Genomic DNA, 285139 nt, shown 5'->3' with positions numbered 1-285139 from the left:
GATGCTCCTAACATCCAAATTCAGAACGAAAATGAAGTGCCTGATTTAGCAGTAATAAATGATATAAAGGAGTGGGTCAAAAGTCCATGAACACAAGATGATTAAGTTTTGTATTTTTAATTAGCATAATTAAGTAAATACCTGTTATTTTTTGACTAGTCATTCGTTGTGTCTGTACTTTAATATTTAACTAAATGTTGATTTTATTAAAGATTATTCAATAAATATAAGAATAAATAGAATAACCTGGTTTATTTTTTTATTTTTTGATAAATCCATAAAATTGAAAAATGTGTGACGTCACGAAAGGGGGGGGCTAGTTCAAAATGTGACAACTTGTGACAAGGACGGGGGGAGGGGTTAAAAAGTCCTTAAATTCGTGTGACGTAATTTGTGGATGGCCCCTTACACTATTAAGAAAAATTCAAGAAGACTGGCCTATGTTCGCAGCTGCTTTCGTATAGTCAATTGGAACATACAACTACTCAAATTTCGAAAGCACTCAACGTCTACAAAGATGCTTAAAGGGTGGGGCTAGAGAGACAGTGCACTCACGGTTAATCCATCCGAATAATGTTTCTACCGTTATGCACACTTTGCGATTTAAATTCGGGTATCCTGAATTTCTCATCAAATGTCAGTTGTGCCAAGTACGGGAGATGACATTTATATCAGGATCTGCCGTCGACAAATTGATTAACTTCTCCGTCAAGGTAGAAGACTTTATAAGATATATCTCACAATTAAAGATTTCAGTACACAGCTTAGTAGAGCCTCTTAGTGGATATAACACGTACAGTACAAGACAGCGGGCGGACTCATTCAAAGAAAATTCTATTTTCACTATGCCATGTTGGATACTACATCTTCGATTGCACAATAAGCGGATGCTGTGAAAAGTACTAAACTGTTACACGAGCCACCGAGAAGAATGTCAAAATGTCAAAGTTGCACCTGGACCAACCAAAGCCGATGCAGTACTCAGTTGTACAGCCAGTGCAAAAAATGTTACTTAAAATAGTTCCAGTTATAGTGCATAGTCACAAAGCTCGTGTTAGGACTTTCGCTCTACTAAATGAAAGATCATGGGTAACTATGACCGATTCTTCTTTGATTGAGCAGCTTGGAGCAAAGAGACACCTTAATGGTGCGCAAATCGTGGGTTACGAGCCCCTGCCCTATACATATGTCAAGTGTGGTACAAGTGACGCTGTCAGTTGAAAAATATCTTGAATTTTCGCGTAGCTTATCACTATTTCGCCCATAGACCACCTGCAACCTCACATCTTCGTAGATACTAGTGGTTTATTTGCAATCGTAGTCTACTTGGTAGCAAAATATACAGATAACGAAATTTGCGTCGTACTCATAAGTATGTGGCAAAACAAGGTGCGCTCCACTAAAACAAATGTCAATTCTAAGCCTTAAATTGCTGGTAGCCGTCTTGGGAACACAACTACTACAAACTATCAAAAATCATTCAGTTGCAGCCAAAAAACGATTGATGTGGAGCGATCCCAAAATTGTTCTGAGTTGAATTAGATCAGGAACGCGTCTCTAGAAACCATTTCTATCACATCGCGTCATAGAAATTCTCACAGCTAAAGACTGTTGTTGGATAATGTCAGAGGATATCGTTGCTAATGAGGCAACAAGACCAAATACAGCATTCAATAATCAGCTGACTTCGCGAAGGCTAAATGGACTGTAATTTTGTATGGAAGAAGAAGAAGCCTGTCCTGCAACTGAAGGAATCCCTAAACTGTTAGAAGAGTCTGAAGAGCTTCGCCCGAAATTTGTAATGTTAGCCATCTGCTACAGACAAGATCCTCAAATTTAACTAAACTAAAGCGATCAGCCGCTTGGGTCATCCGATTTATAGATAAGTGTCGTTAAAAACAAGTAGAAGAGTGTATCACCGCCGAAGAATTAAATATATCTATGATCTGATCAATATATACAACCATAAAGTTGAACTCTAAATGGTGGCGAGGAGAAGATCTGGACTAATTGCATTTATATTTGGTATCAAACTAAATTACGTTAGAGAACATGTTCCACGCAATTTTATTAAAATAACTCTAATATTAACAGAAAATGTCGGCATACAGTCCATAAGATTGTCGGAGCCATATGTTCACTTAAATTTGCTAAGTCATCTTACATATTTACCATATACATATGTACGAGTATATGATATAAAGTCAATGGTCGTTCTCCACCTGATCTTTCCAACGGAGTGGAGATCTTCCTTTTCCTCTGCTTCCGCCGGCTTGTACTGCGTCGAATACTTTCAGAGCTGGAATGTTTTGGTCCATTCGGATGACATGACCTAGCCAGCGTAGTCGTCGTTCTTTAATTCGCTGAATTACTTATATCAATGTCGTGTACATCTCATACAGCTCTTTTGCAGAACCTTTCTCAAGAAAACTCGTAACGTCGACTCATCAGCTGTTGTCATCGTCCATGCCTCTGCACCATATAGCAACGGAATTAATGAGTGACTTACAGAGTTTGCTTTTTGTCGAGAGAGGACTTTCCTTCTCAATTGCCTACACACTCCGAGGTAGCACCTACTGGCAAGAGGTATTTTGTGTTATATTTTGAGGCTGACATTGTTTTTATACTCTCGCAACAAAGTTGCTAAGGAGAGTATTATAGTTTAGTTCACATAACGGTTGTTTGTAAGTCCTAAAACTAAAAGAGTCAGATATAGGGTTATATATACCAATGTGATCAGGGTAACGAGTAGAGTTGAAATCCGGATGTCTGTCTGTCCGTCCGTCCGTCTGTCCGTCCGTCCGTGCAAGCTGTAACTTGAGTAAAAATTGAGATATCATGATGAAACTTGGTACACGTATTTCTTGGCTCCATAAGAAGGTTAAGTTCGAAGATGGGCAAAATCGGCCAACTGCCACGCCCACAAAATGGCGGAAACCGAAAACCTATAAAGTGTCATAACTAAGCCATAAATAAAGATATTAAAGTGAAATTTGACACAAAGGATCACATTAGGGAGGGGCATATTTGGACGTAATTTTTTGGAAAAGTGGGCGTGGCCCCGCCCCCTACTAAGTTTGTTGAACATATCTCGGACACTACTATAGCTATGTCAACCAAACTCTACAGAGTCGTTTCCTTTAGGCACTTCCATATACAGTTCAAAAATGGAAGAAATTGGATAATAACCACGCCCACCTCCTATACAAAGTTATGTTATGTTGAAAATCACTAAAAGTGCGTTAGCGGACTAACAAAAAACGTCAGAAACACTAAATTTTACGGATGAAATGGCAGAAGGAAACTGCACCCAGGCTTTTATTAAAAATTGAAAATGGGCGTGGCGTCGCCCACTTATGGACCTAAAACCATATCTCAGGAACTACTCTACCGATTTCAATGAAATTCGGTACATAATATTTTCTTAACACCCTGATGGCATGTACGAAATATGGGCGAAATCGGTTCACAACCACGCCTTCTTCCAATATAACGCTATTTTGAATTCCATCTGATGCCTTCTCTGTATAATATATACATTAGGAACCAATGATGATAGCGGAATAGAGCTGTACACAAATACGGTATTTGAGCTGAGGTATCCCTTGTGGAAAAATTGTTGTGATCGGACTATAACTTTTCAAGGTCCCTGATATCGAACACGAAGAACTCAGTGCCTAACCTAACCTAACCTAATTTTTCAACGAAAATATCGGTAAATCTCTCAGAATTTAATTCTAATTAATTTTACAGCAAAATACAAAAATATGTAAATGACGGATTATGAAATCTCGATTATCACTTTATCATGCGAGAGTATAAAATGTTCGGTGACACCCGAACTTAGCTCTTCCTTACTTGTTGCTGTTAATATAGGTTCCAAGATAAACGAAATTATTTAGAACTTCGAAGTTATGACTGTCAACAGTGACGTGGGAGTCTAGTCGTGAAAGCGACGACTGTTTGCCTGATGACAGGAATCCGTATATATGTTAAATGGGATCTTAAAACGTTATGGTCCGATTTTATCCATTTTCAAACTATAACCTAAAAATATCAAGATTATAATAGTACATAACCATCTAGTAATTGGTGCGGTTCGGGATTTCACATGATAGAACGTTGTATTTTCAAAATAACTGATCGTAAAGGCACGTTCACATACAACTTTCTTCGCTTTGCGTGAGAGTTCAAATCAAGGATAAGATTATCCCTGCTTCAAAACAAATTCGTCATAAAATGTTGTCTTTGCAATTTGATTTCTTTTAGCTTTGAGCTGCTTACAAAAAATAAATAATATAAAAAATAAAACAACAATCGATTAATATCTATGGTAATGTCTATAAATGAAGTGTCAGTATATTCAAAATGGCAACCAAGAACTTTTTTCACAAATCTGAAACAACATTTTGTGACTAAGGACTACAAACTGTGTTATGAATAGTAGCTAGTCTCATATTGAGACTTTAACTCAAAATGTCTCAAAGAATGACGAGAGACTGCTTACTGAAATGCGGCGAATTCGAAGGCATCCATTAGTTTATTTTTCCAAAAATACTAAATGAGAACATCTTATAATATACAAATATATGTTATTTACGATTTGGCAACGATGTTATTCATTTCGCCGCGGTATTTTGTTTGTCGCTTTGTATTTAGTATAGCTTGAATTTATTTTTATTAACACTTGAAATTTGTCCTAAATATGGATGAATTTAGTGAACAGTTAATTTGTAAAGTTCAGACGCATCCTTACCTTTATGATGATCAACATAAGGAGTACAAAAACCTAAACGCCAAGGAGCAAACATGGAGGAAAATTGGAGAGGAATTAAAAATGTCGCGTAAGTAAGAGCTCTAGTCCAAAATGTTGCCAGAAACTTACGCGGGAAGTTGTTGGCCTCATATGAAAGAAAAGTTAAAATCTATTAATGAAATTTGTACATATCAACTTTTTATTTACTTTTAGCTATTAAAGTTAAGGCAAGATGGAAGAATTTACGTGACTCCTACGTTAAGTACAAAAATCAACTGAATAAAGTTAGGGACACCGCCGAACAGGAAGCTCTGAATAATCGCTATTTGAAAGTTCGTTACTTAACATTCTTAGATGAAACTTTAGCTCGACGCTCACTGTCCCATGTACATGTAAAACCCGAAAGCAGCGCCCCTTCGCCACCCTCGAAACGTGCGACTAGTTATGATAATGACGAACGGAACAATAAAAAGGCCAAAATGGAGAAGGTGAAAAAGAAAAGTTCAAATAAAATTCGTTCAACTTTGAATGCTTTAACTACAAAACGGCGTCATGAAAAGCCGTACAAGAAAGAAGCGCAACCGATTGAAGAAAGTACGTCATTGCTACACAATGCAAAAGTAGAAAGCTTTAATATATCACCAGAAAACTGTCTTGAAATTTCCACCACAAACGGCATGGCAACGAAAGACGGTACAGATTCTGGCACTAAATCAAGTTACGCTGACTTGATGTCGAATCACTTAGAAGACAAGCGGCAATGTCAAGCTCAAATTGTGAGCGGGGGAAGCGATGCAGTAGACCATTTGTTTAGCAGCTATGCGCATACATTCCGAACTCTACCATTGCGCCAACAAGTGAACATAAAAGTTGAAATGGCAAAACTTTTCGCCATTGCTGAAATAGAAAGTTTACCGTAGGAAATACAAAATACTTTGTTGTGCAAATCAACATTTATCTTTATTGTTTTGTATGTAAATGAAGTATTACTTTTAAAATAGTAAGTGTACACGTAATATGTATTGAATGTAGAATTATTTTTTTTTATGACTGCACAGTTATTTCTTCGTTCTTATCCTCACACTCGAATTCATACAATTTAAATAATTTGCATAATAAAAATTAGAATTTTTATAGCAATATTTTATTGATTTAAATTTAAATTGTCTGCTAAAGGATTTACAGTTTTGGTAAGTTTTTTTTTTATACACTGAACATGGCATATTAGTTTTGCCACAAAGCTTGTAACACTCGGAACGTTGCAGACCCAATAAAACATTTATATAATTTACCAGCATAACAGGTGAGTCAAGCCATGCCTGTCCGTCTATCTCAATATATGCGAACTAGTTTCATCAGTTTTTAAGATATCGGTCGGAAAATTAAATACAGTTAAAATTTTTTACAGAACTTTTTTATTACTGACAAAAAGAACATTTACATTTTTGATTGACATTAAGTAAAACACACAATCATAATATACATAAAACGATCAAATATTGTCAGAAAATAATTAAGACTCAATTTAGAGCGCGCTTATTAAAGAAATTTGAATTTTTAGATGAACTTGGTTTCAAGAATTCTTTGAAAACATTATATTAAACGTGAGAAACATTACTAATCTATGCAGTAATTTAACAATGTTGCGTTTTATATTTATATAACTACATTTTAGAAATGTATTAATGAGTACTCTCAGAATGAAATACAAATATATAAAAAAGGAAACTCAAAGAGTTTAATGTAATTAGTAAAAATGAATGTGAAAGGATTAAATTAATTTTTTTGCACTTGTTTAGAAAACTTTTTATGGCAACATGAGGCAGAATAGTATATATTTCTATTACATATTTAGATATGCATATATGACTTTCCCCCACTACAAAATTAATGGGCTTCTTCTTGACCTTTCTTCGCCGACCACTGCAAGTAATTTGATTGAGTGGCGGCTTCATATTCCTGTACCAAACAATCAACAACATCGCGTGAGTCATCTAATTCAGATAAATCATCCTTGAATATATCTTCACGTCTAAATTGATCAAGAAAGGCACCACGCTTTTTAAGTTTATCATATTGTCCAAGCGCACGTTCAAAAAGCGAACAAATACTGGTATGGTTAGCCAGCATCAGGCCTGAAACCCGATGACTACTCTGCACGTAAGGTGATGAACGTGACAGCGCTACTTGTATGCTCGCAGGTCCCCAAGGAATGAACTGTGCTAATTTGCGCTCTCGTATACGTTGTAGTGACTTATGCACCTGAGTAGGGTCTACTTCTCCCTAAACACGAATACAAATTATAATTAACCAATGCGACTAAAATAGTTCTACCTTCTAAATTTAAATTAGTAACTTACTTGTATTATATTCAAAATTGAAATATAACAATGATGGTTTGTTTTGTCAGGTCCCGTAGATACCATCATATTTTTTGGTTGTAATAGGCGACGCATAACGTCCAATACTGTCGTTTTGCGCACATTAACCGTTTGCTGAAAAACATTTTCATTATTTTATGTTTTCATTACATTTATATTATAGCCTTACATCATTATCTGTCGTCAATGGCGTATATCCCGTCATTAAGAAATGCAATTGGGGTGTTGGTATCAAAGGTGCTGTCAAACCAATTAGATTATTATTCATATAAGAAGGATAACGCAGTGTTGTCGTGCTGACAGACATTATAGTCGAAACTAAAGTGTTAATTTGTGTGAAGCTAGGATTTTGTATATGGAGGCGATCAGTAGCAATGCGATTTAGTGCCGTATTATCGAGTACTACAACACAATCCGCACAGCTAGTTAGCCGACGCAGTGTCAACAGCGAGTTATATGGCTGTACGACAACATCACTGATCTCGTCCTGATTTGGAAAAACGCTGTATGTTTGTATCAGCTTTTTTGGAAAACGATCTGATAAACGTTCCATAATGTAAGAACCCATACCGGAACCTGTGCCACCAGCTATTGAATGACAGAGCACAAAACCCTCCAAAGAATCGCTACCATCTGCTTCCCGATCGATGATATCAAAAACCTCCTCTTGCAGCTTTTCACCTTGACTATAACCGGAAGCCCAGTTATTGCCGGCGCCACCGCCATGCTTCGATAAATAAACATTCTCCGGATTATAAAGCTGGAATTAATGTAATACATTGTAAACAATTGTGCGAGCTTTTAGGTAAATATATAGTGAAACCTTTGCGTATGGTGAACTCATTATAGAATGAATGACGCGTGGTTCCAAATCCAATAACACAGCCCGGGGTATATAGTGATCATCATCCGCCTGGTAGAAGAAAACATCTTTGCGATCTACACCGTCGGTAGCAAAATCTTCTAAAACACCACTTGGTGATATGCCGTGTTCGAGGCATAGACGCTTCCAAAACTCAAAACCAACTACAGGAAAACAATATAAAAATTATGACACATGCAGAAATATGCATTTGTGTATAATAATATAAGCATAATTGCGCCAGAACCAGGAGCGTCTTAACATATACATAACCGATACACACTTTGATTGCCGCATTGGCCCAATTGTAACGTAATTATCTCACTCGGCATTGCTTCGATGATTAAACTCTCGACTTTTACATAAAATTTACATTTATATATCAAACACACAAACTTTTTTCGCCTTAATTCACTTTGGGAACGAATAAAATTTTTAAATTTAATTGACAGAAGCTTTTTAATGTTTTGATAGCATTTGCATACTTTGTTGTTTTCGGATTTTGCGGCGAATTTATTATTGACAATTTGACAGAAGTAGCAGAGAACGTACGTTCTCTGGTAGTAGGCCATGAAAAATTAATACAAAAAAAAGATTACTAAAAAATTTATTTATTTTATAATAAAAAAACCTTATTTACAACTTTAACAATATTATTTATATTTGTAACATGAACGACAAATTAGCAATGAATACTTTACTCCTCTATTATGGCCCAGCACTGTTGATGTTGGCAACGCTGCATGATCTCATACCAGAGAACGTATAGAATTTACGTTCTCTGCTCAAACAAATCAAGACAGGTTCTCGGGTAGATGTTTTTCCCAGTGTAAAATTTGTTTATTTGTATTGTTGCTAGTTATGGAGAAACTCGTTTTATTAAATGAAGTATTTGATTTACTTTTTACTGATAGTGAGGAGGAAGAAAGTGATAATGATATTAGAGTGATTAAAACACACTTTAAAAAATGTAGAAACTATGTTTGTAATGCAGTTGATAATTTGCCTAACCACAGTACCGAGCATGTTCCTAGCAATAATCATGAGGATTCTGTAACTTTCAATGGTCAAGTGAAAACAAATGAAAATTTTGTGGAGCATATGGTACCGAAAATGTCCGATAAAAGCTTTAGGCAGCAATTTTGTGTAGAGCCCGAAGTGTTTGAAATAATATGCAAGGATATTTATCCGTTTTTGTATAAAAAATATGGGCCGGGACGAAATGCCATTAAGCTAGATAAACAGGTATTAATGACTCTGTGTTATTTAGGGAATATCGAGGCATTACGGTATATCGAATGAATTGAACAAAATTGCAAGTTTTATATATAAATATTAACATTTTTCAGATCAATATCAGACAAATTTGATGTTTGTACATCAACGTCATGGAGAATTGTTTCCAACGTTTGCAATGCAATACTTAAATTGAATGAAAATACACATATAATTAAGTGGCCAAATCGAAAAGAAGCTGAAAATACTTCCAAGCATTACTGTGATATTTACAATTTACAAGGTAGATTATAAAATCATTTAAATATATAGGTACTATATAATAGATTTAAATTAAACGAGTTGTTTTTTTTTTAGGCGTTATAGGATGCATAGGCAGTTGTCATATAAAAACTAGAGCACCAGTTACTTCTAAGAATTCATATAAAAATAAAGATCGAACTTACTCTTTTCCGCTACAAGCAGTCTCAAATGAAAAAATGGAATTTATATTTTACTATGTGGGCGAGTGTGGTTCTGTGGATAATGTTTCATTAATGGAAAAATCTGGATTGGAGTGCCAAATAAACTCAGGTTTTATTATTATCCAAATATCAAATAAAACTTAATTATGTACATTTTAATTATATTGTAGGTACATATAAAATAACTAAGGATCAGCATTTATTAGGTGAATGCGCTTATCCGTCAAGGACTTGGTTAATAACCCCGTATCAAGAAGATGAGGGTGGCGGATTGTCCGATGGGCAAACATTTTTTAACACAATGCACTCCGAATGCCTCGGAGACATTAAACGTTCATTCGTTCTACTCAAAGAACGATTTCAACGGCTTCACTACATAGATAGCCTACAGTCTTCTACAATAAGAAAATTTATTGCCGTTTGTTGCATTTTGCATAATATCTGCCTGAAAAACAGCGATATTTCAGAAGAAAACATAGAATATCAAGTTGAAGAGTATGAAAATGTATCGCAGAGAGACAAGTATGAAACGGAAGAAGTAACTTGTAAAAGAGACTTACTAATGAATTTATTATACGAATAAAAATTAACTTAAAATTAGTATATAATTATTCTATAATTAAAAAGTGTATATGGTTACTTTGATAGATATATATTACATTCTATCTACCATTTTTTCGAAAATTGCTAGAAACTTTCTCGCCATTTTCATCTTTTCTTGATGCCGTCTTTCCCTTGCATCCTCTAAGCTTTCGCAGCAACTATGAGATCTTTGACATCCTCTGCATTTGTAATAAGTTCGATCATCATCACTTATTCGTCGATTTTCGTATTCTTTACTATACCGATCATGATCAGCAATTTTAGGTCTCGATCTAGCATTGCTGTCTTCTTTATCGTATTTATTTCGAATTACCTTACCTTTTCGGCTTTCAATACTAATTCGACTAAGATTACGCATTCGAGCTTTAACATCCTCCGCACTACTATACTCGTCATCACTATCACTTCGATGTCTTTTACGGATTTGTTGAAAAGTTGAACTCTCCGGCTCTATCGTATATTCAACGAAATCAAACTCTGTTTCACAGCCTGTTGTAAAGACATCATCAGAATTTGCAGTAACTGAAGGGTTTATCTCCATATCATCTTTAAGAATTTCGTGTATTTGGTCATAAAACTCCCAACTTAGCTTTGCTTCTGAATCTTTCATCTTTATGTATGTTCTTTTCAGCCCTTTCCATTTTGATTCAACTTGGTCATAAGCCAAACATGTCCCAAGTCGATTGTTAATCTCCTGTGCAATTTGTTGGAAAGTAAATTTCTTTACGCCACTTTGTAATTGCAGGTAATTTTTGTTTATCAAAGAAATAAGCAACAACGTTGGGTTTTTGGTCCACTTGAAACCTTGAAAAGTATAAAAGTATAAATCTCTTTTTTAAATTAAGATCTAGCTTTCAAATTGTAAATATGTATAATCACTTTGAGATTTAGTTTCGTTGTGTGCCATTATGGGAGTTTCTTTTTTAACTCCGTGTATGATTTGGTCTAATAAAAATTCTGAAGTTGTTCTTTAAAGTGTTCTGAAAAAGACAAAGTAATGAGAGTATTCGCAAGTGGATTAAATTACAGTTTTAGCGCAAATATTGAACTAAATTAATATTTCAATAAATACCAGAGTAAATAAAAACACAGACAAATCCTATCAAACGTTCTGATAATAATAAGAAAATACCACAAATATGTGAAAAGCTCTCACACATCCGATAACAAACACATCTTTATCGATTAAAGGCGCTTGTCACTTTTGATATTTCAATTTGAAACAATATTTATGTGATACCTTCTTCTCATACTAAATATGTAATTTCACAAGCAAAATTTTTAATTCAGATTAATACAAATTTAATTTATCTAAAATAAGCCTTATTCACCGATTAGATACGTAAAAATATTAGAATCGATGTTGAAATAATCGAGCATATTGGCTATTTAAACCGCATAAACAAACACATCAGCATAACCGCATAATAGGGTGCATTGGAACTACAAAACACTGGCCGTGGCCCCCAGTCAAACCATATAATTTTAATATTTTAACAGATCAAATTAATTACATACATATGTCATCAACACAACAAGAACTTACTGATGGCCGTCGAATAGCATCTTTTGTGGTGCTTGATTTGGAAACAAATGATTTGCCGTATCATTTTTCGAAAATCGCTATTACAGAATTATGCATGTATGGTTTTTCAACTAGTGAATTAGAAACGGCGCCACTAAAATTAAAAGAGATTGACAATGTAATATTAGAACTCGAACGACCGCGACATTTGCATAAGCTTACAATGCTATTCAACCCAAGACGACTTATACACCCAAAGGCTGAGGAAATTACTGGTATGGAGAATGTTTAAGATATCCTTAATATAAATATATACATATTCATTATATTTCGGAATACTACTTACAGGATTGAGTAATTATAGTCTTGAAAAGGAATCACATTTCGATGAAAATGCTGCTGGTATTATAACAAACTTCCTTAAGCACATGCCACAACCAGTATGTTTGGTCGCGCACAATGGGGATACGTTTGATTTTCCGATAGTCAAACAGACGTTCCAAAAGTTAAATTTAGTATGGAACATTTTAATTTTTCTTATTTTTTTTCTATATTTAAAAGTTTTTTTTATTCCTCTATAGAGCCTGCCATGCGAGACCCTCTGTGTAGACTCTTTGCTTGCATTTCGCGTTTTGGATCAACAATTGCAGTTCGCATCTTCACCTACCGAGATAACTGAAACCAGTATTTGTTGTAATGACAAAGAGCAATCCGCAATAAAATCTAATTGTGATGAACTAAAAGAGACTGTTCTAGATTCAAGGGCAACACTTTTAGAGCAACTCGATGCTGAAACAAAAATAGACTGGCGAGCACGTAACGAAACAACACCTAGACGACCCATCATTACAGGTGTAAAACGCTCGCATTCCGCTATCTCAAGGAGTTTGAATAGTTCTTTTAAATCAAAACGATCCCTCTTTGCAAATGTTAAGCTAGAGAAATATCCACCCAAAGGAGTTTATAAATTGGAAAATATGTATAAACGATTTTTTAAGAAAACACCAAAAAATGTGCATTGCGCTGAAGCTGATGTGGAGACATTAATGCATTTAATGCGAGTGTATGGTAGTAGTTTTTTTACTTATGCAGAAGAGAAAGCTGTTCGTTTCGAAGATATACCACTGAAACGATGACAAAAAATTTGATATGAAATTAATTCGACATTCTTGTTTGCCCAACTAACCAACTAATATAATACATTAAGCATGTCATTATTTTATTATGAAGCTACAAATTATGTAATTATTATGGACCAGTGATGCAATTATAAATAACCATATTTTTGATACCTTGGACATTAAGAAGAAGTAGTAATAAAACGTACAAATGTGTTTGCGAAGAAAAACCTGGAGGTAGTGTATCATTCATCCAATACCATATTCAAACACAACACTTTTAACTCTAGCGAACATTTTATACTGTTTAAAGTTGCAAGAATCAAAGACGGGGAAATACCTGCAGCTGTTGGTTAAAGTTCATATTAAAAAATATTGCGAAAAATTCAACATTTATTAGTTTATTAATTTATATGGAAGGTCTTATACTGAGTAAGTTTTATGAAAATATTTAAATCGTGTCAACGAAAATTACATTAAAATAAATCTTAAACAAGAACTGTGTGATATAAACTCAACCTAAGTGGCTAAATTTAATATTTATATAGAGTTGACATGAAAAATCGAAATTCTTTATATTAGTGGTAAATCATAGTTTTCAAGGAAACGTGTAAATTTAATTGAATTGAAAATTCGTTTAAGTCAGGTGGAAAGTTGGAAACCTTTATATATGCTATTTTACGGACAGAAAAAGTGACAGCCTGATAAATACGGCCCGGTATAAAGCTAACAGGAAGTGTAAATTATATTATTATATTAGGTATATGAGAGATAGTATTTAACCGGTTTTATCTATTTTTACTATTAAAGGTTGTTGTTAGAAGAAAAAGTTGATCTCTGAGTTTCTTTAAGAGGGTAGTATGGTAAAAGCAATCTTTTTTAAATTTTTTTCCACACAAATTTTTATTTGAGAGTTCAGGTTTTATCTATGTTATTCTGCACGTAACATAGTACCGAAAAACTTGTTTTTATCAAATTTTCTTGGTATCCGGTTGAGATTTAAAAAGCTATCTAATGACCTTCGACTGAAACAATTCATTGATAAATAAACAAATAGTTCAACTTATAATTTTTTTGTTTTTTTTACAATGATGATTATAGGACATTACATAGCCAAATATTTTCTGAAAATTAAAAAAAAAAAATTAAACAAATTGGCCAAGGAGATTGGCTGGAGTCGTAGGTACCAGTTCAAAAAACACTGTTTCAAGAAAAACGCGTTTAAAGATCACCAGCTGTGCGATTCGAGCGTCACGTCCGTTACCATCTGAGTCAAAGGAAGGTTTCTACATTATAATTAAGGGTTTAAAGTAATCAAAACAGCAAATCAATTTTTTTCGATGTTTTGAAAATTTTTTACCTTAGTACCCCTTTAGGGTACCTCACATACCAATACCACTATACCCAAGATAATGTCAATCGGATGTTTTAAGAAGGATTATAAGTTTCAATAATATTTCTCACAGATTGACCTATATATTCCATAAAAAGTTCGCAGTAGGGGGCTTGAACAGTTTTGGACCTGTATGAATATTTTTTGATTGTATGCTGGCACAGTTTAAGGGCAAAATTCGTGCGTAGCTTTCCTCTAATACATTCATTAGTGGAATTTAAATGTTTTGTTATATGATAAGTAGGTGTGACTGTAGTCCGATTTCAACCATCACAATTCCTTTAAGCAACACTTAGGGCCATTTTCTGGTCAGTAGCCATCTGCCAGTTAAGCTTTTTCTCCTTTCGTCAAAGAATCTTTTTGTTTAACCAGAACTTAACGAAAGGATGGCTAACCAGACATTGAGAAAACTGCCATTGGAAAAAGACTCATATATTTTCTTGCATTATTTTGGGAGATATGTGATATATGTAGTTGTCCGATCTGATATCTCAAAACCGGACGAAGAATTTTTTATAATCCCGAAAAATTAAAACTCACTTAAAATATCGCTGGCATGAAATCGGGTTCAAACGCATATATAAAAATCGACCCGCTCTAATGTACATGTACACTCGTGGCTACGCTAAGATTACCACTATACTTTCTTACATTTTTTTTAAGTATTTTTGGTTCGTTCGGGATTTTCTTCAATTTTGTTTTTAGTAAGCAGAAGTAAACTAAATTATATTATCTAATTATAATCATAGTTTTTAATGCATTAAGTTTAATGAGTAAAACACAAACTAGCTTTTCCGTGTTTATACAAAAGCGGCCGATTTTATTGTTTTTAATTTTAATACCGCGACTAAACTACGTGTTCCAATTAAGAAAATAAAATAAAACACTAATTTCAATTATAGTGTAAATGAAATTAAATTAAAAAAAGTTAAATATATAATTTTTTCATTGCATCTCGGTCTCTTACATTTGGATCCCATTTTGTAAAGCTCATTAACTTTCAAATGATTTTGTCTGTAGCTGAATGTGTTTTGTTTTTAATTTTTAATATTTTTGATAAATAACATATTAGCTATTTCTAAATAAATAATTTCTGCACCGCAAAAAATACCGCTATAAAGTGTTGTCAAATATGCACAACACTTGAAAATTTTGAGTGGTAAGTTCTACGTGGCCACGAGTGTATACAGAATTAATTCATTCACCGGTTTTCCGACATCCGCGATTGGGCGAATATTAATGTTAAGTAGAAATGCTCTACACAGCTACAGCTATGAACAACTACAAAATGCAGCTATTTAAAGATAAGATATTGAACTTAACAAAAATACATAAATAAAAGGTAACAATCGTACGGGTTAAGAACCCATTTATGGTCGCCGTACTCGATTAAGAACAGACTTATTTTTATTTTCCATCTTACATGTCTGACTTTAAATATATATTTGTTCGTGATTATTGTAACTGAAAACAAGTAATACTATAAACAAGAATGAAAGGACTGTATGCGACAATTTTTTCAAAAGTTAGTGATCTTTGAAGTTACATACGTGACGGAGGACTGGGTGAGGTCTTTCGAATTATATCTCGCTGTACTCGGTTGGGTAAATTAAAATTATATTATATTGCTGATTCATAAAAATTAATAGAAAATATTTTAACAATATTAATAGAATTAAAAAGCTTGAGGAGGCTATAGACACTATAGGCCAAGATAGTAACGATGACGCCAATTGATAATGAGCCATTACATAATCGCAAAACGTTCCCGTAATAAATAGCGTGCAATAGCTTCCGTTTGGCGTAAGTGCTGCCCATTATGTTCTTCAAGTTGGTCGAGTAATTCGGAAGGGATTCATAACCAAAATCTTGTAAAAAAATATCTAAGGGTCCGTCTCGCAAAGTGGATCTCTGGCTCTATGACACCGTAGTTAAGCCCATTACCTTCTATGCAGTCTTTATGGACATTCGGATATCCTCATACACTTTGACTTCATATCGGATCACCTACATAGTTGATAGAGTTGCCAAATAGTAAAGCCTTTTGGCTCAAGATTGATCGCAGGAGATCTAGTGATCTCTTTGCCCTCAGTAAAGCCAGACTCTCCCTAGTTGTGGGAGGTTTAACAAGCCATTGACCTATTGGCGTTCATGCTGTATGGTTGGGAATCTTACCAGTCGCCATACACATACACCAGTCCACGTGCGATCGTCGATTAGCCATCAACCTAACCTTGAGAACTCAATCCAGTATAAATAGATGTTTGACAAAATATGTATTTGAAGAAGAAGTCAAAGATTTTATTATACATACTTAATGGAACAGTATATCATACTATATGCAAGACGCTTTAGATATGAAAAAGTTCATAGCCATATTGATATCTTCCTCATATCATAAACTTACACATGTAGGTACTCCAATAGTTTCTAACGCTGTATCGAGAAAGAGATTTCGCGAAAATAAAAGCAATGGGGTTTGTGTTTTGATAAAAGGTCTATTGATGAATCATTGGTGAAAAATTTTAGACACATCGCGCAAAAAATTTTATTCGTGGCAAGCCAGTACGATATACTGTCTACTTTCATAGTGGAAAACTAATAGACGGTACAACGGAAACATTGGGATCGCGTGTTGTGAAATTTTTGCTTGATAAACTTGAAAAAAATCCCGTCAATATTCAAGTGTTTTTCGATGATTTGTTTTACCAGTTACGACCTTTTAACGGATTTACGAAAGCGGGGGTTTCCCGCAACTGAAACACCATCATTATCTACGGTTGATGGTTTGGCTCATGATCATATGAGTCACTTTCGTAGGAAGCTCGAAAAAATTGCGCGGTGTTGTATGTCATGCCAGAGTTCGCTGAGAATGCACTCACTTCAGTACACCTTCATAATTTCCATGACTTTTGTGAAAAAACTTTGTTATTTTTTATATCCTAAATTTGAATTATAAGCATTCGCCATTTTTGTTTGGGCACTAATTGGTTCCATATACAGTTGAACTTCCCTAACTCGAATCACCATAATCCACAAAAACACTTCGAGTTAGTGAGACTTATATACTTACATAAGTATATATATTGGATAGCCGAAAAAATCTTTTCGTATTTCTAATCAAACTTCAACTTATTTTTTATAATTATAATAATAAATAAATAAACAAATATGTACCATTTTGGTCGACCACTTTTTGCTATTTTTCTGTTCGAGACATTATTCCATCAGTGTACTTGTAAAACTTTCATCAGTGTAAATCAAAACTTCGACATTTCCAGAACGGAAATCTGATCTTTCCAAAACTATGTAATATGAGACAATGTGATTGGTAACACTGGAGATATACGACTACAGCGACAACTATAAACAAAATACGAAAAGATTTTTTCGTCTATGTGTTTACAAAGTGGTATTGCTCCGAACAATGCGACTTAGAGAATCACGTGCCAATTTCAAAGTTCATTTTATGAAAGGAAATATACATATATGAAATTTGACTTCTAAACGCTATTGCCAATTCAAGAGTTCGATTTATAATCCAATTATAGAAGTTTGAGTTATAGAAGCTCAACTGTATTTAAATTCTCAGAATTTAATATATATTACACATATCGCTCATTTGCTGCAAGACCGGCATAAGTCAAAAAAATCGATTCGCCAGAAAACGCGTTTAAAGTTTTCAACTTACTACAGTATACTCTCGAAAAGTAAATTCTCAGAAAGTAAATAATCGCGGAAAAGTAAATCACCTTTAAGATTACACATGCACCTCGAAAAAGTAAATTTTTCAATTTACTTTTCAGAGAGTGTGATAAAAAATTCGAAACGAAGCAAGCAGCGTTTTTTACGATGTTGCAAAAACACTTACTCTCTTGTTTATCGCGTCTGTTTAGTAAATAAACTTTGAGATATGTACATATGTAAATGGTCAGAAAATATATTGCAAAAGAAAAAAAAACAAAAGAATATTCAAAATTTTTTCTCTTCATAATAAATACATATGTTTTTCATGTAAATCCATATGTTTTATTGAAGCAAATAGATAAATGAATTTTTTAAGTTTAAAAATGCATTTAATATTATAAAAACAGATAATTTATGTATATATTTGGAAAAGTAAATTATTCGAAAAAGTAAATTACTCAAAATACAAATCGATTTACTTTTCGAGAGTATACTGTACAACCTTACACGGTGGCTCCAACCTTACACCTCTTCTCAAGCGGAGCATATAAGAGGTATTCATATGAATTTTTCACTCAACATGAAGTATGATATAACGAACAATTCTGCAGCATTAACTCCAAAATCACGTTTTTTGAATTATGCCGGTCTTGCAGCAAATGAGCGATATAAACAAAACTCATTCACCGATATCGATCGCGTTTGGTATACACTTTCACTCTAGAAATTAAATAACTCATTCGCGCTGATGTTCGCAACGATTGCAGTTTAGTTGCTCGGTATTATGGAAGAGAGCTTTCAGTGCAATTACGAGCAACGCGCGATCGCTTCTTTCGTGTTGCTCAAATTAACAACAAAAGAGTTTGAAACAAATGAAGAGTTACGTTTTTATAAAATTGGTGCGATTGATGAATTTTGTATGTACGGAATTTCCAGTAACCAACTCGAGACGAAACCGATATATAACAAACATTGCTGTGGAAAAAAATTAATGATTCCCGAAAAACCGCGTGTTCTGAATAAGCTATTATTGACAATGAATTCCGAGCAAAATACTGGTGAGTGCACATATTTACATACTATATGAGCATACATATGTATGTATATAATCAAACATATAAATATATAATTTAATCTTCAAAACAGAACGGAGTGACTACCTTACTTTCATACATTTCATCAAGCACCTGCAACAACCTGTGTGCTTGGTTTCACATCGTGGAAAGGATTTATGCTTTCCGATTATCAAACACAAACTGGATAAGTTTAAATTGGTGCGTAAAATATTATTATATTACTTTAAGGGGTTAGGTGTAGTCAGAGAGAAAGATGAAAAGATTATTTTTATTTTAGAAAAGTCAAAACTTAGCAGCATTCGTAACCGAACATTTTATACTTTTGAAACTTGCAAGAATCAAAGTCAGGGAAATATTTAAGGTGTAAAACGTCAACCAGAGGATCGAAATCCAAGCAATTTGATATATATATATACTAAATATAACTCATACACTGACCGACATATTCGGCATAAGGTTTGTTAGAAAAAAGAAAATCATTACATGGTACATACAATATATAATATATTGGAGTTGTAGCGACCCAATTTTATCTATTTTTCTCAATACCACATACCAAAAAACCAATCATAGTATATATAGTAAAGTCAGTCCGGATGTTGGAAAATCACACTGTTATGAGTAAAATGCGCTCTCTGATTTTCGTTAAGATAGCTCAACTGGCTGATATATGTAAGTATGTGGTGCAAATCACCCGGAAGTCAAAAAAGTCTTTTCGTATTTTGTCAAAAGATGTCGTTGCAGTCGTATATCTCCAGTGCTACCAATCACATAGGTATGACACATTATATAGTTTTGGAAAGGTGAGATTTAAGCTTCATTTAACCAAAAAAAACTAAATTTGCGGAAGTTGTAAAAAAGTTACAGCCGTTCAAAAATAAGTGAAAATAATAAAGAAATTCGCTATATTTTGAAATTTTTGTATAAAAATGGGAAGAATGCCACGCAAGCCACCAATGAAATTTACGGAGACGATGCATTTTAGTTCGTGTAGCACAGCAATGGTTCGCTTGCTTCCGTTCTGGAAATGTCGAAGTTTTGATGAAAGCTTTAAATTGATGGAATAATGTCTCTAGCGGAAAAATGGCCAAAAGTTTTCGACCAAAATGGTACATAAACATAAAAGTGTCAAAAAATTTCATTGAAATATACAAAAAGCATAGTTTTGAGAAAAACGCATTTAAAGTATTACACAAACGTTGGGCGCCTGAGAACGCTTTGCTAATTACCGAATAGCTCGAAAAGTATATGTATATAGGATTTGCTTCAAGTATATTAGTAAGATATTTAGGGGTTTCATATAGTCTCATAAAGTTAAAAGTTATAACGAATAGTTCTTTAATCCAACAACAATGTTTTTAAACAAGTGTAAAAATTTGTGATTTTATTATTTTACGATGAGTTGTGACAAGTTGTGAGTCCCCTTATTATACTTTAAGAATATATATAAGAAAAAAGGATTAATTGAAAACTCTGACTACCTCTAACGCCTTAATCGAGCCGCGTGTAACTGTAAAACATTGGATCTCAAAAGCTTTACTTTAAAATCGTTGTTAAATAATATAAAATTTTTCATTTCATCGCTTAAAATTACATCGTAACGCAAATTTCGTCATACAAAACTTTAAATATAATTTAAATAGTGTCCTAGTAACTAAAAGGAAAGGACAGCATGCCAGAGACCCTATAAAGTATATATGTGACCTGACCTACGAAAAGGGAGCTAACGTGCGAAAACTAGTTTTCTGGGAAAAACTGTTAAAAATAAACAACTCGTTTCGTCAGTTATCTCATTAATTGTTTTTTTTTCACACCTAAGCCCCCTTTTCGTAGACCAGGTCACATATATAAATGATCAGTGTGACGTGCTGAGTCGATTAGTCATGTCCGTCTGACTGTACATACTCTAACTAGGCCCTCAGTTTTTGAGATATGTGTAGGAAATTTTGCGAACGCCCTTTTCTCTCCATGCAGCTGCTCATTTACCAAATTCGCCGATATCAGAGCACTATGGCATATACCTAGCTGTCATACAAACCGATCGATGAAAATGTAGTTTTTGTTAGGAAACCGTTTTTATTTGACAAGATATCTTCACGAAATTTGGCACAAATTATTGACCCAAGCAACGCTACAATCTCTGAATAAATTGTTCAGATCGGACTACTAGAACATACAGCTGCCATACAACCTGACCAATCCAAATGAATTTCTTGCATGGAAAAAATTTTATTTGACTTGATCATATTGTTCAGAATATCTATCCTTATATATTATAACAAATGAACCTGTGTAGGATATTAAAGCTACGGATCAGCCAAAGTTAGCTATTTTCTTGTTTTTATTTTATTTGTAATTAATACAATATTTATAAAGTTTTATTAAATTTTATTTAATTTTTGTACAATATATATAGGAAATGCCACCCAATACTCTATGCTTGGACTCTACTTTTGCTTTTCGTGGTTTAGATGAACAGATGAGGGTCGAGCCTGCAAAAGTGGAAAACGAGATTAATGCTGATACTCGTAGCAACAACAACAACATCACCAACGCTGATAACCGACAAGATACTCAACTATTGATGACAGTACCAACACTCGCAGAACAACTTGATGCTGAAACAAAAACCGACTGGAGCGCACATAACGAAACCACACCTCAGCGACCAATAGTTACGGGCGTCAAACGTCGTATTTCGAACGATTCAACGCCCACAACATCTGAAACCGCTTTGCAAAAAGTTCGTCGAAGACTATTTACGAACGAATTAGAGGCCAACAAGTATGATGTAACAAATATGTATGAAAGGTTGTTTTACACTTCATATAGAAGAAAGCCTTATACTGAATCACATGTGAAAGCTCTAATGCATTTAATCCAATTATATGGGGAAAGTTTTATTGAATATGCAAAAAATTATGCTACTCCTTTTGCTGAAATACAGGAACCGTAACTATAGGTGATTAATTATAGGATCCCGCAGGACCTGAGTTCGATTCCAGTTTAAAACAATTAGTTTTAGGAAATGACGAAGCTCTGAAAGTATTATATTTCGGCTACTCACAAATCTTCTAAATACAACGGTTGATGGACCAAATGTGTAAAAAAATTAAACGGTTAGTCAGAGCTTCTAGATGCCTAATACACTTGTAGTATAAATTTATGACCCAATAATTTTTATATTTGAAACAAAAATAAAGTTACCGAACAAGGTTGTACTGATAAGAGCTATATAAATGTGTCACCGCTAAATGATTTTGAACGAGTTTCAATTGTAAAATCATAAATTTTTACTCTTGTAAAAAAAATTGTTGTTGGATTACATACAAAAATGTGTTTACGCATTACAACTCTCACCGCTATGTTATCGATTCGTTATTACTTATAACTTTATGAGACTGATTTTCCGATATATGTATGTTTGTATGTATGCGCGTTAAATTATCTAATAAATACTTCTGAACAGTTTGGCGAAACAAAAATTGTAGGAAAAGAGTTGTAATATTAATTTTGTCGTTCTTTTTATACTCTTGCAACATGTTGCTACAGAGTATAATAGCCTTGTCCACTTAACGGTTGTACGTATCACCTAAATTAAGAAAGATATATATGGGGCTATATATGTATTATATACAAGTCCTGTCGCAAAAGAAACAGGGCTGTTAAAAAAAAAAAAAACAAAAAAAAATTTATATTTTTCAAAAGTTATATTTTATTATTCAAAGTAGTTTCCTTGTGCTTCGATGCAGCGTTTGGCCCGGTCAATTAGCATTTCAAATGAGTGTTTAAGGTGATTTTTCGGAATGCTCTCTTGAGAATATCGGTCGGCGCCTTTTGGATAGCTGAAATGGCCTGAAACCAGTGTCCTTTCATGGGCAAGTGAAGTTTTACAAATAGGTAAAAATCACAGGGTGCCAGATTAGGCTTGGTGAGTTCAAAAGTAGGGTGAGTGATTAATGGTTAATATGGAGTTTTTGGTCAAAAAATCAGTGACAAGCGTCGACCGATGACACGGCGCAATTTCGTGCAACAGGCGCCAGGACCCTGCCTCACGGTATTGTGGTCGAGCACGACGAATGCGTGACAAAAGACCCTTCGTAACACCAAAGTAAAACACAGCATTAATCGTTTGGCCAGGTGGGACGAACTGTCGGTGTACAATACCCTCGGAATCTTAAAACCAAATCAGCATTGTCTTTATATGCATTTTACGACCGATGACCAAAAGCTGCTGTCACTTTTTGATCGATTACATCGATTGTAGTTATCCAATTATCTTAAAATTTTTACGAAATGCCAACAAGAGATCAAACTTTTTATTTCATATACCCACCAATAGGTGGCGCCATCAGAAACAGTTATATTTAAAAAGTTATGTTTCTTTAGCGACATACCTTGTATATATCAGGTTTACGAGACGAGTTGAAATCCTGCCATGCCCACAAAACGCCATTAACCAAAAACCTATAAAGTGCCATAACTAAGCACTGAATTAAGATATAAAACTCTAATTTGGCATAGGGGATCGCAATAGTAAGGGACACCAGTGTGCAAAAAGTTTTGAAAAAGTGTGCGTGGTCCCGCCCTCTAATATGTTTAATGTATATATCTCCTAAATCACTAAGGCTACAATCGAATTTCTCTTCTTCTTCTTAATTGGCGTAGACACCGCTTACGCGATTATAGCCGAGTTAACAACCGCGAGCCAGTCGTTTCTTCTTTTCGCTACGTGGCGCCAATTGGATATTCCAAGCGAAGCCAGGTCCTTCTCCACTTGGTCCTTCCAATGGAGTGGAGGTCTCCCCCTTCCTCTGCTTCCCCCGGCGGGTATTGCGTCGAATATTTTCAGAGCAGGAGTGTTTTCGTCCATCCGGACAGCATGACCTAGCCAGCGTAGCCGCTGTCTTTTAATTCGCTGAACTATGTCAATGTCGTCGTATATCTCGTACAGCTCACTGTTCCATCGAATGCGATATTCGCCGTGGCTAACGCGCAAAAGACCATAAATCTTTCGCAGAACTTTTCTCTCGAAAACTCGCAACGTCGACTCATCCGTTGTTGACATCGTCCAAGCCTCTGCACCATATAGCAGGTCGGGAATTATGAGCGACTTATAGAGTTTGGTTTTTGTTTGTAGAGAGAGGACTTTGCTTCTCAATTGCCCTCTCAGTCCGAAGTAGCACCTGTCGGCAAGAGTTATCCTGCTTTGGATCTCTAGGCTGGCATTATTGGTGGTGTTCCAAGATAGACGAAATTATCTACAACTTCAAAGTTATGACTGTTAACAGTGACGTGAGTGCCAAATCGCGAGTGCGACGACTGTTTGTTTGATGACAGGAGATATTTCGTCTTGCCCTCGTTCACTGTCAGACTCATTTGTTTTTCTTCCTTGCCCTTGTCCAGCAGAACTAACAGCGCGAACATCGGCATTCGCCAGCAGTTGTACACTCTTATAGAAGATGATACCTTCTCTATTTAGTTCTGCTGCTCGAACTATTTTCTCCAGAAGCAGGTTGAAAAAGTCGCATGATAGGGAATCGCCTTGTCTGAAACCTCGTTTGGTATCGAACGGCTCGGAGAGGTCCTTCCCGATTCTGACGGAGCTTTTAGTATTGCTCAACGTCAGCTTACACAGCCGTATTAGTTTTGCGGGGATACCAAATTCAGACATCGCGGCATGAAGGCAGCTCCTTTTCGTGCTGTCGAAAGCAACTTTGAAATCGACGAATAGGTGGTGAGTGTCGATTCTCCTTTTCCAAGATTTGGCGCATGGTGAATATCAGGTCGGTTGTTGATTTGCCAGGTCTAAAGCCACACTGATAATGTCCAATCAGTTTGTTGACGGTGGGCTTTAATCTTTCACACAATACGCTCGATAGAACCTTATATGCGATGTTGAGGAGGCGGGCAATTGATATTCAAGCTTCTTCATGGTCGGGTAATGGAACGTCTGCTTCATCGTCATCGATTGGAGAATCGGGCTCGGCTTCTCCTGGCGTTGTGCGTCCACTGCCATTCAGCAGGCTGGCGAAATGCTCCCTCCATAATTTAAGTATGCTCTGGGTGACTAGATCACCTTTGGGGTTCTACAAGAGTTTGCTCCGGTCTTGAAACCTTCTGTAAGCCGCCGCATTTTTTCGTTGAATTTTCGAGCGTTACCCCTGTAGGCCAGCTTATCAAGCTCTTCGTTCTCACGCATTTCATCATCTTTCTTTTTCTGTCTGCAAATGCGTCTCGCTTCCCTCTTCAACTCTCGGTATCTATCCCATCCCGCACGTGTTGTGGTAGGCAGCCCGTTTTCTCTCCGCTGCAACACGACACTCCTCGCCGTACCAGCTGTTCTTTTGCACTTTCCGAAAACCAATGGTTTCGGTTGCAGCTGTACGTAAGGAGTTTGAAATGCCGTCCCACAGTTCCCTTATACCGAGTTGTCGACGAGTGCTCTCAGAGAGCAGGAGTGCAAGCCGAGTAGAAAATCGTTCGGCTGTCTGTTGTGATTGCAGCTTCTCGACGTCGAATCTTCCTTGTGTTTGTTGGCGTGCGTTTTTTGATGCACAGAGGCGGGTGCGAATCTTGGGTGCGACATGATAGTGGTCCGAGTCGATGTTAGGACCTCGGAGCGCACGCACATCTAAAACACTGGAGACGTGTCTTCCGTCTATCACAACATGATCGATCTGGTTGGTAGTTTTTCGATCCGGAGACAGCCAGGTAGCTTGATGAATCTTCTTATGCTGGAATCTAGTACTACAGATAACCATATTTCGGGCCCCGGCGAAGTCGATCAGCCTCAACCCATTTGGGGATGTTTCCTCGTGGAGGTAGAATTTACCGACCGTGGTGCCAAAGATACTTTCTTTGCCCACCCTGGCGTTAAAGTCGCCAAGCACGATTTTGACATCGTGGCGGGGGCAGCTCTCGTAAGTGCGCTCCAAGCACCCATAAAAAAAAGCATCTTCGGTCACATCGTCCTTCTCTTCCGTCGGGGCGTGGGCGCAAATCAGCGATATGTTGAAGAACCTCGCTTTGTTGCGGATTGTGGCTAGACGTTCATTCATCGCAGTAGTACTCGGCGACGGAGTCTCTCTCCCACCATGAATCCCATACCAAATTTACGCTCCTTTATATGGCCGCTGTAGTAAATGTCACAAGGATCTACTCGTCTCTGTCCTTGTCCCGTCCATCGCATTTCTTGGACGGCAGTGATGTCAGCCAGCTGGGCAGCGGCACCTTCCCAATTAAGGGACCGGACATTCCAGGTTCATGCCCTCTATTCGTAGTCCTTATTTCGTTTGCCATGGTCGTCATCAAAAGGGGGTCTCTCATCCGAGGCTGTTGTTGATTTTCATTGCGGGTATTTTTTTACGTGGCGGGTCCCAAACCCAGCCCACAACCCTAAGTAGGGGATATTTCCCCTTCTCACTTTAGCTCGTCTTCAAACGTATGTTCTTTGGCTACCCAGAGGATACTTGTTCTAAGACCGGCAGTCCTGAGCTGCTTTCTGGCCACTCTCAAGTGAATGGCGATCCGAGAACTTTCCTCACTTGCGTGAACTTCTACACATGACTCCATCCTCAAATCGAATTTGCCTAGCACAAATATTATAAGAACTCCTACCGGCAGTGTGAAAATGGGTGAAATCAGAAGATAACCCCATATAAGGGTACTGTTAAAAACTACTAAAAGCGCATTAAATCTGTACTACTAAAATGTAGTAATCAATAACTAAATACGCCAGAGGCATTAAATTGAACCTCCGAGATGATATGAGAGGGCTTTATAGGAGCCGATGTGAAAATTGCACGATGGGCATGGCACCGCCCACTTTTTAGTACTAAATCTACTAACTTCGGTCATACAATTTTACAATTGAAATTCAGAGAGAATCCTTCCCTGACTACTGTAATTCTGAGTATCAAAAGTGGGTTGAATCCGGTCAATACTTCCCTGAGTCCCTATATACCTAATATAAAGATTTTCGAACTTCCATGCAACTTTATACTATATATATCGGCCAATATTTGTGTTATCCTAAAATAGATACATTAGGGCGAAAACTTGACCCCCAATATAATTTATTATCAGGATGTTCGAACATTCAGCTGACTTTGCTCAACATGATTGCATGTGAGGTACATTAGTAAAACCCAGGGAAGATTTTTTAGTATGTGGCATGATAATAGTTAGTCGGTAAAATCGTACTCCTCCAACAGCCAGATACTAGGTGCAATAGTATTCGTTGTTTAACAACTTATGCCGAATATGTCGGTCAGTGTATGAGTTATATATGTATGGTATGTGTACATAAGTATATATAAAATTGCTTGGATTCCGATACTCTGGTTGACGTTTTACATCTTAAGGTATTTCTCTGCCTTCGATTCTTGCATATTGCTAGAGTATAACATGTTCGGTTGCAAACGAGCTTAGTGCTTCCTTACTTGTTTAAATATTAAATTGACCAACTATAATCTAAAAACCGCTCGATCTGAAATAATATTAATTTTGATACATTCATTTGCAATTGCACATATTTACTCTGGCTCTCTAAATTCGCTGATTTCCTTTGTTATGTGCTAAACACATAAAGAGCGACAGCGCATGACTGCACGACAGTGAACTGCAAATGGCGTCGTCTGCTACATGAACATTTGTAAGAAGGCAACGACATAACAATGGCCGGCATGTACACAAAACAACACAGCTGTCCATTTTGTATGTACACAATTTCGTGTACTTTCACTTCAATAAAATTTTAATATTATGTTCAAAGTGAAATATTTTATGCAAAAAATAAATAAATAAGTAAATTGATTTGTTCTAAGTTATCAATTGTTATTAGAAATCGAAATAACGTTTGTTAGAGCTTTGTATAATTTTACATTTTACATAATAATGGCATCAATACTCCTCTCTACTGTCATAGGTAAAATTAGAAAGCTTTTTAATTTAGCGAGAGCGACAAGAAACTGCTGTCGTGTAGTCGCGCAGCTGTCTAAATAACTGTGTCCGTAAGAACGTGTGTATTTTTATAAATGAGAGAGGTCGCTTGCAGTCTGTCGCGCTCTACATATGTGTTGAGCACATCACACTGCAAACGCACTAATACAATCTCATTTTGAGAGAGTTGTTTGGTTGCGATCGTGCCGTGATTGTATTGATTGTGTCATGATTGTATTGCAATTAATATTTTGACTTTATTCTTGGGAATCACTTTATGAGTAGCATTTGGTGATAAGCCGTTCATAAACTTGCACGCATTGGTTATGCTGCTCTAAACTACAAAATAATTATTTGCTAAGTGTAATATTAAACAATGTCAAAAACAGAGAATCGACGCATCGGGTCATTTGTTGTACTCGATTTAGAAACAAGCACTTATGACGGAAATTTAAGAAATCTATCTATTATGGAGTTGACCATGTATGGTTTTCCAGCCAAAGATTTGCAAACAGATCCAATAAGAGTGACAAGAACAAGTGAAATGTGTGTGCCGCCACCCTCACCGAATTTGAATAAACTTACATTGATAATCAATCCCAGAAGGGTTATTTATCCAAAAAGCACTGATTCAACGGGTATGTATTTACAAACGCTGGCCAACAAATTTTGAATTAACGATTGATAATTTGGTATAGTAATTATAATAGAACAACGCGCATAGTGTATTAGCAACTCGGCAATATAAGATTGTCAAAAGCATATCCAACATACACACATAAATACAAAAGCATGTACACATGTAAATGTAAATGTTTGACCACAACGTAAACAATGAAATTTGAATTGGCAATTGTTTTATGAATCATCGGAATTTACGTCAATTGAAATTCAGAAAGATTAAAGCAAAAAGATTGAAATGCAAACAGGATATAATATTTTTATATTCTCGAGAGAAGTTGTACACATGCTCGTTGCAGCTAAAACAAATCGAAATAGTTAAGTTAGGAAGTTTTTCGAAATCGTCAGGATTACGAGTTGACGAGTTGAAATCCGTATGTATGTATGATCGTCCGCCCGTCTCTACGTCCGTCCGTGCACGCAAAAACTGAAATTTCACCATTTACAGTTCACTATCGTGCAGTCATGTCGTGTCGCTCTCTATGTGTTCAGCACATAACTGTATGAAACTAAGTCCACGTGTTTCTTGACACACTCAGGCAGTTAGTCACGCCTGGAAAAAGCCGTTATTCGAAAGGGACTATAAAGGGGTTTAACCAAGCCACAAATGAAGTTAAAAAAGCATAACTCGGTATGATGGATTAGAGTGTGAAGGGGCATTGTTGGTTCATTGTACCATTGCTTCGATTAATAATTCATACCATGTTTTGCACATTTCTTATCAAATAAAAAAGTTTCCATATCCGAACTTTATTTTGATTGAACAGTTTGTATAGCAGCTATATACTATAGTGGTCTGGCAGCTTTTTGGTGAGAAAAAGCAGTAGACAATTTCATATCGATATCTCAAAAACTAGAGGATGAGTGCGGGTATACATTTCTTTCTGGGTGTTACAAACTTACAATACTACTTAAATTTGGCAGTAAAGATACACCGATTTGCTTTCATATGAATCAGTTTGAGAATGGGCCCTCGCTCCGACTGCATTTAGGTGAAATTACATAACTCTGGCAACAACTAAAGCTAAATTAGGAACTAAATAAGATACATGTGTCTTCAAGTTGGCGCATCTCTCTACTAAAAATGGTCGAAATTAGGACATAACTTTGCGGGCCCCAAAAAACCGAATGTGAGGTTCCAACAAGACGGTGCCACAAGCCACAAAGCGAACGTCACATTCGATTTATTGAAAACCAAGTTTGGTGAACGTTTTATCTCACGAAATGACCCAGCCAATTGGACGCTTTGGTCGCGCGATTTCCTGTGAGGCTACGTAAAGTCTATGGTCTATGCCAACAAGCCAGCGACGATTGATGAACTTCGTGCGAATAACGAACGTGAAATTGCAGCAGTATGGGCCGATTTATGTTTGAAAACCACCATTCACCAGAAATCGAATCTAATTTAAAGTCAAAAGAAAATGCGGCTCAGACCTTCATATTGGTCAATACGTTCGATAAATTAGTGAAATTAAGTGAGCATGGTTTCTTGACTTCTATATGGATAAGCATTATAAGTGATAACGGTCATGGCCTTAATCTAGACCCTTATTTTCAATATATTATGATTTCCATTCCTCTTGTTAACCTTTCCCTCATATTTCCTCGCTTTTGATCCTTGCAAATTATAAGTCCACACTTAATTAATTGTCTTTATTTGTTTATTTACAGGACTGGACAACAATATGTTAGAAAATGAGTCACACTTCGATGAGAACTGTGCTTGTCTTATTGTAAACTTCCTTAATCGCCTGCCACAACCAGTATGTCTGGTTGCACACAATGGCGATAGGCATGATTTTCTGATAGTCAAGAATATGTTCAATAAGTTAAGTATGGTGGGTAAAATATATTTCCATTGCTCTTAATTGTTGTTAATCAGAACTAATTAGTGTTATTTCATTGCAGAAACTTCCTAATAACATTCATTTTGTAGATTCTTTACATGCATTTCGGAGAATAGATTTCGACCCTACATTTCAAACCAGACCTAATGGCAAATATACCCCCAAAGGAGTATATAAATTGGACAATATTTATAAACGAAATTTTAAGAAGGACCCCGACCTGAGGCATCAAGCTGAAGCAGACGTGGAGACTTTGACTCACTTAATAAGAGTGTATGGAAAAAGTTTTATTGCCTATGCAGAAGATCGTGCCAGTGAATTTATATGTTCGGACGAACGCAAATGAAGTTGCTTAGAATTGAATAGTCAAATAAACATTAAAGAATCTAATTTCTAAGTCCACATACTTACGTACCTCATCAGCTTACTCATTCTTTAAGTTTTGATGAAATCTGCATCTTTCCAGTATTAAACCTATCCAAAACTGTAAATGAACTAATATATCATTACACCGAAAATAATATATTGAGAATATATGTGACCCCACACATAGAAACGCGGCTAGTGTGTCAAAATGTCGATCATCGGCGAACAACAACAACAGAAAGCGACAGCCAAAACAATGAGCGTTTGATTACCATGACAACACTCAAACGGCTTCATTGTGCTAAACTGCTAACATAGTAACGAACAAGGAGGAAGAGGGAGAGAGAACACGTGCTTCACATCTTTCAACGCCTCTCGTGAAAAATCGTGTTTTGACACACTAGCCGGGTTTCTATGTGCGAGGTCACATATATTAATATATTCAGGCGCTTTTCGAAACTTGAACGTTTATTTAAGAAATGTATTCAAGTATTGTCAATCGTTAACATTGTCAACGACACAAATGGAAGTCAGATTGGCCATGGTCTAAGCTATAAAGCGGAGGAGGCAAAACTTCCCAGCCATTGTCTTGTAACGTGAGACCGAGCGTTCTCATGATTGAAAATTATTGTCTCGTGTTTAGTCGCAAATTAATGGCTTCATCCCCTATTAGAAGTAAGGAGCATCACCTTGGACCTGGGTCATGGATATTCGCTTTTATTGTTGATATGGCTGGTTGGTCAGGTTTCACATTTGATTTTTTCGTTTAAGGTTGTGTCGTAATGTAACAATTTTCTACTCGTTGTAAAATCGATTAATTTTTTTAAACTCAAGCTGCATTCCTGACATACAAAATCGTCTATTGGCTACAATTCATATGACACCAATTTCCGTCTTTTTGATTGTTCCAACTTCTTTTAACCGTTTTGAAAAGGCGGCTTGAGTGAATCCCGAAAATTGTGCGAGCTCTTCTTTTGTTGGCAACAATCTTCATCGAGAGATGTTTCCAATTCCTAATCTTCAAACTTTATTGACGGTCTAGGACGTATTTGTCTTCCCCCGCCGATGAACTTGGCTTCGCTTGGAATCTTCAATTGGCGCCAACTTGCGAAAAGAAAAAACGACTGGCGCGCTGTTGTTAACCCGGCTATAACCGCGTAAACGGTTTCTACGCCAGTAAAGAAGAAGAAGAGGACAAAAAATTCACCACTTTCAAATAGTGGACAATAAATTATAGTAATGAAGACACCCTCCTTACACTTTTTCAAGCACAGAAAGTGTATAGTAAGTGACATTGATATGTATGCTGAAAAAGACGCACAAGGAGCGCATTTTCCAACGCATGTACGGAATATTGGAACGATAAAATGGTAATCAAATTATGTCATCTATTGGTAAACCAGACGAATATGATATTAAACCCAATACATATACTATAATATAAGTATATATATATATACACAAAGCTATCCAAGTCCGAATTTCTTAACTTACAAAAGAAAAATGGTAATCTGGAGTTCATTTTAATGGTTTTGAGATTGGTAACAATTTACTAGATAACTGACGAACTCTTTCAGCATGGAGATCCATTTAGCGAAAACCAATGACAATTTTTTCTCAAAAATCTTAAAACCTCGTTTTTTTATTTTGTTTTAGATAGCAAATTTCTTTTCTTTCTTAGTCCCAGAATAAATTGCTAAAGTTAAGTATCTTTTGAAAACTCTAGACAGTTTTCAGCTCTGTATCTGTGCGATTGAGTAGGGCATCAATATCTAATAAGCAGTTGTGGTTAAACGTTAATGAATTTATTTAAGAACAACTAGGGAAGGGCTAAGTTCGGATGCAATCGAACAATTTACAAGAATTAAAGCTAGGGAAATACTTTATGGTGTAAAACGTCAACCTGAGGATCGAAACCCAAGCAATTTTATATATATGGTACATATACTATACATAACTCCTATACTGACAAAACACATAAGGTTTGTTAGAAAAAAGAAAACAAATATATGTAGGACTATATGGAAGTTGGGGTAGTCTATTTTTCCCAATACCGCATACTATTAGTATGTCACTTTTTAAAAACACTAATCATATAGAGTAAAGTCAGGCGAATATTCATAAATCCTTATATTAGTTATATCGTAAGTCAAGTTTTCGCTCAAATTTTGAAACTTTGTAAAACATCACCCCGGTGGATGAACGTCTAGCCACAGTCCGCATTAAAGCGAAGTTCTTCAACACACCGCTGATTTGCGCCCACGCTCCGGCGGAAGAGAAGGACGATGTGACCAATATCGTCAAAAAAAGGTTTCTTTGGCATTACCGATGGGAAATTCAGCCTCCGCGACGAAACATCCCCAAATGGATCGAGGCTAACCTGAGTTCAGAAGGTTTCAAGACCAGAGCATAATCTTGTAGAATCCTCAAAGGTAATCTAGTGATCGATGCCCAAAGCATACTAAAATTATGGAGGAAACACTTCTCCAGCCTTCTAAATGGCCTGATGATATTGATATCATCGGCCTCAATACCCGCCCGGAAGCAAAGCAAATGGGTCTGGCAGTGAACGAGGGCAAGACGAAATATCTCCTGTTATCAAACAAACAGTCGTCGCACTCGCGACTTGGCTCTCACATCACTGTTGACAGTCATAACTTTGAATTTGTAGATAGTTTCGTATATTTGGGAACCAGCATAAACACCACCAACAATGTCAGCCTGGAAATCCAATGCAGGATAACTCTTGCCAACAGATGCAACTTCGGACTGAGTAGGCAATTGAGAAGTAAAGTCCTCTCTCGACGAACAAAATCCAAACTCTAAGTCGAAGCTTATAAAAAATTTTGGAGAATAATTTTGTGGAAAAATTAAATTGAAAATCTATAATTTTGTGAAGAAATTGTTTTTTTTTTCAAACGTCGATTTTACAAGTACATATCTTATAGTGTTCTCTCGCTCGCAGTTATGGCCGAAGGGCCGCCTCCTGGAGGAGGCTATTATGGGATTCTTGATATGGATCCCCCAGCCAAAAAAAAGAAAAGCTCAATGAAAAAGGACTTAAACTTAAACAACCCGAAGATTTTTCCTACTCTAACTTCAATTACGGAAAACCTCTATAATAATAAAAACATTGACTCTCAAAAATTTGTAACCATTAAAAGTACAAATAATGAAAAGCCGCTAAATTCATATAATATTTTTCTCTTAACAAAAGCGCTAAACGGTATTGTTAGTGAGAATAATAGAAAACTAACGAAATTTACACGTGATGGAAATTTACTCGTTTTAGTTAATAACAAAAAACCGCAGACTTTTTAATAAAAACAAAAAGTCTCTCAAATATATGCCAGATTACTTGTGAATATCACACAAAACTTAATACGGTGAAAGGTGTGATTTTTTCTCCAGCATTAACAAACCTTTCAGAAAAAGAAATAGCAACTGGCCTTGCGGATCAAAATGTAATCGAAGTTAATAAAATTAAAAAAATAACAAATAACGGATATGTAAATACTCCTTTACATATTCTATCATTTGATTTATACCAGCTTCCTAAAGACCTAAAAGTTGGTTTCGAAACTATTCAAATCAAACCTTATATTCCTAAACCCATGCAATGCAAAATATGTTACGTTATCGGTCATACAAAAAACAGGTGTACCAACACTCCTGTTTGTGTCACATGTGCCTTACCAGAGCATTCAGAGGTAATAAAGTGCACTCAAATTAAATGTATTAACTGTAATTCTCAGCATAAATCAACAAACAAAAAATGCCCAACTTATCTTAAAAAGCAGGAAATCCTTAAATATTCTACAATAAACCGAACATCAATTAAAGAAGCAGTAACTTATGTGAATAACAATTTTTCACCAGACTACTTCACAAAAGAAAACCCAATAGAATCACTGGACTTAACAAAAGCAAAACCAACAACGACCAAAAACAACGAAAATTTACAAAACAAAACCAATAATTATACAAAGCTTATTGCTGACAACACAACTTCAAAACAAAAATCTTATATAAATCAATTAGAATACTCAGATTTTACACTACCAACAACTCATCTCAACAATCAAAATAAAGAAAATCCACCTGATAATAACTTAAGTGTAGCTCCTATTGGCTCAATAAGCATACCCACATCATCAAATTGTCAGGAAGAAACCGAATCAACTATAATGCAGGTAAACAAATTTAAATATAATTGCTTTCCCAACACCAGCAATTTTACTGAAAACAATTATGACTCACAGAATAATATGGATACAGACATCAATGAGATTCTTTCTCAACTTCATTACAATAATCAGGAAAGTAAAATAACAGATTCTAATTCTGAATAAATGTACTCATATCTCCGTGCATATTTTATAATGAAAGTTCTTCAGTGGAATATCAAAGGCTATTGGAACAATTACAATAATTTGGAGATATTAATAGCGGAATTCCAACCTCATATTATAGCATTACAAGAAACGCATATCAATGCGGCTTTGAAAACAACCAAATGCCCAAAAGGGTATAATATTTATCTTCGCAATACGAACATGTCAAATAAACAAGGTATTGCATTTCTCATCCGCAAAAATATTCAACACGTCTACGGTGCAAATGGCACTAGTTCGAATTTTCAAATTGCTTCAATCCAAGTGAAAACTAGTATAGGAATTAAAATACAAAATATTTACCTACCACCAAACATAAACATTTCTTTCAATGAGTTGACCAATTCAATTGATACTAATTTTGCGAACAATATGATATTGGGTGATATAAATGGGTGGCATCCACTATGGGGCTCTCACAATACCAACTCCAGAGGAATAATGTTTGAAAGTTTTATACTACAAAATAATCTGTGTATTCTTAACAACGGCAAATATACCCACTATTCCACTCATCATACTTTCACTGCGATTGACATCTCAGCATGTAGCCCAAATTTATCGAACGAGATAAATTGGGACACGGTGGACGATATGTCTGGTAGTGATCATAGTCCAATAATACTCAGTTATAGGGAAAGTTTTGCGAGTTCTGTCCATAACCCTAGATACACAACGGCAAACGCAAACTGGCCTCTTTTTTCTAAGAGATTAGAAAAGGAAGTAGACCGATACCCGTATACTGATAACATAAATAAAGAGGCGGCTATCATAACGAAAGCTATTAGGCGAGCAGCCAATGTAAGTATTCCGCAATCTAAACCATACAGGAAGAGACGTAGTACCTGTTGGTGGACAAAAGAGCTGCAAGAACTTAGAAACGAGAAAAAACAACTTAACCTTACAGAATTTGCTTAATTATAAGAAATGTAATGCTCGTTTTCGCAAAAAAGTAAAAGAGACAAAAACTAGCTCTTTTGAGCAATTTACGGCGCATATCAGCCCAAACACTCCAACACAAAAGGTTTGGCGAACAGTAAGAGCTTTTAAAGACAATCCCACCTCTTGTTATATTCACTCACTTAAATCTTCTACTGGAATTATAACAGATGTACTCCAAATTGCAGAAATATTTGCCACTTATTTTGCATCGGCTTCTGCAGATGAACAATTTTCAAGTGAATACATTTCTGAAAAAAATCGTGTCCTCAAATCGGTATACAAGGTGAATAAAATTTCAAAGTCTGCTAGAAGTCTTGAAGAAGAAATTACACTGTTTGAACTGGAAAATAATCTTAAAAATACTAAAGAGAATTGTCCTGGCCCGGACAGAATCACTTATGCAATGATTAAAAATGCTCCTCTGGTACTAAAAATTCGTTTAATTAATTTATATAATTTAATCGTAATGACTGGTGGGTTTCCCCACTCTTGGAAAAATTCAAACGTCATTTGTATTCCAAAGAATATGAATAAGAAAGATGACTACAAAAATTACCGTCCTATCTCGCTTTTATCATGTTTAAGCAAACTGTTGGAAAAATAATATCGAAACGTATACAATTTTTTTTTTTCAAAATAATTTGATAAGTAAAAAACAAACTGCTTTTAAACCTAGGTCAGGTACGATAGAGGCAATAATCTACTTAGACCACTTCCCAGCGAGTAATTTGTCAACTCGAAATCACTGTTCTGTTATAAGTGTTGATTTTGCAAAAGCCTTTGATCGTATAGGTGTTCACTCTATACTCAATCAACTTGATCAGTGGAAAGTTGGTCCAAAAATCTACAACTATACAAAAGCTTTTTTATCAAAAGAACATTTATGGTCAACGTAAACGGTTATAAATCAAATTTAAAAAAATTAGAAAATGGAGTACCACAGGGTTCTCCCCTATCGGTGACGTTATTTCTAATTGCATTTGAAAAAATAAATGCTTTAATGGGAAAAGTTAATAACATATCCCACTATTTATACACAGATGACCTCTATTTTGTTTCGAAGATTAATGATGTAAACACTTACATTAATGATTTGGAAAATTTGTCTACTTTATTTACAAATTGGTCTTTAACATCGGGTGCATCTGTTAATTTTGAAAAGTGTAAGCACCTACATGTATGCAGGAAGCGGAACTGCAATCTTCCAGATCCAGTTTTTCAAAATCATATAATAGAAAGTGTGCGCTATCTTAAAATCCTTGGAATAACCTTTGATCAAAAACTGACTTGGAAATACCAAATTGAAGACCTATGTCAAGACCTTTCAAAACGAATAAATCTATTCAAAATCATATGCAGCAAGAAAAGTGGTGCACATACGAAGCCTCTATTAAATATTATGAAAGCTTTGATATTGGGGAAAATCTACTATGGCCTTATTATATATGGCAAAACATCCAAACGCTGTCTGCAGAAAATCAAAAAATATTACCACATGGCAGCGCGCATAATTAGTCTCGCGTTTCGAACAACTCCAATTGCAAACATACTCTTTGAACTGAAACTCCCTACTATTGAAGACTGCATTTTTAAATTACAGGAAATAAAATGAAGTGAGAAGGCGAAAAATCCCCTGCATAGGGTTGTGCGCTGGGTTTGGGACCCGCCACGTAAAAACCTCCCCCAATGAAAAACAACACACAGCCTCGGATGAGAGACCCCCCTTTTGATCGATACCAAACGAGGTTTCAGACAAGGCGACTCCCTATCGTGCGACTTTTTCAATCTGCTGCTGGAGAAAATTATTAGAGCTGCAGAACTGAACCGAGCAGGTACAATCTTTTATAAGAGTGTTCAGCTGCTGGCGTATGCCGATGATATTGATATCATCGGTCTCAACACCCGCGCCGTTAGTTCTGCTTTCTCCAGACTGAACAAGGAAGCAACGCAAATGGGTCTGGCAGTGAACGAGGGCAAGACGAAATATCTCCTGTCATCAAACAAACAGTCGTCGCACTCGCGACTAGGCCCCCACGTCACTGTTGACAGTCATAACTTTGAAGTTGTAGATAATTTCGTCTATTTAGGAACCAGCGTTAACACCACCAACAATGTCAGCCTTGAAATCCAACGCAGGATTACTCTTGCCAACAGGTGCTACTTCGGACTGAGTAGGCAATTGAAAAGTAAAGTCCTCTCTCGACGAACAAAAACCAAACTCTATAAGACGCTCATAATTCCCGTCCTGCTATATGGTGCAGAGGCTTGGACGATGACAACAACCGATGAGTCGACGTTGCGAGTTTTCGAGAGAAAAGTTCTGCGAAAGATTTATGGTCCTTTGCGCGTTGGCCACGGCGAATATCGCATTCGATGGAACGATGAGCTGTACGAGATATACGACGACATTGACATAGTTCAGCGAATTAAAAGACAGCGGCTACGCTGGCTAGGTCATGTTGTCCGGATGGATGAAAACACTCCAGCTCTGAAAGTATTCGACGCAGTACCCGCCGCGGGAAGCAGAGGAAGAGGAAGACCTCCACTCCGGTGGAAGGACCAAGTGGAGAAGGACCTGGCCTCGCTTGGAATATCCAATTGGCGCCACGTAGCGAAGAGAAGAAACGACTGGCGCGCTGTTGTTGACTCGGCTATAATCGCGTAAGCGGTGTCTACGCCAGTAAAGAAGAAGAAGAATAAAATATACAACTGTATACAAAACTCAAATAACATCCTGTACTCAGACTTTAAGGCTCTAGCTCACTCGAAAAGATACCCAAAAATTAATTCGACAATCACGGAAATCTTCAAAGTGGCTAAGAAGATGGATATAGATTTTTCGAAACTAAAATCTTACAAGGTATTCAGTCCTCCCTGGAATTCTGCAGAATATCTTTTCATCTCCAGTGGTTTTACCAAAAATAGCACGAACGCACTTACTTTAAGGCAGGGATGGGCACATTAGCCCTCAGTGGCATTTTGCCCGTGCGGGCACGAGTGCACATTTTGAGGGCTAGGTGAGGGGATCATCGCGGGCAAACATGAAGAGGGAAGTGAGAGCAACGTTTTACCACTCCATATTTACAAATGAGAGCAACGTATTTTCCCACAGCATGTTTACAAATGTTTGTATTCTATTTGTGTGCTTAGCCACTCTCAATCAATAATGCCATACCGCGCAAATATATTTTTATTTGATGATTCTTATATTTTTGAAAATATGTGTTCCCTTTCTATAGCGCGTATTATTATTTTAATACATTTCCAGAAGCAACTTAGATTTTTAAAATTTAACAGAACAATTATAAAAAAAAACTAAATTCTTTGAATATTTTGCTGAAACAACCAAACTGAAAATATCACAGATATTAATATATATATATATACATATATTTATATAAGCATTTTCATTAAATTATATATATATATATATGTATATATATTATGGTCACAAGTATCGTTTTTTTATATATGCATATATATAAAACTGCCTTGCATATGTACGTATAAAAGCCCACAACTTGATAAAAGTTTTCCCAATTGTAACTAAAATGAATTTTTACAACTGGCATCACCACCATTGACTGATCTATCACATGTACAGTGGTGTGAACAAAATAGAAATAACCATAAGGTGTTGTGAAGTTTTAAAATATGCTGTTTTCTTATTAAATAAAATTGTTTTTAGATACATAACATAACATATATATATTTTTTCCTAACAGTGATTAAAATTTCCCACCATGCAAAGGTAAATAAAAACAAATTTTAATGCGAAACTCTAAACTCTGCAAATTATGTTTACCCCTTTTTGTTCACACAACTGTACAATTCCGATATGAAGTAAACTTCCACCCTTAAATTTGTGTACAATGTCAGTATTGCCGCAACCACTCTGCGATGAACATTAAGTTACGGAGGAATGTAATTCATTTTTTTTCGCAATTTTTCTCAACTTGTTATGCCCTTCTCTCCGTAAACTGATATTCCCCTCATCTAGCCCCCGTGCGCACTTTGCTAACTTTTCGGGCTAAAAATGTGCCCATCCCTGCTTTAAGGCAACTACATGCTGAGGAAGTGCAAAAATGGAAGCAAAAGAACTGGCTAATTTGGTACTGTGATGGTTCAAAAAAAGTTGAAAATACTTTTGCTATTACAACAGAATCTAAGGAATTAATCAAAAATGGACTTTTGCCTAGCTACACCGCTATATTCACATCGGAAATTACAGCAATTGAAGAAGCTGCAAAATTAAAACCCAAAGGCTGTAAGCTAATAATATGTACCGATAGTCTCTCATCAATAAACGCTTTAAAATCGGCAAAAATTAGCGATATTCTCACGCGTAGGGTTAAAGAGACTCTCATACGTGGCAAAAATATAAAACTTTTATATACGCCAGCGCATGTAAATATTACGGGTAATGAAAATGCCGATCAATTAGCAAAAGACGCACATACTCATCCTACTTTTTTAATAAACAACTACACTGAAAAAGATATTAAAAGGTGCCTCGCAAACTTCATTAAAAATCAACGTGTCTCTAATTATGAAAACAAAATTAATGCTCATTATAAAACTATGCATCAGTTATCGCAACAACATGGCAGCAAATCGAATTTTAAGACAAATCACCAGCAACTTGTTTCGATGAGACTTAAACTCGGCCATACAAAACTAACGCATGGATATTAGTGATGAGCGATATTTCACTACCGGTGATTTTTTCACTTTTTATAAATAGCAGTTCGCTTCTATGAACTGCGATTGCGATCGCAGTTCGAAACTGTGATCGCAGTTCGAACCAGTGATTGCGATCGCAGTTCGAAACTGTGATCGCAGTTCGTTTACTTATATGACATATATACAATTCTTGTTTTCAACACAAAAAGCTTTCAAATTTGGCTTTTACAATAAGTAAAACTAAAAATTTTATTAAAACAAATTAACAGTTTCGAACTGTGATCGCAATCACTGGTTCGAACTGCGATCACAGTTTCGAACTGCGATCGCAATTCACTGGTTCGAACTGCGATCACAGTTTCGAACTGCGATCGCAATCGCAGTTCATAAAAGCGAACTGCTATTTATAAAAAGTGATCGCAGTTGCGATTTGCGATTTTTCAATCACAGTGAAAAAATCACTGGTAGTGAAATATCGCTCATCACTACCTGCTATACTGTTAAAATTAATTTAGAATTGTAATGTTCATATACATAAGTAAATTTATATATATCTATACAAAATGGGACGAAGGCCTAGGCAACCAGTTTCCTTTTTTTTCAGTATGTTTGTAAATTTATTTGCAAGTCATATTAAAATAAATAAATAAATACAAACTCTAAGTCACTCACTATTCCCGTTCTGTTATATGGTGCAGAGGCTTTCGATAGAAAGGTTCTGCGAAAGATTTATGGTCCTTTGCGCGTTGACCACGGCGAAAATCCCATTCGATGGAACGATGAGCTGTATGAGATATACGACGAAATTGACATAGTTCAACGAATTAAAAGACAGCGGCTACGAAAACACTCCAGCTTTGTAAGTATTCGACGCACTACCCGCCGGAAGACCTCCACTCCGTTGGAAGGACCAAGTGGAGAAGGACTGGCTTCGCTTGGAATATCCAATTGTCTGGTGTCTACGCCAGTAGAGAAGAAGAAGAATTGAACTAATCCAGTTGAAAATGTCGTTAGACTGAAAATAATATTATATACATATACTCATTCGTGCGCTTTTCGAACTTTGAACGTTTATTTAAGAAAAACATGTGCAATAGGCTTGGCGTTCAAAGAATGAAACAACCCAGTTTTTGTTTTCCCGTTCTGATTTAAACCATATTCCAGTGACGGCGTTCTGCATTGAACGACACATATGGAAGGCAAATTGGCTACGGTCTAACCCAAATGCTTTTTAGTTGGAGTTTTGAAATTCGGAATTATAGTTTTCGACCAGTCAAAAAAAAAACAAAAAGGATGGACAGCAGGATAGCGGACAAATTCGTTTTCAATACATTCGTCAATACATTTGACGATAACTCAGCGGTCCGCTTTCCAAATTTCTTCCACCCTGCACCGTAAACGTGCACTCGTTTTTCAAATATAACATTATATTTTCTAAAAATTTAAAATAAACGTTAAAATTATTGTACATTTTCAACACGAGTGCATTTTTACTTAACAATCGTGGAGGTGGTTAGTATCTTTGTTTGGAAATTTGGGCAGCAAATTCTCCATAGTCCTTCGAGCCTTACAGAAAGGCACTATTAAAGAAATAAAAAACCAAGTGCAGTAGCCCAAACAAAAACAAGTAAGAAAGGGGTAAGATCGGATGCAGCTGAATATTTTATACTCTTGCAACAAGCAAGAATCAAAGTCAAGAACCGATTCTTAATCGACTTCGACTACTCGAGGTCGATTCTGAAAAATCGATTGTTTTACGAGAAAACTCGATTTTCGAGTAGAATCGGGATCGAGTTTACCACCCCTACTGGCAGCTATCGGGGCACATATAAAACCTCCGCACCATAACCACCACAAAAAAAAAATGATTTTTTTCCATGTAATTTATATGGAAAGCAGAAAATTTGAAATAGGCACCTCTTAATATTAATATTAAGAGCTCATCTTTTGAGTGACTTTTTTTTACACATTTTCGAGCCTGTTTTTCAGTTGAAAAAAAAGGTTGCCTCAGAATGACACACCCTAATATACATATACTATATATAACTCCTACACTAAACAACATATTGGTCATAAGGTTGAACATTATTAAAGAGCGGGGCCTCACCCACCTTTTCACACTTTTTTCCCGCAGGTGCCCCTTGCTACTGCGATCCCCTATGCCAAATTACAGTTTCATACCTTAATTCAGTTATGCTCAGTTATGGCACTTTATATGTTTTCGGTTAATTGCAATTTGTGAGCCTGGCAGTTGTCCAATTACGCCCATCTACCAATTTGTAATTTTTGTTGTACTAATAAATCCGCATACCAAGTTTCATCAAGATATCTCAATTTTTACTCGAATTACAGCTTGCACGGACGGACAGACGGTCACCCGGATTTCAACTTTTCACGTCATCATTTATATATATATATATGTATAACCCTATATCTATCTCGATTAGTTTTAGGTAATACGTATAACCCTTGGATTAACAAAACTATAATACTCCGTAGCAACAGGTTGCAAGAGTATAAAAACACAGTAAAGTCGAATTACTCAACATCCCCGCTGAACTCTGCAATGATTCCACACTTCTCTGCGGATAAGATCTGAAAAATGTTTCTGCTAAAAGATATTTTCCGTAAAATGACTTACAGTAAAAAAAAAATCAAAATGGCAACGTTTCTTTAAAGAAAATTTTAATTTTCAAAAAGTTTTGGTCATTTTTGACCTGCCAAATTTCGATTTCCGGTGAAGAATTACAATACACGCAGAAAAAATGTACAAAATGCAGTTTTAAAGATAAAGTGATGGAGCTGATTGAAATAAGCAGCTACGAGGTATGACAATTAAGTAATGAGACTGATTCCATAAAAACCGTATATTTGAAAATTATTCTACAACTCTGCCATCCCCTTCAAAGTTAAAAAGATAAAATGTTGGAGGCTGTAACTCAAAAAATATTTGGGAGATCGTTTAAAAATCAAAGTGCTTTATTTCAAATAACACATCGAAAAAACCAAATTAGTTGAGTTAACCTAACTCAAAACGCACATCGGAAGTCTGATACCTAGAGCAGTCTTAATATTGGTGTTCAGACATTTGTACTATGGTTTTCATTATTATCTACGGAGTTTTGAGATAATCATATACATAGTACATATGTATGTATATATATATGGTATTATCGAACTAATTTTTCTAACCAACTCTTCAGTCACAATCTAATTATATCATATTTGGAAAGTTAAAATTGAAACCCTTCATTTCGGCTGTTTGATTTAGATATTTATAACCAATTTTATTTGGAAACTCATTTCTTTGGTGTTATGTGGATGGTAAAAAAAAATTAATGCCGCCTTGAAACTAAAAGTTTACTAAAGAAATTTATAAAATAAACTAGAGGACTTGTCCACGCTTCACTGTGGCTGATACATATATAATACTACTACTGCCATCTATATGATTTCTAGTAGTTGGATTATAACTATTAGTTAATTAGATATAGCACTTCTATGAAGGAACTTGTGTTAGCTTACGTCAGCTTACAAAAAAATGTATCATAAAGCATTTCGTGTGTTAAAAAAGCATTGCTTTTTGGGGGAAAATACTGTTGAATTTGAGCTCAGGGATTATTTTTGACGAAGAATCTGTTTAAAATTGTACGCCTATATTCAAATGATTCCTACAAACATGAATTTTGAAATTATTATTTTTTCAGCCAAATCGGCTGACCGTTCTTGAGTTATAAATGGTGTAACTAACACAGTTTCTTTTATATATATAGATTATATATTATATTATATTATAGATTTATATCCTAATAACCGCCCTGATTTACAAATTCAGAACCCTTATTACAGATTTAATCACTCAAAGTGGAAACACAGACGCATGTATGTATACACCCCAAGCAATTTTATTATTTTTAAATTTTAATGAGGCTCGAGAAAGCTTACATTAAGGTTGCTATGTCATAAGTTTATTAATTCAAACAGATCCGATAAATAAAATGTTGCAAAATAGGCATTGAAATACAAGGTTTTAAGAGAAATAATTGTTGACAATATATTCCTGATGGGTTGCCATCTTCCCTACTACTTTGCATAATATAATTTCATCTATTTTCGATTCCATCACTCTAACGCTCCTATTTATTGAGTTTTATTGAGAAGTAAGTCTTCACATCAGCTTTCCAATCATTGTAGGCGCCCACCATTAACTTAAACATATAATCTCCCTCTGGCAACGGCATTCGTCCGAACATATCGTCCCGCAAAACTAGATTTTTAACGATTATGTCATGCTGCAAGGCAAACATATACACATATATTTTACCATTTCCATTAATCTCGTTATCATACGTACGTTGAAAGGGCAAGTGTGATTAATGTTCGAGTTCTTCAGAATAACACTATGGCATATATTTAGAAAAGGATAACGTTTCCTGTTCGCCATAAAATCACAAAAATCAACGGTAACATTGTACAGAAAGGGGCGATAACCACTGGCTTTCTTGAAAAATGATAGGTTTACCTGTAAAGAGAGAAGAAGACAAATATGGGATGATTGATTTAGTGAATACTGAAATGTAGCTAAAGTTGATTTTTTATCAAAACGAGTGAAAAAACACGGCACTTTAATACGCAACTCTCAAAAACACTCCATCACTTACACTGACATTATTAACTGGTATCTGGAGGAGCTGTACATGCAAGGATAATGCGATCTCTCCCCTTTTCGGCACATGCAAGCGACAGCTATTGAAATCGGCGAAAGATTTGTCGAACGCTTTGCAGTCGATGTTGGTAAATTTTGTAAAAGTGTTCACTAAACGGCTTGAAATCACCAGTGTTATTAACCCGAGCCAACAATACTTCCATGAGATCTCCATTTCGACAAGTTATAATGAATATTTTTCTACTCAATTACATATATGTCGCTTGTCAGTAAAATTCAAAAATTAGAAAAATTAAACGTCAATGAAAATTAAATTTTAATTACATCAAATTGGCCTATTATGTATTATTAGTTTTATTGCATATTGATTTGCGTTTTCAATAATGAAAAATTTAAAATAAACAAATAAGGTACAGTCAAAGTTTTGGTACCCTATAATTTTTGAAAGAATCTCACACGGTCTTATATCGTATACGGCCCTTGCCGATTTCTGTTCAGTAGAAGGGTCCTTTGTTTGACTGGGCGATTCATTCTCCCTCATGTGTCTGAAGTAAAGTTTGCACTAGTCTCCCATTGTAGCGTTCGATGGCGTTAAAGCGCTTGACTCCTGTGTTCTACTGTTTCCTTGTCCGTTGGCAATTATTTCTGTAGTTTTCGTATTCCCTTTTTTGTTTGTATTTGTATTTATATTGTTCTTATGACTGGTAGCTCGATGAAACAAGCATGGTTGGTTTAAAAAGAAACCGATAATCCGCTTCTTCCCAAAACGGCCCAGTATTAAGATGGCGCCGTTCAAATACAACCGCATTTACCTTATAGCTTTATAAAATTAGTCCACATTTTTCCACAGCCTTAACGGGGTAAATTTTAAGTTTCGGATTCAAATTTAGATTTCAAGTTCAATGTGTGCTTTAATACACATACATAATATGAATATTATGTACTCGTATAACTAATTTCGATCGTATAAATGTTTCGACTACCAAACTATATAATCCTCAGAATTGCTTCGACTGCACCCGAATTTGGTACTTCCTTTTCTGTTATATTTATGCTTCATTAACTATTTAATCGTATAGCAATTTATCTATTTTATCATATCGGAATTAAGTAGTAAACCTCCACATCAGCTTCCCACTCATTGTAGACACTCACCATTAAATCAATCACATAGTCTCCCATTTGCACCGGTAATCGTCACACAAAACTAGACTTTTGACGATTATATCATGCTGTAAGGCCAAAAATTGCATATTTTACCAATTCATCATCATTGCGTTATCGTACGTATGTATATACGTGTGATTAATGTTCGAGTCATTCAAAAGTATTTAAAAGAATATATTTAGAAAAGGAAACGCTCCTTGTTCGCCATAACATCACAAAAATTGGCCGAAATATTATACAACAAGTGAGGCAAGGCTAAGTTCGGGTGCAACCGAACATTTTATACTCTTGCAACTTGGAAGAATGAAAGCCTCTGTCATATAGAGTAAAGTCAGTCGCTTGTTCGAAAATCCTGTTATTAGTTATATGGGGGCTAGGTCAAATTTTCGCTCAAATTTTGGGCACAAAGATATACTGTTATGAGTGAATCACATTCTGTAAATTTCTTTGAGATAACTTACATATGGGCCGATATATGCGGTACAAAGTAACCCGGAAGATCGAAATTCTTTATTTAGGTATATGCGGCTGAGGGAAGTATTAGCTTGATTCAATCTATTTTTGACATGCAGTCAAATCATTGTCAGAGAAGGATTATCCCTGAATTTCAAATATATACATATCTTACACATTGACTGATATTTTCGATCAAAAGTCAAGGGGTTGAAGTAATCGGTACCTAAGAGCTTGAACGGTTTTTATTGGATTTGAACAATTCTTGGTCATTGGGTGACCATATCGCACAACTTTGTTTATCGCTTCAAAATAGATTAAATATTAATAATATATAACTAGAAAGCAATACTCTTACACTCGTTCATATTGTAAAATCAATTATTTTGTTAAAATATTATTATGGTTTCCCAATATTAAAAAAAAACTTCAAACGATACTACACTTGCCCGACTGGCCATTGTAGGTTTCCGGACTACTCCAATAGTAGACATATTAGTCGAAGCAGGATTACATACCTTAGAAAAGAGGTTACTCTTCATCACAAAAAGCATGACTACTAAACTAATAACAGAAAGCGAAAGTCAAAAAAAGTTCCAGCCTTACAAAAGCTAATCGATACGGCAAATGAAATGGATGTTCGAGTTACCATCCCAGTAATGCCCGCCCTTACGTTCTTTCCTGAGATCCAAACCAATTTTGCGTTATTTTAGGCTTGAACAAATAAAAACAGAAAACGCACTACCTAACTTTTATTTAAAACACATTTTGGAAATTTTAAGCAAACACACTAATTGGAAAACTCTCTACACTGTTGGTTCAAAGCTTAATAATATCGTCGCCTTCAGCGTGGTTAATATCTATGCTATATGCTACCATGTTTCGCAGTTTTTACAGCAGAAGCAACAGCCATCCTTCACGCTTGCCAAATAGCACAAAAGAGTAGAGACAAGCATATAATTTTCAATAACTCGTTATCATCGCTCAATAGCATCCTTAATCGTATACAATGGAATTCTCTAGCAGACTCAGACTCTCTAGCAACTACATCTCCCTTAAAAAAGTCCTACAAAACAACAAGCCCCTACCGATGTCCTCTAATCTTTCCTACAACTATTTATTGGCAACAGTCTTATGGATCTGCAATGAACATTAGTTAAAAGCAATACAACTTTCGTTTACTTGGTGTTAGGAAGTTCAAATGGTTTTTTGATCAAGAAGGCTTTTTCTTAAGCGCATCACATGAGTTTTGTTCCCAACATTTAGATTCATAATTCCGATACCTGGTTTGAAAGACTAGAAGTCTATTGCCACCATCATGAGTGACATCGAGTCAGGACCTGCATTAGACGAATAATTATAATTAGTCAAATTATATTTATTTTTATTATTATTGTAAACAATAACTAAATTAAAACTTAACTCCATTTTAATATTTATTTAAATTTTTTCGTTTACAAATTTTCAGAAGTTTAATTATCTTTCAAATCTTAATTTTTTATATTGGCAATACCAATCAAACTTCAACTAAAAAAAGTTGAAAATCTAATACCAAAAAAGAGTTGGGTTGATCTGAAGCTGAATTACTCTAACTTCAATTCATTCCGAGTGGAGTTGAAATTCTTATGGTTTTAGCATTTTAACGGCGACACTAATTTTGGATTTAGCATTTATAATACATATTTGCGAAGTGGAAAATAAGTATAAGAATAAAAAAATATCAAGTGGAGTTGTAGTCATACACTTTGGAGTGGCCAGAAACGATTCTTTCATATTGTATGTCTCAAGCAGCTCACGACTTCCGGTCTTAGACCAAGTAACCTCTAGCCGGAAAACATCCGTTTGAAGGCGAGCTATAGTGAGAAGGCGAAACATCCCCTCCACAGGGTTGTGCGCTGGGTTTGGAACCCGCCACGTAAAAAAACGCCCCCAATGAAAAGTAAACAACTGCCTCGGAAGAGAAACACACCTTTTGATGACGACCACGACAAACGTAATAAGGATTATGATTTAAGGGCATGCACCTGGAATCTCCGGTCCCTTAATTGGGAAAGTGCCGCTGTACAGCTGGTTGATGCCCTCGAAAATATAAAGGCTGGCATCACCGCCGTCAAAGAAATGCGATGGACGGGACAAAGACTGAGGCGAGTAGATCTTTCTGGCATTTACTATAGTGGCAATATAAAAAAGCAATTCGGTGAGGGATTCGTGGTGGGAGGGAGATTTCGTCTCCGAATACTGTCATTCACTCCGGTGGATGAACGTCTAGCCACTATCTGCATCAGAGTGAAGAGAAAGACGATGGGACCAAAGCTCACCTATGAGTGCTGTCCCCGCCACGGTGTCAAAATCGTGCTTGGCGACTTTAACGTTGGGATGGGCAATGAGGGTATCTTTGACACAACGGCCGGTAAATTCAGTCTCCATGATGAAACGTCCCCAAATCGGTTAAGGTGAATCGACTTCGCCGGGCCCAAAATTTGGTTATCTGTAGTACTAGATTCCAGCACAAGAAAATTCATCTAGCTACCTGGGTGTCTCCGGATGGAAAAGCCACCAACCAGATCGATAATGTTGTGATAGACGAAAGACACATGTCCAGTGTTTTAGATGTGCGTTCGCTCCGAGGTCCTAACATTGACTCGGGTCACGATCTTGCTGCAATCACAGCAGACAGCCTAACGATTTTCTATTCAACTTGCACTCTTGCTCTCTGAGAGCACTCATAAGCAACTCGGTATAGGGGAACTGTGAGACAGCATTTCAAGTTCCTTACGTACAGCTTCAAACAAAACCACAAAACCATTGGTTTTTGGAAAAAGCAAAAGATCAGCTGGTACTGCAGTGCTGCGTAGCAGTGGAGAGAAAATAGACTGCTTACCTCGCAACTTTACCATCGACCACAACACCTGCGGAATGGGATAGATACCGAGATCTGAAGAGGGAGGCGAGACGCATTTGCAGACAAAAAAAGAGAGAGGTCGAAATGGGTACAAGAGTAATGGTTGAAAATTCTATCAGCAACAACAATGTCAGCCTCGAAATCTAACACAGAATTTCTCTTGCCAACATGTGTTACTTCAGACTGTGTAGGCAATTGAGAAGTAATGTCCTCTCTCGACCAACAAAAACCAAACTCTATAAGTCACTCATTATTCCCGTCCTATATGATGTAGAGGCATGAACAATGACAACATCCTACAACTACTACCTCTCCGACCTTTCTCGTTCTCTCACTGCACGGAACCTCACACTTTCCCCCACCAAATCCACAGCGATCATTTTTACGAACTGGACGAAGGAGTATAGTATCCGACTGTCAATAATCCTATGATTTTATGTGTAACTTTTAATAGTCTATGCTCCTTCACTCCCCATACGACCACGACTATCGCCAAGGTACAGAGCCGCAACAAAATCCTCAAATCGCTAGCCGGCAGCACATGGGGAAAAGACAAAGAAAACTTGTTGGCAACATACATGGCAATCGGAGGGCCGGTCGTCAATTACGCCGCACCAATATGGTCGCCTGGATACAGTGGAACGCAGATGAGGAAACTCCAGACCTGCTAGAACACTGCACTCCGGACCACGACAGGATGCTTCTTGATGACTCCCATCGAACACCTACATAGTGAGACGCTTATAATCCCAGTTAAGGAGCATAATGAACTCCTCTCCAAGCAGTTCCTACTAGGATGTTTTCATAAAAATCACCCTTGCAACTGACTACCGCCATTCACAGTGGAGCCATCAACACCTTCACCGACTCCCTTCCAGTGAATGTCGTTCTTGGAGTCAAACAGTAGACAAAGAGCTCGAGTTGTCGGGAGCAGGTTAAACTCCTACTTATCCAGAATAGACCCCGACATATACAATATATATCCTGCATGCAACTCTACTCATCCCTTTGGTCCGACCCCGTCGAAACAGCACGTTTCCTGGGCCTCCCGCTGATGTTGACGACAACATGATGTTGACAACAATGGATAACCTTTATCATCCTAACGGGGATTGATAACCGTTAAAAGAACATCCGATGAGTCGACAATACGAGCTATCGAGAGAAGGGTTCTGTGTCATTGACATGTTGTCCGAATAGATGAAAACACTCCAGCAATGAAAGTATTCAACGCAGTAACCGCGGGGGGAAGCAGAGGAAGTTTGCTTCGTTGGAAAGACCAGTGGAGAAGAACCTGGCTCCGCTTGAAATCTCCAATTGGCGCCACATTGCGAAAAGGAGAAATCTGTTGCGCTGTCGTTAACTCGGCTGTAACCGCGTAAGCAGTGTCTATGCCAGTAAAGAAGATTTGTAATATTTGCGAAGGGAAAATAAGTATAGGAATAAAAAAAAATATGAAGTGTAGTTGTAGTCTTTACATCTAGAGTTGTTGCAAGATATTCTTTGTATCCATATAAACAATTTTTGTAATTTTAACGACGTTTATATTTTATTTGAATATACAGTTCTATAAATAAATAATAATTTAACTCATAATTTAAACTTAAGTCACTGCAGCAATGCTTATTTAAAATATTTCAATTAATTTTTTTCAATTGCTTTTCATTTTTTTCTTTTCGCTTATGGCCAGAATGGCGTGTATAACTAATGATGTTCATTATATATACATATATATATATATATATATATATATATGTAAGTATATATATGTACATATATTTCTTTATAATTTTCAATTATTATCTATGTGCACCACGGTACTCTTACTAACCTTGCCTCATTATAGGAAAATAAAGTCTTTCATATTTGAACGCTGGCCTTAATAAGTTCAATAACTGTGAAAATTATGCACACACAACTATTATTTTTTCGCCGGATATTACTAATATTATTATTTTAATGTCTCTTCTCTTTTCACTAAGCAAAAGCAATGCAATTACAGAAATGATCAAATTTTATCACAAGTGATAGATAGTTATTTTTTAAGTGTGCAACACATATGCATATATAGCACACACTTTCGAACTTACATATATAGATATGCAATGTATGCATGTATGTACTTTTATGCATGTGGCACACATACTAACATAGGCTAGCACCATTTTAATGCCATTCTTTACCATTTTGCAGCAATTTTTTTTATATTTTTTTTTATCTGCTTCACTTAAATTTAATATATCTAATTGTTTGTTATTTTATTTGAAATAGGCGCACATGCACATTCGTCAACCAAACTAGACAATGTATAGTTTAGCGAGAATGCAAAAACAAAAAAAAAAAAATAATAATAAAATTAAATAAAAACAATATTTTATTTACATCACAATGTTTGATTTAACTACAAACTAAAGTTTTTAAGTGCCGTATTGGTTTCGCTATGCGGCAACGAATAGCGAGAACAACTATTTTTAAGGAAGTGGAGCGAGACTAGAATCAACTTGAAATTAGTAGTATATGTGCATGTCGTTGTTTAGCCAGTAGTGACTGTTGTAACCATGTTAAGGAAAGAGTTGGTGGAAATTTTAATTTACAGATTATTAAGTGAAAAAACACTGCTCAAGGCGTTTTTCATGTTGGTATGTATAGCAAAATCATATGTACCTACTTTAAACCTAAACAAGCTCGTTTGATCTGCACTAAATAAAAAAAAATTCCAAAAAAAAAAAATTGTTATGGTATGTGAAAAATATAAAATTTCAACATATAAAGTATTTTTTAGGAATTGAATCGAAAAGTGTTTGCTTAGACTTTACTAAACACAAATTATAAGTTATTTTTTAATAATACACGTTCACGTCACTTCCACATTGAATGTTAAATATTTCAATTGTTGACGTAGTTTAATTATTTTTAAGAAGCGTTATATTTATATAACAAATATTTAACGTTATAATGGAATTGTTTATTTGCATTTTGCAGTAATAAAAATGCAAGAGCACTTATTTGTAAAGGCAGCATAAGGCTATATTATTGGCCATGCATGTACATAGCTACTAAAGAATTCTTGAATGTTACTGTTGAAAACGCACACAATAAAGAACGTTTATGTTATGTGCGTGTGTGTGTGTATAATTATACATATTCATTGCCATTATTAAATAAATTTTTTGCAAAGTATAACAAATTATTAATACATTAGCAGGCATTAAACAAATTGTTGTAATATGTACATATCCTTGTGTTTACACTAGTTTCAAAACTGTTCCCACGAAATGCGTATTTCATAGTAAGCGTATATATGTAGTTCGTGGATATAAAGTGAACTCATCGTGGCAGTATTAAATATTTATTTGTGAATTTATTTATCCGCCATGTGAAAGTAAGTGTACATATGTATATGCTTGAAAACTTAATATTCGATTTCAATAAATTAATATATAAACAATAATAAATCAATATAACATAAAAACAAATTTCTTAGGTTATGTGATAAAAATAAAGTAAATGATGAATATTTATGCGTGCGGTACAAATCACAAACAGCAAATGCTAGAAATTATTTAAATAGGACATGTACAAGATGTTTCCAGTCCTCATTTGATTACACAGTTGTGTTAGCTACGCCTTGTGAAGGGATAAACAACGTCTAGCATACAAATTAGACATATTGTTTTTTGGAATACCTAATAGAATTCTTATGCTCTTGCATGATTACATGCAATCCTACACCAAATATCCAAGCGCACGCAGCTCATTGGTGAAACAGACATATCAGCGAAACATTTCTGTGAATATGTAACATTATAGCTGGCACAGCTACGCCTAATTGCACGTAAATTAAGATGGGTAGTATATTTATTTCGCATGTTTCGTTGATATTGCAGGGTTATAAGAGTTTTGCAAGAGAATTTCCTAATTCCTATAAAATGTGCTACATAACTAAGTGCACAAAAAAAACAAAAAAAAAAAAAGAAATGTTATTAGCCTGCTCATAGATATATTCACAGCTGCACTATCGTTGCACTCAATTCTTATTTATATCTTATTTACATCTTTGCAGCCTGCTTACAATACTACAAGCAATTTGGCTTAGGTGTTTGGGTATTAATGCCATTTAAGTTTGCTAATAAAAAATAGCACTGCCTTCATTGCAAATTTGTTCGTTAGTTGTTCAACTTTTTTCAACTATGCTCCGTCATCGTTTAGAACTCACTATTCGTTATCCGTTTATAACAATTGATCTTCGCTTCAAACACTATCAAACTAAATTATGTAGTAAATATTATTATATATTATTATCATACTTAAATAAGCACATTTAGTAAAATAAGTAGTATAAGTGCTCTACAGCCAGCCACCTTTACGTCCGAAGAGTAATGAACTCACAGTTCCGACAACTGTTTGTAGAACACCTTCTTGTTGTTCTCGCGGTCCGCGTTCTTTATTGTGCGCACTCTTCTTCGTCTGTGGCACATCTGTAGGGGCATTTGTCATATTGCTCTTGGCTGCCGCAGACGTTGAGGGTCCAGAAGACACTTTTCCTAGATCGGGACGTACACGTCCACTACCACCACCAGTAGCACTGCCATTGATCGTACCTAAATCTGGTCGTTGACCAGCAATACCATTCTTCAGATTGCGACGCGACTTTTGTCGTTGTAATTGCTTTATACGGGACTCGGTTGTGCTTGTACCATTTGTGGGTGTCGCTGTGACCGTTGCCGCAATCACATTTTGTGTGCTATTTATTACTATATGCTGTTGTCCATTTTTAACAGTTCTTTCGGTACTTATTACACTTGATATCGATTCTGTTTCCACGCTTTCATCATCGCTTCTTATGCATGAGCTGGTTGTGGTGGGCGTAGTCAACCCCTTATGTAACACGGTTTTTATTTGATCACGATCGAAGTGTATATCGTCCACTACGTTATTGGCGCATGTGTGCAGATTCTTAAGACTAATTAATTGTGCCATTGGACTAGAGCTGCGACTCGCTATACCGCTGGCCAACTGGGACATAGTATTCGGTTGTGCAACTATGATATTCTCTAAACCAATACTCTCCACCTTCTCGACCAGTTTTAGCGAACGTAATGCACGTCTTTCCAAGCGCGATAGCATGATTTTTTGTTGTTTTTGAGCTTGATTACGATTCGGCCTCTCAATATCGCCAATTAGTTTGCGTCGAATCAAATCGGCACCAGTCGACAGAATGCCGAACAATGGTTCGGGAGATGCTGAGCGTGGTGGTGAACCCTCTGAAAGATGGAAATGAAATAATAACATAAAGCTACGGTGTAAAATACATTCATACATCATACAATATGTCACGTGAATAATTCTTTTTTGTACTATATTTTGTAGCGCAGACTGCTGCAAAAAATATGTTGTATTCTAACTTACCGGGACTATTGCAGGGCGTAACAGTTGGTGTGAAGTTCGGTCCAGCGGGTGTATTCAGCGCACTTGGCGTCACAGCCTTGATACCACGTTCGTTTAACATTGAAGCCAATCCAAGATTTACCGAAAACGTAGAGCAGGAATTTTTGCGCGAGAGTCCACCGTGTGGTGTGGGCGGGCAACTTGGTTGACGCGATGTCGATGCGGAGGCCATACGTGATGACAATTGTGATTGAGACAAGAATGACAAATCATTTAAACCGTCATCAGGATGCATTACCATACTCGTTGTATACGTAAATGTACAGCCGGATGCTTCGAATTGCTTACCCGGTAAGTCATCGCTTACGTCTTCCTCCACATCGGACAATGTATACACTTGCATGCCCAAATCGTCAAGGCCACGTCCACCACGTATGGTAACACCGGGTCGTTCCTCAAGCAAGCCACTTAATGTTGGCGTTGCTAATCTGGACCAATGATGCAATGTTTGTGAACCTTCTATAGGTTTCACAATTTGCAATTTTTCCGGTAGCCGCCATTGTTGCATTGATGCCGACATATTCGAGGATGAAATACCTGACGAACCTGTCGACATAATACTATCTGGCGTGCGTACACCTAGTGGAAGTGTATTTGTGGTGGTTGGCTGCTCATCATATGAATACGTACCAACTGGAGCATAAGAGAGCATAGCACGTCGTGCCAATACTTCAGCTGGTGTGAGGCGTTTTAAAGCGGCTTCTAAGTCTTTAGCGCCTGGTGCACCAGGAACACCACTTGGTGCCGCTGGATAGCCGTCGTCCGATTGTGATGCCAGACTTTCGCATGACAAAGTCTTCAGACCCATTGTATTGTCATCGAAGGCGGCACCACGATACGGCATCGCCGACATCCGCGGTCCCACGCTACTGCTCATTGCCATTGCGCCCAGTTGGGTCATCGACGAATTACCACTATCCATATAATTGCCAGTTTTGCTGGCACATCGTACCGTTTCGAACACCCGTTTATATGGTGGTATAGCACCAACGCCTCCAAATCCATATGCGGACCCTGCGGCACCAGCACCACCACCATATATACCGGGCATTTGCGACATTAAACGGCCCATACGATCTGCCCGTAGCGTATCACCCGAAATACCGGAATCAAGACTATTTTCAGAGTACATTGATGACTCCATTAATTCGCTTTGCAACGATTCGGGCTGCAGTAAACCAGAATTCGATATAAAAGAGCTACGCGCTTGCGGCATTGTTTTCTTTCTCTGATTACGCAATTGCTCCTGAGCCTCCTGCAGTAGAGCCAGTACTTCCTGATATCGTTGCTTGAATTCAAGTAGTTCCACTGCTAATGAATTTTGGTTCTCCTTGGTTATATTTAAAAGTGTAATGTGTTCGTCATTATCGTGCGTTAATTGATGCAGCCTCATTTCAGCTTCCGATAATCTCGCTGTTAAACTGATTATCTGTTCATGCTGCAAACGATTCTCCTCTCGGAGACGTTCCAACTCCAGATTCATGCTGTCGTAGCGACCGTTCGCTTCGTTCAATTGCGACGTTATGTCTTCCATAAGTTGACGTTCCTGCGCCTCAACATCATCGGTTTCTGAGGCAAGCTGTAAGGCTTCAAGTTTTAAACTTTTATTTTCATCCTGCAAAGTAGCAATTTTCTTTTGTAGCAAATCCAAAGTAATGGATTTGGAGAAGGTGGGAGTATCTAAAAGATAGAAGCGAGTATTATAACATTTTGAAAATTAATGAACACAAATACACGTGAGTGTATACATAGCTGGATAATACCAGGCACATCCGTTCCCACGAAAGTCGGGTATACGTAAACGGACCCAGATTTTTTCTCCAGCGAATGACTATCAAATCGGCAGAATTCTGCCGCTTCAACATCAACAACCACATACATACGTATATTAAATATTACAGTTGCTTACCATTTTCACTCCCTTCATCAGAGTCATTCGTCAAAACAGCGATAAGTTCATTTTTCTTGTGTAGTTCATGCACTAGTTGAGCGCGATCCTCATTTGAGGATTTTAAATCTGCTTCGAGCTCAGTAATCCTGCTTTCAAGTGCATTGTTTTGCGTTAAAAGTTCTTTGCCAATTTGTACTGTTAATTCTAAGTCCTTTTCTTTCTCTTCCAGCAGGCGGGTCACAGCTTCTATATCATCATATGCACGCGTCATTTGGCTTACACGGTTTCCACATAGAACTGAAACAAAAATAAATAATGATATTAGTAAATTTTTATGATAATTTTAGTACTATGAAGTGTATTAAAAAAAAATATTAGAGTTGTACAAAATTGAGTATCTCAAATCCGTACAGATTAATAAATGGGTTTCATAATTCGGAAACAAGTTTTCAATGCTATTAGATATTCCTTTTTACTTTGTTAATGATTTTCAAAATGCTTTCTATCGAGATTTCTATCGGCATTTTCTATACTAATTTATTTTCCGCAATCAAAAAAAGTTGGTAGAAGTCATACCAATATATTTACAGCGTTTTTTGTGCGCCGACTAATTCATTTTTCTATTAAAACCAAATACTAAATGTCACATATATGTATATAGTGACACATACATATATGTACATACATACAAACATTCATTAAGCTTATTGCAAAACCGGTATAGTTTTCACAATAAGTATTTATGTTTTTTTTTTTTTTTGTATTCAACCTTCACGAAATACAAATCTAATCATTATGAAAATTTCACATATTTGAAACCAAAGGCTTATTTGTATATAAAGTATACATTTTACTACCTTCGTAAAGCAATTGTTCGTTCTCAAGTAAAGATTGGTTATTAGATTGTATTTGAGAAAAGTTAAGATCAGCTAAAGTAGCATTTTCGACTGTATTAAATACTGCATTTGTAAAAGAGGATGAAGTACACAATATTTCATCCTCATACTCCAATTGCGCAGCATCCACGAAATCTTCATTACAATTTTCAAACCATTGCAAATTCGTTTCACTGTCAATACTCGGGTTTGCGGCAACAGCATCAACATTTCTATTCACTATCACTACATTTTCTACTTCGCTCTCCAAAGTATCATATCGATTTTCCGGAGACCACGACACGTTCCGTCGATGCAGACGGTCAATACGTTCAACGTAACCACTGGAAGCGGCATTCTCCATTGTTTTGCATGCCAAAGCAATTGGAAATAAACTTAAATTTGCACGTATTCAAAAGAATTATATATATTTCAAAGAGGCGTATATACACATTAATTTTAATTAATTTTACGTTTTTATTCGAGGGCAAGAAATTGCTAATTATATAATAGCTCAGTTATTGCTAATTTTCTTATGTAGGCATATAGTACGTATGGAAAATTTTAAATCAAGTAAATAATATTGAAAATCAAAAGCAAACAGTTGAAATGTCTGTTTTGCTTCAATACATTAACTTCAATCACAGAAATTTATCGCGACGTAATTTTCTTATTTCACATAACTTTTGAAAACGAATTTAAACATTTCACATTCTGACGCATCATATTTTCCTAAACACAACACTTGACTAGATATTGGATTCAGTTAAGGGGTGCGTAAAATTACTGGAAAATACAGAATTTTTGACAAAGTGGAGAGAATTTTAATTGTTTTCCACGCCTGCGCTATCTTGCAAAACGAAGGGATGTCAATTTTTTACTTAATATACAACATTTAAAATCCATTAGTATACAAGTAAACACATCATAAAACAAAAAAACCCGTTTACCGAAAGTTATATCATATTAAACTTTTGTGATACTCACTTTATAACAAAACGAACTTCAAATATTTCTATACATATATGTGCATGTATTCTGATATTTCTTAAATGCTAATCGCCTTTCTTAACTATGCAAATGTAAGTCGACAGAAAAAAGATCTCAAATGGCATCGGTCTCGTGACGCACTTTTCTTAAAGATACAGCTTCAGCAAATACAATCCGTTTACTCCGTTTAAAAAATATATTTTTCTATCGCATACGAAATTTCCGCTTTTCTTTAGACAAAATTACTATACAGACGAGTTAATAAATTTACAATTCTAAGCTGAAATTGAGCTCACTATTATTTTACGAAACACAACTTCCTATTCGCAAATATTCATTGCTTTATTAATAGAGAATGAATATTGGAACAAATGACAAAAATCAATTGGCAACAGTGTTGTAGAACGCCAAGTACATGAAAATTAAACTCGTAAACATTGAATACAATACACACACCAAATATTGACACAATTCATTTGCAGTACAACCCAACAAGTCACGATTACCGAACAACAATACATTAAAAGAATTTGCGTGGAACCCTTACCCCTTTGCGTAAGAAAGGGATGAACAATTACAGCTACACAAGAGATTCGATTAGATTTATCAGTTTAGCCTTAACAAACTGAACTAAAATGTCTGGTCCGCTCATAAAGAGTACATTAGTATGTGGTGTACTATACATTCAACTTTAGTATTTATTTACCAAAGTTATTATTATACTATATTGTATACGCTAATCGAATATTAATTATTTTATTGTCAAAAGAACACAAAAAATAGCTTCAGAATAACAATTTATGTAAGTATATTACAATAATATGTTTACAATATTTTAGACATGCCTGGTTTTCTCAAGCCAATCAAACTTTTCGTTATCAATTTTTAACATTAATATATGAGAAAATTTATCGGTATAATTTCAATATTTTCACTTTTCAACACTACAGAACGCTCCAGGAAATACGTTCCAAATGGAATGGTTGCCAGATATACATAGTGAAAAATAAAATACTTATAAATATTTCCATACCAAAGCTAAGTTGGGTGAATTGATATTTAAATTAAAAAAACAAAAACAAAAAAAAAAATTAAAAAAAAAAAACAAAAAAAAAAAAATTAAAAAAACAAAAAAAAAAATTAAAAAAAACAAAAAACAAAAAACAAAAAAATTAAAAAAACAAAAAAAAAAATTAAAATATCACTCATATTACCAATTTTATTGCAATGCGTGTTTCGCGTTCTTAAAACTTGCACATTTAAAGCTGCATACAATTTATAGCATAATAAGCTGAGTCGATTAACCCATGACCGTCTGACAGTATATCAGTTTTTGAAATATCGATTTCAAATTTGTCGGAATCGCAGATATCGGGCTGCTACAACATTTAACTGCCATGCAAAACTTAACGACCAAATACATGTTTCTGTATGAAACTTTTTTATTTTACGAGATATTTTTACGAGCTGCAAACTGATACATCAAAACTCAGTCTTTGCATGGACAACTTTTTATATTTGACGATATATATTTCCGAGTAATCCGGTATAGATTATTGTCAAATGTAAAAGTACAATCGTATAAATTGTTTACATAGGGATACTATAGCATACTATACGTATGCGAGTTAATGCATACTGACCAATAAAAATTAAAAATCAAGAAAAAGATATTTTGGCTGGGATTTATAAAAGCAACCCCCTGTTTTCGGAATAAAACTTCGGAAAACCTATGCCCATACGATATATGTATATCGTCATTATTTTTATTATCAGTGGAATGATCAGCTCTAAAGCTTACTTCTTAAAGCTTTATATCCCCTTTCAACGCGTAAGGTAATATGAAAACGCATACAACTGCAATTCCTACTATATTACTTTCAATTGACACTTATAAATATCTATTTGAAGAAAAAATATATATGTATTTAAAAATAAATGGCTACGTGTGCATTTGCACGACCACTCGATAAAGTGTGCCTTTTATTGAAAAATACTTATCTCTGATTTTACCTATAAAGATTAGTTGCAGTAGAGTTTACAAATAACCATCGACAAATTTAGAACGGAAACCGCTTTAATATTTTAAATCTCAAATACGCAGTAAACTTGACTGCACTTAAATAAATAAAACTTATATCTTTTGCAACATGATTCGGGATTCTACAAATTGTAAATTTGTTAAGATGCATACCTTTTTCTGAGCATAACGTCCTTATAACTTTTAGACAGTTCTTTCCGTCACAATTCTTAGCAGCATGATATCTTAAATCCTGTTCACCATCTTTTGAACAAATTTCCCGATAATCTTTCTCATCTTCTTTATGTTGACCTTTAGATATAAAATCGCATAAAAGTGCTACAAATCGGGGGGAAATATTGTAACTTGTCTTGTTTGTAACTAGCGCACGTACACGTCGCATTGCTTCTAATTCAAGCTCTAAATGTGTAGGTGGTTCTTCGGATTCACTGATTGAAGGTAATGAACAGATACTGCTATTTAAAAAGGACGTATCCACATTAAAGGACTGCATAACGCTAACAGCCTTTTTTGCATTACACTCTAATTGGGCTTGTAGCAATTTAAAAGTGTTTTCAAAACATTTACTTGTTTGTGATGGCTTTGCTGTTATCAATAGCGATTTTTCCGATTTTTGTTCAGTTATTGATGAAATGGGTGATGACTGTGCTGATGATGTCGATGTAGTGGAATTAAGAAGACCTCCTTTAAAATCTGAGCTCACATCAACAGAGGAAAAATCCAAAGGAGAAATATTTGTTGGTGTACATTCAGTAAATGCAATACTCCCATTGTCCTCGGTATCATCAGCATTGCACTTTCGGCGTTTCGAACAAATATCAGAGTCACCATATTTGAAGTCGGTCGGAGCAATTATATTGCTTTGTGGCACACTTATATTTTCATTAGACATTTTTTTTTTTAATATATGCGTTCATAATAGTTGGAAGTACGATTTTAACACTACCGGGCGTTCTTATTACCACAGATTTAATTTCTTCTTTTTTTTGGCACAATTAGATTTTTTTTAATTTCATCGTGAATATCTAATCTTATCTTATTACGATGCCCATATAACTTTAACCACACTTATCGACGCAAAAAATTAAGTTAAAAAATTATTCATACATCAACGATACCTGTTAAATATATCAGAAGCAATTATACATATAGTATATATATTTTTGAGTAGAGTAAAATCTCTATATAACTGACATCTCCATTAACTGCGTACATTGGTCGGTCCAAATATTTTTGATGCTTATTAAAGACAATCTAATTACGGACAACTCTATTAACCAGACAAATAAACTAGTCCGGGGGTGTCCACTTAAGGGAGATTTCACTGTATTATAGGAAGTTGGGCATATGCCATAATTGACAAATTCAAAAATAAATACGGCATGATTTGAAATACAAACACAATATTAAATCCGCTAACTAGTCCGTCATTTGCAGATTACCACTATATTTTGTATTTAATATTTATATTTTTCATCCCTAGCGTAGCATTTTATGACTAACGCATAGGGTGTTTGTTATACGGTAACTTTTTCTTTGCATCCGTACATCTGACAGTCATATGGTATAGTTTATTTACTTGTCATGACGTAATGATTATCTTTGCGCTGACTTTTTCTTGGCATATGACAGCAACGGAGATTTGCTTTACAGTTATATGGCTAAATAGAACAATATACGAAAGCACTTATGTATTATATTTGTACATAGTTCTACAAGTTCAATGAAAATGTGCGAAGAAATTCTTCAACTGTGCGAAACGGCCAAATTAATTGGAATACAAAAAAACTTCTTATCAAAACAATTAGTTTAAAAACTCTACAATTATCTATCCAATTTAGATTAGAAAAAAATATAAATTGCTATATATCAGGTTTAGTTTCTTATCATACGCAAAAAGAAAAAAAAAACGAGTACATCAATGTCACTCACATACCACATACAAATACAATTATGAATAATGCTATGTTGGAATGGTTTTATGTAACTTAAAAGAATACATATAAAAATGCGTGCTTTAATAATTATGTTCCAATTTCTTTTTAAACACGAAAATTTAGAAAATATGCATATTAATCACTGGTGAACTAAGTAAATTTCATTGACCAATAACCAAACTGTATTGCATTTATTGGTTAAGTTTTACATAGCGAAAATGTTTGCTTTTTCTGGAGTTCCACCTTGTCTTTGAACTAGCCCTGCCAATAAGCACCATATATAACAATTAGTAATTGGTCAGTGTTAGGTTTTGTCATATGTTGAAGGTTATTTTCACGTGCTACACATCAATATTGCTATTTAACACATTTATAACAATTTTTACTGGAATCTTTTACACTTAAGCCAGTTGGCATTTATTTTTCAATATTTCGTTTACTTTAAGAACAACCGCAAGACATTCCAATGCACTAAAAACACGGTGATAGTAATTGTCTACGCTCACAGATGAACACTGAGTGGACAGTGGAATGAAACAAATTGCCGCAACGAAATTTCTTCAACACATTCCAATTTCAAACAAAACTAAACCAACTCAGCAGAAAACACGACGAGCAAGTAGCGTACAGGGCTGTATTTGAATTGTTATTAACCGGCGATCATTGTATAATTTAAAAAAAAAAACGTATGGTATTAAAATTTCATTTGCAAAAGCCAATAACAAATGGTGATAAAAAATGTAGCTAATAACTATAGTTGACACCTATCTTGTCGAACATACAATCCACTAGACTGTCGTATATATGCACTGCTATATCAACATTTACAGTGAAGGTAACAAATAAAAAGAAGGTATATTTTATCAGAATGCAACCAATATAGGGAGTGCCGGTTAAACCCATTATATGCAACTTCACTTGCTAGCGCCGGTTGTATTGAAGAAAATCATATCCATTTTAGTTACTATTAAAAATTTACTTTTTATTTACCTAAATAATGCCAATATTTTTTTTAACTCTTATAATCTCTTGTAATATTACTATGTTAAAAAAAAACGGTTAAATTAATGCAACATTTTAAAATCATAGAGTTGCACGAACATGTTTGAAATATTCAATTTTTAAATTGCAACTCTTCTCGTAAAAAATATTAATGGAAGGTTAAAACAGCGATGCTTGATTTTACACATTGGAATTGGTGGCATCATAAACCTCCCAGTTTCAGAATTGATTTTATTTAGAATATCACAACATCATCTTATATCGGTATTCTGCTTATCACAATTGTCTCATGTCTCTAATTGTCACAATCGTAATTTACTGATTCTGTTGGTCAGGAGTCTCAATGAGAACAATCATGACAAGCAGAATACCGATATTAGTTTATATTCTGAAAACCCAACCCCAGGCAACCACTACTGTACTGTTACGTTACCTCATGCACGTTCTATGAAAATTTTTGGTATTTTCTTTTTTAGTTAAACACATATAGTTACATAAACAAATAGGCATAAATGAATTAGAAAAGCTTCGAAAATTTAAGTATCAGTCATTCATATTTAAAAATAAGTATCACGTACACCTACATTTAAATATACGATGTATGAGTTTATATGTATTTAGATAAATAAATTAGGATGTGAAAATTTATTTGGCAAGCAGTATTATGCCAACTAACTATTACGATTGAAATATGAATTTCGAACAAGTAAAGACTTTTTAGAAAAGAAATAACCTGAAATTGATTTTTTTTTTTGGAAATGAATAATATTCAAGTTACTTGTTTTATCCTAAATCTTATATAATAATATATAAGTATATGATTGAACTCCTGAACACCGACCCGATCTACTACTTTTGCAATACTTTATATTAATGGTATTTTTATTGCTTATTCACTGTTATTGCATATTGAGCCACTAATGGAAAATCGCCAAGACGTTAATACAAGTTTTTACAAAAATAATTATAGAAGACGTAAATCATTTACTATTTCTACAATAAAAGTCGACTTGGAATAAAATATTCTATGCAAGTTACGAATAATACGTTCGCTGTGTAACACATAAATCGGACTCTACGGAATATTAACTAAAAATCGTTGAAAATTCTCGGAATTATTTATAGTTATTGTTTAAATAAAAAATATATATATTCAAATTATTTGCAGGTGTAATCAGAAAACTAAAGACATGTAACGTTTTGCAGATTGCTCTCAAATGAACTGCGAAACGAAAAGCGCGTTATATTTGTAATTTTTTATTTAATTATTTTTCTTCTTTACTTCCATATATGCAATGCTCCAAAAGAGCAAAAATTCGGGTCAACGGCCAGTTGAGTAAAATATTGCTAAAAAAAACGTGTTTGATTCTTACGGAAGTTGTACCGTAGCCTAAATGAAGTACATGTATTTATTAATACGATAAAAAAGGGAAACTGAAAAATATCTGAAGTTGTGCAAAATGTTTTTTTTTTTATACAAATTTAAATAATTTAGGCAGCAGGAAATACGGGTTTATAAATTTGATCTGCTTTCGAGTCTATGCAAAATACATAACGGTAGATGCTTATTTTTATGTTTTTATATTAGAGGATATAAAAAAATATATTGCTAACGCGCCGTCAACTTCAGTATGTAAGTATGTTATTAAAAATGGTAAAAAAGGTGTGCCTTAATTTATCTTATAAATAAAAATGAAACGCAATTTGTGTGTCGGCACAAATTTAAAAATCTTTCAAAACAAACATGTGTCAAATGCGTTAATCAGACCAAGTAGGGTTACCATCACAATCACCACCACGAGGATGATCATCGCTTTGATATCTATTCAAGGGATTCAATTAAAATAGTTTTCTTTTGTTTATATTTTCAATTTTAAATAATTATGTGGAAATTTTTTAGTATCTGAAGGAAAGGAAAGGAAAAGAAATTATTAATTGGGCATATTTACTATATATTATATGTACATATTATATACATATTTTGAAATCATAGCAAAATGGTCAATATTGAATCGACTGTTACAAAATGCACAAACATTATTTGAGGGGTCAGTAAGTTACTTAGGGAAAATTTGTTATTAAGAATACATTTAAAAAATATAACATGAAAGAGAGTGTAATAACTTTATAACGTATCTATCTATCAGTAAACAAAGCTATAGCAATGTCATATAATGACCGAGCCTGTTGCATTAAAATCGATAATGCAGTTTATTAATATTTCAATATGCATTTAATATTTGGTTATTTTTTATTGTATATAAACGAATCTAATGAATAAGTTAACTGCGAACATGAGAATAGATAAGATAAGATGGGAAATAAGACGATAGCACAATATACATATAAGCTATTGTACGAACTAATACGTAAAAAAAATACATGATATCAATTCTATTTGGGCACTACTAAAAAGAAATGAGAAATATAAGGGCGTAGCCTGCGGACAATGGAAAATATTTTAAACTATTCTCTGAATAATCTCACAGTTCAAAAATAAATAATATATATAAATTTAAATATAATTTCAACAGGAAAATTTTGCAAATATTTATAGATTGGATCAGTGAAAAATATTAAATATTACTTGACATTTCGAGAACTTCTAGCAGAATATTAGATATTAATACATTTTAGTACCTAACATTCTATAATTTAATTTCATTTGAAATATCGATATATTTTGTCCATTTTGAAATTGCACACTTACAAAGTGTTTGAGAAATTTTCAAACGATTTGATAATAATTCAATTCAAATTATCAGCAAGTGATCTAACTTGAAGAAATAATTACAATTATAGAGAAAAAGGGGGGCCACCCCACCTTGCGTGAACGACAACTGGGTTGTTGTTGTTTTAACGGTTATCTAATCCCCGTTAGGATAGTAAGGGTCATTTGCGTTGTCGTCGAGGTCATCTAACGGGAGGTCCAAGAAACGTGCCGTTTCGACGGGGTCGGACCAAAGGGAGGAGGATGTTAGATGAGTGGGGTTTGTAGGGCATGCAAAGAGGTGGCCAGTATCATGCGGAGACTCGTTGCATGCAGGACATACGTTGGGTATGTCAGGGTCAATTCTGGATAAGTAGTTTAACCTACTACAATATCCAGAACGAAATTGCGCTAGGGTCACGCGCGTTTCTCGCGGCAACTGGAGCTCTTTGTCTGTGATAGGTGGTGATTTGACTCCAAGAACGCCATTCACGGGAAGGGAGTCGGTGAAGGTGTTGATGGCTTCACTGTGAATGGCGGTCAGTACCTGTCGAAAGTCAGTTGCGTCCGAAGTCCGGTCGGTGTATTGTACGACGTCGTCGACGTAGTCCAGGAAAGACCTTTTGATACTCCTAGGAGGCGGTTCCGCTCGAAGCAGATGGCTGCAAGCGTGATTCCTACGGAAACATCCTAGCAGGAACAGCTTGAAGAGGAGTTCATTATGTTCCTTTACAGGAAGCATAAGCGTCTCACCGTGGAGGTGTTCTATGGGAGACATCAAAAGGCATCCCGTCGTGCAGTATTCTGGCAGGTCTGAAGTTTCCTCATCTGCGTACCATTGTATCGAGGCGACAACCTGGTCGAATGCTACGTACAGCCGTAAATGCAAAAAATTACAATTAAAGAAGCTCTTCAAGAAACCAATTAATATTAGTATTTTTATACGTTTCTAGTAGATATGAAGAAATTAATTTGGCCGATAATAATTTTAGTTATTATACAAATCTGAGCGATGATGCATGAAAAACATAGATGGCGACAAGTGAAAGGCAGCATTTGTCAAAAATTAACAGTCAAACGTTCTTATAGGAACAGTTATTTAGACGACAGAACGACTTCACGGGAGGCGGTTTGCAGTTGACACTGTCGCTAAATTAAAACCATTTCTAATTTTGACGACGACAATGGGCAGCGGTAGTGTTGCTACAAATATGTGAAGTATAAGTCAAAAATTGCAGTGAACAGTTTTAGTACGGCAACAACGAAGTTGCGTACATAAGCTGTTTGAAATATCGCTGCTGTCTTCAAAATGTTCAAAAAGCTAGTTTTAAGACGACGTTTGCATAAACACATTGCAAGAAAATTTCGCTGTCATGCAGTTGTTTTTGGGGTCAAAGCATGAATTTTGACTTAAAAATGTGGTAAACATTTATTGATCAGCCTAAAAATATGCAATATTATAAATTTGCAATTTATAAAAAACAAATGCACATAACAAGTAACGTGTATGTTTAGCATCTTTTAGGCATGTTTCAATTTCAAGGTATTGTTTACTTCTGTTTTCAGTGGTGACGCGGGCTAAATAAATGCAAAGAATGGATGAAGAAGAGAGAATCATCAGGTAATTCCAATAAAATATAAATAATATATTAAACAAGTTTACAGTTTCAGTAAAGCTAGATTCGATAAGCCATATCTACATTTTTTGCCAAAAGAAGGAAAATACTTCTGTTAAAGAATCTTATGAAACCCGGAGCCAGCATTGGACAAATCTTTTCAAATGTTTTTGTTAGAGTTTGATATTTAAACGATATTCAATTTTATATACATATTTTGACTGAAAAAGGTAACCGTAAAAAAAATATTAAAATTAAAACATATGAATATATATGTATATACCGACACATACATACTTATATACATAAATACATATTTAATTATAAAATCTACTTACGAAAATAGTTTAGCGTCTCACGTGTCTGCTCTTTGGTTAAGCCTAAACCTTCGGTAGGTATTTCTAATGCTGGTGCAGGGACAAACCAATCCTGATTGGAATACCCAGAAAAGTCGGTTAAGAAATCCGACCGCACTTTATATTTAGGAATTTGTTCCTCCAAGAGGGAAAATATCTCGACTTCAGGTATATTTTCGCTACTACATAGATCTGAAATAAATAATGTTATTTTTATTTTTTGATATAGTAACATTCATATGTATGTACATATATAATGTATGCAAGCATGCATTTAAAAAGTTTTAAAGGACCAAAATGGTAATTAGCTATTGGTATCTTGTGGAAGCAGGTCAAATATTTTACTTCCTTTATAAAATATTGCTGCATACATACATTGTGAATATGCATACATATGTACATACACGCGAAATTTTGTGTTTTATACCTGTACAGCAGCCAGCATCGACCATTTGCACTGCAGCTTTGACATTCTGTTGTTGTTGTGTAAGGCGCTTCGTTGCTAGTTTGGGTAAATGTTTATTAAGAGTAGCTTGTGCGGATGGACTTAGCGGAGCGGAGGACCTCATAGGCGTTGAAAGCATAAAAATGCTTGATTCCTAGAAAAGTAAACACATTTTTAAAAATTAATTAATTCACCAATAATAAGGACTGTTTTCTCAATGTCTGGTTAACTGCCATCTCTCAGTTAAGTTCAGTTTAGAAAATAAAGGTTTTTTAACGAATGAAATAATCTTGGTTAACCAAAAGTTAACTAACAGATGGTTGCTAACCAGACATTTATAAAACGGCATTTAAAATTTTAAATACATTTATTTCAAAAAACAAAAAACAATATGATTATTTGTGTGAAACAAATAAATAAAATTTTGTTTTTGGTCAACCCATTCTACTTTATAGTTTTTCCTTATTTACATATATCAATCAACATAAACAAAATAGTATGTCTCGCAATAAAGTACTTATTACACATTCACATGTATATCTCTACCCTAGTATTGTTTATATTTGCTAAAGTTTATAGGATGCTATGTTATCATATCTTGTAGCTGAGTCATCCGCCTATACTCCTTAAATGTCATTATGCATAAAAAAATTAATTCTTGAATTAAATGCTTATATTGATTGTCTGCACCTCTCAATAAACAAATTGATTAGATTAATAAAGTCTATAGATTGAATGATATAAAAGTATAAAAGTTGTCGTCTATACTTAAGTAAGTACATATATACATACATACGTATGTATGTATATGCACCAACACATTTGCATAAACATGTTTATATAAAAAACCGCCAAACGGTAAAATTATATATGTACACATGTACCTGAAGTTAAGGCAGTGGAAAAATGTGCTAATCACAAAATACATTTTTCATTAACTCCTTACTCGTCTTGTCACTCTGAGAAGTGTGTTTTCGGTGGCACAACAGAAGACATATGACAAATTTTATTAGCTTAGCTACCAATATATTTGCCATTATTAAGTTCAAAATCACACTTTGCTGCTAGGTAATTCTTAGTTAAAAAAGAGAGATAAGTAAGTTGCCTACGTGCAAATTTGGTGATACCCCAGCTGCTCCATCAAACAATGACGTTTGCGCGTACCTATTGATCATGAACTGACTACGTATGTTTGTAGCTGTACTCATACCTATACATTCATAACTTAATGTTTTTACTGCAACAAACTCGCACAAAATAACCAAAAATTGTGAAAATGAAGTTTACCTTACTAAGTACAGATATGTATATTAAAATAGCAGCGTAAGTATGGACCTTTGTAATATTTCATACAAATTATGTATATTCGAAATTTTTTAGGGTTACAAATTGTGCCGCGCAATATTTGTACATAAGGCAGGGCAGGATGGATAATTTTTATCGATCTGTAATTATAGAAGCATTTCACAAAATAATCTGGGAAAAATTTGTTCTGCTCCAAACCCCTCAATATTTATATCTTGCAGAAATATTTAGTTTAGTATGAAAAACAATAATTTCACCTATGTCATTTAGAATTACTATTTTTGATAAGTAACAACGCAGAGCTTAAGTAAATAAGATAGAAAGGCTATATAATATATTACTCATATGTTATCATGGTTTCGATACGTTTATCATTTCATTTCATTGTAATATATGTATTTAAGTGATTGCTGGCTTGTGACTTCAAAGCCAGACCATTGAGGATCTAAATTGCATAATAGGACTTAGCATTTGTTTAAATATAATAACTAGTGTCTACGTTTATACCTACAGAATGCACGTGTGAATACAAACGTTTGATTAAAATCATAACATTTCGAAACAATGCAAATACTTTTTTTAAATTTATTTCTACGATCATGCAGTCACGTATAAACTGTCGCTTGCAAGTTTTTTCAACAAATTAAAACTTTTAAAAGTTTTTAACCAATTATTTGTGCCAAACTACTGTTTGTGGCATTCTAAAATATTTAATGAAAACACCAATATAGAATTCCAAGCATAGCAAAAAAAGGATCCACAGTTCTTATATAAGATAATACGTATGAAAACAACCATCACTATATTATTTAAAACTTTGGACAAGCACAAAACAATATTTGCGTGAAAATCACACTTGTGTGTAGGCGTTTGTGTCACCGAACGATTACAAAATCATTTCCTCACACCCAAAAATACGACAAAATAATTTTCTTACTCAATTTAAATGCTAATTTATTACCATTGTTTTTTTGTAATCCAAAGCAAAATGTCTAGTGAAACTTCTTATCCTTGTTTAGATTGCCAAATTGTAAAAACTATTTATTGGAGTATTAAGTTAGAGGTTCATTAGAAAAATCGAATTTTCCGCTTTTCATTACGAATGGCCGTCTTTTATTATTGTTGCAATTGCTTTATTCGTTTCTACTTGTACGAGGTTCGCGTTTTTCACTAAGCACACTGGATTCGATTACGCACACATTATTTTCATTTCTATTTCTCCATTTTCACTTCGTCTTGCCGACACAAAACTTATTGCATAAATTGTAAACTTTTTAAAATAAAAATATGTTTCCTTAATTGTAATCTGCTTGCACCAAGAAAAACTATGTCAAATATTTTCTTTTAAAGATTGATGATTTAATTGTGCGAAACTAAAAAAAAGAATGCCCGCAAATGACACTGGACAACGAAAAATTATTGAGCTATGTTTAATTGCCGCTGAATTAAGTTCTGTTCAGTGAGCTCTACTTCTAAGATGTGTTCGGACGGAATATAAATTATGTTTGACAGTGACAATAGTAGTTTGACGAAAATTTGTTTTCTTTTGGAGAAAATGCATTTGAAGAAGGGTTACCAACTCTATTATAAAACAATATGTGAGATAAATGAGCAGCTTTCTTTAATAAAAATATATTAAAGCCAAATTTTATATAAGATTTTTTTATGTACATTAAAATTGCAAACTTGTATTGAAAGTAAATTTTGAAAAGATGTCTAGGACACCCATTTGGAAATATTAGAACTTAGCGAACTGATTTCCAAGACTTCATATCGGTTGTGTTCCTTCCAAAGTAAAAAGAATGAATGGCGGTTCATTTGAATTTAATATTAAAAGAATCATTCATTTGCTAAAAGATGTGGATCTAAGGCTTCATGTAAACGAGTTTTGTCAGATGAGTTAATGATGTAGTTGTTGTTGCAGCGCCAGAAGTTATTCATGAAATAATTTCGAAGAGTGTTATCGGTGTTAGGCCCGACTGTCGTGGGAACGGAGTTAATTTGATCATTGTTAGTAGTAGGTATAAATTTACAGTGTTTATAATGACCATCAGCGCTAATGGCAAAGCCGATGAAAAATATTGATAATTAAAAGTTTTATATCTTGTTTAGGAAAATATTTGTTTTAGGAATTTATATAAGCATATTTTAACACCGGTCGGTTGAATTGAAATTGAAGCAATTCAACTTCAGTTCAACCCAACCCTTTTTTCAACTATTTTGAGTCGAAGTTTGATTGGTGTTGCCAACATAAAAATGAAGATTTGGCAACTGAAAATTTTTAAACAAAAAATCGAAACAACTTAATTTAGTTATTGTTCACAAAAAGGTGAATAATTATTAATGACTGAAAAACAGCAAAACGCTTCAAAAATTTAAGTTTACTCAAAAAGTATATTACTAGGAATAGTAGATTCTATCGCCTCTTTAATTATCTTAATTTTATTTTAATGTGTCAAAATTCTAGCTTCGCTCGCCTAGTTTTTATTTTTATATATTTATATGTATTTGTATATAATAAATGATGAAAATAGTTTGAAATTATAAATAAAATAGTTATTTTTACCTATTTTCCATTTTCTATTAATATTTTTCATAAATAAATCCATTAATGTTTAACTTCAACTACTTGTTAGCAGTTATATTTTTTGATACTTTAACCAACCGCATAGAGTTGAAAAACGTAATACCAAAAAAAGTTGAAGTTTGGCAAAATTTCAACAAAAAAATTTTTTGAACGATTTGTGTTGAAAATGAAGTTGAGCTGAAACCCGTAATAGGGTTATAATTTCTTTGAGTCTTAATTATTAAAATTCTACGAGATTACTGTATGTAGAAATCTATAAATTTTGTACATACTTTTTAAAGTTTTATAAAAAATAAGTGATAAACTCTTCATTCATTTAAAATAAATTTAAACATCTTGTTTATTTATTGTAGTGTTCAAATATATGGTTATGTATATTTTACAGTATATTAAATTTCAAAGTTCTACTAAAATACAAATTAGAAGAAAAAATCAGAACGGTTAGATTATTACTAGGCAGATGTTTAATAAAACCCCATGCAATTAATCTGCAAAGAACGTTGTTTCTATAAAAACGATGCAATCTGATAGTGGACCGAATATCTCTTCTAGCGCTAGGAGAGCAGGAATGCATGGTATACATAATGTGAACATGCTCAAACGTCCGACCGATATATAAAATTTGAAAGCCAAACAGCGTGTTACATGTACTTATGACTAAACATTTTTCGTTTTAACTTTATTCACCGGACTTTCGTTTCGAGGCTAACAAATTAACTGCTGTTATCGCATCTGGAAATAGAGAGTGGTAATTCAGTAATGGTACATAGGCTGCGGTAATGACGCGACCAGCGAACCAACGTCCATGTAAAGCATTTACTGCCAGAACAGCGGTGGTTATGCTTGGACATTTTACATAGACATTTCCCGTTGGTGATGCTTTGTCAACAAAAATATGTAGTACACCGCCATGCTTGGAACATTCATCAATGACATCGTCACGTATTTCACTATCCCATGCCGGATTCGTTTCTGTGCGGGGATCAAACATGTTGGATAGCATGAAGCATTGTGTAGCTATGGCCGGAGTTTGAGTCTGAGTCTGAATTGGTGCTGGTTGTGGCGCAGTGGCTAATAATGCGTTGGCTGCTGCTTGAGGCACTGCTAAACCAGCACCCTCTGCTAATTTAAACATCAATTGCAATCTACCAGTGGCACCCAGGTCTATGCCGCTTCGATCCATTTCATCAGTATCCAAAGAAGACGTGTTCATATCTAAACGTTCAGTCACATTTCCCACCTTCATTGGTCGCCCTGCCAATTCGAAGCCGTTTAGCTGTTCTAGAGCTTTTTTGGCATCATCCGCATTATGATACTGCAATAGTTGAAACAAACGGTAAGTTATATTATTAAAACGTTTTTTTACAAAAAAAATTAAATTTTAGTATAATATATAAATTACCGTAATAAATCCGTATCCTTTAGAACGACCAGTCTCAGTATCCATAATTAATTGTATGGAGTCAATTTTCCCAAAAGGTTCAAAGATACCTTTAAGCATATCTTCAGTAATGTTGAAATGCAACGATCCTACATATAATCGCATAGGTCCAGTGTGATTTTTAGGTGTGAACGTGGGTACAGCATTTGCAATACGATTTTTTTCAGCCTGTGTATGTTGTACAGAAATTGGAATGCCCAGTAGTCTTTGACCCGACAGCCCCAGTGCTAATGCAACTGATTCTGGGTCTTTGAATTCAATATATGCTATACCTTTGAATCGTTTAGTTTTGTTGCATGTTATTAAGCGAACATCACGCACTTTTCCGACACTTGAGAAAAACTCTTCTAAGTCGCGGGCACGTATGCGTTGTGAAAGTTGCATACAAAATACAGTGCGCGCATCACGTTCCTCAGGACTGAGATCGGCACGCGGAGATCGATCACCCAGACCGTTGGGTGGCGTTCTGCCTCGACGGAACGGTCGTGGAGAGTTACTTCGCCGTTTGGTACTGAAAATGTCAGAATTATTATTACAATTGTTACAGTTGTACAGAACATATTAAATTTTATGTGTATGTATATAAAGAGTTGTACCTTCTTTCTCTCGAGTTTGAACCAAATCCTGGACGACCACCTTTATATTCACGAATCGGGCTTAGCTTTTTTTCCCTTGAGCGACGATCTCGTGTTGGGGAACGACTACGTCGTCGTTCGGAGCGTGGTCTACTACCACGTCTTTCTCTTGAACGACGATCACGTTCTCGTGAACGGCTACTTCGACGTCTGTCCTTGGAACGACTACGTCGTTTCTCAGCATCACGGTCACGGTCACGGTCACGTTCCCGGTCTCGATCACGATCTTGTGATCCATAACGGCGCTCACGTTCTCCATTTCTTTCACGATCACGTACGCGATCTTTGTCACGAGTGCGATCCCTATCCTTGGAATAATTACTTTCGTCTCTATCGCGTTGACGATCGCGATCCTTTGATTTGCGCGCTTTTCGATCATCTGTAGTACGTGGTGAACCCGAACGACTTCTAAAAATTTTAATTAAACATATAAGAATATTGAAATACAATTTATTCCTAGTAAGTACTAACCTTGAATAATGTTTGCGTCCATTCAAATGTGATGACGATTTGCTTCCACCCTTGCTACTGCTACTCTCCTGATGCTCTCTGTATGGTGACTTTCTGCTGCTGGCTTCGTGATCTCCCCCCCGACTGGGTACATTCTATTTTACATATATTTATAGGAGAAGGAAGTGTGGTAGGACGCAATTGACGTGCAAGTTGCGGTTTGCCGTCAATCGAATTTGGTACGTTAAAAATTTGATGTTGAGCGAATGAGAGAAAGCAAATCAAAGGAATTAGTTAGATCTTTTTTTCTGTGAAAACATACAATTATTTTTTGTTTAATTTGCAGCAATGGGCTTAATTTGATGGCTAATTTCCCACCACTGAATCGTCCATTGCTTCAGTCATTTACATTTTGGTTTTTATGTATTATGATTTTTTAATTTCATTTATTATAAATATGTTTTTTTTATTATTTAATCATTTGATGTAGCATCTTTCTATTGCAATATACACTCTTGTTTATTGGCTTGCTTCAGAATATTCAGTGGAACCTTCGCTCGGCAGCGAAATATCTCACAAACATATTCTCATGCAATTTGCTCAAGCATTCGATTTCGATTCGAAAAGTTGAAGTGGTATTTTATTGTCATATTTTTGGGGTGAAGTAGGTAGGTGGTAGATAATGTGAATTGGTTTTGCCCTTCAAAATCCTGTTTGTTTAAGACAAGTGCTGCCACACAGACGCAAATATGTACGAGATTATCTGAAATTTAGTTCACGTTCAGTTCATTTTATATTTTAAAACGTTTCAAATGTTTTGTTTTTAAGATATAATTATGTATGTATTTTAAGATTTAGCACAAAAAGAAAACTTAGTTTTTGCTTGACATACAAAATGCATCGATACAAAGTTTCTTAGTACAATATTATACTTTTTTAAAGACGAAATATTTTTTTCTGGCGCATTCAAACTTACCAAATGGTCTCCGGCTTTAATCGTTAGAATGACCAAAACAATCACTAGCAACAAATTGAGCTTTTACGATTTCTGTAAAGACATTTCACCCTTGAGAATTATTTCATATTTTTTCGAGTTATGAATGTGTCTTTTTTATTTTTGTATCTTTTCAAATAGGATTATCCTGAGTGGTTGATGAGGAAACATATAGATGCGAGCAACCACATCATTTATTAATGTGCCAGCAAGAAAATTAAAAATTCCAAAAAAAAAAATACATACATACATATAGGTAGCACATATAACCCGCCCAAAAATTTGTATGACTATCTGTGTAAATCTTCCTTTGATCAATATATGAATCCAAATTTACATTTAAAAAATTATGAAAATTATAATTAAATTAATATTTGATTCTGAAATCATCAAATATATTCCCATTAAATGTTGTACACCACATAACGTGATTTTAAAACCTCAACATGTATAATTCATATACATAACAATTCAATAAAATGTTACCTATACAAAGGCTAAGTTGTTTAATAAAAACGAATTTCAGCAGGAATTAAGTATGAGAATAAACGATTAAATATTAAAATACATAAACTATAATGATATGATATGGTAAAATTTCTTAACAAGAATATCTATGGGTCTACCAGGACACTTCTTTAAGACCCTGCTGAGAATGTCAAGATTTGTAACAAATGAGACCTAATTAAATTAGAAAAACTGAACGTAATGTATGTGTGTTTGGCAATAAAATTTTAGTGTTTTTGCGAAACGGAAATAAAATACGGATTCTGTAAAAACAAATAAAAAAAAAAATATTATATGTTATTTAAACGCAAATCTACGACTATGGGGAAAGAATAGTCGCATTCTATCTAAGTATATGAAATGTCCTCATACCTAAGATTTATTGACTTGTTTTAAAGAAAAATTTATTGGAAATTGCGCAAGTCACTATAGGATATACGTTGTCAAGCCCCTTGATGCTTTTACACCAATTAATAATTTATTTGTTTAATTTGTCTAAAAATGGTAATTATGTTTGAACAGACTATTTACTTCTAGAAATACCACTAATTTTTATACTATCAATTTTGTAATGAACCCAATTAATTCGCGATATCCAACTGCGAAAACCAAAATTAAACAAAAATTCAATTTGGTCAATGACTTCAAAATCCACTGTCTGCATTAAATGCTATACCCTCCCACCACTTTTAATTGTTTAATGCAATATAATTTATTTCATGCAAGGTCTTTGCATTCTTGTTCCTATAAACACGTTAAATATTTTTAATTAATCCTAATGGATATTTCTGTATATATTTACAAATCGAATAGCTTTAAGAACTAGTTTATCACAAGTTCTTGTAGTTGTGGCTTTTCACTTAAATTTCTTACAAGAAATTGATACACAACACGAAGACTTCTTAAGTTTCTATGACCCAATGAGCAAAATATAAGCGATAGGATAAAATTATATGCATGTTTTAAGCTTTTTTAGAACGCAATTTCTTGGTTATTTGTAGGGTGTAAAGTCAGAATGCTGCTTCTCACTTTTTTCATCGTTCAAAATATAGAATAATTTTTACGAGAAAGTATTTTATACAAGCATTGATAATTAGTCGGCATGCGGTGAAAAATGTAGCCGTGATATATTCGGATATTTAACATCAAATGTTGTGTTGTGATCAGAAATAAGTTTCACAAACATTTCTCATAGTTTATATTTTTAGTCAAATCATATTCGTATGACTATGGAAAAATACCTAAATCGGTATTCAAGCGTAACAAGTTTTTATATACAAGTGCTTGTTTTATTTTGATTTCGTTTCAAGGCTCGTCGAGTGTTAATTCATGTGTACGCTTATATACTTCGAGAACACACAATGTTTTCTATAAATGCACAGCAAGGCAGTTACCTTCATAGGATGTTAGATAAAATGTTAGTGAACCTTTTTAATATTTTAGTAACCACTTTTTACCTTTCCGTTACTAACCATATTTTGTCAGTTAAACATGATAAAGTATGGACAAATAACGTCTTTTAAACTTACATTTTTAATGTATGGTGCTTCCAGCATAGCTTCGACATCAAAATCTTCGGCCATGTTGTCTGGTTAGATGTTTGACCCTTTCCTTGTATTGAAACCACGGATATTTATTTATCTCAATTCCTATTTAGTAAGAAAGGGATTTTATACTTTTTGATGGTTTGTGCCTTTTTAAATAACACAGTATACTTGTTTGATGTTTTAAAACGTAAATAATTTTATACTTCACGCGAAGAAATGAAAAAGCATGGAAACTTCTATTTTTCTTATCGAAGTACGAAGGTATACGAAGAATACACGACGCGAAACGATTCGAGACTCGATTACTATCGAGTAATTCATAAAATGCGTTAGCAAATATTGTAATGAAATGAATCTGAACATCAGAGGTACACGACAATTTTGTTAAAGACATATATAATTATAATTATAATAAATTATAATAACTTATAATTATAATAAATTATAATTATTACAATTTATTACAATATTGTATACGAATATGATTACAACACGCAAGTGAATCTACTTACATACATTTTTTTTTATTATGTACAAGAGTTTTTAAAATTTTTGTTTTAAGATACACAAATGTGTTCAAGCATATAAATATATTGATTTATTATAACAAAAATATAAATCATCGATAGATAGGTGACATACTAATTTTGATTTTTTAATTTATTGACGTAAAATATCTGAAAACATAAAAAGATCTCTTTTAGCGAGACTTCAACATTGTCTACTAGGCAATGAACACCACCCTTACAGTAAATTCACGAGGGTTGGCCAGCAATCGAGACTTCATACATGAAAGTAAATACTTATATAGGAAATAACATCACACATAGGAGTGTTCAGCATAACATTTATTAAAATTGAAGGTGGGCCACGAAAACTTCTAAAGTCAAAATAGGAATAAGATTTTCCGTATTTTTTTAGCTAAAACAGTATCTATAAAATCATACATTTAATTGGAACCATAAATTGAGAAAAAGTTCAATCGTTGAAACCTAATATATAAATAGCGATCAACATCGTTGTGTTTGTTTACATCCCAAAATTTGCAAAATTTTGATAATAATATCGAATAGCTTGTAATGAAATAAAACCAATATTATGCACTAGAGTTTATGTTTATTCCTTATGAATATATTATTTATAAAGGAAAAACATAAAACAGTGGTTAATTGCCCAACCAAAAGTTTCAACATAAAAATTTGGCAGTGAAGAAATAAAAAAATAAAATAGTTGAGTCACCACTTTTAACGCTTACGCAGGGACACGTGAGTATTGCAAAAACAATATTGCCTAAATTTTTGTAATTGAGAGATATTTAAACATCATTATACGGGTGGTACGCAATATTGACCATCCAATTGTAAATGTTGTTAGTGTGCGTTAAGGAAAAATCTATGAAAGTCATGATGTCATTAGAAAGTGCTACGTATTTTGGAGGACGAAAATTAAATACACCTTTAAAGCTATGCATTTATTGTAAAGCACTATAAGAACAGTTTCAAAGAATTTAAATATATAGAAGAACCCATATTACTGATAATGAATGAATTACACTTGAAAATTAATGTAAAGCGTTTAATGCAAACCTTTAGATATAACACTCTGATCAGCAAAAGAAAGTTGTTAGCAAAGTCAAGTATTTCTAAAAAAAACAATGTTATTACAGTTCATGACCGTATAAATAATACGTAAACTAAAGTTTTAACATTTCAGTATGTAAAGCGCATTTTGTTATTTTATAAAACTGTGACTTGTGCTAGATTCAAGGAGTCAGGAGGATAATCTGGTCTGATTTTTTGAAATTTTTTTTCATAGAAATTTTTATTCCACATTAAAACTTTTTTCACAAATCATGAGGTATAACGTGGAGTGTATAAACAATTTTTTTTCGGAATTTTTTGATGACATCTGTCGGAGAAATGGCTAGGTGAATAAGATGCGTTTTTTTTTTACTGACGGACACGATTTTAAATGTTTGGATCATCTCAAATACAAAATCCCAATTTATTCTTAAAATGTATGTGAATGGTTATCGTCCCTACTAGAAACATGAAACAATTTTGATGAATAAAAAAGTAATTAACGTTTTTTCCCCCCTTTTTTTACATAAATTTTGTCATAACATTGTTAATAAACTATAAAAAATTATGAATAATAGGGACGATAGCCAGGCGTTTTGTGAACATTAAAAAAAATTAAGCAAATCGGTTGAGTAATAGATAAATAATGAGTAGTTCGACCGGAATCATGTCCGCCAGTTTCAAAAAGTATGTTTTGAGAAAAACGCGTTAAAAGTGCCAGGTGTGCACTCCGAGCGCTCCGAACGTCGAGCGGTAATATTATTTTTGGGCCTTTTTCGAAACCTTCCAATGGTAAAGTGGGTTTCTACATTAATTCTAAGGGCATAATGGAACAGAAAATGAAAAAAAAAAATTGTTGGGAAAAAAGATTACCCTACTGACCCCTTAAGTGACAATATTGAATATTGCAAATATTATACTAATACTAAATGCTAACCCTGAAATTACAATTCCGCGTTTTCATGTTGCAATTTTTTCATTCAATTTCATGTTTTCGGTTTCAATGAGTTATATCACACATTCGACAAAATAATGGCCGCTTCCAATTAGAATTTAATGCATATGCTACATAATGTATTACATCAAACTATTGGATTGATTTATGTAAATATTCTTATACATGTTAGTGTTGTTGTATTCGAAATAGTTATTTGAAACTATTTTTTATTTTTAAATGTAAGATCCGTAGAGAGAAAATTGTATCGCTAGAAAGATTGTAATGAATTGTTGGATACAAAATATGCCATATCCCTTCTCTTGTTGTTGTAGTGCCAGAATTCTGCCGAATTGTCAGTTCTTTCACGACTACCGTGGGATCGGATCTCCTTCACTGTATACTATAATGATTACACTATAACTTTTTTCTTTTATTTACAGTTAAAAAATAGGTAATAATGGAGGACTACAAATTTCTTTTCAAAATTGTACTTGTTGGCAATGCGGGTGTGGGAAAAACTTGTTTAGTGCGCAGGTTCACACAAGGTTTATTTCCACCTGGCCAAGGAGCCACCATCGGCGTTGATTTTATGATCAAAACTGTGGAAGTTGAAGGCGAAAAAATAAAGGTACGAAAATAAAACATTTAAAATAATATAAAAACTAATTATTTCATATTTACTCTCAACGTATAGCTACAAATATGGGATACTGCAGGTCAGGAACGTTTTCGATCAATAACACAAAGTTATTATCGGTCAGCACATGCACTGATTCTTGTTTATGACATAAGCTGTCAACCGACATTCGACTGTTTACCTGACTGGTTGCGTGAAATACAGGAATATGCGAATTCGAAAGTTTTAAAAATACTCGTTGGCAATAAAACAGATCGCGATGATCGAGAAATACCAACACAAATTGGTGAAGAATTTGCTAAACAACATGATATGTATTTTCTTGAAACATCAGCCAAAGAAGCCGAAAATGTTGAACGCCTATTTTATGAGATTGCAGCTGAGCTAATTGATCAGGCGCGCAGTAAAGACGGCACAAATGTGAATAAAACTACCGCAGATGCAATTGGACTTGGTAATTTTGGCACAAAAGCAACTCAAAATAGTTGTTGTAGCGGTTTTAGCAGCAATACTAGTCAAACAAATTGTGAAAACGGTAACAGTAGAAGCAACACTTAGGTAAAAGTAATTACCGACATTTATAAATATTTGACGAACATAGCTTTTAGATATATATAAAATTAAGGTTTAAAATGTACATGGATACGTAGTCACACAAGTATATCGGACAGTTGTATATTCGTTTTAAGAAATATAATTTTAAGTTCATACACGAAAAAGGCATACGGTATTATCGTTTATACTGCCTCTACCCTTAGTTATTGAAATTAATCTATAGTTTTTAAGTTTATTATTTACTTTATGTGATCAATTATAAAACATTTATAAACTATATTTTATGTTTTCGACCGAATCCATTTATACTAAGACAAGAATATTAAAATTTTTATTTTGACCAAATCCCTTAAGTTTTCAACAAATAATTGGAACTTAAAGCTCTACATAACATAAAAATAGCGTTTGAGCTGTTTTGGTTTCTAATACATTACAATTAAGGTGAACTAAAAAAATGAGCCAAATGGAAGCGAACGTAGAAATAAAAAAAAAATTTAAGTATACATGCTATGTATTTATGTGATTGCAAAACACATGAAAATACATGTTTCTGTTCAAAACTTTTGAATTAGGTACCTTTGCAGAGTTAGACAATTTAATTTAGCAATAAGTTATAACTCGACACATATTTTAATCTCACACTTTGATGATAAGTTTCAATTGACACTTTAAGTGTTTTACTTTCATCCGTCCTGGTAATACTATTTTCAGTTATTAGTTAGAGTATTTTAGTATATATGGTATTATTTTTTGCCAAGAAATTATTAGAACTTAAAAACTCTAAGGCAGCATTTTCATAAAAATTTTTTTTAAACAGATACAGTCCAATAGTGTAAACTTATGGAATCGTTATGTGACAGAGATACTATCCATAAAAAATGCTATAATTTTTATGAAACAAAGCATCTTAACAGTGCCTGTTGACTACGAGAAAAAAAACCAAAGATTACTTTGGCTATATTTCCGTTTGGGTTTCATATCCGATTTTCTTCAAAATACAAAAAAATTTTTAAGTCATTAGGAAAAATGTCGCTTGTGCCGGAAATTAAAAAAGTCGGAAAAAATTAATTTTTTCATTAAAATTTTGCTTTTTTTAAACTATGTAAAAAAAAAAAATAATTTAATTTGACACAAAATTCTTTATACTGTTAAAAAGAAGATTATATTTGTCTTGTTTGGCCTAAATTAAAAAAAAATTGGATATATACATCTTGAGGATGTTGGGTCGGCCAGGTTTGACAAATAAAAATGATATATTTATAAATATATTAATATTTGTGGAAAACAAAGTTTTGAAAAAAAAATTCCATCAAAAAAGACACATGGGAAATTTTTCTATTTACACAGGAATATTTGTATACATTTTGAAGTAAATCGAGGTGCGACCTAATCGGAGGCATAGAAGAAATTTTCTTTTTTAATTAATGCTGTTTAAATTTATAACAATTTAAAATTTTTATTTTTATAATTATAATTTTTTGTATGGAGTACTCATTGTGTTCACAAGTCTTAAAATTATTAAACTCAATTACCACATTACAATAAATGCAGATCAAAATAACTTGCAGGACTGCAGTATGGTATAGGATTGACTACTGCTTTCAAGTTCCTGAAAATTATAAGTCCAACTTGTCCAACTTTTTACGAACAGTTAAAACTATATTTACTATGGTGACCAAAGCCGTCTATTTTAAAAAGGTGCAAAGAATACTAAATAATATTCGATATACATAATAAAGAATTATTAAAATAAAAAATTACACATTTTATATATTTTAGCCAGTTTCAAAAACACATATAGGAATACAATATTCAGGGATTCCTTTCAAAAGTTTTGTTTTGTGCATATTTAGATTGAATAATTTGATATGTTTCCAATCAAGTTCAATAATTTTATTTATAATTGCCAAGGTGCTAGTAACTTTTAAGTATATACATATTTAGTATTTTCTTAAATTAATATTATGACACAAAAAAATTATAAAATAATGTCGCGCAAAAAAAAAAATAATTATAAATAATTTTTAGTCAGAAGAAGATGAAATGAAAAAGTATTTTTTTGTATATTACAATAAATTTCACAAATCTATGAATATACAGTAAAATTTTAACAAACTTAGGTTAAAAGTTTTACACAAAAATTTTTCAATGCAAACCAAAATGGCAGTTTATGAATTTTGTAAGTATACCATTTGAGTACGAAAAACTTCGGAATAACAGAACATTAAGAGATGGTAATTACTGTTCTTTTTGGAACTAAATTGTTTGATTTTGACGTGTCAAAAGGCAAAAAAGAATTATTTTTTATGATAAACTGCCTGTTTTTTATTAAAAATATAATATTTTTTTTATCTTAAAATGTGTTACTACAGCATACATTACAGTATCATCAACAATTTATTTTAAGTAAATTAACGGCAATCTTTAACAACTAATCAAACTTGCAAATGTTATTTTGAAGTATTAAAAGAACATTAAAATTCTGTGGATATATAAATTCGATTTAAATCTATTTTGCCTTACCAATAAAATTTAAAGCTTCTGTGAAAACCTAATAATGTTAAGCAAAATACAAAAAAGTATATGTTACAGCCAAAAAATATGAGTTAATTAACTATTTTTATTTTAGTATATAAATTTAGATTATAATAATTAAATTTTACTTGTGAATTTGTGAATTGCACATTAATGCACGAAAACTAGTAAATATAATTTTATACACATCAACACTTTATACACTACTATTTTTTTTTGTAGTAAAGGAAAAAATAACACGAAAATATGTTTATAACGCGTAAATGTTTTAGTACATATAACAGAAATATAAATTTTGTGCAATTATTAAAGAATCATTCATGTATTCACTAATGGATCTCTTTTGCAAAACTGTAAACTCAAAAAAAAAATTATTATAAATAAAGAAAACAACAATGACAACTTATGAAAAGAATAATAATGTGTATTAAAAAGAATAATTAATTCGAAACTCATTTGTGGTTTGGTGATGTATTATTTCTATATCAGTTCATATTAGTTTCATGAATTCCAATACCATCGTCTTAGTGTTATTGTTGCTGCTGTAAAGGGTCTTCAACTGCTATTAATTCACGTCGTTGTGCTGTTATAAAATTGTTGTAGCAGGATAAATTACTCCTACTTTGGTTGGAGTACTTGCTCTATAATACTTGTTAAACATCTTGTCGGCTAAAAATGTTTTTATTAATGAACTTGATTTTCATCGTTTAGTGTGTATAGTAGCTACATGCTATTGTGGTTTTTTTTCGTGAAGTTATCTTGTCAGATAAAAAACCTACTCAGCTCGTTATGCTGATCATTTTTATAATTTGTTATCCTCTCTGACGTTGTCTATTGGGTGATCCAAACTTTTTGGAAATTTAATATACTTCTGGGTATAAATATCAGTTTGGAATTGAGTTAATTGAAAATCAGATGATTCTGATGAAAATTGATAAAATTACTGAATCTTTATCCGGCAAAGGATTATCAACTCGACACCATTTCTCGAAATTGTTTCAGGAATGTTTTCTACCGCTACAACAACAATAAGAAGGTTCAAACAAACCGTTCCCATCACATTTGGGCCTACGTAACCGGAACGTAGCCGGTTTTTTATCTGGCAAATTACTTTCAATTCTGCAGCATTCCGACAAATTGCTTCAAGGATGTTTCTTACCGCTGCAACAACGACAAAAACAATAAAAGAATCTTAGATATCATGTAAATGCTTGTTCGTTATCTTAATTACGATTGTGTAAATGTATGTGAATCATTTTGCCACAAATATGTCAATATTCCCAAACAATTACAAATTATATGCATACCTACTTTTGAGACACTGTAAATAAATAATTACGGTACTATTTTTTTTAATCTTCTTGATCTCATCTCTTCTCACATAATAAAAGATGCACACATACATTTCGATGCCTTAGTTTTATATATATTTTATATTTAAATATTAAAGGGACAATTTATTTGATCGATTTATAAAGCGATAAAATACATGGATCACAATAAACCTTGGTTGAATAGTTAATTTGTTAAAGAGGCGTGGATAATATTACTTTTCTGTTGTATGAATATTTATATAAAAATATATGTTTTATATGCGTAAATGTTAGTAGAAAATTTATAAAATCTGTTACGTCAAAACTATTATATATTTATATGTATACCATATATAACTTTGTGTATGTATGTTTATATAAATTGCGATAGTTAGTTCGCATTTATTGCTTATGCTTTATACTGATATTTTGTGCTATTCTTCAATAATATCGTCCACTTCAATGTTAACAAATATGATATTCTTTATACATTATGCAAAAATATAATTAGATTATAAATATAGTATATAAATACAGTATATTTATAAATTTTATGAATACATTGGAAACTTATATACGGTAAGTATAAACGTATAAATATTCAAAACAATTTTTATATATGTACATTAAATATTTTTACACTGATATATGCATGTGTATTAGCCCTTTTTAGTGGCACTTTTTGAAAAATGCACTTTAAATGGATTTTGGAGTTATTTTTATTTTTTTTTTTTTTCATTTACACCAATGTAACAAATAAATATATATATGCAAATTATAAGCATACATGCATTTCGAGTTTGTTGTATTTCCCTGGCATATGTTATTTAAATCTTCCTCGACTGTGGTGATGTAAATATGCCGACAACATGTGGGTTATTAGGACACTCAACTAGCTGCTCAATTTTCATTGTAACATCAAAGCATTTAAGTTTCGCTGTAATATTGTATCTTTGACTGAATTAAATACAACTTTCATATTTCTTGTGTCTATGGCAGTGGTGAAGTGGTGATAGATGCGGCTTTGCGGACTTTTGTGCACACTCATAAACATTTGTAATGTAAAATTTTGCACATCGAGCAGTGAATGTGGGTTCCCGCTGAATTGGGGATAATACCAGCGGATATCAGTCTCTGGATTGCGTACTTTTTGCTCAAGCAAATCAGTTTTGTTTAGAAATAATATTATTGATATTCCCTTAAACGTATTATTGTTCACGATCGTGTCGAATATGTTTTTCGATTCCTCCAATCGGTTAGTTTTTCTGTTAATTAAAAAAAGTTAAAAAAATAACTATACATTTTTTTTGGATTTATACATTACCTATCTTCAGCGAGGACTTGATCAAACTCTGAACTGGAGACTAAGAAAATGATCGATGTTACAGATGAATCAAAACATTTTGTCCACTTTTGTCGTTGAGTACGCTGGCCACCAACATCAACAAACACAAATGGAATGTTCTGAAAGAAAATATATGATATGTTAATAATTAATACATTAAAATTAAGTTTTTGGATTAAAAAAAAAGATTGTTGCGAGACAAAAAATGTAAAGTTAATAATTAATAAAATTTTAATATTAAATCATTTCGCGCTAGCGTACTTCGTGTTCTATTACTTATTTTTAATTAAATATTAATATAGTTTAGAAATATGTAAATATTTTCTTTTTATTTTTATAAAAATATTTTTAGTTTAAAAGTTTTAGTTATAATTTTGGATTTAATATTAAAAAAACTGTTTAGTTGCATATCCAAAATGCAATCCTGTCTGAATATACATATAGTATAAATTCATGAAACGGAGCATTGAAAATAATTATATAATACTTTTTCGATAAATTGACGAATTAATTGTATATATAAAATTTTGAACCTAGTAAAAAGTATTTAACGACTAATAAAAGCAAATATATATGCAATATAAAAAACAATTAGTGTATATTTTTATTTCAGCGATATTGAGATTTTAAATGTGTAAGATCTAGCATTCAGCGCTGAACTTGTCATTGATACAACATACACATAATAAATATACATACATATATGTACAAATAAATTAAGTAATGAAACTGAGCTGTGGGCGCAATTATGTATTGTTATGTGCTTATTACGATACAATTGATGCAAAGGCATTGTGAATGTGATTTGGGCAATAACATTTTGCAAAGGAAGTCAAATTCAATTAAAGCGTTGATCATATAAATGATGCTAAATACATATAGGCTATAATGGCCGATCGACATTTTTTTTTAGAGTGTACCGCTGTATTGGACAATAATTTAATATATCAAAAGCTGAGTGACTAGGTCGCGTATATATACACCGACGGACATAGCTAAAGCGACTTAGATAGTGATTCCGATCATTTAAATAAATATTTTATTCTCTCTCGGTATTAAAAACTTCGTGAAAACCTTAATATACCCCACATTGTAGTGGTAGATAGTGAAGTTCCGTATTACAATAGTTCAAAACAAAATAAATGGTGACTTACTTGTATTTTTACACAAAATTCATAAACCCCTTTGGTTGCTTTCCGACAATGCAAAATATCTTTGTGTGTTGGCACATAATCATATGTAGCAAGGCGGTCAATATCATTTAGAAAGTAACTGACAGAATCACTCTGAAATGCATATTAAAAGTATAAGTATAAGTATATTACAATATAGATCCAAACTTACAATTTGAAATTCTCTTCTCCTCTCATAAGCACGCCTTATACCACGATCTTGCCATAGTCTCCGAATGTACGGAGACCACTGTATAAAATTGTCGATTTCTACGTTGCTACATTCAATTAGTTTGGCGTAATTTGCGTCGTTTTCTCTATCGTTGTTTTCCCAAGGGATTTCCAATTTTTGACGTGCGTCAATCAATACCTGCATTCCTGTAAAAGTATGAACATATATATCATAATTTCATACAGTAAATTAATAAAAATATTACGGTACGCATACCTCGAAGTACGTTTTGATATATCACATATTGGTATTCGCGGATTAGTTCGGGTTCAAAATTAATACCGTGTATTATACGCATTTGTTTGAGGAAAGTCGATTTTCCTGATTCACCTGCCCCCAAAAGCAGAAGCTTCACCTAAAATATATGTAACATTTATATGTGTGTTTTATACAATATTTATGTTAATGTCTATACAATTGTTCAATTAACATGCATACATGTATCTGTAGAGGTTTAGATACATATACATATGTAAATACCGTGTATAGATGCATTATTTACCTGACGGCGAAATGTGTGCTTTTCTTTTTCCAAAAATTTGTCGATCTCTCGAGATTTATACCGTTGTTCTAATTCTTCAGGTGTGTTGCGTAAACGTACAAGATACGAAATGAATTTTCCACAGCAACGAAGGCAAGCAAACCTTGACGCCGCAAGTCCGTTACCCTGCCTACTTGTACTGTATGGCTCAGAGTCACGTTGTCCTTCCATCAAGTGTGCCATTGTACCCATTTCATTGTGCGTTGATGTTAACGTAGCGCTGCGACGAATCGCTGCGTCACCACCCATCTTGTGTATATAGGGCGGGGCAAGGCCGTTCCCGAATCGCCTCTTGCTAATTAAACAACCTTATATTTGTTCTCCAAAGTTTTGGGGTCAAACCCTTACACTTAATTATTTTGCTTATTAATTGCCAACATTTCAACTCAATGATATCGCCTTGCATCCAAACAGCCTCCTTTAGCATTAACTAATCACAATCCCGCTAAGCTGCTGCTGCGTTTTGCTGCAGCAGCCCTTATTCCGGAGCAATGGAGTATTGGTAAATGTTTACGATTTTGTAAACTGATTCGAAACGAATTGCACTTTCCTAAAAATCATACACAAGTGAATAAATAAAATTTGATGAGGGCAGTTTATTGTTTTTTCGTACATCAAAACAATTTTCGTAGTTGCACTAAATTTCACTTTTATCCCTGTCTTGACCCTACTAACGAAAACAGAGACATCTGACGATGTGTCATCTTAGGCGACATCTTGTGGTGAAATTAAGTAAAAGAAATACGGTTAAATATGCAAAAAATTTAGTTGATGAGATATAAAATGGAATTCGTTAATAAAACACAATTTTTTATATGATATAAAATTTTTAAATTATAAGAAAATTTCAAAACTGTGTAGGAATTTCTAATTACTTTTGTCGTATTATTGTATTGTAGGTTAATGCCCTAGATGAAATGTTATGAATTATATTATTTGAAATTTGAAACTCTGAGATAAATTAACCAATAATTTAATGGCACACTAAATTCGCGAAAATAGAAAAATTAATTTATGAAATAGATGTGGAGTTACGATTTTTTCTTTTATAAAAAATAGTTTGTAAATATGGCAATATACGCATTAGAATGCATTTATGTCAAAATGTCAAATATTTTCATTGGTTTAAGTAATTTGTACTCAGTTTAATAATAAATTCTCATCTTTAATAATATAAGGGAGGAAAGTTAACAATGTTTAATAATACAAAGAACGTTCTTATTTCTGCAAGTCGGATTGGCACAATTAATCCTTTATGCTATAGAAAAGATATTAATGACGTTTTAAGTAAGTAAAATAAACAATTAGCCGGTCTAATTGGTTTATATATTTCAAGGACATTTTAATCAAATGTAAATACTTTATCCTGTCCGCTCGGCTATATGAGAATTTGAATATTTTGGAGTGAATTTCTGAACATTTAAATGTACTGAGAAAATATGCTCGAAATGTAAAAGTGTTTAGCTTCTAACTAATGTTTTAAGTTTGTATACAGTTTATAATATGAACATACATATTTTACAACAAAATACCTCCTAAAGGTTTTATCTAGTCAATTGAAAACTTAATATTTTCATATATCAATATAAATTGATTCTCACTTCATTTTCCGGAACATGTTAGAAAGACAAGTTATGAATTTTTACCGACAAGACTCCACCAACAAATATAATTGGGAACATCTTTAATTAAATTATTGAAAAAATAATATGTATATTATATATATAAAGAATAAAGCATAAAAATAAAAATAATACTCGCAGCCAATGAACTAATGGAATTTACGCGTATGCAACTGGGAAATTACGTCTTAAATAATATATGTATATGTACATATAATTTGTATGTATTTAGCTAAACTATTTTCCTGCAGACGAAATCTACTGTAAAAGTAGATGTATGAAGACAACTAGCTTAATATTTTTCATAATTTCAAGGGCATTACAATCTTCATATATACATAATACTATATAATATCTTTTAAATACATGCGTACGTGTACATACATATGTACATATATAAATACAAAAGAATGAACAAAACACAATACAATGGATAGCATTTGAAAACAAAAAAGTCTTTATTTCTTAAGAAACTGTGTAGTTGTGCGTTCTAATATAATGTATTCTCTTAATATCTTATTTTATTAAATTTTACCGCTTTACAATAATTCAAGTAATATTACATTTATTTTTGAAAATAAATAAAACTTACAAAACAAATCAAATTTCAGGTCTTTCTGCGATAAAGCCGTTGCATACAACCACTGCACGTCCGAATAAGACTCTAGTTGCTGTGTTACCCTTGCCTAATAACATCGATCCAGCTGAGACTACGCGCTTCTCACCAAATCGTACAAGAGATATAACTGGTCCTGTGATACTATCACAACAACGCCAATCTGTTTTGTCCAATATAGACATAACCGCTGATAACACAAATACAGCAACAACCCCTCCGAATACTGGCTATGGCGTACAAGATCCTCATGTTCAATCGTATGATTGCTTTGGGGCAGTTAGTCTTAATGCAGTGATGCAAAGCAACGTGCCAAATCCCTATGGTGGAATGCATAAATTCTCACATTTAAATATGCCTGGCGGTCAGTGGTCGCAAGAGGGAAAATTCATGTCGAACAACTTACATAATTCCCATTACACTAACTTGCGTAAGGATGTGCGTTCAGACTGGATGACTTATGATCAGGATTTTGACATCAATAAAAAAGGTATGACATTTCGATTAAATGCATAAATTTATTGCATGTGTGTGAATGTATATATGTGTATAAGATTATATAGTACGTATATTTGAAATAATTGAGCATGCTTCGCGCTGAACTCATTCCGTCAATTTAATATAGTCTAATAGCAAATGCATCATTGCACGTTAATTCCAACAGCAACAGCAACAGCTAACTTGCCAACGAACACACTTTCAATTCTTAAATTTACGCCAAGCCAGACAGACAAACGTTATTATAGTACAACAACTGATGGAGATAAACCACCGGCAGTGCTGAGTAAAAAGGAGCAACTTAAAAAGGCATTTAAAGACTATGGATCCACAGTTATAGTATTTCATGTAGCTATATCATTGGCATCGCTTGGCTGCTGTTATTTACTAGTCTCTGGGTAAGCAAAAAAAAAAAAAAATCTTTAAATGCTTGTTGCGGCTAGTTTCTTAACACGCACACGTTAACTATCATCTATCATTTGCTTATGGTTATGATTTGTGTTTGTTTTCATTTGTGACTGCAAATGCATGTCATTATAGTTTTGTAATATTAACACGGTTACATTATTGGTCAGTAATATTATTTCCTAAATCCAATTGGATTATGTTAATGTTTTTCTTTGCAGCAGCTGAAAATTGCCTCGCATATTAATTTTGAGTATTGTTGATGAGTTAACAATCTCTGGTCGGATAAAAATCCAAGTTCATGCCGATTACCTAGACCCTATAACAATAAAACCTACCTATAAAAATAAATTGCCTTGTATGTGATATAATAGTATGAAACTCCATTCATATATCCCAGCCTGAAATCTAAAAATCCTCTAATCACTCAACCAAATTTGAAAAATATAGTTTTGAGAAAAGCGACCGATAAGCTGATGGAGCTAATTCTACTTGAAATAAGGCTTCAACTCAAAAACCTAAGCCCTGAAAATAGTCGCTTCAATAATTAGTAGGGCTTAAAAACTTGATAATTATAATACTGGCGATAAGCTGATGAAATTCGGTCGCCTTCTTTAGTTGCTCTCGTTTATAAGATGGCTTTTTTAAATATAGTATAGTTAACTTGTTTTTTTTTTTTTATACTCTTGTAGCCTATTGCTACAGAGTATAATGGTTTTGTTCACCTTACGGTTGTACGTATCGCCTAAAACTAATCGAGATAGATATAGGGTTATATATACATATGTACATATATACAAGATTAGGATGACGAGGAAAGTTGATAATTGACTGTTTGTCCCTCCGTCCGTCCGTCCAAGCTGTAACTTAAGTAAAAATTGATAAATCTTCATGAAACTTGGTATGCGGGTTCCCTGGTACAAAAAAATACGAGTTCGTAGATGGGCGTAATCGGGCCACTGCCACGACTGTAAAACTGTAATTTGACACAGGCGATCCCAGTAGCAAGGAATACCTGTGGCCAAATAAAAAATATTTGAATAAGTGGGTGTGGGCCCGCCCTCTAATAAGTTTAATGTACATATCTTCTAAATCAATAAAGCCGCAACAACTAAATTTGCTCAGCGCAAATCAGTGTCAAATTGGACGATGGGCATGGTATTGCCCCCTTTTTGGTGAAATCGCATATCTCTGAACCAGACCGACCGATTCCCACTAAATTTAGTACGTAGCATTTTTTTCGTATTCCTATGTCACATTATGAAAATGAGCGAAATCGGACTATAACCACGCCTACTTCTCATATAACACAATTTTAAATTCCACTTCATTCTTTCAATTTCCAATACGCAAATCAAGAAGTACTAAATATAGCGGGGTACAATTTCACAATAATAATTTGTTTAGTGACTAAAAATTGTCCAAATTCAACCAAAACTGTTGAAGGCCCTGTGTACCGAATATGTGGACCCCAGTACCTATAGTTGACTTTTGACCGAAAATATCGGCCAAAGTGTGAGATATACAATTGAAATTCAGACAGAATCCTTTCCTTACAATAGTAATTCTGTGTATCAAAAATGAATTTAATTGGGTCAACGCTTCCCTAGGCCCCCATATAGCTAATATAAAGATCTTCGAATTTCCATTGACTTTATCTTAATGAGTTATTTCAATGAAAGTTGCAGAAAGGGTATTTTCTTCATAACAATTTATCTTTTTGTCCAAAATAGGTAAAATTGGGCGAAAACTTGACTTAGACTACATATAATGTATAATTATTATCAGGTTTTTTGAATATCCGGCTGACCTTATTCCATATGATTGGAGATTATAAGAGGGAACATTTTTTAGTATGTGGCATGATAATAGTTATTATACCATGTGTCGAATATGTCAGACAGTGTATAAGTTATATTTGGTATATGTACATATACATATGTATGTATGTATAAAATTGCTTACTAAGCCCTTCCTTACTTGGTTTTTAGTAATTTTGTTTATAAACACTTTACGTTAACAATTAACATTGTTTGATATAAAGAATATTGAAGTCCAATTAAGGTTACTTATTAAGGACAAAATATATTTTGTGAAAATCTTTATCAAATATTGATTGGTCAATTTGTTTATATATGTTATAATAATCCGATATGTTCCGATATTGTAAAGTCCTTGGGCAATAATCTATACCAAATTTGAGATATCTTATAAATTCAAAAAAGTTTTCAATACAAGAACTTGATTTTTATTGTTCAGTATGAACTGCTAACGATGATTCCGAGAAATAAGCAGCTTAAGATAAAGAAATGTGTGTAAAATTTCTGTTCGATTTCTAGGTTCGTCTGGGAAACATAATATACCTCGTCCAGGGTATAAATACATATATTACGATTGCATGCTTTATGTGTGTGTATGTATATGTAACAGACGTAAGATTGCTTAATTTCTTTTGAGCGAAACACGTAGTTTCCACAATTAAGAATATTCTTTAATTTACGTTTACAACTTATAAAATTTAAGAGCCTATATATATGTGTATGTATGTACATTATATACTATATTGTAAACAGTCAATTAATGTTGCGGTGGGAAATTTAATCTTATGACAATGTGTGCACATACATACATATACATATGTACATGTAACAAATTAATTTTGTTGTTTTCTGTTTTCTTGCAGAGGAATAGATGTTGTGCCAATACTGGAGCGGGTGGGTTTTGCATCGTCAGCGCTAACGAATAAAATAACAACAGGTGCAAGCACTTTTGTTATTGCATATGCTATACACAAAGTATTCGCTCCCGTGCGCATAAGCATTACATTGGGTGCCACTCCATTTATTGTACGATTCATGCGTTCAAAGGGTTACATGAAGCCACCAAAAATTTAAAATACAAACGAAAATATTTTGATTTTATTACTAACACACTAACATCCATACATATGATAACTAGTATAATATTATGCTCAAAGCAAAAAATTTATTAGATATATGTACATATTCAATACATTTATACATTTTATTCGTTTTGTTAACATTAAACGCAAATGTATCATTTTAAATAGATCAAATTGACGAAATAAAAAAAAAATTGCCTTATTTTTATAAATTATTAAACGCATAATAAATTGTGTTGTTTTTTAAAGTTAAATGAAAACGGAAAGAAATATCTGCAAGTATGTTAATAAAAAATCTTGAGCTAATATCCTCAATTAGTATACACTTTTTAAGTACGTGGAAGTTTTTCATCTCAGCCTAATATGTATAGTTTTTTTTTTTTTAGTTAAGTCATGAAAAAACGCTAGTTCATTCTAGACACGTTGTTCGATATAAACAACCCTTAAGTCGAATTAAGATTATATAATATGGAAAAGAGCTTTTATGAAGGTATTTATCTTAATTTTGATCGGTGAGACGGGTCGGAGATTAAGACGTTGCTTTGAACCGTAATCTACGCTAAATAAAAAAAAGTTTACCGAATGTGTATTTGCTTTTGATCAATTCGTTTATATGATAGCAAAAACTTTTGGAGAAAAAAGAACGTGTAGGAAATTTGAGTACGATATTTCAAAAGCATATTTCTCAGAATTGCTCACTCTACAAAAGTGCCCAGGGCAACCACGTCGTAACTCACACCGGCGAGGTAGTATGGGGCTCTAAACCTGACTTTTCCACGAAATTCGCTTTTTATACATACATATTATTATACATATGTATATGTATATATATCTCGTAAATGACAAAGGCTATAGAAAAAATGTACACGACAAACTTGAAGAAAATTTTATTTGCTACAAAAAAGGTCCGAGGTCAAAATCGCTATTATTAATACCTCTTGAGATATTCGGCTTTGTAGAATAGATGGCATGTAATAAAAAATCGAGGCGAGGTAGTAGCCGGTGTGAGTTACGACTTTGTTGCACTGGGTACTTTTGTAGAGTGAACAATTGAAAGAAATATGCGTCTAAAGTCAAAGCGATACCTCTGATCTGTTGGAATTTAAAGATAAAAAAATCACGATTGTAGTGTATTTTCTATGGAAAATTTTTACATGCCTTGGTCCAGTTCTTAATGTTAATATTAAGGGCTAAAATTTTCAGGGAATTTTTTTTAGAGTATTTACAAGGAAATTTCGTGACGGGATTGAAAAAAATTAATTAAAAAAAAAATCAAAAAACAAAACACCCTAATGTATATACATATATAAAAATGAAACGCTATTTCCTTTTGTATTCACAGATCATCCGAACCAGAGCACGGAAAGACGTGAACTAACAAAACAAAAATGCGTCAAAACCGTTAGTCAGACAAAATTTGATCTAACACCATGATTCAATTATAGAAGGTTGTGTCGATATGAAGCGTGCCTCTTCTTACGAAAGAAGCGTTTGTGTTATTTACAATCTATTTGTATTCAGTTATGACTCAAAAATACCTTTGAAAAAAAAAAAATAGCTGATTCTGACATTACGGACACAATTACTTTTGTAAAGTTACTGTTTTTGGGCTATCAATAACACCTTATATAACTGAATCATGGTTAACACCAACACTACGAAAAGGATCATCGCATTTCAATGCACGCTAAACTGCAGGAAAGCTAGTATATAAGCCATATTAAAGAGTCGTATCTAAAATAAGATAACTAATGCAATTTCGAAGTGAAGAATTCAGTTGAGTACATGGTAATCACTCGGAGAGTTGTGGACTCGAATCTGCACTTTAATGCTACTTCATTTGTTGTCTGCCATTAGTGGGTGGTGACCACATTAGTTTTGAACTTACTGTTTATATCAAAAGGATATACAAATCTAATATACAAACTATGCCAGCCACACTATTAAAAAAAATCTAAGAATTTCTTGTATACAAAATATTTACTTTATTAACTATTCGCGAATATTACTTTTAAATTTAAGTAAATAAGAATGCATTTAGTAGAAAAAACGCAGTTCTGTATATGAAAAATACATTTAATGCGCCTCGTTGTCGCATTGTGCTTGTCTCAATTTTTCTTCTTTGGCTTTTTGTCTATTAATAAATGGCATGAAACTCCAAAGGCTGGCGCCACACAATAACGTTAGTCCCAATGTATGAAATAGTGGACTATAGTCCATCACCGCTTCATACCAAATGCCACATAGTGGTGGTCCAATCAATTGCAATATTCCATTTACAAATAAGCTAATGCCATAGGATGATGTTAAACGCTCTTCACCCAACATATCAGCCATTATAACAGCAGTGATGCCGACATATATGCCAGATGCGAGACCAAAAACGGCACACCAAAAACTCAGCATACCATAAGTGGTGGCGAATGGTAAAAGCGCCAGCGATAAGCCGGATATTGCAAGGCCTCCAATGAAGTACCATGTCTTTGGTATTAGACCGAGATCCGAAAGGGCCGATCCACCAATACGTCCAATAAGATCCGTCGCCGAAACAATTGAAATCAGGTATGCTGATAGCGATTTACTAAAACCTAATGCTACACCGTAAGCTGGCAGCAATATAATAAAATTTGTGTAACCAATGGCATTTGTTGAATTCGATATTAATATAACCAAGTAAGTAGGATCCTTTAATAAGCCAAGGTCGAAGAATTTTGAGTGTGAAGACGTTTTCGGCTCGCCCTTATCGCCCGCAACGTCACCCATTAAACTTTCATTAGCTGCTGCGCCAGTGCTACTACCCATCGAACGCAACGATAGGTGTGATGAAAACTCTTTCGGTTGAAAGGACAATGTGCTGCCATGGTATGGTGTACTTATATACTGAAAACTACTCGTGGAAGGCGAACGCCGCGAAAGACGATTTTTAGAATTGTTGCGTAAAGCGTGGAGACGATCGAGTTTATGGCTGGAGCGACCGCCCTCTGGCACAGCATATAATGATGATTGTGAATTCAATTGACCGGGCGTAAATGTTTGATTGCGTTGTGGTAAGCGAACGGGTGTGCTAATTTTTCGTGTGCGTGAGGTTGGTGCATATTCATCTTGATGCTTACTGCAATTTTGTACTACTGCAGCTGATGCGCTGCGTACGAATTGATTGTCCTCCAAGAGTGCTGGTGGACTATATGGAGGAAATGGTTTTGTGCCCACATCGCTACAACCATCATGTGATTGTACGTCATTATTTATAGAGCCCGCTTCGTCTACGGTTTCAAATTTCAGTACGATGCCAATATCTTCCTCTTCGATATCTTCAAGGGCATTCTTGTTTTTAGGTACTCGAATCATATGTTGTTCCACGGGCTCATAAAATATGGCGGCAACAAATACATTTAACGTTATACCACCCATTATAAGAACTGCACCTCTGCAATAGTATGAGAAAATAAATAAAAAGTAATATATTTTTATTTGACATAGGTAAATGAAATAAGAACAAGAAAAAAGTTAGGTTCTGCTGCTATATGTACATATATACATATGTATGTATATATATATATATATTTTATAGGCTCTCCAACTTTTATTTTTTTAATATTAAATATCATAATTTACCTGTATCCATAATTTTCGAGTAGCCAACGCAATACTGGTGGTAATATAATCGATCCAAGCGCACTGCCCGATATGCATAGTCCATTGGCTAGTCCACGTAGTCTAACAAAGTATGATGTCACTATATACACGGTTGGCGGAAACGATAGACCGGCACCAATCCCCACGAGAACTCCATAACTATGGGGTGTTTGTTTTAACTCTAATTAACGCATCCATGAAAATCTCGTTCATTTACCTTAAGTACAAATATGCTACAGATGAGGCCCAAAATGACGCGATCATACCAAATGCCGCTGAAGCACCGCCCATTATCGTTACTGTTCGATATGAATACTTAACAGATAATATACTGGAGACGGGACCTGCAATAATTAGCTCAAAATGAAATATCAAACTTTTAGATATTCAAAATATGCATATCTATGAAAATAAAATTAAACACTGTTCTAACCTAACGAACTATATAGGAAATAACAAAGAGCGGGTATCCATGCTCCTGTCGCCGGGGATGCTTCGAATGCTTCCAAAAATTCAACAAATAATACACCAAAACTTTTAATGGTACCCGGTATAAGTATATTAACCATCATCGATCCAAGTAGTACCAGCCAACCCCAACCTCCATCCGGTGGCACCAAGTCATATTCACTACTGTCTACATTTGGTTTGGTATCCAATAAACTAACTGCAAATAAAATTAAATAAATGTGAATTAAACATTAACGGTAGGTGCTTTTCTGTAATATAAAAACAAAACATTTCATTTTAATATGTATGTACGTATATACAAACATATTATATGAACTTGTGCAGCTTATAAAAAATAATAATTCAAGTTGTTTTGAAATTCATTTATTTGTTGGTTATAAAAATTGATATTCAACAAACATTAATTAAATCGCTCTAAACTTGCTGTTTTTTTTTATACAAATATACCTGTGTATGTACAAATAAATTTGAAGTAAAATTACCTGCTTTATCACATGATTCGGTAGCTCCGTTAACTTTCAATTTATTGCAATCTGCGTTAGAATTCTGCTTTTTAGTCACAGATACGTCTTCTCTTGCCATTATCTAAAAAATTGTAATAAAGTACATTTAAATTAAAAACAAATATGATTAATAAATAAGCCTTTTTAAATAGCTTGATTTCCGAGTACTTTGTCATATAAATTCATGTAAACTCACATTTTTATTTCTCAACGCGATATTTAACTTCTTGATAAAAAATGAAAACAATATATTTAATTTTTATTTCAATTGAATGTATTGGTAGTTGAAAATAAAAATATGTCAATAATAGTCAGAAATTAAATTGATCAAGGTTAATGAGAAATGGACTTCTATAAGTGCTTGAGACTTTGTAAATATTCCTTAATTACTAGTTACGACTTATGTTTATACATATGTATGTATGCCGCACTGCAATTTGTTTGTTGTAAAAAGTAACGAGTTTCCTCTCTGTGTGGACATACATATGTACATAAATACATACAAATATATGGATATGCGGATAAATGCATTAGAGGGGAGCGACAGTTCCGATTTCATCGATCCCGTTGTTTTTTGGAAGTATATACAAACATAAATTCTGATCACCCTTCGAAATGTAAATACACTCATATATGTATCTATTTATGTATATACACATAGCCCATAAAGTCTGCGTTCACCGGCCACATTTTTTTAAGAGAAGTAAAAACACAATATTTATAAATAATTCTGTTTAAATTTTTTACATGTATTTCTTCTTTATATTCTTCAGTTCAAAATACAAAAACAAAAATCCTATTCGATTGCGTGAGGTTTTAAAACAACGTGGTTATCCAACAAAATATTGAACTTAATTTTTTTTTATCATTCTTAATGCTTTTGTAACTAGTTTTAATGCTGAACGCAGACTTTGTGGTGCCTATGTTTACTTGTTGTTACACTAAAATCCCGTTATCACAAATATGAAAATAGGAATATATATTTTTGTTTTTGCATTTGGAACTTAAGAATATAAGGATGAAATACATGTAAACAATTTAAACTGAATTGCCTATTAACATAGTGTTTTTACTTCTCTTAAAAAAATGTGTCAGGTGAACGCAGACTTTATTGGCTATGTGTATGTATATAGGATTAGGTCGAAATCTCCCGACTTTCTCTAATAGAAACTTATTGTATCTAAACAAACATTTCGATGAATGGCCCATTATCGGTATGATATAATTAAGGCTCGATAGTAAAACTGATTTGCAATCAACGTCAAAGAAACCAAGATAAGTATAGTCAAATATTGAACTACAAGGTTAAGTTTTTAAAAAATAAGTGTTCGAAATAATATTAATCGGCTTTATATGTCATGTTTGTTAAGTCCCACAGTTTTTGAGATGTCGATCTGAAACTTTGAATACGTTCGGACGCACCGCCGAACAAACAGAAATATCAAATTCATGTCTGTATTTACGAAATTTGGAATGGCTTTTTGTCCAAGGCATGGGTATAGCCTCCGAACACGTTATTTAGATAAAAACACTATAGCATACATATAGTTGCCAAACTAACTGAATTAGTCGCTGTGTATGTATTCTTATCTGAAACACCCACTAACAAACAGCGGTTAAATAATACATACATGAAGGTAGAGAATATCATTTTCAAATTAAATACAATTTTACTAATACTTTGACACTTTAGAATAGTTATATGTATGTATGTACATTATAGGAAACATTGATTTGTGTTTTATCTTTTTACTATCATCCGGCTATACGCCTTCTTATATACGAATCAAAAAACATATGTACATGAATGTCTGTATGTACATAAGTATATAAAATTGCAATGATTGAGTGTTTGTTGTTGGGATCAATTTGAATGCTGATAACGTCAACGCGCTAGTCTTATCATTTGAAAACTATGTACAATTACATCATTGAGTCCACTAAAAAATTAATTGATAAACTATTTTGCAAGGCATCAATTATGAAAAATAATTGATTTGCTTTTGCTGAAAAAAAGAAAAATAAATAAATGTGTACATATCATTCACATTCAATGATATAACACACATATGTATGTATATGACAAATACTTCTTTAAGATCAGCCACTACTCCAACGTAGACAAAACTTTAAAAATTATTTTTCTAATTGATAGTGTCAATGTGACCCTGTGTTATAACTTAAGGGTACGAAATCATAACGCTATAAAAAATTAAGCAAAGTATACTGCCTGTATTACTATTTTTTTTTCCTTGCAATCAATTTCTCTAAATTGATAATCGAAACATTTTACTATTTTTATGTGGTTAGTTTTTGTATTCCACTTGTTTAAGTCATACACGCACATTTATCTACAACACAAACAAGACATCACTTATTAACATTGCGGTTTAAAGCGGTTGGCACCAGATTTATCACCCCCTTCGGCATAGAAACTCATCTGCTTCTGCGCTCAAAGAAAATGCTACTGACCCCATTACGTCGATAGCGCATGTCCCAACTGTTTGCGGTGAAGATACGAAAGGGAAAAATCCAAACAAACACTCAAGTCGCAAAAGAAAGAAAAGCCAATTTCTGTCATTTGATTCAGCTGTTTCTGCACCAATCAGTTTATATAGCCGTTAACATTAATATTATATGAGTTTTGAAAATGATTCATTATGAAAAGAAAACGCATATACATATGCTTATGCGTTATTTTTATACGCATATACATATTCATAAATAAGATTTATTAAGTAAACAAGCAATGAACAATACAAGGCGTATGTACGTACACCTTATGTATTCCAGGGTCATCAAAACACAAAACGCGGTGTGCACTCCCCTTCTCCATTTCCGTTTTACGAGCAAACAACAAAAATACCATATTCAAGTACCCGTACTTGTTACAATGTCATTTCGTATTTGTGTGTTTTGTTTTATTTTTTGTCTGTTCTTGATTTAATGCAAAACTGGATTATTAAGGTATGACCAATTCGACCCTGACCCCGTCTGCTCACATGCTCATATTTACTGAACAAATTACACGTTCTCGAAATCCTTTTGATAGCACGTACATGCAACTTAACTCTTATGATTACATTACAAATCACTGAAAATGTTCAACGCACCCTATTACTTCATAACAACTTACCTCATTTACGAAATTTAAATTCGTCGTGTTACAGTTATTATTTTGTATTTAAATATTATTTTTCTGCATTAATTGCATGAAAAAATTGTCCGTCACTTCACCAAAAACATCACTACACTATGCGAAAATAAAGTATTACAAAAATAATAAAGTAACAATGTAATAATGAAAGAAAAATCACAATCACTGTGCTCCTCGGCTTCCACGCATCTTCGCTGCTGCTGTTTGTCCAATATTGCCATACTCAAATATTATCCCCCAAAAATATCGAAAACCGATATATGTTGCGGTGCGCAGTCAGCTTATGATAACATAAAAGATTTGTTTAAATATTAAATATGCAGTGATATTTTGTATTTAAATGTGTATATAATAATTCAGATAAATGCCTGAGTATAAACTAAATTATATAAAATCGAAACAACAACAGAAAACTCGACAACACTGCCATATTGATTCACAATAGACAATGTAAAAGGTGCTTAAAAGTTTAGTAAATGACTTATATAATGGTAACATAATTCAGAGAAATATGCTTTAATAATGCTACATATGTTAATTGGTAATCAAACGCAAAAGTAAACAATATATTTATAATATGTATTAAGAAATTATAACTCAAGTAAATATGCTTCTTATAACTGCAATGTTTTAAGTGAATTTAATCACATTATTCACAATAGCGTTTTCTGGTTTGGGCTTGCAACACTATGCATCAGCTGGATAAAGCTATCTCAAATTGTTAAATTCGTTAATTTACATATTTAAATGCTTTCAATGCAGATAATCTTTAGATTCGGTCAAATAGTTTTGTGTAAGTTGGGAAATGCGGAATGACAATGTGGAAATTATTTACTTCTATTAGACATATGTTAGTTGTTTTTATTACTATGAAAATCATATATTTGCAAATTTATTTGTAAATTCAAATAATAATTTATGAACTAGTTTTTGAATTCTCGTTACTAATTTGCTGTTTGAATCAAAGAAACATTGAACTTATAAATATGAATAACTTTGATTAAAGAATTGTACTATGTAAGTTAGTTTGAAAGGCCGAAATTTGATTCTATTTCAATGAATTTTGTCTAACTAACTACATAATTGGTTTTTATTCACTCCAGATCCGCTTCCGGAAGTTGACCTTCTGAGTTGCGATTGATGAAAATGAAGTAATCATCACACAGTTAAAATATATTCTTAAACACCAATGGTATATTAAAATATAACATTTTAAGAAAATTCTGTTCGATTTTCATAGAGAAATATTTAAAACGCCAATGTCAACAATTACTTTGGGTTTCTTGGAAAAAATTCGAATTACGTCCCATTAACTCGGTGCTGAAATATCTGAATATCCATATAGTTTTGAAATCTGTGTAAAACGTTAATTTACGACGAAAAAAAATTAAAACCCTTCTCCCACTAAGCAAGCTTGAGACATTATTTAGTTTAAAAACTGTTTCACTAATCGTTAAGTGTATGTGGCCATTAATTACAAAAAACTTATGTGATATCACGAGTATGCGATAAAACAAGGATGATAATGGCTATCAATGCGTTTATTAAAGTACTGAACTATTAATAATTGTTTTTGAGTACTAATTAAATTAGAATTATCGCCAACCGCAATACCGGAATAAAAACGAAATTATTAGTTTATTTTAATTAATTTACTTTTAATTATAATATATTATTACTTTTATTAAAAGCGCTATGCGTTTACAATCCAATCGACATATTTTTAATTTCCATTCGGAAGGAATCGAAAAATTGTATGTTATCTATAGAGATATAGTAATTTCAGTTTTTCACATTCACGTTAACCCATTATATTCTGATGTTTGTTCACTTGATCAGCAGTGACACATGTTGGTATAGCGTTCGACCACTTTCCATTTTTTAAACATTTAAGCACCTTAGCACCACGTAATTCAAGACCAGCGTCGCAGGTAAATGTAATACTCTCACCAATTGCATAATAAAATTTGACAGATGACATACGACCGCTGATAGCCGTGCCTGTTAAAGAAATTAAATTCGATTTACTGATATTTAAAAATTGCAAGTGTGAAAAGTATAAAATACCAGGATATGAACAAGCTTGTACACATTTCGGCAATCCGCTCGACCAGCGTCCATTATCCTGACATGCTATTATCGGTTGCCCTTGCATCATGTACTCTGGATTACAATTGAATTGAACAACATCCCCTGCACGGTATGGCGTTGAACCTTGTGCATAACCATTAAGTGGTGCGCCGGGATTGTCGCATTGTACTTCAACGCATGTTGGAAAGGGTGTAGCCCATTCGCCGGTCGGCAAGCATATAGCCTCGGCGGGACCACGCAAACCATAGCCAGAACCACAAGAAAATGCTGCTCTACCGCCGACTTCACGTGATAAAACCGCAACACGCGGCGAACTGATATTATTTGGCAAAGGAATATCCCCGCATTCGACACTCTCGCAAACTGGTAGGGGCGCACTCCAATTGCCGCTGGGCAAACAAAATAGTTCTGAAGCGCCAATCAATGAATTTCCATTTGCACACGAAAGCAAAGCGCGTGTACTTAATTTGGTGTCATTCGTATTGACAATAAGACCACGCCGTTGTGGTATTTCTGGACAATTTATGGCTTTAACCACCACTTCCACAGAATGCTCGTGTCTAGCCGGTGTTTGACAGGAATAAACACCAGTATCTTCATCAATTGCATTAAATATGGTTAAGCGGTATTCTAGTGTTGCATCGCGTCCGGCATCAGCCTCGGTGACCCATCCCTCAGAGTAATTTCTGTAAAAAATCAGTATTTACGTATGCATGTATCTACATACAAAAAAAGGTATGTTGAATCTTAGTTGCCTAACATTTACCTAAATTCATGGCTCACATTCCACTTGGGATTGCCAAATCGTCTCATCCATAAACATTCCATGTGCAACGTTGTACCCGGATAGACAATTAGCTTTCCATCATTACTCTGCGCTATCGGCCCATTTTGATGTCTAAACAATATTGTCGGCGCTTTTTCCACTTTTATGGGCGAAGTTTACAAAAAAATAAAACAAAAAACAACAAATATTTTTATACTCTTGCAACATGCTGCTACAGAGTATAATATACGTAGTTTTGTTCATCTAACGGTTGTACGAATCACCTAAAACTAATCGAGATAGATATAGGGTTATATACATATATATAAATGATCAGGTTGACGGGACGAGTTGAACTCGAATGACTTTGTCTGTCCGTTCGTTCGAGCAAGCGATAACTTGAGTAAAAATTGAGATATTTTGATAAAAATTTGTATACGCCCTTGACAAAAAAGTATCTGTAGGCAAAAACTCTTAAAAAGGGTGGCGGCACCGCCTTTTCCCCGGCTTTAATCCTTGCTTGTTGCAAGAGTGTGAAATATTCGGCTATACCCGAACTTAGTTCTTCCTTATTTGTTTTAGTGTTCTTACTTGCGTAGTCGTTTTCCTGATTTAATCCATGGCAAGCTGGTTTATTGCCTGTCCATTCGGAATGTATACAAGTTCGTTCATTGCTACCAACCATTGAAAACTTTCCAATATCCACACATCTATACGGAAGTGGAAACATTTTTGATAAAACTGTTTGTGAGCTCGTTAAAATAATTTAGGCGCAATAAGTGAGCAACCTTTAGATCTCTTTGGATATATGTAAATGTATGCAAGTCTTATGTTTCAAAGCACCGTTTATTCTTACCGTGATATTATTGTGGCACCAGGTGGAAATTCTACAACATCTTCCCGAATTTCGAGATCATTGTAAAAACTAACCACATTTGGTTCATTGTTTTTGAACAAGCATGTTCCATTCGCTGTAAAGAGTGAAAAGAAAAACTTATGTATTTCATATGACTACAATTTTCTAAACATTTTATTACGAAATTTTTACCAAAGTCGTAACTTTCAGCACATTCGAATATTCAAATGGATTGTCCCTTAACATCCGGATATCTGGGTGATATTTGCACTTTAGAATAACATACCATCTAATCAAATTTGACTCGGACTTCGCGCATACCGAACCGTTAGAAAAAAAAACTAAAATTCGCTGAAGGCACAGAAGGCCATCCCAATTGAGGCTTATAATAAATATATGAAAAATTGAATTAAGCAATAACAGTTTCTATAGGCTCAGAAGCCTATTTTGAAATGGGTAATAAAGATTTATATTAAAATGCAGGAAAATGTTAGTCCGGGTCAAATTTGAGCACATGGCTGTTTTTTTCAAACTTTGAATTATATTTAAATTATAGAAATATTCGGACTTTTCAGTTTTCCCTTAAGTTTTTCGAATTTGGAAAATTCCTTTTTATACTAATTTGCAGCTATTGGACAACGATGTTGAAAATATTATGGTGTTAAAATTATATTATGTCGCCAAAAATATAATCCCCAAATAATACCATATTTGAATGGTGTAGTGAATTGTTTCTGACTTTAAATGGCGAATCATACTTACCGCAATTGTATGAGCGTCCAATCCATTGGCCATTCTCGCAAATAATTTTCCACGTATTCCTCTCGCCGACAGCACTCGGTATGCAATTAAAGAAAATTTCGGTGCCGCTTTCGTATACACCTTCGATATCAGACAAATCAGTATTTCTAAAATAGAAATATATATATATAATATATATACATATATATACATAGAATAAATAACACAAAGTGCAGAGAAAATAAAATTTTATAGTGAAAAGATTAACGAACGAATTATAAAATACGGGTTTGCGATTGTACCATTGTGCCCGAAATTATGGGATAAAGAACCATTTTAATATCAGATCATTGGAATATTTATAAAGCGCAATTTGTCGAAGTTGGGCGACAGGTCCGGAGTGCGGTTTACCACTACGCAGGGCCTGAGTACGACCGTAATTTTTTATCAATGGCATACTAATAGTGTAATTGCAATGTTTTCGAAAAAAAGGTTTTTGGAAGTGACATAAAATGATTTTCTCAAAACTGCATTTTTAAATCGGTCGATAATAATATCGATATTTGCAAAAAATTTATATTAAGCAGTAAAAGCGTATTCGGTTAAGTTTTTGATTTATTTCAGATAGCACGAATCCCTACCATCACCTTCGCCTGTTGAGACCTTTTCGAAAAAAGGGATTACGAAGATACTGCCATTAGGTACAGAAAAAATTAAAAACACCCAAACTTGAATTTATTAATTCAATGATAAAAAATTCGATTTCTTTTTCCTTACTACCTAAATTTCCACAATCAGGTCGTTTTTAAGGCGTTTATAGTGTGATTACTAAAAAATAAGTCAAATAATTACTTGTATACCAAAGCACCATCGGATATGCTCGGCGGTCCACACATTTTCAATTCTTCAGTGACATTTTCTTCCGTTGCATTTGTCGCATCCTCCGATTCGGAATTATCAATTTTTAACGCTATAATATGATTCGATTTTCCATTGCTATGCGCTTCAGATGGTAGTTCTTCGCGTGATTTGCGTTGGCCTGTTTCGCAGTGTATAGTTTGTGGACTCAAAATACCTTTGTTACAGCTCATTTCAATGGGCATAGCATTTGTGGAGTGATCGCAATGAGCGTTCACCGTACTGCCATGACCAATTGTGAGTCCGGGTCGGTAGCCACCCTATATGTATCAAGAGATGCTTTAATCACAACAAATAAAAATGATTTTAAGCGCTTACCTCGTAAATTATGCCTGGTAGCGCTGGTAGTGTACAAGGTATGGATACACATTCGGAAAATGCATTCACCGACCAACTGCCATGAGCGCAACGCAACTGTGCTGAACCCTAGAAAAAACATAAAATACTTATGTATGCTAAAAGAATTTTTTGTTAAATATTTTAGTTTAGAGACCTTTCTTACCTGTATATTAAAGCCATCATCACATTCCAGCGTTATAAATTCATTTGATTCAATTTCTTCATAAGTCGTTAGTGCTGTCAGTGTAGGCTTATCGGTTAGCGTTTTCGTATTCGCTTCTACTTTGAAGTATCTACCATTCTCGACAGCCGGTACTAGGCAAGGTGCTGCAATACATTTAGTTATTATAAAACAATTTGTATTGTATTAGTGTAAATGACTTTCCTGGACATTACCTGAGAGGCATTTAGGCGTATCAGGCTTCCAAATGCCACGTATGCAGCGCGCGGTTGCATTTTCACCTTTTATATTTAGCTTAAAACCAGCGTTGCATTCTAAATAAAGCATAATACCGACACTGTTGCGACCAGGTGCTTTACCAGGTCGAACCACCGTTATATTCGAGAATTGATCCCAATTGATATCCTCACATGGTCCACGTAAACGCTTTCTACCCTCTTTCGACTCCAACGGATCATTTGTGTCATCATCTGGTGCAAGTGGTGACAACGTCGTTGGACTATTAATACTGCGCTTACGTCGTCGACGCACAATTTGTGACTTAAGCTGCTCTATTAAATCGGTTTCATTTTGAGTTTTAGGCAAATTGCGGAAGTTATTAAAGAAATAACTTGCCGAATTGCTATCGTATAGTATATTCTCATTGGCATTCGGTTTGTTGGCAAGTACGCTATAACGGGAATTTTGATTGATATTAGGTAGTGGTATCTTGGCAGAAGAGCGATGTGTTAGCAAATCGTGTTCGTCGTTTTCCAGACTTAAGAAGTCATTATTCGATGTACGCGACTTGTGTGTTGCTTTGTAACGTGTGACCAGGTCGGGATTACTATAAGTATTGTACCAACGTCCATCTTGTACTTGTATAAATTTGGTCGGATTTCGGAAATCTGTCGGGTTATGCAATCTACTGTAGCCAAGTAAATTTTTCACATAATTTTGATATTTCTGTTTGATTTTCTGATAATATTTGGAGTATGCTTGGTCAATCTCAGAAGGAGTTCGTTTGATACGTGTTTTGGGGGCGTTAATTATGTCTGAAAAAAAAAATAGAATTGTACATAAAATTAGATGACTCGTCAAATTAATATAGTTATGCTATTTCCGTTTTCATTTACTAAATTTATGAATATAAGTCAGGTTGAGCCAGACAGACAATTCGTTGTGGAGTCGAATTTTGGAAAAAAATATTTGCATATCCTAGTGCAATGTTTTAGTTAACGGTAGCTTGTTTTTTTCGGAGGTTTGAAATCGTCTGCTGACTTTGGCACAGTCCATACATAAATTGTCCTTAAGATAAAACATGAAAATAGTGTTTTACAGATCATAGATATGCTAAAGTACAGAAAATGGGAAACTTAAGCAGTGCTTAAGTAACAAAAGAAGAATAAGAAATAAGAATTTATTTTTTTGTGAAAAAATATGGAATCGGATTGGGATTTCCACCAGTTCCAATAGGTGCTCCGACTTGCTAGCGGTGAAATTCGGGGTTCTTTTGTTGTTTTCATCCATTTTCGATATAACTTTCCTAGCAAATTTTTGTATAATTATATATAATAATGTTATAATTTAAATAGTTCAAACATATTTTTATGGATGACATTTGTAAAACATACTTATTTTGCTCATAACGTTGACATATGTATATCATAATAAAATTGTATATAAATTAAGCATTGACTGTGAAACGCAAACAACTACTCAGTCTGCAACAATGCTTAGCTAAGATTTTATTTGAGCACAAATTAAGTATGGATTGTGAAACCGGGAATAAGTGTATATTCTAAGGTGGCTGAGACTTTATAGGCTCGACAGATTTTCTTGTAATCGCCAATGAGAGGCGTAAGAAGAATGGAAATATAAGTACGTAGTCAGAGATCTATAATGACCCCTAATTTACTACTATACAGGTGAAAATGAAATTGCGGCCATTATAGAAGGAGGAGTTCTAGTTCTAGTGCAAGCATTCTCACCAGAATCTCTCTTAAGTGCTTTTAACGATTGTTGAAAGTTGCCGTTTATTATCTCATCTAGTTTTCGTTGCAAATCTCGTTTATTACGTAATAAATATTGGGAGCGAAGATAACGCATTTGTATAGAACGTCGTTTACGATTCCAACGTAATCTGGGATGTTGCCCAAGTAAGCATTGTGGTAGTTCTAGAGGTCGCCATTTGCCACCGACACATGTAGCACCCGGTGGTCCTATCTCCAGTACGTAACCTTTATCACAGTCATACATTATTTGTTTGTTATTAACGATCTGCAAATAAAGTATGTTTATGAATTTATATGACAGAAAAATAATTATACTCTTTGTGATTTGCACACCTTTTTTACATACGGTCTATAATCGTAGAGTCCCATATTTCCGACAAGCAATACCTTGCCGTTCGGTATATAACCGGGAAACGAACAAAATACTTCTTGACATTGTGGTGTTTCACCGGTCCAATTACCGAATGAACATGTTAGAACATATTCATTAGGATCTGTGACATCCTTGCCTTCAGGACTAATCAGCTTGAAACCGTCTTTACACTTAAATCTAGCCTTCATGCCGTGTTCCGTTTTCGGTGCGAGTACCATGCCATGCTTGGGTGGTCTTGGCATATTTTTACAACGTGCTGGTACACACCGCGGTATAATGCTCCAAGTACCGTTATTACATGTTGGTGGACTTAGAAGTGAAACGGGAAATTCGTAGTTTTCATCGCACTTCACCTCCAAAGCAGTGCCATGTTTAACTTTCTCAACACCGCTACTTGAAGTGGAGGGTGATTGTGTAGTTGTGGGCGTTATAATAGTGGTGCCATTTTCATCGGTAATGATTTCAACAGGTGTTACATAACCTTGCGAAATGGATGGTACAACGCATGGTGCCAAGCATTCGGGTAAGGGATTACGCCAACGTCCATCGATTTGGCAAACGCTTGACGAATGCCCTTGTATTAACATTTCCGGTTGACAACGGAAAATTATGCTCGCCCCAAGTCCCGTCCCAGCTTCGATGTTCTCAATCCAACCATTATAAAGTACACCAGGATGCCCACAATTGATTTCTAAATCGCGTATAATAAATATAAATAATTTTAGTTTAAGTGCGTGACTATAAATACAAAATATATAATATATAGTGTATTAATAAAGATATAAGTATCCGTTCTGACAAATCGAATTATAAAGTATACTTGTATATGGATTTACTTTGGTGATAAAAGAGATTTTACACACATTTACGTCGTAACATCTCATCAAAACTGTATTTACGTATTCACGTATTTTAATATACATCTTCATTACCGCTTTCAAAATAGGACATTGAGCCCATACAAGTATGCAGCCCATTGATCACATTTTCCTAACCCTTTTTATAAGCCTGGCTGGGATGGCCATTTTCGGCTCAGTTTCGGAACGCCATATTCATAAACCCTTCTCGTCACATGTAATGATGGGTTTGATAAGTTTATGATCCTCAGCGACGTTGTCAAGAATCTTTTTTGCGACCTCTACTCAACAAAGTTTTTGCAAAAGATTCAGTTCTTTTGGTATTGACAATAACCAGTCGACCCATTAGAGCTCCTCAAGTATTGTTATTGGAAACAAAAAATTTCGATTTCGATTTCGAACGATTTTCAACATTTTTTTCATGGTAAAAATCGCTAAACAAACGTATCGCCTCCTCAACAAACAACTGCCAAACACATAATAATAGATATATAGAGACAAAACTTCACATGAACATAAAAAAAGTTTAGCCCATATAACCAATATAGCCATAATAGAACCAGTCCGGATCATGCTTTACTCACTAATCTAGTTTATCATAAGGCAGAGCGGATACTTTTGGGAAAGCCCTCATGTCTAATATACATATGTCTGTATGATTAAAATTTTTATAAAACATTCATACCTTTACAAGTTGGCAGGGTTCCACTCCATTTCCGATCGGCACCACATCTACTACTACTTTCGCCTACTAATGTATAACCGTAACGGCATTCATAACTTACCACTGAGTTGTAGGCCATGGTGGTGTATGTAGCCTTGCCATTTCGTGGATTTTCCGGTGTCGGACAGACAACAGATGTGACCACTTAAAAATGAGATACGAGGTATTTAAATTATTGTAAAAAAACTATGAAGAAGGGTTAAAGGAAGGATTACAATCAATTGCTACAGTATTTATTATTAGAAAACTATAACTTATATTATCGATTATTTCATATTTTTCTATATTAATTGCACTCACTAACGGTACAAAATATTTAAGGTCTAAAATTATATGAACTCATCTCTAATTTACATCGCCCTATATCAAGTCGGCAAAACTATGTATTTTAATCAAGAGTTGCGGATCTGTAAACCACGGCAAAAATTAGTGAAATGTTCTCTATTACACTCCTTTAAACGACGTCTGCTATATAAATAGAGTGGCCCCTATCATAGGAGTATATGACCTGACCTGATTGGTGCAAGTAGAGACATGACTAATGTGCAACATTATCTGATTCCGTTACCGGGTGTTTATATACTCTTACGTTGGAAATAAGTGACTTAAAAAGCTGACATAGTTTTGCGTGGTGGAGAGGGAACTAAATGTGATTTTCGCTTCAAGTTGATCACTGGTTATAACGCTTTAAAAAATTTGATGCGGCGTTACCGCGGTAGTGGAGTATACATAACTGGAATGATCCACAAAAATTTATTTATAGCAGTTGTATGGTATATGTATGGTATGTATATGCCTTTAACTAAATCTGAGATCGTAATCACTATTGAAGCAGTGAAGAAAATAAACATGTCGTAGTTGAAAGTGTACACGAAGACGGTGGAGAGTCAATTCGGCGACGTTCGCAGCAACTCGGACAGACGTATGGAACGACTTGGGGAATTTTACGTCGAAATCTTAAATTGAAAGCGTACAAATACAACTTGTGTAAGAAAAGAAGCCGCTCGACATTTCCAAACGACATCGTTTCGCTTTATGGGCTCTTGAAAACTTCCAAAAAGATCCGACGTTTTCGAGCCGAATTTTGTTCACCGATGAGACCAATTTCTGGCTCAATGGGTCTGTAAACAAGCAAAAATTGCCGTATTTGGGACGAAGAGCAACCTGTAGAGACTCAAGAAAAAACAACGGTTTGGTGTGGTTTGTGAACCGGTGACATTATCGGTTCATATTTCTTCAAAAATAACGCCCGTGAGAACGTAACCTTCAATGGCGGCCGTTATTGCGCCATGATAACCGATTATTTGATGCCTGAAATCGAAGCTCGTTATCTCGGCAACATTTGGTTTCAACAAGACAAAATAATTTATTGAGAGAAGATTTTGGTGAGCAGATAATTTCACGTTTAGTGCCGGTCGATTGGTCATCAAGATCGTGTGAAATGACATCGTAAAACTTTTATCTGTGGGGATATCTAAAGTCTAAGAGGACAGTTCCGCTTTGATTCAGACCTTTGAGCAAAACTTAATGCATGTCATTCGCCAGTTACCAATCAAAATGCTCGAATGAGTCATCAAAAAGTGGACTCAACGGATGGACTATCTGAGACGTAGCCGCGACCAACATTTCAAAGTCATATCTTCAAACCATAAATGCCAAATACTGTTCTTTCGAATGATAATAAACATTTCCCATTATATTTGAAGCTTTTGTGTTTTTTAAAAAGTATGGAATCTTGTAATGGATCACGGTTTACTTATACTACCATTTACTTATAGGGGCTTCGACGTTTCATTCTGGGGGTTACAAACTTCGTGGCAAACGTAACATAATATATAACAAATCTAAAATATTTGGCCCTGAGGCAGATATTGTTTTAATTTCTTGCAGATGTTGCAGATGTTGCATATGGGTACTAACAACAACAAGTTACCGCAAATTGAAAATGTATTCAGATGGAAGGTAAGTGGAACTTTTGAATGAAATTATCTTCTAGCCAAATGTAACTATGAATAAAACAACATTTTTGTTTCTTTTAATTATATATGCGTATATATTTGCGGTAACTTTATTTGTAACATTGTTAATTGAACATTTAAACCTGACAACAATTAGAGTTTGAAGATTTTCTGCAAGCAACAATTATTGCAATTTATTTTATTGAAAGAACGCACAAATTATGGTATTTCTTTTTGTTTTCATTTTTAACTGCCATTTTATAGGTATGTATTATTGGCGTGTCTTTATTGACATTTTCGGAAATTCTGTAACTGCTTTTTTTATAGCGACTTGTTTGCTACGATGGTATTATTATCATTTTTAGCTGATATCAAAAAATACAAATTAAAATAATAAAGTTGTATATTAAAGAAATTAAATAAACATTTTTGTTTGTTTTACTTACAGACACATGTGGGCAGTTCCTTGGGCACCCAGGAGCCATCCGATTGGCAGTAGCGTTCATGTTTACCCACCAACTCATAGGTATTACCACAGTTGTAACTAATTTTACAACCGAACGTGTAGCATTCACCAGCATGCCAGCCATAAGCTGGATCTGGCGGCTGTCCACATGATCTTGCTGCAAAATGAATAAGTTTTCTTATAATTACACACAATACTACAATTTTATTCGAAAGTAGACATTACGTTCGCATTGTATATCCGGTCCATACCAGCTGGCCTGACCATCAATGGCTAGACATTTGGCACGTGGAAATCCATTTGTTACATAACCAGTATGACAGTGGTATTGAACGGTAGAGTCTAGATCAAAGGTTTCCTGTTCGGGTAGCGCGGAATGACGTGCATGCTCTATTTGTGGTGGCTTGAGACAGTAAACTAGAAGGTAATGGTAATAAACATAACAAATTCGTAAGAACACTGAAGTTTTGAAATAATTAATAATTACAAAAATTATATCTAGTAATATCCATCAGAGAATAACAGAGCTGGTTTAGCAACTAAAAGCTTTAGATTATTCACTTAAAGATATATATTTAAGCTAAGCTTTCAATTTATGTCTGTACCAAACTTTATTTTGAAAGATTAAATTTGTAACTGTATATTTTTGGGCGTTCGATTTATTAAAGTAACTATGAAAAGGAATTAAGTAGAATTAAAAAGTTCTATCAAGTTTTAAATAAGCTTAAAATAGCTATTGGCGAAAAAACTCGTTAAAAACCGGCTAAATTGTAAATTACCATATTTTATCACTGGTTAGGTGTATATTTTCAAAAATACTCGTACCTTTAGTTTTTGTAATATTCAAATATAGTGAAATTATTGTATAAAGGTTTCAATAAATAATTTTAGAGAAGATATAATTAACTCAAAATAAAATCAAAAACTTTTTCATTTTTTGAATGACAGTTACCAATTGTCTACAGCAGTCATTAAGCATATGAATAACGGTTTATATAAAAATTGTCAATTGGGTAACTCAACATCGGAGCAGTGATGGCATTCGTTTTTCGGCATTACTTCAAGCATTTCAAGCTTAGGTATAATTGTAAATTTAAAATACTTCAACTGTTATTTCATAGTTTCACAATATAACTTTCATTTTATCGTAATGAAAAATTTAGAAACAGTGTGTCCGTCGAGCAAAATGATTTTAATATAAAAACCACAAATTTTCAATTGAATTTAAGTGTTATTAAGATTTTTGGTAAGAGAGAAGAATATAAGATAGTTTAACATAATTTATAATAAGCAAACTTAGAGCTTCTGGTTTCAGAATTTTAAGGGAAAGTATGTCAGATTTTAGATATTGCTTTAACAAAAAAAATTAGATATTATTAGAGCAAATGTATATAACAAAATACATGGCATTATATTCATTGTTCGTAAAGTTATAGTTTTAACTTACTATTCTTTTTACAGGCCGGTTCAGCGCCGGCCCAATTGCCATCAGCTTGACATAGCCGACTCTGTAGCCCAACAACATGATAGCCATGGGGACAAGAATATGTAGCACGTGCTCCAAAATGCCTGCCTGCGACCGTAACTTGGCCCAGTGATGGTTGCGCGAGCTCAGGACATTCTCTATCTGTAATTATTCAAATTTCAAAAGTTTCTGTTTATACTGTATGTAAAAAATAATATAAAATATAACCACATTGTTAATAATCTAAAGACTATTTTTTCGCTTCAATTTTAGGTGATAAATCTGCTGCATCACTAAGGAACAATTATTTCAAAAATTTAGGCTTTGAAAGCGCTTACCTGGCTTAATACAGGACATACCACAGACACCATCACATAGGCACTTCTTCTTTTTACTTTTACAGTCCTCATCCGAGGAGCATTTTCTTAGACATTTCTGTCCGAGTAGCGTTGCTTGCTCCTCATCCCTTGGACATTCAGTGGATGGTGAATTTCTAGGATTCTTATAGACACGTCCATCATCGTCTACTTCAGACGAATCATCGTCTTCGTCCCAATCTTCATCTTCGTCATCTTGAGGAACCTCTGTTTGCGTTTGTGTTGGTACGGAAATAACTAGAACATGCAAAAAATAAGCGATGATGTTTTTTTATGAAAAATCATATCTTAGAAGACATTTTTCGAATATTTTAATTTAATTAATTTAGATTTCATTAACACACGCATAATTTGAATATTTATTATAACTTGAGTAAAATATAATTTTTCAGTAGTGAGGAATTTTGTGTTGTTGTCAAACAGGAACAATAATTTTTTGTTTTGCAATATTGCAGTTGTAAACTTTGACCTACATACACACGCACAGATTGTCTGCGCAATAGTTGAGATATTAGTGGTGAAGGGCGACCCTTTGTACACAGTATTTACTGACCTGCGCACAACCATATTATGCTTATATAATGAAAATATAATAATAATAAAACTGATTAACAATTTTAAAACAATTTTTGATATTCGCTCATGAAAATGTTATAAATTAATTATAATATTTAGTAAATATATACCTTTATATATGAGAACTGTCACCAGCAAGAAATAAATCAGCAGTTTATTCATAATTACGTTTTAAATTTTTGTTATGGACTTCTCAATGTACATTAAATGCAAATAAATAAAAAAAAATCTTCTTTTCCAATTTACTCGAAACGTTAAATATTATTTTATAAATTAATTATATGCTTTTAGCTCTTTGAAGTTAATTTTAGTTAATGCCATCGATTAAATTGACTTGTTTTTCTGCTGATGCTGAGGCTTAAACTACACACGATGGTTATAATCAGTACACATTGAGGTGGGAAGAGAATTCCTGTCTGATGACAGTCTGCTCAGATGAGCTTAACTGTCAGACAGAAGCTGTAAGATGTTTTTTGGTATCGGTAAGGATGTATCTCCTTGTTTGTTTCACAGGTGAAATAGAAATGACACTTGAACTGTACAAGGTTCACAAATATGAGAGATTTTTCCGATGAAACGAAATATATAGAAATTTATAAAATGTAATTATGCTTGAGTTATTATAAAAAAAAAATAAAAAATCACTTTGTATATACAATCAGTCGCTATTACTATTTTCAAACCTGCCATATATGTAGGTGTAAAAGCTTTCGAGTTACTAACGATTAATTAAAATCTACCAAGATTAGAATTCTTATGTGCAACCCTTAATCGTTATGGAATCACTGTTAGCTGATTTTGAGGAAAACATTCAAATAGTTATCTCAATTAATGGCTTTTATAAGGTCTAGAAAAAGATCGATTATTTTAACAATAGATGGCCTTAGTAATCTGTGTTTTGCGTTATATGCGTAAGTACGAGCGGGTTATACATATTTATCACTCGAAGGATAAAATTTCGTACCTAAAAAACTTCTCATACAATTTTGCTGTTATGTAGCTAAGTATTGCTTGAGCACGCGTTAAAAATGGACAACAGCAAAGAGAAAATATGTTATAGTTTACAGTGCTTCCTGGATACAGGCTAAAACGCAAGCCAGAGAGCTGAAAATGAGAACAGAGTATTTGGTCCTAATATTTTACCAGACAATCACACGTTATTTTGGTTTCATCCTTCCGGTACTTTTAATGTCAAAGAGGCAGAACGCTCTAGAAGCCCAACTGTCGATTCGAAATATCGAGAAAACAAAGAAAATCCACAACGCACAAACGTTGACCAAGTCAGGAAGGTTCAGCTACTTTGAGGGCATCGATAGTGACTCGCTGAAAGCTCCGGAAGGTATACCTTATATTCTAGACTCGACGCCAAGTGATTACTATCTGTTCCTATCTACGGTGAATGATTTTGCTGGAATGATTAATGGATTTATTTTTGCTACATATTATTTAACCGCTAAAAGATCAATATCTGTATAGCTTTATGGAAGCTACTCCATCACATTCGGTTTAAGTGGTATACATTATTATGTGGTCTTACAACTGAAATCAAAAAATACAATAAATATGTATATATTCGATTCTATGCTTTGAAGATACTAATATTGGTTTGAAAATATACACTAATTTAGCTACAAATCCGAATCGATTAAAAACAATTATAAAAAAAACTTGGTCAGAACAAAAATTCATCTAAAATGTCCGCTTTGCGTCCGCTGTGTTCTATCCCAGTTCACTCTGACATCTCAAAGTTTCTTTTAAAAAGCATTCGCCGCTCAGAAATTTATTGCAAACCTCCTCACTTTCTGGAGTGAAGAAAAATACTTTTTATAAAATCCATTAAGCCTTCGGAATTGGCTTAAAATTTGTAAGCCCCTCCAATTTGCCTGCCAAGATCTAGTAAAGGTATTAAGACCAATTATGTTCAAGGAGTACAAAATAAAATAATAATATAAAGAAAGGCTGGAGAAGGCGAAGAACGAGGATGAAAATCGTTGTTATAAATTCAAGCTTCACTTTAAAGCTTTGAACGCCGTCAAATTGGAAGTGGTAATACACGTTGTCCATTATTTATATATTTAACAGTCTTCAGCAAGATATAATATTAAAGATAAACTCGCTGGATCTGATTTAATGGTTACGTAAACGATAGACAAAATTCCAAATTATTGTCATATGCTGGAATAGCATTCCATATAAATTTATTGGACGTTTTTTAAGGCAATTGAGTTTACTATATGTTATATTCGTCTAAAGACTGTGCACCTGATGACATTTCATAAAAATTATTTGAACGTAATTTAAGACTCTACCGTCAAAACCCACAAACTTATATATTTAAAAAAAAGTTAGGGGGATCGAAAAATCTTACACTCGATTGTCGGAAAAAAAGACATTCAATATCTATCCCTAGCAAAGTCATCTGCATTATCACGGGCAAAGGACTAGCTGTGAAGCGCTCCTAATCTCATCTTTCATGGTCAAACCATCCGTAAACAATTATGCATGTGTCAAATCTTGCCGATTATAGTTGGAAATATGAATTATGAATCAATAACATAATTTAATAATGGAGTGATATACCATCTGATCAAATTTAACTCGGATTAACAAAAAACTTTATTTTTATGTAACAAATTTGATTACACAAATTTATTTTTGTCTTTAAAATATGCTCCTGTGCAAATAAAATCATATCAACGCTTTATAGAATTTTCGATACACTTGTTATAATCCTCGTCTGGGATGGCTTACTGTGCTTTTCGCGAATTTAGGATTTTTTGGTTTTGACCCTTTTATGGAGCGACATTCGCTAGATTGCTGAACAGTTTTGAAGTCATATTACTCCTATGCTCACATCTCGCTACCAGTAATGATGCGTTTGGATCTCAACTCGTCGGGATTTTTGCAAAAGATTCGGGTATTTTAGTACGAGTCTAGTATTAGCAAGCATCATATGCAGAATATTAAACAAAATGTGTTGAGTCGATCCATAAGAGATATTGTTTCATTCCAATATCTCTTTCATGTTAACACGTCAATTTCGAAGCACTGTTTCTTTAACTTTTACGATGTAATTGCCTTAACAGAAGTGGATAAACGACTGGCATTAGATAGCTGTCAAACACACATTATAAAAACATAAAAACATAAAAAAGGTCATAATTATCTTGGATTAATAGTTTATCGATACAGTTTTCGCGCTAATTTTAAATGGCCCAGTCCGAGCTAAAACAGACAAAGTTAAGGTCTCGAAAGTATTAAAATAAATTGTTTAAATTTTAATTACTTTTATTTTTTGTAACAATTTATCGTCTATTAACTTTTTTGCCGTTATATATAAATATCTACACTAACAGTTTACTGCATTCAACACCTCTTGACGACGTTGTATCACTGTGCCACTGTGCGCCCGTAACAGTCACTGCTAATTTTTGAAAACTGTCGCAGCTATTATCAGTGACTTTTGATTAGCAGTAAGAATGTCATAGGCACACAAATATTTGCCAGCTCCATGACATTCACTTATACACTTATGTTTATCCACATTTTTATATGTAGGATGTACTTATATACATATTATATATATTGTACATACGTTAAGTATATATGTAGGTTGTTTGTGCATGCCACTTATAAATAAATGGGTTTAATATCAAGAAATTAAGAAATATGAATTTTTCGAAGCGCCAACCGATTCGCCTACAGACACTTTTGCATACTCACATAAACATACACACACACACACATCCATTGTTACATGTGCAGTTGTTTTCATTATTTTCAATCTTCGCTCACCGTCGTATGGCATACCTTGCTCTCTCATGTAATAAATAGCTCCTTTTCGTTACTCTTTGGAAAGCTTCAAGCACACATATTAAGCTCTAAAGCTTCGTATACAACATCTAAAAGTATAAGTAGTTTTTATTTTATTTTCCACAATCAGTATGCAGTGCATAAAAATGTGAAAGACGTGAAATTAAAAAACATGTTATAATTAAATACGAAATATTCAAAAGTAATAAATTTATATTCAATATTAAAAACGTTGTAAAAATTATTATGAAAGTTGTAAAATAAATATATAATGTTCAATAAAAAAAAGGACGAAGTGAAAAATTAAAATTTCAATCAGAGAAAATGTCAACGTTTGAGGCTCTTTTATTAAATGTACCACACAGCGATATGTATGTAGTAGCGCGATGATTGTCGTATGGTTCCCATCGCTCCCCTAGTGCCAAATCTTGTTGATGCTATTAATTGATTTATTAATACGTCGATAAAATTTAATTTAATAAAAAATATTAATTTTAGAAAAAGTGAAAATTTACTGTGCTTATGTGCATATACATACATACATACATAGATGCAGACAGACATATGCAAATGTATTTATGTATCGGAAGAAATTTTAGTGTGTATTTCTAAATGCTTATACTTACCTATCTAAATATGTACGTATGTATATATATAAATGTACAAGCATAGATATGTATCAAAAAATCTTCTATTGTGTTATTAATAGAATTATTTGTGTTTTAATTTGTGATAGTGCTTAACCTGAACGAATTCAAGCGCATAAATTCAATAAATTTAATTGAAAGTGTAATAGATACATATACATATAATGTGTAGTATATAACTTTATCTGAAATGAAAGTTGCAATCAAAAAAATTCAAAGTAGAAAATATCATAATGTGTATACAAAATTGGATATTGTTTGAAAAAGCAGAAAAAACAACAACAATATACATATATATGCGGGGTTGAAGGTAGAGCGGAAACGCCTCTCCTTCCACAACCCACTTACATCTTTGTGTACATGTGTATATACTGAGCTTTATTCACTAACTCTGATATGTAATATGTATGTAAGGGGGTGCGGTGCGGGCGCTCAAACACGTGTGTGTGTGTCATATTAGAGCATGCGTTTCGCCAGCGGTCTTCCCTGAACATTTGTTGACCTGTTGTACGTGTATTATTATTTTATTTTACTTGTTTTCATCCTTCTGTTGCTAATAGGGGTGGCGATACTAAGTAATTGCTATATATAAGATAGCACGGCAAGGTGAAAAGCAACAAAACCAGCAAATCTATTATGAAGCTACATGTGTACAGACATACATACATATGTGTATATATCTATCTTATATTATGTCAATAAATATTGGATCTGTGAGATTGCGGCTAGACCACAACAATGCGTCTTGCTTGTGAAGTGCAACGACATTAACCTCTTGCAATTGCAATTGCAATAACAATCCAATACTGCTTCCTATTTATTTGCAGTTTAACTAATAGTCGCTAAAATAGCATAAACGACATAATTGAATAAGAAAAAATTATATATAGAAATTGAGAAAAAATGGGTAACGTTTGCAGTTCTGGGGATAAGAGAAAAAACGACAGCATATCAGAGAAATCAGATGAGTAAGTAAATATATCTAGCATATACATACACATCTGTATATAAATGTTTGTTTATATTTTAAGAAAAAATTTATTTTGCCTGTCGCTGGCCGGTTGGAAGTTAGAGTCAGCTTGATTATGCCATATGGTTCTTGAAGTGTCTCAAATTCTTGTAGACGAGATAAATAAATTTAGTCGAAAGTATATACTACTTGTAGACATACATATGTAAATATACATGAATGTATATATTTTTGTGCAAATTTATCTGTATGTATAGGTAACTAAATATCAAATAAGTACGTCACTATCATCGAGCTTGTCGAAGAAACTTATCTCCTAATTAGCTAATATTCGCTTTGCCGAGTTTATCATTTTCGGAGATGCTATAAAAATATATATGTATATAGTTGATCGGCTTGATCAGCTGACACGATTTAGCCATGTATGTGTCTCTGTATATACACAATTTAGTTTTTGACATATCGATCTCAAATTTTGCACACGTCCTTTTCTCTCCAAGATGATGCTACGTAGGTTGCCTTCTATATTTCGGAATGAGAGATTAAAAATAAATTTTTATCATCGAAAATAGCTTTATTGTTTTTCAAAATATTCTCAATTAAAACAGTGGCGGATTCAGAGAGGGGAAATAGGGGAAAAAAGTAATTTGCCAAGCTGCAATATTATAAGATTTTAATGAAGGAAGGACCCTCCGAGTCGTTCGATACCAAACGAGGTTTCAGACAAGGCTACTCCCTATCGTGCTACTTCTTCAATCTGCTGCTGGAGAAAATAATTTGAGCTGTAGAACTTAATCGAGCAGGTACAATTTTTTATAAAAGTGTACAGCTGCTGGCGTATGCCGATGATATTGATATCATCGACCTCAACACCCGCACCGTTGGTTCTGCTTTCTCCAGACTACACAAGGAAGCAAAGCAAATTGGTCTGGCAGTGAACGAGAGCAAGACGAAATATCTCCTGCTATCAAACAGTCATATCTTTGAAGTTGTAAATATTTCGTATATTTGGTGCAAACACCACCTACAATGTTAGCCTGGAAATCCAACGTAGGATAACTCTTACCAACAGGTGCTACTACGGACTGAGTAGGCAATTGGGAAAGAAAAGTCCTCTCTTGACGAACAAAAACTAAAATCTATAAGTCACTCATAATTCCCGTCCTGCTATATGGTGCAGAGGCTTGGACGATGACATCAACTGATGACGTTACGAGTTTTCGAGAGAAAGGTTTTACGGAAGATTTATTTTTCTTTGCGCATTGGCAACGGCGAATATCGCATTCGATGGAACGATGAGCTGTATGAGATATATGACGTCATTTACATAATTCAGCGAATTAAAAGGCAGCGGCTACGCTGGCTAGGTCATGTTGTCCGAATGGACAAAAACACTCCAGCTCTGAAAGTATTCGACGCTGTACCTGCCCGGACAGCAGAGGAATAGGAAGACCTCCACTCCATTGGAAGCACCAGGTTGAGAAGGAATATCCAATTGGCGTCACATAGCGAAAAGAAGAAACGACTGGCGCGCTGTTGTTAACTTGGAAGCACCTGTTGGCAAGAGTTATTCTGCGTTGGATTCTGAGCCTAATGCCGTTGTTGGTGTTAATGCTGGTCCCAAGATAGACGAAATTTTCTACGACTTCGAAGTTATTACTGTCAACAGTGACGTGGGAGCTAAGTCGCGAATGTGATGATCGTTTTGATGACAGGAGATATTTCGTCTTACCCTCGTTCACTACCAGACCCATAAGCTTCACTTCTTTATCCAGTCTAGAAAAAGCAGAATTAACGACGCGGTTATTGAGGGCAAAGATATCAATATCATCGGCGTACGCCAGCAGTTATACACTTTTGTACCTCCTCTATTGTGATTGAAGAAGTCACACGGGTCTTGCCATTTTTGTATTGGGCAGAGCTTAAATTTCAATCGTCGGGCGTGCATCTTCGACGCCGTATTAGAATATCTCAGCCGACAAAGCATCGGCTCCCGCCGCTTTGTTGTTCTGCAGTTGTGAACTTCTTGTTGGGAATCGGGTATACCATTTCCAGGTGTAATGCTTTCACTGCCATTCAGTTCGTTTGTAAAAACCTTCTGAGTATGTATAACATCAAAAATGACAAACTTAACGATAAAGTTGTGATTTGCGAGATTGCAACACTAGAATTGTCAAACTCCAAAATTTAAAAGACAACCTACGTAGTTAGTCGAGTCGGTTGATATCGAATCTGAATCTGAATGTTAAATATCGTGTCCATCACCGAAAACTTTTTTATTTCACAATTTAGCTTTACAAAATTCGTCATGGATTATTGAGATCAAATCAAAGTGAAGATCTTTACTGAATACTTTGTACCACTCAAATACTTGTGTTCGTATTAGAGTAGACTCTCCAAAACACTTCTGTAATATTTTTAATACATAGACCTGATTCCATTAAGCGCACTCATAGGACACTCGCGTCCTATAAAAAAGCTGTCATATGATACTAATATGTGAGATAAAATCGGGTGAAAACCCATATAACTAATATCACTATATTGAAGCATCCGGCAGACTTCACACAATATACTATATTACTGTGGTATAGCCAAAAATAGGTAAAATCAGCTAGAATTAGACGATAAAAATATACCTAATATACAACTTGAAACATCCAAGTGGGGGTACCGCTCTCAGATTCTACATATGTATAATGATTTTCGTTTTTTTAACAAGTCTTACGACGAATGTGTTGTTAAGTGTGTGAGTTATACTTACAAACGCTAATTTACAAAATCGCCGGCCTTGCAACAGTCCTTACAAGTTGAAACAGTATAAAATATTCGGAAGCAATTCAAGCACTTTTATGGCATTTGATCCAGTGTGTCCGACATCGTAAGAAATGCCTGTTCACACCATTATAATTATCCGAACATGTTTAACAGTTTTTAAGCAATATTCTGTATTAAATTTGGTTTTAGGCAGAGTTTTTACATACTGACGAGAACTTCTTTCAAAAAAATATGTAAATACATATATAGATTCATCATGCTGCGCCATTTTTCTGATAATTACAACATTTATCGGTTTGCGTTATGTATCATAATGAATTTTCTCGGCCATGTATTCTCATACTTCTTCAACGATCTACCAATTTTTTGATCTGGTCAAAAATATAATTGTGGCAGGGTAAAAACAACGAAATTTTTTAATAAAATTTAAGATTTTTTTGAAAGGTCATTTTTTCAATTTTTGTTTTTCGACCATAGGTCATTGGACGAACACATTTTTGAGTAGAGATTATTTAGGTTTTCTCTACGAAGAAGGGCTTTCTTTGTAACGCCGTCGGCGATATAGTTTTATTACATTAGGATGCAACGAAGCTCTTAACATCCAGTCGGAAACATCAGAGACCCTACAAAATATATGTATAATTAAACGATCTACATGTCGAGCCGAGTCAATTTAGCAATATCTGTCTGTTTGTATACATGTCTATGAAATCTAATATTTAGTCTATAGAGACCTAACGATCAAAATCAAGTCCTTATAAAGATTTTTTTTTTACTTGTGAATACTATTATACAGAGTTTGTCCGCAAAGTGATAGGACTGAGTCGATTTAAAAAATTTATTGAACCAATCGTTATAAACTTTCAAATAGGCTCCTTCTGGACCGATGAAGCGCTGCCAGATAATTTTCAAGCATTGAAGGCGTCACGGAAGGCATTCTCCAGAATAGCCTTCAGAGCCGAAGGCATGCTGCTTGGATCCCCTTTGTTGTCTCAAAATGCTTGCCTTTCATCGGCCTTTTCAGGCAAGGCAACAAAAAAAGTCCGGGGTCCACATCTGGAATGTAGGGCGACTGCGGAAGCGTTAGGATAACGGCCTTGGTTAGGTACACAAGAAAGACGGCGTGTGCCTGGGCGTTGTAGTGGTGCAACTTCCAATCGGCTGCGATGTCTTGTCGGATCCGATTAACCCTTTTTGATAAATTTAACACCTGGGCAATTAAACGAAAACTTTGTCGACGGTCCGAGCTCAAAACTTTGCACACACGAGTCACATTGGCGGTGTTTTTCGAAGTCGCAGATCTCCCAGCATGGTCTTCATCAGCGACATTTTCCTGGTTCTCCAAAAACTCACTGTGCTACCGAAACACACCACTTCTTGCTAAATCAACATATGGGTAAGCCTGCTTCATCATATCAAATGTTTCTGTAGCAGATTTACCGAGTTTCACACAGAATTTAATCGCGTACCTCTGCTCTAACGAACCCTGCACCACTCATGGAAACACGTCGCGCGAAAATGTTTGTCCTGACCCTCCAGGTGCTCAGAGACGTTGTATAGTTTGCGTGCAACCGAAGTTTATATTTTTATACTTCTGGAACCAGTTGCTACGGAGTAATATAGTTTTGTTCACCTTGTACGGCACCTAAAACTAGTTGAAATAGATATAGGGTAATATATATAAATTATTAGGATGGCGAGAAAAGTTGAAATCCGGGTGAGTGTCTGTCTCTCCCTCCGTCCTTCTAAGCTGTAAATTGAGTAAAATTGAGATATCTTGATGAAACTTGATATGAGGGTTCCCTAGTATAAAAAAAGTTCGAGTTCGTCACGTCCATAAATCGCCATTAACCGAAAACCTATAAAGTGCAATAACCAAGCACTAAATAAAGATGTAACTTGGCACAGGGGATCGCAGTAGCCAAGGGCAAAAAATTAAAAAAAAAATGGACATGGCCTCGCCCTCTAATAAGTGTAAAGTATATTTCTCCTAAACCGCTAAAGTTACCTTAACCAAATTTTTTGAGCTCGAATATTACAAGAACTTCTACCGATAGTGTGCAAATGGATGAAATTGAATGAAAACCCCTTTCACTCCCCATATAACGGTACTGTTCAAAACTACTAAAAGCGCGATAAATCAATAACTAAATGCACCAGAAACGTTAAAATTTGGATTTTCGAACATTTGGCTGACTTTACTTTATATGATTAGAAATATAAGTAGGTAAAAACGGATCGATACTAACCCAACTCCCATATTTTATATAAATTGATTTTCGTTTTTTTATAAAACCTTATGTGCCTGTTCGTATATGAGTGTGTGTATGTACAAAATTGCTTTGATTTCGATCCTCAGGTTGACGTTTTACACCATAAACTATTTCACTGGCTTTGATTCTTGTAAGTTGCAAGAGTATAAAATGTTCGGTTGCACCCGAACTTAGCAATTCCTTACTTGTTTCTTATTTTTTTTTTATAAAATGTTATTTCAGGACATCCTTAATATATAATTTTACATTCCAAAGACACACACTTCATTGCACTCGCATAACATGCATGAGTGAATAAAGTGAATTTATGAAGAAGAAAAAATAACATTACTTTCAATTCCAAATCATTTTGCAGTTCCTCACCGTACCAAGAAACCAATAAAAAGGAAATTCAATTAGCATCGGTTGGGAATAATAGTGAAAAACTTGCGCCTTTGGCCGATCCAGAGCCAGTGCCACCAGATGTGTCCTTTGCAGCAGCCGCACAAAATGAAGCACAACAAACGCCCAACGAAGCCAATAAAGATGTTATCAAAGGCAATCAATGCTTGGAAAAGGGTATGTTATTAATTATTATGATGCATACGTACACATAGTATACGAACATATGGTATGACATGCATAAACCGTGATTTAAAATAGTTCAAACTTTGGGAAACAAAGCTTCGTAAACTCTGAAAACAAATATACTCGCATTAATTTTTGTTGTTTTATATTTCACTATATCAATTGTGAAGAGATCTCGTTATATACTATATACTTAATACATTTTATATACCATGAACTTCTAGTCTTAATACCAATAAATTATCATAAAAAAATTTCCTTGGGCCCGAAATATGCATCTAAATTTGCTTTCTCTAAGTTTTTCAAACATACTTTTTTCGACGAGGTGATTTTATTGAGTAACTAATTAGGATCTTGAGGTAAAAATTCTTTCGAATGTCCCTACTGTTTTATAAGAGTATGCGAACGTCCACAAACCTAGAAATGAACATATCTACAGACATAGGATCTGTAGGGCGGCTGCGGAATCGTTGGGATGCCGGCCTTGGTTAGGTAGATGTTCATAAGAAATGCGGTGGGAGCCTGGGCGTTGTCGTGGTGCAACTTCCAATCGGCTGGGAAGGCTTGAGAGACCCGATTGACCCCGAGTTTGAGTTTCTTGAGGACTTCCATGTAAAACTTGGCGTGGACGGTTTGTCGAAGAGGAACAAATTCATGGTGGATGATACCTGTGATGTCAAAAAAGACAATGAGCATCGTTTTCACTTTCGATTTGTTCATTCATCAGCGACCTCTTCCCGGCCCGCCTGCTGCCACCACTTCAAGGAAACACACACCACTTCTTGCTAAAGAAACATCTGAGTAAGCCTGCTAGATCATATCAAACGTCTCTGTTGCAGATTTACCTAGACTCACACAGGTTACCTCTGCCGAAATCTGCATATTCGGCTTGCGCCATTCACAGAAACACGTCGCGTGGAAATGGTTGTCCTGACTCTCCAGGTGCTCGGAGACAACTTACTTCCAGAAAAACACTTAATTGTCATAATTAAGATTATATCATAATAATCATTGTTATAATTAGATAGATAAGACAATTATGACTATACTCTTATTTTAATTATTAATCGACACCACTTTTGGATACTTTAATTAGTCAATAAACAAATAAATATGTGAATATATTTATTTCTTTCATAGACTCTGAAACTACTACACCACAAGCTTTGAATGCACCTTGCGATATTTCAAATCAGAAAACCGCACCCAACAATTTAGCTATACTTCAAGGAAAACCTCCGCCCGGACGAAAAATCGAAAGGGATAAAAAAATTGTGATTTATATTTTAGCGAATAATAGTTCCGAGTACAAAAAACACAAACGTGTTATACATAGCCTCTTCAAACAGTTTGTCACAAAATGCCAAAGCAAAGGTTTTGATTTCTTAATCTCGGATGTGCATGAGAACGATGTCGGGGCTAAGAAAGACTTCGGTAAATTACTTGAAGTTAAGCGCTGGACGCAAAGCCCACAAGAAGCACAAGGAGGACATGAAGAGGCTGCAAATTGCTTATCGGAAATTTCCCGACACAATTCCACCGCATATATTATACCAGTACTATTTTTGGGCTCATCACTCGGCACACCTATGTTGCCTTTGACTATTGAAAGTCAAGATTTTACTTCGGTGTTAAGTGTGGCCAGTGAGGAGGAGAAAATACTTTTGGAAAAATGGTACACAATAGACAATTCATATCAGCCCATGTGTCATCGCTTGTATACTCAACAAATTGATACATATTCCACCGAAGTTAACGATGAATTGAATCATTTGTTGGAAGTACTACTGCGCCTATTTTCCGATGATTTAAAAGACTCATATTTAACAACCGTAGTTGAACAAGAGATTAATAATACGGTACTTATAAGTCAAGAGCACGCCAAGCGTTGCATATGGATACAGACTGGTGCACAATATACAAAACTACCCGAAAATGCCTCGCAATTAGATGCAGAAGTTTTAAGACGAATCACCAAAGTATATACTGAATTGAAAATGCATCTCTCTGAGAAAAATCTCATTCGAATTTTACCCACTATGAATATTTTGGATGAAGAACTGACAGCCGTTATTGAAAACTTACTGGATAAATCGATAACGTCAATTTTTGAAGAGCATCAAAACAAAAACAGTATACCTTATAACACTAATGGCGTGGATAAGGTCCTCTTAGAGGAAGTACACCTCATTGCACACTACTCCAAGATATTGGCTCAAAATTCAGCCAATTTTGATATTATGAATGATGTGAAAAGGTAAAGTGGGGTTTTTTACTTGATATATTAAATATTGTAAAATATTTCTTTTCCACAGATACCTTAAAGACAACACACAATGGCCCTTAATAATATCAGGAGCCAGTGGCTGTGGGAAGAGTGTGTTAGCTTCTAAGATAATGGAAAACGTTCAAAGATGGAAACCAGATGCTCAATTGATATTGAGGTGAGACTCCTATAATATACGTACCTGTATATATATATGTATGTAGTTTTACCGAAATGAACCGAAAGTAAAATAAGGTTGTAAATGTAATTTGACTTCAGACCGAAATTGAGGTGTTAAGAAAATGGTATTAAAACATAAAATAAGTTGTTCAAAGACTAAAACTCATTAAAAAATAATTCACTTGAACCGAAAGTCTTCTCTTTAAGTTTCCAGACCTACGACTATGAACTCTAAACTATTTTATATATGTATTTCTTTCATAACACTATATGTTTTTTCATACGAATGCCTCTGTTCTCTTGAGTTAATATGTATTTACATACATATGTACTTATTGGACAAATCCATGATGATACTTAAATATGTCAGTGAATTAAAACCCAGCGGCAGCGCTTTAAGTCGCAACGTTTTGAATGTGGTATATTAGGATCCGTTGAAGAGTATCTCTTCAACCTTGAGCCTTTAGAACACCGATGAGACTCTTTTTAGACATGCTTGATATTTTTTTGAGTATATACTATAGTACATAAGTATGATTGAACGGATTAATTACAGCAATAACTTAGGCAGTCTTCGAGGAAGAGTTCAGAAAAACTTGGGTCATATTCTACCTTGCAATATGTATTTTTTTTATTAAGCACCCATAATTAAATTCCGAAAATGACAGTTCTAACCTTAATATGTATCATTAACATGGTAAACATTCATTATCACATGGATTAGGGGCTCAAAAAGTTTATTTGTATATTTTTTCTCGTGCGAATGTAAAAGCTATCTCTCCCTTTACTTTTTAATAATTGTCTACTTTTTCAAAAAGCTTTACGAATATACTTTTTCAGATTTGCGAACTTAACGGTCCGATCATCCGATCTAACATCCTTATTGGGCTCCATAGCAGATCAACTGTCCGTTTTGGTTAACGGCACACAATGTAATTGTGATCACGTAAGTTTTTGACAAACCTTTAAGGAAGACAAGACGTATAATATTTTACATATTTCTATTTCAGTCCATAGAAGGTTATTCAACTGTACTGAAAGAGCTGCTGGAAAGCAAGGACTTTTTCGCAATCATTATAATCGATTCGTTAGATGATATAACGCAAGATGAAACTTTAAATTGGTTGCCATTACATTTGAACAGCACTTCGAAAGTGATACTGACCATAACCGAAGCAGATAATAAAGAGGAAATGCCAATGTTGACAAACTTGTGTGAGCTCGGCATACCCAACAAGTGTTTCATAAAAATGAAGCAATTTACCGAACGACAATGGAATGATATTCTCAGTTCCGGCGGTAGTGAATTTTACGCGTCCAATGGTGCACTCAAATTACCCGATGAATGGAAACTATTGCGTGGCAAAACACCGTTACACGCCAAATCACTATGGTGGTTAGCTTGGCTGTCACACATGTCCATTAGTATAACTGATATATCGGATGTGTTGGATAAAATGTTGCAGATTTTGGAGAGCAAATTTCAAACGGAACACGTCGAGTTAATGCTGTTGATTGTGGCCGTATCCGAGTGGGGCATACGTGAAAGCGATTGTTTGGGTATTTTTCAAAAGCAAACACAAATAGAAGCGCAGGTCGCTTTTAAGATATGGTCGAAATTTTGCTGGTTAATGGGTCCAATGCTGTTATTTTTAAAAAATATTCGTATAGCTGATAAAATGTTTAGAAATGCTGTTTTCAAGAGGTATACACACAAAAGGTGGCTGGTACACAAAACAATACGTGACTACTTCGATCGTCAACAGAGCATACTGCCAAATTCAACCGGAAATGGCCATTTAACAAAGTGAGCAAAGATTTTACGCTCTTTAAATATTTTTTTCCTAATTCTAATGCTACCTTTTTAATTTACATTTACAGTTACAATTATCAAAAGTACTTAAAACTGCCTTATCATCATTTTTGTGCCATAGTTGAAGATAATGCAACAACCGAAAAAATAGAAATGCTATTCAACTGTTTCTACTTTACCGATCTTCAGTGGATTGCCGACAAAGTTCACTCTAACGGTCCAGCGTATTTAATGCATGATATATTAGTTTCGGAGAAACTCGCTAAATCTACCGAACAATCGTGGATTCATATAACATTTTTAAAAGATTTTTTAAAAACTTACATGCGCGAACTAAATTATGATGGCCATCAATTTTTCACCTTAATTAAATATTATCTGAAAGTGCGTGTACGCGATGATGTAACGTTGAAGGATGATGAGAAGATACGTTCGTGGTTAGAGTTCACCAATGAAATAGAAATACCATTTATGGAGATATTGAATAGTACTTTGGGTTCGGACGAGGACGCCGCGACTAGCAGTTACGATGTGTTGGTCAATTTGCCACAAAAGGGTTACTATGTGGCCTCAATATGTACCGAACGTGAGGAAATATGTATATGGGACGTGCAGAGTTGTTCGCGTGTACGACAATTGTTGGGTATATCACAGCCCACTTCTATGTGTCCTGTCGGTAGTTATGAAGCGGCTGTGTTATGTCGGCGAGAAATTAAAGTAATCAATCTGGATGAGGGAAAATATAAGGTAAATTCCAATTTAGTGACTATTGAATGAATTTCTATGTTATAAGAGTGATTCATAGCAAGGTAAATAAGGTCATTATCAGTATATGTATCCTTGTGGAGCTGCAGAACTAAACCGAGAAGGTACAATCTTCTATAATTCATCAAACAAACAGTCGTTGCACTCGCGACTAGGCACCCAAGTCACTGTTGGCAGTCATAACTTTGAAGTTGTAGATAATTTCGTCTATTTAGGAACCGGCATCGGCACCAACAACAACGTCTGCCTCGAAATCCAACGCAGGATATCTATTGCCAACAGGTGCTACTTCGGACTAACTGTGCAATTGAGAAGTAAAGTCTTCTCTCGACGAACAAAAACAAAACTCTATAAGTCACTCATTATTCCCGTCCTGCTATCAATATTCTGTGCAAAGGCTGAAAAGGCGATGTCTTGCAAAAAAAAAAAAAAAATCAATCGTGCCTTATCACTGAGACTTGTTGATTAGGTACCTCGTATATAGGAATCAATTCATTGGCTAAAATAAGAAATTCGATTAATTATTTAATCTGTTTTAGCACTAATAAATTCTGTATTCTGTATATATGTGAATTTCATATTTTTAGATAACTTTGAAAGGTGTAATGAATCAGAAAATGCCATATTTTGGGTTACATGATCAAAACCACGTTGTTTGCTTATCACGCAATCGCATGTATGTGCATCTTATGAATTTAGAGTCTGGAGACTGTGTTATGACTTTTAAAGCTGGCGAAGATCGATTTCTTAATTCTCTTTTAGTCTCCGGTGATGGACGGTAAGATAAAAAAAATTCATTTTCTATACGTACAAACAGTCCAAAAACTTTACTTATGCATATTTTTTCTCTAGTATACTCGTTTGCGGCGATGAAACACAAAAACCATTTCCGCTTTTGGTTTGGCACCTGTCACAGAAGAAGCTTCTCTACGATTTGCGCATTCCACATCATGATTTCATTACCTCGCTATCGGCTATTACATATGAGGGCTCATATGTTTGTGTTGTGGCCAAAGAGTTAAATGAACCGACACCGAATTTTATTGTCGTATATGATTTACAAAGCGGTACTTTGTTTAAAAAATGGAAACCAGCCTGTAATACAGTCTCTTTGGCGATATCACAATCGAATGCATGCGTCATAGCTGGTTTAGAAGATGCGAAAATATTAATTTGGGATTTGATAACGGGCAATTGTCGTTCAACATTGGTCGGTCATAATGCACCGGTGACATTCTTAAAATTAGATCCATTGGGAAAGGTATTGCTGTCACGTGATAAGGATGGACGGGATAACTCCATACGCGTATGGGAACTGAATACAGGTAATGCGAAAAGTTAATCTCATATTTTTTATGTACATACATATAGTTATATCCATATTAGAGTGACTGTACTTAAGTACAATTTTATTGAATACAAATAATGTTAGAACATTGATAATTGTTTGATGTTGTCTAGTCACCCTATCGTCGGAATTGTCTGAAAATGGGTAGATAGAAAAATCTCATCTCTTTCTTTTTCGCGACCTAAATCAATTGTTTGGCATTGAAAGCCTTAGCAGATTTGTTATAGGTTGTTTCGTTCATATAAAAAGAATATTCAATTTAGATATTAAGGTAAAGGAGGTGATTGAAAGTGATTTAGCTCTGATTGGGAATCAGCAACAGAATCTAACAGAGCCCTAAATTGCAATATATTTCCAATAATACTTCTGACATCACTAAAAATCATAACTGATGCGTTAAGCATAGAATTATGAAACAATAAACTGGGGGTGTCAGGGATTCACAGCAATACATACGTATATTCCTCAGATGAGTAAAGAATCAAAACAAACTATTCTATTTTTAACACTCGGTTCTGATATGAACCGTATACAAAATTTAGAACGGGGAAGGTCTGAACTATAAGACGGGTGATTCAAAACTCCCAAGTCGCTTTTTTCCGAATAGTTTGTAACCGTCCTGCTAGAAAATTATTGCCTCGTATAATCGTATAATTTTTCTACAATCCCTCTTTTTAATTTGATGTGTTGTTGTCGGTAGCGTTCCCCATTAATTTTTTCACCCGATTTTAGAAGCTCATAACAGGATGCCGTTATGATGCCACCAAATACAGTATGCATACCAGAGACCTGCATTGAGTATGATCGATCCGGTTTGATCAGCCACGCTCAAAACGGTCAAACTCAGCACGGCGGTTCGCTACAAAATTGTTCGATCGAGTTTCGTGCTCAAAACGAAGGAGTTCGATCAGTTGTTTTGATTGCTCTGCTTACTGATTGAAACTGATCGGTTGGTTCCGGTATGATGATTGGAAATGATTGTACAGAAAAAGACGATCAAGTCCAACGATGCACGAAAACTCAGACATCGACCAAGTGTGCGTTTGAATTGATTGTGATTGAACCAATCAGCTCGAGAATTGCCCAGCGAATATGTATGTGCATAGTTTGTATGTATGTATGTACCTATTTGTGTGTTTTAACGGAAACAAATTGCGATGCATAAAATTAACCAAAACTTTACTGCATATATGTATTTCTTCATTTTTAACGCTTAAAACTAAAACTCAATTAATGCTTAGAATTAATAAACAAAGGTAATGCTTAGGAAACACAAATTTCTAATTTTAATTTTCTTCATTGAGATCCACAAAAACTTAAAATTAAAAAAAGGCTTATTTTCTGGATTCAATGTTAATCGCTAAAACTTTTATAAAATTAATTAAAAAAAAATAAGCTTTCAACTGAACATGGCCCGAGCCTATTTCTTTTTTCAGTTATAATATTTCCAGCTAAAGAAAAAGAACGCTGAGCGATTGCGCTGCTGGCAGGAACCACCCGGTATGACCCGGTATGACCAAACCATTGTGATCGATCGGAATGCAAGCAGCATTCTCGAATATTCTTTGCTGCTCACACAAGGCGTTCGATCGAGAAAAATCATTACGAAACAAGCAACAGTGATTGGAACTGAATGTTCGCTTTGAGCACGCTCGCTTACGATCATTCATTTTTGTTGAAGCAAAGTTTTCCGTCACAAAAAATCTGAGTCAATGATCGGGTATGATTGAAAAAATTGTGATCGTTGCAGCTCTATGAATGCATACACTCGTCATTGGCTTCATAGATATGCCTTTGCCGTTGATTTGGCTGGTTAGCCAGGTTTCACACATGATATTTGGGTTTATGGTTGTCGATGTTAGATCGATTAAATTTTTCAACAGCCGCCACAATTCGGTACAGAAACGATTTCTTTTGTACCGCTTAAGCAGCATTTCTGATATGCAGAATCACTTTTCCACCCCTCTTGGTTTCACCACCCAATTTGACACCCAATATCCTTGCTTTTCAACGTATCTGTCTACTTTTAAACGTTTTGAAATGGCTGCTTGAGTGGCTTTCAAAGATTCTGCGAGCTCTTTTTTGGCAATAACTTTCACCAAGTAATGACTCCATTTCCTCATCCTTCAAGTACTTTGGCCGTCCGGTGTTTCAAGCCAAAATCCCCTTTGTAAAACGTACAAAACACTTTTGGAATGTTCGCACAACTAGAGCATATTCACCATAAACTTCTCCCAAAATACGATAAATTTCGGTGGAGGTTTTCTTCATATTAAAAAACATACAAATAAACTCTCCACAAAAGCACCTCAAGGCACAAAGTTCGACTTATTTTAGTAAAATAGATTAAATTTATTGAAAAGATCTTGGCCTACATCCTTACAAGATCAAATTGACCCAAGAACTGAAGCCATGAGTTAATATTGCCTCTCGAAAAAAGTACTGTTTGGTGCGGTTTATGGGCCGGCGACGTCATTGGGCCGTTCATCTTCAGTGATGATCAAGACCGGCACGTTACTGTAAATGGAAATCACTACCGTTAAATGATAACCGAATATTTCTGTCCCGAATTGGATGAAATGGATTTGAACAATATGCGGTTTCACAATCGATTTTTTGAAAACAATTTGCAAAAGAAATCGAGTTCCATGCATAATGGCATAAAATGTACTTTCATAGGAATAAAGAATTTCATTACAAAAACAAACTTTTCTAGCGCTCTTATTGAAAATCCGTTACATACTATCTTTATATACATATATAAATCTTCTGACAGTGTGTTTGCATTTGAACTGCTCCTAAACGGATGGACCGATTTTGATGAAATTTTGTGTATATGTTCAAGGAGATTCGAGAATGGTTTAGATTTACAATTTGGTCCACTGGAAAATGTTTTTTAAATTATTTTTTCATTTTTAATCAATTGTTAATTTTGGAACGTTTGACCGATAGATGGCGCTACCATCGCAGTATCCAATATTCAAACCTTAAATAATTGACGTAAACGTGCATTAAAGAAAGCGATGCCAAAGTAAAAGACGACATCTGTGGATCAAGTTTTTATATTGTGGACAGAGTTGTTCATTCTTAAGTAATAAATTGGGTGATTCATACATCTATGGGTAGCTATAACATTTTTTTCATACCTGCTAACTATTGGAAGGGGTATCTTGACAGGCAATTTAAAATTGCAAAAGGTCTGGCATAAAAAAATAGCGACATAACTGAAGTGTTGATAAAAAATTTGAGATATACAGAAATCTTTTCGAAGCATTGCACAGAGCAATGTAATATTTAAACGGGAACGATGAATACACATGTATATGCGTACAATTTCAAACTGATCCTTCCTGAAAAATAATAAAATTGCTAAATATTGGGAATGGTAGAATAGAACTGCAATCAAATACACAATGCAATGAATTAAAACTGGCTCATTTATCATTCGATGAATAATATACCACGGGCATCCCAAAAGACTGATGCCATAACCTTGCCAGCCGATTTTTTTTGTCTTTCCACGCTTGAGAACCGTTTCTATATGCAGTCCACCAGGCTGACAATCGATTGATTTCACTGATGCACAGCCCTATATATTTCGAACGCATGTTCACAATATTGGTACAAAGGAATAAGAATCAAGGAAAAATTATAAATAACGTGTAAGATTTAAAATAATGGATTTCTGTGCGTCATTGTCATTAGTAGGATTACATTTGAAAATTACAGTTCCAGTAAACAAATTTCAAAATTTAATTAATTTCCACTGACGGCAAATTTTCCTACTTTCATTATTATTATCATTAATTATTCACGTTTAGTTATTAATAATTCAAATATTTACGTATGTATATTTCCAGGTAAATCACTAGCCGTTTACAAGCCACCCGGCCAAATAACAGCATGTGAGATACTTCCAAATGGTGCATTTGTAGTAGTAGCATTGAAGAACAGAACTGAACTATTGACTTTGGCTTTAAAAAATTATGGAGAAGCTCCAGACGATAATTGTTACTTGTATGGCAATCAGGATAACCAAAATAAAACTTTTAATCTTAATTAATTATTTATAATAAATATTTCAAAGTTAATATGTTAAGTAATATATTATTTTTTGAATTTAATTATGTGTCTTCATAGGTATTATTTAAAAATAAAAGAAAAACAAAAGCTAAAACAAAAATTAAGAAACTTTAGAACGCACTTAAGCTTGTACAAAATATTGTTACATTCTTACACTAAGAAAAACAAATGAAAACAAGACATCTGCATAAATATTTGAGCATTATGTATTTTCGAATTGTAAAAACAAAAACAAAAAAGACGTTTGAAGAGTCCAATTGAAATTCAATTTACAGCATCACGTTATTTTACTTGGAATAACTTTGAATTCTAAAGAGCACTTAACTAAATAAAGCAAAATCAGACTCTTCAGCAACTAGAAATTAAATTCTTGCAAGACAATTTAGATTTTATTGTGTTTAAGTAAAACTTCAATTTACCTTTAAGCGCAAAAATAACAATTTTGCATATTTGCAAAGAATTTTTCTATGTGGTCCATTATTTATTAATTATTAAGTTAGTGACATTTGCATGTAATGAATGTATGTATGTATGTGTACGTAATAGCAATTCAATAAAATGTCACTACTAGTCATGTAAATCTTAAGCAAAATGTAACAAAAACTAAAACGGACGATGCATACATATGTATGTATACATATATGTATGTAGGTTCATTGACTGTGTTCATATCTGGCCCGAAGTTTTGAAGTCTGGAATTTCATTATCGTTTGGATTTGTTTTTAGGCAATGACAAATTAAAAACAAAGATATAAGAAATTAAACAAATTTATAGTTATAAAGACCTAGTGGTAAAAAAACTCGCAGACTTAAAACACCGATTGAATACAGCGTTTAATTTTTATGCTTTAATATGCATATGTATGTATATGTGTATGTATGTGCAATCATTTCTATAGTTTTCTAAGTCTTAAGTAACATTGTCATTTTTAAGTTCTTAAACATAGTTTTAATTTAAAAAACTACTATTAACGAATTATTAAGACCAATAACTGAATAAAATCACTCGAACCTATTCTCAAAATAAAAACATAAAAAACGGATTTTTCTCAAAACCAATATATGTATATGTATATACATTAGGGTGATTCAAAAAATTTTATTTTTTTTTTCAATTGGTACTCGCAAAAGTAGGTTCCTAGACACCTCTAAGAAAGCCTCTCCAAATATGAGATTTTAATTGTAACGAGAAGGTCCTCCGCCTAACGGTTTTCTATTTTTTCTTATTATCAGATAGAAAAATTTATATCTCGCTTCCAACTACTTAAAAAAATATCTTGTTAATTAGGTTTTGTAGGAAATTGAATGCTCTAAAATATGGTCTCTTATGATTTTTTCGTAAACCCAACCGTTTAAAAGATATTAACGGTTGAAATTTGACTATTTTTAGAAAAATTCTTTATTTCTTATTAATTTTATAACTCAATGAAAAAAAATTATTACGAATAGGTTTTTGGAGAGGCTAACTTAGAGGTGCTTAGGAACCTATTTTTCAGAGTACCAAACGTTTTTTCATTGAGTTATAAAATTAATAAGAAATAAAGAAAATTTCAACCGTTAATATATTTTAAACGGTTGGGTTTACGAAAAAAACATAAGAGACCATATTTTAGAGCATTACATTTCCTACAAAACCTAATTAACAAGATATTTTTTTAAGTAGTTGGAAGCGAGATATAAATTTTTCTATCTGATAATAAGAAAAAATAGAAAACCGTTAGGCGGAGGACCTTCCCGTTACAATTAAAATCTCATATTTGGAGAGGCTTTCTTAGAGGTGTCTAGGAACCTATTTTTGCGAGTACCAATTGGAAAAAAAAAATTTTTGAATGACCCTAATATACATACATATATATATAAATATCAATTTTCACCCGGGCAGGTACATACGAACTCCGCGCAATTGATTTTCTTTAAAATTGGAATTACGGTTACGGAAGAAGAGTCTACTTTATCACGAACATAAATATTTGAGTGGCACAAAGCTCACATTGAAAGTCGTAGTCATCGAAAACTTACCTCATGCGAGTCGTCAATCCCCCACGGATCGACTCAACACATTTTGATTAATTTTTTGGGTATGTAGCATGTCAGTACGACACTTGTGTTAAAAGACTTGAATCTTTTGCAAAAAGGACTTCGAGAAGAGTTTGCAAAAATATGCTTGACAACGAAGCGGAGAACTGGTAACGAGATGTGGGTTTATTAATATTACGTCGAAAATGTCTAATATATCGATATAGCGAATGGCGCTCCAAAAAATCCAACATATGCTGAAGGCACCAAAGGCCTTGCCAGCCAAGGCTTGTAATAATTATACATAAAAAAATATGTATACATAAGTGATCAGCGTCCTTCATTTTTTGATATATCGATCTGAAATTTTGCATACATCCTTTTCTCTACAAGTAGTTGATCATATCATCGGTACCGCCAATATCGGTTCACTCTAGCATTTGGCTGCCCTACAAACTGAACGAACAGAGACAAGTTTTTGAATGGACAACTTTGTTATCTGTCGAGATATCTTCACGAAATTTGGCATGGTTTATGATTATTGTCCAAATCAATAGTACACAAATTGTTCAGCTTTCTAGCTTTCACCGCGGCTGCACTCGTTCTCGCAAAATTTACATTTTGATGATTTTGTGTATTTGCAATCTATTTATATTCAGTTACCACTCAAAAAACGCTTTTCGTTGGTAGAAATTTATGATATACAATGTATGTATATGCATGTAAAAATGAACAGCTGTTTTGGTATATTGCCATTTTGCGAAGTTTGCAATAAATGTCACAAGTTTGCGACGTTAAATGAGTACCACTAATATGTGCACGAATACTATACCGCGATGATCATCTTGGTGGTGGTGTTAACACAAATTTTGTCTGATTAACGTTTTTGGTGCATTTTTCGACAAACAATCATGTCGGCCGAAATAAATATATATTTTTGAAATTTATTTGAAAACAGAAATTGATAATTTTGTTAAAAATACCTCCGTTAGCACCATCTGCGCGAATAGACTAATAACTGTCTTTCCGTACTGTGATTAGGACGTTATGCGAGTAGATAACGAAATAGTAATACATTTTTAAGTATGTATATGCATATAAGAATAATTGACAACAAACTTAACGATCAAGGCCAAGTTCTTGTATGGAAATTTGTTTATTTGTGAAGGGTATAATAACTTAATAATAACAAATAAATTTAAACTGTATTTATTGTGGTATGGATGCTATAACAATAAATAATAAGATAATACAAGTAAAGAAGGGCAAAGTTCGGGTGAAACCGAACATTTTATACTTTTGCAACTTGCAAGAATCAAAGGCAGAGAAATACCTTAAGGTGCAAACCGTCAACCGTGAGGATCTGGCCTATATATGTATGTGCTTTATACCTACGACAAAAAGTGTGAAACACGAAAATCATTAAGGGTATACTCTTCCTCTTGCAAAACCCTTGCCGGTGCACCGGCACAACAACAAACACACGCATTTGCAATGGCTGTAAAATATGTCAAACTAAAACCCATTGCCGGATTAGCCATGTAGCAATAGTAGCAAATGCTACGGGCCCCGTGCTCCAATTGACGGTAATTAAAAAAATATCAATTTAAATGGAGAGTAAAATATCCTTGCATGCTTTAAACGCGAATCACTTAGTCTATGCCTATATCTATCTCGATTAGGTTAAGGTGATACTGACAACAGATGCAACTTCAGATAAAGAATAATAATATTATATCATTAATATTTTTTTAACTCATTGCTTTGATAATCAACTGGGAAAATTAAGTCGTAGAATGTTAAAATATAGAGACAACATTATATAAGAACCAAGACGTAACTCTCTTTTACATTTACTACATATGGGGCATAATAATCGGAAGCGGATAAACTCTGATTTGTTTTGCCTAAAGAAGGCAAATATTGTGATTAGGTTCTTAATTAATGGTCTACGTCTACGTCTATTTAACATTAGTTGGCGTTGTATAGTATTTATCAGAATATGTTTGTATTATAACTGTTGAAAATAAACGTTTTTTAAATATTACTTTCCGCAAACACATCCACTCAAAATAGCACAATTATTAGAGTTTCCGCGGAGTTAATTAGTTATTCCAGAGTTTTAACTTTAAATTACTTAAAAATGTATTTATAAATACCTAAAGTGATACATAATTCAAATTTAAAGTTTAAAAATTTCCTCCACTCTGGGTAAATATAAAATAAACTTTGTAAATCGATAACATGATAACTAAAGTTATTATGAGCAATTGAGTTATTTTATTTAACACTGTTTGTATAAAGTTTAAAAACTGTCATAATGTGGTTTTACAAATGATGTTACAAAAATTTATAAAACTTTATCAATGTTTTTATTCGACCAATTTTTCATAAATAAGTAAATTCACATTAATCATTTTGATATGAAACCCCCTTTTATTTCCTAATATTTTGTGAATGGTTCACTAGGATATGTATTTAGAAGGCACCCGGTATACGTATATTATGTTAAAGTTTTGCGAACGCATTACGTTTACAGATTCACTGAAATTGTAAATAGCAGTAGATATTCAAATAAAAATTTAATCTAGGGGACCAAATTATGAGTAATTGAAGAGAAAAAATATTATTATTTTTTCACAGCTATATAAGTTCTTTTATTTTTAATTCTAGCTTTTAAATTTTATTACTCCCTATTTTATTTTTTTCCCACAAATCCTTAATACTTTTCGTCGGCCGAACCCGAAAAAATGTAGTATTGGTAATCATTGTGAATTGAGTGGAAGTAGAATCGATATTCGAGACTGTCACAATTATTAAATTCAATACTCGTTTTTGTAAAGAGATTTGATTTTCTTATACATCGTCTGAGTGTGTCGTAGAGAAAAAATATTTTGGATATTAATCTCTCATTGTGTGGACCAAGGGGTCCCTGTAGTTTATTTAAAGCTAAACACAAAAGAAAAAATATTGTAATCAGCATTCGGTATAAGTGCATACAATAATAATTAGACCATAAATTTAATACTTGGTGGTAAAAATTTCGTATACAAGATACAATTTTCAGCCACATTCATAAATATAACTACAATGGCGTGTAGTGCAAATAGACCATCTCCTGTTTGATAAATTGTTCTCAATTTCCTATTGTGACGGGGGTACATAGAAAACCCAAACAGTGTAGGTTGTGGAGGTTGTTATTGGTGTTAGCTGCACGATCAGAAAATTGAAATGTTTTCGTCTCAGCATGCCTGTAGCAGCAACTGCGATGATGATGGCTACGATTTCACAAAGAGCGAAAATGCTGTGCGCTGGAAAGGATTATTTATACCGTCCCTGAGAAAGGTTTGTACAACAAATATGTGCGGTCAATATACAACAAAATATATATGTAATTTAAAAACGAAAATTACTCTTAAAAGGTGCTAGACCAAGTGCACCCACGCTTATCGGCCAAAGAAGATGCACTTCTGTTTGTGGAAACACTTTGCTTGCGCATTTTAGCAATGTTATGCGCCAAGCCACTGCCCCACACTGTACAGGTAAAGTGTATACACTTGTTAAACTAATTAATTAATATAATAATAACAATACATATTTATCGTAGGACGTGGAAGAAAAGGCGAAGAAATCATTTCCATATCCAATTGACCAATGGGCTTTAAGTGAAGCTAGGGAAACGGTTTCCTCCAAAAAGAAAAAATGTGTACTACCAACGGACAGAGTACACACCATGTTGCAAAAGGTTACAATTTATATTAAATTTGAAAGTTATATTAAAAATTGAAGTAAGTTATTTTAGAAAAAGCATCAATTCTAAATACATACTACGTATTTTTTATTGCCGACTGAGTTGTCTGTGACTAACATACTGAAGATTAAAACACAATATATTTATGACTCATGTTAAAGCAGTTAAATTTTTTGAAAATAGCATTGCATTAGTAATACCCTGCACAGTGTTTATTAAGTTTGCCACGGAGTTTGTAACATCCAGAAAATAACACCGGACCCAATAAAATATTTACATATAAATATATATCTGTATATAAGCGAACTAGTAATTTTTGCATATACCCTTTTCTACCCATAGCTGACGGAACAGCCGGAAGGCTCATCATTATAGCATATAGCTGCAATACAAATATTCGATCAAAAATATGTCTTTGTTTGAAAAACTTTTTTGTTGGACGATATACTACTTTTCCGAAATGCCTTACCGCCACCATACTAAGAACGAATCTCATAGACTGATATTACTAATTTTGAAAATACGTAGTTACATCATTGCACAATGTTTTTTAAGCAATACTAATGTTTAAAACATTATTTAATTAAAATATCTTTTCATTGTACTTTGCCTTTTATTAATTTTTAATTAATTAATTAGTAATTATATATAATTTTCTATAACAGGATGTGCTTCTATACAAAATCGACAGCAATGTGTCTGTGTTCCTGGTGGCAATATTAGAGTATATATCTGCAGATATATTGAAATTAGCCGGCAATTATGTGCGAAAAATAAAGCATGTGGAAATCACAAAAGAAGACATTGAAGTAGCAATGTGCGCTGATAAGGTGCTAACAGATTTGTTCTCACCAAATGAGATGAAATCAAGTAGCTTAGCAATAACACTTCCAACACTACCAGCACAACGTGCTAGTACCACATATGAAGAGGTGGTAAAAGATCTCATTAATGATGAAAAACAGTATCAACGTGATTTGCATATGATAATACGTGTTTTCCGCGAGGAGTTGGCCAAAATTGTACGCGATCCCAAAGAACTGGAGCCTATATTTTCAAATATAATCGATATTTATGAAGTAACTGTAACGTTACTGGGCTCATTGGAAGATGTTATAGAGATGTCACAAGAGCAGAGCACACCTTGTGTCGGTAGTTGCTTTGAGGAATTGGCAGAGGGCGAGGAATTGCATGTGTATTCGAAATATGCCAATGAAGTGACTTCGCCAAAATCAAAAGAAGCACTTCAAACGCTATTAGCTAGAACAGATGTGAGTATATGCATATATATTTTAAAAGAATTATGATTAATTAATGTATGAATTGATTATTTTATTTGTTTAGGCAAAGTCGCTAATGTCAGCTGGACATGGATTTCGTGATGCTGTTAAGTATTATCTTCCTAAATTACTTTTAGTGCCGGTTTCGCATGCTTTTGTTTACTTCGATTACATAAACGTGCTAAGGGAGCTTAGTCGTTCTGAGGATGATATAGAAAGCTTCAAACAAGTGCAAGGTCTATTATGTCCTTTACAAAGTGAACTCGAAAGCATATTGGGTAGTCTACCTAAGTAAGTAAAATCTATTAAAACATATTATGTGTATATACATATTTAATTTAAATTTATTTCACCGATAATTAATAGTGGAATTATTTTACAATGAAGCACAAATTCTATTAGCAAAATTTTAAAATTAACTTCCAACTATACCTAAATGTGGTATTAATTTTTTTATTTATCAGCTGTAAATTTTTAAACACCATTTTTGCGATAAATGTACTTATATCGATAGTTGGCCGACTACATTTCAGTGATATTTTTCCTCATTTCAAATGAAGCGAATAATCATATTTTCATAAAGAGTTTTCATATATACTGGCTTGGAAAACAACGTAGAGCTCAAAGTAATTAATTGAATTGTACCGAAATAAACTTCGTTCAAATTAATCAACTTTCCAACCTTAATAAATTCATTGTTGCATTAATAAAGTTGAAATCAATAATTTTAAGGCATTTACACTATTTTAATTATGTCCAAGAAGTATTCAACAAGGAACTGGGAATCATCCCTACTAATAAATGTAATATGGCTTAGCTAAGGTAGATGTTTTGATTAATTGATTAGTTATGTAATTGTTTTGAATGGTTCAAATAATCTTAATAGTCTTTGTACGCACAAAAGTAAAGATTTTTAAAATGATTATAAAAGTATTAAATTCAAATTAAAATTTTTTTTAAATCTAGCGTTTCTAAATTTTGTTATAAATATTATTATTATTTTAATTATTATTTCGTGAGTAATGTTACTTTTATGTAATTTGAGGCTGCTTCCGTTGCCGACGACAATCATAACCTCACCTCGACAGCCCACAAAAAATATTTGTTGCTAATTACAGAATTGTGGGATTTAGTAAATTTTTGAAAATATACGTCATTTAAAATTTTATTAAATATTAAAAAAAGTTTTATTCTTAAACAAGACTGGGACTGATGTGAACAATTTGTATCGAATTTACTTTTATGTTGGAAAATAATCCATGCAAAATTCGTACTAATGTCTAAAATTTTTCATACAGGAACTATATTTTAACGTTCAGTTTGTATGACAGCTACCACATTTGCTATAGTTGGCCAATAACAGTGGTTCTTTCAAATGAGCTAAATTAGCTCAACCCGTCACACTAAATTTTTATTCCAGGCTTTACGAATTTGGTGACAAACTTAAAATACCCTTTTATAAAAATACATTAATATCATTTAAAATAAAAATTGTTCGCCATGTTGTAGCATTTTTTTTTATAACATTCTTAATTATTTTTCAAATATATCTATTCATTTTAAATTGAAATTTATTTATTTTAATTTTATATTTATATTTTATCATTAAATCACACAATAATTATAATTTACAAACATTCAGAGAAACTCACGTGCCATTGAGTAGCCGCGCTCGTCGCCAATTAGCTATAGAGCGCACAAGAGAACTACAAAACTCAGTTGAACATTGGGATAAAGATGTGGGACAAAATTGCAATGAATTTATTAGAGGTATATATATTAATTATTTTTTATGTATATCTACTAATATAACTTTTCTCAACTAAAATTACAGATGACTTTCTCGGTAAATTGGGTTCCGGCAAACGGACCGCTGAACGTAAAGTTTATTTATTTGATGGTCTCATGGTCCTCTGTAAAGCGAATACAAAACGACAAGCCACCTCTAATGGTGCACCCTATTTTGACTATCGCGTAAAGGAGAAGTTTTTTATGCGACGCGTTGAAATCAATGATCGTGCCGACACGGAAGAGTTAAAACATTCATTTGAAATAGAGCCTCGCGTACAACCGCCAGTTATACTCACCGCACGTAATTCTCAACACAAAAACGACTGGATGGCCGATTTAATAATGGTTAATACAAAATCCATGTTGGACCGCATACTTGATAGTATATTATTGGATATTGAGAAAAAACATCCGCTGCGCATGCCTAGTCCGGAAATATACAAATTCGCCGAACCTGATAGTCCAGAAAATATCGTCTTGGAGGAGCGTGAAAGTGCCGGTGTGCCACAAATAAAGGTAGCACAAATTAATATTGCCATATTTGCGTATAATTAGCCTCATATTTTTTGTTGCTTATTCATAGGGCGCCACACTGTACAAACTAATCGAAAGATTGACCTATCACATTTATGCCGATCCAATGTTCGTGCGCACATTCCTGACTACATATCGCTATTTTTGCACACCACGCAATTTGTTAACGTTACTAATAGAACGTTTCAATATACCTGATCCGAGTTTGGTATATCAGGATAATGTACAGGGTAATGATAAGGATGCATTGAATTGTGATACAGATAAGTTGCATAAGAATTCGCAACGAGAAGACTACAAACGCTATCGCAAAGAATATGTGCAGCCAGTACAGTTTCGTGTGTTAAATGTGCTGCGTCACTGGGTGGATCATCACTTTTATGACTTTGAAAAGGATCCAACACTATTGGAAGAGCTGGAAAAATTCTTGGGTTTAGTGAATGGCAAATCAATGCGAAAGTGGGTGGATTCTGTTTTGAAAATCGTTCAACGCAAGGTAAGTACGCTCCATTAGAAGTTACATTTTTTTCACTAAAGTCTACTCTTTTCCTCTTTTAACAAAGAACGATCAAGAGCAAAGCCATAAACCTATAACTTTTGCTTACGGCAATAGTCCGCCACCAATTGAACATCATCTCAATGTTCCTGAATCTGAAATTAATTTGTTAACTTTACATCCATTAGAGTTAGCACGGCAATTGACATTACTCGAATTTGAGTTATATAAGAATGTGAAACCATCCGAGCTAGTTGGTTCACCGTGGACCAAAAAAGATAAAGATGTGAAAAGTCCAAATTTACTGAAGATTATGAAACACACCACAAATGTTACACGTTGGATTGAGAAGTCCATAACGGAGGCGGAAAATTATGAAGAGCGTGTTGCCATAGTTGCGCGTGCCATTGAAGTGATGATGGTCATGCTAGAATTAAATAATTTTAATGGCATACTTTCGATCACTGCTGCAATGGGGAGCGCATCTGTGTACCGTTTGAAGTTAACATTTCAAGGTTTACCAGCACGTTATGAGAAATTCCTAGAAGAATGCTGGGAACCGAATGATGGCCGCTTGAAAAAGTATCAAGAACGTTTACGCTCTATAAATCCGCCATGTGTGCCATTTTTCGGTCGTTACCTCACCAATATTTTACATTTGGAAGAAGGCAATCCAGATTTTTTACCAAATACTGAGCTTATAAATTTCTCCAAACGTCGAAAAGTGTCCGAAATAATTGGAGAGATACTGCTTTATCAAAATCAACCATACTGTCTATCGACCGATACAAAAATACGGGTTAGTGTACACATTTTCTTTTTCAACAAAAAGTAATTATAATTACAAATATGAACAAATTTTTATACACATTTCTCTTCATATAGAATTTCTTAGAAAATTTGGATCCATTCAAGGGTATGACTGACACGGAAATATCAAATTATTTGTATCATGCCAGTCTACGCATAGAACCACGCGGTTGCAAGCAAGCACCTAAATTTGTGAGTAATATAAAAATAATCGCGTTACAAACTCTAATCTAAACTTTGTATGCAATGTGTGACTTAAACCAAATTTTTTTCCCACTAGCCACGTAAATGGGCCGCAATCACCCTAAAATCGCCGGGCATCAAACCGCGCCGACAAAACAACACTAGCCACAACAACAGTGTAGGCGGCGGTAATGTAAGCGGTAATTCAAGCGGTAATTCCTTATTGCAACCCTCATCCCTATTTGGTGCACGCAATTCGTCGCATTCAAGTAGTAGCAGTATGAGTACTGGCGCGCTGGCTGATCAACATAGCCCAATTAGTTATAATTCACATGTGAGCACACACACACATGCAAACACAAATGCACAAACGTGCGGGACGAGTACGCATACGCTCGAACGCAATGGAGAAGCACAATTGTGGACGCACAATGCCATCGGTGGCAGTCATGCTGGTCATGGTACTGAAGCTGTGGTTAAAAATGAATTTCAATATCCCAATGGGGAGGATGGTGCGCACACAACGGCACCACAGCTACCGAAAAAGTCAAACTCGTCGATAAGCTCGACATCGGCTGGACCGAATGCCTGGAGTGGCGAGACTGGAGCGTGCGCTAGCGGCACAGAAAAGACATCATTCACACCATCGTTTGGTGAAATGGCACCAACACGTTTAGATAATGTATGGAACACAATTGATGGTTTATATGTAACGCATCAGTCACCGCACAAGCAACCATTAAAGCACAATACTGTGCTGAGTGAACATGCCGGCGAAGAAACTACGCAATCGTCGCCATTATTGAGAGTAGTTAGTCCAGGAACCGATGTCAATACGACAAATACGCGTACACCATTCCAAAATGCGCCACCACATCCACACAGATTTAGCTCCAATCATTTTAGGTGAGTTCAATTTTTATAAGCCAAAATATTTTCTTTCTCCGAACGAATATAAGGCACAATCAGATGACAATCAGTACTAGGCACGTCTGTGGTATTATATTAGTCTATTATATGTGAACGATGTCTTAGGAGGTTAGGAGCAGAAACAGAGGTTAAGCCGGTCTAGAGCCTTCACAAAGGCGTAACTTTAACAAATTATCCGGAGAGTAAGGAAAAAGGAACCGATTTCTCTCTTTACCTTATAAAACATGTAGTTGAGTGGATTTTGAGATTTCGATCAAAAATTTTTAACATGTCCTTTTCTCACTAGGAATCTGTTCATTTGTCGGAAACGCAGATATAAATCACTATAACATACTTGTATAGCGCAAAAACAAATCCTTGGATGGAAAACTTTTTTAATTGACAAGTTATCTTCACGAAATTTTTCACAGATTATTTTCTAAGGCACCACTTCAGTCTCCGAACATATTGTTCAGAAAGATCCTAAAAAGATCCAATAGTTTATAGCAGCCTTTCAAAATGACCTATCAAAATCAAGATAAAGATTTATGCTATAAGAAATGCACCTATAAAAAGAATTTTTTTCTTGTTGTCATACCGTTTAAGACTAGATTGACTAGATGGACATCAAAAACGAAGTAGAGCTGTACAATACTAAGGCAATTGTGTTTGTGGAGTTCTTGTTTTCATTTTTATGTACACAGAACAGGCTGTATTAAGTGGTTACATAAATTCTCCTCAAGCAAAACACGATCTATTGTTAATATTTTTTTTATATAAAAATTGTAATATTTTAATCAAAATTTTTATTATTTCAAGAATACATATTTTACAAAGATTTTGTCAAAGGAAAATATTCAATACCCCCGTTACGATGCCATTTCCTCGGAACACAGGTGTCTCCGCGTTGACAGAATAACATCTTTCAGGGTCATATGAAATAAAAAGAAAACAAGAAAGGGCTAAGTTCGGGTGCAACCGAACATTTTTTACTCCTGCAACTTGCAAGAATCAACGCGCCTCGAACTTGCAAGGAAAATGTTTTAAGTTGTAAAACGTCAACCAGAGGATCGAAATCCAAGCAAATACACAGACCGACAAATTTGGCATAAGAATTGTTAGAAAAACGAAATTCATTATAGCATATGGAAGTTCGAGTAGTATCGACCAGATTTTATCTATTGAAAAAGTGTTCCTTGGATTTCATTAAGGATTAGGTTGTCAGTGCGTTAGTTTTGTATGGCCGAGTTTAACTCTCATCAGAACAAGTTGCTGGTGTTTTGTCTTAAAATTCGATTTGCTGCCATGTTGTTGAGATAACTGATGCATAGTTTTATAATGAGCATTAATTTTGTTTTCATAATTTGAGGCACGTTGTTTTTTAATGAAGTTTGCGAGGCACCTTTTCATATCTTTTTCGGTTCTGTTGTAATAGCAAAAGTGTTTTCAACTTTCTTTCAACCATCACAGTACCAAATTAGCCAGTTCTTTTGAACTTCAGAGATCCTTTAATTATAAATATAAATGATCAGCATTTAGTTCACGCTGATCATTTATCGATTTAACCATGTCCGTCTGTCTGTCCGTTCGTCTGTATATATAAGAACTAGTCTCATAGTTTTTGAGATATCAATCCTAAATTTTGCATACGTCCTTTTCATACTAACCATCGGACTACTATATAATAATATAAATATAATTCTCTTTCAGTCCTACTAATACTGGAACATCTGTAAGTGTTGCCTATGTGGGCAGTGCAAGTCCCCAAATGCCGGATATTGAATCGGGCAATTCTCCGTTACCTGTTTCACCGCATGTGAATGTCCCCTCCCCGCTTACCACTGAATATCGTTCCGTACCGCCGCCATTGCCGCCACGTAGAAAGGAACGCACTGAGAGTTGTGCTGATTTAGCGCAGAAGAGACAAGCGCCTGATGCACCGACTGTAAGTACAACAACAACTGTTAAAATAAAAACTATACCTTATTATAAAAAAGGGTGTTTTAATAAACTATTTTTTTGTTTTTTTTTTTTCAGCTGCCACCACGTGACGGCGAGCTGAGCCCACCACCGATACCGCCTAGGCTACATTTTTCCGTTGCTCCATGTCATCGCAGTCATACAAACGAATTTAATGGTAGGAGCAATTTATTGCTACCAAATACAAGCAGTATTATGATTCGTCGCAATTTGGCCAGTGAGAAGCGTTCATCAACGGGTGCCAACAGTGGTGCTCAATCTGTGTCGATGAACACTTCAGCAACGGTGGCATTGCATGCAGCAACTGAGACGACGTCATTATCATATTCTCTAACAAGAAATCAATCTCAGTGCCCGTCATATCCTCAATTTTCGCAGCCAACAAACGCTGCAAGTCATCTAAATGCTGGTACTTCAATTTCGGTGTCAACGTGGGATGATCAAGCCATATCGCCTGCCCTCAGCTCGTCTACAACGACATCTCCAATGACACCAATGACGCCAATATCCCCACACATTCCAGCCAGCAGCGTACAAGTATCCGATACATACTCAACAGCACCGCCTTATCATCGATACAAAACGACAGCAATTGCACAACATGCAACAGGTGTTTCTACTTCTATAAATCCCTATACAACAGCAATGGCACATCATCAACAGCAACAGCAGCAGCAACAACATCATCACCATGAACAACGCTTTCCACAACCAATAGTTAGTAGTGCGCTACCAGTGAAATCGTCTCCGAAAGATTTCTTTCCCATAACCGAAGGCACACCTAAGCTTCCACCAAAACCTAGTCTTAGTGGAAATTTTTACAACTCCTCAGGTAACCACAAGGCAAACACATGCATAGCGCACAGTGCACAAATTTGAAAATTCAATTATATGTTTTTGGTTTGTACTCTTACAGATAAAGGTACGATGTTTCCTTACCCAAGTACAAATCAAGATTAATATTTATTGCCTGGCGATGTGATACGGACGAAGATTTTTATCCACTCAGCAAAATATGTTATTATTAATGTAAATATTAAACTGTATTAAATGTAGAAGATAAAAATAAAATATTATAGATTATTGTTAGAATAAAACTATATAAAATCATTTTGTTTTGTTGCTTGAGAAAACAATTATTCAAACTATAGTGTAACATTAAATAGTAAAATATCGATAAGTACTCGATCTTACGGAGTAAGTGGAGTAATTCCCTATTTATGTTCAGTTAATTGCTGTAGCCAAGTAACATTCTTCAAAACTATTTGGTGATGGAACCACAAAAACATCATAACTAATTTGTCACCTAATGTGCAAAAAGCCGTTACCAATGATAGATATACTATAGAATGTTTTATCAGTAATTTTCTTTGGTACTAGGCGACTTTAGCTCGCGTCCCAATCTTTGACATTTCTGGCTGTCAAATGATACAAGTAGACGATTGGACATTCTGCACAATGAATGACGAAGCTCCCACCAGTATTATGAGCACTTTAATCACCAGATATTACTATGTTGTTGTTGTAAAATTTTGCCGGTTCACCAACATACTATATATTACCATCGCTAGCGGTGGTCTGATAAATATTTGTTTCGACCCAGAAACCTCTGGACTTTATTTCTGTGCACAACCGTACATTCGTTAACTTAAACAAAGCTTGCTGTATCGGTTTCACAGAGTTTAACGAGCACACCTTCACCACACTACCTTACGGACGTAATCGTTGGCGAACGTCAATACCGCAAGGTGATCGCATATACTACCACTCGCTTTATCCCACCTAAAAGAATCGCGGAACTTCGTCCATCCGAAGCTGCTGTTTTAGCTAATTACACCTTATGTCATGCCGATTTCTGTGATCCCCGAATAGGGTATCTTACTTTGGAGATTTGCCAAATGGTAAACCACCATAAGTGGACACGGTGTTTATTCACTCACATCTGAAATCTTGTAACCTCTCCACCGGCGTGAATAAGCCTTGGACTACTCTCAAAGCCTTGTCTAATCCGAAATCCGCCTCTTCAGTCCTGAAGAAGTGCGCGAGCTATATTAGCCGGCAATTCACATTGCACCCTTTGACAGGCAAAACCAAACGATGTGTTACCCGACGGTTGCGCAAAATACCAAAAGACTGCGCATCACTTACTTTCACCGATTAGGAGGTTCGGAGTGTTAATTAACAAGGTAAAATCTCTAAATCCCTTGGTCCAGATGGAATAAACATGCTGGTGCTAAAGCACCTGGGCTAACTAACCAATATCCTTAACTTGTCGCTGACCACTTTTCAAATACCTAATGTGTGGAAAGTCGGAAGAGTGGTCCCTTTACTGAAACCTGGGAAACCGCCAACAAAACGGAGTCGCCCGATAATTCTTCTTTCCCTAGTATTGAAGACACTTGAGGCCTTCCTACTTCCGATATTCACTCAACACTATAAACTAACTGAGTCTGCAGTCATCCTTACTGTTTCGAGGTAAAAATTCTAAATTGAGAAGAATTAAACAGGGCAATGTAATCGATGACAAAAGTAAAGAGCTATCTCTCCTACCCTCTTCACTTCTTCTCTGCAAGGAACCTAACTCTCTCCATCACTAAATCCACAGCGATCATATTCAGGACGAAGGAGTACAGACAGATGTTGCAGTCGATCACGTTAAAATTCCGACTGTCAATAATCCTAAAATTTTAGGTGTGACACTGCAGAGTCTGTGCTCCTTCACTCCATATTCGACCGTGATAACTGCCACAGTGCTGCAACAATATGGTCTCCTGGATGCAGCAAAACGCAAGGAAGAAGCTTTAACCATGTTGCCGATGAGATGTTTTCACTGAAACCATCCCTGCAGTTTCCTATTTGAAGCGGAACAGCTTCCTAGGAACATCAAGAGATATTTCTTTAACTACGTCGACGATATTAGACTATACGCCGACCAGTTGCTTCCGAACCACTTCAGACATGCACTGACCGCCATTCACAGGGGAGCCATTAATAAAATCAATCATTTGGACTAAAGTCAACTTCGAAAATCCTCATAATAGTTATATGGGGACTAGGCCAAGTTTTCGCTCAAATTTATCTATTTTAGGCAAAAACACGCTCTCTTATTTTTATTGGGATAACTCACATATTGGCCGATATATGCGGTACAAAGTCAACCGGATATTCGAAAATCTGTATATTAAGTATATGGGGGTAAGGGAAGTATTAGTCCGATTCAACCCATTTTTGACGTACAGATCAGAGAAGGATTATCTCTTAATTTCAGTTATGTACATCACACAGTTCTAAATATTTGGTACCTAGGACCTAGGCGATTGAAATTCCTTCATTGAATTTAAACAATGTTTGGTCAGAATTTGACACACACTAAATATATTATTCGTGCAAAGTTTTATCCTGTTATATTAATTTTTTCTTTATTTGTGTACTGGAAACTGATCGTATGAATTTAAAATGGTGTTATATGGGATGTAGGCGTTGTTGTTGTCCGATTTCGTCCATTTTAACAATGTGATATAAGAACATAAAAAGAATTCCATGCGCTAAATCTTGTCGAAATCGATTAGTAGAGTCCCGCGATATGGAATTTTATGACAAAGTGGGTGGTGCCACGACCATCGTCTGATTTTCACACCGGTTCCCATAAAGTTCTCTCATACCATCTCCGTGGTAAAATTTAATGTCTCTGGTTTTTTTGCCAATTGATATATCGAGCTTCAAGTAGTTTTTAAAAGTACTCATATATGGGTTGTGAACAGGGTTATATGTACATTATACTTTTTAGAGCACGTCCACTTTTTTTTTAATGTTTCCCCACAGGTGCCACTTGCTACTGCGACCTGTACCAAATTACATTACTTTATATGTTTTCGGTTAATGGCAAGTTGTGGGCGTGGCAGTGGTCCGATTACGCCCATTTACGAACTTTTTGGTACTAAGGAACTACTGAACCAAGTTTCATCGAGATATCTCAATTTTTACTCCTGATCATATATATCATGTATATATATATATATGTATACCCCTTCGTCGATTTCAAAGCTGCTTTTGACAGCACGAAAAGGAGCTACCTTTATGCAAGGATGTCTAAATTTTTTATCTCCGCAAAACTAATACGACTGAGTAAACTGACGTTGAGCAATACCAAAATCTCCACCAGGATCGGGAAGGACTTCTCCGAGCCGTTCGATACCAAACGTGGTTTCAGACAAGGCGACTCCCTATCTTGCGACGTCTTCAATCTACAGCTGGAGAAAATAATTCAAGCTGCAGAGCTTAATCGAGCATGTACAATCTTCCTTCCCGATCCTGACGGAGCTTTTGGTGCTGCTCAACGTCAGTTTACACAGCCGTATTAGTTTTGCGGGGATACCAAATTCAGATATCGCGGCATAAAGGCAGCTCCTTTTCGTGCTGTCGAAAGCAGCTTTGAAATCGACGAAGAGGTGGTGTGTGTCGATTCTCTTTTCACGAGTCTTTTCCAAGATTTGGCGCATGGTGAATATCTGGTCGGTTGTTGATTTACCAGGTCTAAAGCCACACTGATAAGGTCCAATCAGTTTGTTGACGGTGGGCTTTAATCTTTAACACAATATGCTCGACAGAACCTTATATGCGATGTTGAGGAGGCTAATCCCACGGTAGTTGGCGCAGATTGTGGGGTCTCCTTTTTTATGGATTGGGCATAGCACACTTAAATTCCAATCGTTGGGCATACTTTCGTCCGACCATATTTTGCAAAGAAGCTGATGCATGCACCTTATCAGCTCCTCGCCGCCGTGTTTGAATAGTTCGGCCAGCAATCCATCGGCCCCTGCCGCTTTGTTGTTTTTTAGGCGGGCAATTGCTATTCGAACTTCTTCATGGTCGGGCAATGGAACGTCTGCTCCATCGTCATCGATTGGGGTATCGGGTTCGTCTCTCCTTGTGTTGTGCGTTCACTGCCATTCAGCAGCCTGGAGAAGTATTCCCTCAATAATTTAAGTATGCTCTGGGCATCGGTGGCTAAATCACTTTGGGGTTCTACAAGAGTATGCTCCGGTCTTGAAACCTTCTGTAAGCCGCCCATCTTTTCGTAGAATTTTCGAGCATTACCCCTGTCGGCCAGGTTATCAAGCTCTTCGTACTCACGCACTTCGGCCTCTTTCTTTTTCTGTCTACAAATACGCCTCGCTTCCCTCTTCAACTCTCGGTATCTATCCCATCCCGCACGTGTTGTGGTCGATCGTAACGTTGCGAGGTAGGCAGCCTGTTTTCTCTCCGCTGCGACACAGCACTCCTTGTCGTACCAGCTGTTCTTTTGCACTTTCCGAAAACCAATGGTTTCGGTTGCAGCTGTACGTAAGGAGTTTGAAATGCCGTCCCACAGTTCCCATATACCGAGTTGTTGACGAGTGCTCTCAGAGAGCAGGAGCGCAAGCCGAGTAGAAAATCGTTCGGCTGTCTGTTGTGATTGCAGCTTCTCGACGTCGAACCTTCCTTGTGTTTGTTGGTGTGCGTTTTTTGTTGCACAGAGGCGGGTGCGAATTTTAGCTGCAACAATATAGTGGTCCGAGTCGATGTTAGGACCTCCGAGCGAACATCTAAAACACTGGAGACGTGTCTTCCGTCTATCACAACATGATCGATCTGGTTGGTGGTTTTTCGATCCGGAGACAGGTTTGTAGCTTGATGTATCTTTTTATGCTGGAATCTGGTACTACAGATAACCATATTTCAGGCCCCGGCGAAGTCGATCAGCCTCAACCCATTTGGGGATGTTTCCTCGTGGAGATATACCTTCTTAACCCACCCTGGCGTTGAAGTCGCCCAGCACGATTTTGACATCGTGGCGGGGGCAGCTCTCATAAGTGCGCTCCAAGCACTCATAAAAAAAAGCAAAGATGGTCACATCGTCCTTCTCTTCCGTCGGGGCGTGGGCGCAAATCAGCGATATGTTGAAGAACCTCGCTTTGATGCGGATTGTGGCTAGACGTTCAGTCACCGCAGTGAATAATAGTACTCGGCGACGGAGTCTCTCTCCCACCATGAATCCCACACCAAACTTATGCTCTTTTATATGGCCACTGTAGTAAATGTCACAAGGACCTACTCGTCTCTGTCCTTGTCCCGTCCATCGCATTTCTTGGACGGCGGTGATGTCAGCCTTTATTTTCACGAGGACATCAACCAGCTGGGCAGCGGCACCTTCCCAATTAAGGGACCGGACATTCCAGGTGCATGCCCTCAAATCATAGTCCTTAATTCGTTTGCCATGGTCGTCATCAAAAGGGGGGTCACTCATCCGAGGCTGGTTGTTCCTTTTCATTGGTAAGGTTTTTTACGTGGCCTGTCCCAAACCCAGCGCACAACCCTGCGGAGGGGATGTTTCGCCTTCTCACTTTAGCTCGCCTTCAAACGGATGTTCTTAGGCTACCCAGAGGATACCTGGTCAAAGACCGGAAGTCGTGAGCTGCTTGAGTCATATGTAAAAGAATCGTTTCTGGCCACTCCCAAGTGAATGGCGATCAGAGAACTTTCCTCACTTGCGTGAACTTGTACACATGACTCCATCCTCCATTATTAGAACATAACTAGAAAATATGCAGAAATAGACCATAATCTTTAAAGGCCTCCAAATACCGAATTTATAATTGATGACATGTCTATGCACCATATAGTCGGACGGGAATAATGAGTGTCTTATAGAGTTTGGTTTTTGATCAGTCCGAGATAGCACCTATTGGCATGAGTTATTCTGCGTTGGATTTCGAGGCTGACGCTGTTGTTGCTGTTAATGCTGCTTCCAAGATAGGCGAAATTATCTATGACTTCGAAGTTATGTCTGTCATTTGTGGATAAAACCCAAATGCGATAAAAACAGACTTTGTCAGTTGAATGGGGAGTTGCATTGCAACCGGGTGCCGGGACCAAAGCACGGCAGAGGTTTTAGATGGGCCTCGAACACCAAGGTGGTTAGTGAGTCCATTCCACACTGCCAATTGGTGCTGAAAATGCTTAGCATTCTCAGGGTGCTGATCAACGCATTGATTTGATCCACTGTGCTTTTAGCGCCGTGGGGTAAGACTGTCGTCAACAGGTACCCACGTTAAGCACACCGGACGTTGTCAACAGTGACGTGGGAGTAAAGTCGCGAATGCGACGACTGTTTGTTTGATGATAGGAAATATTTCGTCTTGCCTTTTTCACTACCAGACCTATTATTCAGTATGGAGAAAACAGATATCTTCTTAGCTATGTAACTATTTTTTAACAACTTTTATTTAAAACGTCGATATAATTACTGGTTTGTGTCACATAAGCCATTAGGTATTTAAGCGGATGAATGTCTTCATTTCGAGCACAGGCCATAAGTTTAATTACAAACCTCAAGATATTCCATTTTTAAAAAGCTTATTTTACTTCACTATACCCTGTGCTCTATTAACGTTTTTCTGTGGCAGACAATTGTTTTTGCGAGTAACCCAGGCCTTTTCTATAATTAAATTATTAGTTAATTTCCCGTTTTCCCTATAAAAAATATGTTCTTTTATTCATAATGGTCAGTATTACAACCTCCGTTTTTTAGACAAAGTGAAATTGTGTAATTACGCATACGCCCTGTAGGCTTTCGTAATTTACTTACTGTATGATTGTAAGTGTTGTTGTCGGACGGCGCATAAAGCTATGACATAAAAAGGTATAGCTTCTTCTATAGAGACTCTTTGGACCATTTTCATTAGCTGGATATTAGGTTTTGATTTCATATCATCATTAACGTAACTCAATAGCTCTTGGTCTTCATACAGCGGTGCTGACGACCAAAATTAAGCACTTACTTCATTACCAACTTTCTTATGCTCTTGACATTTGAACAAATGTAAGTTAGGTTGGGTTTAAAGGTCCTTTGAGAAAATCCGAAGGTATGTCACTTAGATAACTAAACACGTCTACCAAAAAATTCTGAGTACTGATCATAAAGACTCTCTTTGACGAAAAAAGCTTTGAGGCCGTTAAAAATGTCTGTCTCGTAGCCTTAAACCTGTCGCTGATTCTCGATTGGGAGATCCACTTGGATGCTCCATTTTTTCAGATACATTTTACAGAAGCTTTCCGCATAAGTGCCAATCTATTAATGAAACTCCAAGGGTGATGATCCGACGATTTCTCAGTACTTACATCATTTTTTGACGGAGTACGTAATGTTTTCGATTGATTGACTGCTCAAATACCTCAATGTTTTTTTTTTTTTGCAATTGGAACTTTTTCAAATATTTTAACCACACCCCACAAGTTTTTTTATAATTACGTTATCGGCATGCGATGTTACGACGTCCAAATACGATGTTCGAAATACAATTGTAAATCCATTTTAATTACTCATACCATTCATTCAACAATTGTCTCACACGAAAATAAGACTTGCATGCGCTACATAATAGCACAATTTAGGGGACTGACAATTATTTCGTTTATGAATTAACATACAAACATACATATGAACTTACAAATGATGGTGCTGGCATTAACAGAATTGCTGTTTGTTTGCATATACTCGTACAATGTATTCTTATCAAATTTCTCCGAACCGTCCTCATGTAATCATAGAATTATATACATATGTATGTATGTACCATATGGGTTTTTACGTATGCATATGATTGTTTACATGCATACGTAAAAACCCATTCAAAAATTGCTCTTGAACCATTAGTGACAACAGCATTGACTTGGCAACACTGTTATTTCATACATATTTATATAATTTCTTCATTGCATTTATTATCTGTTGTAAACACATACATGTGTCTGCTAAATTCCTAATGGCATATGTATGTAGCTCAGTTTGTATAGGTATGAATGTGAGTTTTCAAATTAGCATGCATCAATATAGTATTCAAAACCGCGAATAAACCTTCGTAATAAACGCTATTCATTTAGTATATGTATATAAGTATATGTATTAGTGGGCTTTATAATTTGGGGTTTATACAATTTCTCTTTTAAGACATAACAAACGCCATCATTTACATACATACATATATAAGTATATATTGGGTAATCGAAAAGCCTTTTCGTATTTCTAATCAAACTTGAATTTATTTTTTTATATATTTCTGTACACTAATAAATAAATAAACTAATACTTGTATGTCCAATTTGGGCGACCACTTTATGCCATTTTCCGCTAGAAACATTATTCCATCAGTGTAAAAATTTAATCAGTGTTCAGTTCCAGAACGGAAGCGAGTGATTCATTGTTGTGCTACATGAACTGATACAGCATCGTCATATTTCATACCTTTACCTTTATCACTTAGAATTAGATATCTCAAACAGGGCTCAAGATATTCAATTAACTTGTTAAATAATTAACTTACCTGCGGGCAGAGTTCTCAATGTTTTATTGAGTTGAGTACCATCAGCACTGAGTTACAATCAGAGAAGAGCGTTGTACATATGTACATACATGTCCTCCGGTATTTATAGGAGTACAAAGGAATTTAAAATACCGTAACTTCGAAATACGAATAAACAAAGATAATATCAATCAGAAATGTATGATAAAGAGAGATAAGAAATGGAAGGCTTAGATTACACAGTATTGCCAGACTTGACATTATTAGAAAATAAGCTTAAAACTAACGTTAATAATCCAAAACATCCTGCCCGGTCGAGTCGGTCGACTCGAAATCCTCCTTCTCAAGCAACAGACATAGTTTCTGGATGGCTCATTTCATGTATCCTCTAGCGGTTTTCAAGGTGACATTGCGGACCACTCCATCAGCTCCGGGATGTACTATTGTCACTCGACCCAGGCACCAGTGGGTTGGAGGCAGGTTCACCCTGACATTCCTCGTGCGCCGAAGCCATTTGTTTCGTCTCTGCAGAATGGTTAGATACTCCTCACTCCATTGCTCCCAGAAAAACTGTTGTATTTGACGTATCCATTGCCATTGCTTCAATCGGTTGTTAGGGATATGTTTTATATCTGGTTCGGGAACTGCCAGTAGTGGAGACCCAATCAGGAAATCAACAGGTGTTAATGCAAGTTTCTCTTCAGTGTCGTCGTAAAGTGGTGTAATAGGACGGGAGTTAAGACAGCGTTTGTAACTGACTATACCACATGACCTGCGCACCTACGCAGCGTACCAAATGGTGATTAGCGGATTTCACTGCAGCCTCCCAGAGGCCTCCTTGATGCGGAGTACTGGGTGTTATGAAATGCCAATGTGTGCCCGAATTTGCTAACGATCGCTGGTTATTCTCACCCTGCCATGTTGCAAGGTCTTCCTTTAAGAGTCGGTTGGCACCAACTAACGCTGTACCATTATCACTATATAAATCCCGACAGGGACCACGTCGGCTGACGAAACGAGTAAAGGCATCTAAAAAGGCTTAGTGACCATACAAACAAAAATTGCGAGATACGTTCTGATAAGCGTTCGAGATCGTTTCGTTCCGGTTCGTAGTGTGAAGTGCCCAAAGTAATATGAGATGAACGGTCTAGCGGCTTTAATCCTCTGCCCGGGTAAGGACGCCATTTGCTGCTTCAGGACTTCCCCTCTGTGACGCTGACGCACAACACAGTTATGGATGAAACTTTTGCAGTGTAGATTCATGTGCCTGATGTAGTTAAAGCTTGACCAACTTCGTCGATTTTGGCAAAATAATAGGGAATCGTTGATCATGTCCTAGTTCGGCCTTGTGAATGCGTCCTCTAACACGTAGGATTCGGTTCTTATCTATAAAGGGATACAAAGGCATTATTCGACTGGAAGATGCCAAACCTGAACTAGACTTCAATTGACGGATTTCATCTGCAAAATGTTCTTCTTGTATATCTTATATATAGTGAAGTGGGTACGATGGGCAAAAGGTTCGTCTGATCTTCCACCGATGACTTCACCTTCTATGAGACGCCCCCACACATGTCAATCTTCACTTCTGGAGTCGAGGAAGTAATGGACGATAAAACCAAGGCGTCAATTCGCATTTCAAAATTAGATGTTGTTGATCTCAGAGTGAACGTAACGCTGCCTTTCACTTGAGTATTGATGATCGCGTTGATATAGCTGCAAACAGTTTGCTAGGGGATCCGTTATAAAGCTAACTTGTGATCCGGGATCACACAGGACTCGTGCCACTCGCTGCACCGATGCTTCTCCAAAGGCATATGTACGCGCTGTTGCTAAAAGAGTTATCGGCTTTGGATTGGCAGGGAGAGACCTTGCTGGTGCGGCTAGTAATTCTGTTGTGGTTGTTGGCACCTCCGTAGGTACCTCATTGCATACAGCTGGCGCAGTTATAGAAGAAAACGTTGACGTGTTGTTGAACTTGTCTCGACATAGGATTGTGTTGTGCTTGCGATCACAATTTCAACCTCTTAAGGGCTTCAAATCGTTGCGCGATACTAGGAGCCAATATTGCAGGATACAATTCTATGCGCTAACTCGCAATGTCCGGCATCCGTAGTAGCCACATGCGCCCTCAGTGGTCGTTGCTGACAGCAAACCATTAATGAGACCGATGGTTCAGGAACTAGGCTATGAGCACGTCTTTCCAGAAATTTCAATAGGTCTTCTAGCTGTGGTATCTCTGTAGTTGAGCACCTCATACACCAGTCACGCTTAGTTACGCCTGGAAGCTTAGCCACCACGATTGGTACAGCCAATGCACGCAGCGACTCATGAACCGTATCCACAATAGTCAATAACGATTATGATGACTCATGGGTAGCTGTTTTGAGGTTAAGAAAACAGGATACATGTATTTCCGCTGCCTGCTTCTTGTTGTCATAGCGGTCCTTGAGAGCCTTCCAGACCTCCTGATAGCCACCTGAATATATTCCACCAATTAAAGGAACAGTAGCCGCATTTACCGCCTGCCGAAGCTTTCCCAACTTAAAAGCTTCTGGATATGTCAAATTATGTACCAAATGCATCTTTGAACGCTAACCATTTGCACATGTCACCATCAAATAACGGGATAGCTAGCGGGTCCAATTTGAGATCAACCAAATGTACATCCAGAGATGTCGTGGGGCAATTGTTGGTGGAACTAACGTAAATAATCCTAAACATAACTATTCGAACTAATGTTTTCCTCTATTTTCCTTACTGTTTATCTAAATAGTCATGTCTATTTGTCCCCCTGTTTGTAAATATTAATTTTCTTTATGGTGAATATACATACATACATACATATGTCTTATTCTTCTTCTTTATTGGCGTAGACACCGCTTACGCAGTTATAGCCGATTTGGAGATACCAAGTGCCAAGTGCTTCCACAGGACCTTACTCTCAAAAACTCGTCACATTGCTGATGTTGTCATCGTCCATGCCTCTGCTCCATATAGCACGACGAGTATAATGAGTGACTTATCAATTGCCTACTCAGTCCGAAGTAGCACATCTTGGCAACAGTTATTCTGCGAGGTGGAATACTGTCATGAATATTGGTTATCGTTGGAATTTGACTGTATCATGCCCGAAAAGATTACAGCTGAAAGCTCAAGGAGGGTATACACAATACTAATTTTTATTTATTTTTAGTTATAAGACCTATCTTTTTCAAAAGAACGAAAAAGTTCACCAAGTTAAAAGGAGAAAAATTAAATGATACTCATTCACCAGCGAGGCATTGTGTTTTTCTCTTCTAATTAGCACCTGTTAGAACTATAAAAACTATAATTTTCAATGCAATAATTCATGCTCTTCAAAACATGGTTAAAAAACAAAAATTCGGCAATTTGATTCGTATTTCAAAATTCCGAGGGTGCTAACATTTCATTGACCACTTGTGTAATTTAATAATTGAATGCTCTTCAAAAAAGTTCTATAAAGTTTTTTTACTTAAAAGATATTAAGAGTTAAAATTTGATTATTTTAAATTGTTTTCTTATGAATTTTATAACTCAATGAAAAAAATCAATTTAAACTGCACGAAATTGTCTGCTATAATCTAATTTCAAATCTTACTCCATCTGAAGTTAGTAAATGTTAGAGGCAAACATAATCTTTACTTATATACATATATATATAGTTGGAAGGAAGGAAATATATCTTTTGAAATAAATGCAACATCTTACTTTTTATTGGAGTAGATTATCAACGATTTTAGGTTTTCGAGTGTAGCTAAAGGCTTTCTCCCATTCTAAGCCGACTAACAAATGATAAGAGTTTCTAAATTGGTCTTTTCAAGGCTTAAATAGTAACATCTTATGTACATTTGGGAAATATTATTATGATTTTCATCATTTCGATTACTGGATTTACAGCCTTACTTAAGAAATAAAATAAGGTGTGATAGAAGAATGATATTCGAAGGATATAGTAATAGTAACTCCGGTTCATTGTACACAAGAATTAATGAAAAAGAGATTACGATTTTTTCTACCATTTGACAAAAAAACACATTCATTAGTACCGTCGAACGAAAGGACGTTAAAGCGAAAATTGTTATTTGCCATTTCGAATGGACTATATTGTTCCAAAAAGTGGCATTTCGAAGTCATGAGTTAAAATAAATTATATTCCTGCAAGGGAATTTCATTTCACTTTTCAAAATTTTTAATTTTTTGAAATCTCCGAAAGTAGATTTTTAGAAAATTTTATGGCCTACAAGAATAGACAATACAAAATATTTTATCCTAAGCAGTCAAAACTTGTGATATTTCTATTGAAACCAGAATTTATTTACTATACAAGAAACTTTGACCTCTCTCCGACACCTTTTAAAATATAATATTATTATTAATATTTTCTTCCCACATCCCTGTGTTTTTTCTCTGTATATACTCTCCATACGTATATAAATATGGAGAATGTGAACACATTTTCAAACAATGAAGCACAGTTGCATTCTTAAAATAAAATAAAAGAAACTTAATTTCAGAAATCAATATTGAAACGTTAATGTATTTATATTTGGTATTTTGAAATGTAAAACTTAATTTTCACTGTTGCAAACAAAACAACCTTTCCCCTTTATTAGTACTTAAAAAAACCCAAATTCATTTCGCTTACCATTATATATTTTATGCTACATACACCTAATAATATAATATTTGTAGATATTCATAAAGTTAAATATTTAATCTACAATTTAAAGCGAAATTTACAAATTACAACCAAGTGCTTCAATTTCATCTAGGAAGTATTTCATATCGTCCTTCGTGAGATTTGAACTTTGCAAGACTAATCGGAAGAAATTCGGTAATTGTCGTAGGGGTTGATAGGTGATCATCATTGATCCCTTCTTGATCATACCCTCTTTGATCTTTGGTGCAACGGCATTTAGTTTTTGATTAAACAAATCACCACGTTGCATATTTCGTATACTGGGTGGTATATACCAGAAACTAATATTTGTGCATTCGGGCTTTTCCAACACCAATTCAAATCCTGGTCGCTCTCTGATCAGCTCAGTGATATATTCAGACATTTTGAATGCCTGATTGACATGCTCCGCCAAACCATTTGTACCCTTTGCCTTCCACATAAACCAGAATTTATAGACATCCGCACGTCGTCCACATTGTATGTGTTTATCACCGGTATCGAATGATGTGTCATAAAATTTATCCTTTTGGAAAAGATATGTTGCATTTGTGGAATGGCAATTGGTCAGTATGTCCTTATGCCGTGTGAGAAATGTAGAGCATTGCTGTGAAGCGATAAGCATCTTATGCGGATTCCAGGTGACAGAGTCAGAGCTGAGGAGAATGAAAAATATTTCAATTAAATTAAATTTCACAAAAAATAAATGAAATGAAGCAAAAAGCCTAAATCGTGGTCTGACCTAAGCAATCTAAAGGTTAAGTTTTTGAGTGTTTTGATGAGATTTTCAAGGCTTATTTTAAATTGAAGTCCAAATAAGCCAATATGAGTTCTGTAAATCATAAATTAGGTTATGTTAGGACTAAACGTAATGTCCACGGTGTAGATCACGCCTGCACAATGGTAGACACTCCCGAACTCTCGAATGTACTAGTATCTAAGTATGGAAAAGCATTATCTTTTCAGCGAAGAGTAGGCTTCACTTAGCTTAGCTTAGCTCTCTTCTGTTAGCATCAGCTGATACTGCATTAAATACTTTCAGGAAGAGTTTGCATTCGGACGACGGCTTAGAAATTCAACATACTTTTCAGGGTTCAAAGTTACATGAATTAATTGCACTTACCGTTCAATGCCGTTCAATAGATGACGATATTTGTTTGTAACTAGTGCACCGCCACCCCAGGCTGCATCTGTGTGGAACCACATGTTATATTTCTCACATATATCAGCAACACCGTTCAAGTCATCAAATGCACCTAAAACCGTTGTACCCGCCGTCGCAGAAACCATTAGTGGGCGTGCACCTTTGTTTATATAATGCTTGACTTTCGTCTCAAGATCGCCAATATCCATTTTACCGTATTGATCTGTGGCAATTTTACAAACACTCTCACTACCGAAACCCATGAACATGGCCAACTTTTCGACTGAATAATGTGCGTCTTGTGATGTGAAAATAATTAACTGTTGGCCACTAAATAATCCATTTTTCTGTAAAAATATATAAATGGGAATATAAGATTTGACTATATACATTGGTATACATATGATACATACATATGATCGATCATACTAACGAAAAATAAAATATAGTTTCAAAACCCTAAGACTGCAACTTGACAGATTTCCATCTTAAATGTCAGTTAGGGTACAAAATTTTTGCGACATATCATGTTAATTTTATCGGAATACAAATACATTTACCCCCAAAGAAACCATTCCAAGCATCATAAATAATTTGATTCAAAGCTGAGATAACCTCAATATGAGCTGTGATATCATTGTTAGTCATTGAGTATAATATACTCAAATATAATAATATGTAGTCAAACTATATTAAAACATAATCTGGATCAATGACAACTAAACGATGTGTGATGTGAAAACTGAGGAGATATCACAGACTTATATCTTAGTCTTAGGAAGCCCAGGCAGCTATTAGCCATCGTATTTATGCGGATGAATATCTCAATTTCAAGCACAAGCCACCAATTTATTTACTAACCTCAAGATATTCCTTTTTTAAAAGATTATAAATTTCTACGGGAATGTTGTATTGATTTTACTTCACAGAGTAATGGAACCATTAACATTCTTCAGAGGCAGACAATTGTTTTTGCGAGTAACCTAAGGCTTTATCCACAATTAAATTATTATCTTCTTGGATCTCTACGAATATGTAAATTTCGTTTCCCCTATAATAATAAGCTTCTTTAAAGTTCATAAAAGTTCATAAGAGTCAGGATTCTAACGTCAGTTTTTTAAACAAAGTGAAAAGTAATATGTGTAATTACTCATACGCCCTGAAGGCTTTCGTAATTTACTTAAGTGTATGAGTATAAGTGTTGTTGTCGGTTAAAATTTCACTCACAAACAATTTTGAATTTAAATAAATTGAATAAGGTCATGAATTGCTTTGCATTTGTTAATGGCATTGCTCTACGTACGTAGACAACATGCTAGGGCAATTCGATCAGCTTATAAAGCTTTGACATAAGATGGCATAGCTTCTATTATAGAGGCTCTTTAGATCATTTTCACTTGCTACATAGATATTAGGCTTTGGTTTCTTATCATCACTAACGTGACCCACAACTCTTGAGCGGTCTTCATACAGCGGTGCTTACGACCGAAATTAAGCACAAACAACTTCATTAGCAACTTTCTTATGCTCTTGACTTTTGAATAATTGTAAGTTAGGTTAGGTTAAAAGGTTGAGCCTGTGACAAAATCCTAAGGTATCGCACTTATATAGCTAAAAACGTCAGTAAAACTACCTAAAAATTCTTAGTAATGATCATAAAAACTCTCATAGACGAAAGAAAAAAATCTTTGAGGCTGTCACAAATTTCGGACTCGTAGCCTTAAATTTGTCGCTGATTCTCGACCGAGAGATCACACTTTTATTCTCCATTTTTCAGATATGTATCCCTTACAGAAACTTTTTGCATCTCCTCAAACGATGACGATTTCTCAGTACTTACATCATTTTTTGACGGAGTACGTAATGTTTCGATCGCTATTCAAATACCTCAATATTTTTTTTGCAATTGGAACTTTTTCAAGTATTTTAACCACACCCCATAAGTTTTTTTTATAATTACATTATCGGCATGCGATGTTACGACGTCCAAATACGATGTTCGAAATACAATTGTAAATTCCTTTTAATTACTCATACCATTCATTCAACAATTGCCTCACACGTCCATAAGACTTGCATGCGCTACATAATAGCACAATTTAGGGGACTGACAATTATTTCGTTTATGAATTAACATACAAACATACATATGAACTTACAAATGTATGTGCTGCCATTAACAGAATTGCTGTTTGTTTGTACATATATACTCGTATAATGTACTCTTATCAAATTTCTCCGAACTGTTCTCATGTAACCATAGAAGTATATACCATATATACATGTATTTACATGAATACGTAAAAACCCATTCAGAAAATGCTCTTTAACCATTAGCGACAACAGCATTGACTTTGCAAGACTCTTGTTTCATACATATTTATGTATATAATTGCTTTATTGCATTTATTATCTGTTACAAACACTTACTTACATACCTATGTATGTGTATACGTATATATATCAGCTAAATTCCTTTTTATACTCTCGCAACAAAGTTGCTAAGGAGAGTACTATAGTTTTGTTCACATAACGGTTGTTTGTAAGTCCTAAAACAAAAAGAGTCAGATATAGGGTTATATATACCAAAGTGATCAGAGTGATGAGTAGAGTTGAAATCCGGATGTCTGTCTGTCCATCCGTCAGTCTGTCCGCCCGTCCGTGCAAGCTGTAACTTGCGTAAAAATTGAGATATGTATCATGATGAAACTTGGTACACGTATTTCTTGGCTCCATAAGAAGGTTAAGTTCGGCCCACTGCCACGCCCACAAAATGGCTAAAACCGAAAACCTCTAAAGTGTCAAAACTAAGCCATAAATAAAGATATTAAAGCGAAATTTGACACAAAGGATCGCAATAGGGAGGGGCATATTTGGACGTAATTTTTTGGAAAAGTGGGCGTGGCTTCGCCCCCTACTAGGTTTTTTGAACATATCTCGGAAACTACTATAGCTATGTCAACCAAACTCTACAGAGTCGTTTCCTTCAGGTATTTCTATATACAGTTCAAAAATGGAAGAAGTCGGATAATAACCACGCCCACCTCCCATACAAAGGTTATGTTGAAAATCACTAAAAGTGCGTTAACCGACTAACAAAAAACGTCAGAAACATATCACTTTATCATGCGAGAGTATAAAATGTTCGGTGACACCCGAACTTAGCTCTTCCTTACTTGTTGTATATGTAGCTAAGTTTGTATATAGGTATGAATGTGGTTTTTCAAATTAGCATGCATCAATGTAGTGTTCGAAACCGCGAAATAAACCTTCGTAATAGACGCTCTGTTTAGTATATATAGTTTTGGACTTTAAAACCCCAAATTACACAATTTCTCTCTTAAGGCATAACAAACGCCCTCATTCACATACAAATAACTATATATTACAGATAAAATACATGAAAGTGTATGAAATTTAAATTGAAAATGTTTTAGAATTTTTATACTGTATATAAATTAAATTTTTATATAATTTCAAGAAAATGCATATTCTAATACCTCTGAACTATGATATACATATTCAATACCTCATACACATACATACCTATGTATGTATATGTACTCGTATATAACATACAAAATTATTATTTCACACACTTTACCTTAATTTCGTGTTTGAACATATTTTTAACACCAAACTAGTTTTCATACCCAAAATGTGGTGATTTTTCTTGTTAAAAATAATAATTTAATCAGTTATTTGTAATTAGTGAAACTAAACCGACTTGAGAAAAATATTCAGCTATCGCATTTTTTATAATTTCAAACAGCATTTGTGGAGTTTGCCACATTTGGGTCTAACAGAAGTGAGTTTATAAGCATTTCAAAATCGAAAGGAAATATTGCAGTGTGCATTGACCTATGATAGCCATATTTAGCGGAGCTTTATTCTATAAGATATTCAAAGTAATGTTTTCTTTCCTCCTTATCTAAAAGAGCTGCTCATTTACCGGAACTGGATCCTTTACCTTTATCACTTAGAATTAGACATCTCAAACAAGGCTCAATATCTTGAGATATTGAATTAAATATTCGAACTAATGTTTTTCTCTAATTTCCTCCCTGGTAATCAAAAAGAGGAAAGTTATATAATTTTTAAATCGTCTTCTACCGCTGGTCTATTTTCATTTACATATGAGAGTGAGTCCCACAATTTTTTAGATATCACTGGGAAATTGGACACTCGTCCTTTGCTCCCCGAAACCGATAGCGGACCACTGTATGAACAATGTGACAATTTTCCATTACAAAATTTTGTACAGATTATTGTTCAAGACAACGTTATAATCTCCGAACAATTCACCTCATCGATCAAACTCAAGATTAGTGTATTATACCCTATTCCAAAAAATACATTTTAAGGATAATATTCCTTCGGTACAGCCGAGAAAAAATTGCATGAAATTGCTATTTCGTATCAAAATGCCATAACTTTTTTATACCCTGTTATACACATATGTATGTACATGTTCAATAAATACTGAAAAACTCATAACCTCATTTTTCAAATAGGGGGACACTGTCACTATTGAACTACCTTGAAAAAGGTAATTACAGATATTAACCCATAACTTCAATTTCATAATAAAATGTCAATATAAAAATTGTATATAAATGTTCAATAACGATTGAGAAAAATTTGATTCTATTTACTTTACTCCCACAATAAATTGTTAAAGTTAGGCCCTTTTTGAGAACCTAATCGCTTAAAAAATATTTTGAAAGCGTCAATGCGTGTCATTCACTCAACTAAGTATGCTAATATGAAAAATTTTCACACATTTACTCACCTTAGTTTCCGGTGCAAACTTGTAACGTGCACAGCTGATGCCATAACCGTTGGCAATTGAGCCACCTGGACAGAAAATGCCATCACCATAACCATCATTTGGAAAACCAACAATTCGACGCATTTCAGCCAACACGGTCTCTTCCATTAGCGTAAAAATCGGTGCCACCTCATAAGTATACACACTGGGATTCAATGCATCGGTTAACCATTGTCCAATCAAAGCATAAACATCTACACCAGAATAAAGTTGATTTATAAAGTACGGATGTCCGGTCTTAACCGAATACTTAATTGTCGCTTTCAATAATTCAATCAGTTTTGCGTGCGTTTCCGGTTCCGCGTTCAAATTAAAATCAAATAATTGCTGCAATTCGCTCGGTGCACGCCACTCCACCACTTTACTGGCACGATTTGTGCCTGTCAGCACAGCCGATTTGATGATTTCATCCACGCAGTTGCGTATGAAACCCTCAGAGTTTACATCAGGATGCCCGGATACGTAGTGTGCTGATGGTAGTATGTCAGTCATTTTATTGTTATTATTGGTGTTATTGGCGTTGTTGATCTTTGTTGTGCCGTTGTTCTGTTGCGTCCTCATTGCTGACCCTTTCACATCTGCACCGGGAATATCTAAGCTGCATGCGATGGCTTCCGTTTTGGCTGCATTTAACGTTGCGACGCCTGTCAGTTCTTTGTCAACGCTCTGCAAGTGCTTTTTAAATATAGACTCATTGTAGTGAGTGGGTAAACTATTGCTGGCCAACATTTTTGCGCTTGTATTTGTTTGTTTTGATTTTTTTTTTGCTTTTCTGTTTTTGCTTGTTTACCTTTTTTTTGCTTTGTTTGTTTTGTTTATATTTTGTTTTTACTGTTAATTTCTTCAACTATATAGGCAGGCACACAGAAGACGTACATATGTGGTCTATTTATTGTGTCATATAGGGCAGTAAATGGTCATGTAATGCTCGATGGCCCACTGTGTTTCACGAGATTTGTTGAGCTTTTCGTCGTTGCAATTTATTATATGACAGTTTTTATTTTAGTTTTTTTTTATACTTTGATTATATGTACACTTGTTGCTTGAATATCACATACACAATTACATACATATACATATATTTTAGTTCAGCTAAATCTGCTTCTGCTGTTCATAAATTAAAGAAATAAATTCACTATTCACTCTGTGCATAATTCTTTTTTAGTGCGAAATCTTCTTCTATTTGCATATAATGATATTCTTTAGCACAAAATTCTTTGGTTGTAAGTTATTCAGCTTCAGATAAACGACGGTGCAGTTAAATTACTTCAGGACGATCTTAACAACAATTCGCGTCTTACCAATCTGAGTGTCCGCCAAAATGTGCTGCTGCTTTTATAAATGCTCGCACTTGCAAGATCGGTCTGATTGATCTGTGCAAGCCGAACGGCGAGCACTTACATTCATACGTATGCATGTACATACAGATACGTACATACGTATGTATATGAGCACTTCGTGCTTCGTTTTGATTCTAACGTTTTTACTCGTTGCGCTGTCGTCGACGCTAACACTGCTTAACGATGTAAGTTCACTGTAATTACTTACATATGTATGTACCACATGTACATAAATGCAAATGTATGTAAGTACTGTGGAATGTTACACCTGCAAAGTTGTCGCATGCCATCTGTTGTGGTGATGCACTTCTACTTACATACCTACAAATGTTTCTAAGCATATACATACATATGTTTGTACATATGTCCATATGCAATGCTTAGTTGACGCATGTTTATTTGTATGTATGTATAAGTCATGTAGTTTCGTGCAACATTTATGCACCAGATATTTATGATCTGTGGACTTTCCCGTTTAATCTGCTTCAAATTCGCACAATTTCGCTAATACACATACAATATTTTTGTATTAATGTACATATGTAATTTTTAAGAAATTTATAATGTATATTATGCATGTATTAAGGAACAGTGACACTTTCAGTAAATAAATAATATAAAAACAAGAAAAAACGTTAACTTCGGTTCCACCGAAGCGGTAATATCTTTCAAAAATAAAAAGATTTACACTGAAGAACTTGATTCTAATCGGTCAGTTTGAATGACGGCTAAATGCTATAGTGGACTGATCTTAAATATTTGTTCAATGGTTGTACCTCTGATCGTTTAATTTGTATCACTGTCATATGCTATAGTGGTCTTATATCGTCGGTTCCGACAAATTAGCAGCTTCGAGAAACATACATACATATGTAAAATTTAAGATAGATATCTCAAACTTAACTTTCCCTATTCAGAGTATAATTAGTACTTTTGTGGTTTATTGTAAGCTCTTATTTCCCATCTTCGATAGTTCTGATGCTTAAAATTTTGTGTGATCGGTATAAAGTTTAAAGAGCAATCTTCAGAGCATTTCGACAAGAATTTTAAACTGAAAAAATGGTGCCGATTAACGAATAAGAGCAAGTCATACACAAACCAGAACTAAGGCTTTCCTATAAATATTACTCGAAACAGAACTATTATATTTAACCCATTTTTCTAATAGAGGGGAGGGTTGTTTCACAGTTGTATTATATAATCGTATATATACATATATACATATATATATACATATATATATACTATTTGTGAATGTTCATAACTCATTTCGTATATGATTTCCATTGCACAACAAAAATCACTGAGCACCCAAATTCATTTCAAAAATTATTGACCACCCTTGGTGAATATTCATAAAAAAAACCGGGTTTATTTGAATACGACATATACATACAAATGTATATGAAGGGGTTGAGCAATGCTCACTCATCATATTAATTTACTATTATTTTCATGTATTAGTATTAACAAAATATAATACTGACTGATAAAAACTAAGTTCTTAGATAAAATATTTTTTTATTTGTAAAGGGTATTTTAGCTTCAGAGCAACCGAAGTTAATGTTTTTTCTAGTTTTTTGGCGTTTTAATCCTTCATAGTAATAACCGTATTTATATGTACATAAGTATATGTATATTCATTTTAGGCAACAACAACTAAACATTTATAGAAATTAAATACTTTCATTAACCAAAATAATATTAGTTTCTGTATACATGTGTATATCAGACAAGATATGTCTTTATCGAGACAGAGCTCTTAAAAAAAATTCAAGTTTAAGTAAATTTAACTGATTCGCTCGCAAGCCCCTTACCTGTATTGATGGGTGTGTCGATCAGCTGTGTCGAGACATTGTGGCGCAAAATTCCATATACACATATATGTATGTACATATATATACACACATATTTATATATACATATCTACACATGTGTGTTAGCGACCAACTAATTATATTTTTGAGAAGTTAAAATTTATTTACATCCCTTTTTGTTACAATAAAGACTTCAATAAATAAATTAAACACGTTTGTCAACATATGTTGTTACTGTGCTGCCAATTAACGTTATCCAAAATAACTTCAATTAGTCAATATTCCATAACTTTCGTCTTAAACAAAGGGAAGCACCGCACCACATCGGATTTAATAATGTTGCTGCAGACTGATGTAAAACATACATACATATGTACAACCACATGTAGCCCCATAATTGTATACGCATGTGAATTAGTCAGAAATACAAGTAAGAATACGTTTCAAGCAAAAATGAATTGGTCACAATTTTCTCGTGGCGGGTTTTCCCCCAACTGTATTTGGGTTGCCTTACTTCTTCGGCCAATGCAAGAGAAGTGCGGAAGTTCATATGGTGTTTACTTTCAATTTTATTTTGTTTTTTATAATCACAAAAAAACACATGCTCGTATTTACGTATTATTTAAATGTTTTAATTATGTAGCGGTTAGTTAAGGTAAACTTCAAAAGCTAAAGTATATACTCGTACACATACTTACATATATACTGCAAATTTTGTGTTGCTCTTATTATAACAATATTTCAACAGTGAAATTAATATAGGTTGAATACTATATTACACTTGATCTCCTTTTTGCACGGTTAACTGGAACGGTAATTACCCGTGCAAAAAAACAGACTTTCCTATAAAACTCACTATAAGGGAAGTTAGAAGACCGAAAAAGTGAATTTTCCAGAATTTCAGAGGAAACTTTTAAATTTACTGATAAAAAAATGGGTACATATATTACCTTTTTATCTTTTAACTGTATTTTAAGACATACATATATAGTATTAGAAAAAAAATTTATTTGTAAAGAAACTACAGCTGATCTCCGAGAGCTCCTCTCAAAAATGCCCTTTTTGGGGTGAGCACTATACCTCTGAACTGGATCGTCTGAAATTAAAGAATAAGCAAAATAAAATTTTTTGAGAAAATGGCGGTTTCTAAAAAAAATCGTTTTCTATCCTAAATTTTGGACTTAAATGTTTTATTTATCGGTGAAAAAAAAATTTTCGATTAATTGGTAGAGCGTCAGGACAAAGATTTTCGCGCGACGTGTTTCTGTGAGTGGTGCAAGCCGAAAATTCAGCGTTCGTTGGAGCAGAGGTACGCGATTAAATTCTGGGTGAATCTATGTAAATCTGCGACAGGGGCGTTTGATATGATCAAGCAGGCTTACCCAGATGTTGCTGAAGCAAGAAGAAGTGTTTTTCGGTGTCACCAGACCTTTTTGAAGGGCCGCGAAGAGACCGCATTGGAAAAGTGGCCGATGAAAGGCAAGCATTTTGAGACGACAGAGGGGATCCAAGCAGCATGCACCTCGGCTCTCAGGGCTATTCCGAAGAATGCCTTCCGTGACGCCTTCACTTCTTAGAAATAGCGCTGGCAGCGCTGCATAATAAATTTCAAAGGTCGTGTAAATATGTTATGTTTGTGATTAAAAAAAATCCTCATTAATCGTTGTCCTTTGCCTTTACTTCTTCATACAGCTTACGGTAGCATTCTACTACTTCATTTAATTGGCGCTGAAACCGTTCTGTGTTCTCATCTACATACAAGTATTTAATATCCTATATGCATATCAGGGTGGGTCAAAAACAAGTGAAGTTTTTATTCGCTTCGTACTCTGAAAAATTGGTGGATAAACATCACTCAGAAAGACTCCCTATACTATCACAAAGAAAATTTTGTATATCGTTTTTACTAACTTGAAAAAGTATTTTCTTTCATAGATTTCATAGGATATTTATTGCTCTACAAAATGGTCTACTACGTTTTTTTTGTTAAAATAAGCATTTCAAAGATATTAATGGTTGAAATTTAACAAAGTTATGCCAAATTTGTTCTTTCTTTTGATTTTTATAACTCTGAAAAATCAGAATTTTTAATTGCAATGCCCAAAATTCTATAGAAATTTTTCTGTTTTACAAAATTTTTCGTTTAAGTTAAACGTTTACCAGATATTAATTGTCAAAAATCAATGAAAAAAAAAAAACAAATTTAAATATAAAAAATAAGTTTCCGTTTTCGTACAGCAGTAAATGTCCTATAATATAGCTATGCTATAGTTATCCGTTCTGAATAATTTCTTCGATAACTGCAATATTGCCAATATATTAAATGGTATAGTGGTCCGATACTGACATTTTCAACAAATGAGGATTTTCTTAGGGAGAAAATAAAGTGTGCAAAATATCAAGAACAATGTTAGTTCGCATATATACAGACAGACATGTTACAAACGTCGTGGCAAACTTCTATACTAACAAAGAAGGAAGAAATAAACATGCTATTATACAAAATAGAGGCTAGTTGGACAATCTTCTGAGAAGATTGCGAAAGACAGTGATTCTAGGAACTCTTAAGGGAGACACCTACCTTAAAAGTACCTATTAAATTATGAAAAAAACAACCTTTTTGTATATTTCAATATTTTATACTATGCCTTACCATACAAATACCATACTGAAATTTTCAATTAATATCAAAAAAATTTTCGGAGTTACAGTGTTCTAAAATTAGTTGATCTATTCAATCAGTTTCAAAAATCGATTTTTAGCAAATCAAAAACGATCAACATTTGGGCACAATATATTTTAGGCTCCATCAACAGAGAAGGCAGAAATCATTGTATGGTTCTGAGGATCCTTTCCTTAGAGCAGGGGAGATCACGTGTAACTCGAAAAATATTAATGTATTCGAGAATATGTATAAATATTCCCTTGAAAGTTTTGAAACAGTTGATAAAGTACTTTTTAAATTCCAAAAATCATCCTTTTTAGGCTGTTCTCCTCAACCTATTAGACTTTATAGCCAAGTACGTTGTTTTCACCTTTATTATTTCAATTCAATTATTTGAGATAGATATACTTGTAGAGTTGTATACATATGTATATATAAACGTCTAGGATGACAAGACGAATCGAATTCCGGCTGACTGTGACTTAGCAAGGTGAAACATGAGTAAAAATCAAAATATCATAATGAAATTTGGTAAACATGGTTAGGCTTGATGTACATACATGTCTTCCACTCTATTGAAGCCCCAGTGTCTATGACTTTTTACCGAAAATATATTTCAATATAGTATCGGTATGTATTATTGAAATTCGGAGAGAATGTTTTCTTTCTAACAGTATGCCTCTCTGTCCAAAATGTGTTGATACTTCCCGTATCCCCCATAAGTCTCACATAAAAATGTTCGAACTTCCAGTTGACTGTGTGCCAAATACATTTGTCAATATGTGAGTTATGTTAATAAAATTCTCTTTCTAATGATAGTTTATTTTTGTGCCTACAGTGGATAAAATCGGCTAAAGCTAAAGTAGCCTAACACTAATATAAAAGTTAACCCACGCTTGATCATAACAAATTTCGAGATTATAAAATATATTTTGAATTATGATTATTCCCTTAAATATCATTTATTTATACTCAAAACTTACTGCACAGATTTGGTAAGGCATGCGAGGAAATAAAACCGAAAGGCATTCTAAGTTCTATCAAAGTTTCCGGTTAAGTAGCAGATATACGTCAGCAGTTTTTTCTGTGTCGATAATAAATTTTAATCACCTGACTTGCACCACTTGCCTTACTGCACAGATTTGGTAAGGCATGCGATGAAATAAAACCGAAAGGCATTCTAAGTTCCATCAAAGTTTCCGGTTAAGTAGCAGATATACGTCAGCAGTTTTTTCTGTGTCGATAATAAATTTTAATCACCTGACTTGCACCACTTGCCCCACTGTGCTTTGCACAAGTGGAGTTAAGAGCATCAGAATGCTGTAAACTTGTATAAATTTACTCATATGTGTATGTGTGTATGTATATACCATTAGGTGTGTATGTATGTGTGTATGCGATATGCATTTATTTTAATCTGCGGAAGTAAACCCGAATAACAAAACTGAAAAGAATTGAAAAAAGTGAGTGAATATGAGCACGAGCAAATTGTTAACAGAAGCTTAGAAACAAATGACGTTTACAACCTACATATGTGGTTTATTAATAAATAATTATTCGCATAGCATTGTAATTATATTTAATTATGTGCTATGTACGTATGTATAGTGTGTATTTAACTTCATCGTTTTCACTGAGACATTCATAATGGAATATGTGTACTAATTATCAGCCTTTAACTGTTACAAGGACATTGAGTAAATGTAATTCTTTATAAATATATATGTAAATATGTACGTTGATATAACAGTTGTAGTTTTACAAGTCAGTACGTAACTTGCAATTTAATTCTGCCAAATTTACTATGAATTTGATTCGATAGGTCTAAAAAATGTTTCAACTAAATATTAACCGGTATTTATGACGTTAAACACTATGTAAAATATTTAATTAATATATTTGATGAATTTACCGACAGTTTTTCCGGATTTGTAGTTGACCATGAGAAAAACTTTAAACTTCCAAGTTCAGACTAGACGAACATATTAGACGGGCGACTGCTATGGGTGAGTGGGTTGATTGGTTGTGTGGCTACCAGTCGGCAAATAATAACGAAACACACATTTGACTTATACTGAATATGTTATAGTTATGTGGAAAATGTTTTACACTGAAACCGAGCTTTTGTAAGAGCTTTTAAATTCCTGCTGATCTCCAATTGGCGACAACATCGATAAGGAAGAACGACTGACGCGCCTTTGTGAAGGTGGCTATAATCGCGTAAGCGGTGCCTACGACTATAAAGATGAAGAAAATCTAAGACAAAACAATATTGAGTTATTAAACCTCAAGTTTTAGCTGAGAAAGCTTGATGGACGTTAGGGTGAGACGATGTCTTTTGTTGTTTTAAAGGTTATTCAGGACCGGCGTTCAGTTCGGATTGGAGTTCAGTTCACGGCTGAAACCTTTGCGTTCGCTGTTTGGTCGGTAAGCAAGAAATGGTCTCTTAATATTTCTAGAAGGCAGCTCCGTTCAAAGCATATACATATGTTAGGTTAGGTTAATCTGGTAGGTCAATAAGCCACGCATAGACCAGTTTGGTCCTTTGCGACACCAGATGGCGTTCAATTACTAAGTCCAAGAGGAGTAGTCATAGTTTAGGATGCCTGCCCTTGTCGTGAATTCTAACAGTGAATTGTGCCTTCCGTATGATGACGTCGACGACAATATAGATTATCCTTACCATCCTAACGGAGACTAGGTACCCGCTAAAACAACAATCCGTTATTAAGATGACAATCAAAGCAGATAACTGTAAAGTTGGTTTCTACGAAAGCATTCTAGTAGAAATTGCTTGGAGAGAAGTGCTCCACAGGTTACATCAGGGGGCATCCTGAAGCTTCTTCGGCTATCCGCCAGGAATATCTCGTTGCTGCATAGTTTCTGACGATCCGGTCAACTGCCTTGTATGTTGCCAAAAACGATTTTTTGTATTTTCCTGGGTTCAACCGGTCAGGAACTTGAGATTTTTGTTGCTCTCTGTTTTTTGACAATAATCGCGGTCGTATACGAAGTGAAAGAGTACCGGCAATCAAGTATAACACCTAAAATCTTAGGGTTGTTAAAAGTCGGTACTTGAATGCCATCGACTGCAAAAAAACCTATGTTGGCTGAAGAAGTTTCAAGATATAGAAGTTAAACACGAGCCGGTAGAGAACACCACCCTGCAGAACCCTCTGCTTCTTTCTTAACTTCGAAATAATACGAATTATTTTCTACCCGTCAGATAATTTATGGTCCACCTCTTCAGCCCTGTAGCGTTGAACCATTGACTGTGTCGATTTCTCGATTTCGATGCATTTAGTGCGGCTGATTGTTTTAGCTACGAAAATGGGTAACATATTTAGGAGGTCCACATACATAGTCTCATAAAGTTATAAGTTATAACCAACTGAAAACTGGAAACATAGCGTTCAGAGTTGTATTTGCGTAAACTTATTTTAGTATGTGAACTATAACAACAAATTTTTTAAACTAGTATACAAATTTATGATTTTGTGATTTCACGATGCTTTATGACACGTTGTGAGTACCCCAATTGCTTGAGTAGAAATTTTGATGCGTTCTGGTTACGTAGATTTAACTGCCCTCTTATAAAGTACTTTGTATTCAATTTGTGAGTTTCAAGTTTTGCAAGAATATCGCACAATATATTGTAATTTAAAGACGAAATCTAACTTTTGGAAATCTATTTAACAAATTTCAAATTTATTATATTTAAGAAATTTAATATGTATGTATATTAAAAACCCAAGTGTACGTAAGTATGTATAGAATATTTTGGCTTTTAAAGCTTATATTTTTAAGTTATTCATGGAATTGTTCAACCCGTTATCAATGTCCCATATAACAAGTTGACCATCAACACCAGATGTGCTTATTTTTTTACCATTTTCCTTTTCACCAGCATACAAGCGAATACAAGTTATAGCGTTTTGATGTATTGAATCAACATTAGTATCAGAATTTTCAGTTCTTAAGTTTCGATCCAACGATTGGAAAATACGCATAGCGGATATACCGCTAGACTCTTTCTTTTGTGATTTATCTAATTTAGCCGTTAGCACCAATTTTAAATTATCAACCAATGTATAGACCAATGGAACACAGCTATGGCCAGCCACAACTATGGACACTGGCGATATCCAAACACAAGAAAGGAAGGGTAGATACTGTGTTTTGCAACGTACAAATGCATTGCCATTGGTTGCATCGGCAACATTAATGCAACTATCATGACCAATCCAACAAATTTTATTTCCATCAGCAGAAAAGTTGACATCGTTTATCCAGCCACCACCTGAATTCGTTGAGTTTTTAAATTCTGCCATGAGATTTCCTAATGGCATCCGATTGCCCCAAGGTGTTGGACTTGGTTGATCCTCAATGTCTTTAATGTAAGCTGAAAATACACGGACCTGAAATATATAAATAGGTATTATTAACAGTCGTAATATATTAAAAAAACACGAAAAAAGTTAACTTTGGTTGCAACGAAGCTATAAACCTCACAAAAGTTTCCAAACAAGAACTATAAATTTATATTTTTTTATAATATTTCTAATTTCAGTAAAATCTAGGGACTTACTTTATAGTCGGTTGATCCAGCCACAAGCAATACATTATTTGGATGCCAATCTAAAGAGGTAACTGTCGAACGAATCGGCTTTTTAATATGCTTGGACACCCACCAGTCATTTTCAGACTCAAAATAGCACACTGATATCAGGCGTGCACCTGAGCCAACAGCGAATTTATTTTCTGCTGGCGACCATTTAACACAAGTAGCTGCACGATTGATACGCAACAATACCAAAGTGGGTTTCCATTTACCATCATCCGCTTGGGACCAGACATAAGCGTTCCGATCAGCAGCACAACTTACAATGCGATTCGTATTTTTCGCCCAATCTATACCCATTACTCGTAAATCATGTTGATTTAGCACATCGGATAACTTCCAATCATTACGTTCGCGGCTATAGATATGAATTTCATTGTTGTTGGGCGAAAGAGCAATTTCTATTTGAAATGAAAGTAACAAAAAACATAAAAGTTACTCATAAATGGATGACTAATAATGACAATTTCTTGAGTTCCAAATATTTACGTGAGCGATCTTTATTCCAAGCATGACAAGTTATTGATGCTAGAGAGCCTCCAAATGTATATCGTTCGGACATTGTTGGTATAAATTGATAAATGCAAAGATATTTATAATACTTTTAAATGTTTTTGAAAAATTAATCGCGGACTCTGGGCCGTCTACACGATTATCAAGAAAAGTTGTTAACTATGACTAATATTAGTCCAAAAAATGCACTTGTACCACAATATCCAAAGAATTTTTTATCTCACGGAACGTTTTTACCGATTTGACAGCTAGCAGTGCTGCCACTTTAATATTCACAAATTAATAAGAAAAAGTTCTCTCTGTCACTAAGAGTGGCCAGAATTTTTATGGTAATTGATTTGGGCATATTTAAACATCAGATCTTAAAACTTGTTTGTTGTATTTTACTCAAAACTCAGGTTTTCAAAGTCAATGCCACTCAAAACCTCAAAACTGCTGCATTTATATTTACTAATTTTTTTCATTTTAAAATCACAAATTAACTGCTTTTTTGCAAAGAATTGCGTTTCTTCTTTCAAAGTTTTCCCAAAAAGTGAAAAATTTAAATTTTTCAAAACTCCCTTAGCGATTGTAAGGCGATTAGAAAGAAATTATTGTCAATCCCGCATGTTTTAAAACTTCTCTGTGAATACTTTACGGAATATTCTCCAAATGTCATTCTACCAAAAACATTTGGGTTCTTAAAATTGATTGAAAAAAATTATACAAATTGGCCATGCTTTACACGAATTAACCGTACAACCCATTGATTTTAAAATTTATCGACATATCTTGCATGAATAGAACAAGGCAGTCGCAGTGTTCACACAAGGACTCTTCTGTTACTTATTCTAGGCAAGCTCTCTTCTGGTGTCGCTCATAACTTATACTCGAATTACGAAAATTATGTACCTTTTAACACCATATTATCTTTTATTTTGCTTTTTTTTCTTTACTTTTCATTTGACATCCACCAATATTTACAATTAGAAATGACAGAAGTATTTATACGAAAGCAGAAACAGCTGTTGAGTTCGTCATCAAGAGAAGCAAATCTGGAATAGCACTAAACAATTTAAGGGCACACCTTTCATATATTATTACTTTTTAAATGGAAATCGTAGATACATATTACAGCAAAGATGAATATGTGGAGACTGTAGGTTATATAAAATTAAATTAGCTTAAACAAAAAAATACACAAAATTTTCCCATTAACAGGCTTCTGGAAACAAGGTGAGCAGACAGACCGTCCTATGCGGATCACAAAATATTGTTCTAAATGGTAAAGTTGTTGTCCAAACCGGAGCGATAATTCGTGGTGATTTGGCAAATGTACGTACGGGTCGTTATTGTGTTATAAGCAAAAATGCCGTCATCCGTCCGCCGTACAAACAATTCAGTAAAGGCATTGCATTCTTCCCTATGCATATAGGCGATCATGTTTTTATTGGTGAAAGTGCAGTTGTGTCGGCGAGTTCTATTGGCTCATTTGTGTATATAGGAAAAAATGCAATTATTGTGAGTGAAATATAATTTAGTTTATTAAATACTTAATATCAACTTTAACTTTGCTCAGGGGCGACGTTGTGCGCTTAAAGACTGCTGCATCATAGAGGACGGTGCCGTACTACCACCAGAGACAACTGTAGCTAGTTATATGCGTTACACCGCTAAAGGAACCATCGAAGGAGGTCAAGGTAATCCAAATTTTGTTCCGGCGGCAATGCAAGATCAAATGGTTGACTATACCAAATCCTTCTATGAGCATTTCTTGCGAAATCCACAAGCGGGTTGAAACACTTAATCGTTTACTTTAAAGTATTTTTGTAAGCTTATAATTTCTACACGTAATCATAAAGAAATGTTTCTAAAATATAGTTTCTAATCTCATTCAAATATATAATAAATAGTTCTATAAAACTAATAAAACTCCAAGTTTAATGGTTGCTTCTGCAAGTCAAAACGACTTTTTAATCTATTATACCAGTTTCAACTTCGTAAGCCGGGTGACCCATCTCAAATATTGGATATGTTAAACCGGTTCGCCGGGCAATGTCTTCAGCCGTTTCTTCAGAATTATTTAAAGCTCGTGAATTTATGTTTTCGTTCATAAACAACACTGTAGAAGTATTGCGACAGTTAGAAACAGTTGCGGCTACATGTAAAGGTGTTTGATCCCCATCAGATTTCGCATTTACATCAGATCCATGTTGTAGCAGTAGTTCAGCACATTCTGCATTACTCCATTTACATGCTGAATGTAATGGTGTCCAGCCCATATTTGTCCGTGCATTAGGATCAGCTTTGTATTCAAGTAACAGCTTAGCTATGTCAACGAAATTATTATAGCACGCACGATGTAATGGAGTATAACCGTCATCGTCTACTGCAGAAACGGCTTCTTTATCCAATTTCAATATATCGCGGACCTCGTTAATTTTATTTTCATTTACTGCCCACAGAATCATTCTCTCTATACTGGCTAATATGTATATATATTATTACTACAAAGTAATGATATACTTAATTTAATGTCATAAACTTACATTGTGGATCTTTATCTTCCTCAATTAGGTCATCTGCATCATCATCCCAGCCACTAACAAACATTCCTCGCGGTATTTTAGCGTAACGTAACTTCTCAAGTTGAGATTGTTCATCATCAGAATCGTAATCGCCCATTTTTTAGATCTACAAATATTTACTATAAAAACCGGTAGAAGTTTATTTTCAGCGTATTGTATTATAGTGTTTTGGAGGCTAATCTGGAACTTCGCCTGGATTTGTAAACAAATAAAATCAGAGAACGTCAATATTCCGCGACAATAAACTCGAAATATATCACAGGGTGAACCATATCAAATTATCAACTGGGAAATTCGTATTAAATAACAGTCGTAAATAACAACAAATGTAGCACTAATAATTCTCCAAGCCATTAATTAAATACAATAAAATTACTGGATTTAAAAAGTCAATTAATTTTAATTCCGATTCTTCCAAAACATGTGTACGACTAAATAATGCATTTTTAGCACGCCCTGTTATTGACTGAAGTTATTTTCGTTCACATATTTTCATAACAAATAAAAACACAAACACAACAGATTTTTCGATCATTAATTACTTTTTTAATTAATAATAATAATGTCGGAAAAGGGCGTAAGTGAAGATGCACAAGCATATGGTGATCAAAGTTTGCAGATGATATTTTCTAAGGGCTGGGAAGGATTCGAGGAATTAGAGGAAACTTCTCTACCATTCAACTCGGCAGAATATCAAGTGAGTACGAGATCTTAACGATTTTACCGGCTCTTTTTATTAACAATTTTATTAAAGCGCAAAGTTAAAGAGACTATGAAGAAATTTGAAGAAGCCACAACTATTGTAAATCAGATTGGTCTGTTCAGTCCCAATGAGCTTATCGATGAAGTTTCTACTGATTCATTGCAATACCTGATGCTTCCCTTCTATTTGGGTAAAATAGCGCTAAAACTACAACATGAAAGTCGTGGTGAAGTACTCCAAATTGCTGAAGTATACTTCAAGTAAGTCATAAACACAGAGAAACAGTGATTTTGTCCTCACTTTGGATATATTTTCAGAGATTTTTTACAGCGTTGTCAAGAATATGACCTATGTGACGAGTATAAAAAAAATGCAGTTGGAGCAGCAGAAGGTAGTAATACAGATGAATTAGCGCAACTAATGCGTGCAGCGCATGCTCGCAACGACAAAATTGCACAATTCAGAAAAAAGAAAGAGTTGGATGAATTTATAAGGAAAATGAAACTTGCTGTGCGCAATAAAAGTGTTGATGATGAAGTACGTAGAGAATTTTTCTTAAAACTACTCAATAAAAGTATTATCGATGCCACTGAAGAATTGGATAGCGTCCAATTAGAAAAACAAATGGTACAAATGCGTACAATGCATGGTTCAACCGTTGCACAATCTAATGAGCATATAGCATTCGATAATGTCAAAGCAATATCTACTTCAGACACAGCTGGACATTCACATCATCATCACCATCATCTTTCACAACAACCGAAGAAAAAACCTATGCAACCGTTTATTATTACACGTAACTCTGCACAAAAAGCGGTATTCGGAGCGGGCTATCCAAGTTTGCCGGTGATGACAGTCGATGAGTTTTACGACCAACGTGTACGGGAAGGAGTTTTCCCTGATGAAGAGAAAGTGGCCAAAATGAATCGAGAACAAGCAATAGCCGCTGCACAAGATCCCAATGAGAAGGAGGATCAAGAAAAGGCTGTTGAAGAGATTCAAGTTGAGAATGATGATCCAGAATATTTAGCGCGTATGCGCCGCATGGATGAATACAAAGATGTTGTACGTCGTGGCGACGGCAACCGTTACAATCGCAGTTAAATCACCGCTCATATTTATTTATTATAAATGTGTAACAAATTAAAAGCACGTTTCTTTGTTTTTTTTAAGACGATTTTAATGATTTCATAAAAATAAAAATATAAAAGTTTTCAAACATTTTTTTGTTCATAAAGGTTTGGTCAATAAATCGCTGTGTTGCATAGTAATCATATTCGGTCTTAATAAAATAAACTTTATTTGAGATTGGTCGACTTTTAACAAGTTTTTGAGGACTTTACTATTTATTAGTTGAGAAAAAGTAAGTTCAGGAAAATTAAAGTGGTACACAACAAACGTGAAGAATTTTATCACTTTCATTTATTAATTAGTACTGTTTTATATATCAACAACATCTATATTCGAATATTAATAAATCTAAATATTGTAGATCAAGAAATGCCAAAAAGTTAAGCGTGTGTATTAATAGATATATTTGGCACACAGGTCATATTATCACATTATACCTGCCTATCTTATGTTAAATATTAATGACATTGAGTAATTACCTACAGGTAATACCTATATTGTACATTTAGCCACATTGTATGTAAGTGTATAGTTTTGCACTAATAGCAGCTGCAGGATTGACGTTTTCTATACATTTCCTTGAACACACATATAACATTGTTCAGGCTAAATTATTGTATACAGTGTAAAGTATTAACGAAACACAAAAAAACACATATTAATAATCTTTAACAAAAAAATTAAAAATTTTCATACTTTTTTCTTGTACATATATGGTGCAATAAGTAATATCAAAAAACTCATGCTGTCAAGTTAAGCTAGTGTCAAATAATATCAAGAGTTAAAGTATCATCTGCCGTATACAGCATTACTTTGTTTTGATCTTATTTCAAACACTGATTAATAAATAAAATTAAAATACATTTTTCTTAAGCAATAATATAAGTAATTAATTCTGTGATACACAGATTACACTGAAAACAGTTCATTAAATACACTTCCTTAAACAAATATAATATACCTAAAACACAATACTTATAACATAATGGTTCATCTCCTGGCCCGCTTTTTAGGTGGTTGTAAAAAGTTTTCCTCTTCCTCATCAATATCCATTGTATTTAACTGCATTAACGCCTTAGCTTTGCGTAACATTTCATTGTCCTTAAGCCAACTGCTCTTCAGAACATCATCAACCGTTGGCCGTTTTTTAGGGTCTACAATCAGCATTTCTTTTATAAGTGTAGTAGCTCGTTGAGAAACCTTTTTCCATGTAGGATGACTAAAGCGAAAGCGCCCGTGCTTTATTTGTTCACTAGCAGGTGTACCAAAATCGTCCGAGAAAGGCAAAGTACCGCTTAAGCTAGATAAAAAACGAACATTTAAGTAAACTAGTAAACATTTGAATAATCAAGTAACTAATAATGAAATGTTACCAAGTAAACAGAACAACACCAAGGCTCCAGATATCCACTTTTTTCGTATAAGCCCCTCGTCCACCTGTTTGTAGCACTTCAGGTGCTACATACAATGGGGTTCCACACAACGTTTTCATGACAGAATCATTCTGCACAAATTTACTTAGACCAAAATCGGAAACTTTTAATAAAGTTTCTTCGTTCGAAGATTCAAGTAATACATTGTCAGGTTTTAAATCCCGGTGACTTATGCCTAAGTGAATGCATGAATGATTATAATTATATAAAATATATTAAACGCAAAAATTTACCTTTATCATGCAAATACTTAACAGCATGACACATTTGGTAGAAAAATAACTTGGATATCGGTTCTGAGAGATTTCTGTTAGTTATAATGCGATTCAGTAAATCGCCCCCCTTCATAAATTCCAACACCATATAAACAGAGTCCGGTTTATCAATTATATCATGCATTTTTATGACACAGGGCTGTGATATTGCGAAAAAATATAATTTTTTTATCATGTATATTAGACAAATGTATATTAATTATTTTTTTAATCCACTTACATGAGAAAGACTCTTCATTATATTCGCTTCATTAAGAACCTTTTCAGGGTCATTGGAATTTAATTGTTTGTTACGACTGATAGCATTACTTTCGCTTAGTAGGTTTTTCTTAACCATTTTCATGGCAAACTGCTCACATGAACGTATATCAAATACTAAACGGACTAACCCACAAGCGCCAGAACCCAATTTGCGACTCACATAATAAGTGGATGTAATTTCTTTTGGTAAGCCTTGTGCTTCGTTTGGACACAAATCTTTGAATACAAAGGCTAAACAGAAATGTAACAATTAAATTATGATAAAAGATAATTACATATAATAACGCTACCTTTGTTCGTAGGATGACAAAGAGAAATAACATCATCGTTTTTCAAAATTCTTGTTTTGTTCATACCAATTCGTTCACCATTTATAAATGTCCCATTACGAGAGTTGTCCTTTAGAATACAAATTTCATTAAAGAAATAAAAAAAACAGCACACTCATTTCAACTTACTTCAATATAAACTGGTTTAGATATATCACAATTTTCACGCTTCAATGTAAAATGTATCTTCGATATGCGATATAGAATTTTTTCTGGCAAATAGTCCAAAGTTAACATTAAATTACAAGTTTCACCTCTGCCAGCTGCAAATTCATCGGCATTTAGATCTAATAATCAAATAATTTTATTCAGTTACAAAATAATTACACAATTAGTTTTATTCTTTGTAAATATTTAGTTGGAAATTTTAAGTCTCAATATACATGCAGGTTTCATAGATTTTACTGAACGCTTTATTCTTTTATTAACTATAACACTTACAAACTTACCTATGGAATTCATTTTGATATTCTTTCCATACAAACGTCCCCAGATTATATTCTCTATAGGTTGACTCTGAGTTTGCCCCCAAATACTAGAGGCTTGACTTTGAGTGGCAATATTAGCATGGCGCGCCATCACACTTATATGAAAATTACCCAAAACTATAACAAAACAAAATTATAAAATTACGGAGTCCCAAAAATATTGATGAGTTTAATCTTTTAACACTTTAAAAAAATATTAAAAGTTCAGTTATTATTTTTTAATATTTCGCGGCTAACTTCTTTTTAATATAAAATGGGAACAAATTGATTCCTTTTACATTCCACTTTCCATTATGATAGTTACCATATTTTTTTAATAAAGATGCATGGGTAAATTAACAACTTTACATATTTATTTGATCACAAAATCTTTCATCATTTAGGAAATAATTAAGAAAGAACCAAAACGTAATTTTAGAAACAAGAATTTTCATCTCAAAAAAATAAATTGTGCTTGGATAATTCTAGTTCATGATTAAATTTTAAGGTTGTTTTGGTATAAATCTCTACGGTCGAGCGTGTTTTTTCTTACGAAAATTTGCTTCATTTTCATTTTTCTAGTTTTCAATATATACATTTTTAAGATTATTTGTATTTAACCATCCAATAATATTTAGTTACTGCAAACAATTTTTTATTGGCCGAATGTTTGATTTCAACATTATGGTGTAAGTGTTAATGTTTTTTTAAATAATGATTGCAGTTTCTATATAATTAATGAAGAAACAAATTCGTAATAATAAAATAATAACTATAATAGTAATACTTTTGCAGGCCAAAAAATTATTCGTTCAAAATATTGTGATGAATACCAATAGATAATAGACGATAAATTGCAAGGTAGACGATTTACCCTTAAACTCGTTACATTATTAACTTTTATAAATGAATTCCTCTATTGAACCTGTGTCGCAACTGTATATGATGTTGGCAACTTTGTTGTTCTAATTTGACAGTAATCTTTGCAAGAAAACGTCATCCAATTTTCTCATATGTGCAAGTGGTGAAGAAAATTAGAATTCTGTTGTTTTAGTAAAGTTAATGACAATTTTAAATACATTTAATACACTAAAGTTAATAACATTATTCACATAAAATGCCTCTAAAGTTAGACATAAAACGTCGTTTAACTTCGCGCTCGGATCGTGTAAAATGTGTTGATCTTCATCCGACAGAGCCATGGATGTTGTGTGCACTTTACAATGGCCACGTACACATTATGAATTATGAAAATCAACAATTGGTAAAAGATTTTGAAGTATGTGATGTGCCGGTGCGTTGTGGTCGGTTTGTGGCAAGGAAAAATTGGCTCATCACTGGATCAGATGATATGCAAATCCGTGTGTTTAACTACAACACACTTGAAAAGCTTCATTCATTCGAGGCTCACTCGGATTATCTACGATGCATTGCCGTACACCCTACACAACCGCTAATATTGACAAGCAGCGGTATGTAATATTGTTTATTATTTTTATACATAAGAAATATATAGTAAATATTTGAATACAGATGATATGCTAATAAAATTGTGGAATTGGGAAAAAATGTGGGCATGCCAACGTGTTTTTGAAGGGCATACACATTACGTTATGCAGATTGTTTTCAACCCAAAAGATAATAACACATTCGCATCGGCATCTCTTGATCGAACAGTAAAAGTTTGGCAACTCGGTTCAACCTTCGCCAACTTCACCCTTGAAGGACACGAAAAAGGAATTAATTGTATCGACTACTATCATGGAGGTGATAAACCATATCTTATTTCTGGTGCAGATGACAGACTTGTAAAGATTTGGGATTATCAAAATAAAACATGCGTTCAAACTTTGGAGGGTCATGCCCAAAATATATCTGCTGTTTGTTTTCATCCGGAGTTGCCTATTGTATTAACCGGTTCCGAAGATGGCACAGTTCGCATCTGGCACTCAGGTACTTACCGTTTGGAAACCTGTCTTAACTATGGATTTGAACGTGTCTGGACAATTGCATGCATGCGGGGTAGTAATAACGTTGCCCTCGGATATGATGAGGGATCAATCATAATAAAAGTAGGTCGGGAAGAACCAGCAATGTCAATGGATGTAATTGGATCGAAAATAATTTGGGCCAAGCACTCTGAAATGCAACAAGTAAGTACCTAACTATACTTATATGGCATGACTTCTAAATATACATTATTTTACAGGTTAACTTAAAAGCAATGGCTGATGATACTGAAATCAAAGATGGAGAGCGTTTACCGGTTGCGGTTAAGGATATGGGAGCATGCGAAATCTATCCTCAGACAATAGCACACAACCCCAATGGTCGTTTTGTGGTCGTATGTGGTGATGGCGAATACATAATATATACATCCATGGCTTTGCGTAATAAAGCATTTGGATCCGCCCAAGAATTCGTTTGGGCTCTGGAGAGTAATGAGTATGCTATTAGAGAAAATAATGGAACAGTACGCCTTTTCCGCAACTTTAAGGAAAGAAAGAGTTTCACACCAGAATATGGCGCCGAAAGTATATATGGAGGCTATTTATTCGGAGTTAAAACATCATCTGGATTGGCGTTTTATGACTGGGAAACACTGCAGTTGGTGCGACGTATTGAAGTGCAACCACGACATGTGTTTTGGAATGAAGCTGGCACGTTGGTGTGCCTTGCTACCGATGAATCTTATTTTGTTCTGTCTATAGACACAGCAGCCATAGCAGCTGCTTTAGAGAGCAAGCAAGGGCTCGAAGACGACGGTATCGAAAGCGCCTTTGATGTTTTAGGTACGATAATATACCTACTAAATTTTTGAGACATAGTGAATATTTTTAATACCATTGTTTTTTCAGGGGAAGTCAACGAAGTTGTAAAAACTGGTATTTGGGTTGGAGATTGCTTCATATATACTAATTCAGTAAATCGTATTAATTACTATGTTGGTGGAGAAATCGTCACTATATCTCACTTGGATCGCACAATGTATTTACTTGGTTACGTACCAAAAGACAACCGACTGTATTTGGGTGATAAAGAATTGAATGTTATCTCATTTTCACTTTTGCTTTCTGTACTCGAATACCAAACTGCTGTTATGCGCAGTGATTTCGAACGGGCTGATCTGGTATTGCCCACAGTCCCAAAAGAACATCGCACACGTGTAGCACATTTCTTGGAAAAGCAAGGCTTTAAGCCGCAAGCATTACAAGTCTCTACAGATCCTGATCATAAATTCGACCTGGCATTGCAAATCGGTGAATTGGAGGTTGCTTTGAAATTAGCACGCGAAGCAGAAAATCCTCAAAAGTGGTCCCAACTAGCTGACGTTGCCTCTCGTAAAAATAACATGCAGCTTGTAAAAGAATGCATGCAAAAGGCGAATGATTTCAGTGGTCTTTTGCTGTTAGCAACATCATCAGGTGATGACAAAATGTTGGAGGAAGTAGCTGAAAGCAGTTCAGGTCAAGGTCGTCACAATATAGCATTCCTCTCCTCCTTCGTTCGAGCAGATGTACAACGTTGCTTGGACATTTTAATTGAGACGAATCGTTTACCCGAAGCAGCATTCTTTGCGCGTACGTACATTCCCAGCCAAATGTCCCGTGTAGTGGAACTTTGGCGTGAAGAGTTGGCCAAATTCAATGAGAAAGCCGGTCAATCTCTCGCTGATCCAGCTAAATATGAAAATCTCTTCCCTGGTCTTGGAGAGGCTCTTCGCGCCGAAGAATTTCTACAACAAACACAGTCAAAGAAATTACCAGCTACTGCCGCTGCCAAAATACCACTCAATATTGAACGCAATCCTATCGAAGAAATGTATGCTGCAGAACAGCGTGGAATATATGAAAGTAACGGCAAGCCTGGAGTGCAATCATATAAGAAAAGTGATGACTTTGTAATTCCACCAACAAACGCCGCTGCTACTACATCTACCGCCGCATCTGTATTAAATAAGTCGTCAGATGGACTAGCAAACGATGGTGATGACATTGACGATGAGTTAGACCTTGAAATTGAGGGAGTAACATTGGACGATAACATTGATACGACAGATGTGAATTTAGATGATGATTTTCTTAGTGATGACTAAGTCAAGCGCTATCAATACACAACTTGCATAATACAATTATTACACATACATTTAGAAACTTATTCCCAAATATGAACTGTTTATTGTTTATTAAGTTTTTCATTGAGATATTGTTCTTCATTCTATGTAACAGTACTAATGGGGAAAAATATGCCTAATATTTTTATCAGACCGAAGTTTAGATATTGTAAACACACATACGATCAGTAGCGATACTACGCAATTATCAACGTTGCGCAAATTTTTAAGCGTTCTGTATAAATTTAATATAATAAACAATAAAGGAAATACTTATAGCGAACATTTATGTTAGTCAAAAACGCTATTTTTTATTTGACATTTAATATGGCATTAAAGCTCAACATACATACTTACACCAATATTGCTGCAGCACTACATTTCTCGTTTTGAGGATTTGTACTCATGAAAGGTTTATTTGAAACAAAACCATTCATATTATAAGAAATGACTACAAAGTTGGTAATAATATTTAATGGGCCCGGTATATTTGTGTACATATCGCTCATTTGCTGCAAGACCGGCATAATTCAAAAAACGTGATTTTTGAGTTAATGCTGCAGAATTGTTCGTTATATTATACTTCATGTTGAGTGAAAAATTCATATGAATACCTCTTATATGCTCCGCTTGAGAAGAGGTGTAAGGTTGGAGTCACCGTGTAAGGTTGTAGTAAGTTGAAAACTTTAAACGCGTTTTCTGGCGAATCGATTTGTTAGACTTATGCCGGTCTTGCAGCAAATGAGCGATATGTATATGTTATTTCATCTACATTTAAAAAATAAATGCGATCAGCTTCAATGGTCAATTAGTACAGCATTTTCTTCAGATGATTTACAAAGAAAAATACACATTATTGAAAGAAAATATGCTTGGACTCATATTAATGACTCATATTAATAACTTATATTAATAAGTTATATAAAATTTTGTTCACCGGTGCCCTAATGTAAAGTCATGCAAATGGTGTTAAGCGATTTGTATATAAGTATTAAGCCGGTGTAATTTCTGCAGAGAACGTACATTTATAAATGTACGCAGAGAACGTATAATTCTCTGTTGTACGTTCTCTGATTTCTGTACGTAAATGTCAAATTCATATGTCCATTATATGACATACATATCTACATATGTATATCACAGTATCACTGTAGGAAATTACAGATGAGAAATTTGAATCCTATCGCATATATAAAATCAAAACCAATGCGTAATTATTCATTCTGTTATTTTAATTTTTTCTTTCTAATTCAAGTAATTGGAAGAAGTTGCTGTTTACAACATGTTTCCTTTCATTAAATAACTGTTAGCTTCCAAACTGTATTAAAAATGATATATATTTTTATATGTTAAGATTAATTATATATTCAGTTAGGTATATTGACATAACAAAAATATGGTTACTCTATCTTTGAGTTGTTACGAATGTTTCGTTTCCATTAACAATAGGAACATTGATATATGTTTGTTTTAAGTTCACTTTTTCTCTACGTCTCGTGGGGAAGGATTTTGCTGCTCTTTATTTGAAGATAAATTTAATGCAAATTATAATTTATTTTTAAATAAAAATCAGTGCAAATCACAACTGGCAGGTAATTAGTCCTTTTGTTAACAACAAAATATATATTCGCTATACAAAGTTGATATGTTTTGATCTATAAGTGACATTCAGAATATCGATTTTTCTTAGTTGATTGTTTTCTATATGTCTAAGTGTGCGTAATTTTTTTATTTTTTCCAGCTATCTTCAAAATAAAAATTGATCTAATAAAAAAGCAATAAAAATAAAATGGATAATATTCAGGGAAATGAACATCAACCCCAACAACGGACTGGATTTGCACCACGACGGCAGTATGATGATCTTGGACCGTCAGTGCTTACCAGTTTGGATAACATTACAAACGGTCATATGCAAACTCCAAAAATTGAGCTGCCATCGAGACCCATGAAGTCTAAAAAGGATAAAATGGCAGATTTAACTGCCGCAACCAGCAAATTAGCAATTGAGGAGTTAAGATTGGTAAGGACAATTTAAAACTATAGGTGTTATTAATATAATATTTTCAAATTGAAAAAAGTTCAGGCGAATTAAGTATTTAAAAATATTCATTAACGAAGGAGTTTTTGACATATCCTTTTTGTTGACAATAAGTTCTTGAAAAAATATTTGATTCCACTAACCATATTGCGTATTAAATTTTAACTATATAATTTTTTTTTAATACTATTTACATTTTGCCTTATGGATATAATAAGGATTTTCCACTTTCAGACCGATAGCAATGGACTGGCTATGAAAACACCGGTTTCCATTTTACAAGAGCTCTTGAGTCGCCGTGGAATAACTCCTAACTATGAGTTGGTGCAAATCGAGGGTGCCATTCATGAGCCCACATTTCGTTATCGTGTCGCTTTTAACGACAAGGATGTGCCGTTTACAGCAATGGGCGCGGGACGCTCCAAGAAAGAGGCTAAACATTCAGCTGCACGCGCATTAATTGATAAGTTAACTGGAGTACAGCTACCTGACGCAGCCCAAGGTTGTGTTGGCGTTGGAATTGGTGCAGCAACTGGTGGTATTACGGCTACAAATGTAACCAACGAAGCCAACGCAAATGCAGTTGGAAGTGGCGAGTACGTATTCAGATCCTATTAGAAACAAGTAAAAGGCGTGTTTGTAATTATGACAATTCCATTTTTATAGTGGCGCCGATAAAATAGTTGGAAACCCCATTGGATGGTTGCAGGAGATGTGTATGTCTCGTCGCTGGCCACCACCAACTTATGAGACAGAAACTGAAGTCGGTTTACCACATGAACGGCTATTTACAATTGCCTGTTCTATTCTTAATTATCGTGAAGTTGGAAAAGGCAAAAGTAAGAAAATTGCCAAACGTCTAGCAGCTCATAAAATGTGGACTCGCTTACAAGAAAACCCATTGGACAACAATCAGATATCGGAAGCAATGCGTGTCGATCTGGATGGTGATGTAAGTGATAATTCCTGTGCTACGTCAAATCTGATAAGTACTTATACAAAATTCAATAATTCGATACATTTCAAGTCACCATATGGAATTTGTAAAAAAAAATACTGATTCTTAAAGTATTGAAATGGCTGATATTTTCTTTAAACATTTAAAAAATTCTTGAGAATTGCGTTCTCAATAGTCGGGTATAAGTAATCGGAAAGACCGGTTTATATCCGACTACTGTAAATTCCCAAATATATATCCCAAACTATTTGGAGTATTTTTAAACAGTTAAAAAACCACAATTGATCCATGACTTGTCATTTCGCTTTCTCGTTACAGAATCGTAACTGTTCTAATTATTATGGTGATTTGAAAGATATCACTGTGCCTACATTAACGAGCCAGCATAGTAATAAGGTCTCACAGTTTCATAAAACACTTAAAAATGCTACCGGAAAAAAATTATTGAAGTTGCAGGTGAGATGCTAACATAAACATTATATTTTTGCATTATTTGGAGGAAAGTGCTATGATAATTTGTTCTTCTATTACAATGAATCATTTAAACAATTTAAACATTTTTATAGTATATTATATATCTAGGTAGATATAGTTTATGTAACTGTAAATGTGAGTGCATAAAATACTAATATTCATCATGTTATAAGCTCTACACGAGTTATTTTTGACGTATTACCTCATGGTAAAGAAATTTCTTGCAAGAAACTGAAATTAAAAGAGTAGTTAGTTGTTCTCATGTGCAAAAGAAGAAATATCGTTTGCATTTCTCATCCCTTTTTACATTTCATATATATATTAAAAACAGTTTAATTACCTGTCATTAGAGAGAAAACAATAAAAGCAAATACAAATTGAAAAAAAAATGCGGAAGCAAAATCAAGTTCTTGTATAGAATATTTTGTATTTGTGAAGTGTATACATGAATACGATGTTAACCGAAGTATCGTATGATGCTTGGTTTATATTAAATTTTAGGCTGCCAAAAATTGTTCTACATATAAAGAAAAGGATATTCAGACAAAAAAATTTGGAACGTTTTAGGATTATTTTACATCATATATGTACATATGTATGTATATGTTTAATATTAAGTCAAACAATATTTAATACGCTTAATTTCCTTTTATATATTTGCAGAAAACGTGTTTAAAAGGTCCAAAAATTGATTATGTTAAATTATTGTCCGAAATTGCCAATGAGAATCAATTTGAAGTTACGTACGTTGATATAGAGGAGAAAACCTTTACAGACCAATGTCAATGTTTGGTTCAGCTTTCAACTTTGCCGGTCGGTGTATGCCATGGTTCTGGGCCAACAGCAGCTGATGCACAGAAGCAGGCTGCACAAAATGCATTGGAGTACTTAAAAATTATGACAAAGAAATAAATAAAAAACTTGATTGTTAAAGTATTAAGATTTGGCAGTCGTGAGAGATATGCAACCTTATAAGGCAGAATCAAATGTAAGATGGTAGTGATAACAAATATTTGATGTCCAGTGAATAAATAGCGGAAAATTTCTAGTGTATTTCTGCTTAAAGACCGATTGCTAAAAGAATCGAATGAAAAAAATGAGGAAGAATTATAAATTTTCAATATTTTCGTTTAAAACTTTAATTAACTTAATTATAAATAAAGGTAAAATTTTATAATTAAATATTTTTGTTGGATGAGGTATTAAAAAAAGATAATTGTTTTGCATTTGATACCAAACGGAATTAAATTTTTTTGTTTACTAAATGCAATCATTACATACAATAAGGATATACATATGCATACGTCACAAAAAAAAAAAAAAAAATCAATTGAAGTGGAAATGGTTTAAAAATTGCATATAGAATGAAAACATAATTTCATATATGTTGATGAATACAACTTATAATCATAAGAAAGAATAAGTCGCACTCACTTATAAATAAACATACATTTTTTATTTTCCTTACATATGTTCGGGAAAAACTGTTTGAAATCAGCAAACTATATACAAATAACATATGTACACAATTACCATGAATTCGACAACAATAAAAATTAGTTTTAATATTTATTGCAGAAAACTCGAATAAATTGCGATTTCAGAAAATTAAATGTATTTTTTATTTTATTTTAAGTAATTTCATTCGCAATGGCATTGGATTATATTCTACCTGGCCAACTTCATCGATTCTGATAAAAGAACATACAAATGTACATATATTATTGTATGATCATGATTTTTCTGACGCCACCAGAATTAAAAATAAGGATCCAACTTCAACAAGCTCTTTATTTTATCGAGTAGTACAGGGTAGATAAATTTTAAAAACAAAATAAGTCATTTAGGATAAAGCTTATTGGAAACGAAAGATGAAGAAGCAAAATTTAAAGGAAAAACAATTTAATTCTACAATGTGACTTCGGGAAGAGGAAGGGTAAAGGCGTGGTTGAATTTTTAAGAGTCAAAAACACAGTAACTCAATTTCAGGCCAAACTACGAGTACTATAGACAAAAGTTATGTGACAAAGTTGTAGGTAATAAAAAGTTCTAAAACTTTTATATTAACACCTTTTTGACATCAAATCATCAAAATTTCAAATATTCAAGTTTTTCACAAAACAAAAGGTATTTATTCTATTTAAAATATTAGGGAGGCCTTAAAATAGAAATAATACCTTGCTCTAAGCTATAATCAATTTTACTCGCAATTGTTTTTTTGCCAGAGATAATTAGTATTACTCGCAACTGTAGTTTTTGAAACAGATCATTCACAATAGATAAATATTAAAGCAACCTTGGTATTATATGGTCTCGCTTAAATTTTTCGCCGGTGTGGAGATATTTTGTGCGATTCGCGGCAAAACGAGTGTGCGAATGTTTGGCCGATATAAATACAAGAAAGTGATTTTAATTAATTGTGTTGAGAATATATTTTTAGTGATAATATCTGCCTAAATATTTACTATTAAAGAGAAACCTTTCGAAGAAGCATTACGGATCTGACAAGAAAATTTACAAACCTTTCGTAACAATATCTAATTGCACGCGGGAGATATCCGACTTTCCAGGCATATATTCATTTAGTTTATGACAAATTATTGTAGGTAAGGCATAAATTACTAAAATATGTGTGTATATATTCGATACATTAATGTGTTTCATTAATCTTTTAAAATATTAAAGATAAAATGCCGTCTATTAGTCCAATAGATTTTTTGGATATGGCTGGGAATATATTGGAGCGAATGGATATCAGAGATAGCTCGTCTCCGGGTTTGCTGGATGTTAAAATAAATCTTACAGGAGTAGCACAGCACGGTTTCGCAACAGCTAGCGGATTAAATGATTATGATTATCAAAATATTTCGAGTTTATCAGTGGGCCCTAAATCGGCGATGCAAGTACATACAGTCAATAAAATTCCTATTCCTTCTGAAATTTTAGAACACTTCAAACATATAAAATGTCATTGTATGATGGGATTGTTTCCCGAAATCGGAAGAGCATGGCTAACGATTGACTCAGAAATTTATATTTGGACATATGAACAAGCGCGAGATGTTGCTTATTATGATGGACTGAATCATTTAATTGTGAGTGTAGGTTTGGCAAAGCCCAAACCCGGAGTGTTTATCAACGATGTGAAATACTTATTAATTTTGACGACCCCAATTGAAATTATTGTTTTGGGCGTTACATTTGCGGATACCACAAAAATTATTTCTTCTCCAATGCGTAACATGCAAAGCACTACCACTTTTGAAGAAATGCAGCTTATGAATAAACCAATATTTATTTTAAATTCAGATAATGTTGCTATTAATGTTGTGCAATGCAGTCAAAATGGACGAATTTTCCTCGGTGGTCGAGACGGTTGTCTTTATGAAATCGATTATCATGCTGATTCGAGTTGGTTCGGAAAGCGCTGTAAAAAAGTAAATCATTCTCAGAGTATGGTATCAGCAATGGTCCCAAGTTTTCTTAAACTTTTTGCGGAGAATGATCCCATAGTTAAAATCGTAATAGATGATAATCGGCAACTACTATACACGCTAACAGAAAAAGGATCCATAGAGGCGTGGAATATGGGTGCGGATTGTGGAAGTATGCGTCGTTTTGCGAGGGTATCACAAAATGAAATTACACAGCGCGCCAGCAGCATATTAAAAACTGTTGATAATTCAATATTTACCAAAGTAAAATCAATTTGTCCCTTATCAAGCGATGACAGTCAAAATTTAAATTTACTTGCTATTACGCAGTGTGGTGTACGATTATTCTTTGCTGCAAGGCCATTAAGTTCATCTCATAACCCTAACCCACAAACGCAGCTGCAGCAGACACAACTTTCACAAACTTTACAGATGCAGACATCCACTAATTATCAAAACCCTGGATCTCCCGGAGGAGCATCGCCGCAGGCGACACAAGATTGCAGTAAACCACAGGGTTTATATTTGTATCATGTCCGTCTCCCACCTGGATACACACCAAACACCACAATAAATAAGCCAAAGCAAGTTCATTCGGCATATTACAGCGAAGGAACACTACTGTTGGTATCAACGTCCCAGCAGGATCAGGATCACTTATGGTCTATAAGTTCAGCACCATTTCTTAGTCGACCATACCTGGCGGAAGCAACGGCAATGCTTAATTTAGACGGTATAGTATGGAGCTTATCTGAAGTTCGAGACAAATGTGAGTCAACTATAAATTCAGTTTTACGCAAAGCGAAAAAACCTAAAAAAGTGGTGTTGCTTACAAACCAAGGTGCTCATATTATCGCCTTATTAAAGCCTGTCGACATACTCCAGCAGTTGTTGACGGCATACAATGGCCCTCACAATGAAGCTGTTAAAACTTTTTTCCAAATACAAACGGAGTGTGAGGCGTGCACAACCGCATTACTTATAGCTTGTTCAGATCAGTATCGTAACACTGATCTGGCTTTGTGGGCTGCGCAGGCTTTTCTATTATACGGAGGAGAACCATATTATCATTTTCAAATGCTTGCAAATACACAAGCAGGAACATCAAAAATGAACCCTATGAATCCTCCACTAAATATCACGCATCATGGTATTGACCGTAACTCGCCGCAAATGTTTGTCTCAACACCGATGCCACATGGTGGTGGTGGTGGCTATCAAATACCTCGTTCACCACAGTTACCACTTTCAATGCAACAGTCTCAGTATCCACTAAGTCCCATAACTGGTCAAGATGCAGGTCATGATGGCTTGATTGTCAATGACTACTCTACAGTAATATATTCTGCTAAACATGACGGTTTATATTTATATGTTGCTCGTCTACTTAGACCAATATGGAAGAAACGTTGCGTGGACACAAATTTATGTAGTACATTAACGCAGGCCGATTGTACATTGATTTTGGAAGATTTGTTTTCGCTCAAAGTATTTATGGACGCTTATACTGTAAATGAGTTATCTGGATTCACACGTAATACCTACTCCACTCAAACGAACATTTCAAATGGTTACAGTCATGTGCTGTCCTCTCACAATCAACTAACACCACACGATCAAAGATTTGTCACAGAAAAAGCACAAAATGAAGAGAAACAATCACTGAGTGCTTTATATCAATTGGTTAAGCATGTGTGCGAAGTAATGTCACTTTGGAAAATTCTATGTGAACATCAGTTCCAAGTACTTGCTACTCAATTGCCTAAGGAAGAACAGACGACATTAAGTTCCTGTACATTTCGCGATCTTACACTCACTCGAACTGAATCGTGTGCTTTACTAATAGCTGCTTTAATCAATTCATATCTCAAAGATAATGCAAGCGTTAGTATAATATCAGCCAAATTGCGCGAAGTGTGCCCCAATTTGTATCGTCACGAAGATGCTGTCACTTTTAAAGCTACTGAAATATTGCTATCGGCTAAAAGTTGCGAAGCATCTGAGGGAAAGCACGAAAAACTTAGGACGGCTCTACAGCTTTGTAAGGATGCCGCCCCCAATCTACCTCTACAAAATATTTGCCAACAATTTTCAACTGCCGGTTTTGGTGAAGGAGTTATCGAGTTAACTGCAACTTGTGCTGCAAAAATCGATCCGGAAGAATATGGTATCCGGTATTATAATAGTGATGAGCCCACCGAAGACACTGAGGGTTACACTGCGTATTCCGCGCGCATGTCATGCTATAAAGAAATCCGTTCGATGTTGGAGACTGTCTATCAGAATCATTGCAATGCTAATGAAACACAAGAATTCGAATTTCAAAGACAAATGTGTGATACCAACGAAAATAGTTTTAGCGTGCAAATACGCAAATTAGTGAATTTGGCTATACAAATAAAAGACCCATTACTGCATATAACTATATATCAATGGTTGATGGCACATGATATGATTTCAGAGTTGTTAGCGTTGCCAGAGCCAAGCTTAGGAGAATTTCTGCGCCGAAATGTCGTAAATAATCCGGGAAATCTAAATCTAGTTGATCTTCTATGGAAATACTACGAAAAAAATGGCCGGCATGCAGAAGCTGCACATATTTTAGATAATTTAGCAAGTACTGAGAGTGAATCCATATCCCTGGATCAACGTATTGAATATCTAGCACGGGCAGTTATGTGCATGCGTAATGATAGTTCGGGTTTTTCGATTGCCAATGGTATCTTGTTAAAAGAACTAGAGGATAAACTAGAAATTGCACGAGTTCAAAAGTGCATATTGGATACACTTTCCTCACATGTAAGAACGGATCACAATACAGTACAAGCTATAGAAAAGCTCAATTTTACGTTATACGATATTACACAACTTTATCAACAATTTGCTGATCCGTTTGATTTGTGGGAATGTAAACTAACCATATTGAACTGTTCGCATCACAATGATCCATTGTTAATTGAAACAGTTTGGAGTCAAATTATTAATAAGGCTGTTGATGGCATGGGTACTACACAAGAACGTTGCACACGCTTGTTCACCAAGATTGAAGCGCTGGTTAAAGAGTTTCGAGAGTCTGGTCATTGTTTCCCATTAGCGTTTATTATACGTGAGCTTGAATTGAAAGCCTGCCAACTTCGTTTTCCAGAAGGGATTGTACCTGACAAGCTTGTCGCGATGAATATAGATATTGATCTTTTAATGGAATACTACTTCCGTATGATTTCAATGAACGAACGTGTTTGGGCAAATGAAGGTAATGAATGGCATTTGGTGCAATCTTCCATACGCGTTGTGACCTTGTTATGTGGGCAAATTCGGTCTATGTGGAACCGTTCGAAAGGGCGAATTGTTGGAAAAGCACAGGATATCGTATCGACTTGTTTAAGTTTCTGTTATCAAAAGCCTGATACTGAACAACTGCGAAATGCGCTCAAAACATTACAATGCCAATTGCAGGATAATTTATTATGAAGATTTTAAATTTTTTATATCATCCATCAATATAAATATAGAAATAAAAAAAATCGTTGTTTTTGTTTTAATGTGTATTTGAAATTGCTTATTTTAAATGTACAGATATATATACTGTATTACAACAGTAAATGATTTGGACTCTTCAAAATTAGTTTGTAAAGGTATTAAGGAATATAAGAAATACAAAGCGACATAAAAACAAGAAACTTCGACTGTATAATACACTTCACAAATAAAAAAGTTCGAATACATACATATCGCTCATTTGCTGCAAGACCGGCATAACTCAAAAAAATCGATTCTCCAAAAAACGCGTTTAAAGTTTTCAACTTACTACAACCTTACAACTCTTCTCAAGCGGAGCATATAAGAGGTATTCATATGCATTTTTCACTCAACATGAAGTATGATATAACGAACAATTCTGCAGCATTAACTCAAAATTCACGTTTTTTGAATTATGCCGGTCTTGCAGCAAATGAGCGATATGTATATTCGATAGTGGTCCGATCTTAACAATATATTCGGAGATTGCAGCGTTATTTTAAACAATAATTCATACCAAATTTCATTTAAAAAACTTTATTACGTACATTACGCATTCATAAATCCTATCAAAGCAATTCTAAAGTATATGGCAACTACAAAGTCTTGCCGGCTGTTATAACCTCTAAAAATATCAATCAAAACAACTAGCTCAAACACAGTTTCTTCGGTCGTGGACTTTTCATATCAGGTTTAGTGTTTATAAAATATATAAAATAGAAATGTTTCCTACAAAGCACGGCGTGATATTCCGTACACCGGAACAACATCAGCCACCAGATGACATCAGTCTTTCAGGCAATACATATTACCCAAATTTGAATTCACGAGATTACGCCAAGCGACCCCTCAATCGTCATATTCGTATGCACAAAGCATGGGAATGTATATCAATTAATTCTGAGCAAGAGGCAGTTTTAGCTACCAATAAGTTATCGGGTCGTGAGTGGTCAGGATCTCTGTGGGGATTCGAAGATATTGGTGACGGTAGTATGTTGAAGCCATCGAAAGCTGCCTACAAACTGCAATGTCAAACTTTAGTTTCCTGTTTGCGATTCGTTTCGGATAATATTGTAGGTTTAATTAATTCTTATGGTTTTCGTATAATACATAGGTGTGTTATGTATCTTAATTTGTAGTTCATTGTAGCGTTGCGTTCAGGTCGCGTACAAGTATGGTCTACAAGATCGGAGGTCCGCAATCCACAAATACCTTACTGTATGTTCTTAATTGGCGAAAAATGTGAACATATGCGGCCTGTTACTTGTTTGGATGTAATGAAAAATGTAGATCATGCGGCTACCGGCAGCAAGGATGGCACTTTAAAAGTAAGCATCCTAACATTTTCTAATTGAGTTAAATTTCTTATTTATATATTTGTAAGGTCTGGGATATGGGTTCTGCTGATTTATTTTCCATACACACTTTTCGGTATGCACACACAGACGTAATTACGGGTGTTGCAGCTTCAAACACAGATGCATCAGTATTTGCTACCTGCTCATTTGATCAAAGTGCCTTACTTTGGGATGATCGATTGACGAGACCTGCAATAGGTCAATATTTAATTATTATTTGCATACAATATAATAATATTTTTAATTTTTTATTATAGCTCTGTATGAGAAATACTCATCGCGTTTTAAAAATTTGGCATGGGCAGAAAGCAGTGATCACTTGTTACATGTTGGTGACGAGTCCGGTTTTGTGCACACAATTGATACACGTGTACCAAAAGAATTTTTGCAGAGCTTCAAATACTTGAACAGACCAATTCATAAAATTTTGCCAAAAGGGTAAGTAGAGGTTTTGACTAAAGGCAATTTAAAATAAAGACAACAATAACAATTTTCATCATTGTTTTGTCATTAGGAAAATGTTTGCTGTCATTGGTGATACAAATTTAATAAAGATAGTGGATGAGAATTTTAATACTACGATCTACGAAAATGGCGAATCAGAGAATTTCGTGCGGGATGCAGTTTGGCGCGGAGATTCAGATCTTTTGACGGTTGGCTTTGAAGGCAGACTACGTGTACATAAGATACTGTAAAAGTTTAAAAAATAAATTGATATTAAATTGCAATTTATTACTATTATGTATAATTCAGAGTTAGTATTGATACCAATAATAAATTGCTTAATGGAATATTATAGTCAAAACAGTGATATTAAAAAGTAATTTTATCCAGATCCGAAAATTCATTATAAATCGTGTTATTATACGGTTTAAACGAATATATGCATGTACTTTTAGGATATCGTACTAAAGAACTTGTATATACATTTGGGCGGGTCGATTTTTTTTTCTACAAAATCGTTTATGCGGGAAAATGTTCGATCGAATGGTCGATTTTTTTTTTCTACAAAATCGTTTATGCGGGAAAATGTTCTACTGATCATTTTAAACCAATTTACTTAAGAGCCGTCGCGTGATCGAGACCAGTTTTAGATCCATAGTCTTTTAGGCAAAGTTGTTCAGAATGATCAATAGAACATTTCCCGGATATCGAATTTTCATATTTTTTGGCTCTCTATAAATCAACCCGCCCTAAATTACATATATAACGCAAAGAGCTGTGAAACTGCTTAATACTCATAACATTAGTAACACCATAAAAAAACTTTTAACTTGTTTAGCTTTTCATTGTTATAATCCACTGTATTTTTTATTGGACATTTCAAAACTTCAACATATACGCATAATATATAAATATAAAAATAAAATAAAAACTTAATGCAAATATCTTTAGCAAATGTATTGGACCAATCAAAATGCATAAGAGAAACTTTGAGGCAAATTATCTACGCATCAACGTAGCAATACAAAAGTTCTGTATTTGTACCTTGTACGTCACTAACTTTTCAACAATATACATTTAGTTCATCACAGACAAAACGCACTGTACTATTGATTCCGGTATGTCCAACGGTTTTTCACACAATTCACCAGTAACTTTATCCATCATGTAAATTTCGTTCACCACTTGATCTGCGTTGTCGGGATCTAACGTGGAAACGAGAACCAAAGAACCATCCGCCAAATCCATTAATATTTGTTGAATGTCACATTCGTCTACTTCTCGTTGCGAAATTGAAGACGGTGTGGCAGGCATTACATCCATTACCGCTAAACTTTCCTCTGCTCCTTGTAACGAATTCACTGTATTCACTGTTCCATCATCTAAATCGACAAATGTTTTATTTTCAACTTCAGCAACACAAGATTGTGAACAACTCTCTTTAGTTGGTGTTATTATTTCGTTTCGAGACTGTGATGCATCGCAGCTTGTCGGTGCTATAATGTTAATAAATTCCTCTGCCATTACATCTAAGCTACTCATCATTTCTAAATTTCTTTCAACGTTTGTCGAGGGCATATCAGTGTTAAAGCAATTGCTTACATTAGTGGGATGTTCTGCTTTAATAGTATTGTTTTGTGCATGTACAACCTCGAGTTTCACAGATGTGACATCATTTGACTGCGTTGGCAACAACAGTGGGATACCTTGCGTCTGGCTTGACAATATTTCCTCAGAATTATTATGCAATACTACGTGTTTTGCTTTCAGTTTCTGTTTTTGTTGCGGTGCTGCTTCTGTTCCATTGCTAACAGAAAGTGTTTGCTGGGTTTGTGAGGTTTTTGATTTTTTAGCGCTATCAGTCTTTTGCTTGTCAGTAGCATTGGATCGACGACTAAGCTTTCGCTTAACAACATTTTCATTTTCATATATATCGTCTCCGTTTTTTAGTGCACGCGCCGCTGTACTACTGTTGATTTTTACCTTTATTTTGGAGATAAATTTTTTTATAAATTAAAATCTAAATTATGAAGACAATACAAAACAAATCTTACAACCTTTTTAATGGTTTTGGCTTCTTTTTCGTGTATTTCCTTCCAACGCTGTATTGCTTCTTCACGCTCCCTTTCTTCAGTCTCTAACTGCGTCTTTAAATCATCGATATTGAAAAGCTTTGGATACAACAAGGCCTTATTGATTAAGGCCAAATTATTGCGTTCTTCTTTCTTGAACTTTAGTTTCAAATCCCGTCTAGTACGCTTGGGAAATAATTGGCACATTAGTGAAAAATCGGTTCCTACCGTTTGCAGACAACGATAAAACTTTATAGTCTCTTCTGGTGGCCAATCCTTGGTTCGTTTTTGACGCTTATAGAAACCATTCATTCCAGTATTTTCATCAAGAAATATAAGCGATGAATTTGCCAACACTTTTCGTGCTTCTTGCTCTGCAGTGGTTTCAATCTCTAAAGTTTTTTCATCAAGAATTAGGTCTCCATTTGCATTTAACTTTAGTTGTGGTACAGGCATAGCATTGTTTGCTTCATCACCTACTTCTACTTTTGAGTCTGCGGTTACAAGTTTCGTATCATTTTCATCTATTGTAGGTTCTTTCTTAATGGTGGAAATTGTATTGCGCTTCTCCATGGGATTTGTGACAGGGTTGTAGTAGATCAAATCGAACATTTTTAATGACGATTTATCCAAATTACCGTTTACAATTCGTAACGAGACATCACGCCTAGAATTAGCACGAGTACTATGTTCGTCAGTTTTACGAAGTTTCGATGGTGTTACGAAAGAATCTGAAAAGGCTGAACAATTAGATTCTGTCCGTATACGACTAAGCCCCATAGCAGGTGTGAATTTGTGAGGAGCATAATGGTGTTGACTCATAACAGAGTTCGGAGTATGAGGTGATTGAACCATTGAAGCTGAATAATGACGCTCTCTTCTATGCGTTAAAGGTTGCACCTTTTGTGAATTACTTGTTTCTAATGACTCTCCAACCATGGTTAATTTTGGATGATCTATTGGCATATCAACAGGCACTGCAAAAATATTAAAAAAAGCAAATATTTATAAATATTATAAGACAGAAAAAGCGGATATGAAAACAGACCTATTCCGTCGTCTAATGAGTTTTGTAAAGGACTGCCTATACCGACAAAACTATTACGTCTCGAAAATGTTGGAACTGGACGTATTCTTTGCCGCCCTTGTTGCTTTGATGGCAATGCAGCACAATCACTTGCAGTTTTTTGCATATCCGAATGTAAAATACTCTCCTCCATATCGGAGTAGAAAACATCATCGGTGCCGACATTTCCACTAGGTTGATTATTACTGCGTACGTATTCGACACGAGCGGGACATTTAAATGAAGAATTAGATTCTCCCAACTTATTTTCCACTTTATCTTGAAAAGCTTCATTAGTTTCATCATTTTCTATTATTTTATCGGATGAGTTTTGCTCCGTGGAAGTACTGACACATTTAGAGTTTTGTTCTGTTGCATCATCAATGTGTTTATTTTCTATGTGTTCAGATGAAACAATTTCAGCCACTTTATCTTTACTGTTACCATCAGTTGTATTTTGCACATCTGCAACATTTTGAATTTGAGGATTAGCTGGCTTAGCATTTATTTCTTCTGAACATTCAACAATAGCAGGTTTTATTCCATTTTCCGATTTCACATCCCGAGATTTCCGCTTGGTCGTTAAAAGCGCAGCCGCTTTTATACGTGGTCGACGCATAGCCATGGTATAACACACTATGTTATTTCAAGCAACCGTTTTTAAAATCCTTTAAATTATTCTCTTTAAATATGTACGTAAGCACCGACAAATGTATGATATGCCAGCGGAGCACGTTGTGTAAAGTGTTATTATTCAATACTGCTCACAATTTCTGACGTTCTATTTTATCATGTAACAAATCGATAGTATCAAACCTATGCTTTAATATAACTTTTGTACCAAAATCCATTGCAATTTTGGACAGAAATGCTTTAAAATTATAGGTTTTAGTATGAGCATTATATTGTAAACATGCATTGACTGATTGATTGTGACTTTTTGCCAACAATGCAATGAAGCTTTGGAAAACAGGGCGACTAAAAACATATTTTTTTTAAATATTCCGTTTTAATAGGTAGTTCGTTATGGTTCAAAAAATGCTAGTTTATTACAAGTTAATATGTATAATTATTTAATAAATATATAAGTTATTGCAGGTGATCCTAATTTAAACAGATCTGAATGGTCGTGAAATATGGGCAGAACCAACAACTCAAAGTTCTAGTAATGTTTGAAACACCCGTTTGATTTCATTTCAGCAACTGAATTTGCGTTGCTTAATCTCAGCTGATCGAACTCTACATATACTCTACACGTGCTTATTATTTTATCATGCATTTCTCCACATTACTTTTTATAACTTGTGCAATGCTATATGTTGTTTTCTCAAAAACTTACCACATACAAAGTTAATTACTGCTAAATTTATATATATAGACGACACTTGGTATTTATTGTATAAGACTATCGAGAAAAGTGTGGGTGCTTTATTTCTATATATGTACGAAGCAACAAGTTTGATTGGAAATTATTTACGTCAAAAGTGGCATGGCATTAAAGCCATTGTCATACATAAACTGGTGGAGTAAACTCGTACAAAATTTGAAACAAATCCATTAAAATTGTTGTTGCATTGTTATGCAAGCGACCGGAGTAGACTCTGAAAGAAATAACGTTGCCGGTACTAAGAACTAAGTTCATGGAGCTCTTCTGAACCAAAACAACGAAAGGTAAAAGAATAACAAAGTTAGTCACATGTCGGCAAGAAAAGTAAGAGCAACAACAAAATTTAAATCGCTAAAAATAAATTAAAAAATGTTTAGTCGTATTTTAATAAATATTAAGCATCGATCAAATGCGACATTACGTTCATGGTCATATCAATGCGAATCAATTGTGGCGCAACGTTCACGTCGAATCCAACAGCTTTTTACCTTCTACCACCGCGTTTACGGTTCAAATGGTCTACAACGACTGCTTCGATCTTATCACAAGCAATTTGAACCGCCTTTAAGAGGTATTATGTTGAGTGCTGTAGGAGCTGTTGGCTTAAATATCAGTACAGCAATTGAAGCGGCAGGTTTCAATTGGGACAAAGAGCGCTTGAGCCTAAAAAATTTTGACCTTTGTCGGAGAGATCTTGAATTTTTAAATCAGTTGCCAAATAATGAATTATGTCCCCTATGCCAGGATAAGCGCATGAAATACTGTTATTGCTCAGTAGGAAATAAAAAGTGTAAATCATCTAAGGATGGACAAGAAAGTATGCGTAACTGTCGAGGACCGCTAAATTTAAAAAGAGACTCTGTACCTATAGGAAATAAACTAATAGAAACTGTTAGTGAACAGTTATGGGAACCATATTTTAGCAAGGATGAATTCTCTGTTTGGAGGCGCGAAGAAAGATCGACTATGTACTCCTATAAAGTGTACGCTCGCTTTGATGATGTTTCCGCCGAAGATCTTCTACATGTACAGACTGACTTAGAATATCGTCGACTGTGGGATGAAACTGCTATACAATTGAAAATGATAGAAGAAGATCCGCGGCCTAATACCAATTCACATCTCATCTATTGGGAAATGCAGTGGCCGAAACTTTTTTCCAATCGCGATTACGTCTATTGTCGTCGTTTTGTTAAAGACGAAAAGCTTAATGTTATGATGGTTTGTAGTCGTGGTACGGAACATCCGAAATATCCGCTCTATTCGAACAAAGTTAGAGTTAACGATTATTGGAGTTTGATGGTTATAAAACCATATGAAACATTCAGTGAACCCGGTGTGCATTACATACTTACATATTTCGATGATCCAGGTTTACCAATTCCACAAAATATTAAATCATGGGTAACTCAAAAACAAATGCCTGAATTTTTACGAAAAATGTATCTTGCAACGAAGCAGTACTCATACAAACGGTCACTCGAAATGCAACACATTTTTAGTATATCAAACTTTCATTTACAAAGTAGTGAATACTTGGCGAACGAATCCAGGACGAGCTGGTTTAAGAAAATATTACGCCCCCGTGAACCAGGGAAGGAAAAGTAAGGTTATACCTACATACATACAATAGTGCTTTTTGTTAAGAAAAAAGAAAAATAATGTTTATTTTTTGAAACGAGAAGTGATAATGCTGTTGAAATCGAATCGATTTACATACATAACAATTGTTACGGAAGCCCCCAGTGCAAGAAACTAGATTAACTGGAATCGATTGAAAAGTTTCACTATTTATTAAGGGAAGTTTGGTAAAGCAATGGATTTACCGTGATTCATATTCAAACTATAATAATGTAAAAGTATATTTAAAATTTTAAATTAAAAATGCAAAATATTCGTGCAACAAAAGCATTTTGGTAATTTAGAAATTCTATTTCGTTTAAGACGAATGTTTGTTAATCTGAGGAACGATTTACAAATACGCATAGCGGGCTACATATGTATGTGTATGTATTTGAAATTCATTCAGACAAAAGGCTGAACATCTAATTTTCCGTAGATACATATAAACCTAGCCATTCAATTCAGAAAATACGTTCTAATAAACATTGGAAGATAAGTCGTAGATAAATCGGTTAAATTTAGTAAAAATTATTATTATTTTTAAAAATAATTACAATGTATGTATATACATATGTAAATGCATGTGTTATTACAAATTTATAAAACAAGGAACACCTCTAATACAAAGTTACAATAAACAGACAAAATGCATTTACCTATAAATGAACGGTCTTTTACTTCATTACAATTAGATGCTTTGACTTATTTAATATATTATGCTTGCTTTATATATGTATATGTACATTCTGGTGTCAGTTAATTCCCAAAATGCTTGTGTTTTTTTTGCAAACGCCCCTGAAATTTCAGTTTTTCCCCTAAAAATTGAGATGCAAAGTAAACAAGCTCTTTATTTTCAATTCAAAACGTGTCTAAATCAAATTTATTTTCTCGTACATGAGATATACTTGTATTGCATAATTTGGGATTTTTTGATATTTTGTCTTAAATAAGTAAATCTACAACAAGAAAGTAATATTCTAATACAAAATTGCCCGCTCTGCAAAAAAGTGATTTTTTAGGTACATTCCGAGGTTCTACAGCAGATTAATTTTGATGCTTAACTTTATTTCATTCACATACATATGTATGTACATTTCAAATTGTTATAAATTCTATGTACAAATTAAAAAAAAACTTCGGTTTCTTAAATGCAACGTAAATTATTTATGTTTTTTTTTCTAACGTTAATGATACAAAAGTTCCATAACCCTAAATACAAACCTACTTAATTAATACAATACTTATGTATGAAAAATTTATGGATTCAATATCTCATTTCTTTTTTCTGTCTTGTGTACACTTCGGACAAAACCATTTTCCTTTGGGTTTAGTTGTAAGACCTACGCAGGCAAAGTGGAACCATTCAATTGGACACTAGAATACCAAAAATATGTATAAATGAAAAGAAAGGTAGGAAATTATTTGGATATGTTAACACTTACATCCGGATTGTCACAACCAATCATTTCGCCATAGGATACTTGGTGACACAAACAATAAGTGGGTTCATTAGGATCAACTGGCATATCCAAGACATCGCTTGGGTGTGTTGCAGCCGTCAAGCATGACTCTTTCTCAGAGTCTTCAATATCGGCATTTTTCTTTGAAAGTTAAAAGTTAGTAAAAGTTAGAAGTATTCTACATAAAATCAAGATTTATATTTGTTTTTTTTTTTTACAAAAATGGAAGTATGCAGTTTGTCAATGTAAAGTAATAAGGCATAAGATGAATATATCATATATGTATGTATACAAAGGTATTTTATATACATATGTATATGGAAAGCATGTATGAAAGATGATTAAAATTAATGCTTTTATGCTCAATTATTCAATTTAAACAAGAAAACATCAATACAAATAAATTATTGATACATACATCATACTCGGTCAGGCGGATATTTATATGCCAAATATATGATAAATTCGCTACAAAAAAGAATGCTACTTATATATACATAATTATGTGGATATTATGTATTTAAGGTTTATATAAGCTTATATTACTTTAAGGGATTAGGGGTATTATTTCTTTGCAGATTTCAGTGAAATTTCTATGGTTTTTGAAAAACATGGAAAACTATAACTGCGCTTCTGTTCGAACTGTAGCAGCACAAACAGCCAATACTTTTAAAATCATTATTTTTTACAAGTAACTGTCAAAACCGGTTTTATTGATGCTATGTTTTTCCATTTATAAAAAGGGATAGTTTACTGACAAAAAAATTATTCAAAATTTGTAGTTTTTTCATGTGTCTGATTACACCTAACCCCTTAAATAAAAGGCTAAAATACCAAGCATTCAGTAAACTACTGAAGATCGTCTATATAATGTTATTTAGAAATAAATTAACAACGTTTAATAAACATAGAAACATTGGAAAAATTTAAGCAAGAATTAACGATACTACTTTAACGTACATATGCGAAGCAAATTTAACTTCTAATCACTGGTTACTACAATTTTATGAGAATATGAAAATGATTTTGATGATTACCTTTTGACCCCCCTTGCGAGTTTCTTTTTCTTGATTTACCTTCGCCCTTTTCTTTTTGCTACCTTGTCCGCCACCACTACCTCCGCCGCCACTACCACTTGTTGAAACATTTGTGTTATTTGCACGAGTTTCCTCATCAGATGAGCCGGTACGTTTACGCTTTCCAGGCGTTTTCGCGTCCTTTGTTTTCTTTCGCCCCTCTAATATTTGGGTAAAAATAGTAAAATTCCTTTTTTTTACATATGTATATACTTCCTTACTTTTTACTACTGCTTCTTCCGATTTGCTGCGTGTCGATGATGCTTTTTCCTGTATTTCCCCCTCAAATCTAGCCAAATCGTTGTCGAGACGCCTAATTTGTTTATCCACCAACTCATATGTTTGTATGGCTAATTGTACTTTGTCATCACTGTATTCTTTTGCCTTACCAAATAGAGCTTGTATGTCCATTAGACGCTCTTTGCGTTCTTCATCTGCCATAGAACAGCCTCCATTTGCTGCAAGCTTATGCATGAACTCTTTCGCTCTCGAATCGATGCTTTTCATTGCAGTCTGTGCTCGATCGTCTAATTTGCGCATAAGTTTGAAGTTTCGTTCCAACTCTGTAGGCAATGACTCTAATCCTAGGTATAAAACATAAAGTTTGGTCATAACTGATTGAAGCTTAAATAAAATCACCTATAATTTTAGATGCTTATACACTTCACATACCATCAAGGTAATTTTCTAAATAAATTGCCGAGGACATTTTTATATGTAAATTACAAATTTGTATAAAAACGATGCTAGATAGCGAAAATAAATAAAGTTGTCACTTCTTTGGTAGTTTGGAAAATCTAGTTTTGACAAGTCAGAGAACGTATAATATATACGTTCTCTGTTATACGTTCTCTGTACAATATGAGAAGGAACATAGAAGTGAAAAAGAAGAAGTCTATATTTTCTCATTCACAACAAATCTTAAATTCTTTAGGATTTAAATAGAAGGAAAGTACATCGTGCTCACAATAAGGTAGAGATAAACTACATTCATCGTATATTAATAAAAGAGAGGCTTTTCGCTGAAAGTAAAAATATTTTTTTTTTCACTGAAAATTATTATATTTACTATGTTTAAAAAAAACACCGAAATTAGGGTTGGCAACAATGAGCCCCATCATGTAATGAAAACGTCAAAAACAGAAATTGACAGTGAATTTTGTTTTGAGAACAGTTCAATAAATTCGTTTGTATTGTGTTAAGGTGTTTATCAGTGTTTAGTTTGCATTTCTGTTTTTGTCTTCATCGATGTGCATATAATTAGTAAAAATACTTTTGTAGCGCTCGACACAAGCAGTCGCATAAAACCACCCAGGAATAGGAAAATAATAAGTTCATGTCTTCTCATATCTTGCGCTATAGAAATGGTCAAAGTGTAATTAAAAATTAGTTTATTCAAAAAACGTATAAACCATTATATAATAAAAACCAGTGATAAAAAAAAAACTAAATGCAATCGATTTGACTTCATTTGTATCACATCTGATCAAATAAGAACGCTTTTGGGAACTAAGCTAGTTCTCCATAACGTAATAAATGTTTACATTAATAGCTTTCGGTGCAATAAATACATAGTTTAACAGAATAGCTTACTAATAAATCACGTAAAAGAAAAATTAAGTAAATACTGGTTTAAAAGTGTAAACAATTCTTTAAATAAAATACTATATAATTAATATTTTGTATTTAAATATACCGCCAAATTGGCTTCGCAAAGTTCTTTCCTCGATATTTACATTATGGCCTGGGAACATGGCAGCTCTCCGGTGGATTGGTGTGAGGGAAATTATCTGATATCTTCAAATATAGCAGAATTCGTGAATACGGTACGTCTGTTTACATAAGTTATTAAGTAATAGTGTTCGCATGCATGTATGCAAGTGATAATATCTCTACATCGGAAACGGAATCGGAAATGTGACTTTCAACTATTTCCGTTTAATAATATAATACTTATCTGCTATTTGAACTGTAAATTACCAAATCTAGGTAAACTTCAAAGTATTTTTTTAATGTAATAGTACAAATATATGTTTGATATTTATAATGAACAAAAAATAAATAATTGCATACCTTATTTTATGTTAAACAACTAATGTTATTTAGTTTTTCAGTAAAATTCTAATTAATGCGCAGACAAAAAATGTGTATGTAATGTGAAGTAGTTGTATTGTTGTTACAATGACAGAAAATATTCTCTAAATGTTTTTGAATAATGATGTCGTCTTAACAGAACTTAGCCGGGTGATAATACGGATTCGTTACGTTTAGTGAGAGCCGATTATCTTGAGAATAATGTATTTCCTATAACTTTTTGGTATATACATACATAAATATGTATGTACGTATGTGTACTCAGTAGCTAAGAGATCAGAAATAATTTATTACAAGGGGCTTGACATTTACGAATTTGTTTTTTATACATATGATAGATAATTAAACTAAGCGAGATTACTACATTACTATAAAATGATTCACCTATTAATAAATATTGAACTACATTTATTATATGCTAGATAATAATCTTTTATGGGTGTATCGAAATAGTTTACAGTTTTTTAATTGTACAATGTAATGTTTAGGATCTCTCGACCTTAGCCCTCACCTGCCTGTTTTTTCATTCAGTTTTCCTAATCTCTCCAGCAATTTATTATTTTCAGAAACCAGAAATTGTTGAACACATTGTTGTTTATCTATTCGTTGTTATCAATCTTTCCCTTTTATATAAATATACATATATGTACATACATATGTATATACATACACTGATGGTAGATAAAATAGGGACAAACTCATTGACTTATAGTATTTTAAAGCATAAAAGCATTATTTCTAGAATATCGGCGTAAAAGCTATTTTGTTTAAGTTGACAGCATTTTCAGCTGGCATAAATAATAGAGACAATCACCGTAAAATTTTTTAAGGAGTAAATATCAAAACAACAAACTTTTCCCTTATATACTTTCACTATGGTTTCCTGAATTTCGCGGTCCATGTTATATTTTCCTTCCGATCAATTTATTTATTTGTCATAAATGTATTCATGTTTTGATTCGAAATTTAACTTTTTAAACGAATTTACAATGAGCTCAAAACGCTATCAACTTGAGCAAAATACTGTTTACGCCGAAATTCTAGAAATAATAGACGGAAAACGAAATAAACAAGCAGTACTGTTATCAAGCATCGTTGCACAGCGACGAGTGGTTCAAACCTATGTTCATAAAAAGTTTTTTTAGGCTTTGAAATAAGTCTATGGGTTTGTCCATATTCTTTCTGCCACCTGTGTATATTAGTCTACATACATATGTACATATGTACATACATATATACAAGATAAAATGCTAGGGCGCTGAACTTATTTACCTGAAGTTGCTAAATAAATCATATACGCAACAAAGAAAAGTGTTTCAAATAGATACAACTTAAACATACGCAATTAAATTTATGACATGATAAATACATTATTCAGAACAAAAAAAAAAAACTACGGAGTGTAAAGTATACAGTTAATAGGTTCTACATTTTATATATGTACATATGTACGTGTGTATGTCTTTGAACTTTAAACAAAATAATGTTCATGGTTATTCTGCGTGTTAAAATATGTACATTTGTAAAAACATACATACGTACTATAAATTTGCAACTCTTAGTATATAGTAAAATAAACAAAAGTTGTAACTACTTATTTCAAACTATGTATTTCAAAATATGTATTGTTCAAGAGACTGCACTACATGTTTCGAACATATTGGGTAGTCGAAAAAGTCTTTTCGCATTTCTAATAAAACTTCAACTTTTTTTATTTTATTTATACTAATAAATAAATAAACAAATACGTAGCATTTTGGTCGACCACTTCTTGCCATTTTCCCGCTGGAGACATTATTCCATCAGTGTAAATCGAAATTTCAAAATTTCCAGAACGGAAGGGAGCGAACCACTGTTGAACTGACACAGCATCGTCTCCGTAAACTTCACAAATTTCATTGGTGACTTGCGTGGCATTCTTCCCTTTTTTACACAAAAATTTCAAAATGTAACGAATTTCTTCATTATTTTCACTCATTTTTGAACAGCGGTAACTTTTTTCAACTTCCCCGAATTTTATTTGTTATTGGTTAAATAAAGCTTAAAATCTCACCTTTCCAACACTATATGATATATGGTAACACTGGAGATATACACGTAACGACATCTATTGACAAAATACGAAAAGACTTACCAATATTATTCAGATCGAAACTTTTTTATTTAACACTGATGTATTACACTTTTGTTAGCGCTTTTTCCAATCTTCAAAGCACTTGAAAAGTAATTTTTGTGAACTTACTTATCTCCTTCTTCGATGAAGTTTTTATCTCCCCAATCGTAGCGTAGTGTCCTTCTTTGAGTTCAGTTTTGGGGACGCGACACGGTTTTTGGTCAAAAGTCAGCAATTTTGGAACAAACTTCGCGGCGACCCGACTCACACCAAAATCATTGTTTAAAATCGAACGGCACGAGCCGTTAGTTACTCAGTAATTTCTTTAATGATCATTCGACGATTAGCCACTACTATTTTTATAGCTTCATTAATATTTTCGTCTTTTCTTGCCGTGCTCTGCCGCCGACACGCTCTTCCTTCTAAGTTTTTGTTTAGATGCGCTCATACTGTTTCTAACTGTTTCTTCCCTTGGCTCAATATGGTGAGCTTCCGAGTCTGCTCTATGTCATGGGGAACGCAATGTCAGCTCACCCAGAGCCCATTGAAGCGGTAAGGCCATCGTTACTTCGAAAGGCGGACCGGTGTTGGGAAGGCTCCGTTAAAATACAGCCGAATTTTTCTCCTGGCTGCAAGTCATCCAAAGATACTAGAGTCGCATAACACCCTGGATTAGGAGGTGACAGCTCTTGGCCCTAGCAAACCCATCTGAAAAGTGCTCACACCGGTTAAAAGGGACAAGGTGCCTGCCAATCCCAGGATATATAATATGGATGATATAGTGCTTATATTGGCTGTTTCAATTTTCAACGTAAGTACAGGGCATTCACTTTAGGAGGATTTAAAAATAAATGCAGTAAATATCTGGAATTCGTTATGAACACCACTAATGCTTGTCTTAACGTCCGAAAGTTCAAGAAGCGATATATTCTTCTTTTATATGGAGCTCTGGAGTTTAACAAAATATTTTATTAGATTGGGTGTAAACAGGAAATATGTAAATACCTGTGAATTTATGCAATGATAGTCATACACGTTACTACATTTCGGGATTGTGAAAAATTGTTCGTAAATCCTTTTATAATCAGTGAACTTTTAGTTATAAATTTGTTATCTTAATACTAGTCGGTTATTAGAACACCAAGCTCATAAATCATTCCAAGTCCATACGTAAACTTATTAATCGAGGCAAGGCATGTATACGAGCAATGAACTAAAATGTGATAATAAGGGTATGGGTACACATGTATACTATACAAGGTGCGTTCCAAAGTACACAGGAATCTAGCATCATTCTAACGCACCATCTACAGCCATTGACATATAAATAGCACACATCTAAATCCCATATTAATTCTAATTTTTTTAAACCTAAAGTAGCTGAACAATAAAAATTTGGTATGTATCTACTTGTCACTGTTATGAGGCTCATTTCCCTGCACAAAAATACTGCTTATTTTCTATCAAATTTTGTACGCGACAATTTTTTTGCGTATAGTGTTGTTTTGAGGTGGGCACATAAATATTAGGTTGATCGAAAAGAAACCGGTGATTTTTTCAAAATGTTTTTGAGTTTTAGTTTTTTTTACCATCCCAAGACGTCGTATATGATCATGTATGGTTGATTGTGGTATATTTAACTTCTCTCCAATCTCACGCTCAGTTACATGACGATCCGATTCGATTAAAGCCTTGATGACGTCATCATCAACTGCACTTGGCCGACCTGAACGGAATTTGACAAACCAACTTTGACACTGTGTTTCTTTTAAGGCTTTGTGACCATACACATCACGTAACTTTTTAGCAACCTGAGCTGCATTTTTTCCTTTACGGAAATAATAAAGTAAAATATGACGAAAATGCTCCTTTGTGCGCTCCATATTAAAATTGCCGCCAAACAAACAAATATAAATAAAATTACGCGCGCTTTTTTTCTAAGGCAAGGTAAAAGTGCCAGCTGATATTTGAAAATGCAATAACAGAGTCATAAGCCGTTCAAAAAATTGTCAACGCCGCGGCGCGCCGCGCTTAATGGTTTTTTTGGTATACCTAGGCTTAAGGGATTGACCTTGTGGACGACGTAAAAATGATTTTCCAACTGGAACCTTCCTGTTCATCTTGGTTTTGTCGCTCAAAAACACGTTCTTTCAAAATTGTGTTGGTTTGTCTCTATGGGCCTTTCCAAATGCCAGTCGAATTTTGATGTGGCGTTTTGACAGGAGTGGTTTCTTGCTGGTAATTTGTCCAAAAAGTTGAGATAAGTTGAGTCGTCTTCCTACAAGCTTTCTGTACACGTCCACGCCATATTCGTCATTAATTTCGATCATAGTTTCTCTGGTTGACTTAAAAGGATCCTCTTTGCTCTTCCGTACTATGTATTTGTCGACACTAATATCGGTTTTACGTGGTCCTGGTTTTCTTGGTATCTTTTTATTGATTTTGGAGAGCAATGTATTATTTTGGCAATTTGGCAGAATCTTTTCCTTTTTTGCTCATATTGGATGTAAGGACTCCCTCTTCCGGCGTGGAATGTATTTTTCCTTCTCATTTTAACGAAATATTGTTGAAATAATTATATATTCGCAGAATTAAATTAAAAATATGCGAGGACCTCACACAAAATTCAAAAAAAAAAACTACGAACTTAAAAGTGTGCTATTGGGTTGACCGAAAAGAAACCGGTGATTTTGTATACAAACGGCGCGTGAAATTTTCATTCAAATCAGACAACATGCCATTTTTGAATTTCAGCCACGGAAATCCCTATGTGCGGCGGTGGAAGTATCATGGTCTGAGGCGTGTTTTCATGGCATGGCATCGTGCCAATTGTTCGAATAAATGGTAAAATGTACGAGTGGTTTCAACGTTTTCAAAGTGGTCGTGAGGACATAAATGACGATGAAAATGTGGGCCAATCAAAATCTGTGATCAGCGGAAATACCATCGAAACTGTGCGTGAATTCATCAAAAATCAGCCGAAAAAATTCCGACCAAAAATTGCTCAAAATCTAACATTCGAAGGACGATTATTTGACCAAAAATCATATTTAAACCATTAACCACTCCCCTTATTCACTTGATATGGCACCGTGCGTCTTCTCCCTTTTCGGAAAAATGCATTTGCCCATGAATGGAAAGCGTTATCCAGACGTAGAGGCCAACAAGCTAAAACATTCGTTCGACATGCTTTTGGACCGTTCAAAAACTGTATTGAAGCTGAAGGAGACAATTTTGAATAAAATAAATTGATTTTGCCGAAAAACCCATTTGTTCTGTTTTTTAAGTCCTGTTTACTTTGGAACGCACCTTGTATATAATAGTGGCAAGGCAACATGGATTAAATGGTCGAAAAAAGCGAATTTTCCAGAATTTTTTCTGAGAAAACTTTTAAACTTATTGATCCAAAAATCTGTGCACATATTATGGTACCTTTTAACAGTATTTAAAGATTTAGTATTAGTAAAAATATTTATTTGGAAAGGAATTACAGCTGATCTCCGGGAGCTCTTCCTCAAAAAATACGTTTTGCGGTGATTACTATATCTCAGAACTGGATCCTCTGAAATAAAAAAAAAACCAAACAGATTTCGTTAAAGTAATACTAAATCTAGTACTTAATCAAAGAAATAAGCAAAATAAATTAAAAAAATGACAGTTTCTTAAAAAGAAAGAACAATTTTTGACCAAAATTTCGACATTAAATTGTTTATAAACGAATATTTAGCGGTGAAAAAAAATCTTTAATTAACTACTAAAAAATATGTTTAAGAAGGTCGTGTTAAAATTTGAGACCAATCGGTTTAGCTGTTTTCGAGTAATGTTGGTCAACGACTTTGAAAACATCATTTAGAGAAAAAAGCGTTTAGGGTTGGGAATGCACTTCCAAGCACTCTGAAACGCCTTTTCGAATTGCGTGTAACTTCGAAAATATCCAACGGAACGATAAGAAATTTTATGTGTATTTTTTTTTTAAATATACGTACATTAATACAGAAATAGAGTTTTTGAAAATTCTATCTGTATATAACCCCTTAACTGAGCGCTGACAATAAGTCACCTGTTCATTTATCAGTGATCGTTTTTTTTCATAAATATTTAAACAATTCATTTTAAAATAATCAAATAATAAAATATTATATATTTAACCAAAACGTGAGAAAATAGTAAACAGCTGATTGTGTTTTGCGACAAATTGAATAAATGCCACTTAAAATAGTCTCGCATATTTGAAATTGTATGTCAAAATAAATTGCATGTAAAAATACTGAGCTTTTTTGGATATTGTTATTTTGCGATTTTTCAATAAATGCCGAAAGTTTACGACATTAAATAGGTATTCCAAATATTTATTTACTATCACGAATTTAGAATATATTGTATATACCAAGGATATGGGTCCTTGTGTGTGTTATAATATTTCTTTACGTATATTTAAAAAAATTGTAGATACATGTGACTGATGAAGTGTAGAGTATGCTTGAAGTCTGAGCAAAATTATATTATAACAATGTTTTCATTCAAAGACAGTTATTGCAAATATAAATGAAAAATTGAGGAGTGAAATAAGATATTGGAAAGAAATCAATTAAAAATGTTAGAAGTTAAAGCTTGTTCTTGAAAAATCGTTTATGAAATCATAAAATAACCATGTTACAACTGCGACCAATATAAGCCTAATATAATATAATTCTTGAGCTTAAGGGAGTCATCCCGTATGACGCTCACTTTTTCGGAATCTTTTACAGTGAAATGGAAAAACAGAGATTCCAAATTTTTACTATATATTAATTAAGCCTTGAGATATGTACATTTATGAAGTTTTTAAGTAAAAATATTTTGTTGAATACGAGATTATAAGTTTTAATGATACCCATGAAAAATAAGGTATTATTTGATTAATTTTTTCTGATTCAATATTTTTCAAAAATCTTAGTTCAGGACATAGTCCCATATATATGTGATGAATGTACCATTAAAATTTGAAAGCAATCGAAAGCAATGAAAACGTTTTTGAGAGATCATAGACGTCAATTTAAAAAAATATAGTTTCGAGAAAAATTTGAAAATTTAGGTTATAGGCCACGAGCTCTAAAGACCTTACTCTCTCACTCCTGAAACTTTGCCATATTCACATTCTATGAAAAAAAAAAATAAATTTTTTGAAACCGTCACGTGGAATGATGACCCCGTAATGAAAGCACGAATTTTATAAGAGACAACTGTGGACGATCACAAAACAATCATTAAAATGAGTAAATTAGAAAAGGAATTTAAGCAAGGCATTCATTTGCAAACGCCCTCTGGGGAAAATCTGTAAAATAATATTTTCTTCTGATGAAACAAATATTAATTTGAGGTCACGAAAAAAACCCAGTAGTTGTGAAAATAAAGGTATGATGCCTACATCGCATTCTTTGTTGAACTACGTTAAAGTCGTCTTATATCTCACACAGCTCATCGTTTCATCGGGTGTTGTCATCGTCCGTGCCTCTGCACCATATAACAGGACAGGAATATTGAGTGACTTATAAAGTTTTGTTTTTGTTCGTCGAGAGAGGACTTTACTTGTCAATTGACTACTCAATTCGAAGTAACACCTGTTGGCAAGAGTTATTCTGCGTTGGATTTCGCGGTTGACATTGTTGTTGTTCTTAATACTGATTCCAAGATATACGAAATTTTCTACGACTTCGAATTTATGACTTCCAACAGTGACCCGCGAGTGCGACGACTGTTTTGTTTGATGACAGGAGATATTTCGTCTTGCCCTCGTTCATTACACGACCCATTTGCTTCGCTTCCTTACCCAAAACTAACTGCGCAGTTGTTGAGGCCAATAATATTAATATTATCGGCTTACGCCAGCAGCTGTACACTCTTATAGAAGAAGGAAGATTGACCCAGCAATTTATAGTTTTCTTACGATATATGTATACACATATAAATATATAATATATAGGTACGAAAAGAGTTATTCTCATTTTGTAATAACACCATTATGAATAAGCTACCAATCAATAATCTTTTTCGCAATAAATACTTCTTATAAAAATTTTATAATTGTAACACTCTTTTATGACTACTTATTTATGTGGTTACACAAGTGCGTATACAAAATTATTAGATTTGAATATGATAAGTAAGTAGTAAATAAGCCATGGAGAAGTAATAAAAGTTCATAACTAGAAGACAAACGAATCGCTATTACGACAATCGATCACAATATATCATATATGTGGTACATTAGGGGTGGGTAGAAAACGAATGTTATTTTCGCTTGATTTTCTGAAAACAATGATTGATAGCCACCTTTAAGAAAGTCTCTCAAAGTAAAATAGTAAAAAAAAATAAAAAATGTAAGACGGGTCTTCCCGTTACAATACTTGGAGAGCCCTCTTAGAAACTTCAAAGAACTATTTTTTTCAGAGTACCAAGCGAAAAAAAATATTCGTTTATTTTACTCACTCTAATATGCATAGACACATATACATATGTATGTATATGATTGTTTGCAGCGGTGTATGGTATGTTACAATGCTTTCAAATCAAACGAATTGGGAATAAGAACATACAATAGCTCAAGCGGATAATGGTTTATATGTCAAGTCTTATCGCAAGCACTTCAAAAATTATTACTAATAAAAAAATAAACTGCGTTGTTTTTATTGACTTAGGATTTGTATACTCAATACAAAAGTAACTTTCGGATGGTATAACAAATATAGTTATATATATGTACATATTATACAATCGCGTTCGATTGGGGCTGTAGTAGTGTTCCCTCTATAACTTCAGTATGCTCTGAACATCATCCTCTAGATCACTACTTTGGGTCCTACAATAGTGTCTCCAGTCCTTGTCGACCAGCTTCCCGTGCTCTTCATACTCATGGATTTCGGTCTCTTTCTTTTTTGTCTGCATATGCGTCTCGCTTCCCTCTTCAAATCACGGTATCTATCCCAACCCGCTCGTGTTGCGGTCCATCGCAACATTGCGAGGTAGACTGTCTCTTTTCTCTTCACTACAACCATCAGAAAATAGAGAAAACGACCATAAAGACCACGAAATTGATACAAAAAAGCTAATATTTTAACTTCGGAATTTTATATCGATATTATTGTGTTTACACTAAATTTAAGAACTTTTTTATACATTTTGAGGTTATGTGTAGAAGGAGTGAATACAGAAGTTATAAATCTTTTAGTAAAGATAATTGCTTTTATTTTTAAATTGTCTTCAACCCTTAAAAATTCTACTTTGGTCACCGAAATAGCTGATTAAGCAAGTTATTGATAATATCAGTACTTTTAAATATCGGGATCCCGATGCTTCGATGAATCTCATATTTATTTATTAAGCGCAATGTGTATATGAATTAACTCAAAAGACTATAATTATCATATTGCACAAATTAGCATGCACTCACATGAATGGATGTATAAAGTGCTACATTTTATATTAACAAGTGTGATCAGAATTACAGCCTGGTGCGATAAGCCTGTAACATACATATCTACATGTGTTTATACATTGAATTGTTTATTACTCAACCAATGTACGAGTAAACTTAACTTGTTTCTGGAAAAAGTGATTAGTTCTTGAAGTGTTTTGCATCGAACTCTCCCAGAAAAACTTCGCCTTTAAGGCCGAACTAGTGTAATTTTCTCTTTTCGCAACTCCTCTCGTAAAGTGTATGGGCCCACAGCGAAAAATGGTTCCGAGACTATTAGACTAGTTGCCGTAGCTTTTTCACCAAGAAATCGGGTATTACATTACATCCATGCTTCTAGGATTTTGTTTTCAGTGACAACCCTGTTAAGCATTTTTATGTACCCGAGTACCATTGTTCATTTGACTTCAATAGAGGAGATTATGTGAAGTGCCGCTTTACTATTACTGAGAATAACAATTTGTTCCCTGTGTTAGCTTTTCTCTAGAATAATCTCTGTATATCTGTTATGGCATCGACCTTAGCCTGAAAAATGTTGACAGTTTGGTACGTGGTTTAGTATACCTGCCTCAATTTCATCTGACGTTCTTGATTGTCTGCATATCATTGCGAGGGAACTCCTTCAGATTCTACCAGGTAGACGTTTGCACACAATTACGCTCTGGTGGATTTTACAATCATTCACTAACTGATGTGTACGAATACGGAGCAAAGTAATTAATAGTTTAGATATCATTACATTATGTAATCAAATGGATTTTTTTCGAGGGTATAAAACTAACGGTGTCATGTTAGTTTAGATTAAGGCTGAGATGAAAGTCACAAGTACTTTGTGATATTAACAACTGAAGAAGATTTAGGCCTTCACTTATCGACAAAGCGCCTTAAGCTCATTACAAATCTGCTAGGTGATTGATTCTACTATTTGCTTGAATAGCTAAAGCAGTACGATTCAAGATGTTAAAACTTTTGTTTCGCAAGAGATGCACATTTGAAACTGGAATAAATAAAGCTGTATAGTGCATAATAATAATAGAATTCTGTTTTCTGATTTTTAAACTTCTTGTTAATTAACGAAAGTGAGTAATTATTGCTTAGACAATCGAAAATTAAATCTAATGGCCTTAGTTCTTTTTTAGTTGCTGTGCACGCATTTGTTCGTGTTTACATTCGGTATAAAGGCACGATTATATCAAATCTACCTATTTGCATTTTCAATGCATATAAATTAGGCATTGCACAGCTGTGTTTATGAAAAGAGTAGGTTCAAACTACAAAGCAAAAAAAAAAATCAAGTTAAAAGAAAAACTACGAATTTAATAATATTTAAAAAAATTTTTAGCTATTTCTAAGTATATACAGTTTTATTTTTTTTAACAAGATTTATTTAAAATCACCTTAAAAATTAGTATGTTCGTGATAATAGTAGCGCCTAATTTGTTGAAAGAAAAAATCCAGTTAACAATTACAATTTCTACTAAATGTTTTCGATTGACAAATATTTAGTTGTACAGTTTTTATTTTTTATACAACCATACACCGACGTTACGTGGAGTCGATTAGATTCTTACAACGCTTCATAGAGATTTAAGGCGATACGTATTTGACCACTAGCCAAAGTTATATTCTATTTGATGTATTTGCTGCTGCTATAGCTTGTTGAACATCTTCTCATAAATTTTCGACTGGAATCAGGTCCAGTGCCTGCACAGACCGGGATAATACGACGAGCTTTTCTGATGCAAACCACTCCAAAACTACTTTGGTGATATGTTTTTAGTTGTTATCCTGTTCAAACGTGCTTTTTATAGTAATTTTTCAACTGGAAAGTGGTAACATAACATCGTTTGGGGTAGTTCATACAATGCTCAGATCATCGTGTTAAAAAGTTTTGGGACTGTATGTCTTCTTTAATGGGATTGTAAATTCTTGGAATAAAATTATGTGTTTGGTAATGGACTGACATACTTTCTGGGCCATGTTCCTTAAAAAAGGCATTTTTGTTTTCATCAGTTTACGGGATATACTATATATTATGTATTCTTGCAGCCACATGTTTCTTCGTCTAAAGAGCTTCTGGGGTCCCTTTATCTTCAAATGGTTTTCATATAGGGTCCTATGATTTGTAAGGATAGTAATAATTTTTTATACTTTTTGAGGATGCTTAGAGCTTGCTTTTTATATAACCTATAATCTCTCTGTCCTTTAATATTAATTTTTTTACGTTTTTCCCCAATATTAACTGCTTTATTGTTGCATTTTACATCCCACTGATGTTTCGGTTCCCTGTAAGTTCTGTCTTCAATTAGCTTCACTATTAGTTCACACTTCTCAATGGAACAATATTTCCTTCTACGCACTAAAAGGGAAAATGCACTCGGATTTGAAAAGCTTTCATAAGAAAATTATTAAATTGCTTAAATAGACTTACTTATCGCAACTATCTAATAATTTTTTAATTTATCGATCCCTAGCGATACGATATTTTACGATATTTTATTGAACAGCTTGTTTTATATCTAATGCAAAAATGCGTGATAGTAAACACAGCGGAAGCAAAAGTAACGGGATATTTTCGTTTTTATAATTTTAAGTATCTATGCTACCAATATAAAATAATCACTTTGGTTGACTTAGCAAGTTAGTATCTGTCGGTAAAGATCTTTATATATAGTAAGTTGCTGTCCTTCTATTTTCATGAACACAACTGTATGTCGTCTTCACATAGAATCGTTCATATGAAAGTAGACTTCCAAAATAAGGTCATTGACTTATGACTATATATACTCTTCAATTATTCTCTAGCTTCTACTTTAAAACACAAAGGGTTTGATAAGTATTTACACTTGTGTTTAGAGGCTGATAAGAAGTTCGCGTAAATTAATTTTATTTCATCAACAAAATCCGTTTTGAAATTGATTGCACATACTAATACAGCGTAGAAATGAATTCTAATCTAAGAACATACGTTATACATAATTCATTGTATCAGTAGAAACAACACATTTTAATAAATAACACTAGTCCCACGAAGTAATACTTAATCAGGTGGTTCCGTGAGAGAGTCTAGAGTTTGGAGTAGGTTAGGTTTAGCGGATTAAAGTTCCGCACTCCGGCTTTCGATGCTTCCCCCTATTTAAAAAAAAAAACTAGTTTACTATCATTTTGCGACTGTGATAGGCCATCAGAGGCTGTTTCTTACTAATTTTGGCTTGCTAAAACAACACGTTGGATTTTTTGTTTTTTAGTCAAGGGATGTAGAGCTCAAATCAACATTATTTACTAAAATGACAAAAATAGCTATACGTGAAGGAAAATTTTTGAACTCAAATTCGAATCAGGGCATCTCAAATAATCGGTCCTTTTAGCACATCAGTTGCAAATTTTTCCTTCAGATTTGTTGAGTAGTGTAATTAGTGACTTTTGGGCATATTATGTAATTTCTATGTAATCAAGTAAAAGTAATAATTTTTTGTACCAAAAACGTTTAAATTATTTCTAAAAATTTTCCTCTTGTTTTAATTTTTTCGTAAAAATTAAAGAATTGAAATTCTAAGTTCAGGCACAGCCGAGCTTTTTATAATCTTGCATTTATAAGGATCGAAATATGTTCAGTTCTCTGCCAAAATTTCTCAGCGCGTTAAGTTGATATAGCTACAGCTTTGTAAAATATGTACATGTACTTATGTGCATGAGACCTATTAGATTGCAAAGGCATGCTCTCCAGATGGCCCTTCTAATTTCAATTCTCTGTCCCACACAAATAAGGAGGGCTTAGTTATAGGGTTCTACAATATTTCATTTAATAGTCGTGACAAAAGTACGATTAGATTGGATTTGTACTTGAACTCTTTTGTCGATCGGCAAATTTTCCATTCGGAATCGCTCATTCGCACGGGCGACGTGAGCCGGGCAACTCGACTCGCACAATTTTTTTCATTTTTAAATTTTAGTACGCTTCATGGACGCGTTGGCCAAAAATTTTTTTAATACTCTTGCAACATACTATCTTAAACTAATCACGTTAGGTATAGTGGTATATATGTATATAAATAATTAAGGTGAAATCCGAGTGACTGCCTGTCTGCCCATCCATCCGTTACTTGTAGTTTTCTTAAAAAAAAATACTACATATCGCATTTTTAGGCTCTTAGTTTGCCCTTTTATATATACATATGTACATATGAATATGCAAACATGTACACCCTGTACCTAGCTAATCAATTATATTTTACATGAAGTCAAAACATAATAAACATGCCTTATCTGACCTATCCTAATTTAACACCTGTCGTATTTTATGGAGAGCTACAATTGTTTTTTTTACTTATCAGTTATCAGAAAAAATTGTTAGTTCAGCTGTCGATGCCTACCTGCCTGCCAAACAATGTTCAAATTTTTGTGCACACCTCTTCTAATAAGCAATAAAAATTGAAATATTTCCAATACATACATACATACATATGTGTATTATTTGTGGATACTCCGCAATTGATTGATAAAATTTCAAATTTTTCGCAATGTCAAGGTGGAGGCTAAAATTATTGCTTTTATATTTTATAATTACCTGGGAAAGAGTAACAAAACACGGCAGGCAAAAAATAAGTCACATATGCTTTAGTACACGACTATTTACGTAAATACATATTTAATTCGTATAATAGTGCATACTAAATTGCGTACAATATGTGCAAATGAATTGAACGCATTCTCCAATTCACACCTTTAGTTAAACCCCCCTTTATATTAGGGCATCCGTTTGTTACAATTAGTACAAATTTAACTGTTAGTAATAATAAAAAATTACCTAACGTAATTTTGAAATTATCAGGTGTGAAAGGTACATTAATTTGCATATTAATACGGCAGTATTGGGGAAAAGGGTGATATTTTATATTTAAAGGCACATACATACATGTATGTATATCAATTTTATATCGAGTAATTGTTGTGAATGGGGTTTTGGGTATATCTATATACATCTGTGATTGAAAAAAAAGTGGGTTGAATGTACATATCTCCTAAAACATTAATTATATAATATTTGTCCTGAGCGACAAATCTTTTTGGCCGTCCTACCCACTCCCCATATAAAGTTTTTGTTACAAACTACTAAAGGTGCGAAATATTTATAAATAAATAAATAAGAGTATGGCACTGCCTACGTTATGGTAAAAAGCCATATCTCGGGAGCTGTTTGATCGGTTTCAATCAAATCTTTAGGTAATTTTATCTTTGCATTCTAACTCACAGTGCGAATCAGACAAAAACCACACAATTTTAAATTGCAACTCATACTTTCAATTCAAGAAGCAATCAATATATCCTAATAAAACATTGCCGAATAGTGCTTTTGAGGTGTGCCATTTTATGATCAAAAATTATCCTAATCAAATCAAATTTAATGCAGTTCCTAATGCTAATTTTTTATCGCAAATATCGGTCAATCTGTGAAATGTAATTTAGAAATTCGAAAATCCTAGTCTGATAATAATTTGTCAAAAATGGTTTGAATCGGATCAATAATTCTCCTAGCAAAGTTTTCGAACATTCGACTAGAAACTTACCGCAGGCTCCATACAAATTATATCAATAATCCATTCACGATTTCGCCGAACAGTGAAGGTTGAATTTCTTCTCAACATTTGGAGGTAAAATAAGGTTTTTCCCGGTTTTGACCCAAGTTGCAAAAGTATATATGTATTATAATACGTTCACTTATACCCGAACTTGGCCCTTCCTTACTTATTTTTTATTACGTTGATATACAAGTATGTATGTATGTACATGCCCCTGAAGTACAATAAAATCAGCTTCTTATTCGTGAGTTTTTGGCCAAAAACAATACTTTAACTATGCCCAGCCTCCGCATTCTCCAGGCATGGCTCCATGTAAAATTTTCCTATTTACAAAAAAAAAAGAAAATCTTAGATAGCCGCCGATTTACAATATAGAGTTTGAAAAGTATTTCGACAAAGGAAGTCAGCTTAAGTCCATAACATCGAATAGAAGTATTTTGAAGGCGACAACATTAATGCAAACGAATGAATAAATATTAAAAACAAGAAAGGAGGGCTAAGCTCGGGTGTAAACGAGAATTGTATATTAATAAGAATAAAATTCTTAGAAATTTCTTCAAGAAAATATGGGATTTGGGGGGATTTTATTTATTTTTGCCAGTAAAACATACTATTAACATGCCACATAACTCACGTACAATCACCAATCATGTGGAGGAAAGTCAGACAGATGTTCGAAAACCCTGATGTATTATATGTTGGGGTCAAGTTTCCGCCAATTTTATCCATTCATTCACAAAAACACACCGTAAGCAAAACACGCTCTGCAAGTTTCTTTATTGGCCTATGTAAGCAGTATAAAGTTACCCGTAAGTTCGAGATTTTCTATATATTATGTTAGGTATATATTATAGGGGCTCAGGGAAGTATTGACCATTTTTAATAAACAGAGAAACTATTATCAGGATTTCTCTGAATTTTAATTATACATACATATATTCCATTCATTGACCGATATTTTCGGTCAACTATAAATAGTGGATTCCACATTTTGGGTATTTAGGGGATTTGAACAGTTTTCGCTATTCAATTAATTGAAAAAAATTTCAATTGAAAAATGATTAATTTAGAGTTTTATCCCGTTATATCAATTGCTTCTTGATTTGTATACTCGTACTACACCCACGCCACTTGATCCGTTCATTTTCATTTCGAGATATGTGATTTTGCCTAAAAGTGTGCAGTAGAGCACCACAGGATTTATCCTGAGTGAATATAGCTTTGTAGCTTTACTTTCCACTTTTTCAAAAATTTTAGTCCGCAGGTTCCCCTAGCTACTGCGATCCCCTTTGTCAAAGTTCTATATCTTATTTTACAGCTTAGTTAAGCACTTTATACGTTTTCGGTTAATAGCGTACCTTAAAAATACACCCATTCCAAAAATGTCTATATCGTCACCTGAAATGCAAAATAACGTATCATCAAAAAATTCGAAATTGAGTGTCTTATTGATTACGCTTCACTACTTCAAATTATATACATAATATTAAATATGTTCAACATTTTCTGGTTCTGCGGTCATATATAAACCAGTTTTAACCAATATTAATATTTTGTTTCACTCATGTTCCATTTTATTCCGTGTTTCATTCATGCCACTGTAAATTTCTGAAAATGTTGTTACGTTAATTTGCATTTCAGGTGACGATATGTAATAAATGTGTGTAATAATTATTTATTATGCACTTACATTGATTAATTGTACTCATTGGTACATATGTAAGTATGTATACATATTTAATTGATTTCGTAATATTTTCAAAGATTGTTCACCCTAATATCTTATATAATTGTATGAATACCTACACTTTATGTCCTTAAAATACACATTATATTATCATTATCATTACAGACAAGTAATTTTCTGTTTCTGCTCCTGCCGCCAGTGTTGATATGTTTATTTAAGGAGTATGGGCGTTTCGTAACACCTGGTATACACGTCCTCTGGGTTCTACTTATAATAGTGGGTTTAAGCTCAATGTACTTCCATGCAACGCTCAGTTTAATTGGTCAATTACTTGATGAGCTGGCGATTTTATGGGTTTTTATGGCTGCTTACTCATTGTTCTTTCCAAAAAAGTATTATCCAAAAGTCTTCCGTAATGACCGGTAAGTAATGAAAAATTCTTAAAATTCAGAAATATGTACATATAGTATATGTATATACATATAATATAGTATTATTTGAAAGGGTATATAACCATATTATAGGATATCAAATCTTTAGTTTATATGACAAGCTTTTGGTAATCGAATTGTATTAAATAGATCAGTCAATAGGTAATGTGACCTTACCACGATAGATTACCTTTTGTGGGCTAATTTAATAATACAAGGTCTGTTAAAAAGAAATCCACTATTTTTGCTTTTAATTGTAGTTTTATGTGGCACACTTATCTGATTTAGCTGAAATGTGTAAGCACTTTTGTTCGATAACTTGTTGGTGTTTCGAAGGTAATTTCATAATGTCATTCTCATAGAAACCCGCGTCCGTATTGATAAACAAATTCGGACAGTTGATTTACAGAAGCTTTCTTAATACGAATTTTTCATCAGCAAAATCATTCGCCATAGATAAAATGGAGGCACAAGAACATCCCGCGAGTCACTACCGAGTCAGGGTTGGCTTATCCTGATGGAATACAACTGCTTGGGTGAAGTTGGTCATGTCTGGGCGACTGCTTACTTTAGGTGATCCAATTGGTGATAGCACAGGTTTGAATTAAGAGTCTGGTGATAGATGATTCCTTGCCAATCTCACCAAACACCGTTTTCGCTTGACGTTATCGTAAGTAACAAACTTTTCTATACCAATAACTATGCGTTTTGAAGATGGATCGATTTTGTTGCTATTCAGAAGCGCCTTCGATGGAAATTATTCGGATCATGAGTTTCTTGCGTTAACTCAGGTAACTCCCAAATTTCGATTTTTAGTATTCAACATTATTTAAATGGTGCTACCATGTTTAGCTTCTGATTAATCGAAACAGTGCTTACATGACGGTCGAACTCGAAGATTTACATTATATTATCGATATATTCGACAATTGGTCCTCCAGAGCGTATTGCATCATTGACATCTATATTAGCAGAACTGAAACGACTTTCCTAAAATTGTGTATGATTGACTCTTACAGTATCAGGGCCACAAACACTTTTCAGCCGCTTGGCATTTCTTTATCAAAAAAAAAAAATTAAAACATAGAGTATTTTCTCCTTGCTGATGCCCATCTTTGACTCGTGCTCAAGTAATACCGAGTCTAGGAATTAAAAAACTGTCTGAGATTATTTTTTAATACGAAATCTTATCTTTCTAACGCTATATTGGATAAGTTAACACTAGGTACGATTACTAAAGTCGTTTGTCGGAAAATAATGTTTTTTTTTTTATTAGACTTGACTAGTTAGAAGTCAATATTCATAAAAAACTGCTAACTATTATGTATTTCATTACTAAATTTATATATACTCGAAATTTTGTCGAAAAAAAAAATCTGAAATAATTAATCAAAATTTTTGTTGAGTAAATTTAAAATTTGATATTTCAAATTCTTAATGACTGCGAAACCAAAATATTAATTTTTATTTATAGGAAAACATTCAGCGTGTTCATGTTTCTTTCGGCGATTTTTGCGACGGGCATGTCGATTTGGAAGCCCATAGTTAATGCGTTTGTACTAATGGCTATGGGCGTGCCAACAATGATAATGATGTATCGTGAGCTGCAAAGGTAAGCGTTTATTATAATAACTATGCAAAATGGTAACATTATTTGGAGACTCAGTGTGTACCTAAATGCAATATAAGCACTACAATTAATAGTAAAGGTGATATATTATATGCAAATAAATATGAATTAAATATATGTATGTATGTGTTTAGAAAATAATAACAATAATTTAGTGGACATGCTATTATTATGTACGATATAATTAAATCAATATACTAAGTGACTACCATAATTCATAATTTAAAAGATTTTAAAACGTTCTGAGGGGAGAGGATGAAAAATGTACTTATTCGCGATTTATTTTTGAAAAAAAAAATGAAACCGTTACACATAAATTTATGGTTAATCTTAAAAAAGTTTATGAAAGATAAAACAAGAAAAAACGCTAACTTCGGCTGCACTGAAGCTATAATACCCCTTACAAGAGCATTTCTTATAGAAATAAAAGTTTGTACCCTTTAAGAAAAAAACCCTCAAATATACAAAGATTCCTTAAGAGAAATCTGATCAATCAGTTTATATGTCAGCTATATGCTACAGTGGCCCGATATCGGCGGTTCTGAGAAATGAGCAACATCTTGAGTAGAAAATAATATGTTTAAAATTGCAGATCGAAATCGCGAAAGGGCTAGTTCGCACATACGAGTATGTATAAAGACAGTCAGCTGTAATACAAACTGAGCGTTCGGAATAAAATTATTGTAATGATCCTTTTGTATTTGTGAAGGGTATTATAGCTTCGGCAACCGAGATTAAAGTTTTTTCTTCTTTATATAAACATATATTTTATGGAGTCTTCAACGTTTGCTTCTGGATGTTACAAATTTCGTGGCAAACCCTGTTCAGAGTATACAAATAAGAGGTGAAAAAAAAAACGATTTCTTTAATTTCACATTAGATACTTCTGTGATCAAATTGAAAGGTGAATTTTGTCCATTTCATATCCTTCAAATATTTCCGCTGCAATACATTTATGCCACGAATTTTCCAGTTATCATAACACTTGGAAAAAATCCTCTGTGGCCGTCATGGCCATCAGAGTCTTCTTCGATTCAGCTTTTATATCCTCAATTAAGTCAAAACGGTATCCTTGGAGTGGTCATGTGAATTTGCTGAATAGCCAGAAGTTACACGAAGGTAAATCACTTCCCGTATTCACGTGATATGTCACCGTGCGACTTCTTTTTCGGAAGAATGCGTTTGCCCATGAAAGGAAAGCGTTATGCAGGCGTAGCGGCCATTCAATAGGCTTGCACCGGCATACTAGCGGTCATACCGGCCAACGAGCTAAAACACTTGTGCGACATGCTTTTGGACCGTGCAAAGAGCTGTATTGAAGCAGAAGGAGTCTATTTTGAATAAAATAAATTGATTTTGCCGAAAAACCAATTGTTCTGTTTACTTTGAAATGCACCTTGCATTTACCATAGTGTTCTTGACGGATATAATAGAATTACGGCTAACTTAAGTACGTCCTCTGACAGTATTTATCAAAACTCTAATCCAATTCTTTTTGACATCCAAGGGAACGTTGAATAGAATACTTTCGTTAAATTTACAGAAATCCGTTTAAAATTGTCAACAAAAATCATTTATAACTGTTATCTGCCTACGATCTTTAGTCAATGCAATCTAATGTCTAATAAAGATTGGGGTTTGACATGTTTGTACTGGAAATTTCCATGAATAGGCTTGGGTGAATGTCAATTTAAATATTTACTCACTGTGTTATACAAAAATCAATTGCTTTGGTTTTAAATATTCATTATAATGTATAAGAGGATTGCACAACAAAGACTTATGTACATATATGTTTCCGACTTGACATATAACCCATTACACCATCGAATAAATAAAGTGGTTAAAATTTATAGGTTTTTTTAATTGAAGAAACAAGACCTCAGAAAACGATTCCACTTATTAGAAAAGGTTTAACGAAAATTTGAGGAAAGTTGGAAAGTTTCAGACAATAACTCTAATTGATATTTCCAAATTGTGTTAAACAAAAAATTATCTGATTTGACTAATTCATAATTTTATTTTTTCAATCCAGGTAGATATATATTTTATTTATTATTATTATTACAATTATTAGTTTATATTATTATTTATTTATGACCTGCTAAAAGATAAACCCCTGTCGACGGATATCTAATAAAAAGTTGTATAAAAATTTTTCATTTACAGCTTAAAATGTTGAAAGTACTAGTTCTTTTGTGTAATCATTAGTGTGTATGTATTTTTTGTTACTCAATAATATACATATTGTTTAATTATGATACTTCCGCTTTTGAAAACATTAACACAATTTGTATTCGGCCATAACATGCAATGTGTTCTTGGATTTAATTGTAAGCAAGGTCATTAAAACTAGGACAGGCAAAGTGCAGCTTATCAGCTCTCAAAGTTCGTCGGCTTACAAGGCCTTTAACTATGTACTATATGTTAGAGCGTGTTGATTCACAAAGAGCCAAAACGAAATAATTGCGTATTCGGAAAAGGTTTTACGGATCACTCTGAACAACTTTGCTTAGGCGACAATGGATCTAAAATCGATTTCGCGATATCACATTTTATCCCATACAAGTGATTATTCACATTTTTCTTCGCCTTAAACATCGTTAGCTCGCAAAACGGTTTTAGACCTATAGTTTCTTAGGCAAAAATATTTAGAATACTTAATCCTTAAAATCCGGTATAATGTTTGTAACAAAAACGAAAATCATTATACAAGTATGTAGTATATGGGAGTTGGGCTAGTATCGACGCGATTTTATCATTAACCATTATCATGCCACATGCTAAAAAAGTGTTCACAGGGCTTCATTAAGGTGCTTCGCATACAATAACTAATCATATGGACTAAATCAACCGGATATTCGAAAATCCTAATATTAGTTATATCGGGGGTATGTCAAGTTTTCGCCCAATTTAATCTATTTTCGGCACAAAGATACACTGTTATGAGTAAAACTCGTTCTCCCATTTTTATTGAGATAACTCAAATATTGACTGATATTTGCAGTATAAAGTCACCCGGAAGTTAGAGAAACTTTATATTAGGTATATGGGTGGTCAGGAAAGTATTGATTCAATCGATTTTCGATACACATAGTTACTATTGTCAGGAAAGGATTCTCTCTGAATTTCAATTGGGTATCCCTTACATTAACCGATATTTTCGGTCAAAAACTACTATGGATACTGGGGTTCACATATTCGGTACCTAAGGGCTTGAACAGTTTTGGTTGGCTTTGGGAACAATTTTATCCCATTATATTAATTACTTCTTGATTTCTGTACTGCAAAGTGAAAGAAACAAATGGAATTTAAAATTGTGTTATATGGAAAGGAACCATGCAGCATCAAAAAGTTGATGATGCCACTCCCATCATCCAATTTTCACAACGGGGTATATAAAGCCCTCTCATATCACTATATATTGTATATGTACATACATAGAAGAATGTGTTGTAAATATGGCAAGTGTTGCTAAACAAGCACCCAAGTGTGAAAACAACAAGTAAAATACTTTTAAACAGTTTCAGATTAGAAAGGATTTCAGTACCAAGTGAGAGCAGCAAATTTTAAGCGACTTTAAATAATAATTCTAAACTTAGCCTTGACCACTAAGTTCTGCTATACCTACAACGCTGTAAAAAGGCCGAATTGTATTTATGGTATTCAACTGTGTAGTGCGACTTGTTTAGCCCACATTGACATAATCACGTTCAGTCAAAAATCCTTAACTATGATACATTCGATATGAAAATTATTACATACATAGATCTTGGTGTTGCTAGGGTAAAGAAAGAAGTTGACGGCAGCAGAAAGAAATACGAACTTAAACTCCGCGATGATTCAAACTTATTAGCTAATGTTTCGCTATAATTCCGTAAGCAAACTTTCGTGAAAAGAGGAGACCTGCCAGCATTCTAAAGAGAAAGATTATTATCAAAAAGGCTCAACAACAACAACAAGTGAGCTTGTAAAAGTCGAAAATCGTGTTAGGGCCCAAAAGAGACTAGAAAATAACCAAAAGGTGGATTAAAAGACATTTGATGAACATATTAGTATACTGCATACTAATTTTAGAATATTAAATATGGTTGATATTGAGAACAGAGAAGTCATCCTTACTTATTACATATTGAACAGCGTATAGTAAGCATATGTACATATATGTAGCTGTCATACAAACTAATCGATCGGAATAAAGTTTGTATGGGAAACTAAACTCCGAATAAATTGTTTAGATCGAGTCACTATAGCATATAGCTCCCAGATAAACTGTCCGATCAAAGCTTTTTTAAGCAATCTTTTTGTGAAAGGCATTATAGCTTGGGTGTAACTGAAGTTAACGTTTTTTCTGATTTGTGTACTGCGATTATTTCAACTCTTACGGGAATATTTCTGAGTGCTTTTGAGATTTTTCTATATTTTTTTCAGGTACGTTGCAATGAATGTTTAATTTTTTTTTGTTTTCCTTCAATTATTGGTAATTAGTTCAACTTCATAATAATCTAACGCAAGCCAGAGCAATATAAAAATAAATAATATATATAATATAATATACAAATTTGTTAGATTTAAACTTTTTATAATAATTTTCAAATTCCAATTTTAGAAAGACACTTAGATATATTAAGTGTATGCGCATGCAGCAATTAATATTTGGTTTACTGTTTTTTGAATTCTTCCATATGCGAGCAGGTATACATGTCTGTATGTGTATATTCCATTAACAAATGAACGGAAAGTTCGCAATATCGCGTGCAAAATTGCGAATATTCAATACAGTTAATTGACCTTAACATAATTTATTTCTACACCTCAGTTCAATTAATAAAAAAATCGCTGCAAATTTTTTATATTTCTACAATTAGGTGCATAAGCACTAAAAACTTATATGATATATGAGTATACATGCAAATTAGTGTATTGAATAAATTCCCTACTGTGAAATTCACCAGTTATAAATTGGTATACACTGCAACTAGTCAGTCAAAGTGTGTTTCCATGTAATCTACTAGACCTTGCTCAGGCCTCGTTTATTTTTATTCAACGAATACCGATTCACCGATGAAACTTAGTACACTTGTTCCACTTATACATTGAGGGGATTGGTATTGTAGATGAACGGAAACGGAACATTACCATGCGTTAATCAGATGATTATAAAGTTTTATATCTAAAACCGTAATCCTGTAGGTAGTATCTTAATATGGAGAAGAATCTAATTTTACAGCTATGTGTATCATCCAAGTTTTTTTTTTTAATTTTAATCACTGGAAAAGCCATAACTCACTAAAGAAACACGTCAGAAGCATTTATAGTGCTACGAAGGACTTCAAGAGAGTTGCGTAAAATTTGGACAATGTGCATTTAGGTAAAATACCATATCTAAAGAACGTATCGATTAATTTCAACCAATAAAAAAAGAAAATTTAAATTCCATCCGTTTCTTTCAATTTTCGAAATCGGAAAGTAAGTACCGAATGTGTGGAACCTAATCCTTATACCTGGGTTTTTACCTAAAATATCGTTCAATATAGTCTATATATGAGCTATTTTGGAGAAATTAAGTGCACATGTTTTTATACTGTTGCAACATGTTGCTGCAGAGTGTAATAGGTTTGTTCATCTAACGGTTGATTGTATCACCTAAAAATAGAATTAGATACGAGTTGAAAATCTGATCTTAAAGGTACACGGAAGACAAGTTCGTAGATGGGCGTTTAGGACCCTTCCATGCCCATAAAATCCAATTTTTCAAAAACCTATAAAATACCATAACTAAGAACTTAATTAAGATATAAACCTGCAATTTGATACAAGAGGTTGCAGTAGCAAGGGACATCTGTGGGCTAAAAATTGAAAGGAAGTGTAAGTTTTTGGCCAATAGGTTAGGAATTGTGTTCTTCGGCACTTTGATTGGGATTTTGATATGGATCCAACATATAGTTTTGCTGGTCGTCTAGAAAGAAACTTATTAAAATCAAAATAAAATGTCTATACTTTAATCGTGTGACCAAAAATTTAACTTTTAACTTTTTAAAAGCCCAGAGGCGCAATTTGGAACCACTTTTTTCAGAAATTGGCGCCATATGTTAGCATACGCGTCTAATATTATCTTTCAAGGCGACAATCGGCGTCAAATCACGTCCAAAATGAAGTGAAGAAAATATAGCAGCCATAGGTGAGAGTGTACACGAAGACCGTCGAAAGTCGATTCGGCGCCGTTCACAGCAACTCGGACTGACATACAGAACAACTTTGGGCATTTTACGTCGAGATCTTAAATTGAAAGGATACAAAATACAACTTGTGCATGAACTGACCTTCCCAAGCGACATCGCTTTGCTCTGTGGGCTCTTAAAAAGTTCCAAGTTCTTGATTTGACTCAGCCCAATTTTGTTTGTTAACGAAGTAATTAAGCTAAAAATGGGTCTCATCATATTACCTATCTTCAATCATGTGTATCAATCTTAGGTCTATTGTGCCCTCTCCCTAAATCATAAAGATTCACATAGGCCCAGCATATTGATAAAGTCCAATATTCCGCTGGGTGCTAGTGAGGCGATGCGATCCCTATTCGGAAATATGGATCCATGGGCCTTAATCCTGCGTCTACAGACTGCTGTGCAGTCTGTTAGCAGTTGTTCTGGTGTTTCAGGCTTCCTGTCGCAGAACCGGCAGTTTATGCAAGAAGATAAACCCATGTTTGTAAATGCTTATTGACTTGCAGTGGCAGGTGTAAAATGCGATCAGTAGCCTGTGTTTATTCCTGGGGAGATCAGTTTCAAATTGAAACCTGCTGAGATTGTACCCCCCCTTTAGCAACTTGGCATGTCTCATGCCATGCAGTTGTTGCCAATGCCTTTCTCTGCCTACTCCTTCTACACCACCACCAAATCGTTGTTTTTTGGATGAAATGACAGCTCTTGAATCTCTTCAGTTTGATATTCGTCCCAAATGTTTCAATTTTGCTTATTTACATACCCATTGAGCCAGAAATGGGCCTCATCATTGCACAAAATTTGCCTCGACAACGTCGGATCTTCTTGGAACTTTTCAAGAGTCCATAGAGCGAAGCGATAACGCTTGGGAACGCTTTTGTGAAGGGTATTATAGCTTTGGTGCAAGTGAATTTAATGTTATTTATTATTTATTTTACTTTTATTATAGTTAGCTAACTATTTTGTGTAAACTTTTTGTTTAGTAATGTGAAGCGAAATAATCTTGTATATAATTACTTCTATTTCGCAGATAGTCAATAAACTTATAAAATGTAACACCTTTGTAGGAAAGCCAAAATGCCTATTTACATATGCATATATGGTCTCAGTAGGTCACTTAAATTTTCATATAATACACGTGTATGTATATAAGTACACATGTATGGTACTTAATTAGTTGTTTGTGGCTAAGAATAGCACGTTGATTATAATATTATTGTAATTGTAATTTTGCTAATTGTTACATTTTCACCTTTTACATAATTATTTCATATATGTATGTGAATGAGTTCACCATTTTTTTTTTCCTTTTGCTTTCAGAGTGCGAGATCAGCGTGTTTATCGGCTAGGCTTGCGTTGCACCGCCGTTTGGCTGGTTGCAGTTTTCTGTTGGATCAACGACCGAATGTTCTGCGACGCTTGGTCGGCTATTAATTTTCCATATCTACATGGTTTTTGGCATATATTCATATTCATCGCTGCATATACGGTTTTAGTTTTGTACGCGTACTTCTATGTCGAAACCGAGTTGCCACAACGCCAACCGATGCTAAAGTATTGGCCTAAAAACGATTTCGAATTCGGCATACCATTCATATACATACGAAATCCGGGCATGACCATCAAGAGTGCCATCTAAAAAATATAAATACTTATGTACATACGAGTATACATACATATATTATATATATATAGCTATACATAATTAGTTTCACCGAGGATGCGCCGCTTAGAAATTAAAAAGTAGATCAAAAAGACAAATACAAATGTTATATATCAATTTTACAACACATTTTTATTAGTGCAAAATTATTATGCATAAGTTTAAGCATGCATACATAGTACATGTGTATGTATGTATGTTTCAAAATGTCAGAATAGCTTATAAGTATTACCTGTTGTAGCTGCGAAAGTACGAAATTATAGATTTAGCTGCAATAGAGAGTGTATGTAGGTACATAAATATAAACTACATATGTATGATGCCAAATTTAATTGTATTCGTCTAACACTTGGCAGTTGTAAATGAAAGCAATTAGTTTTTTCTAAAAATACCCTCTAACAAGAATGACTATATTTTCCATATAAAGTTGCGGTGACTGTTTGCGTTTGTGGTTAACCTGTACGAAAAGTGTCATCTTTATTTCTAATAATTGGCTAAATATTGTATAAATGTGTTATGTAGAATATAATTTAGTTATATACATTGAAAAGCTTTTTTAATACCTAAGTTTATCTGTTTTCAATTAGTATGCAATATATAGCGTTGTTCTAAGAAATACAATAAATAATTAATTTATTTAAATAGCTATTAAATTGTGCTCAAACCAAATACTAAATTAGTTTTTAACAAAATACATATATGTATGTATGTGTTTTAGCACCAATCTGATTGTAATCCACAAACCAGCTAAATCTTTCATTTCATTTCATATTACAATGAAATATTATTATTATTATTTTATACCATATTATATATCTTCCAAACCAGGATTGCGCGTTTTTTAATTTAAAAACATTTTTATTTAAAAACTATATTTTAAATTTTGAATAAAAATTGTTTTATTTAAAATCTAGATTTATAATTTTTAATACCAATTTCAATTCGATTTCGAATTTTTAATTCCGGCTTTGGAATTATCTAAATCAAAACTAAAAATTTAATTTTTAATTTTGTGATATAAAAAAAAATTTAATTGAAAACTTCTTGATTTAAAAACTAGATATTCTAAGTCAGAATTGAAAATTTTATTGTATATTTTGAAAATTAAAAAAAAAAATTAAATGTTTGATTTCAGTTGTTTGAGTCTAAAAAAATAAGAAAATATTTTGTAAATTAAAAATTGGAGTCACAAAAAAATATTTTTCAAATGAAAAGATTGGATAAAGGGCTAAAGAAGGAAATATTTACATATTTCTAATTAAAACACTATAATTAAAAACAATTAAATATAAATAAGATAAAGAGTTTCGAACTAGTTCAAATTTGTGTAAAAAAGAGCTTTCATTTTCATATGTTAACCATGATGGTGTAACAAAGTTGTAGTAGAAGTATGCAAACGAGTAAAATCGTAATTTCTAAAACAATTACTTTTCTAAATTTGAATTATAAACATGAGTTTCAAATTTTCTTGTTATTTTTCAATCCAGTATTTTTTGTAATTCCAAAACCCGGAATATAAATTGGAAATGTAGTAATGCTCACAAATACCGGGTTGAAAATAAAATTTTAAAATCGTAATAAAAATTAAATTTTTATTTGTTTATTTATCTACCCGGTATTTGGGATTAAAAATCCCATGGATTTGGGGTTACAAATAAAAAAATATTTTTAAATCACATTTTCGAGATTACAAAATCAAATCAAATTTAAATTTCTAAAACAATTATTTTTTTAATTTTCATTTATATATGTACATGAGTTTAACATTTCCTCTTTATTTTTTAGTTCGGTAAAAAAAATTAAAAATAAAACTTTTAATCCGGTTATTAATAAGTATTTCATTTTTAGTTTTTAAATCCGGTTTTTGAAATTACTTTTTTTTTTTAATTTTAATATTAAAAATCCCTATTACATGTTTATGTTGGAAATTTAAAATTATTTTTAATTAATATTTTCGAAATTAAAAAATCAAAAAAAGTTATAATTAATAATTTTTAATGCAATATTTATGACCCTGATTAATATTATTCTAAAATTTTACTATTTTTTCTAAAAACTACCAAAAAGAGTTTGACAGAAAAATCAAAAATTAAAATCGATTGTGATATTTCTTTCATTATTATTTTTATAAAAACCTCCTATACATACATATGTATGTATAAAACTCTTATGGAAATAATTACATAAAATGACCATACAGCCCTCTTATTTATATTATAAATGTGTGATTGCATCCATTAAGTTCCTAAAGTTTATAGTGATGTTAACAAAAAAACTTGATATTCATACTTTTAGTTACTATGGCTAAAATTTACAGTTTACTGAATAAATTTTAAAAAATTCATTATTTGATGTTCTACAATACAGTATGAGTAGTTTTGCGAATTTATGCACTCAGTTTGACATTTTAAGAAAAGGAAATGTCAATAACATAACATTAATTTTGCACACATCTGTATTTCTCTCATGGTTTTTTGCAGTAGATAAAGATTTTAAACCATTTCTTTTTCAACTTTTATTGCTTACATTTATCATTCGCCCATAAAATTATTTATACCTTAAAAATTAAATTATATTTATAATACATTACATACATATAACCTCTAAAAGGGATAAAAATTTTAAATTTATTTTCTGCAGCGAGCCATTTTTTAAAATGCAAATTTAACAATCTGTGTTTACAGAATACATATTAATTTATATTTGTATAAATATCGTGAAATATCTTATCAACTTTTAATACATTTCCGGAGTTTCTCTACAATTTTTCACAAGTTAGCCAATACAAAAGAGCAAGCAAATAGATAACAGTATTACTCATTCATTCTTTTTTTATGAAATCACTAAAAAGAACGTCTAAACTACAATACTATTTCAGCTTTTATAGATATGTAATAAGTAGGCACTGATAAATGATATCTTTCGATAACATCAAAATTATAACAAAAAATTAGCAAAGAGACTTTTAAATTTTTATAAAAAAAAATTATTTATAGAAAATAACTGTTAGAATAGGCTTTTTTTAAGATTCTACAGATACCTTCATTGGATGGCTAATTATTCTCGTTTTAAAGCATTGAACCCTTTGACTACCATTGCCAAGGGGGTTATATATCAATCATTTACAAATTAAACATTTACAAGTTTTTAAAATTATTTGCTCTCTTCTAAAAACTATAAAGACAAACTTGAGATGAAGTGGTGTTAAAGTTTAGTCTAAAATGTAAAATATTGGGTAGTCGAAAAAGGCTTTTCGTATTTCTAATCAAATTTTAACTTATTTTTTTACTAATAAATATTTTTGATATGAAACAGCCATAAAATAATAATATATTTGCTTTAATTAATAACCGTTGCAGGCCTCTTCGGCATGCCAACTTCGTTCAAAAACCCTTTCGGTACCTTTCGGTATAAGAAAGACATTTCCGACATATTAAATGAATTGAAATTCCATAAAAATTATGAAGATAAAGAAGAAGATATTACAATAAATTCAGCTAAATTTTCAATTATATTTTCCATAATTTGTGCTACCTTTCCATAATTTATTATCGCTTTCTCCAGTAGCTCAGTTTTTCTGTTTACAAAATCATGATTCACACCTATAGACATTTTGCTATTATAAAAGCATGCTTGAGTAACAAAGTAATATATTCTCTTATAAATCTGCAAACAAATACACTATAGTATCTCTAAATTACAATGCAAATGTGGCTAACTAGCTTTCAAATTGCTAAAACAAATATGCTGAATGAAACTTTGTTAAATAAATACCCACCACTTTGTTAAATAAATGACACACGTATAAAAATATATAAATATGCTATGCATATTTATCAACTAATAAGGCGCCTCGTACACACTTATTAGACTCTTTAATAGCTTACAAGTAGGAAAACAGAAGCAAACGGCTCGTGATGTAAATCAAATATCAATTTTACTTAGAATATTAAAGAAATTATACACACAAACATATAACTAGTAATTATGTATCAAAAATATTAAATTTATAAAAATATAAAATTAATTAACTCGATAAATAAGTTGTTAAAAGCGTAAAATAAAATAAAATTTGAATACGATTAAAATTTAGTTAAATAAGTAGCGCCAAATATTACATAATCACATATATACTTACGTAGGAATTTAATAAAGTTGCATGATATAGTTTTTTCTTATAAAATATCAATTAAACTTTTATGTTTTCCTATCAAGTTTCATATTGTATGATTATCAATTACATTAATTTTATTATTTATTTTATTTTTTTATTTTTGTTATATATATAATATATGTATATAAATCAAAGGTTGTGTTGAATTAATATTTAATTGTGAAATTTACATTACCTCATCTAAATAGACATAATGTTTCTTTAAACGGTACGTAAGTGCTAGGACTAATGTGTTTTTTAAATTATGTATGCTTAATTTCGCAGACAGTAATATAAAGGTTATTTTAAATTTAGCAATTTCAAACCTACTATGTACGCCTATTTATGTAGAATAAACGAAACTTTCAATAAAATTATATTTTTTCGTAATACAAATTTTCTACTTCGTGTTTTTATACCCCGTTGAGTCGATTTAGCTAAAATAACTACCAACAAAAACGACGTCTTGAACAAATTTCTAGCGTTGTGCCAAAGTGAAACGTGACACAATGCAACGGCAAATCTTACTGAACACACTGACAAAATTAGACAAACATCCGTAAACAAACGTCATCCCTATCCGTAGACGCTCAATGTCTGTCGAACTAGTTTCTCAGTTTTTGAGATGCCGATCTGAAATTTTGTAAACCTTCTTTTCTCCCAAAGAGGAGAACTACCATGCATAAAGCTTCCATACAAACTGAAGGATCAAGTACAGTCGTTGATGGGAAACTTTTTTATTTGACGGGATATCTTCACGAAAAATGGAATGGATTTTTTTCAAGGCAACGTTACAATCTTGACGATACAAACTGATGATCCAAATTCAGTCTTTGTAGGGAAAATATTTAGTTTTGAGAAAATATCTTCAGAAAATTTGGCATTGATTATTATCCAAGGCTGCAATCTCTGGAAAAATTGTTCAGATTTAACTAATATAGCATATATTAGCTGTCATACAAACTTTACGATGAAAATCACGTAGACGTAGCTGTAAAGGATATTATAGCTTCGGTGCAACCGAATAACGTTTTTCTTGTTTAAGCTGTACCAGGTGAGTATAGAATCATTTACATATGTATATGTACATATCTATAGTATACGAAGACCACAAAAGATAAAAAGCTATTATTTTTTACACAATAATTTAAACAAAGGCGGTAGAATTTTTAACTTTAGTATTACATAACAGTAACAAGTTCTCTAACCTAGTTTTTATGGTTATTTTGTTTTGACCCTAGCGTGGCGTTTTCTATTAGGATTTAAATGTTTATTTCAATATTATGTAATGCAAATAAAAATAATAAAATATGAAAAACAATGTAAAAGCAATATTTGAAAGGACCTAACATTCAAATATAAAATTTTCCGAAAGCAGTTTACGTATGTATGTATGTACATACATGTAGTACACACCGATATTTTACTATTGGTTTGGCAGAAAGTTCAATGATTAAAATAGTCAAGTTTCTGTAATAGAATTGTTTGTGATTGAAAAATTAAATGTAAAATAAAAAAAGTAAGTTTATATAAAACAAATAATATCACTAAAATGTTATACAATTTTTATTTGCTACTTAAGCCACTATCAATATGAACTATCACTCAGCAAAATTTGCATACGATTCCAGTTGATTGTATTTTTAATGGAAGCAATGGCATGGTGTAAATGATCAATTTGTCGTGGCGATTTGTTTTTGCACACGTGCTTCTTGGTACACTGAGGTTTTAATTGTTTATGGATGAAAGCGGGCTGTTATCGCGCCGCAAACAAACTGAAATCAAAATTTTGTAAAAATGTATGTAATTAGTTCCACACTTTAATTAGTATCTAATAAGTGATAACTCTGATCCATTGGTCGAAATGAGTCCACACCTCCATTTACCGAGTATTGAGTGACTTTATTTGTATATACATATGTATACATATGTATATGAAGCATATTTTATTTCTCGTTCCTTTTCACGTTTATTTATAGTAAAAGTAAAGTGTAGATTAATTTGGTATCCTAATAAGCTTTGTTTTTATTGTTGTTGCTATTGCGGCTGCAAGTAGGGTTTAATCGAAAAAAGTATTTTCAGCATTTGGCCGGATAGAACCCTATGGCACTATTCACAGAAGATATGAGATTCGTTATCAAATATGGCACATAATAATAAATACTTTCTAACAAAGAACTCCTCAATTAATAAGGAAATTCTTATGTTCTTCAACCTACTTACATATATTTCTTAATCACATATCAATGACACTAGAAGTTCATATTACAACGCATTATTGTAGATTAAAATCATCGATCAGCAATCTTTGATTATATGAATTAATGGTCATCTTGATCGAATATAAATTGAGTATATGTAATACAATTATAATAATATTGAATCTGAAACTGAAGCTACAGCAGAGTATAATCAATTATATTGAACTAACACGACAAAACAAAGGCAATCATTGTTGATAGGTAGGTCGATTGTAGAAAATTAAATGGAATTATAAAAATACTACATTTTATTTTATTTAATTTTATTTTTTAGTGTTGTATTTCCCCTTAACTAACATTAATTAAATTCATATTCACAATTCAATTCGAGTCTTGTGGTCTCCAGGCAGCATTAGTCAGAATCAGAAGAGATGTTAGTGCAAGAAGTTTTAGCTGAGCGTTTCATTTGCATTCCTTGGTAATAGCCATTATGATTGTATGGTCCACGATAACTAACTGAATTTTTATCAGTTTCATAGACTTTTACTTCGTACAACAGTTCTGGACGTTTCAAATGTTGTCGCACATTATCCCAAATGTAAACACAAACATTTTCCGTAGTACTGGGCTAAATATGTGAAATGTTTTATATTAAAAACAAATATTATTATTATATTTTTAAAATACTTACAGTTTTTTTGAAGAAATCTACATCTAAGTCCAAATTTTTATGATCCAAATCCTTGAACACAACTCTGTCTAACGCAGTCTTCAATTCAGTAATATTCATTACCATCCCAGTGCGTATGTCAATAGGTCCACGCACTGTTACCTCCACTGAAAATAATAAACAATACATCGTGCACCATTAGTACATACTTATGATGCCATACACTCAACGAATACTAATACAAATACTTTAATAGCTCTGTATGTACGAATCATATGTGAATTAGTATAAATATAAATCTGAAATTTTATACACGTCTATTTCCTTCCAAGAAGCTGCTTGATGGAATTGCTAACGTCCGGCTACTATAGTACAAAATTGCCGTACAAATTGCCCGGCCAAAATCCTGTCCTAGGAAAACGTTCTTATTTGACGAGAGATCTCGAAATTTGGCATGAATTATTGCCCAAAGCCGAAAGTATTGAACTTATTGGTCTACTATAGCAATAGCTGTCATTCAAAATGGCCGATCAAAATCAAGTTCTTCTAGGGAATTGAATTTGTGAGTGTATTCTAGCTTCGGTTGAAGACAACGTTTTCTCTTGTTATTATATATAATTACCGGTGTAATTGTGCCCATGTCCGTTTATATGATTACACTTCCCAAAAACTTCAGCGTTTTCGGCGTCACTTAGATGTGGGCTAAAAAAAGTGAAGGAAACATGTTACTAAATTAAAATTATTTTTTTAAGGGGTATGTACTATATATTAATAACTAGTAACAATTGCCCTCTTTCCTTAAAAGTTATAAAATTACAATTTGCGGTTTATCAGAATGAAGTGTTCGTTTACATTTTCATGTCCATCTACATACATATGTATTTACCTTGTGTATACATAAGTATGTATGTATAGTATATTGAAAACGCGGTTTTAAATTGAGTGTAAAGATACTTATAAGACGCTCCTCATTTTATTATTGCCCCACTTACTTGTTTGTTTATTGAACAAAAAAATACCAAAAGTCAATCATAAGATTGCTGTCGCTTATCAAGGTTAACATTTCGATTCACCCAGAACGTAGTAGACAGCTTCAACCGCATCACAAGCTACGCTGCCATGAACACTGTATATGTAGTACGTAGTACATACTTATCGAGATGTATGTATTTAACATTTGTAGGCATTTTATTTTATTTATTAATATATATACTATATGTACGTGGTTATTTAAAAATATATTTCCTTACCTGTGTAAACGATGGCAAGCGCTGAATGTTTCTTTGCGTGTAAGGAATGCAACAGGTTGCGACATTTTACTTTACGTCGATTTATCAAAAGCACTTCAGTTAACTGCGGTGTGGTGTGGGTAAAGCGGAAGTTGAGAAAGATTTCAATTTGTTATTGTAAATCTGCGTTGGGTGAATGCTGCTGATTATTTAAAATAACAAAATTTCTAAAAGTTTAGAATAATACAAATTCTTCATTAGTATTCTTAAATTAAACAACTACATTAAATATAAATTACCTGTATAACTTTTGAAAAACACACTTTATTTTTCTTATAAGAATATAAACTTTTTCTAATTGGAGAATTAGCGTACGAAAACAAAACTTGACTGTCGGCTGGAATGTCACGAATGTAATGTTGACGATTAGTAAATGAAGCTGCCATATTTATAAACGATAAGATTACAGTGCTGGTGCAAGATAAAGTAACGACGGCGAATTAACATTTCACTCAACGGCAATAAAAAATACTCAAAACTAACGAATATTCATGATTGAATATCAAACTTTTTTTCTCCGATGCAATAATACGTCCAATTGCTGTATTTACATATTTGGTGGAGATATATCGAAACATTTTAAATTTTACTGTGCGAAACGTAGTTTAAAAAACTTCTCTTCTCAAGCTTGGATTGTGTTTAGAGTTACCGTATCGTTATCGCAGTTTTATTTACAATTTGTGAAAGTTTTTGACGTTATGAGTAGAATACACGATGTCACTCAAATACAGAGAGCACAATTCGACTGCTATAAAACTAATAATATACGAGTAATGAACGTTACAGTTAGTGTAGGTATACAAATTAGAGTTTCAGCTAGATATCTTGAAATTATGTTCAAAACCACTGTGTGTTATACATATGTGAAATGAGTCAAAATTACTATAAATGAACACATATTAAAATCTTTTTAACCGGGTGGTTGAAGATTCTTAACATTTTAATCTTTTTTAGACGTTTTTTTTTTCATTTTAATAGGTTCATTGATATTTTATTTCACAATTTGCAACTTAATAGCCATATCATGAAATTTTACATATCTAAGTTGAATGGTTAGTTTTATATCACTTTTAGTATTTTTGAACATTTACGTTATATGTGTTATTTATATCGTCACCTGAAATACAAAAAAACGTATCATCAAAAAATTCGAAATTGAGTGTCTTATTGATTACGATTCACTACTTCAAATTACATACATAATATTACATATGTCCCACATTTTCAGGATCTGCCCTCAGATATAAACCAGTTTTAACCAATATTAAAAATTTTTATTTCGTGCTTCTTTCATGCCACTGCAAATTTCCGAAAATGTTGTTACGTTATATTGCATTTCAAGTGACGATATGTAGTTAATTCAGTGTATCTAATAGGTACGCACTGCAAGTTTATCATTAAGTGCCCTTTTCTCAGTGTCTGGTTAGCAGCCAAAGATTCTTTACCGAAAAAAGGAGTTTTGTTTAAGTTAACCAGAACATTAAGAAAAAGGCACATTTCCCACGACAGTGGGTTCTACGTAACCGGAACGGACCCGGATTTTTATCTGGTCAATAATTATTGGAAAATATTACAATTTTAAATAGTTTTTTATGAGTAAATTCATCATTAAATAAAGTTTCGACTTAAGTAATTATTTTAAAAGTCATGGCTGTTTGTATTGACCCAGTTGCCACCAAAGGTCCTTGGAGCGTCTAATGCTTGGAGGTTCACCTAAAAGCGATCGATCAAAAAAAGCTTTATTTGTAAATAATCTAGTGTCTTTTTAAGTCTTTTTAAGTTTACAAAATGATGGTCAGAGGAAATTTTTTTCCAGATTTTCGCGAACGGTTCATTGTTTATTAAAAAATCGAAATTAAAAACACTATCAGACACTACTTTTTCATTTTCAAAAAAAAAAAAAAAATGTTTGAAAAACGCGTTTGAAATTTCCAGAGTACCCTAGAATCCTTATGCTTATTATCGAATAATTCGAAAAATATTTGTTGGATTTCTAAAATATTAAGAAAATGCAAAAATGTGAAATTTTTGAAAATCCTGACACCAAACCCAGTAATATTTATACATATATCATATATGTACTCTATGGCATTAGACAAATGAATGTGCAATTTGAAAATTGTACGAGTATAGTAATATCGAAAATCTTATATACTTTTTAAAAGTTATAAATGTACTTACTACTTGCCAGATATAATACCCCGCACAGGCTACATTAAGTTTGACGCGAAGTTTGTAACATCAAGGAAACGTCCTATAAAATATACATTTACATTTCGGCCGATATATCGCTCTGAAAGCTCATACACGTTTGCTGTTTTTGTGCTATCGACACAATCTTATATAATTGAATCATCCAGGAAATATATACAATTAATAAAACAACAAATTGAATTTTAATGGATATTTTATATCCCTTTATTTCTTTTTTAGTTTTAGTTGTCATAATAGGTTCGACTATATCTAACTCAGTTATTAATTTTCATTTCATGTGTTTTCCTACAAATCTCTTCATATTCAATTTTTTTGTTTGTTTTATATTCATTTTGTTTAATATTTAACTCTTTTTCACGTTCTTCGTTAATTTCTTTTTCATATACTTTCTGTTGTTGGATTTGTTTGTTACTTTTTCAATTATATGTATATTTATAATTTGTACTTTATAGGTAAAACATCTTTATCCGTCAATACATAGATTTAATGTTTTCTTTCATTTCTATATTTCACGTTGCATTCTTATTGATTAACAGAAGTATGTATGTATGTATGTTTTAGTATTCAATTTAAAAGCTAATGTACGGCACACATATGTATGTATGTATGTATTAACTTCGCGCGCACATTCATCTATCAAAATAACTTTGGGCCTACAATATTTCACTTCTTTTATACGCTCTGAATATTTTAGTTATCACATAGGCGGAATTTAATTTCATCTTTATGCAACTTTCATGCTTATATGTATGTATGGGTAAGTATGTATTTGATGTAACAAACAAAAAAGGCTAAAAAGGATATATTGTATTTATATACGTCGGTATATTTGTTTTTTAATGTTTATGCAAGTATGTATGTAGTATATGTATGTATAGATAATATATGCTTTAATGTTGGACTTATGTTTTGCGGTTCTTCAAAGAATGCAAGTGATTGGGAACTTACAAACTTACAAAGATGTTTAACCTTTTATTTGATATACACCTAAAAATAAGAGCGTGAGTTTAAATAATGCAAAACTTTATATGTAATAATGAAAGGTTTTGATTCGGCAAATTTTCGGCTATTTTCTTTCTGTATGTATATGTATGTATGTTGTGTGAGCATTGGTTTTGATGTTTTTGTTCACATAGCAGATTACTTAAATTTTATTTTTGTAGTATGTATTGTAAAATTGTATTTTTTTATTATTTCAATAGACAAAAAATTTAATAACAAAAATTGTGTAATTTGCACAATTGTCTTTTCTAATTTTAAAATTGCCAAATATGCAAAAATGACAGCTTCATTAATGATTTCGCTTGCTAAATACTCGTACATTCCGAAACTTATTCGTTTTTAATCGTTTCTATCTACATATGCCAAATTTTAAATTCTCACAATTTCTATTTTCGTTAGTAAATTTTTTTTCATAATTTCTTCATTCCTTTCAACGTAAAGCCTACAAATGTTTATGTGTACTTATAAAAATATTGATTATATATATATTAATGTGTTGCTGCCTCACTTCTGCAGTTCATATTTTGTTTATTCCTAACCATATTATTTTAATTTTTTAGTATTTTGTATCACAAATATCATTTTTTACTCTCATAATTATTATTATTTTTGTTTTGTAATAGCTACTGTATCCCAATTAAAGACAAAGATAAAACTACTTTTATTTCATTTTAATTTCATATTTATTTTTTTATGATCTTTATATTTTAAATTCATGTCATCATAATATTTTTTTTTTGTGTTTTCTTGATTTCATTATTGATTTGGATTGTTTTGGATGTGGCCACAAGGTTAAAATTTTTAACTTTTTAAAAACTTTTACCAATTTTGCTGCAAAATTAATATAATAAATATGGCAATTTACCAATGTTTGTTGCAAACTTAATTTATTAATTACTATCAAGCCAAACAACATTTACAAATTTGTTTGAACGTCTATGTATGATCTACGCCGAATTAAGATAAATCGCGAAACCATAAAAGAAAGTGGAGAGTTTTAAGATATTGTTGTTAAACTTTGACAGTTCATACATGTACCTTTCTTTTTTTACAAACGTATAATATAAATACAATTGTATAAATATAACAATCTTAAGTACATTTCGGTTGTAAATAACTTAAAAAATAATAATGTCAAGCTTCAACATAGCGACAGCAGCTTGCAACTTACGGTTTGATCTACAACTTCCGCGGCACAAATGAAAGCAAAAATAACTCACAAAAATAACTCGAATACTGCTTTCACCTTGTTGAAAGCTTTTGAGCTTAAAGATATTCCGCAGTGCCTTATACATATTTCTATGTTGTGTTAGCATTTTGTATTGGAAATCAAATTTGAACCGTATTTGAAATATGCTCTATATAACTTCCCCTTATACCATGAACGGGGTATAATATTACATTCAGAAGAAAAAGTCAGACTTTATAAATTTAATATGTATATAAATGGTAAACATGACGATCTAAGTCGATTTAGCCAGGTCCGTCTGTCTGTTTGACAAAGTTTCGCATAGATCATTGTTCAAGGCAATTTTTTAGATCGAACTACTATAGCATAAAGCTGCCATACAAACTGAAGGATCACAATCTATTCCTTGTATGGGAAACTTTTTCATTTGACGATATATCTCCACTATTTTTGGCATGGATTATACTTGTAGTAAAATGATTCGCAATAATATCCGAAAAAAATTCAGATCGGACAACTATAGCACATAACTGCCATACGTACGATCAAAATAAGTTCTTATACGGAAAATTGTTAATTTGCGAAAAGTATTATAGTTCAGATGCAACCAAAGTTGACGTTTTGTCTTGATTTTTTACTTTTTATTGTTATTATGCTGTCATTTGCCACAAATCAATGCAGGTTTGTACAATTCATTTTATCCGAACTTTTGTTGATGGGGGAATTAATTTTAAATGTCGTTGACGTAAGGGTTTTGTTATTCTCGCTTGAAATTTATATATACATATGTATGTGTAAATATGTATAAACAGCTCTATAAACATAATCCATATAAAGTTTTTATATCGGCATGTAATTCTACTGCACACGAGTAGTTTCAGTTTGTCAATTCTTCGGCTAATATAAAGTAAACGAGAAGAATGCAGATAGGCATTTACATATGTATTGGGTCGTTCACAAAGTAATTTCGTTGACGAGAAAAGCTAATCTTATTACAGTTGTTCGCACCAACTTTACACTGAACCGCTTTACCGTTATACTATATATTTGAACATCTGATATAGTAAGACTTGTTTGTAAAAAAAATTATTACATTTTTTGGAATAATTTTTGTTTCGTCAAAGATGGATGACCGAAAACAGCATTATCGGCATATTTTACTTTCAAAAGGATAAAAAAAGCAGTTCAAGCAAGGCGAAAATTATATGATGTGTACGGAGAATTTCGATCTTGAGAATGAATCACGTCCTGGAAGGATTCTTGATGCCGATGTGGATAAAATAAACTTCACAAGCACATGAAATGTCTAGGAAATTTGCTTCGTCGCATTAACAATTAGGATTTGTTTATCAAACGTCAAAGAAGTGATCAATTTTTGTGGCGCACTACTACTGGCGACGAAAAGTGTGTTGTATTGTAATTAGATGAACAAATTGAGTAATGCACTCAAACAGAAGAGGCCAGAACTGATCAATAAAAAAGATGTAGTGTTTTACTAGGATAATGCGAGACCTCATACAAGTTTGATAACTCGCAAAAAGCGTTTGCAGCTTGAATGAGATATGCTACCGGACTCACCACATTCTCCAGACCTGACACCTTCGGACTATTACTTGTTCCGGAATATGCAACTTTTTTTTAGGATGGGAGAACTTTTACCTCAATCAGAACTCAAAACCCTCTTGGAACAGTTTTTTTGTCTCAAAGGACCAAACATTTTATGGACGTGGAATCAAATCTATTGGCTGAAAGATGGCAAAAGGTATTGGATCGAAATGCAGAATATAAAAATTTACTATAAAAAAATCGTGTTTAAATTGTACTAGAAAAAAAGAATTTACTTAGTGAACGTCCAAATATAAAAGGTTTAACAAATAAAGATACTTGATGGAAATGAAATTGGCAACATTGGAATGGGAATATTCGAGTCTCAATCATTGTGGCAGTATAGCAACACATAATATTCCAACAAAACTATTGCAGTATAATTATCACCTGAGTGTCTGCAGAAAAACAAAAGTGTCGCAATATTGGTGCAGTTGTTTGCTCCCTCGAACATCCCCTATATCTCAAGAGTCTCGCTAAAGAAGCGTCCCTAACCATGATTCCCCCCCAACGCAATAAACTATATTTTTTGTGGAAGTCATTAACCCATTTCCAAACGCACCTAGATCCACTGCATTGATTTCATTTCAACTTTTTATTTTGCTTACTCGTATAATAAAAAAAAAACTCGGTGCATAAAATTTTTTGAGATTGTTACATTGATCCGTTTAGCCACGTATTCAGAAAGATGCAAAATCGCATACAATTATTGATTTCACGACATAACTCGTTTGTTTTCGACTTGGTGATTTTTCAAAGTTACTGGTCGAAAAATCGACCAATAGCTGTAAATGGGCTAAGTTAGAAATAAATATTGTCGCCTTCAGCAAAACACCCAATAACGGAATTTAAAAAAAAATGAAAACCTACTACCAAAAAGAAGAATGTCTAAAAACAGCAACAAATCGAAATTTAACATAAGTTCATGAACATCTTACAAATTTTTGTTTATCATTTGAAATCATACTTTTTTCAAATTTTTTGTTTAGTTTTTAATTGGCGGTCTTGCTGTTTTTCTATAACAAAGTTCTGCTTCTTAAATGTGAAATAGCAATCTAAATTTGCCCTTCATTCCCGAATATTTTACTAAATGCCACTGGTTATCCATTAAATATTTCATATGATTATCGTATAAACTTAGAAAGATACCTAAGATTTATTTTAGGTCTGCTCATTTTCAAAACAATATTGTGTTTTTTCAAAGTCGCATTAAAGAATGCAAATAAAGTAATCTAAATTGGATTCAGCATTCACTCTTCCACTACTGTTCCGTGGAGTATTAAAATTAAACGATTTGTTCCATTACTGCCAGTATTAAATATACTTCCAGACAAAATAAAAATTGTTTTGAATTTCAAGTGCTGTTTTTTTGGTAAATAGTGAGCTTCTTAAGGAAAAATCTTTAGAAAACATTTGATTTGAAGTAAATTTTTGTGAGAAAAAACGCTTCTTAATTGAACCAGTTAACGTTAAAATCTTTAATAATTTCAAAAATTGTTTTTCAAAAGCTAAAAATTTAATAATTGTACTGAGGTAATAATATTCCTTTTACGAATTTTCATAGAGTTATGTGTTTCTTATAGTCTAATAATTTATAGAACTTCTTAAATAATTGTAGAAAAATATCAAAATTATAAAAACGTTATAAAATTTTCTGAACATTTTTGAAAAATGCCAATAACGAACATACAAGATATTAAAGTGTAAATGTTCTTTGATTTTCAATCACTTTCACTTGTCAAACAAGCACTAGTCGTCTGTTAAGGGTTACATGGGTTTCGCAGCTTCAATAAATCGATTTTATTTATTGTCTTATTTATTGCCATAACATCTCTAGAATATTGACCTAAATGCTCAAGTAGATCCGAGTAATCGTATTGGAGATACAGCATTGAAAAGTTGTGGGCTCGAGTTCAGCTATATATACAAGTATAGTCATTTATAACTTTAAACGCGATTTTCTCGAAAATTTATTTTACCTTATTTTCAGACAGACAGACAGTCACTCAGATTTCAACTGGTATATATGTATGTAGGTGATACATACAACCGTATTACTAAAAGTTTACGGGTTTTTGTTCGAGGAAACTTATGGAAGCCTTTAAATTAAACAAATTGTTTGAACTCAGCTTGAAGTAAGAAAATTTAAGAATTTTGATTTATAAACTTAAAGGTTTATTACTTCCAAAATAGTGCCTAGAAATTTTTTTAAGACCATAATTCGTAGAAATATATAAATAAATCAGAGATTGTTTTAGAATTATTAAATTAATTAATAATAGAATTATTAAAAAATTAATTAATTGATCTTGTGAAATTTTAATTTATGTCAGCTACCAAGTTAAAAAGTTATTTTAAATTCTTGTAACGAGTTTTTGAAGTAAATGTTGAAATGTTTGACAATGAAGTAAAGATTTGGACAATTGTAATAAAATAAGTATATGGGATGATTTTTATATAACAAACTAAAAATATACGGGTTTAAGTTTTCAAATATTTTTTTACTACATAATTGAATTGAAATTAATTTCAACTTAACCCAAGACACAACAAAAAACTCTCAGCGCAATATCGGTCAAAATAGTTGCCTAAACTTTTTTCAACTCGCAAAAGTAAAGTCTATTTCTCTTATATGTACAGCTATTTGCAAATATTTAGTTAATTTCTAGGAAATAATAAAAACAGGTTTCGAACTTTTTTCAACTTATTTTAATTAATTACGATTATTTGCTTTTTCTACTCTGAGCAGAAAAGAAGCTCCGAGTACTTTGTGCTCGCGAGCGTTAATCTATCATTTAGGCCACAAAAATTCAACAAAATTCAAAATCTCACCACTTAAAAAATTATTTAAATATACATAATTGTAAATATGTAAGTATGTATGTACCTATGTATGTATATATTTATGTACAACTTAAAAATAAAAATTTTACAATTTAAAAATAATAGATTGTTATACAATATATGGTTGCTTAAGAAAATAGATCACTTATTATACAACTGGTAAGTTTACAAGCAAAAACTATTTTAATTTAAAATAACATCTTTTTTTGTATTAATCACTTAAATCATAACCTAAAAGTATAATTATTTTTTACATAAATAACTCCAAACGAAAAATTGTGGTATATAAAATATTTATAAATATGTCGATTCACCTGAAAGGACACAAATAGTAAGAACAATAAAAAATTACACAAAAATAAGGCGAAAATGCATTACTTCAATGTACCACAGGTATGTGGGTGTAGTAAAGATTCAACCACCACCAAAGAGCAAAAATAAATATTTCTAATAATTTATATATTAAAAAAAAAACTTTGATTTAAAAAACGCTTGCAATCAAATTTCTAGTAAAAAAAAGATTTCAATTTATATTTATTATGCCCGTGCCACCTCTAGTCAAAAATCATTGAGATGTAAAAAATTATCAGCCAATCGGTTTGGAATTTGTAAGGTTTTTATTCGAGATCTTGTGGATTTTGCAGTGGCTTAGATAAATTTAGCATATTTATGTATGCGTATTAGTCAACTACAATCCTTTATGGATAATTTGTTGCTAATATGAACTCTTTTTAATAGAAAATTATCGCCTACCTTGCTATAAACTGATTCAATAGAAGGATTGCTCTTGCAAGATTGCACGATGACACAAAATGCAAAAATCCAATACCGAAATATGCAAGGGCACGAGAGCACCCATTGCAGAATCTAGCGATATATGAACAGCTGATTCGGTCAATTTATTGTAAATTATTATTGTAAATTGGCGTACACGATATTCGAAAATAGAAAAAAATTTTAATTTATTTTAATAATGAGTATGCCGACCTTCCCAAGCGACATCGCTTCGCTCTATGGGCTCTTGAAAAGTTCCAAGAAGATTCGACGGGCCGGTCGATTGGCCACCAACATCCTATGATATCACACCGTTAGACTTCTTCCTGTGGGGATATGTCTACTATCTATGCGGACAATGCCACTTAGAGGAAAACATCACGCGTATCATACGCCAGTTACCAGACGAAATGATCGAATAAGTCATCGAAATTTGGACTCAACGGATGGACCAGCTGAGATGTAGTCGCGGCAAACATTTGAAAGAGATAATCTTTAAAACATTAATGCCAAATAATGTTTTTTCGAATGATGGTAAACATTCCCCATTAAATTTGAAGTTTCTGTATTTTTTCTTCAAGAAAGTAAGGAACCTCGAAATTGACTATTCTTTAGAAACAAATTCGTAAAACGAACTAAAGGTCACTTTTCAACCGATTATTACATAAAATGTATGAAAATTAGATTGACCCTTCCATTGGAAGCACTCAAAATGTAAAGGAAAAGAAGGCGTAAATTTTATATTGTTTAGTCCTTGATGAGCTATGCATGGTTATGCTGACTACAAAGGAGAAGGAAGAAACCTCGTAAATTATAGTGGACAAATTTAGTCAGAAAAGTGAAACGCGCCACACACCGAAAGTGTTAAGCTCTATATATTGCAATTAAAAAAAGGGAGGGAGAGGAAAAAAATAGAAGCTTGTTTTTTTTTTTTGTTTTTGTAATAAATTCCAGAACTTGCCACACCACTTCTTTGTTCAGACCGGTTCTGAAACTCTACGGGATAATATATTAAGAAAAAGTTTGGACGAATAATAATTATTTTTTGGTAACGATCTATAACCATATTCCAGATGTCTTCGATTTCGATAGATATACATAAACAGTATATATATACCGCATAGTTACCGAGTAACATATATACTTTTATTATAAAAGAAATAAAAAAATGTTGATTAATCTGCCACCAATTTAAAAATACTTATTTCTAAAATAAAGTTAATGTAAAAATTCATATGAATAAAATTGCGATGATGATGATGATGATGGTGACTTAAAATGTAATGAATGTTTTATGCAAGTTACTAAAGATGATCTCTAATTCGAGGCAAACGAAATATTTTTTTTTGTGGAGAATGTACATATCGTATTAGTAGCCACTAAATTGGAAACAATTTAACCAAGTGTTCCATAGTATATTTATGCTATGGCAATAAGCGCTCCAAGTAAGCTGTAGTTTTATGCGCGTAACACAAAAGAATAATTAAGTATAACATAAATAAGTACTTTTCATGGCAGACAAGTTAATTTAAAAATAGATTTTGTGTGAAAAATTGGCATTCGGGGATTTTTACGATAAGTGAAATTTTTCAATAAAGAAGTTCTATTAAATTTTGTGAGCGGAATCAAATTCCAAAGAGGGTCAAGAAAATAAAGAAGTTAGTGCTTGAGCACCGACGATTAACAGTCGGAGATATTATGGGCATCGTTGGAATATCGGAAGGAACACTGTAAACCATTTTCAAAGGTCACTTGGGCTTAAGAAAAGTTAAAGCACAATTGGTTCCAAAATCACTAAATTTTTTGAAAAACAGCGTCGCGTTAACGTCTGCCCCGACTACCAGGATATTATGAAACGCATTATTACTGGCGATGAATCTTGGATCTATGCTTGTGAACCGGAAACAAACGATCAGTCGACCGAATATCGTGGCAAAGGTAAGCCGAAGCCGAAAAAAACCTCGTCAAAGCAGGTCAAAAACCAAGGTTATGTCGACAGTTTTCTTCGATTTTCGAGGTGTGATGCACTCTGGATTCTTACCGACCGACCAAACTGCCAACAAGCAATACTATTTGAGTGTTACTTATGCATCGTTTGAGTAAAGCCATTAGTAAAAGAATAACTCTTGGTTTTTGAACCATGATAATGCACCGTTGATAATGCATTAATTCCGCGCATGAGTTTTTAGCCAAATTTTTAAGCAATATCGTGCCGCAACCACCGTATTCGACTGATTTAGCTCCATGTGACTTCTGGCTATTCAGCAAACTCAAACGACCGCTCTGGGGAAACCGTTTTGCGTCAATTGAAGACATTAAACGTGAATCGCTACACGCATTGAAGACTATTACTATATTATTTTGAAACATTTTCGAGAAATGAAAAAAACGTTGTCACAAGTGTATTGGGGCAATGGAGGATTACATTGAGGGCACGACATAGATTTGAAGAATAAATTTATAATTTTAAAACTATGAACAAAGTCTTACTATTTTTCGCTCATGGTTATGTGCTTTTAAAATTAGAATTACAAAACAAAGTTAAACAATTGTTTTAGAAATAACTCGTTTTCATCAAAGTTTACGGCGTATACAAAATTCGGCAGCAGAACTGTAGTAAAAAAAATGTTGAATTGAAAATAAAATTTTCATTTTTTAATCCCGATGTTTAATGGGATTACAAAATAAAAAATATTTAATTCCAATGTTAATTTAATTATTTTTCATTGCATTATTTACAACCCTGGTCTGTACCCAATAAAAAAAAAATAATTTAAAATTAGATTTGGCGAATTTGATTTACTATTATGACTTTAAGGTGGATTGCAACAAACGTTAGGTTAGCGTTGGATTGTAATTGGTTTTAGAAGTATTAATTTACTTAATAAAACAATTTGAATAATTAAAGTAAATTTAGTGAGAGATAATGTGTTATATGGGCTAGTATGTACAAACATTTTTTGTGTGTCTATGTTTTTAATTGTAATTTTAAGTTGATTCACACATACCTACATATTTATATGAAATTTAATATCATTATTGTACGCTTTATGAAATCTTAATACCTAAATATCAATGTTCACCATAAATTTCATTGTAATTTTTTTTCTTTTTGTGTTTCATCTTAAACTCAATGCTGTCTCCTGCACATCAGTTTTTAGCCATGTTTTGGTAATAGACTTAATAATGCATTTATTCCTGTTTACTTGTATTTTATTTTGTTTCTCATGAATAGACGGTTACGTTGCATACTTCTCCCTTAAATACATGTTCCCTTTCCCTCAATTTAGCTTCAGTTTTTTCTCCTCTCGTTACATATGTATGTATATAAAATCCTCTGACATTTACTGATTTTCAATTGATTTCAATTTTATATACTGCTTGTGGCAATAACTAATGTATGCCACATAAATGCTGCATTTGGTTACACTAATACACTAGTAACATTCACAATTTTTTTTTGCGTTCAAAACATGCATTCATTTTAATATTTATATAATACGATGATTTCGATTTATATACGCATCACATTTACTGCTCATTAACATTTCAAATGTTTTCTGTCTAATTATTTCAGTTTTTGTTTCTTTGTAAGTGTATGTATTGAGTGTGTTTTTTATTGAGAGTTGACCTCTACTTTGCTAATTTGTTACTGTTTTCTTTTTAATTTAACATTATAGGTTTCGTCTACATTTCGTTTTAGATCAAAGGATGGTAAATAAGTTTATTTTGAAAGCGTTTGTTTCACTTTTCTCATTTTCTTTCCTTTTTTGTTTGTTTCTTGTTCATATAGTACAAATACACAGATAAAGCTTTTACTATACATATACATACATACATTTTCCAGCTTTATTTAGCATCTACTAACTGCTTCCTAACTTTCACTTGGTATACCGTATTAACATTAACGCTCTTTAGAAATCAGTGCCCGGTGTGGTTGTTCTTATTTTGGTTTTTTTCTTATTTTTTTTGGAGTTAATAATATTAATTTTAATACGAATTTGTTGTATGTAATTTGTATGCTTAATTAAATGTACACAAATGCAATTGTTGATTGGCTGGCTCGCTTTTTTATGTGCACCATACCTTGTGTGAATAACATATAACTGCTTAGAACATTTACGCGTTCTTTGAGTTCCATACAAAAATCTTAGGATACATTCACATTTGCAACTGGCAATCATTTGTGAAGCGGTTTGTTGGCTTTTTCCGATTTACGTTTACTTCGCGAGGCTTTCAAAGCTCTTTGGCTGACTTAAGTGGTTTCTCGACGCGTACGTGTGGCCGAATTTTTCAAACCATTAGCAGTGTTGGTTTGACAGCGCTTAAGAAAAATGCCAACACATGTTGTGTCACCATTATCATTATCATATTCAACGTTGGCACCGTCAACATCAATACTAACACCATTCACACTCTCCTCCATGATATCCTCTTCGATTAGTTGATAGTTCGCGGTATATCTATGCCTAGTGGTATGTGGAGTTTTGCCGTCGTTTGAACGTTGGCTGTCACCATTGCTGCTGTTACTTTCGCTGCTGTCACCGTTGGTGCTATTGTTATCCTTATACGCGTAGTAATCACTGTTCATATCCATACTGGCATGCAAATTTTGTTGCTCTTCTAAAGATGTCTTAATTTGATTAACGTTATTACGTACGATGCCTTGACTCTGGAGCAATGCTTCCACACCAGCAGTATTTATTTTATGATGACTAATGTTCGAATTGATGTTGGCAGCTGTAAAAGAATATTTCAAAATGTTTTTTTTTTGGTGTTTGCAAGTTTTATATTTTAAGTGACGAACGCAGAAGTATCAAAAATTTACGTTCAAATCAAGTGCATACAAATTTAAGAAAATACTCAAAAAATTACACAAACTAATAATGATTTATTTAAAGTAAGGGAGCAAACTTAATCCTTTTCATGTCATCAAATCAATCCGAAAGCCGAAAATTTATTTAAAGTTGCGGCTGAATAACTTTGTTCAAAGTTCAATATTTTCCAAAAGAAAAAAAAAACAGTTTTAACAGTTTAATGAATTGGAAGATATAACTAAAACACTATAAATATTTATAGCAATGTTGAGCACCTTTGAAAATATAAAAAAAATATAATAATAATGGAAAATAATAAATATTTTCAATTAGTCACGTCGCCTAACGTAACATTTACAATTGAACAATGTGAACTGAACTTTTATCCAAATACCATATTATGGTAAAGTTGTAGTTATATCCTAAATAGGATATATTAAGTTTGTCACGAAGTTTTTAACACCCAGAATATTTATGTATATATACATATCATCAGTCTGATGAGTCAATTTAGGCACGTCCGTCTGTCTGTATATACGCACACTAGTGCAGATTTAAAGGTATCGATCTGAAATTTTACACAAATACTTTTCTCACAAGTGCTTCATTTGTCGGAATCTTTGATATTGCACTACTATAGTATTTAGTTGCCGTACAAACTGAACGATCAAAATAAAGTTCTTGTATCGAAAACTTTTTGATTTGACAAGATAGCCTCACGAAAATTAACATGGATTCTTATCCAAGGCAGCGATACAATTCTCGAACAAATTTTTCAGATCGGATCGCTATACACCAAAGATGTTGCAGCTTCCTGCAAGTCAACGGTTATACACGTTTCGTCAGTTTGTTTTGTTTATGGTAAGCAGAGCTAAAACGAAAATCCTTCCTAGACAAAAACAAAAATTATTAGTTTTACACAGTAGTAGTAGTATGCATTTCGTTTTTTCACTTAAATAAAATTTGTAATATTTTATTTTTTACGCAGAAAAAATAAAAATTTCATAGAAACAAAAATTTAAAAAAATTAACAGATCATTTTACTTATACTTATGGTTTTTATACGTGTATATACACATTTGTTTGTTACTTATATTTTAATATAACTCAAATATTTTTCAATTTTCCAATTGTTTTTTCTTTCTTTTTTTTTATTTTATTATTAACAAATTATATAAGTAATTCAATTACTTTCACTTGAGAACTTGACATTTAACGTAGACATAAACTAAACCTACACTAATTGTGTTTGTTGTTATTGAAGTTTCGAAAAAAGCAAAAACAAAAAACAAGTTTTGAATCAAATTAAGCAAAACGTTATACAAGCATATTTTTTTGTATAAAATAGCGAATTAAAATGAAAATAAATATAATTTGTAATATATAGCAAACTTATGTACATATAATTTTAATTTTATATATACGCGTATATGTATATGTATATTAATTAAAACAAAATAATATATTTAAAAAAAACTACAAAATTTTACAAAACATATTTTGTGCTTGCTGCGCCTCTACAACGAATGCCTTACTTTCGATATAAAAGGTGTTGCTTGCATTTTCGCTTCGATTTTCACTTCCCAGATGTGCATAATTTTTGCTTTTCTTTACAAATTACGGTATCAAATTAAATAAAATTATTTAAAAAATCTTTATAGCTAGCAAATAACAAAATTAAAATCAATACATTATAAATCGTAATATACAAAAATTAATATTTTTACACTTAAAAATCGAATCGTAAGTAATTACATTACATTAATTAAAAAAAATATATATATGTATTTACGTACATTTAAATATAGTTTATTTTATTTTTTTTATATTTTTTTAAATTCATTATTAACTTATTACGTGCATGTGTTTGTGTACAGACGTTTTGCAGACGTGGATGTGTGTGTGTGTGTTTGTTATGTATCACCAAGGTGTAAGCTTTTAGTGGTGATTGCTTTCTTATGCATACATTTGTATGTAGTATATAACTACACAAGTTATTTATCCTTAAGGGTCTGTCATAAACAACATTTCTCAACTCATCCGTATGTTATGTTGTATTAAACGCATTATTTTATTTACTATTTATGTTGTTGGTCCGTGTAAGTACCCAGTTGAAAATGTTAGTTAAATAAAACCATATTAACACTAATATGAATTTTAATATTTTCCTTACAGCAACATTTTTTATGAATTTTTTCTTAGGTAAATTTTTAAAAAATGAATTTAAAATATATATAATATGATAAACCACATGGCAATGGATTTAAAATATTTAATATGATACACCACATGGCAATGAAACATTTTTCAATGATTTTTTTTTATTAAAAAACAAAATTAGGATAAATAAAAATATTAAACGCTACGTATGACACTGGTAACAAAGATGTGTAACTATAATATAAACGATTTCGAAAATTTTAGTTACTAAAATGTTTTAGCACAATTATAAAAGACAATAATTCTTATTTAATTGCGAAATAATAACGACTGCAATATTAACAAGTTTTAATTTGTCACAACTAAAATATAATTTATTGAAAGTGCAAAACAAATTCACACTGAGCACTTACAGACCATGTGTGTTATTGTTTCTATTTTCAGTGGTAAATATATTGTATGCAGTTTGAAAAATTCGCAGTGCGACATACATACGTTTTCTAAACCGCATTTTCGCTAATTTTTTTAATATTGCCTATGCGGTTTGCAACTAAGTACACACACAAATTAAATTTGAGTAACTGCTATAATAAAATTATATGATTATTAATTAAATTTCTGTTTAAAAATTAAAAAAATAACGGAGAATTTTGGCGGCGTGCGAACGTAAAAACAAACTATTTCACCAACCAACGAACGATCGAGCAAGTTGTTGCTGCTACTTACGCAAATAACAAATACAGGTGCATAAAGGACTGCACTGTTGAGCAGTTCGTGGGGAAAAACTGCTGGGGTTTGGCCTGCTGGAACAGACGCTAAGCCATTTTTAATTTATAATATAAGAAATGAGAGCACTTACTGTATTCATATTAAGGTTTGTTTCATTACTGTGCTTGTTTATAGTTGTATTTCTCAGATTGTTAAGGTTTGTTTCATTACTGTGCTTATTTATTATTATATTTATCAACACATAATTATTGTGAAAAGAAATGTTAAGAGGCTTTAGAAGAATTCGGTAAAACGCGCCACAAAATCCACGTTTACTTTTAACATACATACACCTTATAAGAATTTATATATTTATATCAAGGAATATTTAGTACAAGTACTAAGCAAAATGTTAAAGAATATGCAATTTATAGTGATTTCATTTTAAGCACAAAGTATTTAAAAACTAGCTGATAAAATAAATGTTTTATTTTAAATCGACGAATAATTATTTTTTTAAAAACTGTGTTAAGTGGGTTTAAGAAAGTATAGTATATAATTATTTAACGTTTTTTGGGTATATTCAAATATGTATTTATATTTTAAATAAGTAAAGTATGTGTTAACGGTAAATAGGTAAAGTGTGTGTTAACAACAAACCTTTATATAGTTCCATGTAATCCAGTATATGTATGTATGTTTAAATTGAAGGGTATTTGAAGAGGTTATCTCTTTTCTATTAAAAAAAAATTTTGTTAAGAAATTGTTTCGCTTAGTTTTTCGACACTTTGCTTGTACGGGCAATGGTAGTAGGGATTTAGTACTGGTAGTGTTGATTACATATACTTTGTTGCCTTTTTGTTGGCAACCTAAAGAAACTTACATTCATAGGTATGTATGTAATTACTTAACTAATTTTAATAATAATAAAAAATAGAACACCAGCGAATATTAATCCGTTCTGTACATTTGTTATTTATACGAGAAGTCGTATGAGATCTTGATATTTATATGCATATATACCATATACACATATTTGTATATATATAAATATTAATATATGTGTGTAAGAATAATAAAAATAAATTGCGGTGGAAAACACCGCAAATCGATTGCTGTGTTTCCAAATATCCAAACAGATTTTTTTCATTGCATTCATTTATGGTCCCAAATACAGTACAACTCAAGACATAGTAGCATTGGATATTGATGTGCAAGAAACGTGCAGTCACATGCTGCAATAAATTTGATGCAGTGTTGGAGTACAGCAGAAACGAAAAGTAATAAGATCAAATCAACGCGCTTTACTCAACTTGAGAGTAGAGAGCAGATGTTATGACTGCATAACTAACCTACAATGGTAAAAAACTGTGCTTTAGAAAAATCCCAAATACATCTCCACTGTACCGTTAACTTGCATAGCCCTGTTTCTCTACTTTGTTTAACTGTTTTCAGACACACGTTGCAATAAAATTAAAAACATTACAATCCATTACAATCGCAAGACCACCATGAACTGCGGCCATCAATGTTTAGAATTGGTCGCGTCGCCATCCAGCGGTGTTGTTGTTGTTTTTAAAGCTATACTGGACAATACTGCGCCATTTTCGTCTGCAACAAAATTTGACTGTTGTCCGGCAGCAGTTATGATAGACGTAGGCATTTTAGAGCTGTGCTCATGACACTTACTTGATACTTCATTTTCCAAATCGCTTTTATTGCCTGCAATTTGCATCGATAATTTATTAAGCTCATTTTGCACATTTGGAAATACGAATGGATAATGTTCCGTTGCAGTGCCATCAATGACATCATCGCCAATACCAGTTGTCAACTTTGGCGTGAAATAAACGCTCGAACCCGTTGTAGCGCCATCCTCATTATCCTCTTCGATTTCATCAAAAGAATCAAATTTCGGTGCTAATCGATCGCGACTCAAATGACCCTTAGCGTGATCATCGACGTTGACACATTCTTGCAGTTCAATAATTTTTTCATCTTCCTCGGTTGTTATAATGGTGACATTCGCGCCAATTGACATATCGCTGGCATTCAATTGATTTGCAGAAGCAGCTTCATCTCGATTTTTATTAGCGGTTTGAATATTTACAGCATTACCCTCATGCGCAAATGTCTCGTAGTTTTCTGTCGTTCTGTCTTTCGTAACATTAAAACCAATTGCATGTGTTTTAGCTGGTTTGGCTGCAACTACAACGACATTGAGTTGATGGAGCTGATGATGGTTATTGTGTTGCGGCTGTCCTAACGATTGTACATTCATATGCCGCAGCATGTGTTGCTCACGTTTCATTTGCAAATGTACATTTCTCTCATTCAAGCTGGTCGCATAGAGATCTTGATGGGTTGCGCTATATGCGCTGGAACCCGCTATATCGACTAGCGAACGTGGACTTTTACATGGCGAGTTGTTAAAGCTAAGCTGATTATCACAATTTGATGAGTAAAAATCCTCAAAGGTATCACTGCTACCACTACCGCCATGCACACTGCGTTCAGTGCTGCCACCGACAGTCGACAAGCTGACATTTGATGCCGTTGTCGACTCGAACTCGGATAACGAAATTTTCGTGCGCGCTTCACCGACAACACCATTAACACTCACTATGTGTAAATTAACAGCGGCGGGTTCTGCCGCTAGACTTTCATCTTTCAGCGCATTCTCAACCATCTCACCGTAAATATCATAAGTGCCAGCATTCGCTCCTTCACTGTTAACAACAACACATTTTTCGTTCATCAATTTCGGTGGCACTAACAACTGTCGCTGGGGTAATGACGAACCCGGTGTTACTGACACCGTCGTTGATGACATTGACAGCTTGCGACTACGACTACTCACACTACAGTTACTATTGCGCCGAATTGCAGTCGTATGTTGCACGAAATTCTCGCAAAATTCAACAGGATTTGCGCGAAAGTGATTCTGTAGCCAATGGGACAATTTTTTCGTATTATTCTTCAATTTATTTTTTAATTTGCGACGCGAAGTGCTTGCCAAGCCACTGCATCCGCTCGCAGGGGAGCAACTCAGAGCTAGCATAGCAGTATCGGTGCCAATTGCCATAGCTGAAGTCCCGTAAGCATTGGATTTTTTTACTGCAATGGCTGCTGAACTGAGTTCACTACATTTTTTAGTATTGAATTTTTGTTGAAAAATAGGCTTCTGCGTCCAAGAACTGACGACATTGCTGACATTGCTCATATGGCTGTGTTTGCTATTGCCAACAGTGGCATCATATTTTTTAGGCGCAATGAGCGTATGTGTTTTACGTGATGCACTAAGTGAGCTAGCGGCACCTGCTACAGTACTAACCCTCACCTCGGTACTGAACTTATTTGTATTTTCATTTGACCTAAACACAGATTCTGTGTCGCCATTCAATTTGACTGCAGCACAACTTGATCGTCGTTCGTTAGTGGTAAAATTAGTTTTTTGCAATTTTTCTTTTTCTTGAATATGTTTACATTCATATTTTAAATTGGTATTGTTTTCATCATCATCACAACCACAATAACTACAATTATAACTACCACTATTAATGTTTATATTCATATAAAATGTCGAGGGTTGTTGGGAAATGGAAGTGGAAATATGTTTGGTATGAGTAGTAATAGTAGCAGTAGAAGGTAAAGATGTGTGTGTTATGGTAGTAGTAGTAATATTGGGAAAGGAAGAGTTGGTATTATTGAAAGTAGTAGTAGTATTGTTAGCCGTAGAAGGCTTGGAAGTAGCTAATAGTGTAGATAACTGTAATGCTTTGGGGACAACTGTGTGTGGCATTTTTGGATGGCACTCACCGGACTCCCAGTCTTCTTCTTCGCAATCTTTATCTCCACCAGACGTTGGCGCCGAAGACGACGAGCACGATGTTGTTGATTCTGAAGATGATGTTTGACTACTAATGCTGCTTTTACTGCTGTTAGCGCTTATACAACCGTTCACTTCACTGCCACCACTTGAACCATTAGTCTGCATTGTTGTTCTTGTACCTTCATCTAAACGCCTGACACTGTTGGCGCAATGATTGGTGTTGCCATCGCCATGCACTACTGCTGGTTGATATAGAATATTTTTGCCGCACATTAAGCCCATTGTTGTTGACGGTACGCCGAATTTCATTACGTTGTTGCCTGTGGCTGTCACTACTGTCGAAGTAGTTGCTACATGATTTGGTGCTGTTGTGAATAACGGTTTCATTAACTGTTGTGGCGGCTGCTGCTGATAGTGTTGCATTAGTTGTTGTTTATCCGATGCAGTCATCATGTGCTCCAAATTCACATAAGTATGTTGTGATTGCGCGTCTTGTTGTTGTTGTGGGGGTAGTGCAAATGTTGTAGGTGCAGCGCTTAAGCGCGCAAATGGCGTAACGCCTACATCACAATCATACACATCACAGTCACCACTTATGTTATTCGCCGGCATATACTGATGTCTATAGTTAACAGAAATCCGTTCCGCATGATGTTGTTGTGGTTGCAACGCATACGCTGTTGTGGGTGCAACATTTATTCGCTCGAACGATAAGATGCGTACATCGCCATCCCCGTAATCATCACAGTCATCACCAACATTTTTCGCCGCCGTGTAAAGCTGTCTATTATTAACGGATATTAGTTCTTCATGTTGTTGTTGTTGTTGCGGGAGTAACGCATATGTATTCGTAGGTGCAGCATGCGTTCGACCCAACGGCATCATGCCGGTATTGCAATCGAACACATCACAATCGCTGTTGATATTTTTCGCAGCATTGTATTTCTGCCTATGGCAAATTTGTTGTTTTTGTTGGTTTTGTAACTGTTGCTGATGCTGTATGTATTGTGCACCCATTAACGTGCTGTCCATGCGGGAAAAGTCTGCATTTGTTGTATCACCCATACTGAGCTCACCAATGCTGCCACTTCCACTGCCGCTTCCGTTGCCGCCACCAACGCCACCGCCACCACCCACTAACGGACCGCCTAAACTACTAACCGACGCCGATGCGGATGAGGAGGACTTTTGATCACAAATATAATTTAGATCACTACCACTGCTGCTATTCTGTGGCAATTGACAATTGCTGCTACTGCTGCTTTCGCAACCCCCACCACTGCTCTGATGAGAGAGACGCGCGTTTTGAGACATCCTTTGATTATGGCTGGCTATGCTACTAACATTTGCTTGTAATCCAGGTCGCATAGAAGTTTCTGCATAGAATACAAGTTGCACCTGCAAAAAAAAAAAATTAAAAATTAGTTAATGATAAAAAAAAAAATTAATATTGAGGGTATTTAAACTTGAAAATTATTTTTAATTACAAAGGTGTGTAAATACATGTATGTATGTATGTTAAAATATTTATACCACTTGAAAAATTTTGACTCGGACTGACAAAAAAGAAAAAACAAAAATGTAAAAATGAAGTTTCTGTAACCTTTTGGATGTTATCGCGATTAACAAAGAAGGATGGAAGGCAACACAAGAGGCAAATTTTCGTTGACAAATGTTCGCAAACCTGCTATGTTTTATTTCATCGCCAGTAGTACCAAATAGCACAAACACTAATTGACATATGGAGATGAAACTACACATGACCGTAGAAAAATATGTACTAATCTATCTAGATTCGGTTTATGTGCAGTTTATATGGGCCATTTTGAGTCGTTGTTGTTACAGCGGCAGAAAACATTCCTGAAGTGATTTCAAAGAATGGTGCCGAGTTGACAGTTCTTGGCCGGATAAAAATCCGGGTCCGCTCCAGTTACTTAGACCCGACTGCGGTACGAACGGCGACGGTATAAACCCACTTGGAAATTCGAAAATCGTTGTATTATTTAAATGGGAACAAAGGGAAGTATTGATTAAAAAAAATAACAACAAACGCTAATTTAAATTTAAAAAATTATCTGACAGATTACCTAAAATCTAAGAAATATTTATAAAAACAAGAAAAAACTTTAAATTCAATTGCACAGAAGCTATAATACCCTTTTCAGGGGCACTTCTTATAGTACTATATGTATAAACAAATCTCAAAACATAAATGGCCAACTGTTTGCATCCAAGGGGAAACGTTTTGCTAGCCCTTTCTTGCCACGTTGTTTGATATAACTTATATAATAAGGAAAAAAATATCTATTATGATGAGCTTTATCTGATCTGGTCGTCGGTTTGGTGGAATGGAAGTTATATTTCAAAAACTGGAGTTCATGTATATATAGATATACAGACAGGCGGACACACCTATATCGAGACAGCTCATCACGCTGATCATTTATATACATACTTTATAGATCTCTTTGGGAAACATTTCAGAAAACCAGTGCGCAGGAAATATTATTTTCCAACTGAATAACATTAGTCAATTTCAACACTCAGTTCCTTTGAACAACTTAATTTACTACATTTTATAATACAGGACACATATTACGCCAAAAAAATAATCACTGTCACCTAATTCAATAATTTATATATTCACCTTAAAGCCTTCCGAAAAACATTTGTGCTCTTTGTCTTTATGTGCATCATCGATTTCGCATTTATTAAGTGTATACACAAGTTTCGCGTCCTCACCTTCTCCCTCGACGACTGCAGATAAGTGGAAAAATCAATTTAATTGTTATTAGAATGAGAAAAAGATTTGTATTCTATGTATATTCGCTTACCCGCGTCATCGCGCACAAAATATGTATTAAACCAGAAATGGAACAGTTTCTTTTTATGCGTCAACTCTACTTTTATGTCGCCGGCTACACATAGATTTTTTAAATCCAGTGTATGACTTTTTCGAAAATCGATGGGTAACCCCAGCAGATGCTGAAATAAAATATAGTCAAAGTGTGTAAAAAAAAAAGCAATAAATTAAAAATGTTTCTATTTTAGCTCTATATAATATCAAAAAAACTGTAAAAAAAAGGAATGCATTTTGCAGTAGTGCATCTTAATTTAATCATTCTTAACAACTAATTCGAGCCAGGATTATAAATAATACGTTAAAAAATAGTTTAATTAACATTTTAATATTTTTACCTGGAAATCTTAAACAAAAATCATTTTTAAATTTTTAATCCGAGTAAACACTAAAAAAATTTTTAAGAAATTAAAAAAAAAAAGTAAAAATATATAAAATTGAAATAAAGCAAGGAAGAGCTAAGTTCGGATGCAACCAAACATTTTATACTCTTACAATTTGCAAGAATCAAAGCCAGGGAACTCGCACAGAGCCATTATCTTGAATACTCTATAGAACCAAACACATTCAAATTATTTAGGAAAAAAAATTTAATTTTTCATAAAAACCACTTAACCTAAAAATTTGATTTTTAATTTTTAATCCCAAAATTGGAACTAAAAATTAAAATTTAATGTTTTATCCAAACCATATATCTGTGTATGAGCTTCAAAACTAACCTTAACTTTTACAGAACATCCATCGTCTTCAAGCACGGAAATTGAGCAATGCACTGTGCCATAACTGTGCAACAAGTTAGCCTCAGTAAAACGAATTTCACAAAACTAAAATAATTTCATATACATTATTTACATCAAAAAAGTAATAATTAAGAATGCTTAGCCATACTTGCAGAATACGCCTTTCATATGGTACACCAGATTGTATTAATTTTGCAAAATACTGAACATAACGCCTTTGCGATGGAATCGTAACACCTTTGAGATCCTTTGTGCGTTTCTCAGCATAACATTCTAAAGCATCTTCGGCAGTTTTCTGCCGTCCACTAAAAAGCATGTAACAACAAATCATTGTACCTATAAAAAATAAAAAAAATTGTTATATATTTATCGATTGAAACTGTGGACATAAGTAAGTAGTTAAAATTGTCAGAAACTTACCAGTTCTGCCTTTTCCAGCTTTACAGTGTACGGCGGCCACATTTTTCTTATCTGCTTTCAGCCATTCATCTACGTCCATACAAAATTTTTGTATCAATTCTATTGTTGGTGGGTTATGGTCTTCAAAAGGATAAACAGCAACTCTCTAAAAAAAAAGAAAAAAATGCTATTTATTAAAGAAACGTACAGCATATTTTTTGTCATTTCGCTTACTCCATGAAATTTATTGCTATCATAGCTACGCTCAAGACATAGGTTATAAATTTTATAATGATTTTGATGAACTTCCTGAAGAAACTTGTAAACATCTTCCAAACGATTTCGAAATATACTCTCTATATTGTCCGCTGGGTAACCCATAGCAATTATATTGTCGTATATATCTATAAAACATTCAGGAATATGTACAAAATTTAGCTATGTAAGTATTTAGAAGTAGTGTATTTTTTTTTTTTTTTTTTTTTTTAATTTAATTTTTTTTACTTACAAGTCAAGTCTAAATTATATCCATTGTCCTTGTAGCGTATTCGCTGCTTGCTGACAACATTCCGTAAAACGTTCGTCATGACGGAAAGCGTATTTGCCATTTTATGCTTAAACTTATTAATATTGATGCCACTTGATGCGGCACCACAAATCCTTTCGGACTCCCGCAACTTCTCCGTTACCGTCACTTTCGCTGGGGATATTTTTTTGCAAACAAACTTTTTAAATGTCAGTATTCTGCAACTTCTCGGATATTTTGAAAGATATACAAGTTTTTGTTGCTGTTGTAGCTTCGGATATAGCTTTTTTTCTGGATAATATGCTGTTTGGGCATTTATAAGACAGTTTTGCAGGCTACCTTGTTTGGACATAAATACTTATTTCTTCGTAACGTTTTATATTTGCTTTAAAACCATAGGATATCATGTGTAATTTATTATCGATCGGTTATATCGTGTATCTATTCCAATTTTGTTCATAAAGGCGTTTTCACGTTTTAAATAATGGTTTAATTTGTCGTTGACTATTAAACCTCGAGTGTGTAATTGGGTGGATGCTGTGAGTAATTGTCTCCTAGCTGCCCCAATGGTCCAAATTAGTGGAGCAGTTCAATGGAGCAATCACTAGAACATACAAGCTACATGTTTATTAAGAATAAAATTTTTATACTTTTCTACTTACCTAAAATGGCAAACACGAAATTCGAGTAACAGATCCATTTTCTGCAAAAATCAAAGATTTATTATATGCAATTTTTAATATCTTTTTCAATTTTAAGTACTATTCAGAAAAATTTAGTAAAATTTTTACTAAGGAAGTTCCATTCCAATACATATGCAATATAATTCGTAAACTACTTCACATTTTCAATGGCTTAAAACAGATTATTAAAGTTTCTTTTGTGTTTTTTTAAAACTACATCTTAATGTTGTCTTTGAAATTATACCAAACCATCTAATTATTTCAATAATCACTCTTTAGACAAATCATACTATCTAGACACATTTAAGGCACCTAATGCAAATTGTTCTTATAAATTCTGTACAAGTTTAATGGTAATTTAAAGTCAGAATTTTATAGCACTTGCTATAGCTTAATTATGTCCTTTATCTTCCTTTTAACATCATATATCATCACCATCTCACAGGTCCTTGTAGAGACCCCTTATTTCCGTACAGCTTTTAAACTAGAAGAAGCTTGGGGTATATCTACAAAGTAATGATCTGGATCAAGATATATAATTCGAATTTTGTTGCACTCGTGTAAAATAGACAGAATCGGCAGAACAAACCAGCAATTTATAAAGTAATCGTAGAAGAAAATTGCACGAATCTGCTATACTCACGGACAAACCAGTGAAACAAACTACAGAAGAAGTCGAAGAATCAGAAAATCTGCGAAAATTGCAAAGAGTAATTGAATGTGAATGATGGAAACAGTTGAATCCGAATAACGGAGTTGCCCATTTAACTCAAAATATTTTCACATTCTAACATGTACCTCTTTTGACAGGATACACTAAAGTCTCAGAATACCTTAACCGAAGCAGAATAAATAGCATGGAAATAGTTTAATACAATATATTGTTGAGCAATGGAAAGGCTTCCATAATGGATATAAAAAACACTTCATATTCGTTTACACATTTTGCCATATTTAAAATTATTTTAATATGAACAGATCAAGATATAATTGAAGTTTTTCGTTTTACTTGCCGATTTTCTCCACCTACTATGCGTATGGCGCTCCTCTTCATAAATTTCTTTTATAACACTTCGCAGTTATTCATTGCTTCATTCTCTTGCATTCTGCTGTACACAGCACGCACATGATGTACATTGGGGTAGAATCCCTAAATACACTGTTATTGCCATATTATTTAATTTAATGGGACTTTTCATTAATTTGTTTTAGTATTTTTACCTTTATAGATTTAGTTACCTTTTAGAGATATGTATCACTATTTTTTATTAAAAATATTAGTAATAAGTTTTTATTATCGTGATTGTTCACAATTGTTATATTTTATATGTATACTCCGTACTGAATCATCCAAAACAAAAAGTCACGGTTCTTTCATTAGAAAAAGGTTCGTTAGATTCCCAAGGTAATAAGGATTTAACGAAATATCAATTTTTATTATTTTTTGAACACTTTGAAGGGAAAATACGTTATTTGCTAAAAAATCTGCTGATTTGTTATTGTGAAATAAAAATTATAAACGAAATTGAAAATAAACTTTCGGGGTTACCTAGTAAGTTTTATACATAAATAGAAGTTAAATAGTGCTTAAAATTTAAAAAGCGTACCGTTATTGAAAACGCTTTTAATTTTTGAATACCAAAAATTTCTAGAAATACTGATTAATTTCAAATGAGTTAAAAAAAATCAAAACTTTTTTGCCTAACTCTTTAACAATTAGGAGTTTCATATAGTCTCATAAAGTTATAACGATTCGAAAACATAGCATTGAAAATTGTAATTGTGTAAACTCATTTTTATATGTAATCCAACAACAATTTTTTTAAACAGGTGTAAAAATTTATATTTTTATGACTTTACGATGCTTTATGACAGGTTGTGTGTACCCCAAATATATTATAAGTCGCTGGTGAATTTATTGTCACGGGTGCTCTTTGCTAAATGAGCTATCTATTTCCAAAAAGGAAATGTTGAACATCCTCTACGAATTAACTTCAGAATTCAATTTTTTTATAAAAATTATTAAATAAGTTACTACATAAATTGTTCAATTTTATTGTAATTGTTAAATAATTAATAACATGGAATTCTTTAACTATATGTAAACAAGTTTGGATACCAATGCTAGAAATTTCAAAAACCTCACATGCAGGTGGCGACACTTCAAGTCAACACTTTGCTTTTATGGATTTATACTTCAATATTTTAACTCACTTAACTTACCGGCCCGTGTTTATAATTGGATATTCACATGATGTGCCTAGATATTAACAACTCCTTAAACTGCTACTTTCCTGTTTTATTTTGATATTCCATACATAAAAATCCACCATCCACAATTGCAACTCTGATAACTCTGATTTATACCTTATGAACATAAGCCCCTAAAAGAGCTTTCCACAATGTCGAGTTGAGAGCAGTTCACTTCCCAGCGATTTTCTGTGCCTTCGCGTGCTTCTCCTTTCTTCACACACACACATACACTAATTGCACACGTTCCTTCTTTGTTCTCTTTACATTTACATTCTTATTATGCTACACACCAATCACATACATATCGTTCACACATTAGCTTCTTCACGTTATTTATCGCTTCTCTTCTTTGGCGAAGCAAGTATAAAATATGCGATAGTAAAACAAGAATTCACTACAATTTTATACACTTTTTCAAGAATTTTCTTCAAACTTATTGTCTTCATTTATAATAACCCAAGAACTAACTGCGAAGGTCACACTTTCCTTCAACGCAAACCATTTTTTTACGTAGCTATTACCTACACTAGTTAAAAGCTCCTCTTGCTGCTGGTTGCTGGCTGGTACTTCGTTTCCTCAATTTTACTTCATTGCTCCTTCTCATTAGTTGCCAGACTGAATGTTTTTCCAACAATGTACAATGTTTCGATGGGTTTTCATTAACAAATGTATCGTCACTTAAAATACAAAAGAATGCATAACCGAAAAACGGAAAATTTGACATTTTAAGATTCAACCAGAGAACGTACATGTACATGAATGTTTTAACCAAAATTAACATTTTGTCACAATGAGGAGTTACAGTATACGTGACGTTTTTTCGTTCCCCTGTTAACTTATGAAATGTGATTTTACGTTATTTTTCATGTAGGCTATAAGATTTGAAATTATAAAGGGCCATTGAAGCTTTAAGAAAATTTTTATAAAAATTCATTTTAAGAACGTATTTCCAGAAAAACGTATGTTTATATTTCAAATAGTAGAGGTTGCTTTTCCAGCAAAAAAAATATTTGCTAATTATTCATGTTTCTGAAAGGTGATGGGAGCCGATAAGTGAATGTTTTAATTTCAATTTTTATTTACTAACTAATATTATAAGTCCACGATCAGTCTAATTGGAATAAATATTGACATGGACATGGCAACTTACCAATTTGGATTGATTCGAAAATGCTGTACATTCGAAATCTAGTTGATTAAAGGAAAACGAAATAAGACACAAAACAAAACGAAACTCGAAAATGAAAATCAGTAATAAAACGAGGCAACCGCTAAACACAGAGTGCAGGATAGAGTAAAAGAGGGATTGTTGTTGTGTTTATGCACGTGGGGGTCTGGTAGTTTTTTGTCTGAATTATTTACTAAGCTTTGGGGTTCCTGTTCATAAAGCTATTGCTCGAGTGTCATCTATTCGTAATAGTTAAAGGAAATGGGTAAAACCAGACGAAACCGCGTACGCCTTGTAGGCAATACGAATCCTTTGGGTTTAAATGGTGTTGCCGATTTTTTGAACGACAATGAAGATTTAATGGAAAACGGTTTGGGTCCAGTGGATACAATACGTGAACAACTGCTCAATGTTAATGTCGAGGAAAAATTAAATGCTTTGCAATCATTAGCAGTGTTAGTGCAATCTGGCAAAAAAGATAAACTAACTGCCATTTGTCAGAGCGACATCATACGCATATCTGCACCATATCTTTACGATCGCGACCAACCTTTGCGAAATGCAGCAGCAGGTGCACTACGTAACTTTACCGTTTGTATGCCAGTAAGTTATAGGTGGAACATTTATATCGTATTAAATAACTTTAAATCGAATTTGCTGTATACGCTTTAGGAAGTGTGTGAAGTATTTGTTGAGCAGGATGTACTCACGCCACTTTTGACTTTGTTGAATGAATACGCCCAGGATGGCGAATGGGTGCCCAACTTCGATGCTGCATTAGGTCAACTAGATATACGATCGGATACATTTTTGCAGGCTATAAATCTTCTTTGGAACCTTTGTGAAAGTTCTACACTTGCTTTAGAAACCTTTAACCAGTCACAATTAATTGGCTGTTTTATACGTTGTTTGGATTATAATATTTTCGGTTTGGATATTGCAATTTCCGTAGCGCAATGCTTATTAGTGGTGACGGAGGGCAATCAAAAAATTTGGAATGCATTAACTCAGCATGTTCCCGAAATATTAAGTTTGCTGAATGTTACAGGCAGTTATGGACATCAATACCTACGAACATTAGGCGCTGGTAATTAATTATTTTGTAAGAAAATAAAAACTTTTCACACCAATACACTTTTTTCAGGTATTTTATCAAATGTGCCGGCTTTGTCAGCAGCTTATACTTGCAATATATTGAATAGTATCTCAGAAACTTTACAAATCGATCAACAGGAAGCATTGTCGAATTTGTTGACTAATCATAGAGAAAATGATCAAAATGAAAGTATATCAGTAATGGACTTCAATGTTGAAATGGAAGAAGGTACGAAGGACCAGTTGGTATAAATTTTTTATGCATTGAATTAAATTAATTGAAAATTTTTAGAGGAGAACGAAGAAAGCGCCGCATTGCGAAGACGTCAACAAGAACTTCCTACACCGGCTGAAATTGCAATCAAAGAGGTCGGTAACTTATTGGACGCTCAGCGTGTTGCTG

General features: G+C 33.8%; 35 protein-coding genes and 1 long non-coding RNA gene across 75 annotated transcripts in view; 20 read left to right on the top strand and 16 right to left on the bottom strand.

Moving 5' to 3' along the window:
* Window positions 1–38486, top strand: part of LOC125778450 (craniofacial development protein 2-like) — a 372304-nt gene extending 333818 nt beyond the window's left edge. The window contains exon 2 of the mRNA XM_049456138.1: window positions 38020–38486. The gene's annotated coding sequence lies outside the window, so the exon portion shown is untranslated. The remainder of the gene's footprint in view (window positions 1–38019) is intronic.
* On the top strand, window positions 4609–5898 carry LOC105223712 (Transcription factor Adf-1). Its single transcript, XM_011201499.3, has 2 exons — window positions 4609–4844; window positions 4970–5898. Exons 1-2 carry the CDS (start codon window positions 4706–4708, stop codon window positions 5674–5676), a joined length of 846 nt encoding a protein of 281 aa, XP_011199801.1. The 5' UTR covers window positions 4609–4705; the 3' UTR covers window positions 5677–5898.
* LOC105223713 (tubulin gamma-1 chain) lies at window positions 5879–8814 on the bottom strand. The gene is made up of 5 exons (XM_011201500.4): window positions 8283–8814; window positions 7961–8163; window positions 7307–7897; window positions 7117–7251; window positions 5879–7039 (listed from the first exon to the last, which is right to left on the bottom strand). Exons 1-5 carry the CDS (start codon window positions 8569–8571, stop codon window positions 6644–6646), a joined length of 1614 nt encoding a protein of 537 aa, XP_011199802.3. The 5' UTR covers window positions 8572–8814; the 3' UTR covers window positions 5879–6643.
* LOC105223715 (uncharacterized) lies at window positions 8811–10282 on the top strand. The gene is made up of 4 exons (XM_011201503.4): window positions 8811–9288; window positions 9349–9518; window positions 9593–9808; window positions 9870–10282. Exons 1-4 carry the CDS (start codon window positions 8861–8863, stop codon window positions 10280–10282), a joined length of 1227 nt encoding a protein of 408 aa, XP_011199805.4. The 5' UTR covers window positions 8811–8860.
* Window positions 10239–17534, bottom strand: LOC105223714 (uncharacterized). 3 transcript variants are annotated; one of them, XM_049456194.1, is made up of 3 exons: window positions 17516–17534; window positions 11182–11282; window positions 10239–11106 (listed from the first exon to the last, which is right to left on the bottom strand). In XM_049456194.1, the coding sequence occupies exons 2-3, from the start codon at window positions 11207–11209 to the stop codon at window positions 10355–10357; spliced, it is 780 nt and encodes a 259-aa protein (XP_049312151.1). In that variant the 5' UTR covers window positions 11210–11282; window positions 17516–17534; the 3' UTR covers window positions 10239–10354. The 3 variants fall into 3 exon arrangements, with proteins under 3 accessions (XP_049312151.1, XP_011199803.2, XP_049312147.1); XM_011201501.4 differs by lacking the exon at window positions 17516–17534 and adding an exon at window positions 11375–11493; XM_049456190.1 differs by lacking the exon at window positions 17516–17534 and having other exon boundaries at window positions 11182–11319.
* Window positions 11320–13179, top strand: LOC105223716 (uncharacterized). The gene is made up of 3 exons (XM_011201504.4): window positions 11320–12102; window positions 12176–12342; window positions 12409–13179. The coding sequence occupies exons 1-3, from the start codon at window positions 11823–11825 to the stop codon at window positions 12961–12963; spliced, it is 1002 nt and encodes a 333-aa protein (XP_011199806.3). The 5' UTR covers window positions 11320–11822; the 3' UTR covers window positions 12964–13179.
* LOC125778455 (uncharacterized) lies at window positions 15786–22587 on the top strand. Of its 2 annotated transcripts, XM_049456169.1 has the most exons (5): window positions 15787–15942; window positions 16012–16141; window positions 18750–19083; window positions 19172–19299; window positions 21518–22587. In XM_049456169.1, exons 3-5 carry the CDS (start codon window positions 18810–18812, stop codon window positions 22055–22057), a joined length of 942 nt encoding a protein of 313 aa, XP_049312126.1. In that variant the 5' UTR covers window positions 15787–15942; window positions 16012–16141; window positions 18750–18809; the 3' UTR covers window positions 22058–22587. The 2 variants fall into 2 exon arrangements, with proteins under 2 accessions (XP_049312115.1, XP_049312126.1); XM_049456158.1 differs by lacking the exon at window positions 16012–16141 and having other exon boundaries at window positions 15786–15942.
* LOC105223718 (three-prime repair exonuclease 1) lies at window positions 28315–31095 on the top strand. Its single transcript, XM_011201506.4, has 3 exons — window positions 28315–28682; window positions 30397–30563; window positions 30634–31095. Exons 1-3 carry the CDS (start codon window positions 28421–28423, stop codon window positions 30916–30918), a joined length of 714 nt encoding a protein of 237 aa, XP_011199808.3. The 5' UTR covers window positions 28315–28420; the 3' UTR covers window positions 30919–31095.
* Window positions 38487–44838: 6352 nt separating the features above from the next.
* Window positions 44839–46751, bottom strand: LOC105223719 (uncharacterized). The gene is made up of 3 exons (XM_011201507.3): window positions 45619–46751; window positions 45312–45479; window positions 44839–45249 (listed from the first exon to the last, which is right to left on the bottom strand). Exons 1-3 carry the CDS (start codon window positions 45835–45837, stop codon window positions 45094–45096), a joined length of 543 nt encoding a protein of 180 aa, XP_011199809.1. The 5' UTR covers window positions 45838–46751; the 3' UTR covers window positions 44839–45093.
* A 5118-nt stretch (window positions 46752–51869) lies between these two features.
* LOC105223720 (trafficking kinesin-binding protein milt) lies at window positions 51870–72249 on the bottom strand. Of its 9 annotated transcripts, XM_011201510.4 has the most exons (6): window positions 71723–72249; window positions 69439–69610; window positions 68994–69203; window positions 57503–57781; window positions 55555–57273; window positions 51870–55409 (listed from the first exon to the last, which is right to left on the bottom strand). In XM_011201510.4, the coding sequence occupies exons 1-6, from the start codon at window positions 71723–71725 to the stop codon at window positions 54493–54495; spliced, it is 3300 nt and encodes a 1099-aa protein (XP_011199812.2). In that variant the 5' UTR covers window positions 71726–72249; the 3' UTR covers window positions 51870–54492. The 9 variants fall into 9 exon arrangements, with proteins under 9 accessions (XP_011199812.2, XP_049314437.1, XP_011199810.2 ...); XM_049458480.1 differs by lacking the exons at window positions 68994–69203; window positions 69439–69610; window positions 71723–72249 and adding exons at window positions 61544–62508; window positions 63714–64156; XM_011201508.4 differs by lacking the exons at window positions 68994–69203; window positions 69439–69610; window positions 71723–72249 and adding exons at window positions 61544–62508; window positions 63768–64156.
* Window positions 65320–69898, top strand: LOC125778915 (uncharacterized). Its single transcript, XR_007423020.1, has 2 exons — window positions 65320–65962; window positions 68606–69898. It is a non-coding gene; the product is annotated as an uncharacterized LOC125778915 (long non-coding RNA).
* A 1410-nt stretch (window positions 72250–73659) lies between the features above and the next one.
* On the bottom strand, window positions 73660–79235 carry LOC105223722 (RNA-binding protein 39). Its single transcript, XM_011201517.4, has 6 exons — window positions 79091–79235; window positions 78905–79024; window positions 75896–76029; window positions 75386–75832; window positions 74751–75300; window positions 73660–74663 (listed from the first exon to the last, which is right to left on the bottom strand). The coding sequence occupies exons 2-6, from the start codon at window positions 78956–78958 to the stop codon at window positions 74028–74030; spliced, it is 1821 nt and encodes a 606-aa protein (XP_011199819.1). The 5' UTR covers window positions 78959–79024; window positions 79091–79235; the 3' UTR covers window positions 73660–74027.
* Window positions 74664–84360, top strand: LOC105223723 (ras-related protein Rab-30). Of its 4 annotated transcripts, none has more exons than XM_049458543.1 (3): window positions 74664–74684; window positions 81880–82067; window positions 82134–84360. In XM_049458543.1, the coding sequence occupies exons 2-3, from the start codon at window positions 81897–81899 to the stop codon at window positions 82632–82634; spliced, it is 672 nt and encodes a 223-aa protein (XP_049314500.1). In that variant the 5' UTR covers window positions 74664–74684; window positions 81880–81896; the 3' UTR covers window positions 82635–84360. The 4 variants fall into 4 exon arrangements, with proteins under 4 accessions (XP_049314500.1, XP_011199822.1, XP_049314498.1 ...); XM_011201520.4 differs by lacking the exon at window positions 74664–74684 and adding an exon at window positions 79641–79785; XM_049458541.1 differs by lacking the exon at window positions 74664–74684 and adding an exon at window positions 79720–80187 and having other exon boundaries at window positions 81891–82067.
* A 2206-nt stretch (window positions 84361–86566) lies between these two features.
* Window positions 86567–90530, bottom strand: LOC105223724 (guanine nucleotide-binding protein subunit alpha homolog). Its single transcript, XM_011201522.4, has 7 exons — window positions 90383–90530; window positions 89731–90319; window positions 89445–89583; window positions 89169–89374; window positions 88979–89110; window positions 87804–87943; window positions 86567–87744 (listed from the first exon to the last, which is right to left on the bottom strand). Exons 2-7 carry the CDS (start codon window positions 90016–90018, stop codon window positions 87387–87389), a joined length of 1263 nt encoding a protein of 420 aa, XP_011199824.1. The 5' UTR covers window positions 90019–90319; window positions 90383–90530; the 3' UTR covers window positions 86567–87386.
* A 333-nt stretch (window positions 90531–90863) lies between these two features.
* Window positions 90864–96043, top strand: LOC105223725 (uncharacterized). Of its 2 annotated transcripts, none has more exons than XM_011201526.4 (4): window positions 90864–91056; window positions 92003–92497; window positions 92678–92903; window positions 95594–96043. In XM_011201526.4, exons 1-4 carry the CDS (start codon window positions 90963–90965, stop codon window positions 95802–95804), a joined length of 1026 nt encoding a protein of 341 aa, XP_011199828.2. In that variant the 5' UTR covers window positions 90864–90962; the 3' UTR covers window positions 95805–96043. The 2 variants fall into 2 exon arrangements, with proteins under 2 accessions (XP_011199828.2, XP_011199827.2); XM_011201525.4 differs by having other exon boundaries at window positions 92672–92903.
* A 1730-nt stretch (window positions 96044–97773) lies between these two features.
* On the bottom strand, window positions 97774–103787 carry LOC105223726 (monocarboxylate transporter 9). 2 transcript variants are annotated; one of them, XM_011201527.4, is made up of 6 exons: window positions 103559–103787; window positions 100402–100504; window positions 99882–100115; window positions 99666–99792; window positions 99428–99607; window positions 97774–99239 (listed from the first exon to the last, which is right to left on the bottom strand). In XM_011201527.4, the coding sequence occupies exons 2-6, from the start codon at window positions 100499–100501 to the stop codon at window positions 97889–97891; spliced, it is 1992 nt and encodes a 663-aa protein (XP_011199829.1). In that variant the 5' UTR covers window positions 100502–100504; window positions 103559–103787; the 3' UTR covers window positions 97774–97888. The 2 variants fall into 2 exon arrangements, with proteins under 2 accessions (XP_011199829.1, XP_011199830.1); XM_011201528.4 differs by lacking the exon at window positions 103559–103787 and adding an exon at window positions 100619–100849.
* A 1441-nt stretch (window positions 103788–105228) lies between these two features.
* On the bottom strand, window positions 105229–118697 carry LOC105223769 (protein lev-9). Of its 6 annotated transcripts, none has more exons than XM_049448667.1 (18): window positions 118372–118697; window positions 117647–117922; window positions 117291–117470; window positions 116069–116260; window positions 115824–116000; window positions 113381–113563; window positions 111799–112529; window positions 111442–111730; window positions 109672–110505; window positions 109445–109617; window positions 109270–109377; window positions 108886–109211; window positions 108055–108200; window positions 107293–107407; window positions 107028–107146; window positions 106437–106596; window positions 105647–106356; window positions 105229–105580 (listed from the first exon to the last, which is right to left on the bottom strand). In XM_049448667.1, the coding sequence occupies exons 1-18, from the start codon at window positions 118421–118423 to the stop codon at window positions 105381–105383; spliced, it is 4971 nt and encodes a 1656-aa protein (XP_049304624.1). In that variant the 5' UTR covers window positions 118424–118697; the 3' UTR covers window positions 105229–105380. The 6 variants fall into 6 exon arrangements, with proteins under 6 accessions (XP_049304624.1, XP_049304638.1, XP_049304633.1 ...); XM_049448681.1 differs by having other exon boundaries at window positions 109687–110505; XM_049448676.1 differs by having other exon boundaries at window positions 105230–105580; window positions 109454–109617; window positions 118372–118696.
* A 3439-nt stretch (window positions 118698–122136) lies between these two features.
* Window positions 122137–140814, top strand: LOC105223727 (uncharacterized). 6 transcript variants are annotated; one of them, XM_049448406.1, is made up of 11 exons: window positions 122137–122276; window positions 123282–123689; window positions 129098–129300; window positions 130450–131566; window positions 131625–131753; window positions 132596–132701; window positions 132766–133562; window positions 133637–134315; window positions 134921–135111; window positions 135186–135658; window positions 139542–140814. In XM_049448406.1, the coding sequence occupies exons 2-11, from the start codon at window positions 123625–123627 to the stop codon at window positions 139742–139744; spliced, it is 3963 nt and encodes a 1320-aa protein (XP_049304363.1). In that variant the 5' UTR covers window positions 122137–122276; window positions 123282–123624; the 3' UTR covers window positions 139745–140814. The 6 variants fall into 6 exon arrangements, with proteins under 6 accessions (XP_049304363.1, XP_049304361.1, XP_049304375.1 ...); XM_049448404.1 differs by having other exon boundaries at window positions 122142–122276; window positions 123549–123689; XM_049448418.1 differs by lacking the exon at window positions 122137–122276 and adding an exon at window positions 122289–122445 and having other exon boundaries at window positions 123549–123689.
* A 3728-nt stretch (window positions 140815–144542) lies between these two features.
* On the top strand, window positions 144543–154624 carry LOC105223728 (protein son of sevenless). Its single transcript, XM_011201530.4, has 14 exons — window positions 144543–145125; window positions 145203–145322; window positions 145388–145525; window positions 146197–146802; window positions 146876–147102; window positions 148454–148581; window positions 148646–149118; window positions 149186–149632; window positions 149700–150431; window positions 150518–150634; window positions 150723–151531; window positions 153245–153479; window positions 153572–154346; window positions 154431–154624. The coding sequence occupies exons 1-14, from the start codon at window positions 145012–145014 to the stop codon at window positions 154472–154474; spliced, it is 4965 nt and encodes a 1654-aa protein (XP_011199832.2). The 5' UTR covers window positions 144543–145011; the 3' UTR covers window positions 154475–154624.
* A 12763-nt stretch (window positions 154625–167387) lies between these two features.
* On the bottom strand, window positions 167388–174859 carry LOC105223729 (cysteine sulfinic acid decarboxylase). Its single transcript, XM_011201531.4, has 3 exons — window positions 173494–174859; window positions 168681–169048; window positions 167388–168213 (listed from the first exon to the last, which is right to left on the bottom strand). The coding sequence occupies exons 1-3, from the start codon at window positions 174259–174261 to the stop codon at window positions 167616–167618; spliced, it is 1734 nt and encodes a 577-aa protein (XP_011199833.1). The 5' UTR covers window positions 174262–174859; the 3' UTR covers window positions 167388–167615.
* Window positions 174860–183028: 8169 nt separating this feature from the next.
* On the bottom strand, window positions 183029–184753 carry LOC105223730 (actin-related protein 2/3 complex subunit 1A-B). The gene is made up of 3 exons (XM_011201532.4): window positions 184465–184753; window positions 183943–184376; window positions 183029–183772 (listed from the first exon to the last, which is right to left on the bottom strand). The coding sequence occupies exons 1-3, from the start codon at window positions 184535–184537 to the stop codon at window positions 183149–183151; spliced, it is 1131 nt and encodes a 376-aa protein (XP_011199834.2). The 5' UTR covers window positions 184538–184753; the 3' UTR covers window positions 183029–183148.
* A 713-nt stretch (window positions 184754–185466) lies between these two features.
* On the top strand, window positions 185467–186399 carry LOC105223733 (dynactin subunit 5). The gene is made up of 3 exons (XM_011201534.4): window positions 185467–185626; window positions 185689–185988; window positions 186047–186399. Exons 1-3 carry the CDS (start codon window positions 185579–185581, stop codon window positions 186263–186265), a joined length of 567 nt encoding a protein of 188 aa, XP_011199836.1. The 5' UTR covers window positions 185467–185578; the 3' UTR covers window positions 186266–186399.
* Window positions 186400–186406: 7 nt separating this feature from the next.
* On the bottom strand, window positions 186407–187294 carry LOC105223732 (ankyrin repeat domain-containing protein 49). The gene is made up of 2 exons (XM_011201533.4): window positions 187017–187294; window positions 186407–186952 (listed from the first exon to the last, which is right to left on the bottom strand). The coding sequence occupies exons 1-2, from the start codon at window positions 187150–187152 to the stop codon at window positions 186441–186443; spliced, it is 648 nt and encodes a 215-aa protein (XP_011199835.2). The 5' UTR covers window positions 187153–187294; the 3' UTR covers window positions 186407–186440.
* Window positions 187295–187419: 125 nt separating this feature from the next.
* Window positions 187420–188980, top strand: LOC105223734 (immunoglobulin-binding protein 1). The gene is made up of 3 exons (XM_011201535.4): window positions 187420–187752; window positions 187810–188018; window positions 188076–188980. The coding sequence occupies exons 1-3, from the start codon at window positions 187618–187620 to the stop codon at window positions 188863–188865; spliced, it is 1134 nt and encodes a 377-aa protein (XP_011199837.1). The 5' UTR covers window positions 187420–187617; the 3' UTR covers window positions 188866–188980.
* A 30-nt stretch (window positions 188981–189010) lies between these two features.
* On the bottom strand, window positions 189011–191949 carry LOC105223735 (ovarian-specific serine/threonine-protein kinase Lok). Its single transcript, XM_011201537.4, has 7 exons — window positions 191640–191949; window positions 191320–191477; window positions 191152–191260; window positions 190821–191092; window positions 190559–190739; window positions 190266–190500; window positions 189011–190192 (listed from the first exon to the last, which is right to left on the bottom strand). The coding sequence occupies exons 1-7, from the start codon at window positions 191767–191769 to the stop codon at window positions 189883–189885; spliced, it is 1395 nt and encodes a 464-aa protein (XP_011199839.2). The 5' UTR covers window positions 191770–191949; the 3' UTR covers window positions 189011–189882.
* A 681-nt stretch (window positions 191950–192630) lies between these two features.
* On the top strand, window positions 192631–196073 carry LOC105223736 (coatomer subunit beta'). Its single transcript, XM_011201538.4, has 4 exons — window positions 192631–193129; window positions 193191–193810; window positions 193867–194449; window positions 194516–196073. The coding sequence occupies exons 1-4, from the start codon at window positions 192775–192777 to the stop codon at window positions 195751–195753; spliced, it is 2796 nt and encodes a 931-aa protein (XP_011199840.1). The 5' UTR covers window positions 192631–192774; the 3' UTR covers window positions 195754–196073.
* A 1132-nt stretch (window positions 196074–197205) lies between these two features.
* LOC105223737 (interferon-inducible double-stranded RNA-dependent protein kinase activator A homolog) lies at window positions 197206–200857 on the top strand. Of its 2 annotated transcripts, XM_011201539.4 has the most exons (6): window positions 197206–197363; window positions 197513–197794; window positions 198047–198408; window positions 198479–198764; window positions 199089–199226; window positions 199908–200857. In XM_011201539.4, the coding sequence occupies exons 2-6, from the start codon at window positions 197561–197563 to the stop codon at window positions 200154–200156; spliced, it is 1269 nt and encodes a 422-aa protein (XP_011199841.2). In that variant the 5' UTR covers window positions 197206–197363; window positions 197513–197560; the 3' UTR covers window positions 200157–200857. The 2 variants fall into 2 exon arrangements, with proteins under 2 accessions (XP_011199841.2, XP_011199842.2); XM_011201540.4 differs by lacking the exon at window positions 199089–199226.
* A 694-nt stretch (window positions 200858–201551) lies between these two features.
* LOC105223739 (nuclear pore complex protein Nup154) lies at window positions 201552–206233 on the top strand. Its single transcript, XM_011201541.4, has 2 exons — window positions 201552–201850; window positions 201930–206233. The coding sequence occupies exon 2, from the start codon at window positions 201935–201937 to the stop codon at window positions 206147–206149; it is 4215 nt and encodes a 1404-aa protein (XP_011199843.2). The 5' UTR covers window positions 201552–201850; window positions 201930–201934; the 3' UTR covers window positions 206150–206233.
* Window positions 206234–206815: 582 nt separating this feature from the next.
* Window positions 206816–208360, top strand: LOC105223740 (protein valois). Its single transcript, XM_011201542.4, has 5 exons — window positions 206816–207270; window positions 207337–207525; window positions 207582–207753; window positions 207813–207993; window positions 208070–208360. The coding sequence occupies exons 1-5, from the start codon at window positions 206920–206922 to the stop codon at window positions 208248–208250; spliced, it is 1074 nt and encodes a 357-aa protein (XP_011199844.2). The 5' UTR covers window positions 206816–206919; the 3' UTR covers window positions 208251–208360.
* Window positions 208361–208725: 365 nt separating this feature from the next.
* LOC105223741 (uncharacterized) lies at window positions 208726–212084 on the bottom strand. Its single transcript, XM_011201543.4, has 3 exons — window positions 211120–212084; window positions 210057–211048; window positions 208726–209982 (listed from the first exon to the last, which is right to left on the bottom strand). Exons 1-3 carry the CDS (start codon window positions 211760–211762, stop codon window positions 209077–209079), a joined length of 2541 nt encoding a protein of 846 aa, XP_011199845.1. The 5' UTR covers window positions 211763–212084; the 3' UTR covers window positions 208726–209076.
* Window positions 212085–212402: 318 nt separating this feature from the next.
* Window positions 212403–214810, top strand: LOC105223742 (stAR-related lipid transfer protein 7, mitochondrial). Its single transcript, XM_011201545.4, has one exon. It carries the CDS (start codon window positions 212894–212896, stop codon window positions 214130–214132), a length of 1239 nt encoding a protein of 412 aa, XP_011199847.1. The 5' UTR covers window positions 212403–212893; the 3' UTR covers window positions 214133–214810.
* Window positions 214811–215287: 477 nt separating this feature from the next.
* LOC105223743 (inhibitor of growth protein 5) lies at window positions 215288–217514 on the bottom strand. Of its 2 annotated transcripts, none has more exons than XM_011201546.4 (5): window positions 217356–217514; window positions 216905–217267; window positions 216645–216844; window positions 215590–215748; window positions 215288–215521 (listed from the first exon to the last, which is right to left on the bottom strand). In XM_011201546.4, the coding sequence occupies exons 1-5, from the start codon at window positions 217390–217392 to the stop codon at window positions 215420–215422; spliced, it is 861 nt and encodes a 286-aa protein (XP_011199848.2). In that variant the 5' UTR covers window positions 217393–217514; the 3' UTR covers window positions 215288–215419. The 2 variants fall into 2 exon arrangements, with proteins under 2 accessions (XP_011199848.2, XP_011199849.2); XM_011201547.4 differs by having other exon boundaries at window positions 216684–216844.
* Window positions 217515–217861: 347 nt separating this feature from the next.
* LOC105223744 (alkaline ceramidase) lies at window positions 217862–248506 on the top strand. The gene is made up of 4 exons (XM_011201549.4): window positions 217862–218509; window positions 235775–236031; window positions 237515–237652; window positions 245212–248506. Exons 1-4 carry the CDS (start codon window positions 218423–218425, stop codon window positions 245528–245530), a joined length of 801 nt encoding a protein of 266 aa, XP_011199851.1. The 5' UTR covers window positions 217862–218422; the 3' UTR covers window positions 245531–248506.
* A 1336-nt stretch (window positions 248507–249842) lies between these two features.
* LOC105223745 (6-pyruvoyl tetrahydrobiopterin synthase) lies at window positions 249843–254250 on the bottom strand. Of its 2 annotated transcripts, none has more exons than XM_011201550.4 (5): window positions 254107–254250; window positions 253829–254034; window positions 253201–253280; window positions 252600–252745; window positions 249843–252536 (listed from the first exon to the last, which is right to left on the bottom strand). In XM_011201550.4, exons 2-5 carry the CDS (start codon window positions 253891–253893, stop codon window positions 252321–252323), a joined length of 507 nt encoding a protein of 168 aa, XP_011199852.1. In that variant the 5' UTR covers window positions 253894–254034; window positions 254107–254250; the 3' UTR covers window positions 249843–252320. The 2 variants fall into 2 exon arrangements, with proteins under 2 accessions (XP_011199852.1, XP_049312359.1); XM_049456402.1 differs by having other exon boundaries at window positions 253829–254006; window positions 254107–254245.
* Window positions 254251–267409: 13159 nt separating this feature from the next.
* On the bottom strand, window positions 267410–283102 carry LOC105223746 (uncharacterized). 11 transcript variants are annotated; one of them, XM_049456327.1, is made up of 11 exons: window positions 280810–281217; window positions 280200–280240; window positions 279520–280141; window positions 279246–279415; window positions 279033–279177; window positions 278761–278948; window positions 278592–278696; window positions 277847–277997; window positions 277660–277769; window positions 275000–276410; window positions 267410–268235 (listed from the first exon to the last, which is right to left on the bottom strand). In XM_049456327.1, exons 3-11 carry the CDS (start codon window positions 279887–279889, stop codon window positions 267751–267753), a joined length of 3135 nt encoding a protein of 1044 aa, XP_049312284.1. In that variant the 5' UTR covers window positions 279890–280141; window positions 280200–280240; window positions 280810–281217; the 3' UTR covers window positions 267410–267750. The 11 variants fall into 11 exon arrangements, with proteins under 11 accessions (XP_049312284.1, XP_019844941.2, XP_019844942.2 ...); XM_019989382.3 differs by lacking the exons at window positions 267410–268235; window positions 280810–281217 and adding an exon at window positions 282999–283102 and having other exon boundaries at window positions 271766–276410; XM_019989383.3 differs by lacking the exons at window positions 267410–268235; window positions 280810–281217 and adding an exon at window positions 282995–283093 and having other exon boundaries at window positions 271766–276410.
* A 624-nt stretch (window positions 283103–283726) lies between these two features.
* Window positions 283727–285139, top strand: part of LOC105223748 (HEAT repeat-containing protein 3) — a 3428-nt gene continuing 2015 nt past the window's right edge. Inside the window, exons 1-4 of the mRNA XM_011201564.4 lie at window positions 283727–284244; window positions 284314–284728; window positions 284786–284965; window positions 285029–285139. The exon at window positions 285029–285139 is cut by the window's right edge and continues 39 nt beyond it. Of these exons, the coding sequence (XP_011199866.1) occupies window positions 283903–284244; window positions 284314–284728; window positions 284786–284965; window positions 285029–285139 (1048 nt within the window). The 5' untranslated portion in view covers window positions 283727–283902. The remainder of the gene's footprint in view (window positions 284245–284313; window positions 284729–284785; window positions 284966–285028) is intronic.

This window comes from Bactrocera dorsalis, chromosome 1 (assembly GCF_023373825.1).
Source record: "Bactrocera dorsalis isolate Fly_Bdor chromosome 1, ASM2337382v1, whole genome shotgun sequence".
In the NCBI taxonomy this organism is placed as follows: Eukaryota; Metazoa; Arthropoda; class Insecta; order Diptera; family Tephritidae; genus Bactrocera; species Bactrocera dorsalis.
Note: the sequence above shows the minus strand (reverse complement) of the source record. Positions and strands in the feature narration are given on the sequence as shown.

Excerpts from the sequence above, each read along its gene's own strand:
- LOC105223712 (XM_011201499.3), top strand. The coding sequence starts at position 4,706 with ATGGATGAATTTAGTGAACAGTTAATTTGTAAAGTTCAGACGCATCCT. Across the intron at positions 4,845-4,969 it reads AGAGGAATTAAAAATGTCGC|CTATTAAAGTTAAGGCAAGA; the intron begins GTAAGTAAGAGC and ends ATTTACTTTTAG.
- LOC105223713 (XM_011201500.4), bottom strand. The coding sequence starts at position 8,571 with ATGGCCTACTACCAGAGAACGTACGTTCTCTGCTACTTCTGTCAAATT. Across the intron at positions 8,164-8,282 it reads GGGCCAATGCGGCAATCAAA|TTGGTTTTGAGTTTTGGAAG; the intron begins GTGTGTATCGGT and ends GTTTTCCTGTAG. Across the intron at positions 7,040-7,116 it reads CAATTTTGAATATAATACAA|GGAGAAGTAGACCCTACTCA; the intron begins GTAAGTTACTAA and ends ATTCGTGTTTAG.
- LOC105223715 (XM_011201503.4), top strand. The coding sequence starts at position 8,861 with ATGGAGAAACTCGTTTTATTAAATGAAGTATTTGATTTACTTTTTACT. Across the intron at positions 9,519-9,592 it reads TGATATTTACAATTTACAAG|GCGTTATAGGATGCATAGGC; the intron begins GTAGATTATAAA and ends TTTTTTTTTTAG. Across the intron at positions 9,809-9,869 it reads GGAGTGCCAAATAAACTCAG|GTACATATAAAATAACTAAG; the intron begins GTTTTATTATTA and ends ATTATATTGTAG.
- LOC105223714 (XM_049456194.1), bottom strand. The coding sequence starts at position 11,209 with ATGGCACACAACGAAACTAAATCTCAAA. Across the intron at positions 11,107-11,181 it reads CAACGAAACTAAATCTCAAA|GTTTCAAGTGGACCAAAAAC; the intron begins GTGATTATACAT and ends ATACTTTTCAAG.
- LOC105223716 (XM_011201504.4), top strand. The coding sequence starts at position 11,823 with ATGTCATCAACACAACAAGAACTTACTGATGGCCGTCGAATAGCATCT. Across the intron at positions 12,103-12,175 it reads AAAGGCTGAGGAAATTACTG|GATTGAGTAATTATAGTCTT; the intron begins GTATGGAGAATG and ends TACTACTTACAG. Across the intron at positions 12,343-12,408 it reads CGTTCCAAAAGTTAAATTTA|AGCCTGCCATGCGAGACCCT; the intron begins GTATGGAACATT and ends ATTCCTCTATAG.
- LOC125778455 (XM_049456158.1), top strand. The coding sequence starts at position 18,810 with ATGGAAGAGAGCTTTCAGTGCAATTACGAGCAACGCGCGATCGCTTCT. Across the intron at positions 19,084-19,171 it reads GAATTCCGAGCAAAATACTG|AACGGAGTGACTACCTTACT; the intron begins GTGAGTGCACAT and ends TCTTCAAAACAG. Across the intron at positions 19,300-21,517 it reads AACTGGATAAGTTTAAATTG|GAAATGCCACCCAATACTCT; the intron begins GTGCGTAAAATA and ends CAATATATATAG.
- LOC105223718 (XM_011201506.4), top strand. The coding sequence starts at position 28,421 with ATGTCAAAAACAGAGAATCGACGCATCGGGTCATTTGTTGTACTCGAT. Across the intron at positions 28,683-30,396 it reads AAAAAGCACTGATTCAACGG|GACTGGACAACAATATGTTA; the intron begins GTATGTATTTAC and ends GTTTATTTACAG. Across the intron at positions 30,564-30,633 it reads TGTTCAATAAGTTAAGTATG|AAACTTCCTAATAACATTCA; the intron begins GTGGGTAAAATA and ends ATTTCATTGCAG.
- LOC105223719 (XM_011201507.3), bottom strand. The coding sequence starts at position 45,837 with ATGGAGATCTCATGGAAGTATTGTTGGCTCGGGTTAATAACACTGGTG. Across the intron at positions 45,480-45,618 it reads TACCAGTTAATAATGTCAGT|GTAAACCTATCATTTTTCAA; the intron begins GTAAGTGATGGA and ends CTCTCTTTACAG. Across the intron at positions 45,250-45,311 it reads ATCACACTTGCCCTTTCAAC|CATGACATAATCGTTAAAAA; the intron begins GTACGTATGATA and ends TTTGCCTTGCAG.
- LOC105223720 (XM_049458480.1), bottom strand. The coding sequence starts at position 62,282 with ATGTCTAATGAAAATATAAGTGTGCCACAAAGCAATATAATTGCTCCG. Across the intron at positions 57,782-61,543 it reads GACGTTATGCTCAGAAAAAG|TTCTATGTGGAAACCGTGTA; the intron begins GTATGCATCTTA and ends TTTTTGTTTCAG. Across the intron at positions 57,274-57,502 it reads TGATGAAGGGAGTGAAAATG|ATACTCCCACCTTCTCCAAA; the intron begins GTAAGCAACTGT and ends TCTATCTTTTAG.
- LOC105223722 (XM_011201517.4), bottom strand. The coding sequence starts at position 78,958 with ATGGCCGAAGATTTTGATGTCGAAGCTATGCTGGAAGCACCATACATT. Across the intron at positions 75,833-75,895 it reads GGACGCAAACATTATTCAAG|AAGTCGTTCGGGTTCACCAC; the intron begins GTTAGTACTTAC and ends TAAAATTTTTAG. Across the intron at positions 75,301-75,385 it reads TCAAACTCGAGAGAAAGAAG|TACCAAACGGCGAAGTAACT; the intron begins GTACAACTCTTT and ends TGACATTTTCAG.
- LOC105223723 (XM_049458543.1), top strand. The coding sequence starts at position 81,897 with ATGGAGGACTACAAATTTCTTTTCAAAATTGTACTTGTTGGCAATGCG. Across the intron at positions 82,068-82,133 it reads TTGAAGGCGAAAAAATAAAG|CTACAAATATGGGATACTGC; the intron begins GTACGAAAATAA and ends CTCAACGTATAG.
- LOC105223724 (XM_011201522.4), bottom strand. The coding sequence starts at position 90,018 with ATGGGTGGTGACGCAGCGATTCGTCGCAGCGCTACGTTAACATCAACG. Across the intron at positions 89,111-89,168 it reads GGAGAAGAGAATTTCAAATT|AGTGATTCTGTCAGTTACTT; the intron begins GTAAGTTTGGAT and ends TATGCATTTCAG. Across the intron at positions 87,745-87,803 it reads CAAGTCCTCGCTGAAGATAG|AAAAACTAACCGATTGGAGG; the intron begins GTAATGTATAAA and ends TTTAATTAACAG.
- LOC105223725 (XM_011201525.4), top strand. The coding sequence starts at position 90,963 with ATGTTTAATAATACAAAGAACGTTCTTATTTCTGCAAGTCGGATTGGC. Across the intron at positions 91,057-92,002 it reads AGATATTAATGACGTTTTAA|GTCTTTCTGCGATAAAGCCG; the intron begins GTAAGTAAAATA and ends ATCAAATTTCAG. Across the intron at positions 92,904-95,593 it reads TGTTATTTACTAGTCTCTGG|AGGAATAGATGTTGTGCCAA; the intron begins GTAAGCAAAAAA and ends GTTTTCTTGCAG.
- LOC105223726 (XM_011201527.4), bottom strand. The coding sequence starts at position 100,501 with ATGGCAAGAGAAGACGTATCTGTGACTAAAAAGCAGAATTCTAACGCA. Across the intron at positions 99,793-99,881 it reads TTTCCTATATAGTTCGTTAG|GTCCCGTCTCCAGTATATTA; the intron begins GTTAGAACAGTG and ends TAATTATTGCAG. Across the intron at positions 99,240-99,427 it reads CTCGAAAATTATGGATACAG|AGGTGCAGTTCTTATAATGG; the intron begins GTAAATTATGAT and ends ATACTATTGCAG.
- LOC105223769 (XM_049448667.1), bottom strand. The coding sequence starts at position 118,423 with ATGAATAAACTGCTGATTTATTTCTTGCTGGTGACAGTTCTCATATAT. Across the intron at positions 116,261-117,290 it reads ACCGGCCTGTAAAAAGAATA|TTTACTGTCTCAAGCCACCA; the intron begins GTAAGTTAAAAC and ends ATTACCTTCTAG. Across the intron at positions 106,357-106,436 it reads AATGTGAGCCATGAATTTAG|AAATTACTCTGAGGGATGGG; the intron begins GTAAATGTTAGG and ends GATTTTTTACAG.
- LOC105223727 (XM_049448406.1), top strand. The coding sequence starts at position 123,625 with ATGGGTAACGTTTGCAGTTCTGGGGATAAGAGAAAAAACGACAGCATA. Across the intron at positions 131,567-131,624 it reads ATTATGAATGATGTGAAAAG|ATACCTTAAAGACAACACAC; the intron begins GTAAAGTGGGGT and ends TCTTTTCCACAG. Across the intron at positions 135,112-135,185 it reads TTAGTCTCCGGTGATGGACG|TATACTCGTTTGCGGCGATG; the intron begins GTAAGATAAAAA and ends TTTTTTCTCTAG.
- LOC105223728 (XM_011201530.4), top strand. The coding sequence starts at position 145,012 with ATGTTTTCGTCTCAGCATGCCTGTAGCAGCAACTGCGATGATGATGGC. Across the intron at positions 145,126-145,202 it reads TTATACCGTCCCTGAGAAAG|GTGCTAGACCAAGTGCACCC; the intron begins GTTTGTACAACA and ends TACTCTTAAAAG. Across the intron at positions 145,526-146,196 it reads TACACACCATGTTGCAAAAG|GATGTGCTTCTATACAAAAT; the intron begins GTTACAATTTAT and ends TTTCTATAACAG.
- LOC105223729 (XM_011201531.4), bottom strand. The coding sequence starts at position 174,261 with ATGTTGGCCAGCAATAGTTTACCCACTCACTACAATGAGTCTATATTT. Across the intron at positions 169,049-173,493 it reads AGTTTGCACCGGAAACTAAG|AAAAATGGATTATTTAGTGG; the intron begins GTGAGTAAATGT and ends ATATTTTTACAG. Across the intron at positions 168,214-168,680 it reads CTATTGAACGGCATTGAACG|CTCTGACTCTGTCACCTGGA; the intron begins GTAAGTGCAATT and ends CATTCTCCTCAG.
- LOC105223730 (XM_011201532.4), bottom strand. The coding sequence starts at position 184,537 with ATGTCCGAACGATATACATTTGGAGGCTCTCTAGCATCAATAACTTGT. Across the intron at positions 184,377-184,464 it reads TTGGAATAAAGATCGCTCAC|AAATTGCTCTTTCGCCCAAC; the intron begins GTAAATATTTGG and ends CATTTCAAATAG. Across the intron at positions 183,773-183,942 it reads CTGGATCAACCGACTATAAA|GTCCGTGTATTTTCAGCTTA; the intron begins GTAAGTCCCTAG and ends TATATATTTCAG.
- LOC105223733 (XM_011201534.4), top strand. The coding sequence starts at position 185,579 with ATGGAAATCGTAGATACATATTACAGCAAAGATGAATATGTGGAGACT. Across the intron at positions 185,627-185,688 it reads AAGATGAATATGTGGAGACT|GCTTCTGGAAACAAGGTGAG; the intron begins GTAGGTTATATA and ends TCCCATTAACAG. Across the intron at positions 185,989-186,046 it reads TAGGAAAAAATGCAATTATT|GGGCGACGTTGTGCGCTTAA; the intron begins GTGAGTGAAATA and ends AACTTTGCTCAG.
- LOC105223732 (XM_011201533.4), bottom strand. The coding sequence starts at position 187,152 with ATGGGCGATTACGATTCTGATGATGAACAATCTCAACTTGAGAAGTTA. Across the intron at positions 186,953-187,016 it reads GGAAGATAAAGATCCACAAT|CCAGTATAGAGAGAATGATT; the intron begins GTAAGTTTATGA and ends TATACATATTAG.
- LOC105223734 (XM_011201535.4), top strand. The coding sequence starts at position 187,618 with ATGTCGGAAAAGGGCGTAAGTGAAGATGCACAAGCATATGGTGATCAA. Across the intron at positions 187,753-187,809 it reads TCAACTCGGCAGAATATCAA|CGCAAAGTTAAAGAGACTAT; the intron begins GTGAGTACGAGA and ends ATTTTATTAAAG. Across the intron at positions 188,019-188,075 it reads ATTGCTGAAGTATACTTCAA|AGATTTTTTACAGCGTTGTC; the intron begins GTAAGTCATAAA and ends ATATATTTTCAG.
- LOC105223735 (XM_011201537.4), bottom strand. The coding sequence starts at position 191,769 with ATGGCGCGCCATGCTAATATTGCCACTCAAAGTCAAGCCTCTAGTATT. Across the intron at positions 191,093-191,151 it reads TTGTCATCCTACGAACAAAG|CCTTTGTATTCAAAGATTTG; the intron begins GTAGCGTTATTA and ends ATTTCTGTTTAG. Across the intron at positions 190,193-190,265 it reads GGTGTTGTTCTGTTTACTTG|CTTAAGCGGTACTTTGCCTT; the intron begins GTAACATTTCAT and ends TTTTTTATCTAG.
- LOC105223736 (XM_011201538.4), top strand. The coding sequence starts at position 192,775 with ATGCCTCTAAAGTTAGACATAAAACGTCGTTTAACTTCGCGCTCGGAT. Across the intron at positions 193,130-193,190 it reads GCTAATATTGACAAGCAGCG|ATGATATGCTAATAAAATTG; the intron begins GTATGTAATATT and ends ATTTGAATACAG. Across the intron at positions 194,450-194,515 it reads AAGCGCCTTTGATGTTTTAG|GGGAAGTCAACGAAGTTGTA; the intron begins GTACGATAATAT and ends TTGTTTTTTCAG.
- LOC105223737 (XM_011201539.4), top strand. The coding sequence starts at position 197,561 with ATGGATAATATTCAGGGAAATGAACATCAACCCCAACAACGGACTGGA. Across the intron at positions 198,409-198,478 it reads AATGCAGTTGGAAGTGGCGA|TGGCGCCGATAAAATAGTTG; the intron begins GTACGTATTCAG and ends CCATTTTTATAG. Across the intron at positions 199,227-199,907 it reads AAAAATTATTGAAGTTGCAG|AAAACGTGTTTAAAAGGTCC; the intron begins GTGAGATGCTAA and ends ATATATTTGCAG.
- LOC105223739 (XM_011201541.4), top strand. The coding sequence starts at position 201,935 with ATGCCGTCTATTAGTCCAATAGATTTTTTGGATATGGCTGGGAATATA.
- LOC105223740 (XM_011201542.4), top strand. The coding sequence starts at position 206,920 with ATGTTTCCTACAAAGCACGGCGTGATATTCCGTACACCGGAACAACAT. Across the intron at positions 207,526-207,581 it reads GCAAGGATGGCACTTTAAAA|GTCTGGGATATGGGTTCTGC; the intron begins GTAAGCATCCTA and ends TATATTTGTAAG. Across the intron at positions 207,994-208,069 it reads CATAAAATTTTGCCAAAAGG|GAAAATGTTTGCTGTCATTG; the intron begins GTAAGTAGAGGT and ends TTTTGTCATTAG.
- LOC105223741 (XM_011201543.4), bottom strand. The coding sequence starts at position 211,762 with ATGGCTATGCGTCGACCACGTATAAAAGCGGCTGCGCTTTTAACGACC. Across the intron at positions 211,049-211,119 it reads CTCATTAGACGACGGAATAG|TGCCTGTTGATATGCCAATA; the intron begins GTCTGTTTTCAT and ends ATATTTTTGCAG. Across the intron at positions 209,983-210,056 it reads AAGCCAAAACCATTAAAAAG|GTAAAAATCAACAGTAGTAC; the intron begins GTTGTAAGATTT and ends TCCAAAATAAAG.
- LOC105223742 (XM_011201545.4), top strand. The coding sequence starts at position 212,894 with ATGTTTAGTCGTATTTTAATAAATATTAAGCATCGATCAAATGCGACA.
- LOC105223743 (XM_011201546.4), bottom strand. The coding sequence starts at position 217,392 with ATGTCCTCGGCAATTTATTTAGAAAATTACCTTGATG. Across the intron at positions 216,845-216,904 it reads GGAAGAAGCAGTAGTAAAAA|AGGGGCGAAAGAAAACAAAG; the intron begins GTAAGGAAGTAT and ends CCCAAATATTAG. Across the intron at positions 215,749-216,644 it reads CTCGCAAGGGGGGTCAAAAG|AAAAATGCCGATATTGAAGA; the intron begins GTAATCATCAAA and ends TAACTTTCAAAG.
- LOC105223744 (XM_011201549.4), top strand. The coding sequence starts at position 218,423 with ATGGCCTGGGAACATGGCAGCTCTCCGGTGGATTGGTGTGAGGGAAAT. Across the intron at positions 218,510-235,774 it reads TAGCAGAATTCGTGAATACG|ACAAGTAATTTTCTGTTTCT; the intron begins GTACGTCTGTTT and ends TTATCATTACAG. Across the intron at positions 237,653-245,211 it reads ATGTATCGTGAGCTGCAAAG|AGTGCGAGATCAGCGTGTTT; the intron begins GTAAGCGTTTAT and ends TTTTGCTTTCAG.
- LOC105223745 (XM_011201550.4), bottom strand. The coding sequence starts at position 253,893 with ATGTCGCAACCTGTTGCATTCCTTACACGCAAAGAAACATTCAGCGCT. Across the intron at positions 252,746-253,200 it reads ACATGGGCACAATTACACCG|TGGAGGTAACAGTGCGTGGA; the intron begins GTAATTATATAT and ends TATTATTTTCAG. Across the intron at positions 252,537-252,599 it reads TAGATTTCTTCAAAAAAACT|CCCAGTACTACGGAAAATGT; the intron begins GTAAGTATTTTA and ends TCACATATTTAG.
- LOC105223746 (XM_019989382.3), bottom strand. The coding sequence starts at position 279,889 with ATGTCCAAACAAGGTAGCCTGCAAAACTGTCTTATAAATGCCCAAACA. Across the intron at positions 279,416-279,519 it reads ATATAATTTAGACTTGACTT|ATATATACGACAATATAATT; the intron begins GTAAGTAAAAAA and ends AATGTTTTATAG. Across the intron at positions 276,411-277,659 it reads GTTTTTCGGAAGGCTTTAAG|GTGCAACTTGTATTCTATGC; the intron begins GTGAATATATAA and ends TTTTTTTTGCAG.